Raw genomic sequence first — 236,785 nt, 5'->3', positions numbered from 1 at the left:
CCATTACTGAAAATTATCATCAGGGTGGAAGTAGGAGGTCAGGGTGTGGTCCTGTAGGAGCCGACTTGTGCCAGTTACACACTGACCTTTTCGCACACGTTTAACCTTTTATAGCTGTCGACTCGTTTTATGACTTGATCCTCTCAGCGGGAAATGTGGACGGTTAACTTGGATGTCTTAACTAATGAGCCAGAGTCATTATTTGGGGATTACATCCAACAGGTGCACCCCGCTTAACAAAACTCCGGCCTTGTCTGTATTGTAGCCATAAGTCTGCGGCTGCTTTGCTCATACGTTCATGTTGACTTTGCAGATCCGTTGTTTATTAAAAGCTGAAGTAATGGTTATTTCAAGAGGGTGGCCATCAGCTTGTTAACATGTAATTCATTTCTGCGTGCTTGACCTCTCCGCCTCCGGGGTTGGGTTGATGCTTGGAAGAGTAATAGTGCCAAATTTGGCAGCAGGACGGCAGAACTTGAATCCAACAACAAGAATACAGCCAACTGTTAGTCCACCCCTACTTGATCAAAATGACAGCCAGACGCTGCTTGACAATGGCTGAGCAAGTGTTTGGGATCGGCCAGTGTTTTTCACAGCTGATATAGATAGTGATTTGTAATCAAGCAGACCCATAACCAGGATTTGGAACCAATATACCCTTCTAGTAAACATGAACAATACTGATGCCAATTCCATCAGTTGTAGATAGTATATAAAGCTTTGTTGATTTGTGTTTGGATTGTGTTTATCTTGATTTTGCACTTCTTTGCTCTTTTGTGCTTTGGACTTTGCTGCTGTAAACCTGGAATTTCCCCTTATGGGACTAATAAAGGCTTATCTTATCTTCATTCATTCATTCTCTGAACCCGCTTTATCCTCACTAGGGTCACGGGGGTCGCCTGGAGCCTATCCCAGCTACATAGGGGCGAAGGCGGGGTACACCCTGGACAAGTCGCCAGTCCATCACAGGGCTGAACATATAGAGACAAACAATCACTCTCACATTCACACCTATGGGCAATTTAGATTAACCAATTAACCTATTAGTGCATGTCTTTGGATGGTGGGAGGAAGCCGGAGTACCCGGAGAGAACCCACGCAGACACGGGGAGAACATGCAAACTCCACACAGAAAGGTCCCCCCCCATCGACTGGTGTTGGAATCGAACCCAGGACCTGCTTGCTGTGAGGCACGAGTGCTAACCACTGCACCACCGTATCTTATCTTATCTTATCTTATCTTATCTTATCTTATCTTATCTTATCTTATCTTATCTTATCTTATCTTATCTTATCTTATCTCACATTGAACTGGAGGAATTATAAATAAGAACTAGTTGTCTTTTGTCATATTTTCACTTGTGATATTACACAGTATGTGTAACCAGTCATTGGCTGCATGAAACCAACAGTTGCACATTTTAGAATGAATTTATTGTCAGAAAAGTAGCAGTGATGGTATTGGGAAAAAAAGGGGAGAAAAAAGCATATTAAGTATTATTGGATCAGATAATTTGCCAATAATAAATCAACCTCAAGTGCTCTGTTTGAATCCGTGTATCATTTGTTCTTTTTATATTCGATTGAGAATTCACAATCAGAAAACGAAAAAATGACTCATTTCATTATTCATGTACAAATCAAAATCAAAAAATTGTTGTTTTTTATTCTTTTGATGGCACACACAAATTAAGAATTGGAAATAAGTAAATGGACCAAATGTTGGGTTTCATGTTGACATTTTTGATATCCGATTTGGTATCAAAGTTACTTCTGGGCATAAGCCAGACAACACTTTTGTCAATTGTTTTTTCCGCTTCATCCATGGCCCATTTTTATCTCTGATGCAGATAAAAATCATTCAGCAATACAAGAATTAAATTAATACATATGCAAATTGATAGATTGGTTGACACTTCTGCCATGTTATTCTTCGGACTTTTACCTCTGCAAGTTCTGTAGGTTCAGAATTAGAGATAGTTGAAGCTCCTTGTGCAGCACACTACAGTTCTCTTAACTAAACTCACTCATTAAAAAAAAATAAAAAAATAAACTCACAATAATGCCTATAAATCCAAATCACACTAACCCCATCCTGCTGGTCTGATCCAGTGCCCTGTTACCAGTTTGATGGATGGTTTAGCCATCATGTGACAGCAGGTGTATTTAACCCATGAAGACCCAGTGCTACTTGTGTGGCAGTTCCCAAAAGTATTTTTCTTGCTATTTTAACCTTTCTTAAGTGATTTATCACTATTTATTCAAAATTATCTTGTGAATTTTGCTGTTTTTCAGTGAAAATCAGGCATTTTATTACATTTATTCACTGATAATGCAGATGATCATAAAAAGCTCAAATTAAAGTTGAGGCTTACTATATCAAAAAACAGAAAAAAACTAAAGAAAAAGTAACTTTTTCAGCAAAATATATCACTAACTGAACATAAATCCGGTGTATTCATCCACTGTCATTGATCCAACTCCATAGGTTTTCCTGGTGAATCAATGTTGTATAAAATGATGTTTCCACGGTAACTACTGAGCCTCTGATCATCCAAATGGGTCACATCTGATGACCATGAAAAGATGACAAACTGCATTTTACACCAATTATTTACCTATATTGATAGAATTAGTGGATCTACAGGTATTAAACATTTTAGATCAGTAGACAGTTTTGGTTGTCTGCAGCTGTTTGGGTCCTTATGGGTTAAGGCACCAGTAGCGTTTGAGGCTAGGGTTGACCAAAGCATTCCGCTGCACCAAAGACATGTCACTTTCTTTTTTTCCTCGTGTCGCTTCCTCTTCTGCTCATGTTCTAAAGAGTGTACAAAGAGAACCACTCTGCCACTCTCTTTCTCCTTCTGTCTGCCTTCTTTCTTCATGCAGTGCCACTGACTGTGTGTGATCTGGAGGTGTGACACTTTCCCAGTAGCCCGCAGGTATCTGTTTCCCAGGCGGGATCCTTCCCTGGCACGACGCCCACACCCATACCTGTCTACGAGTGCACGACAGAGGGTCTCCTCCTCCTCCCCTGCTGCCCCCTCCACACCAGAGGAGGCCTCGGGGGCCAGAGGTGCCCTGACACATCTCACTTTTTCATCTTTGTTTGTGGAAGCAGCAACAAACCCTGACTTATCTGTAAACTGTGATTGTGTTTTAGATCTTCATGAGACAGCCTTTTTGCTTCGTATGTATTTTCAGTCATGTGTCATTTCCCTGATTTATTTGCATGGTTAATAGCATAAAAAATGTAATTCTAAACACTTTGTAATAGTGCACTAACATTCTTAGTCTTTGCTGTCATTTCACTCAATTTTATCTAAATAGTGACAACATTTTATGTAATTTCCCCACAGTAAGGCCTGAAAACCGGACCAAAGAAAAAAAGAATGGGAAAAAGATGTGGGAAGGACAACTACTGCATCTGATGAATGTAAAATTAGTTAACTTTGGTGCCATCTAGTGGCTCAATCTAAAAAAAAAACCCCCACAAAACTCTAGAATAGAGCAGTTTAGACTAGTGCGGTGGTTCCCAACCTTTTTTGGCTCCAGACCCCAGACATTCAAAACAGACACTTTTTTTTTGTTGTTGTTAAAATTACTTTGTTTTGATCGTGTAATAGTTTGCTATACTACATTGCAAATAAACTGTAATTTTAGATGACATTCAGGCTATATAATGTATATAATGTATATTATAACTATAAATTATGAAAGAGCTGCAGCATCTGAAACCAACCACAATGAACATTTGACAGATAAACAGAACCACAGATAAACAGTACCACAGTGCTTCAGTTTCAGACTCAGAGTTTGGCATGTCTTTTATGGATTGTGATTGTCTCTCTCAATTCACCATATATTTCCTATTAGTTGCTAATTTTTTTTTTTTTAAATTTTTTAATTTTTTTTAATTTTTGTCAATTACTAGAAATTTCAGGTGACCCCATTTGCATTCCAGGTGACCCCATGTGGGGTCCTGACCCCAAGGTTGAAAAACACTGGACTAGTGGTTCTCAAACTGTGGGGTGGGCCCCCTAGGGAAGGCACAAAGGCTTGCTGGGGGGGGGCGCATGGGACCACTCCTGGGTATTTTCTTTTTTCTTTCTTCAGATTAGAACATGTAACAGGTGGAACTAATGTTTAAGCGTTGGAGCACCCTTGACTCATTTTAGGGACATACAACAAAACAATCTACTGTCATGGTGATCTGTCACTAGACTAGACAAAGAGTTTAGGTTTGGAGAATGGACAAGGATTTTACCAGAAAAGAAAAATGTGCAATGTTTCTGTTTTTGCACAGTTTGCACTTTAATGTCCTGAGATGTACAATGTAAACAGGCTCATTGCAGCCACTGATATTGTTCAAATGTTCATCTTTTTTACCAAAATGTGTTTGTTGTTCTAAAAAAGGAACTTTATTGTCATAGTTGTAAGATAATTGCGCATTTTCTATTTTTATTTGGAAAAATATGGCCTCATTGAGCAGTCTGGTTGACTTTATTTGTATTGTTTGTGCAAAAATCTAAGTTATTTTTAATTTGAACAAAAAATTATTCAAGGAAAAGCAAAATGTACTGTTACAATATTGATGTTTCTTTCAATAAACCGTATAACTGCACCACTGTTACAATGTTGTTGGGGTTGAGGGGGGCCTGGAGACTTTTCGTCCTCAAAGCGGGGCCCGACAGAAAAAGACTGAGAACCACTGGTTTAGACGATATGAATGTCTAAAATGTATAAATGGTCATTTAATTAAACTGGAATAATTACACATGCTAAAGTGAGCACACATTTAGGTTTTATTTGAATGGACTGACAAATTAAAAATGTTGATCCTGCATTTTCTTGATCTCTATATTGTGGAAATGTCTTTATTTTATTATTTGATGGTTTGGAGACAGTGTTTACTGTAATAATGGGAATTGTCAATGATGAATTGCAGCAGTAAAATATTGTATGAAGAGATTTGATTTCACAGTTTTTGTCTGAAATTTCTGTTCTTTTATTAATAAGCGCAGAAAATATAACTGCAAAATGTTTCTTCTTTTTTGCTCCTTTTCATATATAAGCAGATTTTATGACTAAACTAAACTAAACTAAACTAAACTAAACTAAACAAGAACACAAAATTCAGGCCTCAAGTGATGCAATGGAATATAATGCAGTAAGTCTGTACTGTTTGCAAATTTGGTTGCATCTCTGTATAAAATTCTAATGGTTTTCCCCAATAAAAATCCTGTGTTTCTTCCGTGTTTTTACTGAAGGGGACACATTTCCTTCCCACCCTGTGAAACCTATGTCTGTGAAGGTATTTCAGTCTGGTTGTCTCTCTACCTGTGTACACCTGTAACAATATATGGAATTTCAACAGAGCAAATAAGTCTCTGCCATATCTTGGTCAGTCTCAAACATATGCAGGCCCCTGTCTGTATCTAGATGTGAATTCTGGGATTTTCTAAAAGGTTATGGTTTTGACCTTTTTCCTCAGAACTTTTTCAGACATTTAGGCAGTTGTTGCTCTGAAAAAAATGACAGATTGCCATCCTAGTCTTCTCAATGCCCATATTCTGACTGCTGGAATGTTTTTTACTTATGCCAGAGGTCCAGAATGTTGGTGGTATGACTAGAATGATCAACACAGATTGATTTGAGTTTTTTTTTTTTTTTTGGTCTGTCTGTTTTTTGGTTGTTTTTTTTTTGTACTTGTGTATATTTATTATTTTTTTCTTTTGGTGTTCTGTTTGCCCATTTGATATGTGTGTGATTATGTGGATGTATTTGTGGGGATGCAACCTGGATGGGGGGGGGCAAGTTCACAAATTTTGTAAAAAAAAAAAAAAAAAAAAAAAAAAAAGCCTGAATGATGTCAATGTTGTTGTGGAAAAATGACAAATAAATTGTTAAAAAAAAAAAAAAAAAATCACAGATGCTGCATGACAACATCTGTGAACTCCTGGACCTCCTGACCCAGAGGATGATCTGATCATAAAAAAATGCTATTATTTCTAAAGCTTCCATTTTTATGGCAGTCCCTGTACTCAGTTTTTACCACAGTAACTTCAGATGTGGTTTTTAGACTCATTGTATTGACACTGATATCACAGTCACTCAACCACAAATGACTTCAAGAGAAGTGATGACAGAAACACAAATCAAGAGTCAAGAAACTGATCTATAATATGCATTCAGAACATAGTGGAGTTATTCAGCATGTTAGTTATGCTCTAAGGGGGTGAGGGTGGATTGTCTTGTTAAATTACAGATTAAATTTAAATGAAAGAGTTGGAATAGAAGCAGTTTAATCACATAGGAATAACAGCAGCTTATGTTAGAATGAAAAGTCATGGAGGGTTAAAACTGTTGATCTGACTTATTCTAACTGACAGGAATATTTTCAAGTGTTTTCCACAAAGTCAAGTAAGGACACTGGACCAATATGACCCCAAATATGTCACTTTGCACAGTCTATTTACACTTGGACAGACTATCATTATCCTGCTCAGACACAAATACAACTGTGGTCTGATGTACCTCAATTAGGTCATGTTACTTTGAATAATATCTTGTGCAGTAATTTTAATAAAATAGCAGAAGTTGTCTAGACTTAAATTTATCAGTTTGTAATTGTAAACATTGTTATAAAGTATAGGTTATTTGACACATTATTAACCCATAAAGACCCAAACAGCCACCGGTGACTAAAAGCATCTACTGATCTAAACTATCTAATAACTACTGATCCACTAATTCTATCAATATATGCAAATAATTACAATAAAATGCAGTTTCTCAGCTTTAAATCACAATCAGATATGACCCATTTGGACGTTCAGAGGCTCCGTAGTGAACGTAGAAACACCATCATCATCAACGACAGTGGATAGAGACACTGGTTTTTACAATCAGTTATTGATATCTTTGCTGAAAAAGCCACTTTTCATTCAGTTATTTTCTGTTTCTGATATAATAACCTTTGAATTTACTCTTGAGTTTTTAAGATAAGGTAGATAAGATTTTATTGATCCCAACATGGGGAAATTTCACAGTTGACAGCAGCAACATACAACACATCAGTGCAAAAAACAGGCAAAAAAAAAAAAAAAAAACACAAGTGAGAATGAAACATAAAGGAAAATGAGAAATTTGGTATTTATACAGATAAATATATATATAAATAGAGAATTTAGAATTAAACGTTCTTAAAATTTAAATTTGAAATGGTATTTACATATTTACATTATTTACATTGTAGTTGCACAATGAACAAGTATATGATTTTGAATTAAATATGTAAATATAGATAATTTGCATTGGAAAAATGCATAATACAGAGGATAATATTATCGTAAACAGTGAAATCACTTAAAAATTATTAAATATAGAGGAAAAAAAATCATTTGGGAACTGTTACAAAAGTAGCACTGGGTCTTTAGGGGTTAATTATAAAGGTAACATCAAATAATCGAATATGTTGTCTAACTGTACTTCAGACATTATACTCTTATGCTATTTCAAACAGATAAATAATGAGGACTCTTTGGTTTAACCCTCAGAGACTTTAAGCAAACTAGAACAGGTATCTGACTAGTTCATGTATTTTTTCTGAAGTAGGTTACACAGGTGTGATTCATATGATTCAGGAAAACCTCAGTGTTTGTGATTTGTTTAATGTCACAGTTTTACATTTGCTTTGTCTGAGAATAAATGACTTGATGTGCAAAAGGAAAAAAAAAATTACTGTAAAAGTGTGATATTTTTAATGTGCAGCCTGTACAGGGTGGGGAAGCAAAATTTACAATATTTTGAGGCAGGGGTTGAAAGACAGTGTATGACCAGTTAGTTTATTGAAAGTCATGAGAATTTATTTGCCACAAGAAAATTGACATAATAGAAAATGTTTTTATTCTATGTGTCCTCCTTCTTTCTCAATAACTGCCTTCACACGCTTCCTGAAACTTGCGCAAGTGTTCCTCAAATATTCAGGTGACAACTTCTCCCATTCTTCTTTAATAGTATCTTCCAGACTTTCTCGTAATAGTTTTGCTCATAGTCATTCTCTTCTTTCCATTATAAACAGTCTTTATGGACACTCCAACTATTTTTGAAATCTCCTTTGGTGTGACGAGTGCATTCAGCAAATCACACACTCTTTGACGTTTGCTTTCCTGATTACTCATATGGGCAAAAGTTTCTGAAAAGGTATGGATAATAGTGTTAGGTATGATTATGACATCAATATATGTTTGGTTTCAAAACAATTGACGTAGTGCCTGCTGAGAAAAAACAACTAAATGTTCATTGTAAATTTTGCTTCCCCACCCCGTAGGATATTTTCTTATTATTTAGAAAGCTAAACATAGATGTCATAGGCTTCCAAATTAATTATTTTCCATTTGTACATTTCCTACACAAGCTCCATTCATTTATTGACTCAAACTGAGAATCAAGGCAGCACAGCGTTAAGGTCTGAACACACTGTTGCTTAAGAAATGAGAAATTATTAATCGCATTTGATATCGAGTTAAATAACTTGTTACCAGCTAAATCTTCAGTGTAATCCTATTAATCGCTGCAGTAATTATCCAGTGGAAGGCTCTTACTCATTTGCTTCGTTGAGTTGGCTGGACTGTGTATATCATTAACCAATAATCTTAATCCTATTTTAAATATTCAGTGCTTATAAAAGGTGGAAACTAAAGTCATGCAGCGCTTAGAAGGTTCAGTTATACAAAAACCTCATAGCAGCTTTACATATTAAATATTATTCATAAAGAAACTCTATAGAAAATATGACAACATCATGTGATTCAGATTAGTCATAACTGTTCATCAAATGACGTGATTGTACTTTGACATCAGATTACTCAAGAAGATTAAAGATTATGATGTGGACGATAAAATGAGATCAGATCAATGTCCAGTACAACGTGGTGTGGAGTGTCCCACTGTGTGTGTTTATATAGCGAGGCCTGAATAACTCTGAACAACTAAATCTAACGGAATAACATAATAGTTTTACTCATTCAGAGTGAATTGTGTCTATAAAGTAATGTCTGTGGTTTACATGAGATAAAATACCTACAGTATACATGGTTCATTTGAGAAAACAGGTCCGGAGGATTTCATTTGATCCAGGATCTTAATGTGGGTTCAGAAAGAATCTCCTCAAACAGCCTCCAAATGTGTAGGATCTAAAAAAAAAAAAAAAGAATGGTTCATATTAAATCTACATCATTATCCCAAAACACTAAACAGCTCCCAAATTAAAGTCTGAGAGTCGTGCATCTGGCTCTGATGAACTATTGGCAGACGCATTAGTCGTGGGGAAACTGTTAAAGTATGGTCTTATTCAAGCTATTTCACAAATGAATAAAAACTCTGAAAAGGCTCCAGTATATGATAAAATATATAAGGACAAAATGTTGGTCTTGTGTGAATATGTTGTGAATTATATGCAACATGGGCCAACACATACATATGATGGTTTACCCTTAAAGTTTTCACTCCTCTGTTTACGACAGCCTCTTTGAACTGATTTTTTTTTATAGCTTTATATTAAACTTTGCGTCATGGTGAGGCCTGTATGTGTTATTCTGAAAGAAGCCTCAGTGGGTTTGAATAAGTTAGTTTCTGAGCTAATACATATATATATATATATATATAAACACATAACAAATGACATAAAAGTAAAATAACCTAAATGGTACAAAAACTACCAAAAGGAGACTTGAGAGTTTGTTTTTCTTTTCTTTTCTATCCACAAAGACCCTGAATTATTATTTGTTTCAACTGTTGAAGTGATTTATCATCATTTATTACAATATTATTATAAATCCTCTGTATTTTTCAGTGACAACAAGGTATTTGTGAGGGTGACTATAAAAAAAACAAAACAAAACAGATAAATCTAAAAAATTTTGACATTTTCAGCAAAATATATCCTTACCTCAACATAAAAACAGGTGTCTACAACCAATATCATGTTAAACTACATGGGTTCTATTTCTGAATCTATGCAGAAAATGAAGGTGATATCTGATGATCATGAAAAAAAATCTATCTATCTATCTATCTATCTATCTATCTATCTATCTATCTATCTATCTATCTATCTATCTATCTATCTATCTATCTATCTATCTATCTATCTATCTATCAGTATTTTGATGGCAGTTAAAATTCAAGTATACATGGTGATGCTGTGGCAGGTCATATGGCAGTTTAGTACATTTGGGAAAGTATCATATCTCTACTTTGGGATCTGAACTGAAAATATTTTACAAGACTTTATTAACCCATAAGGATCCAAACAGCCATTGGCAACGAACGCGTCTACTGATCTAAAATGTTTAATACTTGTTGATCCATTAATTCTATCAATACATGCAAATAATTGGTGTAAAATACAGTTTGTTATCTTTTCATGGTCATCACATATGACCCATTTGGATGTTCGGTGGCTCTGTAGTTACCATGGAAACGCTGTAATTTTCTACAACACCGATCCACCAGTAAAACCCATGGAGTTCGATAAATTACAGTGGATGGAGGCACTTGATTTTATTTTCAGTTAATGATATCTTTGCTGAGAAATAACTTTTTTTTCAGTTTTCTCTGTTTTTGATATAATAACCAATGAATTTACTCTGAGCTTTTATGAACATCTACATCAGGGGTGTCAAACTCATTTGTTCCAGGGGCCGCAGACCAGTAAAGTAATAGCATCATAACCTATAAATAATGACAACTTTTTCTCTTTGTTGTACTGCAATAAAAAACATTAAATTGCTTATTATATTATTTAGTAACAAGCATAATATTGTTAAAAATTTGGAGTTTGAAACTAAAATAAGGCCAGTTTCTCATTCAGTTTCTCATTTGTCCAGGTCATTGTTCTTCTTGGTAGTTCTTTGAGGTTCAATTGGACAAGTGTTGCTTCAAAAAAGCAACACTAGTCCAGACAAACCTAGAACTAGAAAAATTGAGTTGTCACTATTTATAGGTTATTATGTTGTTATTTTACTTTAGATCATATTAGTCTGTATGTGGAACATGAACTAAAATGAGTTTGACATCATTGATTGTTAATATCTTCGGTGTAATTTTTGCACTTTGCAAATTCATCCCATGGGCCAGATTGGACCTTTTGGCGGGTGGGTTTTGGCCCCCGGGCCGCATGTTTGAGACCCCTGATCTACATAATCAGTGAATAAAATATAGGAAAATACATGATTTACATTGAAAACAAAATGCTAAATACTGATGATACTATTACAATAAATGGTGATAAATCACTTAAGAAAGGTTAACTATAGAGAAAAATTCATTTGGGAACTGACACAAAAGTAGGACTGGGTCTTAATGGGTTCAACAACAGACTTAATATTAATTTTCCTCTCAAATTGGCTCCACAAACAGCCAACTTTAGGTCCCTGGCAGAAAAAAATCCTTATAATCTTTTTTTTTTTCTCCAGATAAATAGCAGTAGCTTACGACAGGTCTGTTACGTTTCATTGTGGCTCCATGTGACTACTACTCAGTTCAGAATTCCCCTTAACTTTTATTCTTTTTACCTTTGACCTAGAAACAATATTGACGCATACGTCAGACTGTTGCGCCAGATCTCGCGATAATTCCAGAGTATAAATAAAGCTCACGTACTCTCATACAGCAGTTATCAGTCAGCTCTTACAGCGTTAGGAACAGAAGTAACGTTAAAGGTAAGTAATAACTCCTGTCTAGTACTACTTTTAATCTTACTTACAGACCTAGTTGACGCTTTGGTAGTTAAATGAAACTCTATTTAGACTTTTATTGTACACAAGGTATTGTCTTGCGGAAGTAGAAGTCTTAATATCATAAAATGAGTTTAGGTACTAGGTTAATATTAGCTTGTTTGGACGAAAAAAGTTGCCCTGTTTAGTTTTCCTGAATAGAAACGTGACATGTTGTACTTTGCCTCTTTAGGGTTTTGTCAGCAAACATGGCAGCAGTTGAAGTTATCTCAAATCAGGTGAGTTTCATCCACAACAACTAGGTTTCACCTGAAGTAGAGGATTTTTTTTTTTTTTTTTCAATTTAATTTGGTTTACATAGCACTGTAATAGTCTGGATTTGTCACCTAGCTCTGTTACAGTCTAATATCTACACATGTCTCCAAAAAAAAAAAGCACTGGAAACAGCTTTTACCTCTTGTACTTCCTGACAGAATGTAGTGGAGAGGGTGGTCAGTCTTCCCCTGGTGAGCTCCACCTATGGTCTGGTGTCCACTGTGTACTCCAACACCAAGGACACCCACCCTTACATCAGGACAGTTTGTGAGGCTGCGGAGCAAGGGGTCCGTACCATCACCTCAGTGGCCTTCACCACCGCCTCACCCATCCTAGACAAACTGGAACCTCAGAGTAAGAACCCATCTGAACACATCTAAAAGCCAACAGCATACTAACAAGTTTTCTACTTGCACATATACTACACTCTTAAAGACATAGAGCTATTTCTGTGTTGACTTCTTAAGTGATTTACAGTCATATTGTAATATTATCCTCTGTGTTCTGCATTATTCAGTGAAAATCACATTCTACTGTATTTAATTCATTGATTATGTGGATGTTTATAAAAGCTCAGAGTAAATATGAAGGTAATTATAACTTAACAAAGAAAACTGAGAAAAAGTTATCTTTTTCAGCAAAATATATCATTAACTCAACATACAAATAAGTGCCTTAGACCACTGTCATTTAGAATAGAAGTTTGTTATTATCCAGTAAAAACAAATCAATGAAATAGTTTAGCAGCCATAAAAACTTTATCAAATTACATGGGTTTTACAAGTGAATAAATGTTTCCATCTTCGGTACGGAACCTCTGAACATCCATATCTGATGCTGAGAAATTTAATTTTACCTGAATTATGTAAATGTACTAATTAGTCTAGTAGACAAAACTTATCTAGCGTTTTGGATCAGTAGATACTTTTAGTTTCTGATCGCTGTTCTCTCAGTTCTCTGCATTTATTAAAGTACAAATAAAGAAGTAATGTTTTCTATGACCATATTCAACAACTATGAGGCCATTATCTAACCCACAGAAACCTCCTTATCACTTTCTATTGATTGCTAGAAAGGACATAGGAATTGCAATCTTAACATTCTTTGGTTGTTGAAGAATAGTTGATTAATAGAAAATTAAAAAACCTATTGTTGAACCTATTGTCATGCAACAAAACTACAAGGGCTGACACGATAAAGTTTGATTTGATGAGTATTTGTCAAATAAATGTAATTAGTATTTTAATTGTGATTTCCTTATCATTCTAGAACTGCAGAGCAAAATGTGTTTAGATATTTTAAATGGAAGAAAACACCAGTCCAGTGGTTGAAAATTATGTGTAAAGTGACATTTCTGTTCCAGTTTCACAAAGTTGAATGCCATGATTATCACAATACCACAAAAATAACTGCCATCAGCCCAATTACGATAAAGCAAATATAACAAAACTAACGGTGTTGAAATTACTCTAAATGATGTCTCTCAGAACGTGTTCCCTTTTCTATGTCTAAAACGAGAACAAAGTGCCAATATGCTAGTAATATATTTGCAGATAAGCAGCTTGTTAATGGTTAAATTGTTTACCTTCTATAAAACATCACCCAATAATTAATCTGTAGAAACTGTGTCAAAGTTCATTAGATGACAACACAACCAGCGGAAACACTGAGGATAACTCCAAGCTTTACAGTTGAGTCACAAAGCAGGGTGTGAAACAGGAAGTTCAAGTCAGGCTGCTGAACTTTCCCCTAACTTTTTTTTTTTTTTTTTTTTTGTTCACGTCACCCTGATAGGAGACTCGTGAGAATGTGATTTAATACATTTGAGAATAAACAAATGTAATCAAATGTACTCTTGTCTTGTTGTCCACAGTTGCCATTGCCAATGATCTGGCCTGCAAAGGTCTGGACAAGATTGAGAAGACTTTGCCAATTCTTCACCAGCCCTCAGAGCAGGTATGTACGGGTCTGTTACCTCCTTTGTCCAGGTGCCCCTGTTACCTGAGGCATTAAAAGTGTTAACGTTACTAGAAGAACATCAGCTAAAATCTCAACAAAACCAATTGTCAGAAAACGGAACACAATCCAAACAAGCAGTAAACGAGCAAATATCTAAAGCAAGCTAACAGTCCAAGACCAATGTATAGCTACATCATAATACTGGAAGGTCTTAGAGCGTCTGTGTGTGTGTGTGTGTGTATCTGCACAGTTCTGAGAAATTAAGACGGTTTTATCTGGCCAATTTGGTACCTACAGTTGAGGAATAGTTCAATCTCCACATGAAATATCACAGCAAGTTGATTGGACAAATATTTTAGAAGACATTAGTCATTTCGGAATACAATAGCCTTACAATCACTATGCTTGGTTGACCTGAAGCGCAGTACCACGCTGCATGTCTGGAATTTAATAAAGTTAAACACAGGAACAACGCATTTCCTAACTTAAGTCCCTAGATATCAGTATTAATGTGACCTGTGATTTCCCACGGCTCAATGCACTAGTTATGAATAATTTAAGAAACAACAAACCAATGAGACAAACTTTGCAGTGCTAAGCTAACGCTAAGCAGATCCAGCAGTACAAGTATTATTTCTCTTCGCTAAAACTCACTGAATGAGATAAAGAAGGGCAAAAATAAAGTTTGCAATATGAAGCAATGATCATGAATTCTGTCTTAACTTTGCTGTTTTCTGATCAGAACTTGGCTTAAATGAATAAAGCTTCTAGTATTGGCTACCCCATTGTTTTGTGTAACATTGAAATGATTCCAACTGGAAACAAATGGCCCAGGACTTAACAGGTTTAGTCACCTAGCACAATTAGATCTTGTTGGAACATTTGTCTGAGCTAATGTTTCCGTCTGAGGTTCTAAACATGCATGTATCCCTGTTCTTTCCCCCTGCCCAGATTGTGTCCAATGCCAAGGATGTGGTAACAAATGCCAAAGATGTTGTGACAGGCACAGTTTCTGGCGCCAAGGACACAGTGTCCGACACTTTGAACAGCGTCGTGGAAAGGACCCGGGGTGCGGTACAGGATGGCGTGGAGAAGACCAAGGCAGTGGTCAGTGGAAGTGTCAGCACAGTTCTGGAAAGCAGAGTGGCCCAGATGGTCAGCAGCGGTGTGGAAACGGCCCTCAGCACCTCGGAGAACCTGGTGGAGCAGTACCTCCCCCTGACGGAGAACGAGCTGGGTGAGCGAGGCCAAAAAAGTTGTGCAACACTTTAGAACACAAATCCACTCGTGGTCTCATTTACAAAGTGTGATGTAATGGTCACACAAAGATTCTTTTCATTAAGGCTGATCCAGTAGGAGGCTTAAAAAGTGATTTAGAGCTCAAGAATACAATTAAAGAAAACTAAAACTTTAATAGTTCAAAGTGTTTTCATTCCTGTTCCATAAAACATCCTGCAGCCTCATAAAAAAACACTGAATTCTGAATAGTATGAGTTTGAGAAATGTCCGAAATGTAATAAGAATGAAATTTGTCTTCTAGTACAAATGTGTTCAGGGGTTATTAAGAGGCAGCTGGAGGATGTTGTTTATGATGGAATTATTCCAGGAAAACACGACTTATCAGATTATTCTGACAACCCAGATCTACAATAGTGTTCTGTTTTTCTCCATCATTAAAGGACTCCTTGTTTAGAGTTTTGTGATGCTTGTGGAGGCTTAAGATAAACAAGTTTGTACATTGTGTCCGTTTAATGGCTCTATTGACGAGTGAATATTGGAAGGTTGACTGGATTTGGAGCCTTTAACATTCTGACATAGAAGCAGCTCATGTTGGACTCCTCAGCCATCTTTTCATGATACTTAAGCTTTTAATCCATTAATGATTTGTGGCTTCGATGAAAAGACAAGTTCAATTTGCAGCCAGTGTTATGTTTTTTCTTTTTTTTCCCCCAAACTTTGTTTACTTGGAGTTTTGCAGAAATTGGGCAATACACTGTATCATATTTGACAAAACAGAAAATGAATTGCACTTTTTTTTTTATGTATACAAAACAAACCCAAGAACTACACCAACCTTCTCCATTAACACAAAAAAGGCTTGCAAGGTTCACATTTGTTTTTTTTTTTAAACCCCTGATGTGTCAGTGCTGACACATCTGAATTATGTATTTTAAATATTGATAAAAATTCAGTTTGCTCAAAAGGGAAAATTTCAAAATGTGCTCAGAATAGACCTTGTGCTTTCCACAGGTGTCAAACATGCACAGTGCACCTCCTGCCACCTGTGTAATGGAGGACAAAACACAGAGCAGTGAATGAGACTGACTGTCCTTTCTTTGTGACAGAACTGGAAGCTGAAAATGTTCAGCGTTTCCACAACAAAACAAGCTACTATGTGCGCCTGGGCTCCCTTTCCACCAAGCTCCGAAAGCGGGCATACACCAGAGCCGTGGCCAAAATCCATGATGGAAAACAGCGCAGCCTGGAATTCATTTCAGAGCTGAACTCCACGGTTGACCTGGTGGGTCTTCTTATCAGTCATAATATTTACGGTCTCCTCAGCAGTGTGGCTTATGTTGAGCAGATCATTTCTTTGCTTGCATCTGGACGGCAATAAACATCCAGTGTTTGTTCTTCTAGATTGAATATGGAAGAAGGAACATCAACGGAGCGAACCAGATGGTAAACGACAAGCTCAACTCCTTGATGGCATGGAAGTCCAACAGTCCACATGAGGAAAGACATGATGCAGAGGTGAGGAGGTCAAATCAAACTTACAGATAAGACAAGGAAAGAGGACAGTGCACATGCTCTGTACTCTCCCAGGTTGGTTCAGTGTGTTTGTCCTCTCAGGTGATCGAGTCCCGCACCTTGGCCCTGGCTCGTTCCCTCACCCAGCAGCTCCAGACCACCTGCCTGGTACTCGTCTCCGGCCTGCAGGGTCTCCCCAACCACATCCAGCAGGAGGCGCTGTCCGTCAGCCGCTCCGCCTCACAGATCTACGCCAGCTTCAGCACGGCCGACGTGCTGGGAGACCTGCCTGACAGCGTGTTGACCAGCAGCAGAACACACATGGGCAAAATGAAGGAGTCACTGGACCACGTCATGGATTACCTGGTCAATAACACACCCCTCAACTGGCTCGTCGGACCTTTTTACCCCCGGATGGAGCCCAAACCCACGCCTACATGTGCACCCTGCGCCACAGCAAGGCCCTCCAACAGAAGACACCGCCAGAGTCCAACGGAGGTCGAGATGGAGCCGTTGGAATCTGAGCAGCAATAGATGCACATACTGCTAAAATAATCCTATATCCAATTTGTAGAGGAGATTAATCTGTCTTTTTTTCTTTTAATCCATTTTATACTTTTGTAAAATTCAAATCGTCTGTCAACTCTGATTACAGATGTATTTTATTCAGTGAAAACCTAATTGTTTATTTCTACATCTGAACAGTTGACCATTTGTCTTCTTTCCTTTAAAATAAATCAGAATGTTCTTACACCAACAGAATCATGCTTGTATTGACCCTTCTAGTCTTAAACAGTTGCTAACAACCAAAAGTATCTACTGATCTAAAAAGTTAAGTAACCGTTGAATCAGTAATACCATCAATACATAATTCAGGTCAAATTCAGTGTTATCAGATATGACCCATTTAGAGGCTCTGTTTCATTTTGTGCAACGTTGATTCATCAGTAAACCCCATGTGGTGGAAGCTTGTTTTTTAATGACATTTTACTCAAAGTGACTTCTCCCTTTTCTGATCCATTAACCTATGAAGTAATTCTAAGCTTTTATGAACATCTGCACGATCAGTAAATTAAGTACAGGAAATAGGTATAAATAAATACCTGACTTTCACAGAAAAATGCAAACTTCAGAGGATCCAGTATATTATAAATGGTGATAAATCATTTAAGAAGAGTTAAATGTAGAGAAATTAATTTGGAAGTCACTAGAAAAAGAGTTCAAGCTCTTTAACACTTAAAGATACAAACTTTATTTTTGAAACAAGATCAAATTTAATATTTTTAAAAACCCAATAAGACAAAGACTTCATCGCTGGCAACGACTTGAAAGACGATCCATCATTTTCTGAAATCCAAAGTTTAGTTATTAGGAAGCTACCTGACATATTTCTCAGAAGTCTCATGCGCTGGCGTTAATCATCTGAAAATGCAAACTACCTTGAGCTTCTCTATGTGACACCACGCCACATCATCCAGCAAATCCAGGTTCAGTTCTTCCTCTGTTTCTTCAGAGAAGCAGACAGTCTGAGGGAGGGATGTTGTAAAGAGACAAGTTTAACAAGTGATTATGGTGCAGCAGTATGAAACTTAAAATTGAGTACCAGTACATACGTGTCCCTGTGCTGTGGTTAGGCTGATGTATGCCGCAGATCTGGACATGGAACAGGGCAGATCACCGGTGGAGACGACAGACCTGGGACAGGATGAGAGGTGTTTATTAACAGGACACAGTGTAAACCTGGTCTTAATCCACCACTGTTCAAACCCAACGCACCTGAGCTGAGGTCTGGCTGAAGCGTCGTGGTCGCCACTCTTAAGACTTTCACTTCTTTTGATACTGACTGAGGTTCCCCTGCAGGAGTCAAAAGCAACATCAGGTGTCTGAACTGAGCTGCACAACACTTCTACCATCCAGGGGTCCCACAGGGTCTTAAAAAGTCTTCAATTTACAAATCTGAATGCAATACCTTAAAACCGTCTTTAAAAAAAGCATTAGATTTGATAGGTCTTAAGTAATGTTGCCATAAATGTGTTTGCTGTATTGTATTTAAACATGTCTGGGGAAACATCCAAGCTGCAAAGAAAGTAACGTTAGTCAACTCACTTCCACCTGTTCCAACCCGACAATTTATATTGAAATTAGGAACCAATCATCACTAACTTTGCAGCCCCCGGTGAGAAATCACAGAACATTCAGCCCAACACAGAGTCTCAAAGTTTTGCCAGTATGGCTGTGAAATGGGCATTAAATTCTGTTCTAAATAGTCTTAGATTTAACTTGTAGAAACCAGAAGGAACCCTGACCATCAGTACTTGAACCATTTTAGTTCAAGGGCCACATACAGCCGAACGGACAAACTAACAGAAAGGAAGAAAGACAGATCACATGACGAAAATGTTTACACCTACAAACTACACTTCAGAGAAAAAAAAAAAAAAAAAAAAAAAAAAAAAGGGAACAACAAACCTGATATTTAAGAAAAAATAAGTGCAATTTCAGCAACATTCTGCCTCTGCTTCTCATTTTCACTCATGCATTACAACCTTTATTATTATTATTATTGTTATTACTACAACCTTTATTATTGTGCTATTATTTTATTGGTCCGACCCAGTTGAGACAAATTGGTCTGTATGTGGCCCCTGAACTAAAATGAGTTTGACACCCTTGACTCAATTTTTTGTATTTTCAGGGTCATTTTTGCATTTCATAAATTCATCCCATGGGCTGGATTGGAGCCTTTAGTGGGCCAGTTTTGGCCCACGGGCCGTATGTTTAACAACCTAGCCATTACAGTTGACTGTACCTGAAGTTTCCAGTGGTCTTGCTGCCAGTTCTGGTCTTTTTTGCTCCTCTTCCTCCCTACATAAAGTTCAACAAATCCAGAAGAAACTCACAAAAGTAGTAATTAAACATAACCTATACGGAAAACGAGTGTGGGACAAGTTACCAAAATAAGGTAGACTTAATTTGTCTTTGCACATATAAAATATATTAACACAAAATATCTTTGATTATAAACAAGTGGATTTTGTCTTGGCTGATAAAAATATAGATTACATTGAATAGGAATGAATATTAGTTTACTTTGATGAACTGTGATTTATCAGGAAATTATGTTAATGTTTGCTTATGTAATTTTCCCCCTTGATTTATGCAGTATTTTGCCCACTGTCTTCATTTTTTTTCTATATTTTGCTGATTATTTTGTTAATTTCTTTGGGCTTATAGTGCATTTTTGTTAATTTTCCTTTTTTTAAATTTATTTATTTATTTATTTTTTTTAGGAAGAACAAGACAATCTGCAAAATATAGGGGAAAAAAAACAACAAAATGAAGACAATGGGGGGAAAAAAAAAACTGCACAAATAAAAAAAAAAGTACATAAGTAGCCATTAACCATGAATATTTTGGTAGCTCACTTTCATGCATTTCATTCTTTGAACTGCAAGGGAAAAAAAAACAAACAAAAAAACCTGGAAATCAACAGAATTACCTTTTTCCCCAAACACTTGGTTACAATTTTCAATGCATTTGAACCTTGCAATGTGAACCTGGAACTCATATTCCCCTCCAAATCTGTGCAACCTGGTCTCGGTATGTGGAGACACCTGGGCCAACCTACCTTTGAGGTCTTGGCTGAAGACTTTGAGGTAGAGCTGGACCCAACAGGTGGAGAATCAGTCGATTTCACTGCAGATTGAAAAGCACAAAAGCTTCAGATGCAATAATTTTCCACTGTACTTTTAAGCATGAGTTTAATTGTGGGTAAAAACAGCAGAGTCGTGCACCTCTTTTGCTGGGCATCCTCCTGAGGGGCTGTTGGATCTCAAGGGACTCAGTCTGCAGGAGAAAATTTACCTGTTATAACACGACTCACCACTAGATGGCGACATTTTCCCACTTAACCCACTCACCTTCATAGCAATGGACACTTCACCTGCTGAGATTTCCTCTACTTCAATAAAAAAAAAAAAAAAGTTAATTTGTTGGAAGTTTTGTAAAAGATTAACACATGATTTACCAATGCATAACATGGCAAAGTCTCACCGCTGAGTAGGTCTCCCATCAGTGTGTTTTTAAGAGAAGGAGGCATCTTCATCAGCTCCACCTTGAACACTTTGTCAACAGTGGCCAATGTGTTCTCCAGTTTGGCTTCCAGCTCGTTCATGCGCTCCTGTGCTGCAAGGAAACTGTTTAATTCAGGAATAACTCTGCAGGATGGGCGCAGATCATCCTATTTATGGAGCTGAAACGTGCAAACCTTCTTTTTCAAACTGTTGGATGAAGAGGGTGAGTTTGCTCCGACGCATGTCCAGGTCCAAATCACTTTGAGCATCCTTTTTAGTACGTCTCGGCGGCATTTTGTCTGTGCAGGAGTTAATAAAGCACCAATACACGCACCTGCCACAGAGTGAGATTTAATTAAGAGAAACCGGAACCTTCATCATGACTTCTCCAAGAACTATCCAACTTTGCGGAGGGATATAGTAAGCCAAATGTGTGCAAACTAAACGCGGAGTAATATTTCATTAACGTAAAAATAAAATGGGAAAAGTTTAGGTGATACGAAAGATATACTAACTCCAAAAATAATTGTCTAAAAAAATAAAGTGCTGGAAAGGTTACTAAAATAAAATAAAATAGTAAAAGTTTAGATAATATGCAAGTTATACTGTGCAATACACCATTAATTCCAAAATGGTTTTCTAAAATTTGTGATGCTAAGGCTATACTTTCTAGTTTACCATCCCAGTTCCAATAAATAAAATGAATTAAATCAAATAGTTTAATAAAACACAAACACACGCACCTGCTACAGAGGGAGACTTAATTAAGAGAAACCGGAACCTTCATCATGACCTCTCCAAGAACTATTCAACTTTGCGGAGGGATATAGTAATAAGCTAAATGTGTAGAAACTAAACGCGGAGTAATATTTCATTAACGTAAAAATAAAATGGGAAAAGTTTAGGTAACACGAAAGATATACTCACTCCACAAATAATTTACTAAAAAAAAAAAAAGAAAGAAAAAGAAAAAATAATAAAATGCTAGAAAGGTTACTAAAATGAAAGTGAATTGTAAAAGTTTAGATAATATGTTAGATATACTGTACAATACACCAGTAATTCCAAAATGGTTTTCTAAAATTTGTGATGCTAACGCTATCCTTTCTTGTTTACAACCCCAGTTCCAATAAATAAAATGAAATAAATCAAATAGTTTAACAAAACACAAATTCACGCACCTGCTACAGAGGGAGACTTAATTAAGAGAAACCGGAACCGACATCATGACTTCTCCAAGAACTATTCAACTTTGCGGAGGGATACAGTAATAAGCTATATGTGTAGAAACTAAACGCGGAGTAATATTTCATTAACGTAAAAATAAACTGGGAAAAGGTTAGGTAATACGAAAGATATAGTCCCTCCAAAAATAATTAAAAAAAAAAAAAAAAAAAAAGGAAAAAAATAATAAAATGCTAGAAAGGTTACTAAAATGAAAGTGAATTGTAAAAGTTTAGATAATGTTAGATATACTGTACAATACACCAGTAATTCCAAAATGGTTTTCTAAAATTTGTGATGCTAACACTATCCTTTCTCGTTTACAACCTCAGTTCCAATAAATAAAATGAAATAAATCAAATAGTTTAATAAAACACATTCACACACCTGCCACAGGGGGAGACTTAATTAAGAGAAACCGGAACCAACATCATGACTTATCCAAGAACTATTCAACTCTGCGGAGGGATACAGTAAGTCAAACGTGTGCAAACTGAACATGGAGTAATATTTTTTAAAATAAAAGTTCTTAAAATTAAAATAAAATGTGTCATATCAAGTAAAAAAACAGAAAACAATGATTTGTAAACTTCATAAACCCCTATTTTATTCATAATAGAATCATAGACAATATGACATGTTTAAACTGAGAAAATACACCAATGAGAAAAGAAAAAGGTAATTTTGAATTTGATGACATTAACACAAATGCAAAATGTTGAGACGGTAGAAATAAAAGGCTCTAAATTTTTAAAAATCCCCTATTTGTCTATAATAGGAGAAATTTCAAAGTGCCATAACTTCAAAACAGTTGAAGATATTGATATAATTACTATTGGGAATAGATAGGAAGTCACATATCCATTTGGTGCCATGACCTTTGAACTTGAGTGACCCTTAAAGGTCAAACGAATGTCAACTGATGTCTTTAAATATGCAGTTGGACTACGAACCTTGGTCCTATTTCTTCCCTGACAATTGTACATTTTCTTAGTTTGATATTTAATATTTATTATGTTTCAGTGTGAATAAAAAAAATGGTTTGTGAAATTTACCAATCATTGCAGTCTTTTTTTTTTTACTCACTGCCATTAGGTTGAGAATGCTGTCTCTACTTTGTTTTTCCTTTAAAAAAAGGATGAACTCCAGAGTAGTAAGAGCTTTGTTTCAAAATTACTTATATTCTTGGAGAAATTTTATAGAAATCTTACGCACTAAAGCTCCTTTTAATAAAAAAAAAAAAGGGGGCAATAAATGTAATTCTGCTGATGAACACATTCTACCTTGTGAAGCATTTCCTATTAAAGTAAAAGAATGACATGGATAAATAAAAAGGTTCTTTCTGGGACATCTTATTTATTCTGGTCCTGTATTATTACATATTGTCTTATTTCCACTGTTTTTGAAGGGAATGGAAAATTGTGTCAGCACGTTCTATCTCAGTAATCAAAAAGCCATCAAAACATTGCCAATGTGTAATAACATATTCTTTTCAGTGTCCACTCACTGTTTTCGTACCTGTTACAATTTCCTGATGGTGAATTAAGTTTTTGTTTAAAAACTAAATTAAGCCTTGTGTTGTTTCTGAGTGCCTGTTTGTGTGGATTTAATTCCATCACAGATGTTGCAATGTGCTAAGGTGTATTTTACGTCCCATTTTCAGACATAAATAAGAAAGCAAACATTCAAGAAAAGCTAGATGGATAGATACATGATAAATGATTTAACCAAAAACAAACGGAAAAAATAACATATGAATGCATTACTGAAGATTTGACACATTAAACAGACAACAGAGACGTGTGTAGATCTGAATGAGGTCACAAACTCATTTATTGCAGCGCACTTATGTGTAGACATTCAATTCCTTTCCACAGGACGGTAAGAGATCACTTTATCTATTGTTAAAGAACTGTATTTCTGTACATCATCCGCCACAGGGAGCCGGTACAAGGTGAAACCCCTTAAAACAGATTAAAAAGGGAAAGGGGGCTTGTTAGTCATAAAAAAGAAAAACTAAACTGACATGGTCTGGAATCCAAATGTCAATAATACAAAAATAAATAGAGATTTTTCTTATGTTTTGGAAGAAAAACTAAATTCTGAGGTGGTCTCATTGAATTAATAGCTGGTGAGGAAGGTCACAAATATCCTCACCCTGGGTTAGGTTTAATGTTCGCAGTGCACATTTACATTTTACAACATTATTTCCTCTGTACAAATCAGCTTTTACTCTCCCCGATCTACATTAGGACCATATACATCCATTTCCCAACAGTTCATTGCAGCACTTTGCTTTTTTTCTGTCAGCTTTGAGTGGAATGTCATTAAATTGTTTGCATCGACACAGCATCAGCAGTATTGAAAAAGGTATTTGCAGTATAAAGCTCTAATTCCTACCGTTATTAAACTGTGTGTAAACCATAAAAGCAAAAGATCAGCAAGTAATACACCCAATTAAAACAATGTTTTTACTATGCTACATGAAGCAAGTAAGGAATAGCCTGAATATAAGAGATACAACTGTGATTTATCGTATCTGTAAGGCGTATTAGTCCAGTACGCTACTGTTAAAAACACGAGTTGGACTGATGTGCGTCTTTCCCTGCAGGAGAATGGTTTAACGTGCAGAAATGGCTGTTCATCAGTAGTGTGGCACGCCTTTTCACTTAAAAACTGAAGGATTTTTTTTTTTTAATGATCTCTCCATCCATTTGGCCGGTTTTTAAACATATTCAGTTTGGTGTTGATGAGAAGATCAATACTTTAAGACCTGTTTGGGCATCTGGAATGTCGCAGAGTAATCACACTGATTGACAATGTCTGATTGTCCATGGCCTCAGTCCTCTCCCATATACATGTGTGCTATCGATATGTATTTACAGATACAGAGCACCCAACTCTGAACATTTACAACCAGAGAAAAACTGAACTCTCTTCAATAACATTCATTAAGACGTGGACCACACAAACAGTAAAGGCATCAAGACTTGTTGCCACAAAAAAACATAGGCAACCCCAGGTTTTAGATTTCTGGCGTGTAAAAAATATATACAAAAAGACAGTTGGACTTGAGTTACTTTTTGTTAGAAAGTGCACAAAGAAACAGTCGGGGTCTGTACACGGTCCACCAACTCTGAGCTAATCTCGGGACAGATAAAAGCAAAATGGCTGAACAAGGCTGGAAAACGATGATTACATACATACACACGAAATCATCAACCTCAAGGGCAGTCGGTACATTCTGTACATTAAGTAATCATTGTATACACCATCTGTAAGGACACACACCTTAACTAGTCCCAAACGATTCACTGCAACGCACCAAGCAGTTGATAGAAATAGTCCCACCTGTTGGTGCTGCTTGGAAAACCTATGAAAAGCTTAATAATATTGTAGTAAAAAAAAAAAAAAAAAAAAAAAAAAAGCAGATAATGGGCATCTTCAGGACAAAAGGGGGAACAATTAGTACCATGCTGACAATCAGAATGTTTTGCTCACACCCTCGCCCATATTGTCCTTCCCTCCTGCCGTCACATGTTGCTGGATTTTGCAGCTGAAGAGTGGTCAAATGAAGGGGGTTCCGAAACATTTAAGGCACCACTGGACGCTTTGGCTGGGCGGTCGATCGATGCGGTGCAAAGACTTGAGCTGCTCAGCGCTCAATTCGTCGTACGCAGAGCGGAACTCTCTGTCAAAGGCCTCTGTAAAACAAAAAAGTCATGAAGTGACATATGGGCTCATTTGTGCTCTACATTAAAGACGCAGACGGATACGGACAGAGTGTTCTGTCCGTCCTCTGCATACATTACAGTAATTCTGTCTGTTCTCTGGGAGCTTATGGATGTGAACCCAGACGGAGAATACGAAGCAGTACCACCAGGAACCGTGGAGGCAGTGTAGAGATTTGAAGAGAATCATTTCCAATCATAGCTGAACTTTTCAAAGAGCGACTGTGTGAGTTTGTGGAAAAACTACCAACATATTTGTACCAACTTCCCTTCTCAATATTAACATTAGTATCCACATTAGTAAAACCTCCTCTGTCGTCACCATGATTGTTATTACTAACTTTCTTTTTCTTCTCAAAAAACTTTACTCTCCTTCACGGTATTTAGCCAGTATGGTAATTAAGAGCAGTGCCCTCTGGTGGATTGATTGAGAAACACTTATTCCAAAGCACTCGACCAGTGGTGTCAAACTCATTTTAGTTCAGGGGCCTCATTCAGCCCAGTATGATCTCAAGTGGACTGGACCAGTAACATAACATAATAAGTTATAAATCATGTCAACTCTGAACTTTCCTCTATGTTTTAGAGTGAAAAAAGTAAAATTAGATAATGAAAATGTTCACATTTACAAACTATTCTTTCACAAAAAATGCAAATTACCTGAAAAACCTGAAATTTGTTCAGATAAACAAGTGCAATTTTAACAGTATCATGCCTCAACTTCTCATTTACACATATTCAATACAACTTACGGATCACAGTAGATCCACAAATACACAAAACATTGAATAAAAGGGGGAATATTATTACATTTTTTGAGTCTGGCATTTGGAACTAAAATGACTTTGACTCAACTGTTAAGATCTTCAATTAAATTTTTGCATTTCACATATTCATCCTGCGGCAGGATTGGATCCTTGGGAGGGCTGGTTCAGGCTCACGAGCCACAACCCTGCCCTAGACGCATGTAAATATGAAGGCAGTGACGCTTGACAACATTAGAAACAGATGTACCTATTTACATATGAAAGCGAGCATAAATAAGCTTTAAAGTAGTCACTGAGTTTGATGATACATGTATGACAATTACAGATCAAAATGTTACAAAATGCACAAATACTTCGCGGACTTATTAACTCACCTACATCGATGTTCTCCCGTCCCAAAGCCACAAGGGACAGAAACAGTATTTCTCTGTATATACTCCTGAAAGACCATACAACACAGATCAAACTGATTACTCATATTTCTTTAGATACTTGTGTAAAAGTGTACATGGCAATGAAAAGAGAGAAAATATGTTTTTGGCGTGCTGACCTCTGACGTTTGACTCCCTCTGGACGCCGTTTGATCTCCCGGATCAGCAGGTTGATTGGCCCGTAGACATCGTTGGTCTGGATGTTGCGAACAATCGTGTTGAGGAGGGTTCGGATCTCCTGGTAGTCTGTAGGAGCCAGTGTCCCCTTCTTCTCCACTGCGAAAATAAAAAAAGCAAAATAGAAAAGACCAGAATGAGCCTCAGGTCTGACCCCTACTGGACAATGGTGGAGTAGCAACAAGGCAAATGAGGGAAAGGTCATATTTATCAACTTTCTTCAAGTGGATTTTTGAGTAATACATCTGAATAATTATAATATTATTCTTAAATAGCATAAATAAGCTGAACTTATTGACATTTATTCACTAAAGTCTATTTAACTTATAAGAGCTTTTATTATCAGATCTGCTTGAAGACCCCATAATCACAGTTACTACACATGAATCTTTAAGTCCATTATCTCCGTGGGTCTGTGTGTGTACTTACACAGTCCTCTCCACAGGAGGTAGAGTGGCTCTCCACGTTCTTGGTGGAGGTTGATGTTGTCCCACAGGAGCTGGACGTAAACCTGCTTACTGTCCTGGGACAGAGATGTCAGGGGCAGCTGTAAAAAGACACACACTTTTACTTATTTGGTCCATTTGGTATTATTTTGTGCAAAGTTAACAAAAAGAAATGTGTGATGTGTACTAGCTGGGTTTATGTAGGTTTCAATTTTACATTTAAGTGTAAATTTAACACTTTTAAGACTGTTTAAAAACACAATTTGGGGCCTACTTGTGCGGTAACATTAGAGCCAGACTTAGACAATCCTTATATGAAAACAAACCAATACAGAACTTACTTATTTACAGTGGTTTTGTGAGTTTTATGTTTTTTTCTCCTAGTAACTTCAAATCGTTACACCCCAATACCTTTCAGTCCTCAATTGACCTTTTTCTTGAACAAATTCATTATTAACAGGATTTAACAATGTATAAATACACTGTTGCTTGATAATAAATACAATAAAAACAATTACTGATATCAATTTACTAGTCATTACTTCTAGAAACAGAAAAGAGGAAAGGCCACTTCAGCTCTCCCACCACACTGTGATGAGTTAGAGGAAGTTTTGTTACAGTTTTAACACATTTCAAAGTGGAGTTAATGCGACTTTGGCGAAACATAAAATTTACAATCTAATCTGATTTTATGATTGAGGGACCTGCAAATACCCTAATTAGTCTTATGTGAGAGAAAGACAGAAATAGAAAAAAGCCAGTGTCCGACCTGTACTCCATTGTTGCAGTGTTCCGAGGTCAGGATGAGACCGGGCAGGTGAGTGGGCAGGTCCAGACGGCGGAAATACCAAACCAGGTTCCAGAAGATGATCGGGTGCTGGCTGAGGAACTTGTGGGTGTAGATCACCTGCATGGACACAGGGGGTCAGTCAACAAAGAGGTGGACAATTATGCGAGGGTAATGAGCCTGAGAAAATTGTTTTCTACCTGATCTCCCTCATTCTCTAGTAGTGTCTCCAGCTCCTTGCGTAACACCAGAGGACTCAGATATGGAACAGATACTGGCTTAGGGTTTGGCCGTTTGGTTCCAATGCCGTCCTAATCAACACACAGTGACAGTTCCATCACTTATTTTGCACATATGAATAATAAGCTCATGTGGGGACGGTGTGGGACACTAACCGACACCTCCTGCAGGCTGCAGGGTAGGCTGGTCGTGGAAACACCATGTCCAGGTCTCTGGGATGAGTCCAGACTCTGTAGAGGACCTCCTACACTGTTGCTGCGCGTGAGTGAAGTTCCACTGGATCTGGGCTGTTTCCCTGCTGCCTGGCGCTCCAGTAGACCTAGGGGGTCTGACTGAACCGGTTCTGGAATCAGACTAGAAACACAATACACACATTTGGTTTAGGAAAATGCAACGCTGGAAGAAATGAGGCTGATATTTTGCTTCTGAGAGGAAATTTGAAAATTCTAGCCTTTTCACACAGTTTTTTTTATCCTTCGTCCAAAAAAGACAAAATTCCTTCTTAGCTGTTGTACATTTCTGATGAAAATTAATATAGGACTAATATTACCCTTCATATGCTTTTGTGCATACAGTGACATTCTTAGCTGGTTTTAACAGGGGTCAGTGCCATGACATTATAAACAAATGTGGAAAAGCTTGCTCTGCTTGATATGTTTTGCTTCTTTGCACCAAAACAGGATTTTCCACCATCGGCAGACTTGTTCAACCATGTGTAAACAGCCTTCCACATTCATCCCATCTACCACCTTCCAGAAAAGGCTACCATTATCTTATGTTGATGTCTAAGTCTCTCATAATTCTAGAGGTAGGAGTGTTTCTTCCTTTTCACCAGAAATATATTTTTTTCGCTTGGCCATTTTGCCTGGTTTTCTTGTCTCACTGTCTGTGTATAGGGTTCAAAGCCGATCTAATCAAGAAAGAGGTCATGTGATAAAAACTTCAGCTGACACAGAGTCTGAATGTGTTACATGTTTAAAAAATGCTTTGAAATAATCAGCACATCCTCTACATCTTCATCAGAAAATACAATATTTAATATGAGGCCTACATTGGAATATCAAAACAGAATGTGATGACCATTATTACATTGGAATATAGTAAGATCTGGGATTGTAGCATGGGTGTAAAACTGGCTTTACTTCTTAGGTGTTCCAGGTTTGTTATCAGGGGTCCCTCTGGGTTCCTCTTCAGGAAACGAGATAAGATCTGTTGTCTTGATGTCGGCTGAACTGCTAGCTGTGGGCTGTGCGCTGGTGCTGTGGATACTGTCTCCTGAGGCACTGGGATTCATGTAGAAGCTGGAGGAGCAAAGTAATGATATCGAAGTCAGACTGTGTCTGTTTGGAACTAAAACTAAAATGTAAAACCTAAATCTCAATTTAGAGTTTTACAGTATACATCCTTACCCAGTCATTGTGCGTAGATCGTGAAACTCAATGTGCAATAAGGGAAGGAAGGCTGTGCGACAGAAAGGGCAGTTGGTGTTGAGGTTGGAGTCATCAGCCGTCCAACCCGCCATGATCTCCTCGTCGTAAACCAGGGCTTCACAGTTGCGACACTGGGAGCAACTCGACATAAGAACCTGTTCACATAGAAATATATTTTGCAGGCTGCTCAAATATTTACGTATTAATAAGAAGAGAATGCAGTGGGAGAGTGTAGCATGTCTGACCTCTAGTGCAAAGTTCTGGTAGATGCTCAAGGAGGAGGCGTGATGTGAAGACCCTTGCTCAGAGTCTGGACCCCTGCCTGCACGGCCTGGGGTCGGATCTGCAAATGGAGACTGACTTTAACTGCCAACGCCACTGACCTCAGCAAATGCCTCAATATACCCTTGGTTGCTGCTCATTTGTATCAGCTGGTGTGTGCTTACGTGTCTGGTGTGTCCCTCGGCCTGTGTCACTGCTGCCGCTGCTACTGCCAAGGCTGGTGCAGCTCTGGTTCAGACCATTGGCCACCAAACCCGGGATCACCCCTCTGTCAGGACTCTCATCTATATCGTGCGCAGCCAGCATCTGTTCATCCAGGTTTACTGGGAAACCGCCAGCACCCAGACCTTGTTCATCCTGCAGAATAATGTTTGGAAGGGGGTTTGTTTTTGAGATTTACTAGATTGCGGAGCTTGTGAATCCAGTGTCTGGGACAAAATCAATAAGTTTTCTGCAAATCTAAGTAAGTTAGATTCAAGACTTTAAGACCTCTTTATGAATGAAATTAAGACCTATTTGTTAGTCACAAAGAGGCCATATTTGTGCAACTCTTCCATCTTTATAACCGAAGTTCCTATTTGAAGTCTGCCTCACCTTGTGTAAGATATTCTCAGACTCAACAGGATTCAACCAAGCAGTACACATACAAATCTTGAGCCAGATCTCATTGAACTTACACTTATCCATATTAGAAAAAAGGAGCATGAACACACATTAACATATCTTAACTTATTACCTCTATAAGTGTTTATTTTTGTTGAGCAGACATCACATTAACCACACAATCACAACACACTAACATTAACTTTTAACTAAATTCTAAGTTTTGCCACTTTCGTATATGAGGCATTTCAATACTGAAAACTCACATTGTTGGATTTTAAGTTTAAAGCCCTGTTTTCAGGAGGTGGAGTGATGTAATAACATTACAAAAATCAAAAAAGTGTGTTTGGACTACAATACAAGAGCACTCACCTCATCATCTGAGTAGGAGTAAGCTGAAGCGACCGCTCCCCACACTTTACTTGCAACATTCGCCGCCTGCTTCATGCTTGACTTGAAGACATCCATTTTAGGCCCTGATAAAAGGGTGTCCATCTTTATGCCTGAAATGGAGTTAATGACAGAACCCAATGAGCCACCTTGAGAAGACTTGACCAGCGCCGTCAGTGAGGAAGACCTGGGGCCTGGACTAGCTGTGGTGCTAGCAGGGGTCTTTGTCTTTGCCGCAAAAGTCTTTGAGCGGGTCACAGCGTTGGGGCTCCGTTTGGGTGTGTCGCCTGGTGAGCCCATTGGAGTTTTTACAGGAGCGACGGGGAGGCTGGACCTCCGCTCCAGTGGCTGCTTAGGTTGTGGGGCGTCAGTGGAGTCTCCCTGAGGCTGCTGGAGCTCCATACTGGATGACTTTACACCAAGGGGGCTTTGCAGGCTCATGTACATTTCGATCTCCTCGGCCAGGTTTCGGGACACTACAGCAGGCACAGAGCGTGGCGGCTCCTGGCTGGTCACAGAGGCTGACTCGTCACTCTCTGATACCAGGAGGGAGAGTGGGTCCGAACCCACCTCCACATCCTCCCTCTCAAGGGCCACTCCACGTGCACCCATCTCCTCCTCACTGTTCTTTTTGTCTTGCTCTGTTTTGTCCTCAACATCGACATCAACATCAACCTCAACGTCTTCCGCATTTCTATCGAGTCCCTTCTCCTCTTCGGATGCTACTGACGCCTCTTCCTCCGGCAGCTTCCCACCTGCCATGTCCTTGTCATCTTCAGGCTCTTCCTCCAGGTCTTTAAAGAGTGCTTTTGAAACACTGTTGGGGGGTGGACTTTGGCTGACGGACAGTGCCGCAGCCAGGATACGGGCATCTGCGCCCATTTGGCTGGCCATGTGGTCCACGCCTTTCTCCAACAGCATTCCAGCACGGGTTTCAGCACTGAAGCTACAGCTGCGCTCAGCGAAGGCCTTCTGCCTCTGCTGCTGTGACTGGTTAACGACATCTTCAGATACCATTGGGGCATCGTCATCAGGCAGGGACACATTATCGTTTTTACTGTGCCTCCTGAACAGCTTCCCTGAACCTACGGGAATACACAGATAGTAAGCGTTGTCTTCACAACTTCCGATTGCATCTTTAACCCATAAAGACCCAGTGCTACTTTTGTGGCAGTTCCTAAATGCATACTTCTCTCTATTTTAACCTTTCTTAAGCAATTTATCGCCATTTATTCTAATACTATCCTCTGTATATTACTTTTTTCAGTGAAACTCAGGTATTTTATGATATTTAATTAACTGATCATGTTCAAATTTTGAGGGTAATTATATCAAAAACAGGGACTTCATTCCTTCATTCATCATCTGAACCTGCTTTATCCTCACTAGGAATACGGGGGTTGCTGGAGTCTATCCCAGCTACTTATGGGCAAGCGCGGGAAACACCCTGGACGAGTTGCCAGTTCATCAAAGGCCTGACACAGAGACGAACCAAAAAAGTGACTTTTTCAGCAAAACATATCATTAACTAAACATCAAGCAAGCATTTACATCAAAAGTCAGTTGTCAAACTCCATGGGTTTTACTGGTGAATCAGTGTTGTAGAAGATGACAGTGTTTCCACAGTAACTATGGAGCCTCTGAATGTCCAAATGGGTCATATCTGATGACCATGAAAAGATGACAAACAGCATTTTATATAAATTGTTTACATGTATTGACAGTATTAGTGGATCAACACGTATTAAACATTTTAGATCAGTAAATGGTTTTGGTCGTTGGCAGCCGTTTGGGTCCTTACGGGTTAAACCCTTATCCTTATGCTCACCAGTTTCCCTGCCACCATCAAAGCTCCCTGTGGACAACCTGACAATACTAGGAACAGGTGAGGTCACATCAACAGGGCTGGGAGGCTCTGCCACTGCTACAGCGCTGTCCACCGAACCTGCTATGTCACCTCCTACACAACATAAAGTAAACACGTCAGACATTTGTTTTGTGGTGCAGACAACATCCCACATGACAGTATAACAAGTGTTTCTCACCATTGTGCTGTGATTTGCCACCGTTTCGCTCTTCAGTGGAAAGCACAGCTGTATTTGAAGGCTCTGGCAGCTCCTGATGTAACTCATCCTTGGAACCATAGCCTTGATCCGATTGTCTTCCTGTGGATTAGAAGCACACACGTCAATATTAGCTAATGGTTTTCTTTCTCTCTTCTCAACATGAACAAATATTGCCCATGTATTTTAAATGCAGAGATATGAGTGTGCTGTCATTTTATGGGTCTCTTATTGAGGTGTTGAGCCACTAAAAACATTGATTCTACAAGTCTATGACCTATACTGAAGGAATGACGACTATTCATCCCAGAGATAGTCCCTCATTTGGTGTTTTAATGTTACTGGTGAAGAGTGCAGTCAAACACATCACTGAGAAATTCCAATTATTAGCATCAGAAGACTGGAATAACAACAGGCCAAATTTAGCTGCCTTTAACTCTGGTGTAAAGGGAGGAGCGCATATTCCACTTGGCCACAAATATGGAATGCAATAACTGACTTGAAATAAGGAGGGCAAGTATCCTAAATGAGTCAACCAGTAAATATTATGGAAAGTATGCAGGGATGGCTGTTTGAAAAGTGAATACAGAATGCAATGGTGCATTTGGAAGCAAATCCAATTGTACAAAAAATGATGGGATGTGACAAACATTTGAAGATTCTTCCAGATTAAGTGTGTATTATCCAATTTTTTTGATGTTTCTCTACAGTTGTGACCCCCTCAGTCACAGTACATCTCGTCCAGAAGCAGAGATGAACAAACCAAACCCTCCCGAATCATTATTACCTGTATTACAGTGGTTGTCTGATGTGTCTTCCATGCTGTGGCTGTGGGCAAACACGTTATCTTCACCATTGACCTCATTTGAGCTGTCAGCGCTTCCATGACTCAAACGGTCAGCGTCAGTGACTGCTGAACTGCCTATTGATGCAGCTGAGTAGATGGAAAAAAAGTGCAAGAGTTTGATGAATCTTATTTATTTTAGAGCCTTGTGCTTTCATATCAGCTAAACAAACAGATCTCACTTGTAGTTGTGAGCGAAGTTCCCTTCTTGGAAGGCTTGCGGTGTAGAGCGTGTTTAAATTGAGCAACTCCACGCAGCACATTACGCAGCTTGGTCCACATAAACAGGCCACTGCGGTTTCGGCTCGGCCATGGGCTCTCTAAGACTGCCTGCAGGAAGAATGACAAAAAAATGAGAAAACTGTTTTTGATGTAAGTAAGTAAAAAGTAAGTAAAATTTATCTATATAGCACTTATCACAGAGAAACCTCACAAAGTGTTTTACAGATTAAAAAGATAGAAGACAGCTGCACGCACACAAAAAAAAAAAAAAAATACAAAAAGCTTTACAGAATAAAAGACATAAAACAGCAACACACAAAAGAGCACAAAGTGCAAAAGCATGAATTATGAAATTTTAAAATACCCAATAAAATCAAGGAATACCCATAAAAGCAAAAGAATAAAGGTGCATCTTAAGATGCCTCTTAAAAATGTCCACTGAGGCTGCTGCTTGTAGCTCAGGTGGAAGGGCATTCTACCATCTGGGAGCCACTGCTAAAAAGGCTCTGTCCCCTTTGGTTTTGAGCCTGGTACGGGGGACAAGCAGCAGACCCTGATCAGCTGACCTCAGTGGCTGCATGGGAGCATGCTGATGCAACAGTTCAGTGAAGTACAGCGGTGCCTGACCATGAAGTGCCTGTAGGTGATGTAGTGATTTAAAGAGCCTCATATTATCACTATAAAAAGAATGTCTCTCTTTAAAAGTAGGGTACAGGACCTTGTTGTAATATCCGTATGTGATGGCATTGGGGTGTACTCCAGCTTTCTTCATCTCCACCAGGACACGCACTGCCATAACAGGAAGACCCCACACACCGCAGAGCTGCATCACCACTCTGTAACACACCTGAGAGCCAGAGACAATCAAATGAAAACTAAAAGGCATAAAAAGTAACAAAGATATACAACCAGAACTTCACATCACACAGAAAAGGGTGTAACATGATACGAAGCAGATGCTCTTACACGCTCTTCAATCATCTTAACAGTATTCACAGTTATTGAAGACCTGTACATTAATTTCTAACATTTTTCAGAAAGGAGGATGTAAATATAGTGATGTACAGCTATACTGATAAAGTTACTAATAGGTAAATATTATGATGTGTGTTTACAGATATAAATACAGATCAATTTTCCCTAAGAGGAAAGTAAAATTCCATTAGATCAAGAAATTAAAATGGAAAAAAAGACAGACGACAAATTAATGAACAAACAGAAACATCATCATCTGTTGAAATTGTGCATGATCTGCAACATAAATATATTCACTAAATATTGAGCTCATGCAGTTAAAAGTTAAGTCTCTAGATATCTGTGTCTTTCAGTCACACATCAAGTTATTTCATTAATAGCTGTTGCTTCAGTTTCATCCCAGGACACTGGTTCCTGAACTTTTTCATCTTGAGAACCTAAAAAGAAATGTGATGTCTCTTCTGGACCCAAACTTATACATTTTTATTTACTCTTAAATTGGTTAAACATTGACTCTGAAAGTCTATTTTTTTATGTGATTTACAATGTTGTCATTTTGTTGTACCTTTCACATTGTTTTTGCCTTGATACATCTTTTACATAATGTCTGGCTTGTAACATATTATTTTATTACTTCTTTTGTGTATTTTAATCTTGTTGGCGCTTCAATTTTGTTTTTATCTTATTATGTCTATTACATCTGACACCTCTCCACTGCATTTCACAAGGTTTTGGTGTGGTAAGTAATTATAAACTCTTTCAGAGAACAATTTCTCTAGTTTAAGTTGATCCCAACAAATTTACGAAATGCAGGGCAATGTAATGTGTTTTACTTGCTGCTTTATTTATCCTATTTGCTTTTGTTGTTTTTTTTTTTTAATCAGTTTAATCGATTTACGTGAACACATTTACAGTACACTTCTACTGTTCATCACTACCAAAGTTTTGTTAACATCCTTCCAATTGGTCTTTAGCTCTTTGTTGTTTACTGAATATTAATTTAATGTTTTAGTAAGAAATACTTCAAACCATTCAAAATAAGGTTCCTATGTCAATAAACTAACATTAATTAAAGTTGGAATGAACTGCACAGTACCTCATCCAGAACCTCCACCTCAGTGGTCCTCATCTTCAGCAGAATGTTGTACGCCTGCTGCATGGCTCGGCTTTTAGACTTGGCCAGTCGCACAGCGGCAGGCAGGCAGATGAACCACAGGCTGTAGCAGTGACTGAAGAGGCAACGCGCCCACAGCGGAGGGTTTGAGTAGAAGCGTTTTGCCATCTTGTACGCTAGCTTGATCTCCTTTTGGATCAACCAGACACTTGATTGTTATTTCAGTTCGGAGGGAACAAATGTTGATGAAGATACACAAAGTCTGAGAGTCGTACCTGTTTCGTTCTTTTGGCAAGAAGGGCGGGACTGCTAGACAAACTGGCCCCTGCCGCTCTGCTGCTCAGTGCTGGACGTAACGCTCTGGGGCGGTCAAACAGCTCCATCTTCAGCCTGGGGAAACCTTTATACCTGGAGAACAAACACGGGGATTGATGCATGTTAGCATGAGCAAAAAAAAAAAAAAAATGAAATGCTTAACCTGCGAAAAACGTACATGTATCGGGCAGGTGGTTCAGGTCCATCCCCTGGTGGAGGTTCAGGGGGCATAACAAAGACCGTGTGCTCACTCTTCTGTGACTCATCCAGTTCCAACAGTTTTGTGTCCTCAGATGACTCTCCTTCAACCTACATGAAGAGACACAATTAAAGCCTCAGAGCCTTTGAAACATCCTCATTTGTGGTGTGGTCGTACATATGTGTTTGCATTCCAGTTCCTGTTTTTATTGAGGGTTTTCATGCGCACACGTAATCAAGCGGTAAAACTAGCTTGTTTGATTGGCTTTCAAGATTTGAGAGGAGGAAATGCAGGAAAGTTCATCACAAGGGGAAAATGTTAGACCTGAACAAAAAAGGAAAACAAAAAGGTACAGTGAAATCTGATTACAGTTTAAGCAATTACCTTGGTGCCCTTGTCCGTGATTTTATCAGAGGGAAAAAGCTGCAAGAAGAGGAAGGAGAGCAAAGGAAACAGAATGAATCAGAGGAAATTTGACTTCCCGAGTCTCCCAGCGAATGAATGTTATTTTGCCAATAAAACAACATAAAACAAAAGCTCTTTCGTAGAAGCAAACCTCCAGTGAGGAAAAAAAACACCATTAAATTGCGCAGTATATACATGTATCTAAGATCAAACTGAGGCCTGTTGTTAATCACCTTCTCCACGCAATCATCAAAAAAGGCCAAGCCGGTGTCCTTGTCGCTGACAAAGGTACACTCCTCTATGAAGCGGATAAATATCTGAGTCTTGGTGAGCTGGGAGTAGAACTTCTGGTGGGCACGGTCTCTGCTTTTCAGAAAGCCTGCAGGAAAGGATAGAAGTTAGCAGCTGCTGAAAAACTAATCTGTGCATCTGAAATTGATTTTGAGAGGCGAACCTAAATGGACTAAGAACCAATTTCTCAGCAATGACCATTAGCCAGCTCTTATTATAGCAGATGAGGAGATGATTGATTTGTAAAAACACTGAAGGTGATTGATAGTGTGGATGCTCCTTGAAATAGATTTGCCAATAAAATAAGGCATTAGGTGAAACTATTAGAACTACAGTGTTAAATTATGCATAAAATACAAAACCAGAAAGATATTGACAACAACAATAAAGAATCCCATTAACAAAGTCATTACTGAACCTGCTGATATCCAAGTAATGCCTTTTATTATGAAACAATGAGCCATCAGTCAGTTACCTTGCAGGTCATAGAGCGAGTCTGCGGCTGTGGCTTTCTCAGAGGGTGCCGTGGTGATGGGTTTGAGGTAGGAGCGGTAGCCCTTCAGGATGGAGGCCATGAATCGTAAGAAGGCCTCCTGGATTTCCATCTCTAGAGCCGTCTTCTTCTTATGCCAAGTGAAGTCCGCCTCAATGGGGGTCATGTCGATTGCTGAGCTCTCCTGTGATGTTTGACGCACTGAAACTACAACACAAACCAATATGTGTCACTTAATTAGATTACAGTTACAAATAATCTGATCTTGTTTGAGTTTCAGTCCAACCATCCTTAAAAAGTAAAAAAAAAAAATGCCAAACTGAACCTACACAATCACCTCCTACAGTTCAAGTATAGACTGAATATAAAGATGCACAACACAGTTATGAAAAAATGACAACAAAATATCAGGAGGGTCCTCTCCAAAGAGACTTTCTCAATTTCAAAAAGAGAGCCAAGACAAAGTACATAAGTCTAGGCTCCACTCAGACCACATTAATTGCAATATGCTGTTAATGGTTATTATGGAATGGCCACAGAAAACTAATGCCTACTAGAGCTTTCAATTTTTCACTACTGTTATTAAGGCTGGCTGATTTTACAGTTTTAATTTGGCCTATAATATACTTTTCATAAATAAAAAACATTCCTCCTCATTTAATACCATCTAATTAATCAGTATAACAACAGTATTTTACAGAGAACGTTGCATTAACCCATGGGTTTGTAGCATTAATGTTGTTGGCACTGGTTGCTGATTTAATGAGTTTGTTTCAGTCCATTTATAGCAATATTTTAGTGCCAAATGTTTCAGTTTGCATAATGTGTTATTTGGCTGAAGAAATAATCATAAAGAGTTACAGTAATTATGTAATGTTCTGAGTCTGACTTACATTTAAGCTTTAGAGGTATGATAGAGTGTAAGACACTTATTTAATTAGTAAATTAGGATTAAGAGTTAACACTGTTAACCGTGTGTTTACTTCATCTAGATATTGTCAAAATGTTGTAATAACGTGAGTCCAAAGTGATGCAAAAATGCAGAGTTTCTGATCGTGTAAGATCAGCGAAATGCGATCACACACAATCTAAGCTTAGAAACCAGAGGAAAGTACCATACTTTCTGGACTATAACCTGCTACTTTTGTCTCACGCTTTGAACCCTGCAGCTTATACAACGATGCAGCTTGAGTATAGATTTTTACGGGCTAACGGCCACCAGGGGGCGCTCTAGCAGAAAGCGCAAAAGTGAGAGACAGGTGGAAGAGGTGATGGGAAGAGGAGAAGTTTTAAGCTTAACTTAATCATTTTGCATGTCATGCACAAACCCTCATCATGGAAAACACATGAAGAAATGCAAATGATGCAGCTTTGAAGTTAAAAGCAATCGATCTGTCTGTCCAAGAAGGAAACAGAGCTGCTGCACGTAACTGCCATTGAGAGTGACAACAGAAGAGAGACTAAGAAGGTGTGTGACGGAGCCTTTATGAGGATGTTCAACTCCGACATTGAAGACGACTTCAATGGTTTCAATGTGCAGAAGGAAGATAGCAATCAGTGACTTTTCTGGGTTTTTTAACCAGCCATATTACAGCCGTTTTACTGCTGTGTTACAGGCACTGTTTGGAAAAAAGCAGTTAAGGTATGGAAATAAACATTTAAATAATCTTTCTGTTTACCATCTTTCTGTGTAAATATCTCATGTTACAATGTGGACACCTGCGGCTTATAGTCAGGTGCAGCCTATATATGTACAAATATTTTTTTCTTTTAAAATTTGGTGGGTGCAGCTTATATTCAGGTGCAGCTTATAGTCAGGTGTGCACTATAGCCTGGAAAGTACGGTACTGGAAAACTTACTGTTTGAAGGAGGTGGAGAAATAGGGATTGTACCTCAAAAGTTTGCCATTCTTATTAAATATATTACCTTATTAAGTAGACAGCAACATCAAAAAACAACTCTACTGAGTGCTACTTTATCTACTTTTTATATTTCGTATATTTTATTATGCTTTTTATATTTTTTACTTTACCCTTAATTTTCATATTCCTCTCTCTACTGAAAATTTCCCTATTGTGGGATTAATTAAGGATCATCTTACCTTTTCTTCCCTTACACATTTGATATGCTGCATGGCAATAAGTTTTTGCATTGCGCAATGAAAATATAGATTTAAATAATCATCTGCGTCACATTCTCTTTAAGAGTTACAGAAATGTAGTTCACCAAAGAAATGTTCTGGTAAGGAGAGGTAATGTGCTGTTCATACTAGTGGCCAGCTGGTGGTGCAAGCTGCTTAGTGAGTTAATGAGGCTCTTGCAGGGCTTTTTTGGGAGGTTCTTCCAGTTGCTGTGTCTCTTCTCATCAGACCTGTAACAAACAATACCACAGAGTTACTGACCTGGAAGGACAAATGTGTAGCTGGAACATTTATTTTTAAAAGCATTTGAAGTCAACAAAGAGAGTTGTAAACAGTGCAAAGCAGGAAGCAACAAGGTTTCAGTATAAAAACGTTGCATACAGGTAGATGGTGTTGGTGTCTAGATCCACACAGACAACGTCTGGCGGGGGGTCATAAAGGTCAAAGTAGCGGGAGTCGACGCCCACTATAAATGGACACGGAGCGTTGAGGACACCAGCTAGAGAGAGTGGGCACAGAGGGATGTAGGGACACTGCCACTGGAAAGGGAAGATCATCTGAGGACAGATCACAGAGATGATTATTACGACCAGACAGACCACACTGACAAGTTAATTTATACCCTGTGGACAAAAATATTCACCACAAATTACAGAAAAAAAATCACCAGGCTTCAGAGTTTACTTTTAACTCGTGATAATATTCTTTATTGCAGTTAATTACTTTGTCAGTTCTAAGAAGACTGCAGGGGAACTTTGGAGATTGTGACATCCTGTGACTTCGCAGTTAAAGTCTAATTATGTTCCATGTATTTGAGCTGGAGAATCAACAACTGATTTGAGCAAAGTGTAGGAAAAAGTTCAAATAACAGAAGAAGAAGCAATCTTAAAAAAACTGTAAGTGTTAAATGTCGTTATTGGTACAATATTTAAATTGTGCCATTATTGGAGATAAATCAGGGCATTTGCAGGTCGTGGAAGTCACATTTATGACTCTTTAGAGCATTTTTCAAGGCATCTTTGTTTAAATTTACGATCTTACATTTGCAAAAATAACAGTATAACGTGCCTCGTAGTTGTCTTGACCAAGTCCTATCCATGTTTCAATCCAGTTAAATGTTACATTTCCATTTTTCCATGACCAATGTTTCTGATACAGATGTTCAAGCTGCTAAAGCTCATATCTGAACCCTATGAATGAGCGTTGGAGGCTCCACTCATTCTGATCTCTGTTATGCTAAAATACTGAACGCTAATTTAACACATGCTTTACAAAGATTTCCAAAGAAAATATAGAACTATCATTTTTTAAGATCTGTGGAATTTTTAAGACCTTTGCGTGTCAGATTTAAGGATTAATTGTCAATTTTAAAGATAATTAAGGACAATCACATTTAAGACTTTTTAAGGCTCTAAGACACCCTGTAAATACAAGGTGCAGACCACCTGAACAACAGAAATCTGTGCTGGTGTAAGCTTTAAAAATTCTTATTGTGTCAGAGGAATGTCAACGTGACCACACAAGGTGGACAAGAGCACTTCAGCTAAAAGGAAAAAAGGTGACATGCTGGAAAAAAAAAAAAAAAATCCTTTGTACCACATGCACTCTCAAAAAAAAGTAATGTAAGCTGTGCATCCTCTAGTTGATGATATTATTGCTGCATACATAAAGCATGCTCTTCCCACTGCTTTTTCTGACTGTCTTTTATTCGTTTCATTGGTGTGAATATGAGTGTACCTCTGTTTCCTCTCACTCCCTGTGGAACATCAGCAGGTCTTATAGAATCACCAACCAACCACAACACAATGGGTACAAGAGCTTTCTCCTACACTGCACCCAAAGACAGGAACCCTCTTCCCACACATATCTGTACACTGGAATCCATTACAGAATACAAAACTACACTTAAAACCTACCTCTCTAAGCTAACCTTTAACATTTAAAAAGGTTATATGTAGTATTGATACTCCAAACTCTCAACAGACTCAAAACTGATAACAGAAATAATTACAGTGCTGCACAGTTCCCAGAACGTGTATGTGTAAGACTAAATGGAATTACTGTCATACTGTAAATAGATATAAATAGGAGACAGAACTGAATAGATTTCTCTGAATCCCTGTTAAATTAAGCATTTGAGTCTTTTAAGGTACTATTTCAGATGACCTATTGTACAACAGAGATATGCACTGACAGTGTTGTAAATTTAACCCTCAGGGAAGCACACATACACTTTTGCCACTGTTGTTGCAAAGGTCAGGCTGTTCTTAGCTTTGTGTAAGCCCCTGCATATTCCTAACCTACAGTGTAGCTATAAACAGACCACTATAGAGTAGTTTACAACACCACCATGAGGGATTTTCTAGTGCTTTTGTGGTTGTCGGCCTACATCTACTCACTGGATCACATGCTGTGTTACAAGTTTCAGAATGAGTGGTACTATTTCAGTTAAATTTTTGCCTAACTGACTGTTTTCTTTTTAATAATAACTATTTTCTTACTGGTGTACTTAAACTAGACAATGATGTTACTTGTACTTGTGTTTTATATATATATATATATATGAATAAATAAGTGTTTTGTCTTTGTACAGTGGATTCAACTCACAGCCACCACGGCCTCTGCAACACCGGTGAGGACAGCGGGTCGGAGTGAGTGCAGCAGGATCTTGCTCTCCAGAAGGACAAAGTGCAGCAGTGTGGCGCAGTTCTCCGAGCCCAGATTCATCAGCAGAGTGCCGTAATCTGCCCCGCTGATGGAGAAAGAAAGCAGGGAGATGGATGAGCTCAGGCACAGAGGGTGGAAAACACAGAGGAAAGATAACATGGGAGAACTATGTGAGAAAGACAGTGTGTGAGCTGATGGATTACATGGTTTAAAAGTGTGTTTACAATATAACTGGAGTGCTTAAACTGGAATTAAACTCTTTTTTTTAACAGGTACACCTAATAAAGATCTCAAGATGTCTTCTAAAACTTTTAGGAGATGCCTACATTGTTAAAATTTGACGATCAACACAGGGATTTTGCTGGAATATACAAAAACAAGAGGGTCATGGACAAGAAAGGAGTCATACAGACTCAGAATGTCAGATCATTCTTTTCTTGCATCTCATAATGAAATTTGGTCAATGCATTTACTTAAAAGGGGTCATATTTTGCTAAACGTACTTTTATTTGTCTTTGGGACATTTATTTGTGTATTTGGGGACCCTAAAAGTTCATAAAGTTTGAATTTGAACCCTCCAGGTGCTGCAAAGCTATCTTTATATACATTTTGGCAAAAATTGAGGGGATTTCTACAACCCGTTTTAATTTCTGCTAAATTTGTGACGTCACAACATTTACACATATAAGGTCAAGACTTACGACAAACATTTCTCCGAGTACGCCATAATTGTTTATCAGCAGCAGCAGTTGTAGTAAAAACTGAAAATATGTCCAAACTTGTAGCCGATTACCTAAAATGTTCAGTTGTTGGTTGTATTAACGAACACAAGTGGCTGAATGGGACAGAGCGGCACAGTCAACAACCTGGAGGGGGTGGGGCATGAAGTGGCTCATTTGCATTTAAAGGACCAGCGCTCAAAACAACCTTTCTGATGTCATTACTCAGAAATAGAGTTGAAGATGAACCTGTGGAGTTGAATTAATGAAGAATTCAGACCCAAGCATAGCATTTACAGTTTATGTAGACCGCAGGGAAATGTTTTAAAATGCATAATTTCATTTTAAAAAGAACAAAATATCACTCCTTTCAGTTGAATCCACTGCTGCTGTTTAGTAATGCACTTTCGTGTGCTTAGAAAATGGATCCTTTTTGGAATCTAATATGACTTTTTTTCTTACCTTTTTAAGCTCAATCCTATTTTAAAGGAATTAGGAAACAATACAATTGGTCAAAGTGATTGCTTCCACTGAAATTGTTGAACTCATACTATTTTCTTTTACTGTAAATTAACCAGACAATCTATTAATTTATAATGTATTTTGCATGTTTGCTTCATCTTGATATATTGCTCTAATAATATCTATGCTGCTCTCTTGGCTAGGTCACTTGTGGAAAAATGATTCATCTCAATTAGGATTTCACCTGATTAAATAAAGGACTTGTATTTTTAGAATGAAGTCTGACATAGAACAGCAACAGGGAGTTTGCTTAGTAGAATACGGAAATTGCTGAAATACAGAAAATAAATTTAATCTGCCATAGCAAATTCGACAAACTACTGCAACCAGCTGGAAGATTTTCACAGAATCCACTTTACCTGAGAGGTAAGGGTGTACACACAGGCTGGGAGAGTATCAAGGTGTCATGAGCAGAGAGCTGCAGGAGAAATGAAATAAAGTCAATAAAAAAACAAATACGAACTAAAATTACAGAAGAGATTTGATGCCTTAATAACTACACAAGGGAAAAGCAATCTCACCTGGACCAAAATTCTAGGCCTCTGTGGAGAGGGAAATGACACATTGTGCATGAAGTGCGAGATGTGCCTTTTGAGAAAAACAAAAATAAAAAAAAATTAGGCCATATTGAACGTCTGCTTACTTCTGTTAAAACCAGCTTTACTACTCGACAGCTGTGATTTCATTCTTACTTTTCAATAGGCAGTGGATGTGGGCCTGAGACAGACAGCTTGTAGAGGAACAATAGGAATTTGCGGAAGGATTCAAAGAAAGGCCAGCGGGACAGAAGGCAGATGCACTTGTTGGTGTTGACGGGCCGGTTGCGGATCATCTTCTTCTCCACCGTGGTGAGCAGGCCCAGTTGGATCTTCTGCTTCTCGCTCAACAGATCGACTGGGTACGGCTCGTAGAACTGGATGGCTGATCCATACACCTGGAGTAAGATGTAAAAAAGAGCACCGAGCCAGATTTTCAATCAACTTCTCACATATTTTCCAAGAAACTATGACTTTTTATAACAGATAAACAATATCAGGTTTAATTTAGTGATGTATGAACCTCCATATACCAAAAGTAAAGTGTTTTCAGCTGCTACAACTCACCTTTTCACCAGAAGAGATGGTTAAAACAAATGTAGAGAAGACAGGGAGAGGGTCACGTGTGCTTGGTGCCCAACACTCAATCTTGGCACCCATGGGCAAACAAAACAGAGGCACAGACTCTGACAAAGGAAAAGACTCATAGTCCTCCTCTGGATAACGAAAGATGAGACCTTGAGAACAAGAGAAACAGAAACTTAATGCTGAAACGTAGGAGTGTGCAAGAAAACACTTTCTGAAGTGTAACAGTTTACATGCAACTTTTCAAACAATACCCAGGGTGTATGTACAATGAACTGTTCTCTTTGCAAAGATTTTTACATTAGAGAGTCACAGTTCACTCCCATTCATAGTAATGATATTACAACTCTAGTTTCATTTTCAGCAAATAATTGCTAACAAATCGTTGTTTCTTTGGTGAACATCTGTATATACAAACAATGAAAAAATGGGTGTGACAGGAAATACTGCTGTCAGAGATGAATAAACAGCCGCCTCACAGGAAAAAGGCCGGCCATAAGATAAAGCCAGCAAGAGTCGATGTGGGTGTTAGTGTACACACATTTGTATGAATCAGATTATATATGCGCAACACTGTGAATTGTTCCAAAGGCCAAGCTATGAAGGAAGCATTCAGTCAGTGACAATGTTGCAACAGTTCTGAAATGCCAGTTTTAATAAGCAGCGACTATCAGCTACACAATCACAGATAAACACACGCTTTGCAGCTTAGAGAGAAAAACATACCATTGGTTCAGGATGACAAACAGAGCCATGCTACTTGACATTAAACAGGTGTTTGTAAGGCCTTGAACATGCATAATTTTCATGAACCCTGTTGAACACATCTACCCAGTTTTAATAGCAACTAGGACAAAGTTTAAACAATGATGAAAACATCTATATCAAATTGAGGTGAATCTGAATTTTGGCTACTCACTTAGGAAAGGCCACACTGGAAATTGTACCACTTTATGTAATCATTTCAACAAAGTCAATGTGGAAGAGGTCATGTTATCATCGCTGTCTGCAGGACTGCACAAAAACAACTGCACTGATTTTCATGAAAGTCAGTGGAAGTATAGGGTATAGACCAGCAACAACCCCAGATTTTGGCACTGATTAGAGTACAGAGGCTGGAATTCATCTCATATCATATATGTTTTTAGCATTAATGTGTGGCACAGGTACTTGATTTGAAACAAGGTGACCAGGAATCTGACAAAAGGAAGATGGCAGGCCATTGACAAACACCATGAGATGACCTTTAGAGCACCAAGTAACGTAACAAAACATCAACAAAGCCCTGTCAATAATCACTGACAAAACACATCCTCTCCACCCTGAGTTAAAATAGTTATGGCAGAGGAAATGATCTGAGGGTTCTTTTATGCCAAATGCCATTAATGTGGTCAAATTAGAGTATGAAATATTACAATGAAGGCTGTAACCATGTGAATGAATGCACTCACAGTTCCATCAGTGTCGTATAATTGAGAGATTGTTATTATGTTGTGATGTGAACATGTAACATGGTTGTATTTTTTATTTTTCAAGGTTAGAACAAACAAATGCCCTGCCTCAGCTGGACAGTGAAGTCTATTCTGTTCTGTTTTCTTCTAGTTTTTGCTGCTACAAATACATGTCTTTTACATTTCTATTATCATACTTGCAAAAACAACCCAACCATGATAATAACTGCAAGCATCTTCTAATAACATTCACTGAATATACACTAGTTTTGAATAAATGGTCCTACTGTAGTTTGAAAGACACATTCACCAATGTAATAAAAGCCTGGCTCGTCGTAGGAGGTTAAGCCATCAAATATGATTCATCTCACAGTGAATGGTGGAAAAGGCACAGATGACGGCATTCACTAAGGTCAGGCACAAATGAAAAAGGTTGACAACAAAAGGGAACTGCCAGATTATCAAATAACAGCTGAAGGTGTGATTATGCAATGAATAACATTTCAGGTTGACATGGAAAATGAAAAAAAAACCCAAAACATTCTGGGGGAAATTTTTAACTCACCAGCTTTGTAACTGATGGAATTGGACGACGATACTGATTTCTTGTAACACAGGAACACACTGGAGCCCCACTGGAAGATTAAGAATTTACACTGATAAGATCCTCTGCTGTTCTTGAACTAATATGAAAAATGTTGGTGGTGAAGATTAAAAAAAAATCACTAACCATGCCACAGTTGAGGTTCTTGTCCACCTTGCAAAAGGTATGCGGTGGGGTCTCGCCCTTGCTGGTGACGATAACACAGATGTCCGTCACTGCCAGGGAATTTTGGTGCTGGACGGGTGGCGCGCGGCGAAACGTGATAAAGATGCGTTGCGAGGTGGCAGAGCTGTTGTTGACATTGGCACAGCGGCCGTATGGCGTGGCCTGGATGACCTCGCAACCTTGGATCAGACGCTCTTTGCCTTCGTATAGCACCCTGGCACACAGAAAAAACATGTATAATGTAAATCAGGGACATGAAAAAATGCAAAAGAAGTATTTCTGACGGGTAAATCATATACTCATTGTCTTCTCAGTATGAATATGCATGGTAAACATATCATGAAAGAAAATCTGAATTACAGTTAGGAAGAAAAAGCATTGTTATTACACATGATATTCATTCACACCCTGAACACTGAACTGCTGATTCATCAGTTGGTGTTCTGGATACAATAAACTGTAGCAAGATAAAATAGACTGCAGAGGGTCAACAATTTAGGTGTTTAACAAGAAACACTGAGATCTGACAGATGTGAGCCAAACAGTCAGGAAAACAATAACTTCATCAATTAACAGGGTTGCAGAGTGGCTTCCAGTTTCCTCTGGATATAATATAAATTTTAGAATAGAATAGAATAGAATAGAATAGAATAGAATAGAATAGAATAGACTTTATTTTGCCATTTGCACAGATACATCGCAGTATAGATACATTGGAATTCTTCTGCATTTCCCTGAGTCACGGAGTTAAGAAAGACACAAAATGTAGACACAGCTAAAACATATAAAAACAGTTATTGCACAGACACATACAGACACTGTAAAATAAAGTACTGTATCAGAAAAATAATAATAATAAAAGTACTGGGAGGTAAAACAAGTTATTGCACATTCGATTAAAGTGGCTGTTGCACGCATTTTGGAGAATATTCTTCTTATGAAGGGAAAGTAGACTATAGCATGGTATTTGTTGTTATATATCTTTAAGAGTGTGAGCGACATGAGTGACTAGTGGCCTGGGGTACTTCCTTAATATTGCAATAATACTGGTGATAAATGATTCAAAGATGCAAAGGGGAAAAAAAAAAGCGTCACATCACAGCCATGACTACAAGTCCTCAAAGGGTTGTCATATAGTCAAAGACTGGATCAGAGAGAAATGCCACGACTTGGACAATCAGATGAAGCTCCTGCTAAATGTACTGTGACTGCAAGGTTAGTTTTCTTTATTTATGGTAAGTTATACAACATCACCAAATTGAGCAATGCCATCTTGCTTTTTTCAGTATTGAAGTCTCTTTATTCTTTTGTGATTCTTTTCCAAGTACACAAAGAACAACAACATAAAGTGAATTATAAAATCATGTGGGCATTAAAGTGGTAAGTGGCAGAGCAGTGGAAAGAGCTTACAGCCCAAGGACTAACGCCTACACACACTACAAAGCACCGACAGAAGTCAATTAAGTGGCTCAGAAAGAACTCTGTCCTGGAATCAGTTTGTCTGTCGATCAAGCCTTTCATTTCTTAAACAAGCGCTGCTGCCAAAGGACAAATAACTCACATTGTAATGATGCAATCGACACAATGGCACATTCAAATTGGAACACCATCAGAACTTTAGAAGTTGGAAAAAAGAACTCCAATAAAACAATCCTTTTTTCACTTTAAAGTACATTTTTCTACCCACCATGCTGCATTGATGTAAAGCAGCACAGCTAAGATTTCTTCTAATCTCTATTAACTCTTTCAAATGTATAAAATTTGTGTGCAACAGGAAAGCAAGCCCTGCATTCCTTCCACAAGATAGCATCAGCCCACCTTCAGAAATGGAGCGAGAAAAGCGTAACAATATCCACGGGGGTGATGACGCCTGGCAGCATAGGAGAATTTCATTTTCAGTGTGTGGTCATTACTAAGTTTCCTCTCATAGGTCTGGTTTCCCTCTGAGGTTTCAGCCAGTATATTCTCTCACACACAAATCTCTCTTTGATGTGATTCAGACATATTTACTAGATGAGTCATTCACATCCCAGACAGTACATGGAAATATCAATCTTATTCACGTTGGCACTTCACATGTAATCATCTAGATTAATACTAAGACTCTGAAGTGAGGTCGGCCTCTGCTTTTGTTTTTCACACTGGCAGTGGGGTAAACAGCCAGTCGCTCCAGTGTGTTGTGCTTTTTTACATGACAGCACATCCTACTTCTCCATCTGGACAATGCCAAGTGGGAAAGCCAAAAAGCTTTGACTGCTACCTTCTTTAAACTATTACTGACAAATTACCTGCATCTTGTGCAGGCGATGTGGCAGAAACTGCACAGAAAATAAACCTGAAACAATCAATTTATTCTGAAAAATAAGGAGGACAAATCTAAAGTGGCCAGGAGGACAGTTGCCAACAAATTCCCAAAAGCAGAATCCTAATGGGCACAGTGAGTCATGAAGATGTGCAGCTTCAGGCAGAAAATGCTGGTTGGACTGACAGCTGAGGTGGCAGCAGGGAATGATTTACAGAGTGTAAGTTTTGCATTAATTCTTTGACGGAGACAAGACAAAGCAGGTGGAAAACAGATCAGCTGATTGAACAGGAAGAAACTAGTGTTGCAAAATGGGCAAAAAATATTTACAGACCATGTTACTGGGAAAACAGGACTATTAGGAAGCGAGTGAATACTATTATGCATCTACAAACTGCTTTAGAAAAAACAGTAATCCTAACTTTATCATTTATTTCCATAAATGACCTTCTGATAGCATCTGAATTTGCCACATGAAGAAGCAATGATTCAAACAACATCATTATTAATTTGGACCAAATATGACAGTAGCATTAATTCCTTGAATGTTTCAGTTTCCTTCTGTTTCCTCCACCCTGTATGTCTGTTAGTATGATCAGCTTGATTGCGTAATCTCTCAACGGAAACATGGCTTGACATATGATCTTCTGTTTACGCTCAGAGTATAGAAGGCTGCAGCAATACAGCAGGAGTGAAAAACATTCGTGCCACATTAAGTAAGTCAAAAGCTGCGCAAAACAGGTGGAATACAGTCTGATGATATGCAGTTCCTATGCAGCACAACACTAAAGAAGAACTGAGCTGCAAAACGAGTGGAGTGAAGAGTCTTTAAACCAGAAACTCTAGTTTGTTAGTGGTAGACACAAACAGGATTTAAACAAAGACACAGGTGTGTGGAGAGCTGAAATACATCAGGTGGTTGCATCATTGTTCCTCGTGAAAACATTACCCCGTGTGAAGTTCATACTGAAGAGTCTGTTTTGGGAATTAAATGTTAACCACAGAAACTAGAATAAGTCTTAGAGCCTCTCTCTGGGAGTGTGGAGGAATATGTATGTTTGCCTCAGGTGGTCTTAGCAGCAGTCTACTGACGCAGCTAAGACATGACTTCTCTCCTTTTTTGGTACAAACGAGGAGTGATAGCTCTGGGATAACTCGATTGGATGGATCATGATGGAGTTCGTTCTTATGTCCGAACCGTTACAGATAATAGGAGGAAGCAGTGTATTTGTATTCATGGCCAGGAGCCAAGAGGAGCGGCTGGGAGGGAGAGCTCAGTGACGAAATAGGGCCAAGTGAATGAAGCAGTCAGCACACCTACTTCTTACTTCTTAAAAGTGTTTGTCATGCCATGAATGTTCAACAGAATATGAAAACTATGCAACATTCACAAAAGAGGAAGCGACTTTTTGATGAACTGTTCAAGTTATTTACAGGACTTAATACTAATTCTCATCTTTAAAAACTAATCGTCTTTTTTGGAGGAAAAGGTTAAAAGACCTAAACTTGAAACTGCTAAAATGAAAATGACATTTCCCTCTCCCTCATGAAAATATCCAGAATCCCTCCATTTCTAAATATTAGCTATTCTTTTCCTAAAGTTTAACTGATTGTAAGATGTTACCACCACTCCCCAAAAGGAATTGCTTCTTTCTGTGCACAGTGAAGGGTACAGGTTTTCACACTGCATTCCAAAATATTTGGCAGTTACAAATTCTGCCCTTGGGTTCTTCCATTAAACGTGGATTATAGTTCAATATAGAGAAAGAGCAAATGAATGGGAGAAATGTCAGATTTTACATATATCATTCTGCACAGTGAAGTTCAAGTTTTATGGAGAAGGAGCCTGAGAATGATCTATTTTGAAGCTTTTGTTTTTACTTCTGAGCCTTCAATAGCAGCTCACTGCTCCTAATGTGTATGCTATGTGCTAATGCTAATGCTAAGTACTGTCTGTGTATCCAGGTGGGTAAAATGCAGAGACTTAATTTCCCCACAGGGATAATAAAGTGAGTTAACCTTTTTAACCTAAACCTTTAACATGAGAGAGGTTTGCCCCAAAGGCTTTGCTGTGCTGTGTAACCCTGATCCTTTCTTAGACCTAACAATGTAATTCTTGCCTACACTTTACCAAATTGCAACTGAAAATTGAAAATAATGTGGACTTGTGCATTTTTTGAGTCTTCATCCAACTTCCTGAAGCATTTGCTGAAGGTTCTTAGATGGAGGGGGACTTTCAGGTTTTGTCACAAAAGGAATTTTCTATAGTTACCTCCGCCAAGGAGGTTATGTTTTTGCCAGGGTTTGTTTGTTTGTTTGTTTGTCTGTTTGTTTGTCTGTCCGTTAGTGTGCAACATAACTCAAAAAGTTATGGACAGATTTTGATGAAATTTTCAGGGTTTGTTGGAAATGGGATAAGGAAGAAATGATTAAATTTTGGTGGTGATCGGGGGTGGGGGGGCCCACGGGGGGGGGGGGGGGCACTGATCAGCCTTGGCGGAGGTCTGCGCTCTCCGAGTGCTTCGCAGACCCCCCCACCCCCGATCACCACCAAAATTTAATCATTTCTTCCTTATCCCATTTCCAACAAACCCTGAAAATTTCATCAAAATCTGTCCATAACTTTTTGAGTTATGTTGCACACTAACGGACAGACAAACAAACAGACAGACAAACAAACCCTGGGTGGGGGGGCCCACGGGGGGGGCCACTGATCAGCCTTGGCGGAGGTCTGCACTCTCCGAGTGCTTCTAGTTTTCTCTGTAAAGCAGCATTCAACCAACAGACTACAACTAAATTAGAATCTTCGAGATGGTCATTGTTGGAGCTAAGCCACTGACAAATAATTACACAACTAAAGTGTCAAATAAACTCACCCAATGTCAATGAGAGGAGACTTCCCACGACCCCTCCTGTAGCAAAGGAAGAGTTCAGGGCTCTTAAGACTACCATGGTTCAGGTTAGCAGGTTGGCCGCTGTAGGTGCTGTCGATACAGGTGAAGCCTTCGGGCACGGTTTCGCCTGCTGACCTGTTGATGACGGCCAGGTCAGTGATGGGGGCTTTGGGCCCACTGGACTTGGCCTCCGTCAGGTCCTGTTCCAAGGGTGTGGACTTATCGGTCAGCCCGGCCACCACAAAGTAGTCGGTCACACGGTGGCCCTTGTCCTCGATCATGGCTGGGAGTACCTGGGAAAAAAAAAGAGGTGAGATTATGACATTTTTATAAGCTACAGGATATCAGTATTTCTTTTCAGTTAGATAATAATTTCTTATTATCTTTGTAAAGCATATCATGAAGTAACCAAATCTTAAAAATCACACTGTTCTCATATAATACTACTTGCGGAATTTTATGAATTTGCACTTAATGCTGCTCCAAATAGACTTTGCTTAACTTTCCAGTCTAGCCTATTACTTCACACTTCACTCCATACACATACTGTACTAAAGCTATATCCAAAAAGCACACTGCATGTTAGCAAAAGCGAAGCCCCAGCATCCTACCAGGGATAGTGGGATGGACTATGCTTGCAAGCAGAATGCTAAATAATACTGTGGCCAAGGCAATAAAAGGATCCTTTAAGACTGCTGCACCACAAAGAAGCAAACAAACTGGGGAAACACAAGGGGCAATGAAGGGACTGGATTTGTTGACATTCACAAACACTCTTGTCATTGTATATCACCGCGTTGCTTCAAACATGTTGAGAGAGTTAACGCTCCGGCGACTACAGAGAGCCAAGGGAGAGCCGCCAACCCTGGAGGAATGTTCGGAAATGCCACGGAGAACATAAATCAAGCAGGCACTGTCTATAAAACATGTGAAATATGGTCACTAATTGGGTTCAAATAAGGAAAAATATGAAAACAGACAGACACTTTAATGGCAAGAGCAGCCAAAATACACTGTTACTTGTTTTCTAGTGATTTTTTTATATTCAATTTTACATCCTAGAGAAATATGTACAAGGAATCTTTGACAGCAAAGCACAAAATTAACTTGAGGGGGGAAAAGCATAAAAACTATACTGATACGATACTTTATGTTGCACTGAAATCATGTTCCAGTGCCAAATCGCTATACAATGAAGGAAGAAACTAGAAAGAAAGAGAAACTTAAGGCAAACACTTGTACAGTACATGCCCTTCAAAGAGCCGTTAGGACCTACACAGGAAGTTCAGTTTTTCCAGTGGTGAGTGACTCAGCTGTGGCGGGAGGGGGGGGGGGCCTCTTTGAACGGCCACAGTCAGCAGGGACGGCCCAAGGCTTCATGACGCAGACAAATACTGCACACTTTGTATATTCTGCACATTTAGGAATTTTACCGGGCTAAAGGATAACATATGCATGTAAATCAAAGGGAAAAGAATTGTGTGACGCTGGACAGAAATCTCACGATGAGCATCTGTTTGTGTAGAGCAGGACATCCGCTGGCTCACACTGTGGAACAAGTGGCTGAAGGCAGACTGACCTGCCTGTAAGGAAAAATGAGCTACAGCAAGACAGTGAGCAAGCCAACGGCCGGAATGACTGACACACTTTCCACACTTTTTTCCACTGCCTGAAAAAAACATTTGAAAATTCCCCACTATATTATGAGCCTGCCTTTTGTTTCCCACTAACAACAACATAATTTATGTGGAGGATAATTAATGTCGCACTCTTTTTGACCACAATATTAGCTCTCATCTGATTGCAAGTGACACGGCTTTCTAGCCAGACGCTTGGCACTTTGCCCGTGTGAACATGCCACGTTTGATTTATTTTAAGTATACTACAAGCAGCAAACTCAATGGACTGCATTTGGATGTTTGCCCACAATGTAGCTAATTTTTTATTCTCTATTTAAACAATATAAGGAAAATGCTCAATTCAAAGAGTGTATATTAATTTATTATAAACACAGAGACAAAACAATGCAGCTTTATGGAGTATACAGGCGGACATTTCCACAAACATAAACTGCAATAAAAATACATCAATGAAAACTGGACGGATAAACATGTTACTCCCTAAAAATTCCTTCCAAGAAGTGTTGCAGACGTTCAAGTTGAAAAAGCTCAGCTGGGGATTCACAATGTATGTTGGCAAGGCAGTAAAATTACTTTACTGTATTTTAAACATTTCCTCACAAAGACCAATATTTAGTCTGTCACTGAGACTAAATATTTATTTTTCACTGAAAATAACAAGCAATTAAGCACCAACTGATTCTACATGCATTGCTTTTCATCGTGAAAAACACAGTTGAACCAACTCCCCAAAAAGCTGCGCAGTTACTTTTTATCAGCAATTTGGAGACACACTATAGCTGGGTAGAAATCTATTGGTCTTATAAGACTTACTTTAGTGTTTCCATGGTTACGTCTGTCTGATCAAAAACCCCATTCATGTGCAAAATGCTGTTTTCAGACCGCATTTACTTTATAACAAACCGCACAGTTAAATGTGTCCCTACCAAACACTGGAGAGTAAATATAAAAGAAAAATCTTGTCCAAGACTTATTAAGTTACCACAGAGAAGGCCAAACATTCTAACAAGAACCATTTGGGGGGTTGTATAACAGAGGCCCGTTTGGGCTTATCTCCTCTTTGTAGATTATACACCTGTTCCAACACGTCTGTGTCTGCTTTTCTCTTTCACACCAAACACGATGACCTGCAATCTATCACCTTTTCATGATGTGGGTTTGGGTCGAGCAGTGAGTCATAGACGGAAAGCTGTTTACATTGCACCTGCATCTGACACTGTTGCTTCTCAATGAATTCAGTCTGTCTTTTTCCAATTAAACCTTTATATCATATTCAGAAACTGAGCAACTGCAAGTAAATATAGAGACAGCTAGAATGAAGATCACAGGGACACTTTTATGTCAACAGAGGGTAAGGCTGTTTAATTTATTACATCAGAATCACATATCTTAAAGTGTACCAGTACTGATCATGCTTCTGACATTAATTGTGCTTTGTGTATTACTAATACCGCGCTTCCACTACATGGTACCGGCTCAACTCGACCTTTTTGTGTTTCCATTACCTAAAAGAACCTGGAACCTGGTACCCAGTACTACTTTTTTAGTCCTTGCTCGGCCGAGATTCCAAAACAGGTGAAGAGATACTAAAATGTGACGTGTAAACACTGCAGACCACTGATTGGTCAGAGAGTTGTCTCTGCGGCATTGTGTCATCAATGTGCAACACCCCATTAAAATAAAAACAAAAACAGATTCGGAAGTTTACAGTAAATATAGGCCTACCGGTAGGCTAATCCATGATGACAGCCCACAAAACGACACCGTGGTCAGTTGAGGAGGTTCAGACATCTCTGTCCTTGGTGGCTGATGAAAAGATTCAATGTGAGCTTGACGAGGCAACACGCAATGAGTGAGTTTATCAGCAAATGTGAACATACGACACGGAAGTTACACACAGCGTCACTACGACATCCAGGTACTCTAAAGTCGGTAGTATCCTGTAATGGAAACTGTCTCCAGGAATAGTGCCTGGTACCCGAGTCGAGTTGAGTCCAGTCAAGTCGGTTCCACGTAGTGGATACACAACATTAGAAGCATGACAGGCACAAATTCAGTGAAATTTTTTTTTTAAAAACAGTTTGCCATAAATGCACCACACTGGACGTTCATAGTTCGTGAATTATGCATGGGGGCAGAGCCTATGAGGAGCAGCCATTGCCGGCCAAAAGTGACGTACCCGTATTGCCTCTGGGTGATTGAGTGGAACGGGCTGTAACGTAAATTGCTGGATGGAACTGCTAGCATTATCTGTGATCTTTTGAAACACCTAGCAATAAAAATTCACTACAGGTACCGTTTAACATTATTCAAAACCATCAGTCTACATTCGATCTGATTTAACCCTCAAAAACAGAAAGAGCTGCCTGAAACCAAAACTATATACTGATCTAAAATGTTTAATAACTTTTGAACAAATGATCCTATCAATACATGTAAATACTTCAAGAAAAATAGTTTCTCAGCTTTTCATCATCATCGGATTTGACCATTTGGACACTGAGGCTCTGTACTGAATGTGGAAACATCACCTTCTGCAACATCGATTCACAAATAAAACATGTAGTTTGACAAATGACAGTGGTTGTACACGCCTCCTTTTATGTTAAATTAATTGTATATTTGGCTGAAAAAGTCACTTTTTTTTTCAATTTTCTCTGTTCTGATACAACAACCTCTGAATTTCCTCTGAGCATTTGTAAACATCTACATGATCAGTAAATTAAACAGAACAATGCCTGATTTTCACTGAAAAATGCAAGACGCAGAGGATAATATTATAGTAAGTGGTGATACATCACTTAGGAAAAGTTAAATGCAGACAAAAAATCATTTGGAACGTCACATCAAATGGAGGTATCTTTTTCACCAACGGCAGAGACAAATATTTGTGTCATGTTACGCAATTCATTTGAAGATAATGTGACGGACCGAAAGATTTTAAAACAGTAATTATTTTCATATTATAACAAGGAGGGAAAATAAAACCAAAACCAAAATAAAGCAACAGGAAGTATTACTGGTATCAACACTGGCTATCGAAAAAAAATTTAAAGATAAGCATCCATATCGGTATCAATCTGTGCATCTATATGAGTGATAAAAATTTTCACATCAGTCCCATTAGTTGCTACTTAAAGGCCAAGCTTTGGTCCTGAGGGAAACGTGAGGAAATCAGATGATTATTTGTGTTTGTGTTGTATATTGCTCTTAAGAAATTCAACAAGGTGGAAATGATGTACAACACGTGCGGCAAAAAATATGCAGAAACAACATAAAAGTATTTCCATAATTTTTTGTCTTGTGTCAATAATAAAATGATGTAAGTGATGCAACATAGTAGACAATCACCTGTAGATATGATCTAGTTTTGTGATTTAATGTTATTTGACACAACAAAACGAACCCTAATAAGACGAGAAAAATGCACATCTTGACAATCGTGTCTATCATGGTAATAAAACGATATCATGTTAATTATGTGTTGCTTTATCGCCCAGCCCTACAAGCAGTTTCCTAGACACAGATCAGCAAGAAGAGGCACAGAAGGAAATCCTGGGTACTGTAAAATTACACGAGACTGCATCATCCATTTACACTGAAGTACAAACTAGGTTACTGCATACCACTTAAGGTCACACATGTTGCTACTGCGGTTATCGTCCACACATACACAACAACCACAGATGCCTGTTCTGTCCAGAACCCCAGACCTGGAGGACGATCATGTGCATTTTACAGCGTGAAATGATCTGATTCTGCACCTCATATTGGGTTTAATCAATTGACAGATGTGTTAAGAACTTTATTTACTCTTGGATTAATTAAGCAGGCTAATGATCCTAACAACCAAGATCCATGATGTATTGATGTTTTATGGTTACGGCTGAAACAGACATACTATGTACTGTTCTTACTGTTAAAATACAAAGAACAGGATGAGAGCAACACATTATTTGTTGTGCAACGGTCACCATTAGAAACTAAAGTAGTCAGTGGCATGTAACACTACTACAAAGATAATCACTTAAAAATGGCACTAAAACTCCAAAAATAGCATCACTGCCTGGCCAATGTCACCACAAACTACAGTAAATTAAAACTACCAGGTGCACAGATGCGCTGGTCGAATATCGCTGACAGCTATTAGCAAGTAAGACAACATTTTGCCAATGGCAGTGGCTGTCATTTATCTGCTGTTTTACAGTAGAACAAAATCAATTGCTTGTCAACACCTCTTTTGATAGTCAATGAATGCTTTGAGTATTTTTCAAAGAAAAATCAGGTCAAAATTTTCCAGCTAAAATCCTCTAGAATGTGAATAATGTCTGGTTTCTCTACTCCTTTGTGAGAGTAAACTGAATATCTCTGGGTTGTGAGTAAACAAGTTATTTGAGATGATCATGTTAGGTTTTGGAAATCACTTCTTCACCATTTTATGTCATCATATAAACCAGACAATTATTTCATTAAATGGAAATATAATTGACAGATTACTTAACAATGTGTAAATAATTAATTGTTGCAGCCTTATGTTACACTAAGGTTGTCTTATAATTTGTTGTGTGAATTCATGCCCATTTCAGAGACTTTAAAATTGTTCAGTTATAGTCTTTCATTGTAAAACTTTCCGAGACACAAAAGGGAGAACAAATAAAACGAAGTAAACACCTAGAAAAACATTGGTATCTGCATCAGCAACCTTCAGATTTTTATCATAACTGTACATCACAAATCAAAACCGTACACTTGACAATGAACCGACTCAATAAAACACTACATAACACAAGTCTGAAATACAAGACGGACTCATTCATGCCTAAACAAAACAACTGACAAATCGATAACTGTTTCGTCAAGGGAGTAAATCATCAGCAATCGTGATACGAAAAAACCCAAACACTGCATCTGAGTAACACGCCAGACACTCAGCACCAGCGCTGGCCATATTAATACATAACTGTGTTTCCATGCAAGGCCGAATGAGCGTTGATATCAGGCACTGACGTGTGCACAAAACTGTGGATACACTCTTGACTGTGTAATTATGCAACAATACACACACTCAAAGCTAGAGTCTCTTTGTGGCAGTCCCCTCCACCTCCTACCTCCCTCGCCATAACCATAAAAATATCGTTTTGTGACAACCCATGTCAGAGAAACATTGACGCTGCCATGGCAACCAAGCCACAACAATACCAGGCTGCACAACCCTGAGCGGTGAGTAGAGTTACTCTGGCTGAGGAAATTGATCTGCATGAGTTTTTCAAGGCTACATTAAGCTGACATATGCTCTATATTCTGCTGTGGAACTCTAAGCACCATGAAATAAACTCCACTGTCTCCACTTTGGATGTACAATAGCAGTGCAGTACATGAGATGGTAGAAGCTTGTTTTATAGTGCACTTTATGCCTGGCGTGCAAATAAAACATAGTGGTGGCCATAAACTGTGACAGTGTTGACAGTGGATTGGACTAAAAGCCTTAAAGCTCTTGTAAACAGAAGCGAGCATAGCATTAAGGATCATCTGTCCGACTTGTTCTCTACATGTATCACCACACAGGGAGGGTAAAAAGTTTTATATCTCAAGGCAAAACCATTCTCGGGTCATATGCTAACACAGCAGACAAACTGTCCCACTAAATTTCCACTGTATTAGGCTAAGTCTTGTGTTGTAACATGAGCCCCTGCCTCTAAAGGTTGTACTCTGCCCCTCCCTTCCCATGTGAAAACCTGTTCCTCTGTTACTCCTGATCGAATGTCACACTCTTTGTCTGGGTTGCACTCATGCAGCAGGGTCACTACCAACCATGACTAAACCAGACCATTCAATGAAACATCCTGATCAGTTATGGATTCAATCTTCTCCTTCAAAAAACAATAGCGATGTTAAATCAATCATTACTTTTTCCTCCTTTTTGAGGTCAGATGGAGTGGCCGAGTTAAGTCCAGTGTGACGTCAACTCTCGACAGGCACTTTTAGTTTACTTTAGCAGGTGTGGGAAAGTGATGTTTGTAATATTATTAGATCTTTCATGCTGCTTTGTGATGATTTGGAAAGGCATGCATTAGAGAGAGACCTATCCAGATATTTCAAGATAAGCTGACACAATTTTGGAAGGTTTAATAAGATGTAAGCAATCACCGCCTACAGTACAATAGCACCTATTCTTTTTGAAATGGGTACCTTACAATTATGGTGGAATATATTAACATTTCAGAGTCTGACTTGGACAGCAACACTGGTAACCAACAGGTGACTGGTAACAGATAAGACAGTTCATTTGACACTCAATCTATGATCGCTCCTGAAATCCTGACAGGCCCATTCCTTCGGGACAGGTTTCTGGAAAGTCTTGTTCTTTTGCAGTGGCAAATGTGTTGAGGGTTGGCTACACAGCCCAACACCCCCTCAGGGGAGAGGAAAGCTCTCCAGCTGCCACAAATAAAAGCAGGGAGGTCTTACAATTCAGATGCTTTTGCCCTAAAAACCAAATGTTTGTTCCCTATTTATACTTGCCTAGCATTAACCCATTTGACAGGGTTTCTGGCAGTTTAAACAAGACCCATTTGGGAACATTATGAGTCCAATTTATGACGTATTTATTAACATGAGTAGGCTGCACTGTAATCAGACTTTGGTGATGCTCCCAAGGCAAATACGCAACAATATTGGGTGATTGTGGGTGTTTTTTCACAGCCTCTTTATGGATTAGTTTCAGACATTTTTTATTGTAGTTGGCATGTTTGAGTTGAAAAATTTTCAAAAGCAATCAGTAATCTTTGCCTTTTTTATCATAACCAAGCAGCATATTCATATCGCAGTATTGCCCACAATATTCATAACATGACTTTTCCAGTAAATCATGCAACCCTACATGAAAAAAAGATTATTGGATTTTGTGATACATCAGTTCACCTGCCGTGTCTCTCACATGGTATCTGCAGGTTTGAGAAAGCCAAATTGACTTTTCAAGATGTTCTTCACATTGTCTTTGGTCAAGTTTAAGACTTTAGATTCACAAAAATAACAGTTCAACAAGCCTCCTAGTTATTGTCTTGAAGTAGTTTTCACCATGTTTTTATCCAGCTAATGTTACATTTCCATTTATCCATGACTAATGTTTCTGATGTTCAAGCTGCTAAAGCTCATACCTGAACCCCCCACCCATCAATGATTGTTGATGGATCCACTCATTCTAATCTCCATTATACTAAAAGGATCAACACTAATTTGACAAATTCTTTACAAAGACTTCCAAAGCAAATATAACAATATTACTTATTGTATCTGTGGAATTTTTAAGACTGTTGAGTGCCAGATTTAAGGACTGATTATCAATTTTAAGGATAATTAAGGACAAACTGTAATAATGGATGTTTTTCTGATTAATTCTTTGATTAAAAAAAAGATTGACAAAGAAAAGGATAATTAAGGTCTTTGTTTAGGACAGCTCTCAGTCTGAAACTGTGCCTACTTTCACCACAGCAAAGAAGGTTAGAGATATGAGAAAAAGACAGAAACAGAGTTTTCTATTTAAGTATAGAGAGTCAAAACCCCTTATTCCATCCCCCATGGTCTGCACTATAATGATCTCATCCCTCTCACACAAAAGAGCCTGGAGGCTTGTTCCCCACGGGTGAAAGAGCTCGCCTGTGTGTGCGTGTGTGCATACACAAGTTTTGTGTGTTGAGTACTGGACAACAGACAGGGCTGTGCCTGTCTCAGTTATTTCACCAGAAGCTCGGCCATACAGATCCACTCACAGCTTGACCTAAGCAGCAACTGAGCAAGATAAAAAAAACAAACAACTATCATCTACTGCAACAAAAAAAAAAATTAAAAAAATCAATGCTCTGAGCCAGACTGTATACACATAGTGATCGTGCTAATAGTGAGCAAGTTATACATTGAGTGTAACTGACAAGACAAGTTGATCCTCTAACGTAAAAATATATGTATTTGAGCACCTGTGCAAAGAGCAGAGATGCAGACAAATGTGCTGTAATCTTCCATGAGAGCACACTCTTACACCAAAAGGACAAGTATAATTTTTCCCAGCCTTGCACGTCAACTTTTCAGCCCCAGTGCCAGCCGCTAAGCAGAGCACTGCTGTGTCAACTCCTGCAGGACCAGTGTTAAACTCAAGTGCCACTCTGTAGCGGTGGGCTTTTGAGGATCTGAAGAGCAAAGTGGCCCTCCCTGCCACCTGTCATCACAGTGTGCTGTTGGAGGTGCAGGCCAGACTGAGGACAAGGTGCCAATGAGGTGACAAAGCCTCCATTTTACAAGGCGACAACCACAAAAGAATCAATAGTCTGAGCTTTTTCTGAAGTTGAACATGTATTTAGCTACAGATGATGCTGTCTGAGTGAATTCATATGGTGGGAAGCGACAGTTTGTGTGTGCACAGCTGGCTGTTGGTGTGTTTACAGACTGTACTGTGGTGGGATGAAACTAGGAGAGCTACTTGGCGATGGCAGAACACTTCGCTTCAGTTTTTAGTGCAGAAAATAACAAAGACTAACTGTGCTGTTACTGTGGCAAATATATCTAACTGTTCAATATTTGCAGTTGTGAGTTTGTAAGAGGTGGAGTATTCACATTCTATCTGCTTTTTGGCCCCAGATAAGTATGCTTGATAGCGCTGCATTATCATATCCATATGCTAACAACATCTTACTCACTGCACATCTGAACAAAGCGGGAAGCCAGTGAACTCTGCTCCTCGTTGGTGTTTGTTTAACCCTGGCAGCTGTTTTTATACAAATGCAATACGCAAAATCCCGTTTCATTCAGGACCCATGACAACCAATGACACATTTCTGAGAAAAAGAAAACATCTGACTGCCAAATCACACTGGCATGAGACAGTACACACAGATAATGTTTGTTAGTTTTTGCAACAGACCATTTCAATTTGTTCATTTTAGAAGTTACCCAACATCTGCCAAGTCTAACAAAGTAATAATCCATGAGGTGCCAATGCAATTTAGCAGCCAAATCTTCATGATATAGCATCAATTAACAACAATTTTCAACAAAACTATTTACAAGTATCAATAATAAAAATATCAAAATTAAATACCAACAAATGTTTGATATTTTGTAAATTAGCTACAAAATTAATTACGAAATACTCAAGTGTGAAGATTTACTCCTTTTATTTTAAAGACTAGACCTTTTCCAGCTGGAAAAAAAGTCAGAGAAGAGGTTGCAAAATGTCACATAAAAACACCCAAAGCTTCAAAATGCCATTTTTCCTTTCCACCTCATGTTGGGGCTGTCTGTAGTTATACACTTCATGATTAAGGAGGCTGGTGTGCTTTCAAGAGAAAGTGACACTTTAAGAGTCTGCAGAAACATGTCAAAAACAACTGTTGAATGCGCAGCCAGTAACAGCAGTCAGGCTTTGCTTTGCCACATCTATACAGAAGCAATCGAAGAAATACTACGTGAAACAAATAATTTCATCTTATTATTCTTTGCTTAAACTTTTGACGTGCACAATGAAAAACAATGGTCAAACAGTGAGAGGAAGCTCAAAGCAGTCGAGGCCAGGCTCAGCAGAAACGTCACAAGACTGCCTCCCTCCTGGAGCGTGACAGCCCGGCGGACAGAGAGCATTCTTTCCACTCAGAGGTAAAGGCAGAGGGCAAAGTCATTACCCTTACTAACTAGCTGGGCCTTTACCAACTCAGAGCCAGACCACTACTGCCACATCACTGCAATAGACTCAGAGGAAGAAAATAGGTTACCTGAGAAGGTAATATCACAAGTTCCTCCTCGTCTCTGTTTGGCTAGAATCAACTATCTGGAATGAACAAGCATTAAAACATGCAACCAGGCAGCTTAACTAAATGCACTGAACTGTTTCAATGAAGCAAACGCCCTTGGTAGATCAGTGGTCCTTCTTCCTTCTGTGTGCTGGGTAGTTTAACAGAAACATGAAGTAAGAACTTGTATAACTGTGATGATAGTGAAGAGCGATAAGGTCAGAATGTAATCCTCAATTCTGCATTTGCTGAAAACTACTTGTGGCAGACAATGCAGTCCTGCCAATTTCAAGATGCTTTTGTCCGCTAACCTCTTAGTGGAAGATATCTCATTTCTGAAACTGCTTCAACATCAATAAACTATTATGTATTATGATAATGTATTATATTGGATGAATTGAATTTATTTTGTGATCAGTTTTTTTCTCTTGACAGTCAAATGGCTGTTTTTTATTAACACACTGTTGTCTTCAGATTTGCTGCATAAGGTAATATTTATTTAAAATTACTGAACCTATTGATTGAGGAAACTTATGAATTACTGGCTTTCCTCAAACTAGTTAAAATCCTATTTAACGGTTGCCTGTGCAGTTCCTAATCAGCATGTGCTGCTCCCTTGGCAATTTACTTCCTTTCCTTGGTCACCTGACAAAGCCTTTGGACAACCAGCAGAGGTAACAAAGTACAAGTTCAATGTACACAAAGCCACACTGCAGCCATGACCTACTTTATACCTGCTGCATGTTAATGGCCAGTAGGAGGCAACATTCACACCACTCCCCTTTTCCAGGGATTTCATTCCAAGCCAAGGTCAAGTCAGAGATGTTTCTGCCGTATGTCACTGGTGGTGCACACCGCTCTTTAAAGCAATAAAGAGGACGGGCTGCAGCCAGTCTGACTACCTTCACCCTCCGAGTCTGACTTGCAGGCTGTAGAGAAGCACCATCATGAAAATATGAATGGCATTAGTTCTGTACAATGCAAGAGGAAGTCCTGAGATCTGCTGCAACTTGTGCCATGGCTGTCATAACAGGAACACCACATGCATGCCATGAATCACCGTTTTGGTGATGGGAAGCTCGGGCAGGGAGTGCTCTGATGCCCTTAGGGGTTAGACTACTGCAAACTGGCAAACAGTCAAGTGCTGAGGCATAGATATGTGAGCACCTTGGCATTGAATTTAATGGCATTTGTTCTCAGCCTGCACACAAACCTACAGAGGCATCTTGCTCAGCTGTGTCCCAGCCATAGGGTCACATAAATGCAGACATGGCATAGAGCAGGGGTGTCAAATATATGGCCCGTGAGCCAAAACTGGCCCACCAAAGGGTCCAAACCAGCCTGTGTGATAAATTTGTGAAATGTGAAAATTATAGTGAAGATATTACCAATCAAGAGTTGTTCAAGTTTCATATATACCTCAATTTGATCTCAAGTGGGCCGGTCCAGTAAAATACTAACATAATAATCTGTAATTAACAACAACTCTAAAATTTCCTCTTTGATTCAGTGTAAAAAAAAGTTACACAAAAATGTTTACATTTCCAAACTATCCTTTCACAAAAAAAGAGAGAATAACCAGATCAAATAAGACCAACCTGGAATGTCTAAAGAGAAGTGCAATTTACTAAATGTTTTATGTCTTTGCAGATCCACTGCAATGAGAGATATTTTTAAAATTGCATTTACTTTTCTTAAGAAATTTCATGTTACTCACATAAAGGATGGTTTGTAGATCAGTAATTTTAGTTTTTTCACTCTAAAACATGAAGAAAAGTTTAGATTTGACATTATCTTTTTTAGGTTATTAGCTTATTAGTTTACCGGTCTGGCCCACTTCAAATCATATTGGGCTGTATGTGGCCCCTGACCTAGAGTGGGTTTGACAACCTTGGAACAGGGGAAGTCAGGTTTGGTTTAGTAGTTCCTTATAATGAGTACAGCCTTGTGTCTCTTACACTGCAAAACCCTATACTTATGCAGTTATTCTATGCATCTGTTTGATTTCCCTGCAGAAAATTTCAGCTTGTGAGCGACAAGTGCGGCTGTGGGTAGACACCTGCAAGGTTAGACAGACTCCAGGAGAGAAGAGTCTGATTATGTGGCGTCAAGGAGAGAGGAGCACGGAGGGGTGTTATATTCCAACTGTTGCATCCGACCCTTAACTAGGTCAACTTTTCGTGCAGGAAACACACATCGCCGCGGATATAACAAAAGAAATGTACTCCTGTGATCAGCCTGTGTAGCAATACGTGGCTCTGTCTCTTTTCGTAGTTGGAAAACGTGCCGTGAAAGTGGACAAGAAACACGCAGCAGCCAGAAAACAACATTTAAGCTAAAGCTAAAGTAGCATTAAAATAGTTTAACTCTGACACTCACGAGCCCTGCTAACTTAGCTTAGTCTTAGCTTTTACAGTCGAAATATGAGTACTTACCAGCTGTTTACACTGCAGCAACAGACAATGTTGACATGTAGGCAACTTGCTGGTTTTATCCGCTTGATATATTCCGTAGACTTATTCGTTCAGAGCAAAAATGAGTTACAACCGAAACCGCGAGCGAAGAAACACTCCTGTGGAAACTTTGCGGGTCACTTCTTCGCCACACTTTCATCTGAAGTTGTCGGTGGAGGCAGGCGCCATGTTTGTGTCTGGGTTGATAGTTTTGTTGGTGAGCGGTCTTCCTAAACGTCTCTTTCAGACTGGAACCGCCCAGAGACGAGGAGAGGCTGCACATACAGTCCCTGCCTGAAGCTCTCACAGCCGCGGAGAGGGAACCGTCAAGCCCGCCAGCAGCAACATCCGGCCCCGGAGGATTTTCACAATAAAAGCTCGTGGTTTAGAGTTCGATGATTTAACTTATTTAAACACGTGCTCCTTCAGTGAATATCTCATACTTAAAAATTGTACATTTCTAAAGCAAAATAATTTTTAGGAAATGTCCAGGAAAAAGTTAAATATGAACCATTGTTGCAGAGTGCGCCATTTACTATTTATCATAAAATGTGTGTTATTCTGATATGATATAACAAATGATCAGTTTATTTTAAATGTACAAAATTTCTTGAATACTTTATAATATTTTACAATAATTTTATGATGATTAACTTTTTAACAGTAAAGAACAAAATGCAAAAACAAGTGTGTATACATATATACAGTGTATCAATTTTATTTACTTACTTTTTGAATATTTATTTATAAGTTTTTAAAAAAATAAAGAACACAATGCCTAAAATAACACACACAAAATATCAGTATGTGACAAGCTAAGACGTGAATGTCAAAAGTGTATCAAAACAAAATACAGGATGTAAACTAAATGATCTGTTTACTTCTGCTTTTAATTTTCTTGATTCTATTGTACTATTTTTTAACTTTTAGACAATAAAGGATACAATACATAACATCACAAAAAATGTCTGTTACAAGCCGGCAAAGTTATCCAAACTAAATGGCCTGTTTACTATCACTTTTAATCTACAAAATGTCTTGATTTTTTTTTTTCCTTTAACAATAAATAAACACAATACATAACTTAATGTAGACACACAACACAAAATACCAGGCTGGCATAGATGGGAGACTGCCATCCAAGGACTAACTTATCAGTCAATATACACAACTAAACAGGATTCAGGTACCAAAGAAAAGCATTTACTTAATTACCTTTTAGTTAAGCCTCTGATGTAATTCGGTACCGTTCATAGTGTTTTGCATGTTGAATGTGTACTTAATGTTTCAGCTTAGTGCTATATAAGTACGCCTTGCTCAACTGTTATTTCACAACTCCATTTCATCACAAAAAATGTTTTTTATTAAGTTTAGTCTGTTTCACTTCCTGTCTTTTTACAACTGCCTTGACGTTTTCCTTTAGTTCTGCAGTCCCTGGCGCCCCCAATCTCACACTCATGGAAATTACACCAACTGAAAAAGCAACAGGTGTGACCAAAATCCTGTTGGTGCACTTTCTGCTGCACAGTAAAAGCACTAACTTGGATGCAGTGAAAATAGATGATTGTGTCCTACACCAAATTATAAATTCATGATAAACACGATCCGTTTACACTAATGTTGGAATGACTAAGCCTTCACCTTGTAACACATTTTCAATTACAAATTATCTAATTCACAACAAATGACATTCAGCATTTGCTTTCAAATGTTTAATTCAACAACCTCCACATCTCCAGCAGAGCCAGACACCATCCAAAATAGTGTGTTAGAGACTTAGTGGTTATTCCAAGAATACAATGCACTCAAAATCAACATTTCAATAAAAAATCTCAGAAGGGTTCCATAATTTTTCCAAACATCCGTTCAAGTTAGTACTTCTCATATACAAAAATGCAAAGAAACCACATTTTACAATTTTATTGAACACGTTCATGTCTCGGTTTTAAATTAAAACAAATGAAGCAAAAATGAATGTGACAAAAGTAGTTATTTTACAGTTATGTACATGTACTGTTGTCTATTAACAGAGAATACTGACAAATCAGTGGTTTATACAAATATGGCTAATATTTCATGTCATCTACTGGGGAGAATGTAATCAGTTTTGGAAGACAGTATTCTTGCTTCTTTTGGGGTGACGGGGTACCCAGAGTATCTAGATCCAGTGAGAAGACCTTGTCAGTGGCCTCCACTGGTTTTACAGGATCCATTAGCCAATCTCCGCTCAATCCCGCGACCTCAGGAGACAGAAGGCACTTTGATGTTTCCTTTCGGTTGCCAATGACAGAGTCCTCGCTACACGCCTGCTGAGTCCGATTCCGATGATGACTTGTAGTTAGTGTTTGGCTTAACTCAGTCTTCAGGGATGGGATGAGAAGATCATCTTCTTCCTCACTCTTCATATCCACAGCTTCATCGTCAAGGCTCAGCAGGCTGTCGCAGCTTGGCATCTCAGGAAGCGTTTCCTGGTCAAGGCTGAACTGAACTGCGCTGCTGCCTGTGCCACTGGGGCTGTCAATGGCCTCAGCGTTGAAGGTGTCCGACACCAAAGTGGATTTCAAGACCCCCTGCTGGCTGGCAGGGGGGCTGTGGTGGGTGACAGACTGGAAAGTGGCATCACACTTGCCTGGGCCAGTGGGGCTCGGCCACACACTCTGTTCACTGAGGGGAGTGAGTCGCCCTGTGATGCTGTCGTTAAACCTGGCTGAAAGGATTTTCTCTGCTTCGTCTTCCTCAATTGCTTTCCGCCATGAGCTCTTCACGTCCATAACTTCAAGAAAGCAAAGTTGTTTTTATCACTCCAAAAATAGACAGTATTCACAACTCTTTTTTTTTTTATTAGAAGCACAGTTTGTAATTTCTACTGCTCTGGGTATCAAGAAAAAAGCTAATACATATCAGGACAGTGTGAGATCATGGCAGTTGCATTAATCATTACAAAAGTATAAATGAAATGGGTTGTTACATTAGTTAAAAAGGCAGCTAACAAAAGCCAGGACTTACTCAAACTCTCAGGCGTTCGTGGCAACTGCTTTCTAGTTGAAAAAGGATCTCCATGTAGAGTAACGAGAAGGTCCTCCAAGTTCAGACCTTTGACCCTTCCTTGTGTGGGGCAGTTTGTAGTCACTGCATCTGCAAACTAGTGTGAACACACACACACTTTAGTTTTGAGTCTTAAGAAAGCTAGCACTTGTTTGTTAATGCTGTCAGGTTTCCACTTGTGACTTCAGAGCAAAGTATGAAACATTTTTTCCTTGATTACTAAACAAGCACACCCTAAACTCTTTGACTTCATTTTTTCCAGGGTCATCATGTTACCTGATCTGCTAGGTTATCACATTCCATGTCCACAATTTGAGCAGTGGTCCTCAAGGGGGTCACTTTTGAAGTAGCATTGCCTGTTTTTGTCACACTGGCCTAAAAATAAAAGCAGATTTATTTAAGTATTTTCAAGAAAAGCCTCAGTACATAAATTTAAGGTAATGCGAATCTAATACACCCAATCCTCTGCATAAAGAATTCTTCTAGCCTGTGGTTGTGGTCGTACTGAGGGAGTTTTGAGGGGTGGAGATGAAGTTGCATCGAATAGCCAGTCAAAAGAAGTATTGGGCCGTGACGACGCTTCATTGGCATCAGGACTTGCTCTCTCTGTTGTTGCTGGGCAGGCACTGTTAAAAATAAATAAATAAAAAGTTTCATTTGTAAGTCAAATGCATTTGACATTGACAGACTCTCCTTGGGCGCAGTCAGGTGAAATTTTCCATTAGTCTGTTCTATGCAGTAAAGCTCGAGTACAGTCAACAATTTTCCATCAAAGTTTAGGGAAAGTTGAGGTGTCTGCCCCGTATCTGTCCGTGGCGATTTCTCTCAATTCGCCGCGGTCATCAGAGAGCATGGATGCTGTAGGGAGGAGTAGTGACGGACAGAACACTGCTCAGGACTGCCCAGGTATCTGCCTCCCATCATCAGCTAAATCACCAACCTACCACACTTAAAACAATGCCTTGTCAGAATTAAATCAAGATTCATTACCTTCTAAGGACAGAACTGCTCATGATGACTCCTTCCTGTGCTTTACTCGCCACAAGTTTCTCATCTGAAATAATGTAAGACATTAAAGAAAAGAAATGGACCTCAAAGTGATTCAAGTATGTAATCTGTTGCTCACCAAGAAGTTTTGCAGGATATTGGGAAAAGACACTGCTTTTGTAACTAGTTTCTGCTGCTGGCTCAAACGATAGAGGTGCCATTGGTGACAGGAAGCCAAGAGCCTAAGAAAAAATTAGATTAAAAAAAAAAAAAAAAAAGACCCAGAAAAATATTTCATTTGAGTAAGTTAACAGATATGACAATGATAATGCCAAGAAAATATGACATAAATCTTGTTTTTGTTCTCAAAACAAAATGGTTTTCTGGGTTAAATTAACTATACAAGAATACTCACAGGATCTTCATTCAGAAACGACAATAATGGTGTGTGTTTCAGAGTACTCATCCACTTCTTGTCCCACTCTGCCTCCAGCTCCCTTATAGCAGCCTTGACCTCAGGAATCTCTTCCTTGGAGATCTTTTGTCTGGGAAAAAAAAACATGATGCCAACTTACAAAGTGAACAGACCTTCAAGATCCACATCCAAATAGTTTAATGAATAAAATTAATTACAAGGAAGATGATCCAAAGTGAAAATCCTCATTAAGTTTTCAAAGTAATTATACACCATCTGGACAAATACAACGGTCTGTGAAAACAGAGCTCTGTGGGTGTGCGTTGTGTCTACCTGGTGAGGTGTAGGTCCTGCAGCACACGGTTCATTTGCTGACATTTCTCCTGCAAGTGCTGAGGATTGAGCTGAAGATGGGGGAGATGAGAAACTCGACTCCGTTCCTCCTTCAAAAGCTGCAGCGCGTGATTTGTCAGCTCCAGCACACACAGGAGGTTTAGCTGGCCAGACTCGTACACGTTTCCTGAACTCAACTGAAACAGTCCAAACAAAGCAAAGCTATGCTTTATGAGACAGTCCCTGTATTATCAGTGACCATGGCTGTAAAGGGTCTGTGATTTAAGCATGTGCTATCAGCAAAGTGGACGACCAAACATGTCAAGCAAAGTTCCTAAGCTGTTTGGACGGGTAATGAAAATGAATACTCCACCATAATCTTTTTTACAAGCAGCTGTGCATATTTAACTAAAGGGTTTTTTTTTTCCCCAAAAAATGTTTTCCTCATGTGGAAGATGTTTCACTGTGAACACAGCCTCCCTCTTTCATTCCTTTAAGCACCTTCTTGAAAATGTTAACTTTTTGATATCTTCTTTTGCCATGTTTTAAAGAACCCATATTTTTCCTCCAAACTAGAAATGTGGACTTCTCTGGATCTTGCCTTTCTACCGGAGAGAAAGTTTGTCTGCATTGCACTTCAACCTGAGAAAATGTCCTAAGAATCTTCATAAACCCCGAAGACCATGAGAATATCCCAAGCCTCAGCTAGGGAAAAAAAAGGTCTTATTCTTAAAATCCCAGCAGAACATACTTTTCATACAAATCCTGTTAATCTTAGGATACCACTATATTCAGATTACTTAGTGTTTGTTGTGAATGTAATGTGGCTGCAGGGAAACAAGTGTGATTGTGGAAATTTAACAATGGATTTCCTCCACTAACTTGTCCTAGAGAAGGAAGCTAGTGTGCAAAAATTATAATAGTGGTACTGATGCAGCCACTTGTAATACAGGCATTTTGATATCAACCATCTACCCTAAAATGAGTCAAAGATGTTTACAGCAAAACAGGTCAATTTCTTTATTCACTTACCTGATGTGGGAGCTGTTGTATTCTCTCCAGAAGACTCTTGGAAATTTTGACAACCTGGTCTGTCCCATCAAGAGTGTACTGGTCTGCTTCTCCTTTTATGACACTTTGCACAGCATGCTGCTCTTCTTTAGTAGACGACAGAATTTCATCAATGGTGGACCATAAGGAGCGTACCTTAGAACAATAGAGTTTTGTGAGTCTTATGTAACTAAACATGGTGTAAATAACCGGCCATGAAATCTATGGCAGCAGCACTTCAGCAGTTGCTAAAGAACATAAAGTACAGTCAATTTTACAAAATGACCTATTGTCTGGGTTTTTACAAGTTGTAAAATGTTACAGACAATACCTTTTTGATCTTCTCAGCTGGAGAGGTGTGTTCTTGTCTAGAGTAGCATCTGAGAAAGTAGACAGATTTACCAAACTGAGCTAACAGCATTAGTTCGAAAAATTGAAGTGTAGCGAAGCCATACATACTTGAGAAGATCATCATACTTGGCACCATCTGCTCTGATATCTCTCATCGATTTAACCAGGACCCTTGAGAACAGAAAAACTCATGTTAATAAATGAAATGATAAGCAAACAGCAGACACGAGCATTTATATGCAAATGGAACAGACCATAAAATAAACTAATAAAAAGCTCGACAACACTTGCTGCTGAAATTCCAACAGAATATTGATGTTTGCACACATGGTTATAATTACAACACCTGCAAGCATCTTTGGCATCAGTCAACAATTAGTATTAACGATTGGTTTAATTATTCAACAAGTCACAGGTGAGGTCTGAACCTACAGCAGCATGAAACATCAAGCACAGGGACAGGACATAAGATTTGAGTAACAGTGAGGTTGCAACAGATGGTATTCACTGACGTCACACATTCAGGGCACTAGGTCTGTCTCTGTCTCCACTATGTTGAGGGGCAAACAAATGCATAGTTGACTGTGCTTGTCTTCATATGTATGAGTGCTTTGTTCATACAGTGACCCGTGGTCACTCTGCACAGAAGGACAATAGTTAACACCTGTCCCATTCACAGGAGCAGGTCTTTTCGATCCGTGGATGTTTCGCAAGAGACGGTTCGCACCCGGCCTGGACATTTTGGACCAGACTTAGTGCACTGATATATAAGTAAATACAAGAAATATGTAGATGTGTACAACAGAGAGATCGTTTGTCATTGTCAATCTTAGGAGGATTTCATGTGTCACTCTATAGATCATTTGTATATTTCAAAATAAAATTAATGACTTTTTTTTTAACCTTAGATTACAGTTAAGATAATATCTTCTCCTAAACAAATTAATGTAAACATCATCTTACTAATAATTATAGAAGTGCATGTTAGGTTTCTAACCAATTCTTCATTCATAGCCAGGATAAATAGGAAAAACCTTGAGCCAACCAGACACACAAGGATTTGTTGTGATCATTTCGTACAAGGTACCATATTTATATAATCCATCTGAATAATATTGTACACCCTCTGTTGATAATGCCCCTTGTAGGGTTAGGGTATGTACCTGATCAGACATAGGTTAGCAGATAAGCAGCAGGTGCTGTTTGATCCTCAATATGGTGACAGGGGTGGGGTCCCGGAGGTGGTGACATCAAGTGAATACTACCTATAGTATGTTATGTCAAAGTAATGGGGTGTGTGTGTGTATGTATGTGTGTGTGTGTGTATGTGTATATATATATATATATATATATATATATATATATATATATATACACACACATATATATACACACACACACACACAAAAACATTTTTTAAAATGATGGGTATCACAATCTGTGGACTTTCTTATGAAATGAAAAAATGGCTTAAATTTGAATGTTTAGTTCATACTAAACTCAAAAAAAATTCTGACGGTGACTGAAACTGACAATCAACTAATATCATATACTATGACAAAATGAAGGCATACTATGAAACTGAAATAACATACTCCTATGTAAGAGACATACAATGAAACAACAAAAGGGAAATATAAAAGCTGCACTAGAATTGCTAATACAATTTAAATATGTACTAAAACAAACAGGTCACACAACAGTTGGTTTGGGAATGATTAAATTAACCACACGAAATAAAGGTGAAGTTTGCAATAGTAAAGTGTGGATGGAAAAGCAATGAATAACCATTCCCTCCCTAAGATCAGTTAGATAGCGTATACTGACGTATCTATCTCAGACTGAACAAACTAATGTATTTAATTTTGTAGATATAAGGAATCCATACTTATACACAATATACATTCTTTTTTTAATGTAACAATATTTCTATATGTTTTGAGTTTTGTTTTGTTTCTTATTTGCCTAACAATACAAAAGCATTTGTAAATGTCTGTAACTACAGTGTGTGCGTGAGAAAATGTGAAATAATGTAGTAACGTGGCTAAAGTGCGTAACCACAAACTCACTGGGCTCGTCTCTGGTACTCCTGGAGAAAACGATCCTGCTCCACAGCAGTTTTCAAAAATCTGGTGCTGATCAGGTTTAGTCTCTTCACTGCCATGTCCAGAGAGGATGCAGGCATCGCAGCAGCCTCTGGAACCCAGCTGCCATCTGAAAATGACAACACTTCAGAATATTTGCCTCCCTTTTATATATCAATTAGCAAATCAAAAGAAGACCAGAAACACTTTAAAATCTACACCTAAATAATAAGTCTGACCTGTAGTGAATGTCTTCATCTCCTGCAGCATCACATGATTGGCTAAATGAAGCATCAAATTGGTAAACCTGGGGCCTCCGGGTGACAGGAACAAGGATGCTACCACTTTGGGTCCTGCATTTGCAGTTTCATCCTTGACACAATTAAGAGCAATAATTTCCCAGTTAGTACTGTTAAGTATGGGTTGCTGAATCAGTATTTGTGAATAACAAATGACATTCTCACCATTATTTCTCGAAGCCAGACACATGTAACTTTCCGAAACTCAGCGTCTGCTTTGTGGTTCAAAACAGGCCAACAATGCCTAACCCAATAGAAATACTTAATGTTTAGGTCACGAATACAAGCATTTATAAACAAGTATGGCATTTAATTACTGTCAAAAACTTCACCTGTATGCCTCATTAAATCTTGTTGGGTTAAGTTTCTTCAAAAGGAAATGTGTTACTATGTAGAAGGCATCCTTGTTTGGTTTGTCAAACATACTCCTGTTGGCAGAGGAACTTTGAGTTAGAGGAAAGCATAAAGTGTAAACAAGACGTAGAGGGTGTTAATGCAAAAATAAAGCACTGTCTTGCTAAACAATACTCACGGTCCCAAGTTGTTGGTTTTTGCGACGATTGAGGACGCAGCAGTGTCCGGTTGAAATCCTAGCCCGAGAATCGCAAACCACAGATATCTACCTTTCTTTTTCTGTAACACTGCTGGATTCGCCATTATTCCAAGATGGAAAAAGCAGTGAGTCAGAGAGCCCCGTGGAAGCCAGTGAAACGGAGAGTCGGACTTTAGTTAGCTAGCGTTAGCCGGCTAGCTAAAAGTTTACTGGTTGCGTCTGTTTGTCTCTGAACATTTAAAACTGCACTAAATATAGTCTAAATACCACCGAATGTCACCAACGAGTCTCACGCGTACGATTATAGTTTCGCTTTGGTTGACGTTAGCAAATAATAACATTTAGTCACTATACAGTAAAGTGAGGTTCAGGAAACGAAATATTAAGCGAGCAGACCGCCAATTTTCCAATCGTGAACCGGATGTTGTTTGTAAGTACTTCCTGTGAAATAGTGCTGCGTAATGTTACAACTGAATACAACAAACTTTTTATTATTATTATTATTATTATTATTATTATTATTATTATTATTATTATTATTATTATTATTGTTATTATTATTATTAACATGATGGTTATGAAAATATTTCTTTTGAATGGCAGTGGTGCAAAGCCACTCAAATTATTTACTCAATTACTGAATTTAAGTTTAAAAAAAAAAAAAAAAAAATAGACATACTTTCATTTTATGCTACCTATTATCTCTACTATATTACATTTCAAGGGAATTATTTCTGTTCCACTACATTTATTCGACCTAAAAGTTACTTGAAAGTTTTTACATTGCCCCCAAAGGATTATGGATGGATATGGATTACCTGAATTTAACACCACAATGATAAAGTACATTATACTCACAGCAATATAGTAGTCAATAAAAATGCAAGACCTTGAAAAGTTCCACTTTCCATGAATAGGCCCTATTTTGCAAAACTTTCAAAGTACATTTTGCTTAAAATACCCTAAAATACATTTAAGAATTGTTACTGTATACTTTTTCCATGTGTACACAAACATCTGTTCATCTCAGATAATCAGACAAGGGAAGATTAGGAAAATTTAGATATTACAGAAATTTATAATGATCAAACACTAAATTTGTCTTTTGGTGTTCAAGCTGGAAACATTTGGAGACCCATGTTTTCCTGAATTATGTTTAATCTAGTTGAAGTGTCTTCCAGTTAGAATTTCCATGACACTAGTCCTGCAATTTAAAATGGTGTTTTTTAAGTTTTAGCTAGCTGGTGTTCTTCAAACCTCCAAATATAACTAGGTGGTAAGAAATGTAGAAGGCATCATTGAGAACCTAAGTTTACTTTTACAGCCGAAAGTTAGAAGGGGGCTTTACAGAATAGTAGTATTAATAAAAACACGTTAGGCTACGAGATTTCATTCATTCTTCTTTATTGCAGAACATACAATTTACAATTCTTTCATTCTCCACAACTGTTTAAGTCAAACAGATTAATAATAAGAAAGAAGTGCTTTTGTTTTCTAACCATTAACATCATTGTAGTTCTTTTAAAACCAGTTGGCAACACTCGGCCACCTTTGATGGATCAGACACTGATGAGTACTTGGAGATCTGAGAACTGACACCCAGGGAACGAGCCAAGTCCTGGGCTGTCTGATCTGAGGCCACAGTGGTTCCCAAGGCCACCAGCAGCCTAAAGACAGCCTCCTTGTCTTGTACCGTCTCCAGTGCTCTACTGGCCACAGAAAGGCACTGGGCCTTGGCCTCAAGGTCAGGCTGGCTGTGTAAGCAGCCAGCATAGTTAAGCACCAGAGTAGCCAGGGCAATGTGGATGTTTTTGTTGCAGACAGAGGCCAGGTCAGCAGCACGTGATAGCACCGTTTCACGCTGGGCCATGAGTAGGGCCCGGCCATTCCTTCCACTAAAGCAGTTACACAGGGTCCGCAGAGCCAGCATCTGGTTGGCAGGACGACCCTCGGGCCGCATCAGGCTTAACAGGTGGTTGCACAGTTGGACTCCCTCTGCCTCGCCACAGAGGCTCTCATTAACCTGTGAGTGGCGCACCGCCAGCCTCATAATGTCCAGAACTGGAAACACAATGTCTAGAAGATATGGAAAGCTTGTTAGGTACACATTTACCAGAGAACCTTTAAATCTCTGAATAGAAAACACAAAATCAAAGACTAAGATTAAAAAGAAAGACCTTCAGGCCAGTGAGAGGCCTTCCAGAGCAGGCTGATCTGTTGGATGGTTGGAGGTGGCTCAGAAGAGCTGGGTCCACAGACCGACAACAGCAGCCTCTCGATGCTTTCCAGAGCCTCTTCTGAGAGTTTTTGCTCCTGAGGGGCTCTGCCATTCAACTCCTTCAACTTGGCTGGTGACAAATGAACAGGTGACACTGAGAAAATTACAACAAACCGGGTGGCTTCTGCTGATTTTAGTTTCATTCATTATTTCAAATGACTATGTTTGGCTGTATTGTGTAGTCTGGTGAATAAAAATACAAACTGATGATTTACTTCATACAGTTTAAAGTAATTAAATAAACACCATAGCTTCAGTTAGGCTTTAGTTCCACATCATTAATCCTATACTTAAAATGCTCACCAATAATCTGTGAGCTATTGGCTTGCTCAAAGGTCACCCCATCAGTCTTGGGGAAGTAGATGTTTGTTGCAGTCTGTCTCAGGGAAGCTGAGGAGTACGCACCTCCACCTGCCAAACAGAGAAATGATCCAGTGAGTGCAAAACATAGACCATGAAGCCGTAAAAAATAGCTACTTGAGGTCTGCTACTGAGGGTCACTGAAGGCTCCATATGTCATCAGATTAATTGCTGCTGAATCTGCCAATTATTTTCTTAGTGAACTGATTGAATGGTCCCAAAGCACAAGATGATGTCCTAAAATGTCTTTGTCTAAAACACAAAGATATTCAGTTTACTTTCATAGAGAAGTAAATAAATCAGAAAACTTTCACCTTGAATAAACTGGAATCAGAGGGTTTTTAACCTTTTTTGTAAACAATCGCTGACACAGATTACAACAGTTGTTGATTTATTTAATAGTCGACAACTGTTTTATTGTAGCAGCTCTAATCACCCCAATTGTTGAAGTGCAGTAGTTTTTGTTCTGTCGTTTGGGCAATTCAAAATTCTCTGGTTTCTTTAGTAGATGGCTCACCTGTGAAGGGATCTGCCACACCCATAGAAGCTGTTGGATTTGGCCCTGACCCAGGGATGTAGCGACCAGAGCCTGCAAAAACCAACACAACACACCAGCTGTAAAATTACAGTCTCAGACAATCTTCAGGTAAAGCCTGCGCCACTTGATAGTCATAATAATCTCCATTCACCTGAATAAAAATTGCTGATACTAGCAGATGTCATATTTCTATCACTAGGTAAGTTCTAGAATTTTTTTAGTTCTTCATAATGAAAGCTTACAACGTATTATCAAACTATTAATGTGCTTATACTATAATAGACTAAATTTGTTTAAATTTTTTAATCCAATTAACTGGGTGTTAATTCACTATCAACTACAATGTTGTGACAGCCCTAGGTCAGATAATGATTAACAAAAGGACTTAAATAAATTGTACCTGTGAATGGATCTGCTCCAAAGCCTGTCCCACCATCAGAGGATCCAGGGATGTATCGAGCACCTCCTTTTAAAATGAAAAGAAAAGCCACTTTTATTGAAAAATAAATAACTGACAATTTAAGTCAATCCAAGTTTTTTTTATTAATAAAGTGATAACAAATCAATAATTTTCCCTATCATCATACTAATATTTTAGTTTAATTTGACTAGCTTTCATTAATTTCTTATTTTCAGCTGATGGGGTAAAACAAGTTCAACATTACAAAATTTTTAAGCCAAATTCAATTCAAATCTATAATAAACATAAAACCATCACTATTAGAATGGAAAATGTGAACGGTAGAACTCCAAGCTCAAATGCCACTCCTTTGCACTCACCAGTGAATGGGTCGGCGCTCTCCGGCTGGGCTGGTCCTACCACATGTCCTTTAGTGTTCTCTATGATAAAATTGGCAACCTGGTCGAGGAACATGGGGCTAAGGTCATTCTTCTGCAAAAAGTTGTGTGCCGTCAGCCAGGGGTCATCTGTCACGTTGTAAGGCAGCTTCATGGATGGCCCTCCCTCATTAACATCAATGGTGAAGACATAGTCGTATTCCTGAAGAGACCAAGAGTTATGGGTCATGGCTGCTCTGATACTTGCATAAATGTTTGCCGCATCAGGAGACTATGGCTTACCTTTCCTTCATACACCACACTCTTAGAGGTTTGCTGGTTTGAGCCTCCGACCACATCTCCAATTTTCATCCAGCGGCCATCACTGACGCTCCACTGATACGCCTCAACCTTCTCTCCATCTTTAATCAGACGTGTTTGTCCATCACGATTCCCTAAAAACAAAAAGAAATCTTAACACAGGACAACACTAGAGCATTGACGTTATATATATATAAAAAAAAAAAAAGTTTTTTTTTCCTAACCGGGTTCATCAAGGTGCTCTCTGCCAGGAAGGTCCTCCAGTTTGATGTCTCCAAGGTCACCCGTCTTAGGATCAATGGTAGCTTTGGACAGCTCATCCTCAAAGGCCTGTAGGTCTTCTGCACTGGCCATGCGGTCCTCAGCTTCGGTAAAAACACGGATAATTCCATCACTGTGGGAAGAGTGCCAACATTAGAGTTAGTAAAATTACTTTTTATTTTCCTTCCATCTGCAAATCTCCAGGTGATAAAAGAATTGCAAGCAATCATTAGCAGTAGGAGTAAATGCTTAAATATTTATGGTGTGACAAATACAGAAAGGACATGATGTGCTTGGACAATAGCAGGTCAATTGCAGCTCTTTTACCTGGCTCCAACAGCTATATCACCATTAGGCAGAACACAGCAGCACCAGACAGACTGAGCAGGCAAGCGAATGGTTTGAGCACACTCTCCCTTCCTCCATATCCTCAAAGTTCTGTCCTCGCCTGTGGTTACAAAGTCTTCAAAAATGTACAAAAGCAAAAAAAAATGGGAAAGTAATTAACAATTGATTAGAGTCCACCATTTTACTTTAGGAAAAAAAAAACGTTTCTAGTAGGTATGCACACAATCTTATGATTAGGTTTTTTTTTTTATATCTTTATGTTACGTTATGTTAATTTGAAATAAATACATCAATCAATCAATCAATCTTTACGTTAAAATTTTGGAGGCTCTGCAATCCTTCTAAAATATAATTTCATCTAGATAACTGATAAAATAACTACATTACACACAGTTGTTTCAGATTCTTCAAGTGAAACCTTGCTAATTTAACTGAAGGCGACACATTTTCATACCCTAATGTTTTCATGGACACACCTTGGCTATTGGGGAAGACAGCGATGCTGTAGATGTAGTTGGTATGACTGTAATAGACCTGTACACATTCCCCTGTCACCAGCCACCTTCTAATACTGGTATCATTACTGCAAGAGAAAAACTCAGTGTTGCTGATCACTGCTAGTCCTCTTACACAGTCCTCATGACCTGAAACATAGAAAGAAACACAGAGAGAAAATAGTTTGGTTTTATATAAATAAAGAAATTGTGGTTTGTTATTATAGCATAAAGCACAAATAAGTAATCTTATCAACAGCCCTTCACATTATGCATACAATAATTCCAATCCAAAGCAAATGATAAAAAAAACTATTTCTAACTTAATTAAACCACATGAATATGCTTACCTGTAAAAGTCTTGTCACATCGACCAGCTTTCCAAAGCTTTATAGTCTTGTCTGCTGATCCTGACAGCATAAGGCCTTGTTCAGGTAATATGACCACTGCCCATACTGCTGCAGAGTGGCCCTGCAACAACAATAATAGCAAAAATTGTGCTTTGTCACACTACTTGATCACATTATTGTCTGATTACACAGGTGTATACAGGTCTGTATATATGACAACAACGATAGAGACATTTTCAACGACTGTCAACAACCAACATCAAACGTTCTGAGTGACTGATTTGGATTTTTCTCACCAGGACAACACCAAAAATTAAGATCTGAGATGATCCAGCATACCTGTAAAGTCATCATGCACTTCTCATTGAGCCACACTTTGGCTGTTGTGTCCCAGGAGCCACTCAATAGTGTTCCAAACTTTCCAGAAGATAATGAGCAAACTATGGAGATTGAACATAAAAAGAAGATCATTAAAAGGAACAGCAGTGCAAATGAGAAGCTATGGGTCTAAATGATTGCAAAACTCACCTGTATTTTTGTGACCTTTGAGAGTGAAGAGAGGTTGTGGTTGGTCCAGTGTGAAAACACAAATATTATTATCATTTCCTCCTGTGGCAATAAGTCCTCGAGGATATGTTTCACTGGGGGCAATGATACATACACAGGATACAAAATTCGAATGGCCGGACATGCAGTGCATCTCTGTGAATCCTTTATCTGGGCTGTGAAGAGAAGAAAAATAGAGGGAGGAAGATGCATGCCAAGTTAAATTAATTAACTTTAAAGCAAGATATAGTTGACACATGTGTGCCTAGTATTTGGCTTACGGCTTGACAAATTAACTCCCAGGTCAAACTCTTAAAATACTATTAAGCTGATTGACTGAAGAAAGCACATGATCATCATCGTCTACATTGTGAGTAGCACTGAAATGAATGACAAAGCTAATTTGAATAGCAACCTGCTTGCTAGCTAACTTCACTGTCACTGCTGACACGTATTTCTATCTGATAAACAGCTTCGATGGATAGAATTATCAAACGCTTTATTTTTAGACAGGGTACAAAAACTGACATAAACTGTAGTAAATGGTCACAATTGGCTAGCATTGGTGTGTGGCTGGCTAATCCAAGCTACCTTGAGTTTGGTACCCAGACCCTTCCGGTTCGGTCTCTGGATACAGAAACGAATGCTCCCTCTGGAAAAACAGCAGCTGCAAGTCCTCTAACGTCCATTTCGTGGCCTGGAATTGAGCACCTGAGTTTATACGAGTTTGATGATGCCATTTTTCGCTTCTACAACACGAAAACTATACCACAGCTAAGTAATGTTGCCGTCAACAAACACCGGTCGCTAAAGCTAGCGGAAGCTGAATTACGTAGCGTCACGTGACACCGGACGTCAATACTTGCTAGGTGATATAACAAAGAATTTGTATTGACAAGATGAAGCCATCATATCGTACATCAACAGAGCTACCTTTCCACCATTTGAACACCATGCTGGTGGAAATTAGCTATTTTTCCACAATGTCGGCAATATCCACTTTGAATATACCCCTTGCTATTGTTAAAGAGTTTATATTGACAAAAATGAAGGCTAATTTTGTTGTTTGGGACATCGGTGCGTCACAGTAGTGCTAATCTCCGCCATATTGGATTGAAAGACGCCTGCAAAAAAAGGCACTCAATTTTTACTCTTTGGCTCTAAACTCTACTGATATTCAGCGCCAATGAGAGTGATTTTGCAGTTATACCTTTGTATGTTTGTAATACAAATTTATAAATTGCTATTATTCTGTAAACATGTTTAAATTATATTTTCTATTTTGTTTTGGGCAATTTCAAAAGGAACATTGATTTTCCGTTTGGGGATGAACAAATTTCATCTTAATTCATCTCTCAGTTCAGATAAATTACATAAATTTTTATGTGTAAAACATTTTAGAATGTGAATAATTTGAACTCATCTGTTGCGATATGACTGTATGGTCATTATTCTTTTGGCATTCATTTACTAGAGCAAGTTATTAAATACTATCTACTATTGTGGCGTTTTGTGTACTTTTTCTGCTTATCCAAAAAATTATGCAACTGAAAAATAAAATGATTAAGTAAATATATACATTTGTTTTTCATATTTTTAACATACACATTGTATATCCTGGATGACCTTTATTTTACTGTGTTTAATTGAAAAATAAAGGAGAGATGTCAAAATTATATGAAATTCTATTTTAAGTACAAATAGCCTTTATTTTTTATGGTTGAAAAATGGTAAATCTGAAAGTCCCCACCTGTGTTGACCATGTTTCACCAGTAGGCGGTGTCCGACTGTTTTCTGTGCTGGTGCACTGCGCTCCTTGTCAGATTCCACCTGTCCTCAACAGCAACATCAAGCTCCACTGAATGAACGAGAAAAGACAGGAAATGGTGAATTTATCACTGAAAGGTTGAAAAAGCCAGGAGGTTTCTCTGAACGTTTTTTTTTTTTTTTTTTAGCTTTATTTATTGTCTGTGTAAGTAATTTTGTGTCAGTATTAGTAATTTCATAAAAGGTAAATATCCTCCACATTCCAGATTTTTGTCTTTGTTTGGATGTTGTGATTGTATTGATAAATATTCCTTTTTCCTGATGAATTTGATTGTATTTATTGCCAAATCACACATTCACACTTTTTAATCCTTAAAAAAAAAAGCAGTTTTTTTTTTTCTTGTTTTGTATGTACTGTGTGTGTTTTGTTTCTTCGAACTTATACAGACGAATTGATTGCACTGTTGATCTGTTGTACTTGACAGTGGGTAAACAAAGTTTTCTTTTTTTTTTTAAGGAGTATTAGGGCCACTCATGAAGATTATATAAAAAAGAAAAAGATATGTAGAGCAGTTAAGTCGGAATATATAGAGAAGTTTGGTATTTTTCAATGGCTTACTGTTGCCAAAATTGGTGAATTATCAGCTAAGATAAACATATCTTAGAAAAGATGGTTATGAAATATGTTTGTTTTTAATGCCAGTGGTACAATACCACTCACATTATTTACTCAATTACTGAATGTAAATTAAAAAAAAAAAAAAGACATACTTCTCTTTTATGCTACTTATTATTATTATTATTATTATTATTATTATTATTATTATTATTATTATTATTATTATTATTACTATTCAGACACTACTTTATTAAGAAACTTCTTGCTGCAGTTTTCTTGCAATAATACGACTTTCATTATGTAATATGACTTTACTCTCATAATATGAGTTTGGTCTTTAAATACAAATAATTTTTCATTTTATTATTTTTTAAATCCCTAACGCACACCATGTGAATGTGTACAAATCATTAGCTAAATATGCTAATGCTAATGTTTTAAAATGGATGCAATAGCTAAGATATTAGTGATGAGGAAATAACAGCTTGTTTTCTCTCTCTGTGTTTGTGTTGTGTCTGTAATAAAACTGCTTACGTGTTTAAAAAAGTACTGAAGGACGGCTTGATCCATGGAAGACCATGAAAATTTTATTTTCTAAATTAACAAAAACCGGAAATGGGGTTTGTGTTGCATGTAGCTAAACACTGGTCCTGTCCAGCCCACAGAGGCTCGGATAAGGAAGTAGCTACAGTCCTACTTGTGCTCAATTGGACAGCGAAGGGGGGGAAAGTATGTATATTTTCATTTTTTGGTTGAGAAATGATGACTGAGCCTGAATACATTCAGCCCTGTTTCATTTATATGAGCCGGAGTGGATGAAGTTAGGTTGTCCCGCTCAGGTTAGCTAACACAACAGTGAGGCTACAGAGCCAAGCCCATCATAACTGTCAGTGCCATATCTGTGTATGAGGGATGGAGTAGGTGTTCTTTCGCCAAATCGAGCTTAAAATACGAGTATTTAGATTTAGACGGAATGTTTATGCCGTGTTATACTGTGACTGTTAAGACATCTTATGGTTCTAATGCTTAAATCTGTGTTAAACGCTGAGAGGTGTATTATTTGGCTAGTTCAGACACCTGCTTTATTAAAGGCTTCTGTAGGCCCACTAGGAGGTTTCATCCTTATTATTATTATTATTATTATTATTATTATTATTATTATTATTATTATTAATAATAAATCTTTGCTCAGTATCTGAAGGCATTATTTCCAGTAAATTGAGAAAAAAAATCTAAATAGTAATAATAAATGCAACAATAAATCTTAAAGAATAATAAAAAAAAACAAAAAACAACCCAATTATAGTCAGAAACAACAAAGATTTCAACAATAAAGGAAATTTGAGACAACAAAGTAAAATACAAAATGATAGAATCAGCTATTTAATTTTCCCATGAGACACTAAGCAAGTCTGAGTTCTTTCTGCCTGTATACAGTGTGTAAAAGTATTATTATTTATTTTTTTATTTTTTTTTTATTTTTTTTTTTAATATAAGGAGAGATGAGGGTTCTTGCCACATGATTAAATAATTTGTGTCTGTTCTACATGTCCTCATTTTTAAAGAATGCAAAGAGGTTAGACAAAAGTATGTGCTTTATAAATATATAAATTCAGTGTTTGTCATGCCTTACAGAGAAACAGGAGACAACCCACCATTGGCATACAGTCAGAGTAGAGTGTTGTCAGTTAATAAAATGACCCCTTTAAAGTACGCTCAGTCCTTTCAGATAATTGGATGCTTAATATTTATGGAAGATTTCTGGCGGCTGTTTGGAGGTCACAAATGCGTGTGATTGATATGTATGAACATTTCAGGTGTCATCAGAGTCCCTGCAGCCATGAAGCTTCGACTGCACTTCGTGGTGGACCCCATGGGCTGGCTGTGTATCAGTGTGGTGTTTGGGATCTGGCTCTACAACACTTTTTTCATCCCCAAGCTAGTTCTACTTCCACACTACAGTGAAGGACACATCCCCTGGGCCATTGTTGTTTGTGAGTGTCCTTGTTGCTGTGTTTGATTCCCCTAATTTGAAACATGAGAAATATCAGACTCATAAATATGTAATTGTATTGAAATAATCTCCATTCTGAATTAATGAAAATATGTGTGTTATTATCTGTGTCTGTCCTCAGGTTATTACATAGCATCAGGACTCTGCATTATGGCCCTTTTCAGAGCTTCCACAGCAGATCCTGGCCGTCTTCCTACAGACCCCCATATACCTCATTCTGGTACAGAAACAGAAAAACCCACTCTTCACTCTTTTACCCCTTTGTTGATGTCTTTTGTTGTACCACCACACCACATTATGCATATTTTACATGGATGCATACATAAATAACACTGTAATATTGTCAGTTTATCGAAGCACTTTAATTTACACGATAGCAGCTACGTCAGGTTGTGTGTGTTATAACCATTACTAACACTGCCAGACTAACCATTATTAAATAAAGAATTGTTGTCTTCATGTCACAGAGCGAGAACACTGGGAATTGTGCAATAAATGCAACTTAATGAGACCGAAAAGGTCCCACCACTGCAGTAGATGTGGCCATTGTGTCCGCAGAATGGACCACCACTGTCCTTGGTAAGAATACACTCACCTTTAAGAAGGCTACAGTATACAGTCATGGAAAAAATTATTAGGTCATCAAAAGTCATCAAAAACAATGGTTATGCAATCAAGTACTAACTTCTGTGTGTATCATGTGACTAAAAACAGACAGAAAAGAAAACATGGAATGCCTAAAAGCACTGTTTTTGGCAGTACTATGCCGTAGCTGTTGATGTAAGAACTTAAGGGGTTTTGGTTATTATCAAGAAAACCATGGGAAATGGCTAGATATCAGCTCTGAAATTAAACTCTTGTGAGCTATTTTTGTTATTATTATATTCATTCGAACAAATGTACCTTTAGCTGTCCCAGACATTAAAATGAACAAGAAATTTAAGAAAACAAGGGTGGTCTAATAATTTTTTCCACGACTGTAGATTTAATATTTTATTTATAATGTGAAAAAATTAGACACATGGTTGCATAGTAGATAACAGGGCTGATTTTAGTAGAAGTAGTATCTTTGGAGTGTTGCCTCTCAAGTAGAATTTTTCAAGTTTGATTCCTGGTGGCATTTGCATGTTCCCCCATGTCTGGCTAGTTTCCTCCAGGTTCTCCAGTTTCCCTTGGTATCACATACCAGGTTAATTCTCATGCCAGTGCCCTCAACTAAAGTACTGGTTTAGATCTGGCTTTGGTGTGTGGGTGCATTGAATGGCAGCACATGCTCTTTGTGTACTAGAAAGGGTGGAACACAAATGTCAAATTTCTAGTCAGGGACAATGAAGTCAATAAAAAAAAAAAAAAAAAAAAAAAAGAAGAATTTGTATGATATGATATAATACAAATATAAATCATACATATATCCAAACAGTTTTGCCAAAATGTCAAACCATTATTTGATAACATTCTTTTATGAAAATGGTTAATTCATTCATTTTCCAAAACTGCATAACTGCACCCTAGAGGGCTGTGGAGGAGCTGGAGCCTGTCCCATCTGACATTGGGCGTAGGCGGAGTACACCCTGGACATGTCTCCAGTTCAGTGCAGGGTTGATAAATAGAACCATTCACTCACACATTATAGGTGAAAAGTTTCCACAGAATGACACAAATTCTTGAGCTTGTTCTCGTTCCTTTTCTAAACTACAAAGCGGATATAGGGTTTATTCAGAGTAACCACAACAAAGCTGTCATCACTGAATGTATCATAAGTGGAAGTAACATGGTCACAGTTACACAAGTGTTGAATTTTAACAAATACAAAATGTACTCCATTATCAATATGAATGAGTTTACTCTGATGTTAAATCTTATATTAACACAAAGGAATTTGCCTTTATTTGATCTTAGTCTGGGGACAACATAGTTACTAGAGAAATACATTGATTCTTTTTGTGGTTCTTTTTTTCCCCAGTGACAACGATTAGAACAAGTTGAACGAATTCACTAAATATTTTCTCTCTGCAACTCCAAGATAAGAATATTCACTATTATTTTATTTTTTTACGTGTTAAATCCACTTTATTTCCTTCCAGGATTAATAACTGTGTGGGAGAAGACAACCACTGGCTCTTCCTGCAGCTCTGCTTCTACGCTCAGGTCCTCAGTTTGTTCACACTAGTGCTGGACTTCTGCCAATACTATTACTTCCAGCCACTGACAGGACTAGATCAGGTACATTCCTCAAGAGAAGAAGGAAGCTATACCTTCAACTGACAAAGTGGTTGAGTAGTTAAATCAGTGGGTTTGTCTTTTTCTGTTCGTCTGACAGGAAAAGTTTACAACACGTCATGAACTGGCTTTGCTGAGGGTGTCGGCGCTCATGGGTGTGGTCATGTTCGGCGGCATGACAAGCTTGTTTTACACTCAGATGGCGGGCATCCTCTCGGTGAGTACACAGTAATGACTAGACTTCTCGGACTAATGGAGGAACTCAAAACCCAGCATGTAGGTCTCAGACGGAGCAGCATGACAACAGTGCACAAAAATAAAATAATCAATGCCGTTAATGTAGTGATCAATAGAAAAGAAACAAGAGAGAGAAAGTTGGATCATACTGTGTGTGAGTGCATGCGTGTCTGTGTGCTGCCTAAATCGTGACTCTACTAGGCCTGATATAATTGTCGAATGATCGTCTTATGCCAGTTATTTGAGGTAACGCCAGTTATTTTGCATAATCACAACTGTCTTCATTTGTTTGTATGAAAACATTTGGATGATGTCATTTCCATATGGTTTTCCCCCATTTGACATTTAATGGACACACTTATCTCAAAGCTCTTCACCTGTTTTGAACCAGACAAGTTTAAGACAAATATTACACATAATTGGAAAGGTCTAAATGCCATCTTAAGCATACTCAAAGGGCAAAATTTAGTTTCAAATATTTTTAAATGAAAAATATCAAAACTACTGCGTCATGGGTGGCCAAAAAATGAACATCTGTTTTTTTGCAAGAATTACAAAGAACTCAAAAGTGAAGTTGCTATGACATTTTCATCCTAAAATGTATTCAGTGTATACCTTAAACCCTCTATTTTACAACCTAATAATTGGTTAGAGGAAAAAAATATTTTATCATACCTAAATAGCAAGAGTTTTGACAAATGGCAGCATCACAGATGGACAACAAAAGTAAATATCAAATTAAACATTTTTTATTTCAATTATCAATATCATATACATTTTTTCTTTTTACAATATTTACAACATACAAATAATATTAACATTATATTCAAATGTATTTGCATAGATATATGCATGTCTGTACTAGACTACAGTGATGTGTTATATATGTTTCTTCAGTTTGCTTACATGGTCTGCACACACGCCTAAACAACATGTCAACATGGTGATCTGTCTTATACATCTGTTGACTAAAACTTTGACATCTTCTTATCTATAAGTCTGTCTTCCATCAGCTTACATCATATCTCCAAAAGTACATGAGTCAGAAAAGCACAGAACAGGTGGGTTCAGTCTCAGGATTTATACTGATCACCTGTACCAAAGGTCTGCATTGAAACTGGAGAAAAGCTGCTCATTCTGCTCAGAACAATGTGCAATATGACATAAAACTTAAAGAGCTTGTCTCATTGGACAATTTCTAAGTGGATTTTAAAATGATTTGGAGGCTGTAGATGTTTTGCCTGATTCAGTTATGCATTAATAACTCGGACAAGCACTGTTAATTATTTGCTATTTAATTAGATTTTTGTCATTTATTTATTGCCCATCACTAATCACTGTCAAGTGTGCTGCTGTCTTTCTTGATCAGGACTTTTTAATTCTTAATGAGCCCATCTCAGTTAAATGAGGGGTAAATTAAATAAATGAACTAGGGATGTACAATGAGTAGAAACAGACAATTAAATCACTAGTGGGCAGTTTCCACTCAAGAAGCCTGCTGCTGAGTTGTGGAATTCCCACCAACACCTGATAGATATTTCTACCTCTTAAATTAGTAAAGAACAAATTGAGACATTTGTGGTCAAATTCTAATCTTTCAGATTAATGGTAATTGCTTTATATTGTTTAGGTCATTTTTTTAGCTTCTTTCTTTATTTACTCTGATAGATATTTTTTTGTGTGTGTTGAGGTGCCATAACACATGTGCATCCACTCATACAATAATAACCACTTGTTATCACATTTTATCTATTGTCTTTTTAAATGTATGCTTATTTTGTACCTTATTAGATTATTTCTCTTATTTTTATTTAGTTATTTAGGTTAGATAATTTTATAAACCATTTGTTGTTTTTGGAATAAAAATAAGTACATAAAATAACACTATCATCAACTAAAATGCCATTGTCGTGAAAGCCATTATTCATTTTATGAAGGGCGAACCATCAAGCTCATGAGGTTAGTTACAAATTGAAGAAGCTGTGTGATCATGTTGCACAGTCACAAATGGTCGTGATGATTATTATGCATTGTGCTTCACAGGATACTACCACCATAGAGAAAATGGCTCAGTTCTCAAATGACATGTGAGTCTTCTTAATTTGTTTTTTCTCAATCTCACATGTGTTGCATTTATTTGATCTTCTAATACATGTTTTAATTGTTCCTTCTGTCTTTTTAGATACAACTCAAAGAGGTCCTGGCAGCGGGCGCTAGCTGAGGTTTGCGGCACTCGCTGGAAACTCCTGTGGTTAATTCCGCTCCGAAGCAGAGAGCCGCTCCAAGCCAGCCACCACTTCCGCACCCACGTGTAGGCCGGTAGCTCCATGGTACCATTTACCTGTACAGATGGTAGGGGCTGGCACCTTCAGTCAGATGAAAAACTCTATCCACACGCAAAGAATCCATCTGCTCGCCTTTTTCACCGACCTCTTTTGTGCTGTGGGAGCTGAGCAGCCGTCTCGGTTTGACACTGGATACTCGAAACTTTTTCTCTTTTATTTATTCTTTTTTATTTTTTTCTCCGTTTTGTTTTTTGCCTTTCTCTTCAAGGCCCAGATTGGCAGTAAACAGGGTAAAGAAACACCACTGGGAATGACAGGAAAGTGTTGTTTTTTTTACTCACTGTGACTTCTGGCATTTTTTGGAAGCCACTTTTAATGGCTAATTGCATCAAAGAGATGGAAGTCTTCACCTGAAAGCAGCTGGCAAAAGGGACCCTCACTCAGGTTACTTTAATAAAGAGCCTTTACTACTGACCTTTAATCAGCTACAGACAGAACTAGGGTAATTCCAGTGTGTCTATCAGAAAGGCATTTTTTTTGTATAAAGTTGGTGCCTTGTTTCTTTTTCCCTGCCCTTTTTATTTTATACACATGAGCTGCTTTTGGGTTATGTTCTCTGATTGGTGAACTTTAAATGAAATAACTATTATGGGAGCGTTTGGAAATTTCTGTGAATAGCAAACGTACTTGTTGCTACTGTATTAATTTAATCAGTTGAACTTTAATGAATGTTTTCTCGCATTGCTGTATGAACAATTTACCTATGAAGTGAAGTTTGACGAAGCATGGTTACAGGACAGAGTTGTTACCTTGAATACTGATATGTGATACTTTTACGGAAGATGACAAGCCGGCTATCAAGGCATGTACTAGCAAGCAGATGGTGTAAACCTACCAGGCCATGACAAAATCCAGCATCTGAAGGAAGCTAATACCAACTACAACTGGAGGATATTAAAACAATTAAAGGTATAATATGTAAGATTTTCCTTTTAAAAACGATCAACAGACTCTAGTCATGACTTCTGACCCCCTAAAAATGTCATTTAGAAATATTTACCTACTTAGACAGTACCCTGGTTTGTGTTATATTATTTCCTTCTCATGTTGCCATGTTTTGGAGATTTCTCGGGGATAGCATTTGAACAGCACACACACAACACATGCTTCAGCTATTTTCACAGAAAACAACTAATTCCTAATAAGCTGTTAACATGGCTAAAGAAATTGAACAAAAACACATTTCATTTATGAGTTTATGACTTTATTTATATGTCATTGTAAGAAAACAAGTTACAGTGAAATTAAGGGTTGCTCTCCTTCAATATAGGCAAAATGTATTTAAAAAAAAAATTTATTCGTCATTTCGTTATTTCATCAAACCCTCCGGAAAAGGTTGTCTTGTAAAAAGTGCAAATTTGATTCATTGTCTGAGCGCAATCCTAATAAAACTAGCATAATATTGACATATCCCACATTTTAATCAGAAAGTGCTTGATTTGGAAGATTATTCAGAGTATCAATAACAAAAAATTCTGTTAATGTAATACCTGTCTAATAGTGTGCACTTAAATGTATTCATTCAAAAAAGTAAATGTTTATTATTTATTCATTAAAGTTTGTGTCAAAACACCAAATTTCCCTTTTGGGTCTCAAGCTCATAGACTCAAACTTTAAAACATAACTGCTGTGAAACAATCAGAAAATAATATTTTATTTCACTTTTTCATGGCTATGTCTACACTAACTAACACTAACACTGCTGTCTCCCTCTGTCCCATTCATTCACTTGAGCTGGGAGGAACTCTGAACCACATTCAACTGGAAAATCTTACATATTATGACTTTAAACCTACTATAGTTTTATTTTTCTTTGAGAGTGAAGAACATTCTGCATCAAGACCTGATTAAGACTTGTTGTAAAATCCTTCCAGGAATGTTTCAAGTATTGCATACCATTTTAACTTTAATCAGCACTGCACTTAGAGTTCATTGGCACAAATCACTTTTGACCTCTTAGATTTTTTACCCTAATGACTATATGATTTGTGATTTGTACTCATTTTAGTGCTTTCGCTTTCCTAGTTACAATAGGTCTTAAATGTGTCTAAGCAAGTGGCTTTAAATATCAGTAACTTTATCAATAATATAAGTACAAGAGTAATACTTGGCTATGTCTTAGCTAAACCTGTATGTAAACAGCTGTATTGGGGGGAAATATACCAGTATCCAAGTAGTTTTAAGTGCCTGTCTAGGTGTTATTTGTTTTTTGCTCTGGCTCTATGTTGTGTTTTCGGTCTCCGTACAAGCCAAAGACCTGGGGAAATGTTGCAATAGTTTGTGTGCCCTCAGTTAATGCATGTTTCACCAAATATCTGGAGGTAGCTGTTTTCAATATTATGCACTGATTTTCACACTAGCACACAGTCTGTTTTACTGCATCTGTGGTACGCTCGAAAAGACAGCCTGTTTTTTATATTGTGTTTCGTATTTTATTCTGATTGTTTGCATTCGCACGAGTGTGTGGTGATGACTTTGCTCAGTGGTTTTTATAACTCCAATTCAGGTTCTGGATGTTTATGTGATGTATTTTTATTTGTTTGTGTTGAAATGGTTGGATGTGCAAAAGTATGGGATCGCCACTAAAGGAAGGAGCTACTGACACATGGCATTCGTGATTTGTTTTTAGGCATTATCATTTTAATAAGCAATAATACATCACATAGTTTTAGGAGTAGTGGAAATCTGAAATGTATTGTTATGTGTGATATATATATATATTATTATAATTATTATTATTATTATATATATATAATTATGATCAAAACCCATTCATCCACTTTATATATATATATATATATATATATATATATATATATATAAAGTGGATGAATGGGTTTTGATCATAATTATAAAAAGTGATCAGTGCACTTCTGCTTTTATCAACTCTTCCTTAATCTCAGCCAAGACGAACACTACTGTAGCTGCCATGTAAAGTTTTACAACATCTTCAGTTAACAATGTGTCAGCCTCAACACCTCATGCTGTTAATGTTTATTGTGTGAATCCAGAGCTGCAGTAAACTGAAGGTGGGAACTTCTCAGAGAGGTCATGTTCACTCACTTTCCCTAGCAGCCATTATCAGGCGTCCCCCAGGGCTCTAGGTTTGGTGCCGTTTTTGTTCTTATTTTGTTATGTGTTTTCAGGTATAATCAGTTCAAATGAAACCTCACACTCTGGAACAGTTGATTTATGTGAATTAAATTATTACACAGTAAATATGTTATTTGTTTCTTTTTGTCTATGAAATCTATGATATATTATCATGTTATAAAAATGTGTTCCTGTGGTTATAGGAGTTATCATATATGTAGGTATTCATATTATAATAAATTAGATTCTGAAGAACTCGGAGGTGATTCTTCTCTTGTCAAACATTCATTTGAATTTTTTGTATCGTGAAAATAAGGGTGAATTTCGTTTAAATGGAGACCTGAGATGAGCTGGTAGGGAGAGTAAGGCCTTGACTCCTACACCACTAGTCGCCTTTCTATTGACCTTCAAATTGTGTGAATATAACTTGCGTATAAAAATTTGCCTAATGGAAAAACAACAATTTTGCCCAAACTTTTCAGTGAAAAGGTTTTGCACTTGGAAGAGGTGTTTTTTTTTTGGGTGTAGCAAAATTGGTATATCATGCAAAACTGCAATGGAAAGACCTTTTTTATGTTCAAAGTGTTTTTATTACATGTTGAGTCATCCAGAAAACAATACAGTCATACTTTTTTTGTTTGTTTTTTTTTAAACCCAAACCCATGAACATTCCCACCCTGTTGCACCATAAAAAAGATGATCATTAACAATAATAATAAATAAATAAAAAATAAGGAACACAGATATTAGTCACAGATTCGTATTAACAAGACTACGCTGGAATAAGTGAGGGATCTACCTCTTTTATGTGATTCAGAACAGGTTGCCAGGTACTGAAAAACTTATTGGCACATCCTCTTATAAAATATCAAATTTTTTCCAATCTTAAATGTAAAAGATCCAGAAGCCGAGATTTAAATGTTGGAGGTTGTTTATCTTTCCATTTAAATAATATTAGTGTACAAGCTAGAAGAGTGATGAAGGCAATTAGATTTTTAGATTTTTGGTTAAAATGAAAATGTGATGTAATGCCAAATATTGCAATTGTTGCCTCAGGTTCAATATGAGACCCTGTTACATCTGAAAGAGATTTAAATATAGACTGCCAAAAGTTTTTCAGTTTTGAACAAAGCCAGAACATATGAGACAGTGTGGCTGGCTCAGCTTCACAACGATCACAAGTAGGATTCAAGTCTGATTAAATTTTTGCCAACTTCACTTTAGACCAATGCAGTCTGTGAACTACCTTGAACTGAATTACTCTAAGTCTTAAACCAGGGGTGTCAAACTTATTTTAGTTCAGGGGCCATATTCAGCTAAATTTGATCTGAAGTGGGCCGAACCAGTAAAATAATATAACATTTATAACAATATACAATAATAACATACAAATAATGTTGACTCCAAACTTTTCTCTGTGTTTTAAAGCGAAAAAAGTAAATTTACATTATAAAAATGTTTACATCTACAAACTATCCTTTCAAACAATGTGAATAACATGAACAAACTGAAAAAAAAAGTGTAATTTTAACAATGTTCAGCCTCAGTTTGTCATTTACACATGTACATTATAACTTACGGACGTTGGACTGGACCCTTTGACGGGCCAGATTTGGCCCCCGGGCTGCATGTTTGACACCTGTGTCTTAAACAGATTGAGGATAAATGAATGTTATGAAATATAGATTGCCATACATCTTCAGGAAACCTTGTGCCCAGTCGTTTCTCCCATTTTCTTTGAACACACGCCAAGGGTTCCAAATTTGAGGATGGAAAGCCCTTTTTGCGAAACTAGAGTCATGTGAACAAAAAAAAAAAAACGGATGTTGATAGATGTTACAACAAGCAAAGAAGAAGAATTTTAAAATAAACATGGCGCGGTATGTGTGGACACAGGAGGAAACTTCATTATTTTTTAATTTAGTACGGGATAGAGAGGTAACAAGTATTCTGGATTTAAAACAACAGATATTTATGTTTGTCGCCATTTTTATGGAATGACTTCTCGTGACATCTTGCGAAAATCAATAAACAAATCATCACATTTGGTCGACATCAAGATTTAGTAAATATTGGTGAAGTTTTGCGCATATGTCCAATGGAAAAGCGACTTTTGTTTGTCTCAAATGAACAAAGAGGCTCTTTTATGCGTTAGCCTTGGACGTTAAATATGGCGACCCTGTTGTCTAACATGGATCAACATTCAACAGCATCAAAGTCTGACTGTGTAGCTTTACTCCATAGTCTGTTTTTCCTCTGTACACGTGTTATTGTACGTGTCACATCAAGCCAGTGCACTCGTCTCAGACCAAATGCTCATTGTCCTGAAAAGTTCTTAAGTCTCATTGAGGCGTACGTAATGAGTGCATGGTCCGTGAACATAATATATGGGTATTGTCTAAAATGGTTACATGTTCATATAGTGTGTGCAGACACATGAGTACACAGTCTATTATCCCTCGGAAACCTTAATTGACTCTGGATTGTCACACCAGTGTCCTCATTCACCCCCATCTATAGTAATATATATAAGGTCATCTGAGACTCGTGTATAGAATGAGTCACAAATAAATTCAAAACAGTAGCTGAACAACAGATATTGCAAGAAGCTTAATAATAGTTAAATGTTTTTTTGTTAATCTAATGTTAATCCAGGTTTGATAAATATTTTATGTCAGATTAAAAAAATCAAAACAGACACATACTTCTAATTAACCATAAAATATCGCATTTATTTAAGACGGATTATTCCTGATATGACGTATTCCAGTTTCACATCAACTAAAAATCACTCACCAAAGATAGGTTTTCTAATATATACAAGACTGTGAAAAGGTCTGAGCCTGGTTTAGCTTTGTTGTTTTCTCTTTTCCTTAGATACAACAAGAAAATACAGGGCGTATGTGGACTTAAAAGACACAAAAAAACTGAACTCAATGTGTTCTAAAGGTTAAAGTGACTATTTAGTGTGACCTTTGAACTCATGGCAAATAGCAGTGCAAACAGTTAGAAACATGTGTTGATTGAAACCTGGTATAAAATATTAGAAAATTAACTCAGTAAATCTCATATTGTCTGAACAAAAGGGTTAAAGACATGTTAAGTGCAAAGGTAGGCAGACTAAATATGACCACTTTGGTTTATTGAAGCTGTTTTTCTGTCAAACTTTTGTTTTTCTCCCCCTCGTTCTATCTGTCCTCCAACAATTTCAATCCAGCAGAATATTGTTTTCCTATAATACAACACTTATTTACTTGTGTTTACTTTTGTGGACATGAAGTTTGTGGAGTTCACTTCATGTAATGATAGTCTGCCTTCCTAATCTCTAGTCATGGTTGGTCAACTAGACTAATTAAATAAGTGACCACCTGCTACTTTTACAGTCTATGACATCTGGCTGAACAAAAGAAATAATTAGCCACATGCTTGGTAAACATAAATTATACTCGGACGAGTTATCGCCTACCTGTCCCGTCTAGGATGGGAGTTAGTGGCTTGGCGTGTTCTGCTGCTTTTTTGACAAGCCTAGACGAGGATTAAGTCTGAATTTAATATCTGATCGCCAATTACGTAGAAGTAGAATGCTCAGTTTTAGATTTATATCCATATGGGTCACATTTATAGGGTCGTCCCTGAAATCCATATTCTAAGCTGAGGTGCCTTTTTCAGTATTTCAGTCAAGAAAACTTAGAGTTTGTGTTTCCAAATTTACATTAAAAAAATATTTTAGCTTTTAAAGGAGCAGATCACGGAATGTTTCTCTAAAAAAAAATGTTAAAACTCTACACAAATGCCTAAAAACACAAATATTAGTGTGTATGATTATGACTAGTAGTTAGGTGCCGACTGCGTTCCTTCATTTTTAGCTCCACAGCTGAACTTTCTGAACACAGAGGTATTGATTGGCCTATTGATTTTCAAATAAGCTCTCATTGTAGAAAGTAGAAATCCAATTAAAAGTTGAACTTGAAACAGTTAATCCAATCAAGACGATGAAATGTATCGATTTGACCCTCAAAATCAATAAGGTGCTCGCGGCTCTCGTGCATGAGCTCGACCATGAACGTTTTTCCTTTCTCTGAAAGAATGATGAAGCACGGCTGAAAGAAGAGGAAAATCTATTTTTGTGCTATTTCTACTCTCAAGTTGTAATAATGATAGTTTTGGTTCTTCATTGTTTCAGATGCTTGGTTGAATATGAGGTGTATCAGAAAAATTCCAGGAGTGGTGTCGCAAAAGATATACTGACAGTCAATAGAAACTTTGAGGTAGAAATGTCTGCATATTTCTACTTGTAGGGGGTTGTAGTTATTCATTGTGGATTTATTGATGACTTAGTGCTCGGGTAGTTGAGATAATGATGAGTTGTCATGTTGTCACGGTTCATTGCACATGGGTTGGTCTCTCTGCAAAAGTGGACCAAATACACATTTAGCAATACTCAGTGGGTATCTGCGCAATTTGAGGATTGGTTTGGAAGGCCTATATAAAGGCCCAAAAAAGGCCACCATTGTTAGTCCAGTGAACGGCATCATGCCACATCTATCACGTGAACAACATCTCCGGGCACTGGGTATGGTGGAGGCCGGTTTGAGGTCCAGTGATATAGCCAGGTGTACTGTATGTATGGGCTGTTCCCAACCCACAATCAGAAACCTGGTTGAACACCACAACACCACAGGCTCTGTTGATGATAGACCACGTCCAGGGTGAGAGAGAGTGACAGCTCCCAACCAGGACTGCTACTGTTGTGACTTTGTGTTTGGCAGGTGCCATTTTCTTTTGTTAAGTTTTTTGTTTTGAAATTATTCTTGAAACTTTAGATTTTTGTTTCTGTGTGCCAAAATCCTAAACAAATGATTCATATGAAAAAATTCCAGTTCAGGGATTAAAAATAAAAATTAAGTCGAAAAATATGGTCTCAAAGTTTTCTTTGACTGTGCATGTATATTTCAAATCTAAACTACAAACTACAAGTTTTCCCCTTCAAAGTAATCACCCTGGAGTGTATGACTGTGATCTCAGCTCTCTGCAGCCACTGAACTTTTTTCCACATGCTTTTATAACTGCTGAACGATGACCGGAAGGATCAACGTATGCAAGTGTGTCAGGACATCATCCAGCGTCTTGAGACCAGACCAGACTTGCTAGGGAGAGTCATCACCGTTGATGAGTCATGGATCTTCAAGTACCTCAATAACAAGAGCTGCTTGCAATCAGGTAAATTGTTCATATTCATCTTCACTGGAATCAAGTTTTCTATGTTTTGTGCTGCATGACCACCTCCCCATGTGCCAATGTCTCTCCAGGTGTTTTACTAATACTTAAAGGTTAACTGTGTATACTGTATATGTGAACTAATGCTATGTAATGTGTGGGTGTAGCCTTAATTTTTAAAATGTTTCTAATTTTATGATTCCTGGTATTTTACTTCTTATCCAGGGACAACAGTTGAAAAATAGCTTTTTTGCTAATACTGGCACATTTGCGGAGATGTTCATTAATGTGTACTGTCCCTGCTAAATAAACAAATAAATAAAATAAAAATAAAATATGACTCAGAGACCAAACACCGCCTTCAGTGGTAGAGTCCAACGTCACCAAGACCAAAGAAAGAAGACAGTCCAAGTCAAAAGTCAAAGGTCATGTTGATCGCATTCTTCGATGTGAGGGGCATCGTCCACTGCCAGTTCTTGCTTTTCTCCCAGCAGCTGAATCATTTTTGATCAGTTGAAAGCAGTGGTTACATATCACTAATGCTTGCATAAATTACAATAGTTATCAAGATTCTGCTTTGTTGTTTTGTTGAATTATCCCAGTCTTCACCTGAGTAAATTTTCTTAAGTGTTTCTCATGCTGACAGTCTAAACTGTACCTTGGTCGGTGTGTTGTGTTTATCTTTTAATATTAGAAAGTCTCATCACTGGTAATGTCTCACATTTTGTCTATTGGGATCAGCTGAACTTCTAACCAGTGTTTATTAAACCAATAAAACCCACTGTTTCTGTTTACTATAACTAGTCAGATTTTCTTTTCAAGACCTTTTTTTTTTTTTCTTTTTTTTTATGTGTTTATTGGGGCTTTTCTTTTTTAAACACACACATAAAACAAAATAATAAAACAAAACACAAGCTGGGAATGGTCAAAACATAGATAAATAAATAGAAAGAAAGAAAGAAAGAAAGAAAGAAAGAAAGAAAGAAAGAAAGAAAGAATGATATATATACATACATACACATACATGAGTGTACACACACATACATATGCACATACACATAAATTCTATATCAGAGGTACAATATACAGTATGTAGTATACAATACACTATAATGGAAGCTGAAAAGAAACAAATGCTCTTGTCATTATAGTAGATATGTTCATATTCATATAGTCAAGGAATGGTTTCCATATTCTTTTAAAGGCATTGGTCTTTTGGTGCATGCGACAGGTCACAAAGTCCAGGGGTATGAATTCCATTCATTAATCAAGACCTTTTATTTACTGTCCGATGCAAAGTTGTACTTTCGATTTGATTAGACAGACTAATCTCAGAGGAAATGTAAAAGGTATTTAACTCCTTAGACTGGTAGTCATTTACTTTTTCACTGTGATTAGGTGACATTTGTCAGGCTTTTCCCTTTGTGTTTAAGAACCAATTAATTGGACTGATCGTAATTAGTGCTTTATTAAATTTCCATGCACTAAAAAGGTCAACATCAACAGGTACTTATAAGCGATTAGAGGAATTTTTTTTTTTTTTTTTGTTTAACTTATGCATAATTACACTGATCAGGACATAATAGAACATGACCATTATTTTACTCATATTTTATGCTCAGTTCACAAATGTTGACAGTTTAACCCCACAGGCTAAAGCACAACTATCCAACACTTTTTGGATGTGTTAATGTGTTGAAGTAATCCTTCATTTCCACTGTTTTTTTCTCCTCATTTATTTGTTGTTAACTAATGCTAAGTAACTGTTGCTAAGTCCACCCACCGTCCCTGTGGGGAAATCCAGCTGCCACTGAGTGGCCTCAGTGAGGAGGATTGGAATGTGGCAGGGCAGAAAAGGTCTTTTCAGCTGGCATTCAGATAACATTTACATGGACACGTCAAATGTCTTAATTTATGAATCAAAATACAGCCGGCTCCCAAGCATGTGGAGCTGGATGACTCCTTTGAGGGAGTTTGAATTACAATACTTCCCAGAAGCATTAGATAATCCTTACAACAACAGAGTTTATATATGCAGAGGTCCAGTAGCACCTTAGTAAATTACACCTAAGTTACATTATTCTATTGCACTATGATTTAACCATGTGTTTGTTAAAATGCCATTAATGCTACAGCTTTAACCCTTTAACAACTGCAATCTCTCAGGTGCTGCATGTTGTATTTAACCACAATCAAATTACTGTAACTTCTGAACCGATTGTGCTATCCACAATATTCTTTCAGCAACGGAAAGTTGAGGTCCTGAGCTTTCCGATACCATGTAACATTTTACAGCAGCAATGTGGGACTCTATTATGAGTAGAAAGGAACTGTCTCAGAGACTTCCACACAGGCTAAAAAATGCCTGGAAATAACAAAAAATATCAAGGCATAATATGGATACTGAATATTCAAGATGAAAAAGCCTGTTTGAGCAGATGTAAAATAGTTGAAAGTTTCATGATAGACATTTATAGCTGTGTCTGATAATAAATATGCTAAAAACTTCAAGCATGTTTTTTACTAAAAGACACTGTTTTAAGCATTTATTATTTATAATATAGATAATTAATGGCCAGATATTGAAAGTTAAGTTCATCCTGAAAATAAAGGTGTAAAAGAATTGGCAAAAAAGACATTTCCTGAAACTTTTGTTGCAAAGAAAACATGAAGACACCTAGGCAGCCTGTTATAATGGCAGTCTGAAAAGAGTTAATGTTTTACACACTATTTTATCTATTCTCCGTGTACCTTGCAAGTGGGTGAAGTTGTTTCAGAACCTCCTTTGCTTCTGCAGCCATTAGCTCAGTGCTGGTAACAGATAATTCACTGGACTGGTACGTATGATCAGATTAAACAAACAGACGCCTATAGGCTGAGTGTTTGCAATGACTCATAATCTGACTGGTCATTGGTATTATGGTACGTGGTTTGCATTTATAAAGCCCTTTTCTGGCACTTTAACTAATTTACAATGCATCTAGAGTGGTTGTTAACACTCTTTTTAAACTCAGGATCCAAATTTGCAATAATAGGTCATGAACTGCTGTAATATCTACCTTTTACTGACTCTTCCATTGTCAAAATAATGTTGAATTCAATGCACTTTGATGTAATATGTAAAAAAAAAAAAAAATGCCTGAAAATCTTTTTGTTGTCACCTGGTTGCGTCATTTTCATCATACTCAGCCTCTTACATGGATTTATTCTTGTGTTTTTGTTTTATTTTGTTTTACAGTGTTTGTGTCTCAATTGTGTCTCATAGAAAAAAAAGTCATGTATTTCACTCAAATTGGCTGCCCACAAAAATAGCTCACCAACCCAGTTTTGGATCCTGACCCCAAGTTTGGGAAAATCTACTGTTAGTAAGAATGATCCTGTTCAAAACCACCTAAAAATTCAGAAAAAGACATGAGTTTTGTTTATATTTTGCAGTGCAAAGCTGTTCAAAATTCCAATAATGACAAAAATACACCATAAAACATCGACAGATAGACAGACAGACAGACAGACAGACAGACAGACAGACAGATAGATAGATAGATAGATAGATAGATAGATAGATAGATAGATAGATAGATAGATAGATAGATAGCTAGATAGATAGCTAGATAGCTAGATAGATAGATAGATAGATAGATAGATAGATAGATAGTGACCAGGTTGACATTAAAGTTAGTATAGGGGTGCTTCTATGAAACTGGTCGCGAACAACAGGACACAGGGGCTAAAAATTCAAACCAGATGTAGACTAAGGTTATGACGCAAGTTTGGAAGTATTTTGGATCTATTTCAAAAAATAAATATTTACTAAGATAAAAGAGAAACTATTTTTCAGATAAAACACATTTTTATATTATTTTACATTATATTTAATACAAAAATCTGTATGTAACACGGTCAAAAGGACATGAAAATTTCACACTATGATTTTTTTTTTTTTTAATATCTCTTTATTCTCTCACAGTTACATTTTGGAAATCAGTCTAATTATGCAAGGCAGTGTTTCACAAAAATGACCGCTGTTGCAAAATCATTTGGGATTTATTTGTGTTTAAATGGGCAGGTTCTGCATGTAACACAAGTGGACATGAAAATGAAAAACCCACATGTCTGGATTAGAAAAACCACTAGGATCATCAAATTTAACTCAGTGCCTTTATTTATAGCGGTAAATAAGACCATTTACGGCCACGTTTTCTAAATCAAATGCACTGACACCTATGTAGCTTTTCCTGTCCCAATTTTGGTCCTATTTTTGGCCCCAATATTTGATACAAAATTGATTAATTTTGGGATAGGTCAGAGCAAGAGCATATTTTTTTGCATTTATCTGAGGTCATCATTAGGTACATCCTAGGGGGAAATATGTCTAAATTTCTCTTTTATTATTGGGTCTAAAAAGCTGACAAAGTGCCAGGTACTGAAATGTACCCAGTTTCATAGAAGCACCAAAAAACTCTAAAAAAAAAACTTTCTGTACAATCCACTGTAAACTAAAGACTTCTAATTTAAAAATCTGTAGAAAACTAAATGTATTGTCAACATTCAGTATTTACACATTTCAGGGCACAGTGATTTAAAGTGAAAGAAAACATGACCATAATAGTAATTATTCCAGTTTCTGTCACAGTTGTTTGTAAATACATCTTACTGTCATAACTTCTATCATCATCAGTATAAGTAGAACAAGTGTAAGAGAGAGAGAGGGGTGGGTGGGGGACAGAAGAGGGAGGGGGTTAGTGTAGGAGGGGGATGGTTATAGTTGCAGGTCATGGATCTTGTAATTACCACAATAAGGTTCAAGTCACTGGTCAAGCTGTTGTAGATTGTTTCTTTTTCCCATAATGCATCGTGTCAAGGGCTGGCCTACATGTGGCACAGCATGCCTCCACTGATGCCCCTTTGATTAGGTGTCTTTATCTTCCACCGGGCAGCGTCGGGCAAGGCAGAGCTGGAGCACAGGGATGGCTGGAAAACTGACAGAAAGGGCTGTTAAATGGCAGCTTTGTTATGACATGTCAGCCAGGACTTGGTGGATGGTAAGTCATGTTTTTTTTTTTTTTTTCCAGTTATTTCATGTTAAGTTGGTTTACTTAGTTACTTAGGTACATCACATCTTTACAAAGTGGCATTCTTTAGATAACTATACCTTATATATATATCTTTTTAGGCCAATTTCTTAGTCTCTTTCTATTTGATGAATCCTTGTATCACATTTTAATGACTTCGAATTAGAAGTTTTATTGCTTATGACTTTGTTTTTATGTGCTCATGCTCAGGTTCAAATTGACAACATTTGCAAAACTAATGAAAATTTCTAAACGCAGTCCATGTAAAATGAAGATTTTCACTGCATCTTACAAGTACTATTTTTCCTTTTTTAAAAATATAGATATTATATGCACATATTTCTTCATTAATATGAGTAATAACATTTGTAACTGATAAGATTGAAGCCTGGTTACACATTTAGAAGGCAACTGAATAGAGAGCTGATGAAAAAAATATGACTTTTTACACAGATGAAAAACTAAAGGAAGTACTAAGACTGCCTTCAGTGTAACAGCGTTCCTCAAGTGCACCTCTCTGTGCACTCTCAGCAGTGTTAATTTGATAGTGTTGGACAAAGAGCCCTTGTCCAGCCCGCGCCTTTCCCATGCTGAAGAGGCAACACAGGCTGCCATTTCTTTCTGAATATTTATTTACTTGTCTGACTACAGGCGAGCTTTTATTGTGCCTTCCATTGCCAGGGTTTAAGTTGCAGTTTGTTTGACTGTCTGAATGCATATGAGCTGGAAGAAACGATTCTTTTTACTTGGGCAAGGCTACACTCTCTATTATGTCCCATTTGCTATATCTTTGTCTATGTTGACACCGTGTATTTTGCAGATTTCATTTTTTGGCAGGTGACGAATTAAGATAAAAAGCAACATGAAGTGTCTTAGTGAGATCATTTGTGTTTTGATGATCCAGTCTGGCAAAGATCTGATGTCTGTGAAGGCTATTCATTGTAAAACTCGTGAAACTATTCAATCAGCTTTAATGCTCACGGGATGATTGCATTGTCACCCTGTAAGAAACCCCCATCAGGCTTTTCCTTTCATTTTTCACCTTTATGTTCATCTTTCAAGCATTTAACTGATAAAATAGAACCAGATTTGACTCTTATATTTACAGTTTCACATATGAAACAGAGCCTGAGATTACATTTTATTGACTGAAAATGACTGGTCAAGGCAGCAACAAGATGAAGTGCAAGAAAACATGCATGTGTAAATATAGCGCAAAAAACAAACAAGTGGTTCCAGGCACAACAAACCCCGCCCCTTGCACAAACTGTTGCTCATTTTGACATCGATCCAGCTAATGTCATCATGTCTATACATGTGGTGATGTCAAGGTATCAGTTGCCTCTATATATGTGCCAAGTTTGAAGAAAACTGAAACAAAATTGATGTTTCTATAGACATCTGAAATTTTGCCCATTATAAGTATATGGGAGAAGAAAAAAGATTTTAAAAATTCATAAAAAATTTGAGCTTTGACCTACTTTTCCCAAAATGTAACTATGTGTAATCTGGGTCACTGGCAATTTATAAACCAAATTTGGTATGAATTCAACCAATAGTTATGCTGCTACCGACATTTGAGATTTCACCCATTATAAGTAAATGGGGAAAAAAAAAGATTTTAAAAATTCATAAAAAATTTGGACTTGGACCTACTCTTCCCAAAATGTAATCAGATCTATTCTGGGTCACTGGCAATATATAAACCCAATTTAGTATGAATTCAACCTATAGTTTTGCTGGTACCGACATGTGAAATTTCATCCATTATAAGTAAACAGGGGAAAAAAAAAAAGATTTTAAAAATTCATAAAAAATTTGGATTTGGACTTACTTTTCCCAAAATGTAATCAGATCTATTCTTGGTCACTGGCAATTTATAAATCCAATTTGGTATGAATTCAACCAATAGTTTTGCTGCTAGAGTGTTAACAAACAAACAAACCAAACCAAAAACAATACCCCTTCCCTCTCCTTTGGGGGGTGGGGTAATAATAGTAATAGTAGGAAGTAATAAAGCTCTGTAGGCTATACACACACACATTTACATAAGAAGTAGAATTGTAATACATTAGACAGTACAGATGGGAGATAAACACAACAGAACTACAGCGTTGCATTGTGTTATGTTGTGTTGTACAGTTTGACATTGGTAGGAATGAATGACCTGCAGTAGTGCTCCTTCCTAAATTGTGAATATATCAGTCTTTCACTGAAGGAGCTGCACAGAACCTCCATGGTCTGATGCAGTGGATGAGAGGTGTTGTCTATGATGGATGTCAGCCTCCTCTCATCCACCTCCTCCACGGTGTCCAGCAGGGCAGCCCAGGACAGAGCTGGCCCTCCTGACCAGCCTGTTCACTCTCTTCCTGTCCCATTCAGTGCTGCCTTCTCCCCAGCAGACCACAGCATAGCAGACAGAGGCTACCACAGAGTCATAAATAGTCCTTAGCAGAGGCCTGTGCACTCCAAAGGACCTCCGTCTCCTCAAAAGGAGAAGACGACTTTGGTCCTTTTAGCGCAAGGCATCTGTGTTGTGTAACCAGTTCAGTTTATTGTTTAGCTGAACACAGAGGTACCTAAAACAGAAAACAGCACAGTATGAAAAGCAGTCTGTGGAGGACTACGGAGCTACGTCAGAGTCCGAAATAGCACTTAATTAAAAGTTTCTCTTAAAAGTGAGAATGTCGTCGCATTGAGCTGATGGCTCATTGTGCTGTTACAAAAAGGTACTGAAGAGTTGTTATGTAAGGCCCATGGGAAACGGTGAAACTACACAGCTTCTCTTCAGCTACAATAACCTTCAAGGCAGCGTTACTGAAACCAACCAGCAGGCAACTCAGCAATGATTTGTAAAAAATACCCAGTCATACAAATGAAATACTGCTCGGAGCATTTAGTCTCCCTCAAACCACAAAGACCTTCAAAAGTAATGGGTAGAACCTTAAAATACGCCCAAAAAACCAACTGTAAGTCTTGCAAATGGGCTCAAATTGGGGTTAAGTGACCACTTTTTTTTGTGTTGTCAGTTTTCACTTAGTAAAAAGGACTTGCAATAACAAATACTAAGTTCTAAAAGCAGGTCTAAAGTATTCTGCCTGATAACTGAATATACACACACTTTATAGCAGTAGAATTAATGGAGAGGTTCTAGTAATCAAATGTTTAACTCTTAATGTGTCACTGAATCAAATTAATAATATTTAGTTTTTTTCCTCATTTACTTTACCCATAAAAACCCAAACATCCATCTATGACCAAAACCATCGACTGATTTAAACTGTTTAATACCTTTTGATCTACTAATCTGATCAATCTGTGTCAATAATTGCTGTAAAGTATAGTTATTCATCTTTTCATGGTCATCAGATATGACTCATTTGGACGTTCAGAGGCTCCATAATTACCATGGAAACACCGTCATTTTCTACAACAATGATTCACCAGTAAAATCCATTGAGTTGGATAAATGACAGTGGATGGACTCACTGGGTTTATGTTCAGTTAATGATAGATTTGACTGAAAACGTCACTTTTTCTTCAGTTTTCTCTGTTTTTGATGTAATAACCTTTGAATTTACTCTGAGCTTTTATGAACATCTCCGTGATTAGTGAATTAAATATGGGAAAATGCGGAATTTTCACTGAAAAAACACAAAATACACGAGATAATATGGCAATAAATGGTGATAAATCACTTAAGGAAGGTTGAATAAAGACAAAAATTCATTTGGAAACTGACACAAAAGTAGCATTGGGTCTTTATGGGTTAAAGAAAGATTTGGATGCCAACATTTGTTGTTAAAAAATAAGTGAACAGTGTTTAAATTAAAGCTCAAATTCCATAAGATTACTTAGGATATTATTTAGGAAAATTAAAGCCATAAATCTCATATTGTCTCATATTGAACAAAAGGGTTAAAGACATGTTAAGTTACACTAAATACGACCACTTTGGTTTATAGAAGCTGATTTTTCTATGAAACTTTTGGTTTTACAGCTGTACATACGTCACATATATCCACATACACACATATATTGGATCTTAACACAGAGACTGAGAAATGCTTATGTGCGGTCATTTTGACTTGGACTTCCTATACATCAGAGACAGATTTCATGTTTTGCAATATAGCCTTACATTTGTAATAACTCTGCACTGGAAGCACTCAAATACTAGGAAGCAGTGCAAATAAACCCAACCTTTAACTTGTACACATTAAAGCAGCAGTGATAAGAATCCATAAATATTATATATAACAGTGAAACACTGACAGGGAGCATTTCACAAAAACAACTTAATAAATGTTATATCAAAAAAATTCAATCTGACACATATATCTGAATTGAGTGTTAAGGCAGTGTGAATGTAACCATAGTAACCGCTACAAGTGCCAATAAACTGATAAAAAATAAATAAATGAATAAACAATGCACATATTTGCATAAATTTGAATGCCTGTGTGGAATCACATGCAATTACTGTAGGATTAAAAAGAGATTAACAGACAAATATGTGTTGTCTCAGAAATGTTTTCAAATATTTTAATATAATGTTTGCACAAGACAATTTTAATAGGTAAAAGCACTTCTTTTATAGCATTTTCCCCCATAATCTGCTCTATTCCTGTTGTGAAGCTGTTTTTTTTAATTTAAATACCCTAATGATTATAACTGTGTGTAACTCATGTGATGTGCATTAATCCCCTGGTTAGTTTAAAGACCTAGAACTTCCTGCCTTTTACAGTGAAAATCAGGTATTTTCCTATATCCTGAAGGTGTAGATGTTCATAAAAGCTAAAAAGCTAAAATAACAGTATAAGCAAAGGTTACTGTAGCAAAAATGAAGAAAAAAATTTTTTTTCAGCACATATCTACTACTAACTACTTAAAAAAAATAAATAAATAAATAAAATATATATATTTACATATACATATATATAAGTATTTTACTGAAAAATATGACACATCAAAGACAAAAAAATAACATTTCGGGAAATAAGATTCTGACAAACAGGTAAATGTCTCTTTTTTTTTTGTTTTTTTTAACAAAGTACACAAGAGGTAAGCAAACCTACACAAAAAATAACAATATAAAAACATACAATAAAAATAATTAATTAGGTAAACTACTAGCTACTTTTATGGCTGTTCCCAAATGAATTTTTCTCTATTTTTAACCTTACTTAACTGATTTATCACTATTCATTCTAATATTATGTTCTGTATTTTGCATTTTTAAGTATAAATCAGGTATTTTCCTATATTTAATTCACTGATCATGTGCATGTCCATAAAAGCTCAGATTAAAGTTAAGGGTTATTATATTAAAAACAGAGAAAACTAAAGAAAACATGACTTTTTTTTTTTTTTTTGTAAAATCTCTCATTAATTGAACATAAAACAATTGTCTTCATCCACTGTCACTGATCCAACTCCATGGGTTTTACTGGTGAATCAATGTTGTAGAAGATGACGGTGTTTCCACGTTCACTACGGAGCCTCTGATCGTTCAAATGGGTCATATCTGATGACCATGAAAAGATGACAAACTGTATTTTGCACCATTTATTTACATGTATTGATAGGATTAATGGATCAGAAGATATTAAACATTTTAGATCAGTAGATGCCTTTAGTCTCCAGTGGCTGTTTGGGTCTTTATGGGTTAACTGAAGGTACAAAACAAGCATCTACAACCACTTTCATCTGTCAAACTATATAAATTTAACTGATGAATCAATGTTGCCAAAGATTATAGTGTTTCCACGTTCACTATGGAGCTTCTGATTGTCCAAATGGGTCATATCTGACAACACTGAAAAGCCGAGAAACTGCATTTTAACTGATTCATTTCAGTGCATTGGTAGGATTAATGCTTCAGAAGTTATTAACCCATAAAGAACCAAACATCCATCGGTGACCAAAGGCATCTACTGACCTAAGTTGTTTAATACCTGTTCATCCTCTGATCCTATCAATACATGTAAATAATTGGTGTAAAATATAGTTCATCATCTTTTCATGGTCATCAGATATGACCCATTTGGACGTTCAGAGGCTCCATAGTTATGGTGGAAACACCATCATCGTCTACAACACTGATTCACCAGTAAAACCCATGGAATTGGATCAATGACAGTGGATAGAGCAGGGGTCACCAATCCTGGTCCTTTAGGGCTACTATCCTGGATGTTTTAGATGTTTCTCTCTTCCAGCACACCTGACAGTCGTTATCAGACTTCTGCAGAGCTTGATGATAGGCTTATCATTTGAATCAGGTGTGCTGGAAGAGGGATACATCTAAAACATGCAGGATAGTAGCCCTCGAGGACCAGGACTGGTGACCCCTGGGATAGAGACACTGGGTTTATGTTCAGTTAATGAGAGATTTGCTGAAAAAGTCACTTTTTTTTCAGTTTTCTCTGTATTTTGATACAATAACCCTTGAATTTACTCAGAGCTTGAATGAACATCTACATGATCAATGGATTAAATATAGGAAAATACCTAATTTACACTGAAAAAAAAAAGCTAAATACAGAGGATAGTAATATCATTTATGGTGATAAATCACTTAAGAAAAGTTAAATAGAGGGAAAAATTTATTTGGGAAGTGATACAAAACTAGTGCTGGATCTTTATGGGTTCATACCGGTTGATCCACTAATCCTGTCAATCCATGTAAATAACTGGTGTGAAATACAGTTTCTCATCTTTTAATGGTCATCAGATATGATCCATTTGGATGTTCAGAGGCTCCGTAGTTACCATGGAAACACAGTCATCTTCTATAACATTGATTCACTAGTAAAACCCATGGAGTTTGACAAATGATTGTGGTTGGACCTTTGTTTTTACATTCAGTTATTGATATCTTTACTGAAAAAGTCACTTTTACTTCAGTTTTCTCTCTTTTGGTATAATAACCTTTGAATTAACTCTGAGTTTTCATCAACAACTAAATTAAATATAGTAAATTAAACATACAAAAATACATAATTTACAATGAAAAATGCAAATTACAGAGGATAATATTATAGTAAATGGTGATAAATCACTTAAGAAAGGTTAAATAGAGAGAAAAATTCATTTGGGAGCTGCCACAAAAGTAGCGTTGGGACTTTATGGGTTAAACATTTTATATCAGTAAATGCTATTGGTTGCCGCTGGCTGTTTGGGTCTTTGAGGGTCTAAATGTCACATTTCAACATGAAGCAGCTCCCTGGTTACAGTAACCCTCTGGTGGCTCCTACACAAGCCACAGATTGTTCTGCTTGCGGCCACATGGAGGCGGTAGATCCACATTGAGTAAGTGAATCTGACATGCGCTTCAATGGACTGATATGATATAATGCTGGATAAAGAGGGAATCTGTGACTGTGATGATGATCTTACCTCTCATTATATCCCATCCATTAAACGCATTAAAGAAGTAAAAGCTGCTTGGGAAAAACTTCTACGAAATGTGAACTGAGCTTATTACAAGGTATTTCAAATTTTATTGAGTGGATTTACATTTATTATGCTGAGTCCTGAGCCAGCATAATGAACATAGCTTTTATCCTAATCAATACAACCAGGTCACCTTGAAATACTGTTAGATTTTATGTTTGTATGTTGTTTTTTTTTAATTAAAACTTTTTTTCATAGTCAGATGTTCGTGACCCTCTCAGCTTTGCTTCAAAGTGCTGCTGTATCACATTGAAATTCCTCTCATAATAACTATTGATTAGTTTCTCGCTTTTACAGAAACAGAGTAGGTATTTATTTTGGGAGGTGAATTATAGTAATGACTGTGTGAAGAATGGAAGCAACAACAGTAAGACTTTTAGATTGCTAATGTCATTGCATTAATGAGAAAGCAGTAAAATGTTAAGTATCCATTCATGATTCACAGTGATATTTTATGCTTTTATCCCACAAAGACCCAAACAGCAACTGGAGACCAAAAACCTTCTACTGATGTAAAATGTGTTTAATATTTTCTGATCCACTAACAATACATGTAAATAACTGGTGTAAAATACAGTTTATCATTTTTTCATGGTCATCAGATATGACCCATTTGGACGTTCAGAGGCACCGTAGTTACCGTAGAAACACTGCAATCTTCTACAACATTGGTTCGCCAGTAAAACCCATGAAGTTGGATCAGTGACAGTGGATGGACACACTTGTTTTATGTTCAGTTGTTGAGAAATTTTACTTAAAAAAACAAACAAAAAACGTGTTTTCTTTAGTTTTCTGTTTTTGATGTAATAACCCTCAACTGTAATCTGATCTTTTATTTACATCTACATGATCAGTACATTAAATATAGGAAAATACCTGATTTAAACTTAAAAATGCAAAATGTAGAACATAATATTTGAATAAATAGTGATAAATCAGTTAACCCATAAAGGTCCAAACAACCAATGGCTACCAAAATCATCTACCAATATACAATGCTTAATAACTTCTGATCCATTAATCCTATTTATGTAAATAATTGGTGTAAGATACAGTTTGTCATCTTTTCATGGTCATCAGATATGACCCATTTGGTCGTTCAGAGGCTCCAAAGTGAACGTGGAAACACCTTCATCTTCTATAACACTGATTCACCAGTAAAACCCATGAAGTTGGATCAATGACAGTGGATGAAAAAACTTGTTTGTAACTTGTGTTTAATGATATATTTGCTGAAAAAGTTACTATTTCCTCATTTTTCTCTGTTTATGATATTATGGCAGTTAAATTTAATCTGAGCTTTTATAAACATCCACATGATCGGTGTATTAAATATGGGAAAAGACCTGATTTTTATTGAAGAAACACAAAAAACAGAGGATAATATTATAATAAATGGTGATAAATTACTGAAGAAAGGTTAAATAGAGAGAAAAATTAATTTGGCAACTGACATAAAAGTAGCACTGGGTCTTTATGGGTTAAATACCTGTGAGTGTTGGGTCACCCTTATTAGTCACATCACTACTACTACAACTATACACCCCCACTGGAACCTATACAGCTACAGTACATTATGTAACTGTAGTAGTATATATTATAGGGTATCAGTGATGTAATTAATCCTGGAGGTGTGAAACTCCATACAGGTGTAAATGACAGTAGTCGATATGTGGAAATATGACTGAAACATTATATGAAGCGTCTATTATTAGTAAAATATGACATATTTAATCAACTTTTTAGAGCCATGTTTAAACTAATATGAACCAGTTCTGTTTAAGCCACATGCCAAATATGTCACATTTTCATACAGTACAAGATGTTATTCTACAAATGAAGTACCACATATGCATCTGGAACATAAAGTTCTTATTTATAAGCTTCTCCGTTTGCCGAATTGACAAGAAAAATGCAGTGACAAAGGTTGAAACTAATGGGTTTAAAAAGTTATCCCTTCAATGTACAGAGAAAAATGTAAATACGAAGATGATTTTACATGTTTGATCATCTTTTTCACACCATCAAATGATTTCTGTTTAACCCATGAGGACCCAGTGCAGCTTTTATGGCCGTTCCCAAGTAAATTTTTCCTGTGGGGATCTCATGGCCATAGAACCTTTCTAAACTTTGCCACATTGACAAAAATAGGGCAAAATGTATAGAAATATGAAATTATTTGACATAGTTGATCAAAGTGATGTAGAATGGATTCTATTTGTGCTACATACCAAATAATTTCACATTTTCATATGGTAGAAGATGCCATTTTTTACAAAGAAGTATCACAAATGCACTTCGGCCCCACAAAGTTTGGTGAAAATATCATTCTGTAGGTTGAAGCTAAAATTAAAAGAGCAATCGTCATCATTGTACTTTTACAGCAAGAGCATGTGCATTACAGAAATATTTGATAATATTTGACCAACTTTTATGAGCCGTGTTTGAACTGACATTGAGAGGGTTCTATCGTCAAATAATTGTCACATTTTCAGCCAACAGGAGAGGTCATTTTTCCACTCAAGTATCAGATATACATCGACACTCTCAAAAATAGAGGTACCAGCTTGTACTTAAAAGGGTACAAATGCTTGTCGCTGGGGGTGTACTTTTTTGAGAGACATTTCTGTACCCTTTTGAAATGGTCCATTTTTGTACTTTAAGTACTTTACATAGAAAGAAAACTCTCATATAGTTGATAATGCCATTATGTTTAGAGTTTGAACCGGTGGCCTAATTGAGAAAAAAACGGCATAGGCAAGCTACAACATCAAGACATGGAGGTATGAGTGAAAACTTGATAAAACAGAGATTATGGCAATAATTAGAGGTTCTAATAAGCTAAATAAATTATCAGGCTATTATCATTGAGCCAACTGGGCTATTAAATTAAAACACAAATTATTATTAAATATAATATAGAGTAATTACAGTATGATATATAATAAATAATGCACTAAGCCTAATGTTTTTTGTGGACTGGTGTGACCTCAACCACCTCCAACTGAACATTTCCAAGACCAAGGAAATGGTTTTAGACTTTAGGAGGAAGAGGTCCAAACTGGTGCCAGTCACCATCCATGACACAGAGGTAGAAGCTGTCTCCAGTTACAGGTACCTGGGAGTCCAACTGGACAACAAGTTGGACTGGTCCTGTCATATGGAGACTCTGCACAAGAAGGGGCAAAGCAGACTTTATTTCCTACGGAGATTAAAGTCTTTCAAGATCTCCAAGCCTCTTCTGTGAAGCTTCTACCAGACTGTGATGGCTGGTGCCCTGTTTTTTTTTTGTTTTTTTTTGGTGTGGTGTGGTGTGTTGGGGGGACGGAGCTCGCATTTCTGACAGAAACATACTGAACAAACTCATTAAGAAAGCGAGCTCCATCATTGGGACTGGACTGGACACAGTTCAGCAAGTGGCTGGGGTGAGAATGCTCAGGAAACTGGACTCTATTTTGAAGAACGCATCTCACCCACTGCACCATCTTGATGTATTCAGAGAGAGCACCTTCAGCCACAGACTGATTCCCCCTCGGTCCAGGACTGAATACAGTAGAAGGTCCTTCCTGCCTGCTGCCATTAGACTTTTTAATATCGCTTTACAATAAATTATTGTGTGCTGTGCATACTTAGGTGTTTGGGTTATTGTATTATTTTTTACATTACTTGTATTGTACATATTATATACATATATATATATATATATATATATATATATATATATATATATATATATATATATATATATATATATATGTGTGTGTGTGTATATATATATATATATATATATATATATATATACATATACATATATATATACACATTTATATATCATTTATTCCATTTACTTCTGTGTTCCATTGTTGGTTGTTTGTGGGATGTTCATCGTGATGGGTCAGTGTGTTTTTCTTGTACTGCTGCTGTAGTAACGAAACAATTTCCTGCAAAGGATCAATAAAGTATCTATCTATCTATCTATCTATCTATCTATCTATCTATCTATCTATCTATCTATCTATCTATCTATCTATCTATCTATCTATCTATCTATCTATCTATCTATCTATCTATCTATCTATCTGTCTGTCTATGTTTTAATTAGACCTACTGTTCAGTTCTCCTAGCCTATAGCCTATTCTCGTGGTCTACACACATTTTTGAATGCTGCAGGGTACCTTATAGTACAAATTTGGACTTTGCATAACTTTGGACCCTTTTTCATAGTCTAAAGGTGCAATTCTGGCCTCCTAAAGACCAATATTGTACTTTGGAGAGAACATTATTAAAAAATGTACTTGTAGTTACATAAATGTTCTGATCGCGTACCTCTATTTTTGACAGTGTACTACTACTACTACTACTACTACTACTACTACTACTAATAATAATAATAATAATAATAATAATAATAATAATAGTAATGCTAGTATTTGAGTGTTGTAGACATGTTGTTTTTGCAGTGTGGTGACTCCCACATCCCTCTGTGATATTCAGGGTGACTGTCCGGCTCTGTCTGTCAAACCCTCCACAGTGCGTCAGAGGAGCGGAAGTGAGGGGCCCAGGGTACAGAGTCCCGGGGCCACTGCTGTTGACCAATGAGAAGCCAGGATGAAAACACCATTACAAAACTGAGCTACGTCAAGACACCGTCAAACAGATGCGTAATCGTGCGGAAATGAGAAAATAGGCTTTCAAAATAATAGTCTGACTGGTTCAGGTTAAACCTCTGTGTAATTATTTATCGTTGAATTAAAAGTATTTACTCAATGGGGTTAATTTAGTGTTGTATGAACAGTGTTTGTCAGAAAAATATGTAAATAAAACAGGAAATCAGATCGGTTGTGCGCTGCGTGGTGCGTTTTTATGTTTTTACGCACACTCCAAGCTTGTGTTTTCTATTTATTTTTTAACTTAACTTGGATAAACTTAAAATTGGTGCAACATTTTATGAAAAAAAGATGACATTGCTTGATTTTTAGCAAATATTAATACACTTTTGTGGCGATCAAAGCAGAATATCTTTATTTTCCACGGTTTAGAGCAGGGGTGTCAAACATGTGGCCCAGGGGCCAAATGCGGCCAGAGGGTCCAGTTCGGCCCCTGGGATGTTTTTGCCAAGTGCAAAAATTCCACAGTCTTGAACTGAATTAAGCAAAAAATAAATAAATAAATAAATAAATAAATAAATAAATAAATAGCTTAATTTAAGGAAAAAATCTTGGATCAAGCCAAAAAAAATCTTCAATTAAGTAAAAAATAATCTTCAATCAAGCAAAAAAAAAAAAAAAAAATCTTCAATTAAGTAAAAAATTTTCAATTAAGCCAAAAAAAAAAAAAAAAAAAATCTTCAATTAAGTAAGAAATAAATATTGAATTAAGCCAAAAAAACAAACAAACAAACAAAAACTTCAATTAAGCAAAAAAAAAAAAAAAAAAAAAAATTCTCAAATTTAGTAAAAAAAAAAATCTTGAACTAAGCCCCCCCCCCCCAAAAAAAATCTTGAATTAAGCCAAATAAATAAATACATAAATCTTCAATTAAGTAATAAAAATCTTGAGTTAAGCAAAAAAAAACAAAAACAAAAAAAACCAAGAATCAACAACTTATTTTTTTCCCCTTTGTTTTAGTGCAAAAAAAAAAAAAAAAAAAAAAAAATTAAAATATGAAAATATTCACATTTACAAACTATCCTGTAACACCAAAGTGTGAATAACCTGAACAAATATAAACAACCTGAAATGACTAAAGAAAATTAAGCACAATTTAACAATTTTTCTGCCTGTTCCTCAGTGTTTAGTGTCTTTGTAGATCTGATCCATAATGCACATGTTGAAATGATAAGTAGAGGAATAATATTGATAAAATTGCACTAAATTTTCTTACGTTTTTTAATTTAAATTTCATTTTTTTTTTTTATTTTTTTTTTTTTTTATTTTTTGGATAGCTTAATGAAGTAAGTATTTTCATAATTTAATTTTTTGTTTTGTTTTTGTTTTGTTTTTTTTACACTAAAACAAAGACAAAAATTTGGAGTTGTCATTATTTATAGCTTATTCTGTTATTATTTTTCTGGTGTGGCCCACTTCAGATGAAATTGAGCTGAATCTGACCCCTGAACTAAAATGACTTTGACACCCCTGGTAATTTTGCGTTCCTGATGTTCTCATTCTTCTTGGAAAACTCATGAAAGCTCTTACGCGTAAAATCCAAAGCGGATGCAGTGTTTTTACTGTGCGTAACTTGCTTGTTTCTACCGTAAGCCGGAGGGTGGCAGTCAGTCAGACAGTGAAAGTGAAGGCGGAGACCAACCCAGTGCCGAAAACTCAGCCTCTTCTGGATCACGTTCAACTCCACTGAACAACCCCAAAAAACGATCCAAAAAACTAAGACTTGAAGAGGAAGGAAGACAAGAAAAAAAAAGAGAAAAAAAACGCGAGGTGCTCCTAACTTCTTTTCACCGCTATCTGCCAAGAATTGTCTTCCGGTGTTGACTTTTTTTTTTTTTTTTTGCGAGCACTGCAAGAGAAAACCCTCCAAAGCACAAAGTTGAACGTGAGAAATGTGAAGCTACCGGCTTGTGTGTTTCAACCAGGCTCCAGGATTCCCTATTAATCCATGCAGTACAGTGCAATGGTACGTGATCATGGATTATTATTGTTTATCAATGCTGTGATATTTTGTGCAACAATATTTTTTATTTTTTATTTTTTTGGTAATTCGCAACCGTTGACAAATGTGAAGTGAGTTAACTTAAACGGACCACAACACTGACCCAAAATTGTAGTAAACTTGGCACATATCCTCCAGTAGCCTATGTTAACATCCCATTCCCCTTAAAATTTGCCAAATGCACTGTAATGTGACTGTTGACAGCTCTGTAGGATGAAGGACGCACACTGAAGCGCACAAAGTAGCAACGTTTATCAGCGGCAACGTGCAAAAGTTTTGGTTTATTTTTAAGTGATCAGATGTTATTTCCCCCCAAAAAATGTATCATTTAATAAAAATACTCAAAAAAGTTTGGCAACACTACTTAAAGTTTGTGCGTAATTGTATAAATATACCGCAGAAAAGCATCAATATTTGGAGTCAAATTCATCCACAGTGTTGAAAATGATAAGTTCTAACAATTTTGTGTCAGAGTTTGTGCGTAAATGTTAATGTTGGATCATTTTTGTGGCTGTCAGTTTTATTATGCTGAAAGTTTCCTTTTTTTTAATGTGAAAAAAGGAGTTTGATGTTGACACGGAGCTCGGGGTAAAAAAGCTGCGGTGGGAAATGTTCCTTTTTCCATTTGTGTGTGTGTGTGTGTGTGTGTGGATCAAGGTCCCATAAGCTTGTAAAATAATTCTGTGAATGAATTGTCAGTCTTGGTTTTCATATAAGCGAGGATAAAAAATAAGAAGGAGAAGAAGAAGAAGGAGAAGAAAGGTGCTGGATGGTGGATAGGGGTTGTGTGTTTAGAGGAGGAGCAGGAGGAGTGTGACTGTGTAATTACGTGGGTGAAAAAAAAAAAAAGAAAAAAAAAAAAAAAAGTTGGGTCTGATTTGCTGGAATCGCGCAGGACCGAAGGTGCACCGGTTGACTTCATATCAAGTTTGTCTAAAGCGGGGGTGAACATCACACACTCGGCGCCCTCTGAAGCTCTTCACCATGCTTTTATGAACCAGATATCGCTGCACTGAGACGCGCAAAAGAGCCTCTGTAACACAGGAGTACGCAGCGTTTGCACCGGCTTCTTCACCGAGCAGAATTTACAAGTGCTCAACTTTAAAAAAAAAAAAAAAAAAAAAAAAAGGAAAGAAAAACTCCTGCATAGGTTCCTTTCTTTGCGGAGACGACAATCTTTGGATCGCAAAAAAAAAAAAAAAAAAAGAAAAAAAAATTCATGGATGTTGTTGGATAATCCTTTTTTCTTTTACGCGGATAGCTGCTCCACAGTCTTGCATGGTGCACATCGGTCCAGGAATGGCGCGATAAAGTGATCAGAGGAATCAGTCCACGTACATTGACTTTCTGTGTAGCCGTCTCGTCATGTATTCTCCGATTTGTCTTACTCAGGTATTTGTGTCTTTTATTTTATCTTCATATATTTATATAAACGCTTTGCATATTTCTCTCATATTTGATCTCAGGCAGTGGCTTAGGTACTAGAAAGTTTTGTAAACGCGTCAGGACTGTACAGTATAATTTCTGCGTGGGAAATCCTCATATAAATCAACCTAATTATTCAGTTTTTTTGCGTTATGAGTGAGTGACATGGGTTCAAACTTACCAAAATAGAAATATTACACGTTTTTTTTGTTACAATTTAGATTCATTTTAGGTGTTTAATTGTTAAATTCCAACACCAGTGCTGTGTTAAAATCATTTAACACTTCTAGAGGCACAAAAAAGTCGCTCAAGTACTCCTGTTTGTGCGTTTTTCCTATGCGTAAAGTTTGTGCGTAAAGATGATTTTTAAAATATGGAACTTGTATAGTGATCCTGAAGCGAACCGGTGTAGGGATGATGATTTTCACACAGGTTTAATTAGGTTATTCACCTCCTATAGTAGTCTCACACACATCCCAAGACTTTCTTAAACCGTGTTTGTATTTTTTCCACGTGTATATTTTTTATTTAGAGTCAAACTTGTGTGCTTAAGGGAAGTGAAGCTGGATGAAGATAAAGCCACTTTCACTGAAGAAAGATCAAACACTTGATAAGCTTGATTCAGCGGTTGGATGGAGTAGCTGACTGTTTTGGCTGACTCAGTTTTACTGTTTATATTTTACTTGGCATAAGTAAGTGATTGAGATGTGGTTTAGTTTGTACTTAAGAGGATTGTGCTTTTATGGCCCCTGTTGAAGTGCACTGCATAGGCCCTGGCCAAAGTCATTTATCTTAACAGCATTTGGCTTTAGAGTGAAAAAAAAAAAAAAATTAAAAATCAGAATATCAGAAAAGTGTTTTTAAAACTGAAAGTATTTCCCGCTTATCACATTTATATGAATTTGCTGCGTACTTCTGTCAGCTTAACTGGCAACTTTAGGGTAAAGACATTCACATGAGTTCAAAATTACTTTTATTTCTGTGTAAATATGTATTTTTTCTACATTTTATCTACAAAGAGTAATTTTTAAGCTTTACAATAAGTAAAAAAAAAAAAAAAAAAAAATACAGCTTTTTTTCAAGACGGTATAATACAAGGTTTTAAAATTGTGGAATTATGTTGTAGGGCTGTAAGTTTTAGTGGCTCAGAAGTGCAGAGCAGAAATGTGGCTTCACAGTGGAGCCTCAGCGGCAGGCAGAGATAGGGAGTGGATTTCTGTGGTTTCCTATACAGCCTGCCTGCTTGGCTTCCTCCAAAAAAAAAAAGAACAATATATGGTCTAACTCTTCAAAAGCCGTGCTTATTAAATGTGACATTTTAATGACCTAAAACAAAGATAAGTTTATGTTTCCACTTCTCGCTTGCTGCTGCTATAATTTCTGTCGTCTCCTAAATCAAGCATATCATCCTGTACATTCCCGACTCATATAGCATTAAAATATTTGTTTATTTTGTTTTAGAAGGATCAAACTATCTTTGGTTGAACTGTCAGCATGCTGTAAAAAATAATTTAGCATTTTAGTTGTGAGTTTTTTATTTATAATTTTATGAAGTATGGGTCACAAAACTAATATATATTTGGGGTTCATTATGACTCAAATCTGGATTTTTTTAGTGTATCTCCACAGAATACGACACATAAAACTGATCTGAATCACTGATAATTTTTCTAAAAAGAAGTATCATCGTGACGTTGTTGAAAATGGAAAAGTGACTTATGGAAAATAAAAGTAAGCTTTCATTTTGGTATCACTCACCAACCTCAGTTTTGGAATGAAGTGGGGTGAGTTCCCTTCCCTGGACTAACCTCAAACCTTCAAACAATTTGATGTGAACTTATAAGTGAGTCCTAACTTAACCTTTACGAATTCCTTTCTTATGTTTCACCTTAAATGCTACCTATTGACTCTGTCTTTATAATTATTGTATTTTAATCATGTGGAAAATGCGTATGCAAAGCTGTCTGTGTGTGCCAGTAAACAGGAGTCTCGTCAATTTGCTATTTTGTAGCCACACTCCACTTCCAGATTATCTCTAATTATGAACAAGGGATAAGTTCACACTGGAATGTAGATAGTTTGATAAGAGAAATGCAAGTGTGAGGGGCGCATGCTCTCTGTAAAGCAGCAGCAGCAGCAGCAGCACAGGAGTCCAGGTCAGAGCATGCTCGGGAAATGAGAGCGGAGATGCGAGTGCATTCAGTCAGCGGGTTTGGTGCTATTGTATTGCTGGCAGCTGATATAAACAGTGGAATTTCCTTGTCATACCTGCAGTACAACCAGATACATCTAGGATGGTAAAAGCAGAGCTGCTGTGTAAAGAGAAACAGGATGTAAAGCTGTTAAAGCTGTGAAAAAATGGTGTAAACTTGTGACTGGTTGTGAAAAATTATTATTTGTGGTTTTACTTCCCTCCTGATTATGTAGATGACTACACCCATTTTAAATCTGTGTGTTTATTGAATTAATTTCTGACTATATTGTCCCCTGTCCCCTCTCTTTCCTGTCTTCTCTGTGTCCCTTGGATGCTCCAGGATGAATTTCATCCCTTCATTGAGGCACTTCTTCCTCACGTCCGTGCCATTGCCTACACGTGGTTCAACCTCCAGGCCAGAAAACGCAAGTACTTTAAGAAGCACGAGAAGCGGATGTCCAAGGATGAGGAGCGCGCAGTGAAGGACGAGCTTCTGAGCGAGAAGCCCGAGGTGAAACAGAAGTGGGCATCCAGGCTGCTGGCCAAGCTCCGTAAGGACATTCGGCAGGAGTACCGGGAGGACTTTGTCCTCAGCGTGACGGGCAAGAAGCACCCGTGCTGTGTGCTATCCAACCCGGACCAGAAGGGCAAGATCCGCCGGATCGACTGTTTGCGGCAGGCTGACAAAGTTTGGCGTCTGGACCTGGTGATGGTCATCCTCTTCAAAGGCATCCCTCTGGAAAGTACAGATGGCGAGCGCCTTGTCAAGTCTCCACATTGCACCAACCCAGCACTTTGTGTCCAGCCACACCACATAACAGTATCGGTCAAGGAGCTGGACTTGTTTCTAGCATACTATGTCCAGGACCAAGGTAGGTTTAAGCTCATACTGTGTGTGTTTGTTTTACTGTGTGTGTGAGCTAACATGCATGTGTGAATGATGGCTTGGCAGGGTCAAGGGTCACATGTGTTACTTTTTGGCAGCCTCGCTGAGGCTGGCTGAGACTGCAACTACAATGGCCAGACAAATAAACAGAAGAATGTAAGAGTCCACATCATACTGTCTCGGCAGTATAGCGTCTCCTTCTATTTTCAGTTTGCGTGAACATACAAAACACAATTTAAATGTTGAACACAGTGTAAATGAGTGTGTCCTCCTGCAGTCTGTTCTCATGTTCAGTAATCAGTCAGTTCCTACTGTATAATTTGGACAGGATGTGTGTGATCTCATAGACACACTGCCATACAGTCAAGTGCACACACAGGACACTGAGTCTATTTGTTTAGTTATTAAGGAGTGACTTTCTCTGAGAGACCGGGTTGTACTAAGGACTAGTCGAAATAAAATTATCCCGTTGGTAGTTTGTTTTCCTAAAACCAAATCTACATGTAAGAAAACACAGGTCTTTTGAATAACACTATTTTTGTGTTCGTTAATTCCATTTAAAATTGTAAAATACCTGAGGCAGTTCTCACACATTTAAAAAAATAATGGTCACCAGAGGAACGCTATTTTCATAAAACAAAATCATCTCATTTTAAAGCTGCTGTTTTCAGTTTAATAAAAGCTTAAAGGAGCTTTTTTTTTTAAACATACAACTACTATTAATAAAATTATAATACCTACATATTCACATTGTCATATACAAGATATTAATTTATTTACTTTTGTTTTTCTGTGTAACTTAAAATTCAGTTTTAAGCATATATAACACATTGCGACTGTTCTAAATCATGTGTATGTAACAGTGTTGGATCTTTCTTCTTTCCTTTCCCTGAATGTCTGAAAAGCTGGTTTCTTTTTAAGAGAAAACCATCTCTCGTACATGGATCAGTCAAATCAAAAAATATACAGTGTTCTGAAATGAGTTGCATTTCTTAAAGGAAATGGGTAAAAAAAAAAAGAAAGAAAGAAAGCAAAACAGGATTTAGTGCTTTGTATTTAGTGGGTGATAAAATAATTAAAGTTTAAGTTTGAAGTGGAATTGTCTGTAGCTGGTGTTATTTTAATTGTAGATTTGTAAAGGTTGATTTGTCTTTGAATAAGTTGAATTTTTACTTCACTATTTTTCAGTGATATGCTTTAAAGGAATCAAAATAAAAACAGAGAGAGAAAATACTGCTGAAAATAATACAAAATACAGCTCTTAAATTAAGTTATTTTCTTGTCCTTATACAGGTCTATACTAGGTTAATGAATTTAAAACTAATTCCACTTTTAACTTTTCACATTTTAATTCATTCCCTTCATCAAAAATGGTTGTTTCTCTGGAAAATGAAATTTTATCCTGTCTTTTTCTTCCCTTTTTTTCCCCCTCTCGACTCCATTGGAATCCCCCCATATAGTATTCACTGGTGAAATTCCCCTGTATTTAATATATTGCAGAAGGTCTGAATAGCCACCAGTGCTATTAAAGTAGAAATGGGTGTATAGCTAGCTCATTATCATCAAACCCTGAGCGCCATTTTGTGTTTGATAAGTGCCAGGGAAAGCAGAAGGCACAGCACAGAGACAATAATGGTTGCCACTGGCACCGGGGTTGGCATCAGACCCTCTTTTGTGTCTTTTGTGGGATGCCACCGCTTTTCTAGTTTGCATCCAGTGCATTCTTAACTGTTCAGTACCAACTTCTGAATCGCTCTTTAGTGCTGATTTTTTTTTTTCTCACAATATAGAGCATAAAAATAATGAGTTAGTGCCTGTGTTGCATACAGTTTACTGATTTTACCTGGTATTGTTTAAAAAAATAGAAAGAAAGAAAATAAATGATAAAATGAAGGTTATTTCTAACGTTTGAAATAAAATGTAAACGTACTGCGCTCCTCGGTCGGCAAATAAATTCATTCTGATTCAGCAATGCATAGCGGATCAGAGCGATTATTTACCGCGTCTTCAAAATTTCTGTTGGTTGAAACTTTGGCAAATACAAAATAGCATTCTTTTACGTGCATCACAGAGACAGCCATGCTCTTTTTTTTCCCCCCTTTTTCGTTTTTGCAGCTAAAGCGTCTTTTCCTTTTCTTCAAGTTACCAAGCAGTGCCCATCTCCAGACAATGCAGCCATATTGTGGTAGCGTGCGGCGCGACGCCATTTTGTTTTGCACTGTGCCAGGGAGGCAGGCAAATCACCAGTAATGGTTGTTAGAGGTTTGGAGGTTGGCATCAAACCCTCTTTGTCTGCTTGCAGCATGCCTTTGATTCGTTGGTTGGCATCCGCAATGCAGTGGGCACGTTGGAAAGTTTTTTGACAGTGGCAGAATGGAAGCCGATGCCTTTGTTCTGCTGCAACTGCATGAAACAAACAAACATACAATCAAACACAAAGAAACTAGCGAACGGCTCTGGCTGAAATAGAATCTGGTGTTGGTGCGAACTGCTAGAAAAATAGCTTCGCGCTGTGCTTTTAACATTGTACTCGGTTCTATCTGGCACTGGCTCAATATTGCTGCGTTGGGTAATTGAGCAACATAAAATGTGTTGCTGCAACTATTTACAACAGTAGTTTTTCTTGTTATTTTCCGTGTTAAAAATCAATAAGTTCAGAGTGTATTTGTTTAAGATTCTGGTGGGTTGCTGCCTGAAAAAGGTCGGCAGGTTGGCAGCGAGAGCGCTGTGTGAGTTTAGAGAGGGCACTCAGCCCCCTTGTTCTGGGGCACAGACGCGTTTAGCCAGGCAGGGCTGTAGCACCCATGTGCATGCCCAGATGAATGCCCGCTGGGAAGTAGGCTGGGGGCAGGGAGTGGGGGTTGTGGCATCCATTGTGCCAACTGGCAGGCTGTGTTCAATACAGGGCCCTGGCTTCTCTCTCTCACACACACACACACACACACACACACACACACACACACACACACACTGCTCTTATACATCATGGCACCTTTATACCTTCGTCTGATAAAAACAAGCACAATTCGTTTTTGTTTTTGTTTTTTTTTCTTGAAATGTTGCCTCTCTCCACCTGGATTCATATTTTACATATCCAGTTCGACTGCCTGATGGAATAGTTGTTACAAGGCATGTGGATAATCATCATGTTTGGGCACGTTTGAGTCGTGTAGGCCTCGTTGTATTTGGAATTGTTAAGCTGTGTATTATTTCCTCAACAAATGTAGAAATCTGTTCATTGTGCTCAATAAAAGTTCTTTTGGTTAAGCTTATAATAAGGTCTTGCACTTATTACATTGGAATGTAATTAAGCAAACAAGAAAAATCAACTGTTTTAGATTATTTTTGAGAACATAACCAGGCAGACCAAATTTAGAATTTGTAGTTTTAAAACAAATTCATATATGTCAGTATATTTTCTTAAATTAACTCAATATAATTAGGATTGATTAAGTGGAATAAAAGGATAATAGTGACAGAATTATACTTTCCTCAGTCTTTTCACATCTGCCTTTAGGTTTCCTCTAAACCAGTGAAGAGAATTGCTGAGGTTGTCCAGTGGGAGACTAAAGAAGTCAAGGTTAAGCAGCTTTCCCATTACTCTAGTGCTGAAAGTTAACACGGCCATAAAACATCATTACCTTGACTCCCCCCCATTCCTCTAACGTAACTTTTTTTTCACACGGTCATGATAGTTTGTGGAAATGGATGGATTACCTTCAAATACATGCTGCCATGTTAATGGAGACCTTGTTTTACGAGCAGCAGACTTAACCCCTGCCCTCAGGGTCATGATCTTTGCAAAAAGATGTGGCAGGGTGTCCTCTGAAGTTTAATTGAGCAAAAGAGATCAGTGGAAACAACGCCGTTGTGGGCCCAGGGCACGTGGAGGAGGAAGACTTTTTGCCTGGGGGGCGGTGGTCAGAGGAGGAGGCGGGGGAGCTGCTCATAAGCCCCCCTCATTGACCTTGTCAATCGGGGTCAAACCACGGCGGTCGCAGGATCACCGGTGGTCTCTTGGCAACTGTTTGTCTCCACTCACCCGCTACTCATTCTGGTCTAGCCGGTGGTCCCTTGGTTCAGTGGCCTAAGTGAGGGGGAGTAGGCACCACTGACTCCCCCTTACACCTCCTCACCCCCGTCCAAACCCTCAGACTGGTTATTCTGGTCGGTCCTTGTGTTCAAGATTGGCCATCGCCTGCTCAACGTGCTGCGTGGGGTCACTTTTTGCATCTTGTTTTCCGCCCGGCTGCCTCAGAGGCTTTGGTCAGGCGGCCAGTGCGGAGGCCTGACCTTCTGGGTCACAGTGGAGGTCTGTGACTAAGCACAACCTCTATCCCTCCCTCCCTGAATCCCCTTATCCTCCTCTACCATCAGGAATCACCCCTGCGGCACGCTGCTCGGCCAAATGACTCTCTCACTCCTTCTCAGTCTCTTTTCTTTTCTCACTCCCTGGCTTTCCCTCAAGCCTGAGACTCCTACCATGACAGCTGTCCCAGGCCCAGGCACTTGGCCAGAGAAAGGGCGGCTGGGTTTATGCCAAATGTGTGAAACAAAACTTGTTGTAAGCAGACAGCATTAAGGACACTACTGTTTGTGTTGCTTTTTTTTTTTTTAGCTTAAGTCATATTACTTCATTCATTTATTTGGTGAAATTATTTTGGAAAACTAGTGTGCTTTTATTCTCTCACATAAATTTTAACAATTCTAACATTCAGAACAAAATTATACAAAAACGTAAAATATGAATCCTGGGAAAAATCATAACAGATGACTTCAGAGCCATATAGAAAAACTCTTCAGAGTGAACTACACAACCCTGAGCTTAGCTTCCATTCTGACTTCCTTATTAGTATGCAATAGAGCCTGCGGTGTCTGGCTACCTCTCTCCAAGAGCCATAACCTATCGAACACATTCTCTCAATCTAATCCACTTAGAACTCCCTCCCAGCTTCACCGCTTGCCTTATTGATTTCCGCTTCCCACTAAATGTCTTCCCGATCCTTTTTCTCTTAACCCGGGAGCTATTTATGTGTGCAGTGTTCTTTCTTTCTTCCTTGCGTCTTTCTTTCTTAGTTTTTTGTGCTCCTTACTTGTCTTATCCTTTGTTTTCATTCTCTATATCTATTATTCTCACTTATGTTTTTTTTCCTTTATATCTTCACTCATCTCTATTCTCTTTTCAGTATTCCTTGTTGTTTGGTATCTCCATCTGACTTTCCTGTGCCTTCTTTCCCCTCCTGCTTTTTCTCAAATACTAACCTGGGTGCAGTTGCCTGGCTCTCTATGAAGCTTGTGTTATTAGCAGCGGGGTTTTGCTCCAGCAAATACCTCAAGGCTTAAACAGGCTGTGTTACCTCCTTAGCCCTCTTTTGTGTGCCATGTGTACATAAATCTCCATGGAAACAAGGTTACTGCGAGCAGAGGCCACAGAGAAATGTGGATGCTTTCTTTCTTCTCAAAATTTACAACTCTTGCTTTTGCTCTGCAATGGTGAGTTTGCCCTGTTGCATCTTTCAAAAAATGAGACAGAGCCTTTCTTTTGCATTGTAAGGCCAAGGCATTGTGTTGAAAAGACTTTTCTTGACTATTTCAGCGGGAGGCTCAGTTTTCTGTTTGTAGTTATACTTGGTGAAGAGCTACAGTTTGTGTCCTTAGTCCATGGTTAAGATCCCAGCTTCACCACACTTTCCCAGGCTTTTGGAGAGGACCCCAAAAGCATTTCAAATCCCCCCGAGGCCACTTGACTGGAGGACCGGCACCTCCCACTCCTCCTGGATAGATTCCCCACCCCCACTCTGTCTGCTGGTCCTCCAAATGAAGACAAATGGGTACATTCACCCCCTATCCCAGGCACTACACTGTACCTCACTGTCCTGCCTTACAAAAGCCGTTCCTGCTGCATGAGCTTCTCCACCCAGGGCTGCCATGTCTTCCTTACTGCCGTAGTTGCGTAACTGAACTAGAAGACAGTACACCTTACTACAGGCCTGCCCGCCTTGCTAGACTGGTCATGTTACATAGCTGGATCAGTACAGGAAAGAGGACAGAGAAGGTACAGGCAGGAGAAAGGAAGTCCTGGTTGAAGAATTCATGTGAAGATGTTTTTTGACCTTTTCTTTTCTCAAGTCAGCTAGAAGAAAAGCACCCCTCAAGTACCAGACTGAGACTTTCTTGCAAAAAGCCAGTCCTCTTAACCCAGGAAGGGGCCTTGTGAACAACCAATGAAGGGAAGAAAAAATGAAAAGGGGTAGTTGGTGGGGTGTGATGGGGAACTAGGGGCAGGGACAGACAATCAGTTTGGTTGCCCAGGAGACACTAACTTCTCTGTGGAGCACCCCCCACCCTGCTTTGCTCCATCAAAGTCTTTTCAGTCCAGACAGGGCCGATCAGTGGCCCAGAGTGATGGTTGTCTCTTCTTTTGTCTGGCGGTACAGTACAGCCCATCACTATGACGGCTCGACAAGACCTGAGGAGGATGGAAAAAGAAAGGCTCGCCATTGCAGTGTTGTGCAAAATGTACTTTTGGGTGGGCATGTTGCTGTTTGGAGAGGGAGGGGTGAGTCCCAAGAGTATTTCTTTCTAATGTCAGTGCAGCGGGTCAAAGAGGGGATATGGTGTCTGGGGCTTGGGAATGGCCTGCTTGGGACGGATTCATCAGCACCCCATTGAGTTGTCAAAGCTCGCCAAAGAGCTTCCACTCCTCCCTCACATATGTCAGGTTCACTTCTCAAAAAGCTCCCAAATTTGGAAGTCAACTCTTGATCAGCTATAGACACCATACATTTGTCTAAATAAACAACACAACTGGCCTAAGTTACTTGTTTTTATCAGACTATAAGTAAGCTACAATGCAAAAAAAAAAAAAAAAAAAAAAAAAAAAAGCAGAAGCAGCAAGGAAAATAGGGAAATAAGTCATTTACATTTTTATGTTTGCATAGACATAGTCTTTTGAACAACACCATCTTTGAGTACTTATGATTAAAGTGAGTGATACAGGGGAGGGAAATGAATTATGGACTGTGTTGGTTGGAAATTCTGAATCTCACCAAACCAGCAGATGTTCTTTGTCTGTTGTGATCGGCATATAGCCTTATTTTTTGACATAGCTATGGATTATATGTAAATTAAAATTACTTATAACTCACAAAAATTCTTTGGCTCCTGTCCATAGTATGGGTTTTAGGGAAAAGCAAACCCGGTGTTGTTTGGACCCAGTGATTAAAGCCTGCTGTAGCACTAACAGGACGGTTAATGAAGCCCGTTATTTTTACTGGGCAGGAACGGGCCTTGTTACCATGGTGCCTACTGAAAGCCTATATGATCTGGCTCCAGATAGCTTGAATTCTTCTTAAATTGGCCCTCTCGCTCAACACTGGCTCCAGCTGGTATTTTAGTTGCACTGACTATTACGAAACCTTTTCTAAATGGTGTATGCAAACACAAAATACCTATCCGGAGACATAAACTCACACTCATGCACACACATGCAGAAAATCTGTTACTGTGCGATACATGTGTGAGCACTGGTCACCTGCACTTAAGCCCTAAAGACTGCATTTAGATCCGATGAACCACAGTAAGTAACAACAGTACTCCAACATCTGTCGGCAAAAAAAAAAGATTGAAAGTGAGAGTGCTTTAAAAGCTTGTTCTAGATTTACCAAGTCAAGATTGTAATTAGGTCTCCAACATGTGCGCAGACCTACAACCCACAATTACACTGTGGATTTTTACCAAAAAATAACTTCACAATCCCTCGCTTAAACCTCATGGTGTAGCCTACATTGCCAAGAAAATCTGGGTAACAAGAGGTCATCAGTCCTTAACAGCCACCAGCCCTCTTGTTATCTCTATAACGTCTGATTCATGCCTGTCTAATAAAACACAGAGCCTGTTTAATTTGTGCTTTGCCTAATAGGGCTGTGATGTAATAGCTGATCTTTTGCTCGTTGTTTTCATAGAACTGTTTGCAACCTGTGTCTGGGATTTCTATTGGCTTAACGTAGCTTTTTGAGCAGTTATGACAGTGACCCCAGTTGACCTACAGATGGCTAAATGAGTAATGCTCAAACTCATCATCTCATATGGGATCCCAGCTGAGTTTGCATGGTGTTTCCCAGGAACATCTTCATCTGCTTATGTAGGTCTGTTTCACAAACTATTAGATGTTCAGCAGACATTTTTTCTCCCCCTTTTCTGTAAAACCTCTGGCTGTAACTTGGGTTGCCATGTGTGTCTTGTTAAGGGCAGTTATGACAAATGGCAGCAGCTGTACAAACTAATCTCTCTGTAGCTTTCACACATGGCGCCCAATTAACAATGGACCACTGTGGGGCCCTAATCCACGGTGCAGCCATCCTCTGGTCCTGCTTGCTGAGCCAACCGCCCCAGGAGACTCTTCTCCTCCGCAATCCTGCTAGCCAGACTCTAACTCCATTCAGATGGGCGCTGGTGAACACTACAAGGCCTGCTTGAGCTGGGTACACGGTAGCCATCATGTTTGTTTCCATGTTGGGACTCCTGGGTTTTATTTGTCACTTTGGAGTTCTCTCGGATTGGGTTGCAGCCCTCAGAGAACACATTGCATCAATAGGTTAAACGTACATTTAAGTGGTTGGACTCAATTGCACACATGCACAGATGAGCTCACGTGTATTCTGCTTGTGGGCGCATGCATTAAAATACATGCACGCAGCTGCAGTTGATAGATTTAGCAAAGTGGTTGCTGAACCAGTGGGTGGGAGCACTGTGCTTGAATGTGTGTGTATGTATGATATAGCTTTCCTGTCAGATGGCATATTTCCAGTAGTTGTATGATGATAAACTGCTGTTTCTTTGGGCCTCAGATATCCGAATGCACTGTGTAATGCACTTAAAGTGTGTAGGGAGAGTGTTTTACACAGTGCATTTGCCTCCCAATATATGTAAAGGCTGGGGAATGTTAGCCCAAAGTCTGTGTTTAACTTTATATTTATTCCAACACAGCAACTCCTTCTCACAAACAATAGTATACAGCTTTCCTAGAAAAAGTTTTAATGTGAAAAAAATCCCTCTCTCAGTCCAGGAGCCTGTCAGCAGAGCTTTACGTGGCCCTTCTTAACATTCTTAAATTAGTTTTAACATAAAATTAATAATTCCAAAACTGTAATTTCCAAGAACGTGTCACTTGGATGCAAACCAGTGTGAACTGTTGTTTCCACATTTTCTTCTTGGGAAACAAAGCCACAAACGGGAGTTCGAGACTCAAAAGGAGGGTGTTGAAGGGTCGACGGCCATCAGGAAAACGATACAGTCCCCTGCCAAATCTATGACATGAATGAAACAAATGGAAGAAGGAAAATGAAAATGGTTGGGGTGTGATCTCTGGCAGGCAGCGTGAAACCAGTGCCAACTATTATGAATGGCAAACCGCTGCTGAGCTCATGAAACAAAAAAAAAAAAAAAAAAGAAAAAGAAAGAAAGAACACTTTTTTTTAATCTGCCGTCCAAGAATAATTAACCACGCGCAGGCCTTCTGGTGTTTATAGAGGAAGCCACAAGACACTTGACTAACGTCTCATCACAGAGGAGAAGAAAAGGTGCTAGAGCTCCTTTTTGTCTGGCTAGAAAACCACATTACAGTTAAACAGTAGGAAATGGAGAAGCCACACTGAACACTAGAAGATCATCAGGATTTCACATATTACTACTAAACTCTGCAAGGAAGTTACCAAACGTTGCTGAATACCATACCATATGCATCTGAATCCATATAAGTGCACTTTAAACCTCAGTTTGCAATGCTGTTAAGATTAGTCTGCTCATCTATGACTTGATCAATAGCAACTGTGTTTGATTTAATTTAATCTAAACAATCAATTAACCATGTAAGTGGTAAGTTAAAGTGAAACCTTTAGGTCTTTTGTGAAGGCGGTCAATCAGTAAACCAATCTGAATCCATTTCCTAAGGCTTTATAAATCTTAAAGGTGCACTCAGCTATTTTTATGGCAATAAAAATAATTGGTTGATTAAAAAAATAAATAAGAACAAACATTTGCCGTCAATTGTACTGTGTTGTTATGCCTCCTAGCCTAATGTAGGCAGGATGAGATGATGGAAAGTGCAGAACGGGGGTCAGATTTATGTTTATATATAGGACCTGACAAGGGAACAGGGCTGGACACCAGGCAGAGGCTTTGCATATCACATGCGCCCTATCACGTACACCACATCCCAGAATGATAAAGAACTATATGTGTTGTGTCTAAATCAAAGAAAAGATGTGTTAATGATGCACAATGGTGTGAGCTCCAGCGGGGATTAATTAAGCCTGATGATGATATAGACACTCCATCAATAGCTGTAAGAAACTCATCCAGCAGTGTTTTTGATAAGTTTCACTTCAATGGATTAAATACGCAAAGAATACATAAAGTTGGGGTGCATGAACTAACCTTCCCCTTGTCTTCATAATGGAGATGCAAGTGACACACAAACAGCCTGCCGTTTAACAGGTGTGTTGTTCAGGCACACCATCACTACAGTACTGAAAAGTAATATCTGCCGGTGAAACATGAGTGACGAACCGTTTGTAAGTTACACACCACTGCAGCATATGTAACCTTCACTGGAATATATCTGTAAGACTTGGTAATTTAGCAGAAGTCAGGTAACTTTTAAGCCATAAAAACCTAGTGCTAGTTTTGTGGCAGTTTCTAAAATAATTTTTTTCTCTATTTAACTTTTCTTAAGTGATTTATCACCATTTATTATTATATTATCCTCTGCGTTTTACATTTTTCACTGTAAATCATTTATTTTTCTGTATTTAATTTAGAAGTTCATGAAAATTCAGAGTTAATTCAAAGGTTAATATATCAAAATAGAAAAAAACTGAAGAAAAAGTGACTTTTTCAGCAAGTCCATCCACTGTTATTTGTCAAACTTCATGGGTTTTACTGTTGAATCAATATTGTAGAAGATGACAGTGTTTCCATGTTCACTATGGAGCCTCTGAACGCCCAAATGGGTCATATGTCATGACCATGAAAAGATGACTAACTGCATTTTACACCAATTATTTACATGTAGATACCAAACTGGAAGAAAAACCCCAAGGCACTCTCTTTAAATGTTAAAATGCCTTTATTACCATGGCATGGTCATATCTAGACCTAATTATTATTTACATGCATTGATAGGGTTAGTAGAACAACAACAAACAAAAACAACAACATAAAAACATACATAGAAAATAAATAATTAAGTAAACTACTAGCTACTTTTATGACTGTTCCCAAATGAATTTTTCTCTATTTTTAACCTCACTTAACTGATGTATCACTATTCATTCTAATATTATGTTCTGTATTTTGCATTTTTAAGTATAAACCAGGTATTTTCCTATATTTAATTCACTGATCATGTAGATGTCCATAAAAGCTCAGATTAAAGTTGAGGGTTATTATATTAAAAACAGAGAAAATATGACTTTTTTTTTTTTTTTTTTAGTAAAATCTCTCATTAACTGAACATAAAACAAATGTCTCTATCCACTGTCATTGATCCAACTCCATGGGTTTTACTGGTGAATCAATGCTGTAGAAGATGACGGTGTTTCCGCGTTCACTACGGAGCCTCTGGATGTCCAAATGGATCATATCTGATGAGCGTGAAAAGATGACAAACTGTATTTTACACTAATTATTTACATGTAGATACCAAACTGGAAGAAAAACTCCAAGGCACTCTCTTTAAACATTAAAATGCCTTTATTACCATGGCATGGTCATGTCTAGACCTAATTATTATTTACATGTATTGATAGGGTTCGTGGATCAACAGTTATTAATCGTTTTATGTTTTTGGTCATCAGTGTAGATTTGGATCTTTATGGGTTAAGCCATGCATTCTGCCTAATTATTTATTTATAATGATGTGTTATAATTTAATAACAATAATTATCTAACACAAAACATTTTGCCTTGATGATTTTTTTCAGCTGTAACTCCCAGGTGTAAGATTAACTCTGAGATATTGATAGAAGCTACAGAGGTTAATTACAAGAGCAAAACGGTGTAATTTCCACATCGGTATTGTTGTATCTTAAGTGCAAGTAGCTGGTGTAGCTGCTCTGCTTTTTGTCACTGCAGGACCTGTAGGCACAGACTTTATTTTAATCCTTTATCAGCTCACTGTGTAGCCAAAGACTACAACATTGTTTTTGTTTTACTGTTAAATCCTTATTTTAATGGCCATCTTGTATGCCGCAAACATCACCCGGGGGCTGACAAAGGCCTCACTGTTTTGGAGGCAAAACGCTCCAAACAAAAAGTGGTTTCCCCATTATGGCAATCAAAGCGACGTTATCAGCGATCAACATATTCTCACCCAGAGACAGAGAGGAGAAGAATGCCCCATTGACTGATACTGCCTGCAAGGCCGGTCGCACTGATCTCCTGAAGAAAAGACCAGTGTCGCTAGTGGACCCCCCACTTCTCCCAACTGCCTCCCCTCTCTTTGCCTTCTTCCCTCTATATATGTCTCAATACTTGGGGGATCTTAGAAGCGAGGGTGGGGGGGGGGCTGTGTGAGTGTGTGTGTGTGTGTGTGTGTGTGTATTGTTGAGGTGCTGCCAGGCGACTCTGTCCCATGCTGGTGGTGCGGGGAGGGGCTGAAAAGACGGAGCCGTCACCTGCCAGACTGCTGGAATGTTAATGCTGTGGCTCTGATAATTGGATTTTGTACACACCGTCTGTGAGGAACATCCAGCAACTTTCCCCCTCTTATTGTTCGACCCAGCCCTGGACCCTCAATAGGGCTTGTCTATGTTTATACAAGCACTCACGTCTCAATAAAGACTGTTTACAATGTGTGTGTGCATGTGTGCGACTGGGTGTGTGTGGCGTTGGACTTGTGTGACAGGGAAACGGAAAATAAAAGCAGGAGAGTGGCAGATTATCAAGACTGGGCAAATATGAAGGATATTAAGAGATTTGTCAGGCCTTAAAATTGGATTGTAGGAGTGTTGCAGAAAGATTTTCAAGATCCAAACCAAAGACTTTTCATATTGAGTAATTCAAGCCCTGTTTATCCCATCACATTAACTCGCGGCCTCCATGTTCTAAACTTCACGCCGACTCCATCTAGGCACACCCACGTTAAGGTCAGAGGTGAAGAGGAAACGCTGCGTATTGGTGGAATGTGTGTGAGTTGTACATGATCTGGGATCATTAGGGAAGTTATGGCTCTTGTTTGTGTCGGGGGGGGGGGCCTGGAATCGGGCCGGGATCTGTGACGCACTGGTTTCCCTCTCGCTGGCCTCCCGTGCTATTTCCACTCAGGCTGCAACGGCTTGAGCTGGTTAAACGTCTCGGCTGCACTGACCTAAATTCTTCATATTCACCTCAGAAGACCCTTGCCTTACCCAACCAACTGTTTTTTTCCATCCCTATGGCCCTTCTGTGCAATGAACGTACACTTTGTTTGTGTATAGAAGTTCCTTCCTGTACATAAGGAAGCTATGTTTGAAAACAGTCAGCGTTATTCCCAGCTGTAATCCCTCTCAGCAGAACTGCTAGAAACAATGACAGAGGTTTTTCTTTTGGCTCAGAGACTTGTTGTGGTTAGATAAACACCCACTAATTGCATTTAATCTGTGTTAAAGTAAGGTATTTGGAACAATTACTTTGGTATGTTTACCAAACAGCTGTTATGTGGATCTTTTTTTTTTTTCTCCATATCTTTCATTTGGTTCATCTCACTGGTTAGCAGGAAAAAAAAAGATAGGTGCTACATAAACGTAGGCATAGCTTTGTATTAAGCTTCAACTATTGCAGGAAAGAGACCATGAAAATCTATTTTGTTTCATGTTAGTGAAGGTGAACGGCTTTGGCTAAGGTGGCAGATTTATATTCTGTATTTCTGCAACATTATTAAAAGCTTAGACAGCAGGGTGTTCAGTTAAGCTGCATGACAATACTTCAGACAGATAATCAGGCTTATTTCCTGCTTTTTATGATCATAACAATAAATCTAATAGAAATCTACAGCTCAATAACTAAAATGAAGCTGTGTCTGTACAGTGCAAATGAAAAGAAAGCGTATCTCTGTTGCAAGCAGCAGCAGCCTTGAATATTTCTCCGCTGTCTTGCTCTTTTCCCTTTAACCTGGCAGTAGTGTGCTGTTGCATAAACAATGGTCTGGGCAGCCACCTTTGGGCTATTGTAGCCTTCCACGGGGCTGAACTCTGGCCAAGTGGATGTTGTTGCAGGAGACAGCCCCGCAGCCAAACACACGAGCCAACCAGAGGCCTCCGTTCCAGGAGGCGAGCACTCACTGGACGGTACCCGAGGATAGTAGTGTTTGACAGCTCTTGGACCGCGCACAGGAACTTGACTTTGAAATTTAAACATAGAGGGATACATTGGCCGTGGCCTAAAAAAAATGACGCATACCCTGAAAATGTCACAACTAAAGCGAAACTCAAGCCACACTTTGGACCAGGGATAAAGCACTTGTGTATGAGTGTGTCTGTGTGATTTGACATGCTGCATGTGTTTAGTATTCATAATGAGGTGTTGCAAAATGCATGCTCACTCCATATCTTGCTCGACTCACCCACCACCTGTATAAACAACAGTGCTATTGCGAAACGGTTCCAGCGAAAGGCTCTTCCCGGGCCTGTTGTCAGAATGAGGTCAGCGAACACTACTCTTTCTCTCTCACTCTCTCCTTTTTCCTCATTCTCTCTACCTCTCCTGCATGCTCACCTAGTTGTACTTTGTCCTTGTGGAGTACAGGACTATTAAGGCCACTAGATCAAACTCACCATGCATGTGGGATGTTTGACAGTTTCATGATGTTTGCTGCAACACGCATGAATTTCTTACTATTTTATAAAATGCACTTCTTTTGTGGTATTGCTGCTGATAACATATTTGGAATCCCAGCTCCGATGTGCTATGACGTTATTAGAAAATTCATCCAAATAGTTACAGAAGGTTTTGGAGCTGGAGCAGCAATCAGAATTCTGACTTTGGGGAATCCTGAAGCGCTGGTTTGATTCCCTTCTATATTTTCTTTGCTTTCCTACATGTGAATTTTCCAAGCATGACATCATTTGACCCCCTTCCTGATCATTTTACCCCATCTCTTACACAAAAAGAGCCTCCTCTAGAGCGACGCTAGTGGATCAACCATGTATCATATGCTTGAAGCTGAGGAAGCAGCTAATCGCGCCGCCCCGCCAAACGTCATGCTCCCAGAGGCACCGCTGGTGGACCGCGTCGTGTCTGGAACACTGTAACAGGATCTCCAGAGAGGAGCACAAAATGGGCGCTTTGTGTCCAAGATTTGTCCAGACAAACCCAGATAAGGAAACCCAACAAGGGCGAGCCGAAGGAGCTGCCTCTGTGACTTGTGCAAATAACCTTTAATCTAGGTCATGCAGTCAGATAGGGGCAGCAGCGGTAGGCTAACTAGCAGCAGTGGCAGTAATGGTGACGTTACTGATAAAGAGAAGGTTAATGTGGTCGTTCGTATGATTAGTCAGAGAAGTAGTCTTTTGTTTTTACTATAAACACTATTTCTTTAGGCATGTTTGGGTAATAAGAGGCCAGGTAATTATGAACGAGCTTCTCCCTATTAGTTCGGATGGTCTGGGTCTTATCCCTTGAACAGTCTTGCCAGAGTTGAGAAAGTAGCTTAACTCTTAGCCTTCGGCCTGGAAAAATCTGAATAATGTTAATCACATGACTTATCAGATCAAATTCAATAGCAAAGACTTGTGTAAGAGAAGACTTCGGATGCATGATATTGGAAAAAACTGACAATCTACAGCGTATATTATACCGGAATTTTCACCAGATGATACAAATACTTAACGGGAAAAGTTACTTCTATTTCAGAATGATTTGGGTGATTTTGTAGGGATTCTGTCCTAATTTTAAAAATCTGAGAAACTTTGTTTTTCTCTTAAGAATTTTTTTTAAGTGTGAGCCATTTTTCAAAAGTTGCTTGCAAATCACAGTACAAAAAATCATTGGAGTACAATGACAGTTGCTGAATACACTGGTGATTCAGCATCCAGCTGTGGACAAATTGTCTGTTTTTAGTCATTTCTCTGGCCAAATAGTTTGATAAAACTAGCACTGCTTTTATTTGGAACCATTTCTTCCCTCTTAGAATCTTTGTGGCTCATTTTCTTGCTACTTTTGAGGTTGTCATTAGCTGGGGTTAATTTGCCGTACTCGATATAGCACATTGCTGCGATGCCGATGCTGAAACTTTAGACTGTGCAGCTCTAGATGGGACTGTTCAGGGATATTTAGAGATAAGCACTTTAGAACTCCTACACATTTTATTTCTAAAAAGCCTGGACCTTGGTGGGTTATATGAGCAGGTTCTTTTTAGGGGATTCCAGCTTTCTGATTGCAGCATTGACCTTACCGCGTCCAACTCTCACGGTTGTCATAACAAGATCCATACACCCCCCCCCCCCCCCCCCCCCCCCCCCCCATAACTGTGACCAACCCCCAGAACCGTGTGTGTGTCTGTTGTCTTCCTCTTGCCACATCTCCCTGCACGTCCCCAAACAGTCAACGGTGAAGGGGGGAAAAGGACCAGATCGCTACACGGACCATATGTGTCGGCAGACCACAAAATGCTGAAGCCATTACTTGGCCCACTCTAGTCAAATTGAAAGCAGGAGCCAGAAACAGCAGCAGCAATAGCTAGTTTTGGCTGAGTATATGGGGGCAGTGTAAGGAAAGCCCAGTCAGATGGTAGTGCTCATGCTGACTTGTTGACGGCAGCAGGCTGCAGACGGCTGATGTCTTGTTGTCATAGCGCCAGCTCCTCCCTCTTATGACCTCTCAGTGATGTGCTTCGTCTTTCAAGTTAGCAAGTGTGTCTGCATGTGTAAGTGGCTATTACATGCCTTATAATAGTTATTAGATCCTAATACTGCCATGTGGATGATTTATTCTTTCCACTAATTTCTGAAGCTCAAGTGATAAAATTTTTTATTATATTTTGTAAAGAGTAAACTCTTTCTTCATTAAAACCTAGGTCTGACTTGCTCCGCCAATATATCTTCCTTTCCCCCATCGGTCCAGCTCTCGGTGGAAGCTTACCAGATGTAAGATTGCATTACATGTGCTGAAAACATATATTTAGGCAACACTGCCTCTTGATCATATTATATTAATGATGAAACATGATGAAACAGTCATTGTAAGCTGCAACACTACTCTTTCTCTCAGCCTTTTAAAAGGCACAGTAAGAACACTATCCTCTTGGCCTTAGTTAGCAGTCCAAAGTATCCTGCTTTCCTTAAATCTTCCTGCTGTCGTATTTCTTGCAGGAACCAAATGCATCTAATGCATTAGTTCAGGGTATTGTGTTACATGCAGCATACATCATGCATTGTGATTGGTGGTAATTTATGTGAGAGTCTACAATGATTAGCGGGAAATTTCTCCAAGTTTACTTTTTAGAATCATTTTTTCCATGTGAAAAGGACAGGTTGATTTTATTAGAAGATTTATTCTTAGACACTGTGTGTACGCTTATACTTTCACAGGATTTTGTTGGCTGTGCTACGTTTGCATGTGTGTATGTCTTTGACTCTGTCTTTGTCTCATACTCTCAGCTTAATTCCTTTCAGCATGGCTTCGTTTCTCATCTTGGCCTTGGTTTTAGGTATCATCTTAAGGCTTTTTGCTGTAAAAGAAAACATATACTAGTAAAATACACCCTTCACTTTTTCATTGATGCTTTTTGTGGGTTCCAAAACCAGCAGCACCCTAAGGTGGGATTCTCTTCTTTTCTGTTTGGCATCCTATAATCTATTTATTTATTTCTTTATTTGGTCGTTTTGGCGGGTGTTTGTGGGATAAGGGCTCATGAAGAAGACTTATCTTCAAGCGCACGTCTGTCATCTGCTGCTGCAGACAGAGTGCTCTTTCATTCGCTGCAGTGAAAGAGGGTTCACAGAGATTTAAGGGCTAGCATTGTTTGTGCTCCGCGATGCTTAATCACTTTTGATTGGACACCATATTAAAACTCAGGCTCTGGATGGGAGTGAGGCTCTTCGGCTAAAACGAGCACCGTCCTTCACTGAAAAGAAGCGGCGTTGCCTCGCAGGGTGGATGATGAGCACAAAGACACACTGACAGACTTAAGCCAAGAGACTGGAGAAATGAGGACACATGGGAAGAGTGAAATATAACACCTAAGTTGCATGGACTTTATTTAAAAAACGCATCTGTTGATTCATTCATTATGTTTCCTCTCTTTAAAAGAAAAGTCACCAAGAATTTACTGTTTACCAAGAAACTCTGACTTTTAGACTTAGAATTTCTGCAGCTTTGCCTCCAGTGCCTTATCTTTCCTTGAGCTCAAGAGTAAGATGGCGGCTTATTCCTAAAGCACTTCACTTTCCCACACACCCCCCTACACTCCATTTCACTGCAGCACTGATTACACATAGTGTTTACATATTCCATAGAGCACTGTGACAGAGATAAACCTCTCCTGATGCTTATCCCCTGGCCACAATGTGGAAACCACTAAGATATAATGTAAACCAAACGTCGCAGCTGCCCTTTCATGTCTCAAGTGCCAGTTCTGCGTGCTGAGCGAGAATTTTGAGAGCTCGGCTTTAAGTGGCATTGGTTAAATGTAAGTTTGAACCATCATGCTTTTTTCTTCATTTAATGATGTTGGCAAGCTCCTTGTTCAAGTGCATTTTCAGTCGTGTCACGTGGCAGCACAGAAATCCTAACCTCAGGGATTCTGCACCTAACAAAGCCTCACACTCCAGGTTAGGTGTAGTTTTTTTCAGAAATACACATTTTACGCAATAACCAGTTCATCTCTGTTGCTCTCTTGATGATTGATTGTGGAAAGTTTACTCTGGTGACAAGCTGTAGTTGACATATGGTGCATTGCGTGGAGTTTTGGGAATGAACATTCGCGGAAAGGGATAGGCATTTGATATGAAATGTGATTAATGATGCACACATCGGTGCAAAAGGGGATCTTTCCCCATGAAGTCGGTTGTGGGATTATACTGTACACAGGGCTGCACTCAAAGGGGATTCTTTGCATTAATTGGCCTGTCTCTCCTGTGGCTCCAAGTATTGCTGTCACTCTCCTCAGCACACTGTGGTTTGTGCATGTTATCACTCTTGAGGTCCTTTACAGTAAATGTGTCACAGGAAAATTGCACCAGCCTAAAAATAGCCTCGCATGTGCATTTCCCATCGTCTCACGTTGGGGTTGCTGAATGTCTTGGGCCACTCAGGATCCTTAGCTGTGTTAATCCGTGCAGCCAGGAAGGAAATTCAACTGTTGAAATCATCAAGAAGCCGAACAATTTTAGGGATTGTTCTCCCAGACATGTGTGAGTTCAGTTCAAACATCGTAAAACATTCCTTTGACCTCATAAGAACCGTTTAAGTATAGTCTATAGGTTCTTCCACATGTAACACCTGCACTGTGCTCCATATGCTGTTGATAGTGCCACTGGGCTGTTGCTTAGTATACATAACCCGCCAGCATGACATACAGTACACACACATACGCTGTCATAGTCTCACTGTAAAGTATACAGAACAGGCTGTACTGCAGTCGCTAAGGTTAGCTGAGGGAAATGAGGTTGTAATCTTCATTAATGAGAGGTGCTCTGTCAAGTTGAGCCGGTTTGTAATGTACCTCCCCTTTGCTGGAATAACTCCATAGCCAAATAGCTCCACAATAAGTCTTACATAGCGCCACACACTTACCCTGAGCAATTTATCAAAAAGTGCTTTATGTGGACCTCTTTGCAGCTTTGTCTGACTTGTTTCCCTGTGTTCTGCTCTGGCTTCAGCTCGGCTCCATAAATCTAAGATTAATCCACCAAGTGCAAGCTCATCCCTCTTAATTTGTTTGCCCGCTTTACGTCCATGAAGATGTTCTCCAGTGACATCTAAGCCATCACGTTGACAACCCCAAGTGGCTTCTAATACTCCGACTGATTCTCCTCTGTAGCTGCTTTGATGCTCCTTTTTATTATGTTCGATGGGGCTATTTTTCCCCTCCTCTTCTTGTTTACGAAGTCGGCTGATAAGGCCTTCAGTGCACAAGCTGAACATGCAGTCTGCCGCCTGGCCACTTGGGCAAAGCTGAGGCCTACTTTAATCAAGACATGAGAATGACCCACTTCATCTCATGCTAATTTGTTTTTTGGGGAAATTACTTGGGATTGACTGCGAAGAAAAGCTTTTTGGTCTCTTTAATAAGCCTGTATCAAAGTAATATCTGTGCATTGAAGTAGGCTATGTCGACGTAATTTCTCTGTGGATTTTTTTTTCTTAAAAATACGCCGAAGCCCAGTTTCCATACTCTGTTCGATGGCTCTGAGTCACTTGGCTTGACTGTTTGTATGAAAGCAGGTCTAATCTGTTGTAAAGCAGAGAAGTGGGCTTTTTATGAGGTGCTAATGGCCTGCTAATTCTTGGGGAAAGCCAAAGTGACCAATTCATTCAGACAGAGTGTTTACTACCTATTGCCCTTTGACCTTTCTCTGTCAGGGTGAAGTCAAAGGCAAGTTGTCGTTCCGATGGTGTGTTTACATTCTTCACTGGCTTGTGGTTTTTACCATCCTGTGTCATCACTCATGCAATAACTGCATTGCAGTGATTTATGGTCATATAATCATATATCTTCATCATAAAGAGGGTGTACACGAAATAATATAGAATGCAGAATCTAGTACAGTTCACATGTGTCTTCACTTTTTGAAGGCCGTAGCTTATGAGATTTACGGAGTTTGCTTCTTGGTACTATAAGTGGTCATTAGTTTTGCAAAATTAACCTCATTAGCTGTTGACCAGTATGTCCTCTTTCAGGTCTAATACCAATACCTGTTAATGCTTATTATAAGAAACCAGTAACTGATATTTGGAAAGTCTCGGTGTAAAGTTTTAGACCAACTCCAACATGAAATTTCATTGAGATGCCTTTAAGCTGACAATCAAATAAAGATCAGCTTTCACATTGAACTGAGGGGATTAGAAAAAAAAAACAATTATGAGAGAATAAATATTCAAATCATTCTCTTAGTATTTCACTAATGACAAGTGTAGACAAAGTCATAGATAAAAACAAGGACGTGAACTATAAACATGCTCAGTACTGGATTTAATAACTAGTTATTATATGGTATAATAAGTGGTTGACCCCGTAAGTCTAGTATATTTTAGCTGCTGTGTGTCTGTGAAGCACGTGACTTGTGGTGTTTTGTAAAATTTGCAAAACGTCTGTGTAATTCCTAATATCTGGCACATTTCCTCATATAATATAGTAACGGTGACCTCATGTTGGGTGAATCACCATCAACCTGTGACACAGTAACATCAGCAAAAGGTTAATGTTTAAGTAACATTTGTTGCAGGTATTCTTCACCAGATTGCAGTACAGTGAACTCTGAATGTGTTCTGTGTTATGAATCACATCAGAAGTTTGCACATCCCAACTGTAGGTATCATTCAGTTTGCTCCTGGCCTGTCCTCCCTTCTTTTGTCAGAAAGCCTCCTCAGATGTAGTTACTAGGCCTTGTTGTCTTTATGGTTTCCTCTGGCGAAACATGCGTAAATAGCGGTGGATAAAACGAGAGGTGATTTAGTGGCCTCGTCACAATGTGCCCTGCTCCGGCGGCCGCTTCCTACCTTTGTGTGTTCGAGGGCTCAGGGGTGCGGCAGCGGATACATGGCCCTAGTCCCGGCAGGCTCCGAGGAGGGAAGGAAACCGGGTGTCAAAGGCGATCACTTGCTGCCTCTGTTATCTCAGCAACAGACACTCAACAGTAGACCGAGCAACAATCAGAGCCTCAATGAGTGGGTGAGCGTATTATTAACTAGATATGAATTATTTTTTTAAACATTAACAGGGTTTAGCATTAATGTGAAGTGGATGTAGAGGATTTGTCAAAGTAAAAGCAGTGAGACACAAAGTCCAGTGGAAACCTTGTTGCGTGTCGACTGCTGCTGCATGGTTTCTTTCTCCTGCTCCTCTACGCACAGGCCTCTCCTGTAACCTTGAAAGAAGCCTGTGCAGGCCCCAAGTTCAACGAGTGCATGAGGCATATTTTCGCTGAGCGTGCTTGGACCGCCCCACTAAACCCCTCGACCCCCACCCCCGTCCCTCCTCACCATACATACAGCCCCCCCCCCCTCCTCCTCCTCCTAAAGAGGACTCCCTGTAGGCCTCGCCTTTCACAGCGCCTGCAAAGGAAATACATTATGTGTAAAAAGAATTCCATATGGTGTCATACGATCTGTGTAATTCTCTCGCAATTGATAAAAAAAAGTCACCTTGTATGCACAATTCTGTCTTTGTGAAAGGTACTGTAGCCTCAGTACTGTATGTGCTGCACTGTAACAAGCAAGTCAACCTATTTACTACAGCTTTTTCCACTGTTATGAAACATTATGCAGCAGAAAATATTGAATCTTGTTGCCAAACATCACACGTCACTTCACACTGATCCTTCAATTAATTAAAAAAGTCTTGTAGAAAAACAAAGTGCTTACTGGAAAAAAGTAGATAAAAGTGTATTGCTTCCTTCTTTGAGATACCAAAAATACCTGGAAGTGAGTTTGTAGCCAGTTTTGTGGAGGCGTGGCTGACATCAGCTGTTGTAGCTTACAACGAGGCCTCCTGCCTTGGCTGAGAGGCAGAGTCTGTGGCAGTCCTACGGGTAGGCTGTTCCAGGTAAGCCCTGCCAAGTTCAAGTGGCTTGGACCAAGCCCCGCACCGCAAATGGGAAGTGTTTCTGCAGGGCTGCCAACCTTCACAAGGGCTGTGACTGCAACAAGTAGTGCCGTTGGAGAGATAAGTTTTTTACATGCACATTCAAGCAGCCCCTCAGGAATAAAAAAAACACTCAGGCAAGGAGGGATGTATAGATATAGATGCTTGTACAGAGAAATATTACAGTGTCTGCTACGTTGGTGGCCTTTTGGCATCAGTTCCCATGATGCAATACTGTTGCTAGTATCTGAAGTGTGTAATTTTATGATGTTTGGACAGATTCCATACAAATTCAGTGCAGCTATAATGTGAAATAACTGAGATTGCAGTGTATCAGGTTGAAATATCACATTGTTCGAATATCTGTTCCTACCTCTGCAGGGATAGAATATAGACTTCAGATGTAAGGAAAAACTTGGAAAGGAGCACTTCCTGGATTCCAAATGAATTTAGTTGAAGAGCTGCCTGGATGGGATACAAATAGACATAAAAATCCAAGAAACCTCTGAGGTTCTTCTTTTTAAATTATTAAAATGCTTTTATTATCACTGTGTGGTCATATTAAACCCAACAAACTGTGACATGTCTTGGCATCAAGCCGCCATCAGGGAGTCACACCTTATACTTAGGTTGTGTTTACTTGTAACTGATATTACAATGACAAGGGGTAATCACATAAAATATTCATAGTATTCTAAAAATTCTATGGTTGTCGATAAAAGAAAACAGCTGTATAGAAAAAGAGAGCTGAGTTGTTTAAGGACACACAATGGAAAGCCTCCCAGAGGCAAATGAAATCATGAATTTGACACCAGTATAATATTTCTGTCAACATCTGACTCTGTAAGTAAGTGCATGTGTGCAGCAGGTTTTTGTGCAGCTATCAGCTCCAACTGAATTTGGTGAGTGCTGGAAAATAAAGGCAATAAGTCACAGTTAAAGCTAAGAAGTAAAGTGTAATGCTAATGTTTGTCACTTGCAGCTCAGTCACAATGGTGCTAGAAACATTAAACATAAACAGAAAAGCCAAGCTCGTCCCCTTGAGCTCAACTGAAGCAGAACTGTAACTACATCATCTCCCAGCCAATATTTACCCCAACCCTGGATGCCCTCTCACCCGCCCTGATCTCAGTGAATGATCTTTTGCCATCCTTGATAAAGTGAAAACAACATGCTTGAGTGAGTGGAAAGCAAAAGGCTGTGGGAGCTGGCTGTGAGGCGGGTGTAAAGGCCCCTGTGGTGTGGCCCTGAGTGGACAAATCCTAGCAGACTGAGGAAGTTGAGGAAGGAGTGCAGGGAGGGTTGTACGGGTGGGTGGGTAACAGGGAATAGCGGCAAAAGGGGAATTCCTGTTCCTGAACTGAGAAGTTATGGAAAAAGTGACTGCTCGATCTCGCTCATGCCGCTCCATGTCAAAACAGCCGAGTGCTGCCGTCATCTGTGCAAATATTTCAAGAGATTATGGTTTTGGAGCCTCGTGGGAAAGGCTGAAGCGGCTCTGCGAGGACAGCCCGACTTAAACTCTCTTAAACGGAAAGCCTTCCCTTCTTAATTTTATCAGAGAAAGAATGTAATCACAAGACCACAATATTCAAACAAACAGAAACCTGCCAGGTGAGGCCTGATGACATATGCCTTTGTTCTGTGTAGCATCCTAGCGTTTTGGCAATAATCCAGAAATTATTTCGAAACAAAGACCCTTTACATTCTCGCCCTAAATAGCGAGGTTGGATCAGGCTTGCCATGCCTGAGGACACAGCATGCGAGCCTGCTGCACACCTTTGTTTCATACTCTGTGTTTTATATGACCGCAGTTTGGCGTTGAAACTTCTAACATCTTAATATTCTTGTCTCTATAGTTTCTCAATGGGCTGTTCATAATGATATATTCCCAAAATCATGAGAAGCAACTGATGTAATTCGATGTTCAAACGATGTGACCAAACTGTGGCCTCCATTCTGAATGAAACACTTTGCTCTAACATTGTTTATGACTCTCAAACAACAGAATCTGAAATTAATTTAGCGCCTCTCCTCTTCCCACTGTAAACTGGCGCTGTGCAGCCAAACCACATGTTGTTATTGCTGCAGTGGCAGAGGGGGCTGCCCCAGCAGGCCTTAGTAGCACAGAACAGATTTGCTCTCTGTTTTTTTGCCAGGAATGTGGAATAGAGTTCTCGCTCTCTCTCGCTTTCTGGCTGTGAATATGTCACTTAGTATTCACTTAAGTACGGTTTATAAATCATACACTTGTGGTGCGGCAAAGGGAATACCCAGTTAAACCTGAGAGATTAGATTTGCATTTTGATCTCATGTAAGACGGAGATATTTTGTCATGATTATATGGTGCTTTGTTGTGGTAAGTGACGGGCTGTTGACTGTATTAAGTGTGTGGATGTTTGTGTTTGAATTGTGCATCTGGGACCTACAACCACAAAGAGGGAAGATGGTGTGCACCTTAGCTGATGTTAGCAGGATATCTCCAGACGGTTAGAGGGTCCTTGAGGAGCAGAGGAGCTCCAACGTCTCTGGACGACTGCCAACACTCTGACCTTGTGGTGGGCACAGCCGCTGTCACTCCCTCTTGAGTTATGTGAGAATCTGTTTTATGGTGCTATTTCTTTTTTTTTTTTTTCTAACTCTGCATCTGACTGTGGCTCAGCAAATGAGCACCTACCTGACGTAGTCGCTGTTCTTTATAAGAGCAGTGGTTTTTATGAAATTGCTCCTCTAATTTCCTTTGTTGCCCTAAAAGCTTCGCTCCCTGGTCTCGTGCCAGGGGGAGACACCCAAAACCCCGCTCCCTCAACAAACCCCCGAGCTTCGACCCCCACGGATGCTTTGATTCGGGCCAGCTCTGACTCGGTGCCTCCGAGAGCCCCGTCTCCAGGCTCATTAATGGCAAAGAGGGGGTTTTACTGGCCATGCGGCAGGCTCTTGGCTTTTTAACCACCGACAAGCCCCTCGGCCCATTGGCCTCTGAACAACACACAACACAAAGCATTTAAGTGTCTCACCTGAATTACTTTATAGCACTGCTTGGAGTGGGGAGTTAAGAATTTGGCAGGCATAATTAGATTAACTCTTAAAGACTTATTTCTGCCCTTAAACACATGGCATATATTCATATCTCACGCATGTGTATGGTTCCTATATCCTCCTAAGACCCAGGAAAGTAAAAGTTTGGGCATTTTTACATTTTTGGAAACAGAAATGCATTGCTGGGTTTCAAGAGAACATGGAGAAAATGCCTGAGTTTCAATACGCATACTGAATATTTCATTCATTTGTTTGTTTATTTTGAGCATTCACAGAATTCATGCAAATTCAAAATTCCCAAAACATAAAAAATAAATAAATAATGCATTTAAACTTGAAAAGGAGTGGGAAGAAGAAAAACTTATTTAATCCCACCCCCAATAATAACAGAAGTTAAGCATTTTTTTGGAAAAAGTTCTTAAATGTTTTAATATTAGCTACAACTGAGATAAAACCAGAACCTCATATCACGATATAGCTTATGCCATATAATAGTTATCAATATACACCAGGATTTTTGTATAAATTCAGTGAACAGTTTGCATGGAATATCCATATCAGGAAGTTAATTTGGAACATTTGTGCAAATTATCACTTGAGCATGTGACCAAATATATGATATCATCTATGTACAGCTCCTCTTCTCTGGTCAAAGCCCCTCTCCCGTTCTGTGTCATATTACCTCACTTCAATGTTTGTTTCTATTGCCTTTGTGTAAATTTCCTTCTTCCAGTTTCTATGCATCGTGGAAGAGCAAATGGCAAAAAAAAAACCAAAACACATTGCCGTAAAGATAATAAAGCAATAATACTAGTCATATAAGGCTTTTGCCCTAAATAAATCACACACTCCTCTCAATACCAAAAACAGTGTTGTGATTTAATACATGATGCATGTCGGAGTAAAAAATCAGAGGAAATGATGATGCAGCAGTACAGGAGCTGGGATAGTAAAGAAGAAAGCTGTAAGACTGCTCATTTGCACCTGCCGTTTCATTCCCTACTGGAGTTGTAATGGTAAAAATAAACTGGCTCGACATCTGTTGGCAATGTCAGTAGTCTGTTTTTATGCTTGTAATGACACATTAAACTCTGTGGTTCGTTCACCCTCCACCACCACCACCCCCCCCTCCCTCCTCTGCACCCTATGTCCCGTTCCAGGGAAGCAGTGCCAGCAAAATCGTCTGAATGAGTGTGTGCTTTGTTTTCTTTGTCTGTTTTGGGCCAAGATCTGGTCTTAGATGTGGTGGCATTCTATGATCGGATAATTCCTTCCACGTCCACAGTTTAAGGTGTGTGTGGGTGTTTTGTGTGTGTTTTAACCACTGCTCGCTTGGCAGAGCTAAGGGAGTGCAAACAGTGGCAATGGGTGGCAGGGATCCTCGGTGGCCTCTCGCCCAGCTGGAGGAGAGCCATTTTGCCCTGTGAGGGAGCACCCAGTCGCCCTGGCTCGGCCTACTGCACTTGCCAGTGGGAACTCCTCTTGGCTGAGGCCTGACGCCGTCGTAAGTGTTGACAATCACTGACGCATCACTGGCAGAGGCCTCGCAGACACACAACATTACACAGGCTCCAGTCAAAATAAGGTGACTCTGCTTCAGACATTGTAACATGAAGGAAGAGAAAATAGTGGGTTTTATCTCGGAATATCAGGACTACAAAGTATCGGAATCATAACATAAGAGCTGTTTAAATTAGTACTTATATTTAAAGTTAAGTTATCAGTTATAGACTCATAGTTTGAGAAATTCGCTAATTGATTTTCATTTCAGTTTGAAGTTAAATACTGTTAAATTCATGCATTTTTGCTCCAGGGGTAAGGCTCTTAGGGTATTAGTGTGGTTGGTATGAGATAAAGATGTAGGTAACACTAGAGTTCCGTACACAGCCGCCTTATCAGCGCAGACCAGAACGCCATCAAATAATACAGCAGAATTCTGTGAACGGGTTCAGTCGCAAACTCTGCCAGCTGCCAGCCCAGAGTACGTTAGATATTTTTCAGAAAGGTGCGTTTGAAAGCCAAACAATGCGACACTTCTTAACCGAAAGTGTGTGCGTAGTGAGGTTCAAAGGAAGTTGGAGGCTAAAACCAGTTAAGCTTGCGAGTATCACAACCAAGCTGTCCCTGAACTCTGATCTGTGGGCCAACATGCGCCTCTTGGGAGAACAGGGAATTTCCCAGACCCCTGAACACCCCCGCCATCTCTCATTCCCTCTGCCCCCCCCCGACCCCCCCCCCCACTCCCTCTGGACCAGTCGAGACGTGCAGGTTTGAACCCTCTCTCTGTGTTTCTGGCCTCCCATGCCCATTGCCACTCAAGCAGCAGGGGTCCGCTGCATTTGTCTCGTAATTATCCGACTGTATAGGGGAGTTCTGAAGATGAAAGAGGCGAATCACAGAGCTCCTCTGTCAAAGGTCTGTCTGCCTGACTGGGGGGTTTTGGATCTATCTCCCTTGTCCTCTCTTTTTGCTGCATCCACCGCCCACCCCGCCACCTCTACTCCATCACACACACACACAGTCTTACTTTTCCTGAAGAGCTGCCTCCACAGAGTATAATCGCCAACAGTGAACGCTCGTGCACAGTCCCCCCCCTCTACCAGCCACCCCGCTGGTTCATTCACAACTACAAAACTGCAGAAATACCCCCCACCCTCACATCCTGAAAGACTTCAGACTCTCTCCTTTTTGTCTCCCCCCTCACATGCTCCACCCACCAACCCATCGGCTAGCCGCCCACCTCACCCGCTTGCCCCCGCTCCCTCATTCGCCTCCTCTTTTCTCCTCTGCACCCTCCCCACCACCACCTTTCTCCTTCTTCTCCTCTTAACTACTGGCTAGGAGTTAATGGACTGTTTTGGCTAGTCTCCAGACGGTGAGTGTCACCTCATTAGCCTATAGCGGCTCGCTCCCAGACTGCTCCTTGTGTGTGTGTGTGTGTGTGTGTGTGTGTGTGTGTGTGTGTGTGTGTGTGTGTGGGAGGAGGACTACAACAACGGAATGTCATTGGTCTGTCCCCCCCCAACCCTCCCACCTCACACCCCTTACCCTCTCTCTCTCGCTCTCTCTCTCTGTCTCTCTCTCCCTCTCTCCCCTTCCCACCACTACAATGAATGAGAAAACACGCATGCATAATTAAATCTATAGTCTCGTCCTCACTCCACCCTCCCTTCACTCCTTCCTCCACAGCCGTGCATTAAAAAAAAAAAAAAAAAAAAAAAAAAAAAAAGAACGCTCCTGCTTGGAAGTTTGCCACCGTGGAAAAAAAAAAGCAGTGTCTTCGAACCAGAGAGATGTGGCCAACCTTCCACCCTCGTATGAACCTATTCTTTTTCATCCAAGCCCACCGAATGGCAGGGTGGCAACAGCGGGCGAATGTAAATGCCACCCGGTCCTGCCAGTCAATTACGCCAAAACAAAGCTAATTGTTTGTTTGGTGCATACCAAAAAGATGCCAAGGTTGGCCATTGATGGGCCCATTGTTTCAGCGCAGATGCAAAGTTCTTTTTTCTCACAGGCTAGACTTAACGCTGATTAAACTTGTGAATGATGAGACCACACTTTCAGAAAATCAGCTAATCCATGCTGCTTTTATAAGTGTAAACAATGTTAGAGCTGCGCATAAAGACTTTTTTTCAATTCAATGTGTTGATTTGTTTTTTTCAGTTATTTGATTAGTTCTACTTCAATTAATTGTCAGAAAATGGTGAAAAATGTCTGTGACAATTTCCCAGAGCCAAAACTAGCGTGTTCAAGTTACATGTTTTGACCAAACAGTCCAAAATCCAAAGATTACACACAGTTTACAATAATATGAAGCTGATAAAATCTGCAAATCCTCACATTTGAGAAGCTCGAGCCATCATTTGCTTGCCATTTTTCCATAATAAGCTATGTTAATCACTTATCAAAATAGTTGCCGATTTTTTCCCCCCGTTGAATTTATTTCTGATTAGTAATTGATTAATTAACCATTTTTGCCATGAAACAATGCTGATAATACCACGTGGATATGCTGTACAAGGCATCTGTGAACTGCATCTGACACCGTAGACTTTGCCAGGTGCTGTGCAGGACATGAAAAGTTAGGAAAGTGACAGGAACACAAAGGAGAAAAAAAAGGATGTAGATAAAAGGGAAGAAAAAGGGAATGTGGTCAAAAAGTGAAAGGAAAGGCCACTTTGGGAGAAAAGGACGAACAGAGCACAAGTGGGAGGAGGTGGAAACATTAAGTGGGGCGCAGTGTGCTGACTGGAGGCCAGCCTGCTCATTTTTCATGGGACAGATGAGCCACTGTGTCGCGCTGTGTCGTGTAGTTTGTCTGCTGCTCGGCCGCTGACTGCATCGCACATGTACAGCACAGATCAGCTCACCGCGGGACGCTGCTGGGTGTGTGCCCATGTTTGTCTGTGCATGTATGTCAGCATGTGTGAATCCAGTGTGTGGGTGTGCGGATGCAGCACAACAGCGCGTTCTCATTTCATGTTTGCTTGTATACTCATACTATAACCGCGTGTGTGTGCCGAGATGGGTAAACTTTTTTTCCACAAATTAAAAGGTGGGAAGTTGAATTTTAGGTGGGTTAACATTTATCTGCATCCTTAGTGCTGTGGCTGTGTATTCCTTTGTGCTTGCCAGGTTCTTCCTTCTCCTCTCCGGGGCCGGTGTGGCTAATGATCCGTCAGGCCATTCAGTCCCTTGTTCAAGGCCCACTCGCCACTGAATGCGCTCCCTCCCCATCCACACTGTTTGGTGACCTCAATGAGGAGCCTGTTGTCCTCCCGGCTCGCTTAAAATGCTCTCCTCTTTTCACTGTCGTGAGAGTTTACGGAGGAGAAGGCACAGAGACTCAGCGCAGAAAAAAAGGGCCCGCTCTTCACCGGCATTAGTATGCACCGATTAGAAACAAACACACAGCGATGATCCGCTCACACATCCATACACACACACACACAGCGAGGTGGCAGTAGTCATGTGCATGCTCACATCGAGGTGCACACTGAAAGATACAACTGAGTTGGGTCACACACAGTCAAACCCACACACACACACACACACACATAGACACACACACTGTATGCCACTGTATTGTTCTGGTCTGGGCTGGGATCCCACTTGATTCCATAAGTCTCAAAACCCTGACAGTCCTACTGTGTGTGTGTGTGTGTGTGTCCCCTCCTGCTCTATTGAATAAGTCTGTGGTGTCTGTCTTAGAGAAAAGAAGGCAAAATGCCATTGTTCTCACAGACGTTTCAACTTTGCCCCTCTCACTTTCTCCCGGCCTTTCTCCTCTTTTTCATCCAAGTGTGTGTCTCTCTGTGTGTGTTTGTGTGCGTGTGTGTGTAACTCATCCTACTGTACCTGCATTCCCCGTCGGAGGCGGTTATTTGATAGGGTAGCTATCCGGATTACCAGGTGCTCCTTTAAGCCAATAAGAAATACTCGCCTTGTTCCAATTATGAGATAATCATTACAGTGTCACCCAGTGTAAAGGCACCACTGAAGAAACCTAGTCATAGTTTGTCAAAGGGAACATAATACTATCCATTTCTGTCTGTGCTGCAGTATCTAACTATCAAATTCACATCAGATTCAGCCTCAATACAAAGCAAATAATATAGTCAAAATTCTACATTTACACAAGGAAATGCAGAAAGGAGAAACAAATAAATCTGGCTAAGAATGTGATTAACTTTGTTTTTTCTCTCTGTTTTCAAGACTTTGCTCTGACACATTGACAAGGATTAAATCCCCATATCCAGACTTTCCATAAACACATAAAGTAGTCAAGCGAGGAAGTTGTTCTGGTGTTTTATTTCTCATTTAGTCAACGCTCATCTTCACAACGTCGCTCCAAGATGGCGTCCCATTTGGCTCGCGGCATCTGTCTTCCCTTCACCCTCGGCGTCAATATCACTCTCCTTTCGTCCAGGTCAGGTGCCAGCCTTTTGCAGAATGCCATGCGTGAGTCTGGGCAGGGGGTTGAGATGCCAGAATTTGGTGTCTCTCAGTGTGTATGTGTGTGTGTGGGTGTGGGGAGGGGTCGGCGGCGGGGGGCATCGCCAGTTGGCAGGCTGGCACACAATGGCTGGCACGATAAGATCCTCCCTCTTCTGCGGGCAGATTTCCTCGCCCATATCTTTTGTTTGGCTTGTTTGGGTTGCGGCTCATCCTGATAAAGGCCACTTTGTTTAGACAACAAAGCGTGAGGGAGGGAGAGAAGAGAGAGATAGAGAGACAAAGAGATAGGAAAAGAGAGAGAGAGGGCATTAAAAAGGCGGCAAAAGGGGGTGAGAGGCGACACAGATGGGAACCTTAAAAGTAAAGCACGGGACAAGTGTGAAAAAGAGACATATGGGAGCAAAATGAAAGACAAAAAAACCCCAAGAAATCCTAAAAGATATAGTTTGCACGTAGATAAGACGATATTGTCACAGATACACCGAATAACAGATATGCACAGAGGCGGGTATGAAAAGATACAATAGAGGACGGATAGTGTTGCAGGCAGAGATAGACAGATAGCGAATAGAAGAAAGAAAGAGATTTGGAGAAGGGAGCAGGTTCTGCCGGCGGTTGGAAGCCAGCCCGAGTAGTGTGAGGTCATCTGCAAGGCTGTGAATGATAGAAACCAGGAGCAGAGGAGGACACGGGACAAAGTACACACATACGTGCACAGGCTCATGTACAGTCAACTGTGCACACTGTCAAGACCTATATGACCCTGCGTTACGCGTACACATGCACCCATATTTTTGCCTGTGCATTTTCAAGGAAGTACAAACTCCTGGAGCCCAACAGGAAAGAAAAGGAGGAGGACACCGAGCAGAAAGTCTCCTCGGCCACATCAAATATTTACTCAGGAGCAGCTGTATTGTCGAAACATTACGCATCGGAGCTGCTCCGTAATTAGGTCGATATTTTCTGCCCCTCTCCCTCTCTGTTTCCCTACTTCTCTGGGAGTCCACTGCTCTCCACCTCTCCTCCACACTCCCCTCCCCTCCCCTCGCCTCCCCAAGCTGCTGAAATGCGTCTTGGCTCAGGACCCATGCCTCTGGCAGCCAGAGTGCTATACATGTGCACAGAACCCCGCTCGGCATAAAATGGCTGCCAGACAGGCTTCTCCTCCTGAAATGTCGACAGCGGTATGCATCTGCAGGGTGTGCGCGGCGCGCGTGCGCACTGTTATTTTGTGGGGGATATCTGTACGTGTCTGCAAGTGTCTGTGGGTTAGGAAACGTGCACCACCGATGTCAAAAAAAGGAAAGTTTTCCAAACTATGTGGCTAATTTAATCCACACTGCGTTGTGTATGTGCATGTGCATTCCGCTATTTAGTGGGAACGGTATGGGTATCATGCCAAAAAATGAGAGGGTGGGTTAGGGAGAGTGTGTGTGAGTGTTTTAGTGATTATAAAATCCAGGCGAGTAGCACACATGGGCGTGGAGAAACCTCACAAGCACTGAGAAACTTTCTTGCCGAGCCAGAATTCTGTTGCCATTACCCCTAATTGCCCTAATCGTTACAGTGGTATGATAAGTATCCCACCGGACAAGAAGGTGTAAGAACTCATGGACACATCCAAGATACCCTCTGCTAATTTATCCCCCCACTTTTTTCCCTTTCGTTTTTTTGCTGAGTAACAGCAGATAATCTGATTCATACGTGGGACTGGTTTTCTGTTTTTTTCACTTCCTTCATGAATCGGTTTGTTTATTTAAACAAGTGGCAGGGACAGAGGGTGCCAAGAAATGTTGTTTTTGGAAAAGGGCCGTGTGTGTGTACGTGCATGTGTGTGTATGAGAAGGCGTGTGTGTGGTGTCTGGCCCTGATGATCGAGCCCTGCCAAGCTCCCAGGGCAAAGCCCGGCCTCCTCAACCGCAACTGTTTATTTACAGGTTACACTACTGTTTATTTGAAGACTATCGGATTGGCCAGGCTTCTGCACAGAACACCTTTTAGATACAGATTCCAGGCCTCAGGCCACCAGATTCCCCCATTCTTTACTGTACTCTTTTTATAGAGGAGTATTACCCAGTTTCTCTACATAAACCTGAACTTTCGCAATCCAGAATTTCAGGGTTTTCTCTCTGATGACTTTGGTGCTGTCTGGTGCTTCAAAGGCAGTTATTTTAGTACCTTTATCATTACCACATTTGTGAAGGAAAGCTGGCAAGACTTACTGTATCATAGCCAGAGGTAGACTTGTGGATCCTGTTATGAGAAAATGATCAAATTTTCAATAAAAATACATAATTTCACATCATTTTGGTCTGGTATTATTACATCAGTGTATAAAAAACTGGCAAAGCTAGAAAAGATAATAAAGACAAAACCTTCTCCCCTGGGAACCACTAGTGAAAGTCATTTAGATCATTTTGATGCTCTCCTCATTGACTTTGCATTCGTTTTGTGCTCAAACTGGCTTCTGCGCTGCACCTACGTCTTCTAACCACAGAAAAAAACCTGAGCTTTCTTCACTGACCTGCTCATAAACTTACACTGAATCTTTATTTATATACCTGTTGATATATGAAGCTGACTAGGTAGTAAAATGAAGCTTTAATTCAGCACATAACAATAGAAAATGGGCCCAGTTGTTGCTTAAAGTATCATCCTAAACATATTCACCCTGGAGGAGGACGGAGCATGGCGCTGCCCTTCTTGGGTCAAAGGTAAAATGTAATGCAATAGGGGAGGTGTTCCTAGCTCCGGTGCAGGCTTGGCAGATGCGCCATATGCTAGCATCCCACCTTGAGTCATCCAGGTGGTCTCTCCTGGTGCTACAGTGGGGCCTCATGCTGGAAGATGCTGCCTGGGATCTCTAATTGCCACAACCATCTGCTCTTTTTGTCATGGTTGCCTGTTCAGCCCTTGAAGAAGAAGAAGAAGGGAAAAAAAAACAAAAACAGAAACTCTGATCGAATTGAAATGAATCAGTGCACCTCTCCCACCTCCACCTCCACCGCCTCCTCCCCCCTTCTTCTCCTTCTCGCAACATTTACCTCTCCTCTCCTCCCCTCTCCTCTCGTCTCCTGCTCCCCCTGCCCCGTTCTTTCTCTCTCAGCAGTTCTCCTGCAGCGGGCGTAGAGTTGGCAGTTGTAACTAGACTGATGGATGACTCTGAAAGTGGCATGAGGGGAGTGGATGGTGGGGTGGGGGGGTGGGGGAGAAGACAGAGAGACAAGGCCACTGAGCTCCCCGCAATCACTTTATGGACATGTGCTGTGCCAAATCCACACAAACCTCCGCTAGCCCACAAAAGCTGCTTTACACACTCTGTGCATGTGCATGTGTGAGCGAGTCGGGGGTAAATGAAGGGAATCACTGCAAAGCAAAGCAGTGGGAACGGTTTTATTTAGCTGAGGCCACACAGCGACTGCAGAATTCTCATGTGTATATATTGAAATTCAACAAAAAAAAAACAAAACAAAACTCAAAGACACTAGGAGGTTGTGATGGGGCCTTTTTTTTTTTTTACTGAATTACACCAGAAAAATAGCCACTTTCAATATTCCCTTCAGGCTCGGTTTGCCCACGCCAGAGATTTAACAGAGATCCCCTAAAACTCGTAGAAGTTTATGAGCAGAAAGCATAAGTCAAGGTTATGTTCTTAGGAAGCAGAACAGATATATTATACCTACAGTTGTACGCTGCTCATATGTTTTTAGGGCTAAGCCTACTGAAAAGGGGGGATTTTTTTCTGCTTAACGTATGGTCCTGTTCCCTCCCTACTTTGTCATCGTTGAGCTTCGGCCAAGAACATTCTGTTTTTGCAGTGCTGTTTAATAGTCAAATTTAGGAGAGGGGGAACAAGCGAGAGGGAGAGAGACACAGCTAGAGAACAAGAAAGGGATAAATCTTTCAACCTTTTTTTTCTCTCCTCTCACCCCCACTCCCTCTCTCTCTCCCTCTCTCTCTCTCTCACTCTTTTTCCTTCTTTCTGTAACACAACTCATGAGAGCTGCAGAGACGGCAGGAAAAGGGGTGTTGTTGAAAGCCGGGGGTATCTGAGTTCACTGTCTCTTACGTCTTGTATCAGTTTAAAGCATAGATGATAATCTCCCTTCTGGTTCCCTTCTGGTTTTCATTGGACCCTCTGTCTGAGGGCATGTGTGGGCTCAGACTAGTTTGAGTCGGTACGGGGGTCCATTTGAAGGCAGCCGCTCTGCAGTTCCATGTATGGTTGCGAGGCCTGTCCTGGGTTTGTCAGTTGATTCTCCTTCTTATGTAAACACACTCATAGGGGGGGCATTACCGAACTCTACTCACAGACTGTAATCTGACAGTGATTTATACCATTAATTTTCATGTTTCACAACTTTTACTGTTGCGTGATGTAAAAGGAAAAAGACCTATGTACTGCCAAGGAATGATAGATTCCCCTCCCCGTGAGGTAAAAGACGTCAGTCCTGGCTGTCTCATACCAAACGCTGCGCACCGTCGTCGGTGGAAAGAATTCCACTCATGTTTCCTTGTAATTCCCCGCCTCTCCAGTCCTCTCTCCACGTTTTGTTCTGTGCTCGTACCTTGCACAGCAGGACCTGAACACATTCTGGATACCCCCCCACCCAGACACTCCCCCAGCCTCCTTTTGAAAAATTACATAGAGGTCTACCGGTAAAAACTTTTACGTTATCCTGTGTCAGACACTAAGCTTTTTCTTCAGTTTGCCCTCCCATTAATGATAATGCTGTTTAAACAAAACTGAAAAGAGGCCTGCGCTCCTTTACAAGCAGATAAGAAAAAACATTAAGGCATCCAGGGGAGACACATTTACTGATCAAAAATGGACTTTTTATCTTGTTGAGTGCTGTAACAGAGGTCGTGTCTTTATCGAAAGGGTAATTTAGTCTGCCGAAAACAGGAAAAAAACAATAAATAAGTGTAGATACGTGAATTAGAGCTATTTCTATTAAAGTTAAAGGATTTCCATATTGGGGTTGTAAAGTTTTGTTACCTCAAGAAGACATGGGTCAGTATGGACAGTATGGATGTTGTCGTCCTCTTCTTATACTGACCCCCTCCCCTCCCTTTTCTCTGTGTATTTGCAGACTCACAGCAGTCAGGAAGTCCCAGTAACAATGAGCCAGGCAAGAACCCTCTTCCAGGTATGTACAGTGCCAGTCATCCTCCCTCCTCCCTCCTGTCATCGCTCCATTGTTCATCTGCAGCTCAGCCTATGTACCTCAGAGCATACCTAGTCCAAATAGTGTTGATATGCTTTGAACTCACTGACTCAGTCCAGCCCTAGCCAAACTTACTGTAACATGGCAACTTCATACAGCATTTTCACTTTTTTTTTGTCTAATATGACCTAGTTTGAGGTATTAAAACCAAAATGATGGATCGCTCATGATTTTAACCTCCTCCAGGTCACCAACCAAGCTATATTTACACTGTAGTTTATATTGTGTTTCAGAAGAAACAAGAGGATGTTGCCTTTCAGATGAAACTTAATAATAAATATATTGGACTTCAGTTCTTTTGTTGCCAGAAAAAAGTGGATGTTAACTCTCCAAAACTGAGAACATCATCTGTGGTTAAAATGGCTTTTTCCCAAAAATGTTCAATAACTTTTGAACCATTTATCTTGCCTGTATTCTTTAAAAACTCAAGCAACACATATGTCCTGTTAATGCCTTCAAGCCCTTATACTCTGCAAGAGAAATTCATCATAAATTCTTGATTTTAGCCAATAAATTGTTGGAACTTGCTTAGGAAAGTTTAGATGAAATTAATTTAGAAGTTAGAAACATCCACATATAGCTTTCTAAATATTTAAAAAAAAAAAAAAAATCCCCAAAAGTTCTATAAAATACAGTGTGTTTTTATTTTAAATTTGTCCGTTCTCAAACTATGGAAGTGTAAATTTGTTGCATTAACCCTTTCATGCATGAATTGTGAGAGCCTTAGTCAAGATTTTTTTCTTCAGTGTTTTTATTCCTCCTTAGGCATGAAAAAACCAATGTGATCGAGTTTTTTTTTCTATGGAGTTACAAAAATATCCATGCATTTAATTTTTGAAGTAAAGAAACGTGTGTTTAAAACCCAATATCAGAAAGTGATATGAAAACAATGAAATAAAAACATTTTTAATGTTGCTAATCTGATGCCTTCTCACATTTTAACATATTCTAATGCCAGTAATTAGTCACTTCATGGAGATAATATGAAAAAAAAACCTTCTTGTCTAACAAATAACAATTGATTTACACTCAAACATGTTAGTGCAGATCAGGTTTATCAAAAACAGCAAAGTTACAGTAATGGTCTGAATGTCAGTGTATGGGATGGTGCGTAAGTGTCCACTGTGTTGGCTGATATGGAACTAAAACATCAAAACCCATTAAAATACAAGAGAACAGCTGGAGAAGAACTGTCCACTGTAGTGACCTATGCATGAAAGGGTTAAACCACCCAGATGAATGTTGATGTTGTCCTGAATTTAATTATGTTTCATACATATAATATAAGATAAGATATTCCTTTATTGATCCCACAATGGGGAAATTCACAGCGTTATCAGCTGCATGAAACATACACATAAACATACACGTACACGTAAAAACAGTCATATAAATTTGAATAAAAAAGTGTTTAAAAAGCATAGTGCATACGTAATGTGATACAATAAAACAGAAAAACTAAATAAAATAAGTAAAACTGCTCTGGGTCTCTGAGAGCTGAAAAGGATGTTAAAGATGTTTTTGTTCTGTCTGCATGAACCCATACTTTGGATTGGCTGATTCTGACATCTAATAAACCTTTTTTTTTTTTTTGGCTGAGTGAGAGTGAGCTTGTTGGCTTATTGGTATCAGTTACATTAGACCTTTTACAGACTTGACACACCACAGTCACCTCTTCCGTGTCAGACTTACCAAACCGAACATTTCCATATCACTGAGGTGACACGACTACAATTCTTGTTGGATTTTGCAATTTTATTTTTATTTTTTTTACATCACTTAAACACAAGACTTAATTCAATTTCATTAATTTGATGCACTCGCCATGCCTAGCCTTAGTCCTGAAAAAAAATCGACCAAACAAAATTATCATAGTTGCTGTAAAAGATGATAAAAACTTAAAGTGTCGTAATTCAACAAGCTCTGGTTTTCTATATGGCATACTGTGGCTGAGGGCTGCAGGAATAAAATTAGATTCTGCTAATGCATTTTCAATTGTCATCATCTCTGTAGCAACATCAGACACACTGTAAAAAAAAAAAAAAAAAAAAAAAAAAAGCGATACTCGAGATCTGGAGTGAAAATGCTAAAGCAGATTGTGCCTTTGGCTGGTAGCTGAGTGTGTCAGGGTGAGCCAGCAAAGCCGAGCCGTAGAGAATATTGTCTGACAGCGCTGTTGTTCCCCTGAACTGACCTGCGCTCTGTCGTCACAATGTTGGAATGAAAATAGTTTGAGAAGTATAATTACTTTTCTACCTCAAGAGCAGGTTCTGCCGACACTGGTGCCAAGGAAAACATGCTAGTGAGCCAATGACTCAGGCCTGGGAGGCCCTCGGCAGTGGCATAGTTCCCCCGCAAAAGCCGTTGGCTCATTGGAGGCGTTAGACTTTGTAGGTGCCAATCGAGCCGCCCGCCTATCTTTCTGGCACCGTCCTACTGCCCTTGGCATCGTATCAAAGCAGAACCAGAGTCATTTGGGTGTCAATAACTTGTCTGGTTTCTTTACTTGACTGACATCTTCTGCTCACTCCTGGACAGAATTCTTCACCAGTACCAAAACAAAAAAAACCAACAAAAAAAAATACATGTTAGCAATTTTATGCTGTTTTGTTTAGTCTTAAAATAGCTCCACGAAAACAGGAAAATAACCCTGCTGTGATGAAACATCCCCACTTGAAGTAGTTTATTGACATTGGAAAGCAATCTCCTCAAAATAATCCTTAATATCAACACATTAAGTGGTTGAGGTGGATTTTTTTTTTTTTTTTACATTTAATGTGTCGTCACTGTGAGAGTTCATAGGTTTTATATTTGCACTTAAGCTGGTGGCTATTTGTTGTGCTAACAGAAGCAGTGTCACTCCCTTTTACTCACATGATTACTTACCTTGTTATGTCAGCTGACGCATTTTAATAGTGTGCCCTTTATGCTTTGCATTATACTTTAATTTTGAGTTATTTGAAGTAAGTAAAGTTTATTTATAGAGCATCAAAGTAGTATACAAAGGGTGTTAAAGGAGTGATATTTTGCTTTTTTTCTTTTTATAGAGCTTAAAAGTAGTATACAAAGGGTGTTAAAAGAGTGATATTTTTCTTTTTTTTTTTTTTTTTAATGAAATTATGCATTTTAAAACATTTCCCTGTGGTCTACATAAACTGTAAATGCTATTCTTGGGTCTGAATTCTTCATTAAGTCAACTCCACAGGTCCATCTTCAACCCTATTTTTGAGTAATGACACTAGAAAGGTCGTTTTGAGCGCTGGCCCTTTAAATGCACATGACCCTACCCCTTTCCAGGTTGTTGACAGTGCGGTCTGTCCCATTTAGCCACTTGTGTTCGTTAATACAAACAACAACTGAACATTTTAGGTAATCGGCTTGAAATTTGGACATATTTTCAGTTTTTACTACAACTGCTGCTGCTGACAAACAATTATGTCGTACTCGGAGAAATGTTTTTCGGAAATCTTGACCATATATGTGCAGATTTTGTGACGTAACTAATTATAGGCGCAACAAATTAAGCAGGAATTATGCTGCATTCCAGGCAACCTGTAACTTGTGTTTTTCCAACCTTCTACTGGTGAAAATGCACTGGAATGGCAGTCAAACCCATGACTTCCCACCTGTGAACTTGTACTAGATCGATGTACTCCCAGTTCCGAGCTCTGATGTCATGTAGCCCGTGAAACAACAATGGCGGACCCCATGGATGCTGTGTTTATGCAAATTGTTTATTAAAACAAGGTATTACTCTGATTAGGGGTGTGTATTGGCAAGAATCTGGCGATACGAAACAAATCACAACACTAGGATCATGATATGATATATCGCAATATATCATGATACTGTTAAAAAGGCCATTTTTTGTTTTTTTTCTTTTTTAAAAATCCTGGAAGAATTGAATTACACTAGAAATCTGCACAAATACTGAACACATTTTTATTTGATCCCAACAGGATCTAATACTACATCACAAAATGTTCCTGTGTTCAAACATATATCATGTTTTACAGACATTACAGTTTAAGCTCCTGTTCAAATGTTCATATTCTATTAGTTCAGAACTAACATCAGAACATTATTTTTGTGCAATCCCAATAAAGGAACTAACATTATTTACTAAAAGAGTGTTAAATAATAATAAATAATAAATACCTCAAAATATCGATGCACATAACCCCACTTGTGTTCATTAATACAACCAACAACTGAACATTTTAGGTAATCGGCTTGAAATTTGGACATATTTTCAGTATGGACTACAACCGCTGCTGCTGACAAACAGTTATGTTGTACTCGGAGAACTGTTCCTCAGAAGTCTTGACCTTATATGTGCAAATGTCGTGATGTAACTAGTTATAAAACATAACAGGAAGTCAAACGCGTTGTAGAAATCCACTCGATTTTTGCCAAAATGAATATAAAAATAACTTTGCAGCACCTGGAGGGTTCAAATTCAAACTTTTTGAACTATTAGGGTCCAAATACACAAATAAATGTACCAAAGACTAATAAAAGTGGGTTTAGCAAAATATGACCCCTTTAAAGCTACTTCAGTTGTATTGCGTATAGGGATGTAACGATTACTGGTATAACGATAAACCGCGGTAAAATTGCAGACAGTTAGTATTACCATTTAAATTCTAATTATCATGATAACCATGTTTGATTACCGCACTTTTCTGGAGAAAACACCTATGTAAACAATGGCTTTAATATCAAATATTTGAGTGTATTTTTTATTTATTACAATTTTGATTTTATATACCTAATATTTGGAACCGATATTCACTTTTAAAGTCTTTGAAAAGGTTCGTTAAGCATCTGTGTGTTATTTATGCAATAAATTATGTACATTTTTCAAATCAGATTTTATAATTTTTTTTGTGTGTTTTCTGTTCTTTTGTGTTGATATAGTAGGTTAAAGTGAAAAAAATACAAGACAGATGAGATAGGTGAAGCTGTGCTGGAAAAAAAACAAACACCAAACATGGGTATAATAAACATTTGTTTATATAGTATATAAAGGCAAAATCAAAAGGACTGAAAAACGGACAAAAAAGGCTCAGACCACTAAGAGTTAATATTTGAATGTTTCTGCCAACAGGAAGTACATTGTGCCAATTATTTTATTTGGTTATTAATTTTTTTTTTTTTTTTTCAAAATACAACTTGGTTAAATTATTTCAGTGTGTATCAGTACTTTTTGAACATTTTGAGCCCAATTTCAACAATACCGCGATAACAATGATAACCGTGATAATTTTGGTCACACTAACCGTGATATGACATTTTCATGTACAGGGTGTCCCATAAGTCTCCATACATAGGAGACATAATACATATGGTTCTAACATGTATTTCTTTATATTTCTTCTTTATAGTTCTTCAGCAGTGGAGGACACACATTGAAATGTGTTCCCGACAAAATGGCAGTCATATAGAGCATATTATATAAATAAAAATGGTTTATGTCAAGAAACGTTTATTTTTCCTATGTATGGAGACTTATGGGACACCCTGTAGTTACATTCCTAATTGAGTAATAATGAAGTGTCCTTGTGGTGATTATTTTGTGTATGTCTCTGTTCCTGCAGTTTACTTGGAAGACAGCTTCATCAAATCAGGAGTCTTCAGCGTTGCAGAACTGGTGCGGGTGTCCAGAAGTAAGTACATACCTGTTTCCGACATCCTGTTTGAGACGCGCAGGTGTTCTATCAGTTATTCTTTGAGCATTGATTAGACATCTGTTCGGCTTGGGGCTGGGAGGAGCTACGGGGGTCATGTCCTCAACAGTGTTAAGTTTCTCAGCCCTAACAGGTGCAGCAGAGTTAATAGGGCAGTAAATGGCATGTTTTTGTAGGAACAGTATTTACATTCAACTCTCATTTGTCAGAAAGAATTCCATAACATGCAGCTTGTAAGTCTCGCAACCTCAGGAGATTAACTGAAATCTACTGTACGACTGTAGTGTGGTAAATCCAGTTTGGCCAGTCTGCTTTGCAATAAGAGAAGACTCATCATCCGTCTGTATGAACCTGTCTGCATTTGTATAGACATGTCTGCCAACCGCACAGCCGTTGATGGTTGTTCCTCTCCGATAGCTGATCCGAGAGCACCCTGAGGCGTCGTTTACCTGCACAGCCTCTAAACTATGACTCTAACAAACATGGTTGTGATGCACAAAGACCTCCGCTGCCCCCCCCATCCCCCATCTAACCTGTGTTTAAAAGAAAACATCCCTGTGCTGTTTGCATATATACCTTGTACTTCCAGTCATCGCGGCGCTTAATTCCTGTTCGATGATGCGGTTAGGATTACTTAAGTTTAGTTCAAGTCAGGACCACAACCATGACTTACAGGAATACTAATGAGAAGTTATTACCATATTAATAGATTGGGAACAATAAGTGTAAGTACTGAAGGACAGCCTTGGTGTTTAATAGGAGGTTAAGTGATCACATTTATCTGTCTGTCCATCCGTCTGCCAGAGGGATTACATGAAAACCGCTACGCTAATTTTCATGAAACTTGGTGCAAGGTTAGAGCATATAATGAAGAAGACGCTGGGATGGTTTTTAACATTGGGAGAAATGGTGTCTGCTTTCTGCTGTCCCCCTTTATGCAAAAATGTCAAACTTTTACACATAGATATACATTAACAGGGTTCCCATTAAGGTTATAATAGTTTTGGATTTGTCATTATAGTTTAGTTGGATTTAGTTTTGACTTTTTTTCTCGAATTCAGTTTGTTTTAATTCGTTTGTAGAACAGGTTTGCTAGTTTTTATTAGTTTTCATTTTTTTCTAAATGCTTAGTTTTATACAGGGTGGGGAAGCAAAATTTACAATGAACATTTAGTTGTTTTTTCTCAGCAGGCACTACGTCAATTGTTTTTAAACCAAATATATATTGATGTCATAATCATACCTAACACTGTTATCCATACCTTTTCAGAAACTTTTGCCCATATGAGTAATCAGGAAAGCAAACGTCAAAGAGTGTGTGATTTGCTGAATGCACTCGTCACACCAAAGGAGATTTCAAAAATAGTTGGAGTGTCCATAAAGACTGTTTATAATGTAAAGAAGAGAATGACTATGAGCAAAACTATTACGAGAAAGTCTGGAAGATACTATTAAAGAAGAATGGGAGAAGTTGTCACCCGAATATTTGAGGAACACTTGCGCAAGTTTCAGGAAGCATGTGAAGGCAGTTATTGAGAAAGAAGGAGGACACATAGAATAAAAACATTTTCTATTATGTACATTTTCTTGTGGCAAATAAATTCTCATGACTTTCAATAAACTAATTGGTCATACACTGTCTTTCAATCCCTGCCTCAAAATATTGTAAATTTTGCTTCCCCACCCTGTATTAATTTTAGTTTTGTCGTATCTTTTCTCTTCTTCTCCATCATATTCAAATAAATCCCAGACAGGACTCTGCTACTTTCTCCCAACTTTAGTCTCCATGTTTCCAGGTAGAGTGGGAACCAAAAGATGACTGTAAACCACAAGTGACGGACCATTAAATATCATATGGTGCCGCTAGCTAAAATTGTTTGAGGGAAATAAATCAATTTCGTATCAATCCGACATTGACAAAGACGAAAACGAAGGGAATTTTATCCGTAATTTTTATATGTTTTAGTTAGTTTTGTAAACACACAATAGTTTCAGTTAGTTATTTTTTTCTTTTAATTATAGTTTTTATTTATTTCAGTTAACGAAAATGTTTTTTCAATTCTAGTTTTCATCATTTCGTCATTAGTTTTCATTAACGATAACCTTGGTTCCCACTCGTCCTGGAAAAACCTGAAAAAAGATTGAACAATTTTCCACTCATTGAAAACATATTGAAAATGAGAAAAAAAGCCAAATGTCTTGAAAATCCTGGAAAATTATTTATCCTCCTTCTGCCTTGTGACCTTTTGTGCCTAAACTGAGATGAAACAAAAGAAATAGTTTTTCAGTGATTTATTGGAACCATACAAATATTTTATAGAGGAAGTGCAGGAGAGAAAGTAAGAGAGAAGAGAAAGTTGAGTTGGGAATTGTCCAGTTGAACATTGTAACTCCAGTTTGTCAGGCTAATGAAATCCTACACTGTACATCTGTGGGTGTGTTTGCATTATTCTATGATAGATTTGTCATAATTATTTTTTATAGATACATTATAGCCATAGATTGCACATATGTCTGAGTAATAAACAAAGAAACAATCTGGGTAAATGCATGTTACAACTGGAGAAAATAACACTTCTGAAGTATAAGGGGGACAGGGGGATGGATTAGTGTATGACTGATAACTTGTCTCTGTAGTGGCTGAAAATGTCCTGGAAAATAATTTCAGGAAGAGTGGGATAAATACACAAATGTACATATATATATATATATATATATATATACTTACAAATATACATATAATATACATAAAAATGGCAGCAAATTAGTGCTCTTTTAGATTATGTGACTACCAAACCACAGCGACCAACTTAACTACAAGCCATGGAGTAACAGGAGTGTCCCATTAAATCTAATAATTAATGAAAGCAGACATTTCTGTTCGAATCAAGAAAAACACACTTTATTTTTGTTCATTTATTTATTTTACATCGCTGGAGTTTCAGTTCAAGTCAAGTCAGTGACTTTTGCTTAATCGAAAAGCTAACAATAGAAGGCCGGAACATTTTATTTAACATTAAAAATTACATTTGTTGCCGGATTTCTGCTTATACTGAGAACTTCAGCTGCTGAAAGTCTCAAAACTTTTGCTTTCATGCACAGGCATACATCAAATATCAATGTACAAATATAGACTGAAGATAAACAGAACTATGTACTAAAAATGTCGACGATTTATACTCTTTTAGATGATGTGAGTACCAAAGGACAGCAACTGACAAGTGACAGGAGCGCCATTCAACTGCTCCATTAAACCTAATAATTAATGAAAGCAGACATTTCTGTTCAAATCAAGAAAAACATACTTTATTTTTATTTATTTATTCATTTTACATTGCTGTAGATTTAGTTCAAGTCAAGTCAATGACCATTGCTTATCGAAAAGCTAACAATAGAAGGCTGCAACATTTTATTTAATATTATGAGAGATTACACTGGTCTACAATTTTCTAGAAATGATTTGCCTCAGAGATTAAATGTGCTAAATGTTACGTATTTTAATAAGATTAATTGGAAAATAAATGACAAAAGTGCCGGTTTGCTGATGTTTTCAAGGTATATGATTAAGTGTTGTTACACATATATATTGGTTTATGTACATTTATATAATAGTTTTATAAATCTTCCACTAAATAGAACCTGTAAAGTGAATGTATTCTAATGTGCAGACAGTGTTTTGAAGTAGATCTTGTAGCTCTGAGACAAATATTCCTTTTGAGTCAAACCCATTCTCTCATTAATTCTTGAATTTCACATTTTGACCCAAGGCTATATCTTGGAAAGTTCGGCCAATCAGCATTTTTGACTTGATTTTTCTTTATCAGTGACTCTCATGTAGTAAAATTTCATTACTTTTATTCTAGAAGCATTTTCTGTGTAGACCAGTGTTACATTTGTTGCCTGATTTCTACTAATACTGACAACTTCAGCTGCTATAAGTCTCAGAACTTTTACTTTCATGCACAGACATACATCAAATATAAACAGTCAAATATAGACTGAATATAAACACAACTATACACTAAAAATGTTGGTGATGTGACTACCAAAGCACAACAACTGACAAGTGACAGGAGCGCCATTCAACTGCTCCATTAAACCTAATAATTAATGAAAGCAGACATTTCTGTTCAAATCAAGAAAAACACTTTTTTTCTTTCTTTTTTTTTTTTTTAACATTGCCAGTCAAGTCAATGACCGTGGCTTACAGGAATACTAATAAGTACGTATTACCATATTAATAGATTTGGTACAATAAGTATTAAATTCTGGCCTTGGTGTTGTAGAAATGCCGGCCATTTATGTTTTAACCATCTCATACATCCCGCTCTGAAAAGCACAACCTACTCAGAGGCTGAACATCCTTTGAAAGACTGTTGTTTTTTTGTTTAGTGTTTAATTTGCCCCCTGAGCAGATGGCCGCTGCGCTGGTGTGTGTTTTGCTCTCATGTGACCGGGCCTGGTTTCACTAAAGCTGACTGAAGTCAAGCTGGAATTTTAAAAAGGTCGACGGACGCACAGGAATTGTCACTCACTCAGCCGGTCACTCCCTGGGAAGATATCTTAGCGGCTGCTTGTCCGTCATCGCGTCTCTCTTTTGACTCTCAGGGCTGTTGAGACGTTCTTTGAAGTCCATCAGAGGCAGCTCTGGAGTTCAAGGCTGACTTACACTCCAGCATTTTGACGAGGACGCTCATTAATGCAACAGGAGACCCCGGCCGCCAGCTCTAAAATATTTCGTGAACGTAAAATATAGACACGCAAATGAAATTGTTGATCTTTCCCTAATCCCTTCACACAGTAGATAATGTGACAACCACAGTAGGGATCGAACAGCATAGTCTGTTTCAGAGCTAATACGCATATTATATCAAACCCAAAACTAATAATATTGGCAGTAAAAAAAAACAAAACAAAAAAGTCAAATCTGTGTCAAATTTTAGTGTAACTGTGACTCAGATAAAGAAAGTCAGACTGTGTAATATTTCAACAATATTTTTTGTCGGTTCTCATGGTGGAATTATGATTCTTTTGTGATATATGCTTGTGTGATGTCATTTTTATCATATATGTACAGTGCTGTGCAAAAGTTTTTGGCCACAAGTAAAGAATAGAGAATATCATGATATACTACAGTGTACATAACCATACACATATACATATACATACTCATACACATACTCATATACACATATACATACACATACTCATACGCATACTCATATGCATGTACATACTCATATACATAAACATACTCATACACATACCTATGCACATACTCATATATATGTACTTACTCATATACATACACATACTCATATGCATACTCATATACATACACATACTCATATTTACATAATCATATACATGTACATGTACATATTCATATACATACACATACTCATACACATACTCATATACATATACATACTCATACACATACTCATATACATATACATACTCATATACATGTGCATACTCATACTCATACACATAACCTAATTGCTCAGTTGCGAACAGGAGTCCTTCCCTTGGCCGTAGAAACTGGGAGATTCACCCAAACCCCAGAAGAAAACAGACTTTGTGGACTGTGTGATTTGGGGGAAGTGGAAAATGAATCACATTTTCTTTTGTATTGTCCTCTATATGATGAACTGAGAGCCCCTTTGTTTGATGATATGTGTATCCGAAATCCTGATTTGTTCTGGAGCACTGATGATGACAAGATGAAATGGTTTAGTTTTAATGTATATAAATTAGCATTATTTGTTTGTAAAGCCTGGAAAAAGCGGCAGATGTGTTTGTTTAAATAGGTCAGTATTTTGTTTTGTTCATATCTATTGTGCCTGTTGTCTGGTGTTTGATTTTTGGTTTGTATTTTTGGTGTCTTATAAGCCCATGTAAGGGCTGGGCATGTTTTTTATGCAAGACACAATAATAAAAACATTCATTCATTCATTCATACCCATGCACATACTCATATGCATGTACTTACTCATATACATACATATGCACATACACATACTCATATACACACACATACACATACATATACACATACTCATACACATCGACTGAAGCCTACACTTCTTCAGTTCTTCTGTGCAGACATGTTTTACACCAGGTTTCATTCAACACATGTCCAGTGTTTCTTATTGTTTGGGCCACTTTAGAGATCACACTAAATACTGACTGTCAACACCATGTAGGTTATATTTTTGGGGAATTTTTAATGCTGTGCATGATATTCCCCCTCTGTTTTGTTGTATTTAACAAAGAGGCTCAGAAACAGATGTCATGTTCATTACAACCATGTACAAATACCATAGCTAAGGATGACATAAGACTTCTGCACAGTACTGTATGTGCCTTTGTTTTATCTCCCCTTACTATACTCAGGGTTCCCAGGGGGTCTTAAAATGTCTTCAAAGTCTTGAATTTACAAATCTACATTTAATATCTTAAAAAAATCTTTAAAAGCTATTCAGTTTGATATGGTAGATCTTAAGTTATGTTACCATGAACTGGTTTGCTTTATTGTGTTTAAATGTGTCTGGGAAATGTCCAAACTAGAAAGTAACGTTAGTCAACTCAGTTCCACTTGACAATTTATATTGAAATTAGGAACTAATTATCGCTAACTTTGCAGCACACTGCTCTGAGTCATTTCTTGTGGGAATCAAGGCGTTGGAGTAAATAAATACATTTTCCTAAATTCTTGGAGTCACAAATTTTTTATCAGTATGGCTGTGAAATAGGCTGTGAAATGGGCGTTAAATTCTATTCTAAGTAGTCTTAAAACGGTCTTAAAAAGTCTTAAATTTAACTTGTAGAAACCTGTAGGAACCCTGTATACTATATAAATGAAGTTTTACTCACATGTAACTCATCAGTTACACAGTAAAGACCATACAGGGGTGATATAGACCCCAAAGAAGCATGTTTTTATGTCAGTATATCTCTCTTATATATTGAGTTAAGAAAATACCAGGAATCGTAAAATGATGAATACTGAATTAATGTCCATGGTTGATAATCGGTTCAGTCTCTAATCCACAGCATTTAGCAGGAGGCTCTGTACATTTTTCTGCAGCATCACTGTTAGATTCCCAGTGTTTTTCCAACGTAGAAGTCAATATCAAATGAGATGATTGGCGAGGCAGCCAAGTGGCATCACAAGTAACATGGCGAGCCAAGAGGAGAGAAAGGCAGAGAGAGAGAAACCAGCAGTGTGAGTGATGGTTGGGGGTATCCTCAGCCATGAATGAAAAAAAAAAAAAAAACCCAACAAAACAATGGCGTTGTATTCAGCATCCTCAGGCCGGATGCATTCCTCCACAGACAGCTCGGTATGGGTAGCAGCGGGTTGGAGGCTTTGCCAGGGCTGCAGTGGGCTGCCAGGGCGGAGGCTGGCGGAGGGATCGTGCCAGTGGTGAACCTCAGACCACAACAGACGGCGCCACACACTCCATCCTCTCATCGACTCCAAACCAACCAACCGCTCGGGCTGCAGGCTGCCTCGCAGGCCACACACTAAATAGAGAGAGAGAGAGAGAGAGAGAGAGAGAGAGAGAGAGAGGGGGAGAGGGAGAAGGAGATGTGTAGAGAGAGGCAGGGAGAGACTGAGGATGGGTGGCCAACTCCTTTTGTTCTGTAAACACTGGCCCACCCTCGCTTGAAATAATATCCCTCACCTTGACCACAATGAGAAAAACAACACCTTTTGCACAGTAAATCACAATGTGAGGAAGCTGCTGAGTGCAATCGTGACCTGTGGAGGAGTTAAGACCACAGGGATGCTCTGAGATTCAGTGTAGAGTTTGGTAATATTTACTGTTTAAATAACAAAAATAACAAGCAAAAAGAAAAGTAATATATTCATTTATTTTTGTATAATCAATATTGAACATTTTCTCTGTATATAATGTACAGAAAAAACAGCATGTACAGTAGTTATGGAAAACAAAAATGCACAAATAGTTCCAAATAATAGGTAGAAATGTAAAAGCTAAATAAATAATTTAGAGCATATACTGTATGTCAAACTCGTTTTAGTTCAGAGGCCACATACAGTATAGTTTGATCTCCAGTGGGCCGGACCAGTAAAATAAAAACATAATAACCTATAAATAATAATTTCAAATTTTAATCTGTGTTTTAGTGCAAAATGTAAAATTACAGCATGAAAATGTTTATATCTACAATCAATCTTTCAACAAAATATGTGAATAACATAACCAAAAACTGAAATTTCTGAAGGGGAAATAAGTGAAATTTTAACAGTGTTACGCCTTAATCATCATTTAAACATGTGCATTACAACTTATAAATACACAAACCAATTAGTATCAGGCTTCTGGAACCGAAAAACATATTATTTAACATTTTGATCGATACAAATTGTCAAGACTGAGTGATACCCTTGACTGTCAGTGTCTTCTGTGAAATTTTTAGACTTTGTGAATTCATCCTGTGGGCCATGGGCCGTATGTTTGACACCTGTGATTTAGAGGGAAAATAAGTAGATAAAATCAAGAAATGACTATAGGGAGAGTGGAGAGGTCAAACTGAATGGGGCGGAAAAGTTTGTGAAGAGGTGACGTAGTTTATCCAAGAATCACATTTCTGGTAAAAATGTATCTGAGAATCTTATCTTCTAAAACTGAAGAAAAGACAGAACGTACTTGAGCCACACTGAAATGAGTGGAACTTCAAGATGCTAAAAAAAAAAAAGAAACTGGCCTGAACGATTATATTCATAAAAAACTAAATAGTGCAGGCAATGTAGCGTTGTTTTCCATACATCATTTTTCCAATGTGTGATAAAAAGAACAGCACTATTAGTGGTAAAATATGGAACATTCATTCATTTACAGATTGCTTGAAAGTTTCCTCGCCTGCAGCTAAACCCGTGTGGGACTCTGTGACTTGTTAATCACAATGCTCAGCAGATATGCCTTGATGGTCAGGCAGTTTACCTGTGAATAGGGAGTGCTTAATTTGATACACAGAGCCTCTGAACACAAAGCGTCAATAACAGTCAGTCAAGCTTTTGTACAATTAATTGTGCATCCCTAGACGCGTGGAAAGACTGAGTGCTCAATCCTCTAATACTGCTGACATCGAACTCCTATTCTGACTGTGATTACTGCTCAACTGTCTCCTTGTTTGTTTTTTTTTTCCTCCTTTCGTCCTCTGCAGTGCCCATCACCCACGGTGCAGCTGTAAACTTCTCCATGGCCGACATGCCCAGCCAACCCTACTATCACGACCTGAACTCCAGCGTGGGGCTGCATCGCTCCCTATCCTCCCCTCCTGGCAGGTCAGTGGATGTTACCACAGCAAAAATTGCGAAAAGGTCAATTTATGTTGTTTATGTTGGTTTTTTTTTTATATTATTAACTCTGAAGTAGCTCAGTTAGGTTCAGTCAAGGGCAGTGCATGGCTGGTGCCCAGAGCATCTATTTGTTATTTCTAGAGCTGAATAGAACTTAATATTAGCAGTTAAGTTAAAGTTCATAACTTCTTCAACAAGTGGTGCCAGGCACAACAAACCCCGCCCCTCACACATATTTTTGCTTTTTTTGGCATCGATCCTGCTGATGTCATCATGTCTGTGCATCTGCTGATGTCAGCATTGCCTCTATATGTGCCAAGTCTGACGTAAATTGAAACAAAATTTATGTTTTTATAGACGTGAAATTTCACCCATTATAAGTAAATGGGAGGAGAAAATAGATTTTAAAAATTCCTAAAAAATTTAAACTTTGACCTACTTTTCCAAAAATGTAATGACATCTATTCTGTGTTACTGGCAATCTATAAACCCAATTTGGTTTGAATTCAGCCAATAGTTTTAATGCTAAAGACATTTGACATTTCGCCCATTATAAGTAAAGAGGGGAAGAAAATATTTTAAAAATTCCTAAAAAAAAGTTTGAACTTTGACCTACTTTTCCCAAAATGTAATGAGATCTATTCTAGGTCTCTGGCAATCTATGAATCCAATTTGGTGTGAATTCTACCAATAGGTTTGCTGCAAGAGTGTTAACAATCAAAGAAACAAACATACAAACCGAACCAAAAACAATACCCCTTTACTTTTTAGTATTTCTGATATATTCATTGTATGTTTCAAATGTTTTGTGTTTTGCCTCGACTATATTGTAAATGAGGTTGCTTCTTCAATGTATCTCCGAGTTTAAATAAAGGTTATGAAATGAAATAAAAGTTGTTAGTGTTGCACTGTAGCTGCTGTAGAGGAGCAGAAGGGATGGGACTTGGGAGTAAGCATAAGGACCAAGTCTTCTTCACAGAAATGAGTGTACAGGCTTAGAAATGGGCTTAGCTAATGTGAAAAAAACAACTGGATCTGAGGTTCCAAAACAAATTTGAGTCTGAGAGACTTTGCTGTTGCTTCCAGCTATTTCATTAGAATGACTGACGTAACTATGTAAAATTGCCTTGTCTGTCAACTTGATTTCTACCTTGATTTTTATCAGCATCGGTGGTGAAAACAACTCCCAGGATCCCACACTACCTCATATCATCTTTATTATTGTTTTGACAAATAGTCCCTTGTAAGAACAGTATGCTATATAACATTATTCATACATTAATCTATAAAAATCTCCACGTTCCGCAGTAAAAGGCCCAAAACTGTCAACATGGAGGAGAACATGGATACCAGTCCGACAGGGCCTGACTTCTACTCGTCACCGAGTTCACCAGCCAGCAGTCGAGCAAACTGGCACGACAGAGACGGAGGTGATTTTCCTGTTTTTTTTATTTTCCTTCCTTTATTTACCTATGTGAAGTTTGTTAAGCAATGTTGAAACTGAACGCAGTAACACCGAGTATCATATTCATCCTGATCTGGTGACGTAGTTTATTTTTCTCCTCCTGCGCAAATACATCGTATTGAATGCAGGGCTGGGCAATAACTGCAAATTTCATCAGCTGATATCGATGTTTAGAAGTAGATTTTTTAATGATGAGTGTAAAAAAATAACCAAACAGCTGATCAAAACACTCAAAACAATTCTAGTAAAAAAAACTTTACAAATTTTAAAGTGTTGTAGTTGTAAACAAATAAACCCTGATTGTAAATTAAAAATGCATGCCATGACAATGATATTTATCGTCATATAAAATGATATCATCATATTATTTTGTCGCCCAGTCTTGCTAGAATACCTCGCAGTTTTGAACAGAGTTCCCTTTGACTCCCAACTGTCAGAAGTCATTTGATTACAGATGAAGTGCATGTGGTTTCCCTGTACATGGACCTGTTCACCCCTCTTAAAATACATACCATGACAGAGATAGCCACAGGCATCTCCACTCATGCAAATGTTTGAGCTACACTATGAATGTACACTAAATCTTTATTCTCTCACACCTGTCGTCTTCACAAAGGAAACAATGGATACGCCAATGCAGAGTATCCGTTAAGAGAACAGCCTGTTCTAGCTGAACACTGGGGATATTTGTTGACCGATAAACTGAATGTTATATGCTCTTAGTGCTAGTTTTTTTTTTGTTTTGTTTTTCATCGGCTTCTTTTTACCATATGGGACCTGCAGGGCATAGATGTTAGATAATCTCATCAGGAAATCTGGCTCTACTGTCGATCCTGTTTGAACTTGAGGGGAATTTGTCTTTATTGTACAAGACTGCTTCGAGGCGGAATTAAATATTAAAGCGAACCTAACAGGCTCACACATAGGTCTTAATGGGTCAGAAAAGAGAAAAGGTAAGAACTGCATGGAAGGGAAAGCCCGGTCCTCACGGGACAGCTTGCATGTCTCATTACTTTGTCTCCTGGTGCAGAGCAAAGTCGTCGGCCTTTTTAATTAAGGCCTCAGTGTCCCGTGTTTCCGGATCATTCTCACTCTCCGCTGACTTTTTTCCACACTCTGCCGCCCGCTCAGCTTCAGGAATCAAACAGTGGAGATAGCGCAAAACCACCGTGGCGGACAAAACGATCGGAAACGCCACCTTTTCATCAGCAGCTGCAGCTTAAGATTTTAGTTTTTATGTCCAGTTCTTCTCAGATTTTTCTTCTGATATAATAAATAGGAAGGCTGAAAGGGGGAGGCACCAGTTGACTTAGAGGAGACAAGGCATCGGTGGTGGTATAACCACAGGCCACCGTAGAGACTCTGAAATTTCATACTGTCCCCTCGCACAAGGCCTAAGACTGTTGCTCTGCGTAAACGTAGACACTTGGGGTGAGGAGAAAGGGAAAGCAGTGGGTAGGAAACTCTCCAAAGACAGCCATTATTCTGTCAGGAGCGAATAATGAAAAGTGGGGTGATATTAAACCCATATGAGGCCTCCTAAGTGCCAAGCGGTCATTTCTTGCACATGGTTGTCATTTGACAAAACTTCACCATGTAGTGCAAGAAATCCACTGTGGGAAAGTACTGTACATTTGTAGAAGTGAAGATTCTGAGTGCATTTGCGACATTAAAATGCAATTAGACTTTTTTTCAAACAGTTAGAAGTGTTTAATTTCTCCTAATTAATTGTCTGATTTAATTTCTCTGAAGCTTTTAACCCATAAAGACCCAAACATACACCGGCGACCAAAATCATTCACTGATATAAAATGCTGTTGATCGACTAATCCTGTCAATACATGTAAATAATTGGTGTAAAATAGTTTGTCATCTTTTCACGGTCATCAGATATGACCCATTTGGACGTTCAGAGGCTCCGTAGTGAACGTGGAAACACCGTCATCTTCTACAACATTGATTCACCAGTAAAGCCCATGGAGTTTAACCAATGACAGTGGATGGAGACGCTTGGTTTATGTTCTATTAATGATATCTTTACTGGAAAAGTCACTTTTTTCTTCAGTTTTCTCTGTTTTTGATATAATAACCGTCAACTTCAGTCTGAGCTTTAATGAACATCTACATAATTAGTACATTAAATACAGGAAAATACCTGATTTTTGCTTAAAAATGCAAAATACAAAGCGTAATATTTAAGTAAATAGAGATAAATCACTTAAGAAAGATTAAAAATTGAGAAAAATTCATTTAGGAACTGGTACAAAAGCAACATTAGGTCTATATGAGTTAATTAGCACATGACAGAAAAGGTTCTTCAGGAAGTATTTGGTTTTACAGTGACATCAGTCTTTTCACCATTATTTCTCCCTCTGATACAAATATTAAAGCACTTAAGCCCGTATCCTCTTGCAACCTCAGACTGGGAAATCCCCTGAATTCCAGCCACCTTTGTCGCCCTCTCCTTCTCCCGAGATGAGTGATTTTTCCCGTCACTCGGGTGGATCCTTCCTTGTTTTGGGAAAAACAGGGGGGGGATAGTGGTGGGCCACTGCTGCAAAAATGGCCAAAAAAGGTTTATATTTTAGGGGGGGAAAGAGATGGATGATTTTGAACATTATATACCCCAAGAATCTGTGACGGACCAGAAAAGCACTTGATGAATGTTCATAGAAGAAGCACAAGCATACACAGACCACTGCCTCTCGCATCTATTTGTTATCACGTTCCCTTCAGACACTGTGTCTTACCATGGAAAATTGAAAACCACACAGCCGTGACAGCAGAACATTGCTCATGAAAATGTAGAGCAGCAATAATAAGTAACTTGTAAGAGTTTTTGCGCATACTTTTAGTTTATAGAACTGCTGGAATTTTGTAAACACATTTCATGTTCTGTGCTGAGCCTTCGGGATTATTCATGGGGAATTACAGTAGCTTGTCAGGCACTGTAAGACCACGGCGAGCAGATGTTACAGTGTAACATTCAATTTAAGATTACGTGAGGGTCTTGAAATTCTTAAATCCTATTTGAGGGATCGGCGTCAGTTCGCTGGGTGTTATTGTGTGCTCTGACAGGGAAAAAGTTGCATTTCCACAGGACTCAGGATGTCGAGTGATTTGTAATAATTCCACAGATCATCAGCGATTTTGACACTGCACATTTGCCATGTTTGTAATTTGCTAAGTACATTTGTCATTGTTTACAGCGTTTCCTGAAGACAGAAGCCCCTGGATAATACTAATCCCATGCAGATCAAATTCTGCTTAATTTCAACCATAATTCATTTTTGGCACCTAATTCTTTTTACTGAAAAGTTTGATTGCACTTTTCTGTCTGCGTACTCTCATGAGAAGCAGAAGTATTAATAGAATCCATATTCAAATGTAGCATATGTTGAACATTTTATCCACAAGCTATTTATTTAATTCTGTTTTGTTTTTTTGTTTTTTTTTTTTTTTTACAATAAAGTCCTGGAGTTATCATAATAAAGCACAGAATCATAAAATATAAACTATGATGAACATTTATCATAGATTTTTTAATGTACAATCAGCAAAACAGGTTTTTCACAGTCACTTTGAAGGCATCTAGTAAGATCAGCTCCTGAAATTCAAGGTCATTTTACAATTGATTCCAAGCAAAGTGAACTTAAATGCTATTTTTCCAGTTTATTACAGACATTTTAGAGTAAATCCACAGACCACGGACAGTAAAAACGTCATGGATGTAGATTTGCATGTATGATGGAGGCTATATATCATATATCAGTCCTATTAAATATAGAAACAGTCTCTTATATTGACTTATCTGTAGCTCATACAAAATATATTAATGCATATATATATATATATATATATATATATATATATATATATATGTGTAACCGTTACTATGGTTATTTCATAAGTGTTCCTATAAACTTATACCTTCACGTCTACAGAGAACATTCAGTATAGCTCAGTGTGGCACATTCATTTTCTTTTCTTTTTATAGAATAACATTCCTCCTTGTACCCATCCTACTCAAAGAAACAGAAGACTGGCAATGAAAAACAAACTGCAATTGTAACAAAAGCTATTTGTGAAATGAATGTTACAAAAAAAAAACAGCAAATACTTAATGTCGTCTCTTGATATCGGGGCTTATTTGTCATACACTGCATTTGCATGTTTTAAATAACAACAAACCCGCTCTTAACTCTTGGTTTTTTCTTTAACATAGTGATTTATTTTGTGTGTTTTTATCTCGTAAAGCACCTTGTAACCTTGTTTTGAAGTGCTGTGTGAATAAAGTGCTGTTTATATATGGTTTTATGATTTAAAAGCTGATGTGTATTTCATGCACTAATGAGGTTTACATAAAAAAAAAAAATCTCTTGTTTTGACACTTCCCGTGCAAAGTCGTGAACACGTTTTCTGACCGTGTGTTGCCTCCCAGCAGACATGTCGTCTCCTACCATGAAGAAGCCAGAGAAGCCGCTGTTCAGCCCCACCTCCCCGCAGGACTCCTCACCACGACTCAGCACTTTCCCTCAGCCTCATCACCCGGGCTTAACAGGTGTAGGACACAGTGGTGAGTCACCGGTGACTTTAACAACCATCATCAGTTGAGATCTAAATCGACCCGTGCTCATATAACACAGTAGAAAAATCCATGTGAATACTCCATTGAGCCCCGCAGATCAATGATGATCACTTTATCTTAACTCCCTCTTGTGTCTGTGTTGCAGTTATATCGACGAGGAGCCCCCCTCCCCACTCACCCCTGCAGTTCTCAGCCTCGGCTATCTTGCCCCCGGCGCCGTCGCCCTATTTCTCGCCCACCACCATCCGCTACCCGCCCCACCTCAACCCTGGTGATCCCCTTAAGACCTACGTGCCGTCGTACGACCCGTCCAGCCCACAGAGCAGCCAGGTTAGTCCTTTTGTTCTTAATCTGTGAGGGTGAGTGGGTGGGTGGGGGGACCGGTCAACTCGCAGACCGCAAGTCGGAGGCTGATTTAGCGAGACTTTCACATCCTCAAGTAGTCCATCGCTATCTGGTTCTGCTCTGCTCCCATTTGACCTCAGGAGATTAAAGATAAGATCAATTATAGCATGTGTTTTCATTTATTCATTACCGCTTTGTTTGGTGCATTTACTAGCAGAGAAACATCCTCTTTTGCTTTTATTTTCTTTTATCTGAACGCTGCTTTAGGTCATTCTCCTTATTTATAGGAAGGACTTGAAATGGTTCAGTGACATTTTTATTAAACCCATTGCCATATTATCTAAAAAAAACATATTACAAATCCAAAATTAGACATTTTAAGCCCACATTTTAATATCATTTTGTCCCGGGAAGCCCTAAATGGACACATATCTCTTGTTTTAGTAGTTGGCTGCCTGGACTTTATTTCGAGAAGTAATATTGGTCAGACACAACCCTATAATTAGAATGGTCATCATAAAAAGTTAAGTGATTAGAATAATTTACGGTGAATTCAATTATAGCTACAGTACACCACTTTTCATTTTGTAGGCAACCCCAGTTTGAACTTTGCAAACTGCTTCATGTGACGGAGAAGTGTATATTTTGTGTTTGATATAATGCTCATGGCAAAGGTTGTGGTGCATTCCCAGCTTTGTATTTGTAGTCATGCGCAAAAAAAAAAAAAAAAAAGTGACTCCATAAAAAAGTCAACTAAACTATTGCAATTGCAGTCACGTGTGACATACAAAACGGTATTAAGACATTGTAGTAAATCATATAGCCCGGGGCTTTTATACATTCTGGGTACACACTGTGGCCACTGCTGCAAAAAGAGAGAGAGAGAGAGAGAGAGAGAGAGCAGGCGTCTCTATAGATGAGAGAGCCGTGTGATATTTATGTGAGTTTTATATCCCCACTGTTCTCACTGTAAACAAAGGCCTCGTAGACGGCTCCATCTCCAGAGTAGGGAGAGTGGGTGAGTAGGGAGGAGGAGGGTGGTGGAGGTGGGGAGAGGAGAGACTGTTACTCCAGAGAGAAACCGCGGGGAATGATAAAGGTTGTAAATATTTGCCGTTGCCGGGGCCCGGCTCTTGTGCAGAATTAACAGGCCCTCTGCTGGGGTGCTGGAGAAAGGAGGCGAAGAAGACGAAGAAGAAGAAGAAGACGTGGGGGTGGTGGGGAAGGGGGTGTCTGGGCGAGCTACCGAGGTGGTGTAGGGAAGAGTGAGCGCTACAAGACCAGTGGGGGGTGGGTGGGTGGGAGGGAGGGTGGAGCGGCGATGGGGGAGGCTCAGCAAATAACACAGCGCTTATAATCCCATGGACGAGTGCCAGAATGTTTTTATGCTTGCTTTAACGCAGATTATATTACACTCTAATTAAACATTCTATTCACATCGAAGGGAACCCTGTGGACACAATTCTTTTCCAAAAAGGCCTGTTTGAGTTTTGAACTTAGGGCGGCCCTGAAATGAACGCCCCAGACAGACTCCAGCCGTCTGAAAAGAGTAGCTCCCACTAGCTTCCTTTATTTCATTCTCTATATATAAAGTCTCTCTGCCTCGCTCTCTATACTCACACATTCACACCATTGTAACAGGTCGCTCTGTCGCTCTGTCTTTTCACGCCCGGGTCCTCCTAAATTCCATTTATGAGCGCCATTAAAATCATTGTTTAAAATCATGTAGGAAACCCATCGTCGCTGACTGAGGATCTATTGTTGCTCGCGCCCCCCAGAGTTTTAGTAATAACTGTGACAGCGCGACGTCGGAAAGCGCTAAAATCTTTTCTTCAAGCGTAAGCGGTCCAGTCACCTTTTTTTTTGTCCGTTCGAGGTTGGCGTCATCAAAAGAGCAAGAGAGCAGCTCGGAAAAAAGTTAAACCCTGGAAGTTAAGAGTGTCACAGGACGCCGAGTTTGTTTGGTGCAAATCAGTTTGGAAGAGTGAAGTTTGTTACATGCTTGTAATAGTTTATTGAGATCTGCCCGACTGCACATTTACAAGCGAGCAAGAGCTTGTAAACATTAGTCGCTGGACACAGTCTGAGTAAGGCTAGAAGGTTTAGTGTTAGACTAAACAAATGCAGTCCTAGTTTGTGCATTTTTGACAAACGTGATGAACGCAGATCTCGTTTTACTCTTCAGCTGGTCTGTTTTTTTACATGCATTTTTAATATGTGACTAAGTAGCATCCAAATATGTGTGCAGAGCTACAATATGTCACATTTGGTTCATTCGGTCATTGTTGTTGTATCCCCTTTACGGTGAGTACATGTAAAACAACAATTCCTACTATACAACATTCATCTACTATGGCTTTGATTGTTTTGACTGAGAAATTACATAATGTGTGTGTTAAGAGCTTAAAATTTCATTCCTGGACTTGATTTGGATTCTTTTTTTCAGTAAACTTAAATAAATGATAAATGTCTTGATTATTTAAAGGTTCAATATCACCGCTGTCGGGTGGAAACCTCTTATGTCCAAAACAGTTATTTTTCAGGAAATTGGAAAAACGATGTACAGTTGCGGAAAGAATTATTAGAGCATCAAAAGTCATCAAAAACAATGGTTATGCAATCAAGTACTAACTCCTGTGTGTATCATGTGACTAAAACAGACAAAAAAGAAAACATGGAATGCCTAAAAGCACTGTTTTTGTCAGTACAATGCCATAGCTATTGATGTAAGAACTGAAGTGATTTTGGTTATTATCAAAAAAACATGGAAAATGTCTAGATATAAGCTCTGAAATTGAACTATGATGAGCTATTTTTGTTGTTATCATTATATTTGTCCAAACAAATATACCTTTAGTTGTACCAGGCATGAAAATGAACAAAAAATTGAAGAAAACAAGGGTGGTCTAATAATTTTTTCCGCTACTGTATATTCTAAATAAATGAATGGAGTTAAGAGATGTAGTCAGAAGCCATTTTCAACACTTTTCCATTGGTTAAATATTTCTAAAACCACCAGGCCAACATGCAGACTGACCAATAGAATCATTTTGGGACAAACAGACCAAAAATGGACTTACGAGGTTTCAGCCCGGCAGCTACGATATGTAAGATTAGTGTGTGGTTATGCAAAATTTGAGTTTGAGTCTGTTTCACGCTTGTTGATGGATGTTTGCTGATCCTTTTCTAAGATAAAAGTGCTTGGCTGTTGTTGAAGAAGAGGTTAGAATTCAGTTTTTCATTGATAAACTGACTGGAGATCTTTATTTATAAATCAACATACAAGCTGTTATAATAGATGTGGGCAACAGAGGCTGTCTTTAGCTTAGAGATAGACTTATATACATTCACGGAAAAAGTGAGTAGACCACGCTTGTTTTCTTCCATTTCTTGTTCATTTTAATGCCCGGTACAACTAAAGGGGCATTTGTTTGGACAAATATAATGAAAACAACAAAAATAGCTCGTAAGAGTTTAATTTCAGAGCTGATATCGATCCATTTTCCATTATTTTCTTGATAATAACCAAAATCACTTCAGTTCTTACATCAATATCTATGGCATTGTACTGACAAAAACAGTGCTTTTAGGCATGCCATGTTTTCTTTTCTGTCTGTTTTAGTCACATGATACACACAGGAGTTAGTACTTGATTGCATAACCATTGTTTTTGATGACTTTTGATGGTCTAATACTTTTTTCTGTAGGACTATAGGACAACTCCAGCATAAACTTCACATAAACACATGCAAATCTTACACGTTGAACTCCAAATCTTCATAATTTTCTCATTTAAATCCCTTAGAAACAGACATTCCAAACACAAAGCCCCTCCTCAACTGTTATTTTTCACCCCACCTGCAGCCTAACAGCAGTGGTCAGGTGGTAGGCAAGGTCCCAGGCCACTTCACCCCAGTCCTGGCTCCCTCCCCACACCACGGCACCGTGCGACCCGTCTCGCTCTCCATGCCCGACACCAAGCCCATCACCACATCCACAGAAGGTGAGTCACAGTCCACACACACACACACACACACACACACACACACACACACACACACACACACACACAATGCAACCGGTCCTGACAGCCATGAAACCCCACACACTTTTACGGTTTTGCATCTTAAAACGGATCCAGACCCCACATGCACATTTTTACAATTGGTTGTATAATGTCGATGATTGTCTATAAATGTATAGTGCACTTGCTGTGAGTCACGAGCATCAGCTACATATAAATGCCTGAAATGCGACTAGTAATGCGAGCACGTATTTGTGTTTGTGTGATGGTGTGTTACCCAGGCTACTCAGCCCCTGGCACCCCGACGGCTAATCGTTTTGTAGGCCTGAGCCCTAGAGATCCCGCCTTCCTTCACCAGCAACAGGTGAGACACCCCCCACTCACCCACCCACCACAAAAAAAAAAAACAAAACACTCAGCTCATCTTCTCCTCTTATCCTTTCATTTTCTGTCTCTGCCTCCCTAAACATCACAGATAATTCCCTGCATTCCATGAGAAGCACTCAGAATTTGTAGGAAGCATTAAAACATCTTATTAGATTACATCAGACTGTTTATATGATGAGGTCAGCATTGAGATAACAAATTAGCGTCATGTTTTTGACACTGCAAAGGTATTTAGGCTGACATCTATTTACTTGGCATTAATTTCATCATTTTTACTATCTTAAGTGAATCTGATCGCAAAAGTGCTTTTTAATCTTTCAAAGCCTGGAACTGTTTTTGAGATGACCTCCAAGTGATTTATTGGCTTTTATTTTAATATTATTATCTGCATTGCACATTTTCTAGTGAAAATCATGTATTTTCCTATGTTTGATTTACTGATCATGTAGGTGTTTACATAAGCTCAAAGTAAATGTCAAGGTTAGTGTATCAGAACTCAATTTTTCAGCATTAACTGAACATAAAACCAGTGTCTACAACCAGTGTCATATGTCAAAACTACAAGTGTTTTATTGGTGAATCAGTGTTTCAGAAGATCACAGTGATTCCATGTTCACTACGGAGTCTGTAATCACCCAAAAAACACACATCTCACTCTGCTTAAAAGCTGATAAATTGCATTTTACCTAAATTATTTAGTAGTAGTTATTTCATATTTTCGATCAGTAGATGCTTTTGGTCACCAGCAGCTTTGAGGGTTAAAGAGTACATTCCTGATATATTTAGCAGTGTGTAGTTCACGTATTTTATTTATCCTCTCTTGAATTGTTACTCTTTTAGACAGTTTTACATGCAAAGTAAAAATAAATTTATGCTATTAATCAAAATGCTTGTTATGTAAGAGTTGCATCTGATTTTTTTTTTTTTTTTTTTTTTTTGCTGAAAATCTTATAACCACGCCATGGCGGGTGGTCCTGTCACTGGAAAAAAACACCTCTTACTGGTGGAAATTCAATAATATTTCCTAAAATCAAAAATAGAGATCTGACATTGCTCCACAGTGTTGGTTTAAATCAATGTTTTCAGCTTTATTGCACATAAAAAAGTAATTAAAAGTTAAATTTGTTGCGTTTTTAACTAGTAATCAGTAGACTTTCATATCCCCAATTGTCATTTTTAGAGAGTATGTTTGAGTTTCCATATCCTAGTGGAAAAAAAAACGCTTTTATGAAGGTGTGAGGAAATTTACTGTCATTGTGCGGCCACCAGTCAGAAGACGGATGGGACATGTGGGTGTCTTTAAGAGTGTAATGTGCTCAACTCTATTTCCATCAGACATTACCATGCGAAATGACTCTCACACACATCCACATCCACACACATACCGCATGTAATCAGTACACTCCCTCAGTTAAAGTACACAAGCCTGATATTCAGTGTTGGCGTCAGGCGGTTGCCCCAGCAGCAGTCTTAGGACAGATGTGGTGACCCTGTGTGTGTTTGTGCGCGTCTGTGAGGTTAGGAGTGTTGCGGTGTTGTCGGACGGGAGAAAGTACACACACACACACCCCACACACACACACACATCCCCACACCCCCACACCCTCAACCCTCCCTCCCACCCCATCTTATTGAAAGTGCTGGTCCAAGGCCAAGGCTTTTCCAACCACAACTAATTGAATGCATCTGCACGCGGCTACATAATGATCGCTGGGTTTCTCCTCAGCTTGCTTTTTTTTTTTTTAATGCTTAGTAAAAATGACAAAGCTGGCCTCTGTTTCCTTGCTCCTCTTTCGCTTTCAATTTTTGGCTTTCTTTCATTCTTTCTGTCTCTCTCTATCCTTTTCTTTCTCCCAGTTTTACTCAAATCTGGGCAGTCAAAAAAAAAAAAAAAAAAAAAAAAGTGGAGTTTGTCAGCAGTCGTTGGATGCTTTTATTCCACTTGGGAGGAGGATTCACTTGGCTGATGTCGCTCAGTTTGTCTTCCACATTTTTTAGTAGCCCTGCTACTTCTTTCAGTGGGGCACAAAGTGACTACAGTAGACATCAGCAGTCTGTGCGTAGAAGCATGATCTGCTGAATTTTGTCCAAAATCCCAACCCCGAGAGGATATACAGCCGTTTTATTCCAGACTTTGAATCATCTAGTGTATTGTATTAAAGGTTCTATATAAAAACAAATGATTTATTGCTGTTTTTGTTAGTCATTATCAGGAATTGAATCATTAGTTTTGGAAAGCCTCGTGTGAAAGCGTGCTCTAAAAGAATAAATCTAAATAATTTTAAGCCCAACAACAGTGACACCTCTCTCAAAGGTTATTACATGTTATATCCCAATGAATAAATTTCCTTGTTGGTTTACTCTGAACAATATTCACATTGATTCATCATGCTTCTGCTTGTCACAGTTGTTTTTGTTTTCTGTGGTATGATTTAACGGCCTCAGATCCTGGCCTCGCTGAGCGGGGCCAACGCTGAGCCAAGCCCCCGAGGACTAAACACTTTCACCGAATACTCCGTCATTGTCCTCGTGTGGTGACGGGTTGTTTATTGTGTGGGATCCGTGAGGCTTACTGACGGTGCGAGTTGTTCTCACAGCCGTTTGGTAGGAAATGAAATGCCTAGAGAGATGCGTGAGATTTACCAACACAGAGGTTTCGTGTTTTTTTAAGTGCGGTCAGCGCTGGGGCAGGTTCTTTGTCTGTCTGTTTCTGTGATGGATAGAGAAAAGAGTCTGGAAGGAATGCAATTTTTATGTAATACTGAAATAATTTTTTAATAAAACACCATTCTTATTCACAAACGACCCTGTTTGAGCACAGACGCCACATTATTTATGATATAGTGTAGGGCTGGGTGTAAAATATTTTTTTATTCAAACTAATCTTCAAGATTAATTTTTAATATCTGCTTTTTCCAGTGGATGAATAAATCGTGACCCTCTTACTCAACTTTGCACTTGTTGGTTTAATAAAAAGTATATTAATGGAGCTGCTAATTTGTAATATTTTTGATAATACACAAGAACAGGGGTTTATGTAGAATTTATAGCATTATTTTTCTGAGAATCTCCTTCATATTCAAGTAGAAATTGATATTATAACTGAGATGGCCTAACTGAATCAGAAATCCTCAAAATTGAAATCTAAAGATACCCAGCATCGATAAAATAATTTAATGGTCAGATAATGACTTGCTGCTAAAGCTGAAAACAACCTACGTCTCAGGACTTTGCCTATTTTAAAATGTCACACCACTAAAATAGAAAATCACACGCACACACACACTCACACTCTCACACAGCAGGCTTCAAAACTGAAAAAAAAAAAAAAAAAAAACACCACCACCACACGCTCCCACACCTGCTCTATGATTCCCAGGCAGCGAATGTGTGAAAACCCTCCATTCATCTCTCGCCTTGGTTAACCCCTCAAGGGAATGCCACCATCTAGCATTCCGCAGGGAAAGATCCGTGATCAGATGTCATTTGGTATTATCTAAGGAAGGATCCTAATCCACAATCTGCCTGCATCTGTTTGCTAACGTTCCCCGTCCTCCGTCCCCCTTTTCCCACTGCCCATGCCACTCTGATGTGGCGGTGCCAGCGGACAGATGGCGAGCCCCTCGAGGAGCGGTGGCACTGAGCGTCTGGCCCAGCCTGCGCATTCTCTCCAAGCTTTTGTCATGCTGCAGAGCGCGGAAGCGGCATGGGGGTTTTAGTCTCAGAAAACACACTGGATGGAACAAGAGCCATTGTTTCTTATTCAGTTTTATTTAGCAGCTATTGCAATTGATCAATTAAATCTAATATATTACATTATAGCATAATGGAGGGCTGTTATGTCACTGGTAGTTACTCATAGAATCTTCTCCTTCTTGCCACTTCTTCACATTTGCTTCAGTGAAAGTCAAGGAGCAGAACAAAATCACATCACTGAATTTAAGTACGGCTTAAATAGGAAACCATCATCGTTCCCTGATGTGTTCATCCAGGTGCTCAGAGTTAAAAGAACACATTCTTGACCGCTGCAAATGGCTTTGAATATTCAGCGTATGCGTATATCTGATTAAATCCCTCTTAAGAGCCTCTGCAAAACGTCTGCCACTGCACGCAGAGTGCTAACAGTGCAGTTTTACCCCGATGCATTACTAAATGAATGTGTTGACCACAGGGCAAGGTTAGGTTGGTATTGGCAGAGATAGCTCTCAGCTGGATTGCCGACACGTGCGCTCGCATAATGCATGCAAAGGAGACGCAGTTTGTGTGGTGTGTGGCTTTTTTGTTGCGGTAATTTGTAATCTGTACGTAAGGTTCGCATGTCTTAAGAGCAGGGAAAAGGTTTAGTGTGTGTGCGTGCCTGTGTGTGTGTGTGTGTGTGTGTGCTGTTTAACTTCATTGTAATTTTGACCCCAATCAATAAAAACAGTTAGCTAATGAAAAAAAAAAAACTCTGCATGCTCGAGGGCATGCATACTCTGTCTTGAATCTGAAAGTGCACTTCTGAAAGTGAAGCAGTGATTATCGACAGGGTGCATGCATCCAGTGGATTGCATGGCTTCATTGGCTAACCAGTTTAAAAAAAAACAAACAAAAACCAAGCAGTAGGCACTCACAGATGATCTGCAAACATAATGCCACTCACATTTTGTAACTAACTAACTCCGTTTTTTTTTTTACTTCCAGGTTAGCTGTTACCACTAACTGTGAATGCATGCCTTTTCTTTATGTCTGTTTTCTTCATAGCTTTAATTTCAACTGTTCTTTGCCTTAGTGTCATACATTATACTTATTGCAATACTTATTCCATTCAATATTTAAGCTTTAAGTAAGTGAGGACTCTGCTCCTGCTTTAGGCTTTTATGCATGCATCTGTACAGTGTTGAGTTGTAGTGTAATCTGAAGTGGAAGTTGTCTTGGCCCAGTGATCTGACTGCTAGGTTTCAATTGACAGCTGAGGAAGTGTGACTGGAGCGTGACTCAAAACGGCAGGCATTATGGCCCCAGTGCCACTGACGACACTTTGGGGATTACTTGGCAAAGGTAACCTTTTCATTCTTTCATGCTGTCTCTCTCTCTCTTTCTGTCTCACACACACAAACCTAGGTTAATATCTCCATTCTGTGTGATTGTCTTGATTGTCTTTCACCTCACATGTAAATGTACTGTAACGATAATGCTTTGGTAAGTAGCTGAAGTCGACATATCGTAAAAGAACTCATGTTAGAACTTGATTCCAGTCTTTAATTGTGCTGCATTGCTTTTTCTCTCTTGACATATATTGTAAAATTCCAAAACTAAAAATTTGACTAAATGAATGAAAAGTCAAATTGAAGTCATTTCAGGTCAGTTTTTAAACCATGTGAGCATGTTTCACTGCCCTCATTTTAACAAGCTCAGCTTTGTTTGACTACAAGTCACGCTTTACTCTGTAACTTAAAGTTACAGAAAGCCCCCCACCCATTCGCTATACTGTACCCCCCCGCCCCTTTCCAGCCCCCCTTTGGAAGGAAAAACCTGAACTTTTTCCCCATGGCAGAATCAGCGAGCTGAGCTAAGCCTTTTCCTGTTACGTCTCCCTTTTCCTTTTTCCCTGGAAGTGTAGATCATCGGTGTGTGTGTGCGTGAGTGTGTACAGCTCATTTTGCGCCTGCTGAAGTTACAAAGTTTTTACAAACACACACATGCACACGGCACAAACCCCTCAACAGGCCTCCTAATAGGCCAGTGGAGGTAGCGGAGAAAAATGTCCCCTGCAGCAGCTCCAGGTCTCTGATTCCACTCACACACATGCTAACTCCTCCTCTTCTCTCCATGTGAACGTACAGTAATGACTCCAGATAGAATAGATCCCAAATGAATTTAGTTATTGCTTTATTTTGTTACAAGGATGGGAGGATAATTGTATTATAGTTTTTTCTCCATTGATGGATTATTCACGCAAAAGCGCTCAATGTAAAGATGGAATCAGTGGGATTTCTCTTTTATCTTGCCTGCCCTTTAACGGAGCGCTCCGCTATGCCTCTTCAGTACTAGCCCCAAATTAAAACGCTGCCAGACTCGCATGTTGCCATTGTGCAGGAAATGGGTCAGCAATCCATTAAGATGCCATTAGATAATCTAATTTAGGGAGCTAATCCTTAAACCAAGCACGCTGTATGCCCGGGCTGTGCTTGCGGGGAGTAGAATTAGTGAGGTTTGGGAGCTGGACAGGGGGCAGGGGGAGGCCATCTTGAAGGTTACCTAAGGAAATCCAGCGATGGAGGTCATGATTTCAGTCATGTATGAAGCTGCTAGGTGAGGCAAAGAGTGGAGAAACAGAAAAAAGGAACAATTTTGATCATTTTACAAGCTTTTATTTAAAATTTGAGCCACAATACCCTATTGACACCCTTGCTTGTTCTTGTTCCTCACCTCTGTTAACTTAAATCAAGAACCAAGTCTGCTCGAGATGGATATTTGCGTCTCAATTAGCAGTGATGGGATGACTCCAGTGTTGCCATTTTCTGATTCGGACTGATACAAGAGGGTTTCTTTACCTTAAAAAAAAAAAAAAAAAAAAAAAAAACTCATGCAGCTTTAAAGTCATAGGATGCAGATTTAGACTGACAGCCATCGATTTTAACAAGATTAAAACCGATCCGCTGCTGTAGTGCGCACAAAGGCCCGCGAGTGCACTTTTGTATCTGTGTGGTCCCCGTAATGTAAGCCATTACCTGTGAGGAGTTTCATAAGGAAAGAGAAACACAGGGAGATGGAGGGAAAAGAAAGAATGGGCGAAGAGAAAGCTGTAGCCCCTTGGCCGCTCTGTGCGCTCTTTGTTCAGCAAGGTAGGAAAAACTTAATCCCCTGTTTCCTGTCCGATGATTTTTGGCAGGGTGAAAGAGAGAAGGAGGGAAGGAGGAAAGCAGGGGAAAGGACAGCGTGAGGATGGGCTGGACAGGAAAAAAAAAAAAAAATACATGAGAGGATTAGTCTTGAGGTTTTTTCTTAACTCTTTGCACACTGAAATGCAATCGAAACTCTGGAGATGTTTGTTTTTATTTCGACCTGTTTCCCCCTCTTTTTTTTTTTTTTTTCTTTCTCGCTTTCTCTACATATTAAAGAGTCTGGCTCTGTTAGGCCTCCAAGTGAATTGAATTTGCACGTCTATTGTTTTATCTAAAAAGCGGAGTCAGTAGTGATTTGTATAAAATGCAGACTGGGTGATCCGTGCTTTCATAAATGCAGACAGTGTTTGTGTGAAGCATCGTAAAGAGTCTAGTCTGTGTTCCACCTCTGCCAAAAAGCACCTTCAGAGAGTCTGCTTTTCTTTCCCTTCGTCTCATCCATCTTCTCCCTTGGATATGTCTTCATCATTTTCGTCTTTCCCACTGTTTTTTTTTTTTTTTTGCAAAAGTTTGGCGAACGGGAGAGTCAGTTTGCGGCACAGGTATTCCCAGACTTAGCGTGGGTGATGTGGAAAAGAGTGTATGGGGGGGGGTGTTGGAGTTAGATGAGTGCACACTAGGGGCCTCCGAGGGGGGGTTAGGGGTGGGGGGGCTAATTATCTGACATCTACGTCGTGCAGCACCCCTCGGGAACAACATGCTGTTTGTTCGTGCTTGCGTTTTCAGTTAGCACCGTTGCTCCCCAGTAACAATCACTGTGTTGTTTTGCCATTAGCGTGAGATGAATAGGGATGGGACAGCTTTGTGTAGGGGACCCCCCTTCACCCTCACCCAAAACTACCCCTACCACCCCCCACCCAGCCCCTCAACCTCCACAATCTCCACCACCACCAATCACACTCTCCTCTTCATGCCTTTCTATACTGCCGTCAATGCAGAGAAGAGGGTGTGCATCACAGCCCTGTCACATGACGTCCTTCACTGGGAATCAAGTGGAATCACCTCGGCTTACATTAACGGGCCAGTGCTTTGTTTTGTTTTGGTTTTTTTTGTTTAATTTTTTTTTTTTTACCCCTCTCTGTCTGAGCTAAACAAAAATAAGAAGACCTTGAACTTTGATGACTGTTAGCAGAACAGTGATGCTGGTCATTAGTGAAGCTGTGTTTAGGATAATTGAAAGAAGGAATCAGATTTTGACTGCATGCTGCACAAACAAGTTAATGGCATGTGACTAATCTCCCTGCTTCTCTGTCTTCTCTCTCTCTGTTTTGTTTTTTTGTCTCTCTACAGTCCTGGTACCTGGGCGAGCTTAGTTCCATTCCAAGTGTCGAACGGGACTCCGATTCTGCCAACAAATGTCCACCAGAACTACAGCATAAACATCATTGGTGAGCCCCTGGTCCCCGCTGAGACAGGGAACTGAACACAGAGAGGCCGGATGCCCCCCAGGGTGGATAGGTGGGTGGGGGTTTGGTGGTGCAGAGCTCGCACTACAGGTGTCCGCAGCCATGGATGAAACCAGCAAGCAGCACAAGCTGCACAATCTCCACTCCCCACCCCCCCTCCTCCTGATCTCACCCCCTCCTTAAACCCTCGCCTCCTCCCGTCCCCTCCCGTGATGGACACTGGCCGTGAAGACAAGAGTTGGTGCAGAGGAAAGAAAAAAACAAAAGAAAAAGCTTCAGGTCTGCTGTCAAAACTCTCCCTGCCCACACATCCACCAGCCACCAGTCAGTTGTTGTGTTTGCAGAACTTTTCAATCCATTCAAATACTGTGATGTATAGATGCCTTAATGTTTTATTGCATGACACTCTAGTCTCTTAGCGGCAATTCCTACTATTTTTCCTTGTTGGGGGAAGATGTAAAATCTTGATTTACACACACATACACACACAAGTGAAGGGGTCTGTGTATCTACAACCTCTGCCTGGTGGATGCTCTGAGACTCTAAGCTCTCCGACTCAGACCTGTACGGTCCCTCTTGAAAAGAGGTTTTCCCATGTCAAATGATTCACTGTGTACACCATACGAACAAAAATTGTGAATTCAGAGTGTTTTCTTCTTCCGTTTGATTTCAGTTTACTGTGATACGACTTCTTTGTTCAGAAAAATGTGTTGACTTGTTTATTCTTTACTGCTACTTACTTCAAGATTTAATCTAAACACTTACAGTAAGAGTTGAGAACTCTTGATGTGGTTTTCAAAAAACACTAAATGTTAGCCTTGAGATTGGACCCCTCGTTAAAGAATTCGCATCTCCTTTGCAAAAGGATTAAAAGGACAGAAAGTAAGAAAATCTTGATAGAGGCAAGTGCAATTGAATTTTTGAAGGGAAGCTATCAGTCTGTCAGCCCTAAGACTCTAAAGGAAGGGGGATAATTATTAAATGGTTTTATGGGTAAAATGTTTAAGAAAACATTTGAGTTTAATTTCAGTCACATGTCCGTCTCCTCATTAGAGAGAAACATCAACAAGCGTGAAAAGCAGTTGAAGGCAAGCACTAAGCTACCTGTGCAGCGCTGAGCAAAACCAGCACTTCTTTTTAGCCCTTCCCATCATTATGGGGAGCTTTTTTTTATTTATTTTGGGGGAAAAAATAACTGAACATAAGTATAGAAATGAGACACACATAGTGTGTAAAAATGGCATTTCTGTTTCGATGCTTATGATAAGATCAAGAGCATATGCATTTGGCCATCAGCTTCTAAAGCTTATGTTTACAGAAAAAAATATGGAATGCAAAGTGTTAATTCATGGAAATATACAATTCATGCAAATGTACAATAAGCTTATGTGTAAAGCTACAGTTTGTGCAAGGTAAACTCTACAGTGGAAGAGGTTGTAAACTGAAATTATGAATCCAGGTGGTGGCAAATCCCTGAAATCTAGAATTGTGCACGGCATGTTCACAGCCATTGCCTCTCCAGTCCAGACATATTTATACAAGGAAAATCTCTCCAATACTCTTAATTTGCACGATGACATATAGTCCACATTACGTGCCTTGCCTTTGAATATAGAGACATCACTACACTTGTTTTTGCTGCATTTATCATTATAGAAAAAAATTAACATTTTTATGATAAGAATTGTTTTGTACTCTGAATGAAATTGTTGATTTTTAACTTCATGTACTACTCTATCTCACAGTTACATTGCATATCAAGGCTGTGTATAGTTGCCGTTTTAAAGTTTGTAATCAACCAGCATTTGGTTTTGTTTTTTTTTGTTTTTTTTTTTGTTTTGTTTTTTTCAGTATTTTGGTGGTTTTTCTAATAACCTGTCATCTTTCGTTTCCTTTTTTTCGATGCTCATTTCGTTCATCTTCCAGTTACTATTGCGGAGGGTGGAATTCAGAATTATGAAAATTATGCAATACCAAGTTTTGCCTATGTAGGTAGTGCTTATAGATGCGTCAATTATTAGAGGCTAGTTTGGAGATAGACAATATTGTAATGCATTTATTTTGTTGATATCGTTGTTTGTCGTTGTTGTTGTTGATGATGTTGTTGTTGTTGTGGGTGATTTCCTTTTTTATTGACCAAAGTGGGGACTGCTTTCTATGCAGTGTATGACAAGGTCTTTTTTTTTTTTTTTTTTTTTTTTCTTTCTCTAGCGTTTAGGCCTACCGAATGACGGAGAGTCATGTTCCAGTGTATTTTGAATTCGAGAGTTTTTAAGGGAAGGGAAGGGGGAAGTTTTCTTTTGTTATTATTTTAGAAGTACTTTTAAGAATGCACCCTTGGTCTTACTACGGCTGCAAAGTCACTGATTGGTCTACTGTGACTCTTCCTTTTAACTTTCCACCTGGGGTGCTAGCATGTGACATTGAATGAGCTCATTTTTTTCACAGGAGAGACAGCTTGACTTGAGCACGACAATCATTTAAAGAAATCACGTTTTTTGCATAGAATCCCGTTCTGTCGTCATTCCCCCGAAGCTGCAACTGAGGGTGGATGCGCCAGCTGCAAGTTGCATGCTTTTTATCGAGTGCTACGCCGTTCAATTTTGAGACGTCAGCGAATGCAATTCCCAAGTAGATGCCTTAAACACATCAGTGAAGTGGCCTGTGACCTGCGCAACAATCACACACCGACTAATGCTAGTGAGACCTGTCCAAATCAACTTCAGACAGGCTCAAGCAAGCCTTTAGAAAGTATTTTATAAGTATTAGATTTGTATAAATGTATATATGATATGCACATACTGTATGTCAAATCCTGATCCCCAGCAAGAATGGTTAGAGAGCCGTGTAGCGTATGTTGAAGTAAATATCGGACGGCAGAAGCAGGGTGTTTTAACTGCTGCGTTCTTTATGTCCATTAGAAGCTTAAATAGAACCCATTAGGAGAAAAATATAGCACTTAAATAGCACATAGGCAATCATCTTCTCTCCCCGTACAGTGTTTAGAACATTCAACCGTAACCTCTCAGGCGTATTGCAGGGCATTATTTACTATATCAATCATTATATTGCCATTTTTAATGTGAAAATTACACAGAGATGGCAGCATCTACTCCGATGCTGCTGCTTTGACACTTTTTTTGCACTCTTTCCCTACAATCGTGAAAGAATCCGAAATTGTTTTTTGTTTTTGTTTTTTTATTTTTTTATTTTTCCTCCCGCACTCGGAGAGTTGGTACAACCGAGGGCTTTCCGGCACGAGCTGAGGGCTAAAAGGCAGGAAGAAAATAATCCTCAAGTCAAGCTTAATCTCTCCGTCTTCACTCAGATTTCTTATGCAGAAAAATAATTGAAAAGTCACCCCGTTCTATGTGCACTGTTTTGTCTTTTCTTTTTTCTTTTTTTTTTTTTTAAATCCTTGTTTTATTCTTTTGGTTTTCTTGAGGAAAAAATTCTAAGTGCTTTGCAGCCTTTGGCCATTGGAGACCCCACTGAAGTGCATTGTCCCCAAGTGTGTGTGTGTGTGTGTGTGCGTGTGCGTGTGTGTGTGTGTGTGTGTTTGGTAAAAACGTGTCAGGGTCACTGTGCTGTTGGTGTTTATTTGAATAGGAGACTGTACATAAAGGTAAATATCCTGATTGATAGCAGTAGTCTGTGGGGCTGAACTCTGCTTTGGCAGCTTGAGTGTGTGTGTGTTTGTGAGTGTGTGTGTGTTTGCATGCATGTGGGTGAACTGGTGAGCCGGATGCGTGATCGAGTGCCTCTGACACTACACAACGAGAGAAGATGAGGGTCTTTCTATTGAAAAAGCCTGCCGTAGGACAGGAGTTTGTACACTGTAAACTTTCACGAGAGTTCTTCTCTAAAAGCCCTTATTTGTAAATCTTCAATTGTCGGGGAAAAATGAGTCAATTCCATTTTTGGGGAAAAAAAAATTTTTGGATTTTTTTTTGTTTTTTGTTTCAGAGGCTGGATTTGAGTTAGAACTCTCCAGATTTCCCTGATTAATAGTATCTAAAGCGTTTCATTAGTTGTTGTATTCCTGTTTGTAAAGTCAAAATGGGGGGAAATATTCTATAAAGAACCATAAATATAAAAAAAAACAACAATGAAGGCTTTTTTTATGATTGATATTATTTCTGAACCTAGTGCTTAGATATTTCCATGTGGAAAACACTTCATAAGTATTTGAATCGTTGTTCTTTCATTAGTGTGGCCATAGCGAGACGTGTGATGTGATTTATCTCATTTTTTTTTTTTTTTTTTTTGTTTTGGCTTTGTATTTTATTTTATTTTATTTTTTTGGGAAATGGTTGTGAATTCTTGTCCAACAAGATGTGAGTGTGTTCTTGTAGCAGCTGGGAGGTGACGTCACTTAACCAGTCGAAAAGGCCCCAGATTGCACCTGACCTTAAAGCGAGAAGCAGGGTAAAATCTGCAGTGATAAACGTCCTCGATGAATCTATTAGATAATTTCATTTTTTCTTTCTCTTTTGTTTCTTCTCCAAGGAAATGTTGCAAGACGATTGGTGCTACATCTCACCATATTTCAGATCATCGTTGAGCCTGATTCATATTTAGACAACTCGAGAAAATCTCACAAATAATCAGTAAAAGGCTCATTTTGCACTTTCAACACACAGTCTATGCCTGATGTAATCACACTACATAACGTTACGTTGTTTGCCGGTGCTTCAGAATAGGGTACTGTACCTTCCAGCTGATAGTAATGTATTTGGGCATGCTACACAGGGTGTGAATGTAACCTGTCAAAACAAAAAAACAAAAAAAAACAAACAAAAAAAGCTCTTGAAACGTTTAATCAGTGTTGCACCCATCAGCAGCTTCAAGAGCCTCATTTAAGGCAGAATCGAACACTCACAACAACCTTATTTTAAGAAAGTATTATTGAACAGGACAACTTTATGCAAGGAGGACCTGTGGCACTCATGCAATATGTGTGGTTTTCTTTCTTTTCTTCTTTCTTTTTTTTTTTTTTCTCTCTGAATGTCATACATTCTGTCAAAACTGAGAGGGCGTACACATGCAGACTTCAACATTTAAGCGCTTTCTGACAACTGTCATTTTTCATCCTACATGAGCAATACACACACCTTCCATACTTTGGCTAGCTGCTAGTCACTTGGCATCAGGTTGTTCTAAACATGAAAACCAGCATTTTTACAGGATGTAACATTCACCAAAAGAAGACAAAAAAAAAAGATAGCAATGCAGTGCCTGTTCAAGCTGTCCAAGTGTCTGTTGTATATAATTGTAAAATGTGATACTTACTTTCATATGTGACAAGAGAAACAGCATCACACAGAACAGAATGTGGCAAACTCATCTGGAAATATGCTCTTTATTACTTCTTTGATGTTTTACTTTTTTGTGATTTATTAATTTTTCTAATTATGTCTGCACACAATGCCCACATCAAGCTTGCTTAAAATTTCTTTTCTTTTCTCTGGGAGGGGAGTGGGGTGGGAATTGGGAGGTTGGGGAGGTAGGGAGGGGAGGGGGGGGGGGGGGGTCAGTGCTACATAATGTTCAAGCGCAGTGAAAGGATGAAATAATGTCTTTTTTAAGATAAGTCACCAGTTTTCTCTGCAGGGCTGATTTCTTTTTTTTTTTTTTTTCCTTCTTCTTTTTGGGTCTTGTGGCACTTTTACTTCCCTCCACGCACACATTTCTACTTTATGACTCACGGTGGATTATATTATGAACAACAACAACAACACCAACAAAACAATATGTAAACAGTCTCCAGTAGTGATCGTAGTTACACTGCAAGTGTGTGCAAAGGTCTATGTATGTATCTGAATGTACGTTTTAGAGGACTTTTTGGAAACCTTTTTGGTTTTTTTTATCTTTTCATTTACAGTTTAGGAGCCACAGGTGTCCATTGTGAACTGTATAGCGAAGGCCTTGATATCCCTTTTATTGATTTTAGAAAACGCCAAGCATTAGGCGATGCCTTCAAGCTGGTTACATTTGGTGCAGGGGCTAAAATTGCCACAAGATTAAAATCAGTGTAAATAATGGCTCAACTTTTTGTGATTGTTACTGTTATATCCAGCCTATACTGCTAGCAGCTGTTTTTACTGCAGTCAATTACTGGAAGTGGATATATTTCCTATGCAAAACTGTTTAAACAATAAAATGAGCTATGCTACAAAAACAATGTTTGATTCTTTGTTCCTTGTCCTTTGGATGATTGAATGATTTTGATTTAAAGCCTAAGTAAAAAGGTTCCTGTTAGATTTATTTTGGCTAAAACTGACTGATGTCTGTTTCCAAGCCAGTGTTTTTAGACGTTTCAGGAAAGTGCAAACTGTTTCTTGTAATTCATACTGATGGAAGAGAGTAACCTCTTCTCTGACCCCGCAAAACATGTACACATCAGGGTCGCAGAGCTTAAATAGAGCTAAGAGTCGAAAACAAGGTTAGCGGTTCCTACAGGGGTTGAATGAGGACGGTGTCAGCTCAGAGCACTATTGAACATAAGTATTAAAGTAATTGGATTTCTTCGATTCTCAGAAGTGTGTCTGTGACAGTCTCTCCTGAAAGCAAACATTAGTTTTCATGTCCTGAAGCGATCCCATGACCCCACATACCCATGCCCCTTCGTGGTAAGTCTCCAGCTAATCTACTGTAATACCCCAATCCCTGAGGAATGGGAGACAGACTATGGTGTAGTTGGACCGCAGCAGAATCAGGTCTGCAGGGACTTCAGAGGGTCATACGAGGTAACATCCATCTGGGTCACTGTGTCAAGTACGTGAAGCTCTGATCTAGTAAGCCTTTCTAATAAGATTGAGGACATTGGAGGAGGCAAAAGTCAGGCTAAAACGCCAATTAAGTCTCATTACAGGGCTGTGTGATGGGTTCAGGCCTGAGCTGGACTCTTGATGACAACAACAGGGAACATCAGTGGTGCCCACAAGACCAGGCAGCCAGTCCACAGCAGGGGCGCCCTCCTAAAGGTAGACTGAGGCACTGCATGCTGCACACCAATCACAGAAAAGCCCACCTGGCCTCGGGCATAAACCAGAGTTCATTTGGCTATCATTAAAGAGGACCAACAATGTGGCACGCTGATATAAAATTACCCGATCTATAATGGTAATCATTATGCCATTTATCAAAATTGGCCAGTTGAGTCAACATCTGGCTTCAATAGGGGGCTCTAGTCGGTGAGGGTCTTGGCAGCGTCTTGTACCCTACATATTTTCCACTCTCTTTTATCAAGGCCTGCTGTCAGTGATTTGACGAAGCTAAATAGACGATGATTTGGCCCTATTATGTTTCGCAGGGCTCAAGCAAAGGAGATTTGTTGATTGCCTTTGTGTTTGTCCATTTTTTTTTTTTCTCTCTCTCTCTCTCCTTCTACTCTTATGGATCCAGGAGAGGTAAACGGCGCCTTGCGGTTCCTCCGACGTGCATCTGACTGTGTACCAAAGAGAAAGATGGAAAGGGGAAAAAAGCACAGCAAGTACTCACACAAACCTGAGTGCAGAGAGGCTGGACTGGGCTGTTGGACATGAGCCAATGCCAGCACAAAGAACTCTGTCACATCCCCAAGTTTTATGGGAGGAATATAATATTCATCTTGTGTGCTGTTGGAATCAGGTAATGAATTAATCTGATCCTCTTTTGACATCAAAGTGTAATGCACTTTAGCAGGAAGTCATTTAGGCAGAATTTTAAATGGCTTCTGACTAAAGCAAGGATTGATACTGACAATGCAGAGCTCTTGATGTCAGTGTAAGGAGAAAAAAAAAAAAAGATAAGATGTACTTCAAAACAGCCTCATATTGAAATTTCCAAAAAAGAAAAAAAGGTGAAGAGGTTTCAGTTAAATGATAAACAGGATGCCAGTCAATTCAATGTTTTTAACCCTTTATCAGGCAAGTGACTGTTTTTGGTAATAACTGAAAACATTACAAGACAGTGGCAGCAACAGTTACAGTGGTCCAATGTGGTCTACAGGGTCTGTAAGGTCCACCTCTGCATGAACAATGAGTGTAACTGCTTTGGTACCATGAAGTAATGGTACTAATGTAAGGAATGATGTTCAAAGGGATAATGTGGATGCGGACAGGATCAGCAATAATGTCCTAAAAGTGATGCTCTAAAATGTATGTTCCTTTCATCTTACATGTGTTGTTCTTGTATATTTTTAATGTTTTATTTACTTTTTGGATTTTTTTGTTTTTTTTATCACATATGGGTAAGGAGCCCAATATGGTAACTTCAGTAACCTTGATTTTCTATATGGGTGCTTCTATGAAACTGGTCCCTAAAAACAAGACATGGGAGCTAAAAATTCAAACCAGATGTAGACTAATGTTATGAAACAAGTTTGCAAGCACTTTGGGTCTATTTTAAAAATAAATATTTACTGAGATAAAAGAGAAATTATTTTCCAGATTAAACACATTTTTATATTGTTTTTATTCAAAAATCCGCATGTAATACAGTCAAAAGGACACGAAAGTTATGCGCTACTATTTTTTCAAATATCTTTTTATTCTCTCACAGGTACATTTTGGGAATTGAACTAGTTATGCAAGGCAGAGTGTTTCACAAAAATGGCAAAATCACTCGTGATTTATTTGTGTTTAAATGGGCAGGTTTCGCATGTAACGCAAGTGGACACAATGGGTTACATATGAAACCTGAAATGAGACTGCTGATTCATGTCTGGATCAGAAAAACTACTAGGATTGTCAAATTTAACACAGTCTTTCTAGGGCTATATAAGAACATTTCTAGCCATGTTTTCAAGACACCTAGGTAACTTTTCATGTCCCAATTTTGGTTCTATTTTTGGCCCTAATATTTCATTCAAAAATCATTAATTCCTGGATGATTCAGAGCAAGAACATAAGTTGTTTTTTTGGGGTTTTTTTTTGCATTTATCTGAGGTCATCATGTGGTACATCCTGGGAGGAAATATGTCTAAATTTGTCTTTTATTATTGGATCTAAAAAGCTGGTAAAGTGAGAGATACCAAAATGAACTCGGTTTTATAGATGCACCCACATAACAATAAAAAATTTGAAGTCTTGTTATGTCCTCCAATGACACACTTAAGGTTGAAATGTCGAATTTCAGAGTTTTTCTGAGTGCCCTATAAGGGGTTAAAGGATCTTGAAGGCAAAAATGCTCCTTCTTTCCGTGGAGAACTTTAGCCTTCGTGAAGAAACATCCAACAACAGCCTCCTGCGTCTGTTTGTAAAAATGTAGTTGAAGAGAGCTCTGGGAATAAAAGAAGGCTGTCTGAAAAACGCACTAGTCTTAAATAGTACTTTCAGCTCTGTGTATTCCCACACACATTTGCATAAATTTCATAGTCTAACTCATGGACTGTGGATGTAGCGTGTTATTAGTCTATCTTTAGGTGGTAGTACAGGCCGATCACACTGAGGGTTGTTGTTATCTCATTGAAAGCACCCTGGTATTACACCCAACGGATTGAGAATGGGTCTTAAGATCGTGGGATTTGTTCACATATTAAAGCATGTCTGTTTGGATGCGCAGAAAAGAAACAGGTGTTCAGTGTTTGTGTGTGTGAGAGAGGGAGAACTCATGTGTACGTCTTTGTGTTTTCCCTGGTTTGGGCCTGTGATGTTTGTGCACGAGCTAATACACACACACACACATATAGTATGAGTTCATGTGTGCGTACATGTGTGTTTCTGTGTGTATGACTTGACAGAGGGGTGGTGGAGGGGGGTGCTTTATTGAAAAGTACTCCTCTCCTCCCCTGTTCAACATGCTGGATTAGCACCAGCAGTTTCCCATGGAGCCGTCCCTCCCAGCCCCCTGCCCATTTGCATAAGGCGCAGACAGGCGGAGATGTGACAAACAAACCTGGCACACACACCGCCGGCTGCCTCCATTACATGAACTCTTTCCCTCTTTCTCACCAATGACAAGAAAGAGACGCGAGATAGAGATAGAAGCTGAGGCGAAACCCACCTGCGCACGCTTTTCTGCCACAGATGACCTGTTTCCTGAGTCCAAACTGAGCAGTATAGATAAAATTAAAGACAGCGCCAGACGGGTTTGAGGCCTGTATTCCTCCTGGTGATCATAGTGATTCACAAGTAAAGGAATGCAAAGGGCTAAAGGAGGTGAGAAGGGCTTTCATTGCTCTGTCATTTGGACAAAACTCCCCTGAATCAAAGTATCCTCCCCCTCGTTTTTCTCTTCCTCCAAGATGGTAATGTTCACCTTAAAACATCTTTACTGTACTGTAGCTACATAACACAGCTCTCTGCACTCCTGTCCAGCCGCCAAGTTCCTATCAAGCCTCTGATTTATGGTGCTTGATGCATTCCTTGGCCCTGGCGAGGAGGCAGTTTAGCTGAAATATGAGAAGAGATGCAGAGAACGCGCTCCAAGTGAGCTTCAGTTTAGTCTTTCTCTGCAAAAATCTGCTGCAGCCTTGAAATTTTCTCTGTAAAAAACGAGATTTTTTTTTTTTTTTTTTGGTATTTTTTTTTTGTATTTTTAGATGGCAAAGTATGCGAGCAATGTGGCACAGTCTGTACAACTCATCAGTACGTCCAGTTGGGTGATAGCTAATAGACAAACTGCACCCCAGCTGTCATGACGCCCACAAAACCTGCTTTTGTTGCTTGTGACATTGCAGCTTTCACCCTCCTAAATTACACCGGGATTAAAAACGTTAACTATGACTCCTTCCCTCTTCCTGTCCACTTACATGTAGAAAATTGCACACAGGTGTATGTAGGAAATGAGAGCAACACCTTTCCAGTAGTACTTTTGGTGTAAATGGTTTTCTTGCTCGTGCACTAACTACTCGTGATCAATCATAAAGGTTTCATGTGGCTGTCGGTTGTTATTTAAGGCTTAATGCGCAGTCGCTGATAAATCAGGAGATAAGCAAAAACAGACATTTTGGAAAAAAAAAAAAAGGGGAAAAGTCTGCACGTTCACTGTGTGTGCTGCTTTGCTTTGTCTGCTCACCAAGTTACAACAGTGTGATTACATGCTTTATTAAGTGCTGAAGTGCTCTGCCTGAGTAAAAGCAGATGTCACCACAAGGTCTGTCACTGAGTCTGGATCGGGGTGCCTGTGGTCAGTGTCTCAGCCCGCCTGGAGCTCCCTGTGGTTTCCCATCAATTCAGCACACAAAATCATCACCAGACAAAGTGGGTAAAAATACAGACCAGGACAGCTTCTTCTTCTTCTTCTTTTTTTTTTTTCCACTTCGTTTCTACTCCTCTGAATGTACATAATATTAAAACCATACAAGCAGATCATATAAAGAGGAAGACAGAATCAGGTGGCAGGTAAAGTAAAGTTATATACAATTACAGGGTGGGGAAGCAAAATTTACAATATTTCGAGGCAGGGATTGAAAGACAGTGTATGACCAATTAGTTTATTGAAAGTCATGAGAATTTAAATCTTCAAATCATATTTTACTGCATTTCTAATGGTCTTGTTGTCTACCTCAAGTTCAATTGCCATTTTTCTCATGGATTTGGTTGGATCCTTTAGGATTTTGAATTTGAGAGCTTTAATAAAAGCTTTGGTACGTTTTTTGTTGCTTCCTCCACTTCCAGACTTTCTCGTAATAGTTTTGCTCATAGTCATTCTCTTCTTTCCATTATAAACAGTCTTTATGGACACTCCAACTATTTTTGAAATCTCCTTTGGTGTGACGAGTGCATTCAGTAAATCCCACACTCTTTGACGTTTGCTTTCCTGATTACTCATATGGGCAACAGTTTCTGAAAAGGTATGGATAATAGTGTTAGGTATGATTATGACATCAATATATGTTTGGTTTCAAAACAATTGACGTAGTGCCTGCTGAGAAAAAACAACTAAATGTTCATTGTAAATTTTGCTTCCCCACCCTGTAGGGATGTAACGATTAGCGGTATAATGCTAAACCGCGGTAAAATTACCAACGGTTAGTATTACCATTTAAATTCTAATTATCATGATAACCGTGTTTGATTTCCGGAGAAAACACCTATTTAAAGTAATGCTTTTATGTCAAATATTTGAGTATAGTTTTAATTTTTTTACAATTTTAATTTCACATACCTAATATTTGGGACCAATATTCCCTTTTAACCCTTTCATGCACGAATTATTAGAACCTTAATCAAAATTTTTTTCCTGAATGTTTTTATTCCTCTTTAGGCACGAAAAAAACAATGCGATTGGAAAATTTTCTTCTGACAAATAAAAAAAAATAAATAAATAAAATAAGAATAATTTTAAAAAATTTTTTAAAAAATACATTAAAAAAAATAATAATGAAAAAAAAAAAAATCTTATGAACCTATTTTTCATGAAGTTGCAAAAATGTCCACTCAGCTGGACACCACACGGTTAATTTTTGACACACGGAAACATGTATTTACTGATAAATTGTGTGAAAACTATGCTTGTGATTCTGGGGGTTTATGCTCAGGAGAGATCTGCATAATGTTACCAATTCATGTCAGAAAGATATGTAGTGTCTTAAAACTTTAATAAAGATATGTGCAAAAAAAAAAAAAACAACGAAAAGAACAACAAAACCCATGAATATACAAGAGAACAGCTGTAGAATAGCTGTCCACTGTAGTGACCAGTATGCATGAAAGGGTTAAAGTCTTTGAAAAGGTTCGTTAAGCATCTGTGTGTTATTTATGCGATACATTTATATACATTTTTCAAATCGGATTTTAGACATTTTTTGTGTTTTCTGGCCTTTTTTGTTGATATAGTAGGTTAAAGTGAAAAAATAACAGGCAGATGATATAAATGAAGTTGTGCTGAAAAAAAAAAGATACCAAACATGGGTATAGTAAATATTTCTTTATTTAGTAAATAAAGGCAAAATCCAAAGTACTGAAAAACGACCAAAATAGGCTCAGACCCCTAAAGGTTAATACTTGAATGTTTGTGCCAAGAGAAAGTGCATGGTGCCAATTACTTTATTTATTTATTTTCCAAAATACAACTTGGTTAAATTATTTCAGTGTGTGTATTAGTACTTTTTGAACATTTTGAGCACAATTTCAACAATACCATGATAATAATGATAACTGTGATAATTTTGGTCACAATAACTGTGATATGAAATTTTCATATTGTTACATCCCTATATGCAATTGTAACTACTGATTTCTTTATTTATGCATTTATTTTTAGATGCTGCATCCCTGTCAGCTACAAAACTACATGAGTCTGACCTCTGACCTCTGTGTGGAGCTACAGTTGAATAGTGTTTTACAAGCACTTTAACTCTACTTAAGTACAAATTTGTGGCATTTTCCATTATACGTAACTTTTCGACTTCACTTCCACTGCATCTGAGAGGTAAATATTGTACTTTTTACTTCACTGACAGCTTTATTTACTTTTCTGATTCCCGTTTCTTTTCATTTTTATCCCCTTCTAATCCAGAGAAACACAGTTATCTCTAAATGCCTCAGTGAAAGCGTTTTTTTTTTTTTTTTTTGGTGGATTGACAATATTCCCCTACTTCTTAAGCTAAATAAACCACGCTACGAATGTGATCTATAGACTGTGAGTCATTGTTGTAGTTGGAGCCCATGGTTTCCAGTCTGGGGTCCAGGATCCCCACAGGGGGTCCCTAAAGATCACAAGAGGGGACACACAAGGCTTTGTCTGCTCTGATGCTGAGAGGGTGGAAAAATTAGATTTGCACATTAAAGAAAATCATAATAACACACTTAATGGATGATCAACAGTCTTATATAAAACTATTTAAGAAGATATTTCGTGGTTCTCATTCAGAATCATACAGTTAAAAGACCACACCTCGGTCATATTTATTTATATTTGTATCTTATTTTACTGGAACAGATACATAGGCTAAGATAAACTGACAACAGTGAATGCTAATTTGTCACATTTGTCTCTTGAAAAGCTTTTACAGGATCAAAAATGTAAAAAAAAAAATTTACAGAAATACAGAAAAACATTGCAATGCTCAACAGAATAGCATGAATACACAATTAAACAAATTATATGTAAAATTAGACGTGAATACAAGTTTGTTGCTGAATAAACCATGATTTATTGTGTCTTAATCAGTCGGTGTCATCCGGTTCAGTAGCAGCGACATCCACAATTTTCCACTTTGTGTCACTATTTTGTACCTAGTAGCCTATTTTTTTACAAACACTCGCAGTTATTATCAGGAGAAAAGAAATATATCATCCATACATATACACTTAATACATATGAGTATACACACGTGTTTGAAAAAGTACACATGCACAGTTCTGTATATTCCCAGATCCACATATATAAATTTAAGTAATTTTTGTGTGAGAAAAATCAAAATTATTTAGAATAAATTACCTGATTTGCTTACAAGAAGTATCAAGTGAAGGCAGCTTTGATAAAATGAAGAGCAAAGGAAGATACTGTTACCAATAAAGTTGGAATAATTAGTTTTTTAGGCGCATTAATCTTTTTATTCCTATTTGTTTCCACCTTTAACCTGGTTCAATACTGAGTCCTAGTTACACTTAATCAAGAATAAATCACATTATCACAATCATTTCATGAGAAGAGGTAAAAAATATTTACTAAATTATTAGTTATACTTTCTGGGCATCCATGTTTATATAACTGACATTAATTTTACTCATAAAAATATGAAAACACTCTATTATTTTGGTGTATGTGTGAGCTTTGTGGCTACAACATTAACAATTTACACTCAAATTAGATCCTGGTTGTATTAATAACACAGTTCAGAATACATTGATTTGGCAAACTTTGCAGCCTTTGTACTTTTTTTTTTTTTTTTTTTTTTTACCTGTTTGTTGGATAGAAAACATTGTAAAATACCAGTTTATAACAACCCATGGCTGAGTTTGCTCATATTTGACCCAGTGCAGAGTTACAGATGTACCACAAATTGTATTATCTTTAACTTAACAGTTTTTAGAGTGTAGATTAAACAGTCAGTACTTAACATGAGCAGCAGTAAAATGTCCCGTACACATTACTGCAGTAGTCATATGAATCCATAGACATTGAATATGATTTAAAAAAGCACTGACAGACACCATTTTACTGCAAGTTTTACTTTTCATTGTAAAAGTATATAGTCCAGATATCACTTTTACTGTGTGATATTAGTACTTTTACGTAGGACCTGAATACAGCTGCACATTCTATCATATTGCGTAAAAAAAAAAAAGAAAGAAAGAAAGAAAGAAAGAAAGAAAGAAAGAAGTTAAAACTTTTGGGGTTGTATATAACAAATGACACAAACACAACTGACTTTTCCACTGTCAAAACACTGGGTCTAAAGGTACATTTTCATCTTGTATTATCTATTGTACAATTTCCTGTTATGAATTTTACTTCTTTTTATTAATTTTTCCATGTCATTTCATCACTTCTGTTTTTATGCATCTTTTATGTCAGTTTTTTATTGTGTCTTTAACACAAGATAAAGATGATCTTGTAGCTTTTGTGCCATTTTGGGTTTTTTTTTTTTTGTCTTTTTTACATAGTTTTCATTTTGTAACATCATTTTCATCTTGTTGCACCTTTTGTGTTGTTTTTGCAGTGTTGTATCTCTTCTGACACTTTCATCTTGTTGCATCATGTTTATCTTGATTCATATTTTGCATCAATTTTGTTGTAACTTAATTTATTTATTTTCATCTTCTTGCATTTTTTAATCACTTTCATCTTGTTATTTTTATTATTATTATTATTTTTTACATTTCCATTATTGTGCATCTTCTGTATGATTTTATTTTGTTGTTCGTTTCATCTTGTACCCTTTGCATCACTTCCTGTTGTCTTTTACATTGTTTTCATCTTATTTTGTGTTTTAGGACTGATGTATTTCCTCTGCATTTTGTTTGTTTGTTTACTTATTTATTTCGAATTTGCATTAAAACCAAACAACAAAAGCATTATATAAAAAAAAGTCCAACATTCGAAAAGGAGTGGGATGAAGTTTAATTTATAATCTCCCGCCCCCTTACCCCATCCTTCTACCTACCCTAAATTCCTACACAAAACACAAAATTGCTATACATATCAAGGATAGATTGTCCATTTTGCAGCAGCATTTCACATTTAACTGAACTTTGTGTTTTTCGTAGCAGTAATAATACACATATTAAAAAGCAGAAATAAACTCTGTCCTTCTCGTGACAATAATACACATATCAAAAACAACAGTAAACTGTCCATTCCATAACAATAATGCACTTCACACTTCATGACCCATCCAGTGCCAATACCCCTCTGACTCCAATCCACCAACTCACAAACTTATATTTTGCACTCTTTATAAAACTGACTAATTTGCATTATGTAAAAAACTGTATTTGCACTACAATAATATATATATATATATATATATATATATATATATATATATATATATATATATATAAACATACATTTTTTACTGACCGTATCCTGTACATATCCACTCACTGTATAAATACTTCAATTTGCACTTTCTGTACATATTACAATATAAATCCCACTGTAAATAATATACACATAACATATATTTTTAATAGACCAGATCCACACATCATCTCACTGTATAAAAACTCCAAGTTGCACTCTATACATATTACATTGTAAATCCACTGTAAATCTCATTCATTGTTGTCTCTGTCTCTAGTGGACTGTTTGTCTATATTGTGTCCAGGTCAGTGGTTCCCAACCTTTTGTGGCTTGTGACTCCATTTTAACATCACAAATTTCTGGTGACCCCAGACATTTAAAATAGAGACTTTTTTCTTTTTTTTTGTTAAAATTATTATTATTTTTTAAAAAAATTATTTATTTATTTATTTAATTTTACCTTTATTTAACCAGGAAAACCTCATTGAGATTAAGAATCTCTTTTTCAAGAGTGTCCTGGCCAAGACGGGCAGCAGTACATTAAATAGTTACAGACAGACTTCCATACATAAAACAAATACATAAAAAGCACACACACAAGTCAAACCTTCCAAAGCAAACTCAAAAAGCGCTCATGAAATGTAAACAAAAGTGCGTCAGGTAAAACATCTGCAACCAGATGTCTCCCTCTCTAAATCACACAGCATCCTCTTAAAAGTGTCCAACGAAACCAGATCCTTCAGTTTCAGGTCTTTTTGTAGTTCATTCCAGGTGAATGGGGCCGCATACCTGAAGGTTTTTGATCATGTAATTGTTTGCTATACTATGTTGCAAATAAACATTTATTTTAGATGACATTTAGTCTATATAATGTGTATTATTATGGACAGAGGCATAAAAGCCAGGTGTAGATTACTGCACAAATTGAGAATTTTATTTTCCTTGGTCAGGATATGTACAGTCAGTCCAGCTCGGATTTACAAGGCTGACAATTAATACTGAACAAACAATAATTCAAACTATGAATTATGAAAGAGCTGCAGCATCTGAAACCGACCACAATGAACATTTGACAGATAAACAGAACCACAGTGCTTCAGTTTCAGCTTCACAGTTTGTCACGTCTTTTTTGTATTGGGATTGTCTCTCTCAACTCACCATGTATTTTTTATTTGTAAGTTTTTTATTTTTATTTTTATCAGTAACTAGAAATTTCAGGTGACCCCATTTGAATTCCAGGTGACCCCATGTGGGGTCCCGACCCCAAGGTTGAAAAACACTGGTCTAGGTCCACATGTTGTCTGGGTTCATGTTGGAACTGTATGTCGTGAGCTTTGTAAAAACCGAAGCCAAATTCCTTGTATGTGTTCACATACTTGGCCAATAAAGCTGATTCTGATTCTGAAAAAAAAAAAAAAAAAGTCCATTTCTTAGCAGTAATATACTTATCAAAAATAAACTATACCCATTTTATAACAATACCCATATTAAAAAAAAAAAACCCAAAGTATATTCATATTTCACATGGCTTTGGTGAAAACGACACATATAAACTTCTCTTTTATTATTTGATTCTTCTGTTGTATTTGTTCACATGTCATATTATTGTTAAATATTTTGCTTTCACGATTGGTGACCCTAAGTTTGAGAGGGCAAAGACATTACTTATCATGTTTGTGCTCCTTCGTTTCATGAGAAATGATAGCTGCAGTACAGTATATGCCAACAAAAAGCCTCTCTGATGATTGGAATACAAAAAGAACAAGAGCATCTGAACCCCCCCAACATCAATAAAAGCATGTTAACACTCATAATATAAGTGGAAATCCCCCTTTAATCTGACTTTTCACCATATGTGCCCCTTGTGTTTCTTAACACAAGGAGGAAACAATGCTTAGAATTTCCCCACCATAGTATTAATTAGTCATTGCACATCTGTAAGTGTGTATGCCCATTTTGGTGCCTGTTATGTTTGTGTTGAAATGGTGCTGTGGCACTTTGGCACCTGCGCTACATTATCAACGTAAAGGCCCGGATAATAAGCTGCAGGTGCACTCCTGGCAAACAGGGAAGAGATGAGGGGGTGGCAGCGATAGCGTGTATGTGTGTTCTTGTATGTTGGGGGGGGGGGTTAACTTGCTGTTGCTGGTTGGCATTCTCCATTAGTGGGTAAAAGACGTCAACTCAGCTCCTATACATCGCTCTGTACGCGTTCTAACAATGCGTCTTTCAGGAAAACTGGCATGCAAGTGTATTAACAAAGAAGCAAACTCTTTTTTCCGTCAACAAAACCGCCTCGCTCACACACATGTCTATAGCATTGTCAATAATTATTGATGTTAATTACCGTGATGATTAGGGTAATTTCTTTATAGCTGTGTTGGCAGGTATGCAAAGTAAAGATGGGCTGACGGAACAGACCACAGGAGGGGCTTCTCTCATTGACAGCATAGAGTCGAAGTGACAGCCAATAAGGAGGCAATCTACTTCATGAAAATCTAATTAGGTGATGAATGGAGCAATATATGGACTATGGCACAGTAATATTGCACTCCCACCTGTGAAAATACTAGCAGGAATAATTGTTTATGTTGGGGGAAGCTACTTTATTTCTATAATGCATGCAAAAGTGGTAGTATTTTAGCTGTTCTCCATAAACATCTGCCTTGTGAATACACACAGACATATGCTGCTTCTTATTCTACAAAGACATCATTCCTGCAGCACATCTTATCTGAACTGTTTCTCCAGTTTTGCAAGCTCAACAAAATTACCTCCACGCTTGAAAACAAAGTTGAAAACCTCCCAAAATCCTTTCCGCAGTTTTTTTTTTTGATTCCACAAGATTGATGAGTAAAATTCACATCATTATAGCCTTCGAATCCCTCACCTGCTTAACATTTACTGTACTTTCTGCCGAAGCCCTGTTATACTCTGTTAATGGTTTCCAGACTTCATCTTGGCTGAAGCTCGGCGTCGTGATTGAGCGCGAATTCTCTCCTCTGCAGTTCGGATCTGTGACCCACCTCTGCTAAGCGATGTTTGTGTGTCTTAAAGTAAAACTAATACAGTGTGGTTGGTTTCAGATGTTGTGAACACTTTTTAGATCAGAGCCTTTCAGCTAAAACAGACACCATGACACCAGTGAGCAGGATATCACATATTCATCATCTGCATCATATTTAAAACCTTTTTTTTTTTTTTTTTTTACTTTCAGGATCACACTGCAAAAATCAAAATCTGACCAAGTGTATTTTCCTCATTTCTAGTCAAAATATCTCGTCACACTTAAAATAAGACATAATCACCTAAAGAGTAACTTTTCAGTGAGATATAAGAACTTATTTTTAGACAACAGATCTTGAAAATCAAGAAATCTTACCAAGATAATTTTCACTTGTTCCATTGGCAGATTTTTTTATTTTTTTTTGCTTAATTCAAGATTTTTTGTTTTTTTGCTAAATTGAATGAAAAAAAAATCTGCCAATGGAACAAGTGAAAATTATCTTGTTAAGATTTCTTGAAATAAGATTTTCAAGATCTATTGTCTAACTGGAAAAGCACTCGGAGGGCGCAGACCTCCACCAAGGCAGATCAGCCCCCCCCCACCAATCACCACCAAAATTTAATCATTTGTTCCTTGTGTCAGTATCAACATTTCCTCAAAAATTCATCCAAATCCGTCTATAACTTTTTGACTTATCTTGCTAACAGACAAACAGACAGACAGACAGACAGACAGACAAGCCCCAATGAAAACATAACCTCCGCTGTTACACTTGGCGGAGGTAAAAATAAGTTCTTGTATCTCACTGAAAAGTTACTCTTTAGGTGATTATGTCTTATTTTAAGTGTGATGAGGTATTTTCACTAGAAATGAGAAAAATACACTTGGTAAGATTTTGATTTTTGCAGTGCTAGCCTTTTGGTGCTCCTAATAGTTTTCTACATTGCATTTTCTCGTGCAACTGTTTGCAACTTAATAGTAACAAAGAGCACCAGCCATGAGCCTACCTGAAACAGGCTGTCTGGTTGTGAAGCATATCAAAATGACAAATCTGAAATCCTTGGTTTAGAAGTAAGGTAGCGAGGCAGCATACAACATATGGCGCTCTGTGTTCGAATCTGGCAACAGGCAGCGGATTAACAATGAAGATTTCCTCTAAATGAAAGAAAAAAGGACCATCATTAAAAGGGCTGCAAGTGTAACCTTCACTTTCATGTGCCCATGGGAGTGAGCAAGACAAGAGACAGAGACTTTTTGATTCTTTCAGCTGCATGCGGCGAGAGACTGAACATGCATTGAGCTCTAGGAACGTCTCATCCACACTTTCCCATATGGCATATGGATCTGGGTGCGGATCGAAGGATGAGACAAAAAAAAAAAATATATTAAAAAAAAAAAAAAACATCCCATATGTTTGTCTGTTTCTCTTCATTAGCTTGCAGTCAAAGAGAAGTACCTTCTCAGCAGCTTGATTGAAATGAACGCTGTTAAAAATGTCATAACGGACGCAGCTCATTTACACAAGGACTTGACATCACAAACGTGAATGTTCCCAGAAGTGTTTAGACTGTGCAATATAAATAGGCTCAATTATATACAAAAAAAGTTAGATCCATTCACCTTTATGTTCCTTCTACAGTTTTTAGAAGCATCACTCTGAGACCAAACAGAATAACTAGCTTGACATGATCTGGAGAATCTTGCCTGCAGAAAATAATCTTGGTGCAGATGATTCCCTAACCCTCATACATATTCTAAATAGAATTGCTGTAGATACCTTAAATTGAATTATATGCCAGGACTTGTAGCGTTTTAAAATTCTTCCATGCACCTCTAGCATACCACGTTGTCCAGATTTTGAAGAGTAAATAACCGCTGTGGGTTTTTAAAGCTAAAAGGCCCAAAACTTTAGGATTCCACATATTTCCAAGCCAGCTACTTAAGTTCAATCCACTAATGCTGCAGCTCCTTTCCCACCGCAGTGAACCCTCCCTCTGCTAGCCACCAAGTCTGCACAAAGTACCCATTGTACCACTGCCCTCATTCTTCCAACACCACCAACACCCTTTTAAGAATTTCCCTATCCCCACCCCTGCTAGCCTAAACCTACGATTAGTTATACATCTACATTTAAGAATATATATTTTTGATTTATTACACATAATGACTTGTCAAAACAGCACTTATTAGAGTCATAAAACTGTGCCTGACCTCATTATCTTGATAAAGCACTTAAAAGCTACCTGAGGTGTTAATGCACTGCAATTTTCAATCGATATGACTTCTTTCTCCTTGAGTTTTCTGTTGATTAAGTTTCTTTTTCTTTTTCTTTTTTTTTTTTTACTTAATATTTTTTGTTTATCTGGCCTTGTTAAAGCAGAACAAGAAAAGTGGTATCAGGTTTGCGATCGGATGTATGTCTGTCATTGAGTGTTAACGTTTCAATGTGTGTTTCACCAAATTAGATCCAGGAAATTTCAGCATCCTAAACCGATTTACTTCTGACAGCTTTTCTGTATGTTGAAAAGCACATGTGCAATATTTCCTATCACTCAGGCGGCATCAATTTGTACGCTGGCATCTCCTTGACAGTTTTTGTGCAGGACGGAGATAAATCTGCTGTTACCTTGAAGAGGGTGTTGACACCGGGCCCGGCACCAATGAATTGCACTGTTGCCTCAATTAGCCGCTCAGGATCTTGTGTCAGAGCCATGAGGACAAGGGGGCGATGTGATACCCTGCAGCCGTGGCTCTGTCACCTACCTGTGGCCCCATAGTGTGTCTTAACATATCATATGCCTGCCCGCGCTCACACATACAACCTCCCAGCTCTTTTTACATAGATTCATCAGAAACACAGCCACGGGGGCCTCTGCAGGTCCTCAACTCCTCCTCGAGTTAGGAATGCACCTCTCTAACCGTGGCCAGGCCTGACGGGGGGAAAGACGTTACAACTGATCTGATGTCAGATAGTCTCTGGAAACTAGTTGCTGCCAGGAGGATTAAGGTTAAGGAGCATTCTGGTGCTAGATGTGTGCTTAGGGGCATCTTGTAACTCGGAGGAAGTAATGCCGGCAGAAGGGGGCGAGTGTACCTCCCTGTTACCCCCTAGCCACCCTCCTCCAACTGCCATCTGATGTGAGGTAACATGTGAGGGCGAGCTTCCATCTGTCCACGGTATACACTAGCAGAAGGTGCAGCTAATGAGGCTTGATTTGCTGCTGCACCTGCCTCCAATCTGGGGGGTGGTGGTAGTGGTGGTGGTTGTGTGTTTGTGTGTGAGTGCGAGTGTATCGGGGATGCTCAATCCCACCAGCCTCTCCTCCTCCTCCTCCTCCTCCTCCTCCTCCTCCTCCACCTCCACCTCCTCCTCCACCCGCCCCCTCTCCCCCTCAAGGTGTAATCATTGGTTAGCTTGTATGGGAGCGCCTGCAGGTTGATGGACCCTGGGAATTCATTAGGAAGTAGGTGAGGCCTTGGGTTGAAAGGGCCTTTTGACCTGAATCCAAACACCCTCACATTACAAAGCAGAGGACGATTCAAAGGGAGAGGGGAGGCAGCCAACTTGTCGATGCATCTTCACTGCTAGCATGTTGTTAAAAGGAAACATTTTCATGCCGGTGTTGTAGTTTCAGTTGCTTTTTTGGGGTTTTTTTCCCCCCAAAAGTGGACCGCAGAAACATGTGAGTAAAAGTCGATGCATTCGAAGATGCATCTCAAACCAGATCTTCTTTAGTCGCTGAAGATGAGGTTGTTTTCTTCCAGATGGTCTGAAGGGGAGGTGTTATGTCCACATGTTAAATGTAGCATGTTTATCCCAGTTCTCTGTTCGCTGTCACAGATACTATTTGACACAAGAGCTCTTCAGGGGCCAGTTATTCCAGGCCATTGAATCCAGATCAAAACCAGCTTGTGTTTTGTGTGACTCCCCTTTTCTTCACAATCAGTCCCAACCTTACTGCTTCTGGAACTGAGACGGAAGGCAAATCCTCACCACAGCTCTGCATTATAAGCCACAAATATGACCAAATCTCTTAAGACGCATAATAGCCAGCCAGTCTTCACAAAACATGACATCCTAACAGTGTGTGTTCGAGTTTGAAATTAAAAAAAAAAAAAAAAAACAACAACTGAATTTGTACATAGTGGAATAGCTAAAGAAATCCTTTATCCATGTGGTTTGGTGCAAGAATTTGGGGGGAAAAAGGGGAAGAAAAGGAAACAAAAGAGAAAGGACCCATCGCCCCAAGACAGTACTTATAAGTGGTTGCAAAGCTAACATTGTGAAACCTTCTTTGTAAGCTGTGTGAGTAATCCACAGGGTGATGTCATTGCTGACAAAAGCTGTGTGCCACTCTAGATTATTTTCAAATTAGCTGCTCCATTCAGAAAGAACGTCTATATGTGGAGGCCCAAATTAACGCCTGCATATTAACCACTGACCTGAGCAGAATGCTAATACTAATACATATTCACATTTCCTGTTAGATCATGTTGTTAAACCTCAGAGTGGATGTCTTAACCCTTTAATGTTCCTGTGATACATTGGAGAGAGGTTTTTCGGGATGATTGCGCTTTAGATGCTGAAACTAATCAGTATTTTGTCTTAAAAATATGTCAAACTCAACCTGATTTTGTCGTCTTTACCGCTCAGTTTCAGAATCCACTAGATGTAAATTTGTCTTTCCATTCACCATGTCACAGAAACTTAGACTAGAGAACTTTGTTTAGCAGAATAGTCAGTTAAATATATTTCTCCCAATTTTATATACATATATATGTATTTTTTATTTTATTTTATTTTTTTACTATTTTCAGTAAAAAACGAAAACAAACCCAAAAAAAAAAAAAAAACTTCTGGCCTTTCATCATTGTTAATGATTGAATAAAATAGTTCCACTACACATATATGTTGAAAGAGTATGATTTTTTTTTTTTTTTTTTTAATTACTATTACTTTATTCAAAGATTCAAGATCCAATGTTTCACTGGATACACAGGGCATACAGAAAATGAAGATACCCTTTCTCTCTCACCTTGTTAAATGCAATGTATTAGAAAGAAAGAAAGAAAGAAAGAAAGAAAGAAAGAAAGAAAGAAAGAAAGAAAGAAAGAAAGAAAGAAAGAAAGAAAGAATAAGTGGTATAAAGAATAAACAACAGTAGAATATAATGTGTATATGTCAGTCTGTTGACAGTAGCAGCAGTAGTGGAATACAGTAATGGTGATAAATCTGTCTATCTAATCTATTTTAAAACACTCTGTACCAAGTCAGATTATTTCCATTTATGCTATGCTATTCTAGAACTAAACTAATAAGTAAAATAGACCAATTGCTTCAAAATAAAAATAACTTTTATTGTTCATTATCACTGCATTCAGTAATTTTATTTTATATGTTGGAATAAGCCCATAGTTTTAAGTATCCCATGATAAAATGGACCTTTTTAAAGTAAACATATTCAAAATATTGGCTGAAAGAATTCTTTGCCCAGCATTGAAAATGACATTTTTGATAAAGGTAGTAAAGGTAAGTTATGCTAATTAATGTAATTAAAATTGATATTTTGCAATGAAATAAAAGTACTTCCAGTATTTCATTGTTGTCAATGATAAAATAAGATAATTCCATTACATATGTTGTAAAAGTATCATTTCAACCATTTTAAAATATGCATTCACCAAATAGTTGAATGTCCATGTATGCTAAGCTATCCTAAAGCTAAGCTAATATAAGTAAAATAGACCATTCGCTGCAGAAAAAAAAAAACTTTTTATTTTTCATTATTGCCACTTTCATTGCTCTTATGTTAATGCTACATATTGAAATCAGCCCATCGTGTTTATTAACATTAATATTTAAAAAGCATACATGTTTGCTGAAAGCATTGTTTCTCTACACCAAAATGGACTCATGGTAAAGGTACTGAAGGTAAATTATGCTAACTAATGTGATTTAAATTGATATTTTGCAATGAAGTAAAAACACTGGTAATTCATTGTTGTTGATGATTAGATAAAATAATCACACCGCATATATATGTTGAAAAAGTAGGATTTTTACCATCTTAAAACGTGCTTTACCAAATAACTGAATGTCCATACTAAGCTATCCTAAAGCAAAGCTAACACAAGAAAAATAGACCCTTTTCTACATAATAACACACACAGAACATGCATGATGTTCCGTGTGTGTTACACTGTACCCCAAATGGTGTAGTTAACTTTTTAGAGTAAAAATATTCCACATATTTTGTGAAACTATTCTTTACTCTTGAACACTTGAGTTAGCCTTCTATGATAAAGGTAATGAAGTTAAGCTAACATAAAGAACAGCTACAGTAAAACTGACAGTTTGCTATGAAATAAAATTCCTCTGGTCATTTATTGCTGTTAATGATGGAGTAAATCATTTCTGTTGTATATAAGCTGAAATAATGTGATTCTCAACATCTTAAAACAAGGTTTACCAAACAGTTGAATTGCCCTTTTATGCTATGTGAGCCTAACGCTAAGCTAAGCTAACACTTTTTATTGTTCATTATTGTCACATTTGGTATTTCTATATCATGTTTTGAAATAGGTATATAGAATTAAGGCAATTAATACTAAAAGTAGATAAGCAAATATAATATATTTGGAATTTACCGGTATTATGAAAAAAACTTATGCATATCCACTGTTGTTAACATATATTTAAGAAATTTCACCATGTTTTTAAAGTAGCATGAATTCCATTGCACAAAATTGATACTAACACATTAATGCGGTTTGTCTATTTGTTGTTTTCGTTCTGCTTATAGATACAGATGGAAGATGGAAGCTACAATAAGAAGACACTTTTACCATGAAAGGTAGAGACCTGTATTTTAAGAAAATATTGCTTGATCTTGCTCCCATTGCCTTTCTGTTGGCAGAGACAGTAAAGGGTTAAGGTGAAAATTTCCAACACAAAGCTCTTTGGCACCCTTTCTAATTTTGGATGATGCAGTGAATCATTACTTCATTAAAAAACTAAAAATTCAGGTCTCATACCCACATGCTATAGCATCACTGCACATGCTGTATGCTTGACCATATTATTCATCAGCATCTGGATGGAAAAGTATATGCAGTATCTCACTTTAGGCTACATCTTATGATTTCATGAATACTTTAAGTTTATTTTTTTGGGTCAAAATGGCTCAGTTTTTAAAATTAGTTGTACTACGCTGTCTGACCTGACAACAAAATGATACAGTATCTATAAATAATATGTGTGTGACTGGCTCCTCACAGCTCTGAAGTCACTTCCTAAATTGCATTTTCATCTCATCTCTCACTCCTCTCTGGATTTTAGATGTCAAATTCTAAGAGCTGGTATAAATCAGAGCTTCGTCACCAATCAAATCAAATGCTGAGGGATAAATCCATGGCCTGTGTTGAAATTATGTGCCAGTTCCATGGGAAAAGAGTTTATGCTACGAAGCTGAGAATGCTGATCATCCCATCGGGCTCATTTGTTTACTTTCAAAGTCCCTCTTTTGTGGGTTTGGAATTGGAGCAGTGTTTGTGCTTGCTTTGGCCAAGAGGGAAATCACTTGAGATGTGATTAAGAAAATGGATACTGCCCTCTTCTGGCGGAAGCAATGATCACTTCAGTGTGAATCCACAACAATTACAGCAGTACTACAGTAATCACTGCAATACAAAACCGCTGCTACACAGCTGAGTGCACAATGTGGAATCTGTAATCACACTATTTCTCCCTCAGAAAGTTGATATTTATAGAAGGCAACATGATACAGTAAACATACATCTCTGCTTTTTTCTCCATATATGTATCACTTAAACATCTTCTGATACAGTTTTTTTTAACCTCCTGAAACCAAGGAAAGTGAATGAGTTGGCTTTTTTTTTTTTTTTTTTTTTTTTTTTTACATCAAATAATTGCCTTGATTGGAAACAGCATGATGCATCAGTTTTTTCAGATACATTTTTTATGGAATGTCCTTTTTATGGAATGTTTTTTAAGTGAAACTGTGAAACTCTTGCCCCCTACAAAGCACAAAAATGCATTATTGGATCTCAAGAGGTTAATATTCAGCACACCAGAAATAATTATCTATAATAAGGCTCTATGTGCTGAAATTAATGCAAAATGAACATTTGTTAAACCGTTTACCAGTCAGGCCATTGTGCTCTAACCAGGCAATTGTCAAGTCCTTTTTACGACCAGTACAAGTCGTTTATTATAACACTGTATAAATCCCATATGTTTCCTGTGCTTGTCTCTTGTGTGTAATGGTGCTTCATCCTTGTAGCTGACGTGGGTCAGATCTTCAGGCAGGTGGTTTGGAAATGGACGGCAGATGGGCCGAGTATGCTACCACTGACTCTGTGAAGTTCTCTCTTCAGTTTTAAGCTGCACCGATGGGCCCTTGAATTATTACCGGGCCCCCCATTCATAATTAGCCCAGGCCTGGTGGGGACCAAAGCTGCACTAATGATGCCTTTGTTGCCGCTGATCTACGCCGCACAATCAACAAGAGAGGACGTATGACTGGGAGAAGCAGTCCCACGTCGAGCGATAACGTGCCTTTAGGGCAGCCTCTCTAAAACAATCATGCACGGTTTCAGCTCTCCCCTCCTTAAAGATGAGTGTTCACATGGGGCGTGAGACTCTATGTGTGTGTGGGAGTGTGTGTGAGAGGAAAAGAAGTGTGTAGGTCCTCAGATATGCTGTTCCCACAGGCAATATATATAGCTATTTGATTTCATAAGCCTTCCAGCAGCATTGTATGTTAAAGATCCTTCACACAGTATTGAGTGTACTTTAATATGCTTTTCATTTATAATTTTTAATGCACGTCAGCTTTAAACTTCCAGCCTTTTTATGCCTTTTTCTTTGACTACAGAGTTATTTAGAAAATCCTTTCCCATGAGGATAGCGATTGAAATATCCGATTATATAGGTAATAATAGTCCTGACAGGTTGCTAAACTGAATAGGGAGTTTTTGTCAATAACTTAAAGATATCACAAGCAAGACATAACAGTGTGGATAATTATAATTTCATGTAATCATTCTTTTATTATATAGAAGATATAGAAGCTATTTTCAGTGAGATTTATCTTGAGATAGTGGAAAGTGTCCTTCAGCTTCATAGGATGTGTACAGATGAAAAAACTCTGCTGCTACAGTCAGACGTCAATGACAGCTCTGCCTTTCAGGTGATTATGTCTCACTGAAATGTTTTCTAATCTTAGAATTTGTCTAAATCATTTAATGGAAGTCGAGCCTAGCTGTGTGAAGAGAGTATAATTGCTTGAAACTCCAAATATAAAAAACGACATGAAGGTCATTTTGAGTAAGTGGTTTAGTTATACCCGGTGTTCTGTCTCTTTTCTTTCTTTTTTTTTTTAACACTTTTCAATACAGCAAACTCGTTCATCCTACTTCCTCTCTCTGCCAGCTCAGTTTCAGCTGCCCACTTCACCCATCCCATTTAAAATGCTAAAAACAACCCACTCCCACTCACGAGCGCACACACTAGAAAAGATCATTGAAAGGTCTCAGATAATTTCTTACTTTCTTCCCCTCTACTACTCTTCCTATACCTGGGAGAAAGCGGGGATGTGAGGAGAAAAAACGATGGCGTCCTTACTCAAATTTTGGAGGTCCTTTGACGTTAATGCCAAATGAAGTTTCTTGTGTGTCCACGTTAATATTTCAAATAAGAGACAATCGCATTTTCCTTGAGAGGATGCACTTGAACATTGCTTGAGCCTCCTCCACCGACTGGATTTTCTTGGCAGCTTGTGTTGTCGTCTCTGCCATTGGGAGAGCTTGGCAACATGGTGGCTCCAGCATCTGTTTTTGGCTCACAGTGGCAAGGAGGAGCTAGAGGAGGGAAAGGATTTATTTGACACTTTTGGGATATCCCTACAAAATATTCTTCAGATATGAAGCTTCTAATGACTCCTGATGCACATGCAACAGAGAGGCTTTTTTTTTTTTTTTAGTTTAGTTTAGTTTAGTACAAAAATGCAGATCCAGTGGGAAGTCCAGGGTGTTAAGATTAATCTTAGAGGAGGTGGGTTCTGAAGTCCAGAATCTTGGCCTCTTTTCAAATTAAAGTGTATTCGTGCATTTATTAGTGTGCATTGACAGCCTGTGTTAAACGACTGCTCTCCGCCCACTGGTTAAATCCAGGTCTGGATCTGGAAAAGAATCTTTAAAAAACAAAAGAAACACTTTCCCTGATTGCTTTCATTTTTGTTCTTTCTTCTAGTCAAACAAGCAACTTGAGTGATGTTGGCTTTTACAAGGAATTCAATGGTAATTAGTTTTAGGTATGTAGACTGAGATGGTTCATGCAGCCTTCAATTAAATTACAACAAAATTCTTAAGTTTGCAAACATATCCAGAGGGCTCATATCATGCATATGCTTTATTTTGTTAATTACTCAAAGCAAATATCTTTAATGGATGTGTTTTAACTTGAAACTCGAGATACTGTATTTTTCCTATCAGATCAAGCAATATAAAGCTCATTATTGACAACTGTTTCATAAGTGTCATGTTAATGTCAGCTTGGCAAGTTTCCAAAGATCGAATAATTCAGCCTTTTGGCACACATCCTTTTTTAAAAACATGGTTGTTAAGATGATGTTACAGTTGTGTGAACCCTGTGATATTAACAATGTGTGAGCAGCATGGCTCAATGATTACATTGAGGCTAAGATGCAGGAAGTCTGTTGTGAAGAAGCCCTTTATGGGTTTTGGCATCTTGGAAAGACTGTTTCCAGGCAATTGTTCAAAACTCTGTTATTTCGTTGATCTAAGCATGAATGCTCATTGATGCAATGAACTGTTTCAAAGAGATCACTGCATTTGTAAAGTATGATAAGTGAAAGCTCAAAAACAGCTGCATTATCATCCCATAGAGACAACCTGACTGTTTTAGATGTGTTATCACCTTTGACATTTGCTAAAACACATATTAGCACCTCATGAGGGCATTTCTGAAGGATTTTGAAGTAAGTGAACACTTTTCAGATAAACTATGTATCCCAAAATTTGCTCCTCTTCCTCTTGTCTGCAAATCACATTTAACTAGTCAGGAGAAAAAGTCTTGTTTAAAAGATGTGAAAATCCGTAATGTGAAATGTGGTTTCCTCTTGTTTCCGGACATACTTTCAAGACAAGCGTAGGGCACACAGCCACTCCTGTACCTAGTAGATTAGACTTCTCCACTTCTTCCTGTTTCATTCCATCCAGGTGCATACTGGGAACGTTGCCATGTATATCCCTTGGTGCACAACAGTACAGCGCAGCTGTGGAAGCCACCTAAATTTGATTCCTCTCGTTGTAGCCTAGCAACGGTGGGTATTAGCGCACACAAGCTGGATGGGTGCAGAGCCGGTGCCAGAGGCAGGATGGGCGCCTGGTTGCAGCTCATTGGCAGATGACATTGAGTGAAAGCTGGCATTCTGAGATTAGGGGATCAGATGCTCACAGCTCTCTATGCAGGAAGTAGTATGAAATGTAAAATCAATGCCAGGAGGGCTTGACAGGTTCTTTACACTTGACATACAGATACACACAGATATGCCATACATAATATTGTTATACAGCCTAGAAACCCACATTAGAACTACTCTGCTTTAATTTGTTGGTATACATCACTTGAACTGTAATTTGTTTTTTGTAACAATCCAGTATCTCAAATGAAAATGCAATATTTGCTGATGTAAAACAAACCAAAATACCATTTTAAAACATGCTTATCAGATCTTGGCTCCCAACTCAGATAAGGAAAGTGGTCCAGGATTTGAGCAGATGCACTGGCGTCTTTCCAGCAGGCAGAAATTCCTAATGTGACCTTTACTATTGATTTACTACTTTGAATAAATAAGCCACTGTTTAGACTTGCAGTTTAAAGTTAGTGCAGGGGGTATCAGTGATTTAAAAGGTGTGAATGCATGTTGGAGGTTTGGATCCAGGGCAGGACCTTTGTCACATCTCCATGCTCTTTCATGTAATATCCAGTGAAACTCTGTCCACCCAAAAAACAAAAACCTCAGGACAGTACAGTCAAACAATACACCTCTTGTGGATTTAAAGCACAAGCCAGTCGTATTCCCGGTGGCTTGAGGCTGTGAGTGGGGGAGGATTGAAGGCATTGGCAGCTACGCTAGCTTCTGTTTGTTAGAATACCAGATGCCTCACACCACATGCTTCAACCACTTTGATTTCATCTCTGTGCAGTTGTTGATCAAATCTGTCTCTGTTTGACGCAACCTGCCTCCCGTCTCTCTCATAACTTTCATCTTTTCCAAGCTGGGCAGGCGGGCGGCCGCGGCTGTCTTGAGATGTCACCCGGTGACGTGCAGTGTCCATCTGGTATATGTTGCAATGGAGCTGGATGAATGAATGGCCGGCCTCCTTTATGATTCTCAGCAGTGGTGCTGTCCAACTTTGATTCCCCAGTTATTAGGGAATTGAATTCCCTACTGAGGCGATGTCCAGAGGAGAGGAAGAGAAGAAGACACACAAAAAGAGTGTGAAATCTGTGGCAGTGCTTCAGAACATACTGTACAGCCCACTACTGTTCTCTTCCTGGAGCCTGTTGTTTCTATGTGTATCTGTAAACACGTTTACAGTCCAGGCCTCGGCATAAGAAATGTAAAGGTGAATTGTGTTCACTGGTCCCTTCAATGTGGGTAAGAGAACTTACTGTCAAGTTTCCCCTTTTGGTTGAGATCTATTGCATCTATTAAATGACCTGAGACTTTTATTTTGAAAAGTTCAACTGTATGAGGATCAGCCAGTTGGTGAAAAGTCTTAAATAGCAAAACACAGAAAAACATAATAAATGTGTATTAGTAATAAATGTAAATGAACATAAATGTAAATAGGAGATGGAATATACACATTTGGAAATATCACACACAATATTTATTGGCTGCTCAGAATGAGAAAATGGGATAATGCTCTCCCTACTGACAATTTTTGGTTTGTGTGTTCTAGACATCGGTGGAAACATGGCAGACTTCATGGAAGATCAGCTCCCTCTGTAGAAAGAAGAAGCTCATTCTAAGGTAACTGGATCATTTTCATTTTCAGGTGATTACACACTGAAAGAAAAAACACCTTTATGAAAACTAAAGCTTATTCAGAAAAAGTCGACCACTGTGATGTGGTCTGGCAAGGAGTTATGACCTCTTCCTCAGTGGATTTTGTTGGAGCCATACTGCAGTTACTTGAGGTTGTAATGGACATTTTCTTCCCTTGGTTGAGTTATAACTTATGGTGGTGCATTGTCTTAACCTTATATATGTAGCTGCTGTAAATAATATTGGCGTCTCAACATTTTTTTTGTTTATTTACAGTGAAATTGGAAAAATGTCCTTTTTCAATTTGATGTTTTGTGCATAACTTGTTGAATATATCTCATTATTGTCCCATATTTTTTGTTTGTTTTTTATGTTTTAAATGTACATTTGATTTCTGCTAATAGAGTCTTCTAAATCCCACACACTGCACCTTTGCTGGTTTCAACCTTTGATTTGTTTAATGAACAGCAGTTCATAGAAAAGCAGCCTTAAGGTCATGTAATGATCCAAACACCATCTGACAAACACAGAACGCACTAGGTGGATGTCCCGCCATGAATTTTCCTTCATCTTAAAAACTATCGATCAGTTCTCTGTGGATTTAGAGGGCTCATACTGGATCCCATCACAAGGGGATTAAAGCGGGAAAGGGCAACTGGGATCACTTGGAGAGCAGACCCCTTCCACTTGAGCCAACACTCAAGCAGGGATGAAGTGGTGATGCAGAGACTACCCAGAGGGAGAGAGCGCAGAAGGAAGGGAGACACTGGGAGGTGGCATAGTTTGGATTCCCAATATGTGTCCGGGGATTCCGAAGTGAGGCCAGATGGCACAGGCCTGCCGGTCTTTGGGAATCACAGCATACGGCGGCGGGACGCATGGCAGAAGGTAGCGGGAAACAGTGCCGGGGTCAGCTCTTGATGTTGGACGCTCCCCGGAGCGGTTCCTTCCATCCCTTTGAACAAGAGAGCATCTCCACACAACTGTGCCGCTTCTCTGCTTAACGCAGCAGTTGACTTCAAAAGCCATGATATTCCCTCCTGCCCAAACCCTCCTGAGTTCTAAACATATGTTATCAGACCTGATGAAAACACTGTGCCAGTAACATGCCACTGAACACCACACATGGACATATGTGTTCTGTTTTCACCACAACTTTCATCTCGTTCATTTCTGTTCGACTCACTTGTGAAAGTGACATGTGGGAGCTACGTCACAAATTCGGAGTGAACAGCAGCAACGCTTCTCAACGCCTGTCATGGCAGTGTGCTCTGCTATAGAATGAAGCATCCTGGATGATGGCAGCCAATTATATCACTCAAGGTTTCAGAGACAGATGTCCAATATAACCTGGTTAGTGCTAATAGGCAGATTTTTAAACAAGAGTAATCATTCATCGTTCACAGACCAGTAAAAGAGACGGATGCTAATATCTGATGCTGAATGTGTGTGACAGGTGTTACCACCAATTTCCCTCCGTCTCTTGTGGCAGTGGCCGATATGAAAACATCTTAAAACATGTCCGCATCCACATGGTAGTGATCTCACACATTTTTTACACCTCCTCTTTGACTTTAAGAAGAACGCAGTCTTGCATATGCATACTGATTATCTCCCTATTTCTGTCTAAATAACAGTTTTTGGAAGCCAAGTGTGGTGTTATGCTTGTTGTTGCATCTCCATATCCGTGTATAGACTAAGATCCCCTCGTTATTCTCATTAATGGTCCATCTGTCATCTTGGCAGAAGCCCACTGGTATAGAGTTAGCTATGATTAACATTTAATCTATATGATTTTCTAATGAAACCAGGAGTGCCACACTCAGTAATGATTGATTTGTCTGCTTTTTTAATAATGCCTCAGATTGTTGATAGAGATGTTTAACTGTGTGCTGATTATGATGCTATTGTTGTCTGAATTGCTGCTTCTTAAAATAAATTTCCTGACTGTGTTCTTGGATTTTGCAGTTATTAGTGTTGTCCTATAACATGAAGAAAGACAAGAAGAGATCATAAAACACTCTCTGTACATAATATGTGATACTTTTTGTATAGCCTGTAGCATATCTTGTTTTTTATTCACGGGAATCCTCACTCTGTGAATTTGGCATGTGTTTGCTGTGTGTCAGTTTCCTCCATGGTGCTCACATTTCCCACAACAGTCATATACAGGTCAGGTAAACTGGCATTTTTATATTGCTTGGTAGGATAAAAGAGTGTGTTTTATTCCCTGTTTGGTTAGGTTTTTCAATGCATTCTGGGATAAAAGACAGCACTTATGCATTTATGATAAGCAGGAAGAAAGAACAAAATTTCCATTTGCAAGAGAAACATTTTCTTCTTTTTAGAGATGTGACTAATGGACATTGTCAATATGGGTCAAATGGAAGGTGAGAGTTTGAGATAAAGTGTTCAAATAAGTTGTCGAAACACAAAACTGGAGAAAAAAGATAATTAAGCCACCCAGAGGATTTATAGCAGTATATGGATTTTGCAGAAACCCTGACTACTTTTCTGACACCCATATTGATTTATGAAGTATTCTGCCTCTACACTTTTACACACTACAGATGGCTTAAGACACTGACTTGTGTTTTGCATTCGCCTGTACCAGCAACATACGTAAATCTATAACCTCCATAGGCTAACCCAGACATCTGCCGTACATGGCAACATGAATAGAGTTGTTGGCTTGGTTTCAAGCTTTCAAGAGTGCCTTTTGTCGGTGAACGGCCCTTTGTGGAGGGATAGGAGCATGGTGTTTACGGTCGCCGCTACCTCCATGGCCCCCACAAGGAGGATAATGAGATACAGTTGTTATCAGTGACAGCCGAGGGCCACGAGGAGTTGCATCGGCCCGGTTCCTCTGCTCTGATCCTCCCTGGGTGAGAGAGGAGATTGGGATGATGCTAGAGCTCGCTTAAAGCCCTTCTTAATTGGTCCTTATAAGAAATGTCACATTTTTTACTCTTACATATAAAATGCCTTGTGAACTAAAGTGATGATGTGAAAGTCCTAGATCAGTTAGTTGAAGGAAGAGGTGGAACACTCTTAGAACTCTTGATCATCTCCTTATTATAATTCTCACAGATGTATACCTTCTGTCAAACTTTGACATATCTACGTTACTCCACTAACCTCCCTTCCCACCCTCATGCCATTCATTCTTATCTCACAGCTCAGACCAAACATAAAAGGAAATCAGTGGTGGCACACTTTACCCACTATCCACGTTGGATGTGGCACAACATCTTAATTGATTTGTTCCAAAACCAGATGAACTGACTCACTAAAATCTGCGCTATATGCCCCTAGATAAGTGCAAAGAAACACGACGTTTGCTTTGAAGAGTATCCAGCAATTATGTGTGGTATTTGCGGACAAACACCATTGTTCATGGAATTTAGGGTCGGAGCTGAGGCCCTTACGGATGATTTATGTATTCAGCTGGGGATGGGGGTGGTTTAAAATGGGCAAATTTCATCTGGCTGTAGAAAGCTGCAGCCCAGCGGGCCTAGAGAAGGCTTAAACATAAGCAGGACGGGTGCCAGGCACTCTCCTCGGCCATTGTGCTTTAATTAACCTACATAGGAGCTGACTGCTTAAATGTGCAGTGATAGATAAGGCCCCTTGGATGATTGATTTATTTACTGCACATGCTAGTGATTTCCATAACATTACTACCCCAATTACTAGCCATAGGAGGCACAAAAGTCATTAACAGCCAGCATCAATGTATGTACGTTCATGTATGTCACCACAAGCAATAATATGAGCAGTAAAAAGTCTGTAAGGTTGAATAGTAGTGAACTAAAACCATGATCAAGCCTCATGAAGGTGATATCAGGCTCAAACATCTCTCATCAAGGTGTTTTAGTGAAGTATAGCAAGTAATGATTACACTGAATAATCAAGAGATGGTGCATCTACTGCTGTTGGAGACATTGTTTTACAAAAGCACACTGGGTACGGCTTTGTCAAGTGAAGTCTGGCATGGGCCCAGCAGCAGTCTGAGGCTGTGATTGCAGCAGAACGTCTCCATCAGAGAGCACTAGAAGGTAACGGTGGGATTAAAATGGGCACTGCTGGCACATACAGGCGGGCAGGGTGTTTCTTTTTTTTTTTCACTAGGCCATTGTTCCATATGTGCTCCACCTGCGCCTCTCAGAGTCTCGCGCCAAACACACGGCCGGCAGGCTCTACCATCCTAGCTGATTGGAAGTTGCCATGGTGATGCTGGAAGCCGGCGCTAAAAACGGGGGGGTTCGCTGTAAATCTCAACATGGTATTTTTTTAATTTAGGAAATTGGCAAAGGAAGTGTAGTAAATGAATCGTCGTTAATAATAATTCACATATGGGACAAAACACAATTAGGCTGTTTTTGGCTACAGGCAAAGAGCAGGCAGCTCCCTCTAAAATGTGATCTCATCTCATCAAAGGCTCTTCAGCTCTCCCAGTAGTCCCGAGTATGGAAATAGTATGCTTCTATCTGATAATGATGTTTATGGAAATAATATCACTGAAGATTATCATTGGACACAGAGTGCAGCAAGATGGAGACATCAATTATGTTACGCTGACCTACAAATTGTTTCCTTATCAGCTCCGGCAAATGGTAAGAGTGATTTGGTGTATTGGTCTGCTGGATAACTAATAGAAAACTCAAATGTGTGTTCTCCCTCTGGGTAGCTTACCCACTACCCTGTTTTGTTTCATAAGTTATTTTTTCATAAAGTGTATGGAGTGCAGAGGAAAGGCGAGCAGCAATGCTCACCCGTAGCTTTTAATAACACGATGGCCACCATCCAGCTTCAGACAAGCACTGGGATTGGCTGATCCCTTCACACCCTGGCACCTGGAGCAGCCAGAAGTGTGTATGTGTTTGTGTGTGTGTGTGGGTGAGGGAGGCTGTTATTGGTGGCTGCACTATTGGAGGCGTGACATGACGAGAATCAAAGGCCTTCACCTGCAACAGAGTGAGAAGAAAAATCATTAAAATGGTTTCAGGCCAAAAGCCTTTGCATAAAATCCAAAAACTTTTAGTTTAATTTTTTTTCTTCTCTGGTGTTGAATTCATAGTTCAAAGTACATTGAAGGAAATTCTTGGCTTGAGTTTGGTATTTACAGCAGGTGTGTCAGGGAATAAGACGGAAAACCTCCCGTTATAAATTCTGGGGGCTCAAGTTTATGTTAGTCAGACAAAGCCTCAGTGATGCTCACCACTCGGATGATGACCTAGGTATTTGCGCATGATTAGCACGCCTGCTGAGTAAACGGCTGTGTAAATATGATATGTACATTTGCATGTTTGTTGTCATACATTTGACCATTAATCCATAATCCAAACTAAACTGGTGGCAAACAGCAGTGTGCGAAAATGAGTTTGATTGTTCAGCTGTGATTGCAGGATTGTTCAGTGGGTTTACATCTGCAAAAAGGAGCTTTGGGTCAAGATCTCAGAATAGATAAGGATGAATTCCAAAATATCTGGCACCGCCCTAAGATGGAAAGTAGAAATTCATCTATGATCTCAAGACGTCCTCCATTTTGGGAGCTGTTTCTGTTTGTGAGGCTCTTGCTCTTGCTTATCTCATTGCGGATGTGACCTTTTCGGAGTCATTGAAAACACAGAGTAGCAACAGACAAACTGACCTGCAGAGGAATTAGCCACTGCTCCTTTCGTCTCCTGCAAACCCAACAGCTTGAACACGCCTGGGCGCTGCCTCACAAAGGCACTCTACAGAGGAGGCCTATTAATCTTCCCAAAGCCTCAAAAAGCAGAGGAGCCGGTCCGGGCCCCTGAGTCTGGTGCCTAGGGCCCACAGACAGGGGTCGTTGGCAGGCTCTACAGGGTCACTCTTGGCCCCCGATCAAATAGGCAGGGGCGGGGCAAGGGCACAGGATGGTGTACCTGTGCCCTTTAGCAGATGCCAGGCTGAGGCGGGCTCCGGGGAGAGGTGAGAGGATCAGCCCTGGTGCTGCTGGCCTTCACCGACATCAATCAGAAGTGGAGCCGCTGCTTCTTCATCATTAAAGAGGAGATAGATGGAGGGGAAGCTGAAGCGCTGTGTTTAAGCCTCAACATGAGTTCAGAGCAACACAACACCTGTAGCACACTTCTACCCTCACTGTTTTCATTTTAGTGGAAATGATTATGTACACAGAGGCTGACGGCAAAACATGTAATTTGTTAGTCTAAATTATTTGTTCCTCTACAGTGTTTTTCCAGTATTTTGTATGGGAAAGAAGTCCTTGTCGAGCAATATGCATGCTGAATAACTGAATTAACAAATCTCAGGTATCGAAGCTGCTCTCAGGTGTAACTGTATTAAAGCTGCAGGAGCCGAAATAAGTGGGGAAAGAACTCTCGAATATGAAAATACACCTTCCTTCTGCATCTCTTTCGTCTCAGCTCGAATCACATGACTAAATAAAACATGGACGAACCTGTTTCACATCGCTGTAGGAAAGAGAAGGGATATTTCCAAGTTTCCACATTGAGCAGAAGAATGAAGTAGAGCAGAGGAGTCACATCTGACTGAAACGATCGGCTGTTTAACCCAACTGGTCGGAAAATACGTGTATATCCAAAGTCTGCTTTACAGTTTCTGCAGCCTGAAAACAATCCACTGAAATTAGGAAGAATTCTTGTTTCACGTCAGACCCTTTGAATTACAATATGCTAAAAGGTAATTATGGAATCTCAAATGATGCCAAAAAACTATCAAGCGCTGCAGCCTCAAGGAAACGAGTATAATGAACATATTCTATTTGTTTACTCTCTACACTGTTGTGACCATTTTTATTTAGAATATCCTGGAATTTCTGCCTGAGACTGGACTTAAAAGGTGAATGTTTTTTTGTAGTAAAGTAATGGATTAAGCAACATAATCATTTCTGCAAACAAAATAGTTTTTCAATGTTTCAAAATCAAGCATTTCAAGATAATCACAGTCTGTGTACATTCTGTCTATATTCTTCATATGTGTAGTAGCATTATGTGGTTTAACCTTTACAACAATGCCTTTTTGAGATAATGTTCATACTTCCATAATACTCAAATGAGTTTACAAGGATTTCTATGGTGATATTTAAGCCCAAAGTCTGTGTTTAACTTGGTTACCAAAGATATCAGGACCTGATTTAATATGAAAAAAAGTAAGAGAGATTGGATAAAAGTGGCTTTTATTAATATTTAAACCAAACCACAGTCTTTTATTGGTTAGACTTTAACACCTATGGGAGTTTTGATGCAAACTGCACTGGAATTTTTTCTCGTTCCTTTTAGCTAAGTCAGAAAACTATCCTTCAGTTACAATGTACATATGCAGTTTACAGAGTTATCCAACAGCAACATTTTATGGACAATAAATGGGTTTAGTTTAAAGACCTAGAATAAATTTTGATTTCAACTGTACATGACACTGCAGATTTTCTTCACTGAAATAATACAATTTGTTCAGGTTGTGGCAGGAATACAGTTTAATGATTTCCAAAAGCACAACACATTACACAAAGAAGGAAAAAAAAAAGAAAATTACCAAGGCCCTAAGCTCAGCGGAGCTTGATTCAAAGAGTAGGATTTTTTTTTTTTTTTTTAATGACTTGCTTGTTTTATAATCACCAACGTGTAGTAATTTTCAAGCCTCGACTCAGAAAAGTATGTTCCTTTGGAGTCCCATGGGTCCATGTTGCACCAGACATTGTGATCTTTAACCTTCATTCACAGAGGGTTGAGGAAAAACAGAATGTCACCTCGGAGATCAAAAAGCAAATCAGTTTGTTATAATTATCTACCGTACATCCATTAGGCATTTCAAAGGGATGCGTGGCAGAAGGAGTCGCTGTTGGAAAAGTAGGCAGAGGCGCTGCCCTCTGTCAGAGAAACCTCCAACCTCTCTGCATAAATCTGAATTAAAAGAGGGGAGATGACTGCAGCTCTGTGCTCTTAAGTAATCATTCATCAGCAGAACCCGAGCAGTTAACTGCACTGTTCCTGTGTTAATTCCAGTTCCCATGGCTCCAGGACGCCTATGTCCCCTCTATATCTGAGTGTGCACACTGTAGGGTCCATGCACTGCCTTTTATTTTCAACTAAAACCAAAGTTTCCTGAACTACACAAATCTTTACAAAAGAGGGGGGGGGGGGGGGGGAACAGGAAATGTTTTATTTGATTGCCTTCATGTCCTCCAAAAGTTAATCCATAAAATTATTTGGTTATTGTGTTTAAGCTCCAGCATCCTTCAGCTGGTTCTATTGGTTCTTAAACAAATAGACCTTGCCCAGGCTTTTCAGTGTGTGTAAGGACTTGTCAGAATAGATGTACCCTGCTGTGGCTGCTGCTCTTTTCACCCCACAGCCTGCGAAGACTGAACAGAGCTCTACTGTGCCTCAGCGGACATTGAAATTCCCTTGACGTTTGTACAGTGAATTCCATTTCCTTGCCTTTTGATTCATACTTTTTTTTTCTCTCCTTCCTTTTTTTTTTTTTTTGCTGTGAAGTACCTTTTTGTCCCCTGTTTGAACTTTGGTGAAGAATCACTCTGCAAATGGAGGTTGAGGTTAGACCTAACGGGTGAAGTGAATCACTTTAGAAGGAAAGAATATGAAGAATTAAAGCATGCGATGACTGAGGACATTCATTAAATTAACTCTCTGAAAATGATGGCGGTTAAGAGGAGTGGGACTTTAACCCTAACCCTCATTTTTAAAGTGGTTCAGAATAATAGATCTTGCACTAACTGATGGTATTTAGTTTCAGTTCCCATTTTCCAAATCCAGCCTATTATCTCAACTGTTATTCACTGTTTTTTTTTTTTAGCCCCTTTGGTCACTGGTCAGTAGATGTTTCTTTCTCACCCTTGCCCCCCCACTGTTCGTCTCTTATAGCCAATCATAGGTGTCCGTATTGACCAACAGGGGGTCAGCTCAGAACAGCTTGTTCTCATCTCAGTAAGGTTCATCCATACTGTATGTTAGTTGTGGATTAGGGGATGAAAGAATGCCACTGACTGTGAAATTGCCTGATTTTTATCGGGGATGTTGGGGAGCAGCTGTGCACAATCCTCTGCCCTAATCCTGAGGCCGGAGAGAGAGGACCAGGAGAGGAGGGGAGGTGTGTGCATGTGTGTGTTTCTGCCTCCATGTGTGTTGTGTGCGTGCCAGGGTGTATACCTTCTGAATAGGGATGTTTATGTGAGCCTCTTCAGCTACTAGTTATCAATGATAAGTTATCCATGTGGCAGCGTCCTGGGAGTATTTTTTGCAGCAGTGTGAAACCAGCAGTGCCTCTGCGATGCAACAGACAACTGAGGATGCAGCTTGGACACAGCTCTGTTTTTTTTTTTTTTTTTCAGAGGACATCACCAGTTAAGAACTGTGTCATAACAATATTATTGATGCGATGACTGTATAATCCTGTCATCTATGGGATATCTGCTGGAAAAGAGAGGAAAAGCAAATCCAAGTGCAAAGTTGAGGAAAATTTTTGCTAAATTATGCAACTACCTGCTCTTTCTTTTTTTACTTTCTTTACCACACTCTTATTCTTTCTTCTTTTTCTAGATTTTATCTTATGTATTTATTATGTTTTATATGTGGAATTGTTTTTGTTTTTTTTTTGGACTATTTGTTGCTGCTATTTTAAACAAGACTCCCTGGAAGAACAGACCTTCTGACCTTCCTGGATAAATAAAGGATTAAAATAAGGTTTTCCATTTAATACCGAAAAACAAACTTGGGTAATATTTACCAAACCAAAAGGAATGATCATTTAATTGTTTAAATGTCTTATATTAATAATTAC

At 38.6% G+C, this 236,785-nt stretch overlaps 7 protein-coding genes and 1 non-coding gene across 18 annotated transcripts; 3 read left to right on the top strand and 5 right to left on the bottom strand.

Moving 5' to 3' along the window:
- The first annotated feature begins 330 nt into the window (after window positions 1–330).
- plin2 (perilipin 2) lies at window positions 331–17,528 on the top strand. 2 transcript variants are annotated; one of them, XM_030162790.1, is made up of 9 exons: window positions 331–343; window positions 10,519–10,526; window positions 11,973–12,019; window positions 12,215–12,410; window positions 13,930–14,012; window positions 14,967–15,252; window positions 16,361–16,536; window positions 16,656–16,769; window positions 16,869–17,528. In XM_030162790.1, exons 3-9 carry the CDS (start codon window positions 11,990–11,992, stop codon window positions 17,298–17,300), a joined length of 1,317 nt encoding a protein of 438 aa, XP_030018650.1. In that variant the 5' UTR covers window positions 331–343; window positions 10,519–10,526; window positions 11,973–11,989; the 3' UTR covers window positions 17,301–17,528. The 2 variants fall into 2 exon arrangements, with proteins under 2 accessions (XP_030018650.1, XP_030018649.1); XM_030162789.1 differs by lacking the exons at window positions 331–343; window positions 10,519–10,526 and adding an exon at window positions 11,676–11,726 and having other exon boundaries at window positions 11,974–12,019.
- A 375-nt stretch (window positions 17,529–17,903) lies between these two features.
- Window positions 17,904–21,286, bottom strand: cdca9 (cell division cycle associated 9). Its single transcript, XM_030161687.1, has 10 exons — window positions 21,034–21,286; window positions 20,820–20,951; window positions 20,687–20,727; window positions 20,561–20,612; window positions 20,395–20,462; window positions 19,576–19,631; window positions 18,543–18,620; window positions 18,380–18,461; window positions 18,206–18,292; window positions 17,904–18,113 (listed from the first exon to the last, which is right to left on the bottom strand). Exons 1-10 carry the CDS (start codon window positions 21,131–21,133, stop codon window positions 18,075–18,077), a joined length of 735 nt encoding a protein of 244 aa, XP_030017547.1. The 5' UTR covers window positions 21,134–21,286; the 3' UTR covers window positions 17,904–18,074.
- Window positions 21,287–23,868: 2,582 nt separating this feature from the next.
- dennd4c (DENN/MADD domain containing 4C) lies at window positions 23,869–67,035 on the bottom strand. 2 transcript variants are annotated; one of them, XM_030162131.1, is made up of 34 exons: window positions 66,709–67,035; window positions 52,837–53,147; window positions 47,620–47,872; window positions 47,455–47,524; window positions 45,421–45,590; window positions 45,010–45,251; window positions 44,839–44,905; window positions 44,677–44,735; window positions 43,017–43,161; window positions 40,791–40,966; window positions 40,539–40,639; window positions 38,251–38,475; window positions 37,718–37,863; window positions 37,464–37,502; window positions 37,059–37,189; window positions 36,841–36,973; window positions 36,548–36,754; window positions 35,195–35,323; window positions 34,437–34,584; window positions 34,198–34,344; window positions 33,393–33,512; window positions 33,176–33,307; window positions 31,330–32,432; window positions 30,519–30,711; window positions 30,318–30,415; window positions 30,052–30,227; window positions 29,785–29,943; window positions 28,798–28,996; window positions 28,603–28,713; window positions 28,385–28,522; window positions 27,599–27,716; window positions 27,112–27,268; window positions 26,936–27,000; window positions 23,869–25,767 (listed from the first exon to the last, which is right to left on the bottom strand). In XM_030162131.1, exons 2-34 carry the CDS (start codon window positions 53,133–53,135, stop codon window positions 25,631–25,633), a joined length of 5,793 nt encoding a protein of 1,930 aa, XP_030017991.1. In that variant the 5' UTR covers window positions 53,136–53,147; window positions 66,709–67,035; the 3' UTR covers window positions 23,869–25,630. The 2 variants fall into 2 exon arrangements, with proteins under 2 accessions (XP_030017991.1, XP_030017993.1); XM_030162133.1 differs by lacking the exon at window positions 37,464–37,502.
- A 1,388-nt stretch (window positions 67,036–68,423) lies between these two features.
- haus6 (HAUS augmin-like complex, subunit 6) lies at window positions 68,424–76,246 on the bottom strand. Of its 2 annotated transcripts, none has more exons than XM_030162134.1 (16): window positions 75,823–76,246; window positions 75,623–75,718; window positions 75,456–75,534; window positions 75,231–75,363; window positions 74,977–75,121; window positions 73,016–73,078; window positions 72,888–72,936; window positions 72,539–72,712; window positions 71,507–71,703; window positions 71,174–71,303; window positions 70,898–71,000; window positions 70,762–70,825; window positions 70,259–70,397; window positions 70,048–70,146; window positions 69,733–69,868; window positions 68,424–69,499 (listed from the first exon to the last, which is right to left on the bottom strand). In XM_030162134.1, the coding sequence occupies exons 1-16, from the start codon at window positions 75,945–75,947 to the stop codon at window positions 68,793–68,795; spliced, it is 2,439 nt and encodes an 812-aa protein (XP_030017994.1). In that variant the 5' UTR covers window positions 75,948–76,246; the 3' UTR covers window positions 68,424–68,792. The 2 variants fall into 2 exon arrangements, with proteins under 2 accessions (XP_030017994.1, XP_030017995.1); XM_030162135.1 differs by having other exon boundaries at window positions 70,277–70,397.
- On the bottom strand, window positions 70,561–70,691 carry LOC115439115 (small Cajal body-specific RNA 8). The gene has a single exon (XR_003938208.1).
- A 980-nt stretch (window positions 76,247–77,226) lies between the features above and the next one.
- On the bottom strand, window positions 77,227–82,856 carry plaa (phospholipase A2-activating protein). Its single transcript, XM_030162708.1, has 14 exons — window positions 82,708–82,856; window positions 82,099–82,292; window positions 81,910–82,010; window positions 81,571–81,691; window positions 81,203–81,370; window positions 80,706–80,841; window positions 80,342–80,511; window positions 80,100–80,251; window positions 79,800–80,019; window positions 79,420–79,485; window positions 78,999–79,070; window positions 78,425–78,532; window positions 78,021–78,191; window positions 77,227–77,919 (listed from the first exon to the last, which is right to left on the bottom strand). Exons 1-14 carry the CDS (start codon window positions 82,854–82,856, stop codon window positions 77,351–77,353), a joined length of 2,397 nt encoding a protein of 798 aa, XP_030018568.1. The 3' UTR covers window positions 77,227–77,350.
- Window positions 82,857–85,142: 2,286 nt separating this feature from the next.
- On the top strand, window positions 85,143–94,068 carry zdhhc21 (zDHHC palmitoyltransferase 21). The gene is made up of 8 exons (XM_030162690.1): window positions 85,143–85,231; window positions 86,320–86,496; window positions 86,638–86,736; window positions 86,984–87,095; window positions 88,601–88,739; window positions 88,837–88,953; window positions 91,017–91,060; window positions 91,156–94,068. The coding sequence occupies exons 2-8, from the start codon at window positions 86,343–86,345 to the stop codon at window positions 91,286–91,288; spliced, it is 798 nt and encodes a 265-aa protein (XP_030018550.1). The 5' UTR covers window positions 85,143–85,231; window positions 86,320–86,342; the 3' UTR covers window positions 91,289–94,068.
- Window positions 94,069–118,459: 24,391 nt separating this feature from the next.
- Window positions 118,460–199,692, top strand: LOC115438605 (nuclear factor 1 B-type). Of its 8 annotated transcripts, none has more exons than XM_030162318.1 (12): window positions 118,460–118,789; window positions 122,785–123,316; window positions 160,207–160,263; window positions 165,942–166,010; window positions 175,233–175,353; window positions 176,677–176,798; window positions 181,278–181,409; window positions 181,567–181,751; window positions 185,631–185,769; window positions 186,072–186,154; window positions 191,129–191,217; window positions 194,355–199,692. In XM_030162318.1, exons 1-12 carry the CDS (start codon window positions 118,772–118,774, stop codon window positions 194,485–194,487), a joined length of 1,680 nt encoding a protein of 559 aa, XP_030018178.1. In that variant the 5' UTR covers window positions 118,460–118,771; the 3' UTR covers window positions 194,488–199,692. The 8 variants fall into 8 exon arrangements, with proteins under 8 accessions (XP_030018178.1, XP_030018177.1, XP_030018176.1 ...); XM_030162317.1 differs by having other exon boundaries at window positions 181,275–181,409; XM_030162316.1 differs by lacking the exon at window positions 118,460–118,789 and adding an exon at window positions 118,809–120,217.
- The last annotated feature ends 37,093 nt before the right edge of the window (window positions 199,693–236,785 follow it).

This window comes from Sphaeramia orbicularis, chromosome 18, assembly GCF_902148855.1.
Source record: "Sphaeramia orbicularis chromosome 18, fSphaOr1.1, whole genome shotgun sequence".
Taxonomy (NCBI): domain Eukaryota; kingdom Metazoa; phylum Chordata; class Actinopteri; order Kurtiformes; family Apogonidae; genus Sphaeramia; species Sphaeramia orbicularis.
This window is presented reverse-complemented; position numbering and strand designations above follow the sequence as displayed.

Excerpts from the sequence above, each read along its gene's own strand:
- plin2 (XM_030162790.1), top strand. The coding sequence starts at position 11,990 with ATGGCAGCAGTTGAAGTTATCTCAAATCAG. Across the intron at positions 14,013-14,966 it reads TTCACCAGCCCTCAGAGCAG|ATTGTGTCCAATGCCAAGGA; the intron begins GTATGTACGGGT and ends CCCCCTGCCCAG. Across the intron at positions 16,770-16,868 it reads AGGAAAGACATGATGCAGAG|GTGATCGAGTCCCGCACCTT; the intron begins GTGAGGAGGTCA and ends TTGTCCTCTCAG.
- cdca9 (XM_030161687.1), bottom strand. The coding sequence starts at position 21,133 with ATGCCGCCGAGACGTACTAAAAAGGATGCTCAAAGTGATTTGGACCTG. Across the intron at positions 18,462-18,542 it reads TCAGCCAGACCTCAGCTCAG|GTCTGTCGTCTCCACCGGTG; the intron begins GTGCGTTGGGTT and ends ATCCTGTCCCAG. Across the intron at positions 18,114-18,205 it reads GTCACATAGAGAAGCTCAAG|AAAATGATGGATCGTCTTTC; the intron begins GTAGTTTGCATT and ends TTTGGATTTCAG.
- dennd4c (XM_030162131.1), bottom strand. The coding sequence starts at position 53,135 with ATGATCGAGGACAAGGGCCACCGTGTGACCGACTACTTTGTGGTGGCC. Across the intron at positions 34,585-35,194 it reads CATACGGATATTACAACAAG|GCAGTCTTAGAGAGCCCATG; the intron begins GTCCTGTACCCT and ends TTCTTCCTGCAG. Across the intron at positions 32,433-33,175 it reads TGATGGTGGCAGGGAAACTG|GTTCAGGGAAGCTGTTCAGG; the intron begins GTGAGCATAAGG and ends GTATTCCCGTAG.
- haus6 (XM_030162134.1), bottom strand. The coding sequence starts at position 75,947 with ATGGCGAATCCAGCAGTGTTACAGAAAAAGAAAGGTAGATATCTGTGG. Across the intron at positions 75,364-75,455 it reads TCTGGCTTCGAGAAATAATG|GATGAAACTGCAAATGCAGG; the intron begins GTGAGAATGTCA and ends AATTGTGTCAAG. Across the intron at positions 73,079-74,976 it reads GAGTACCAGAGACGAGCCCA|GGTCCTGGTTAAATCGATGA; the intron begins GTGAGTTTGTGG and ends TCTGTTCTCAAG.
- plaa (XM_030162708.1), bottom strand. The coding sequence starts at position 82,856 with ATGGCATCATCAAACTCGTATAAACTCAGGTGCTCAATTCCAGGCCAC. Across the intron at positions 82,011-82,098 it reads CAAAGGTCACAAAAATACAG|TTTGCTCATTATCTTCTGGA; the intron begins GTGAGTTTTGCA and ends CAATCTCCATAG. Across the intron at positions 79,486-79,799 it reads GAGCGCCGACCCATTCACTG|GAGGTGCTCGATACATCCCT; the intron begins GTGAGTGCAAAG and ends TCATTTTAAAAG.
- zdhhc21 (XM_030162690.1), top strand. The coding sequence starts at position 86,343 with ATGAAGCTTCGACTGCACTTCGTGGTGGACCCCATGGGCTGGCTGTGT. Across the intron at positions 87,096-88,600 it reads ATGGACCACCACTGTCCTTG|GATTAATAACTGTGTGGGAG; the intron begins GTAAGAATACAC and ends ATTTCCTTCCAG. Across the intron at positions 88,740-88,836 it reads CACTGACAGGACTAGATCAG|GAAAAGTTTACAACACGTCA; the intron begins GTACATTCCTCA and ends TTCGTCTGACAG.
- LOC115438605 (XM_030162315.1), top strand. The coding sequence starts at position 120,191 with ATGTATTCTCCGATTTGTCTTACTCAG. Across the intron at positions 160,264-165,941 it reads AGGCAAGAACCCTCTTCCAG|TTTACTTGGAAGACAGCTTC; the intron begins GTATGTACAGTG and ends CTGTTCCTGCAG. Across the intron at positions 181,752-185,630 it reads CCAGCCCACAGAGCAGCCAG|CCTAACAGCAGTGGTCAGGT; the intron begins GTTAGTCCTTTT and ends CCCCACCTGCAG.